At 42.3% G+C, this 211,178-nt stretch overlaps 8 protein-coding genes across 31 annotated transcripts; 6 read left to right on the plus strand and 2 right to left on the minus strand.

Annotated features, from left to right (window-relative positions):
- Window positions 1–10,306: 10,306 nt before the first annotated feature.
- CLDND1 (claudin domain containing 1) lies at window positions 10,307–18,189 on the plus strand. Of its 7 annotated transcripts, XM_061366699.1 has the most exons (7): window positions 12,838–12,991; window positions 13,468–13,626; window positions 14,665–14,707; window positions 14,802–14,966; window positions 16,174–16,281; window positions 16,663–16,800; window positions 16,909–18,189. In XM_061366699.1, exons 5-7 carry the CDS (start codon window positions 16,182–16,184, stop codon window positions 17,127–17,129), a joined length of 459 nt encoding a protein of 152 aa, XP_061222683.1. In that variant the 5' UTR covers window positions 12,838–12,991; window positions 13,468–13,626; window positions 14,665–14,707; window positions 14,802–14,966; window positions 16,174–16,181; the 3' UTR covers window positions 17,130–18,189. The 7 variants fall into 7 exon arrangements, with proteins under 7 accessions (XP_061222681.1, XP_061222680.1, XP_061222682.1 ...); XM_061366697.1 differs by lacking the exons at window positions 12,838–12,991; window positions 13,468–13,626 and adding exons at window positions 10,307–10,339; window positions 10,855–11,032 and having other exon boundaries at window positions 14,665–14,966; XM_061366696.1 differs by lacking the exons at window positions 12,838–12,991; window positions 13,468–13,626 and adding exons at window positions 10,307–10,335; window positions 10,855–11,032 and having other exon boundaries at window positions 14,665–14,966.
- A 20,888-nt stretch (window positions 18,190–39,077) lies between these two features.
- On the plus strand, window positions 39,078–50,427 carry LOC133219410 (phospholipase A2-like). Its single transcript, XM_061366726.1, has 4 exons — window positions 39,078–39,215; window positions 42,281–42,446; window positions 47,970–48,076; window positions 50,166–50,427. The coding sequence occupies exons 1-4, from the start codon at window positions 39,167–39,169 to the stop codon at window positions 50,327–50,329; spliced, it is 486 nt and encodes a 161-aa protein (XP_061222710.1). The 5' UTR covers window positions 39,078–39,166; the 3' UTR covers window positions 50,330–50,427.
- Window positions 50,428–52,675: 2,248 nt separating this feature from the next.
- LOC133219381 (uncharacterized) lies at window positions 52,676–60,568 on the minus strand. 6 transcript variants are annotated; one of them, XM_061366666.1, is made up of 4 exons: window positions 58,499–60,568; window positions 54,411–54,851; window positions 53,518–53,658; window positions 52,676–52,805 (listed from the first exon to the last, which is right to left on the minus strand). In XM_061366666.1, exons 1-4 carry the CDS (start codon window positions 58,563–58,565, stop codon window positions 52,771–52,773), a joined length of 684 nt encoding a protein of 227 aa, XP_061222650.1. In that variant the 5' UTR covers window positions 58,566–60,568; the 3' UTR covers window positions 52,676–52,770. The 6 variants fall into 6 exon arrangements, 3 of the variants coding, with proteins under 3 accessions (XP_061222650.1, XP_061222648.1, XP_061222647.1); XR_009727421.1 differs by adding an exon at window positions 55,239–55,524 and having other exon boundaries at window positions 52,689–53,658; XM_061366664.1 differs by having other exon boundaries at window positions 52,689–53,015.
- A 1,291-nt stretch (window positions 60,569–61,859) lies between these two features.
- GRAMD1C (GRAM domain containing 1C) lies at window positions 61,860–115,368 on the plus strand. Of its 5 annotated transcripts, none has more exons than XM_061366691.1 (18): window positions 61,860–62,079; window positions 63,646–63,774; window positions 80,599–80,683; window positions 84,112–84,215; window positions 85,824–85,919; window positions 86,998–87,078; window positions 93,521–93,639; window positions 94,718–94,838; window positions 98,704–98,866; window positions 105,503–105,649; window positions 106,403–106,521; window positions 107,476–107,618; window positions 109,281–109,384; window positions 110,087–110,266; window positions 112,079–112,136; window positions 112,635–112,745; window positions 113,622–113,727; window positions 115,126–115,368. In XM_061366691.1, exons 1-18 carry the CDS (start codon window positions 62,077–62,079, stop codon window positions 115,201–115,203), a joined length of 1,947 nt encoding a protein of 648 aa, XP_061222675.1. In that variant the 5' UTR covers window positions 61,860–62,076; the 3' UTR covers window positions 115,204–115,368. The 5 variants fall into 5 exon arrangements, 4 of the variants coding, with proteins under 4 accessions (XP_061222675.1, XP_061222672.1, XP_061222673.1 ...); XR_009727424.1 differs by lacking the exon at window positions 61,860–62,079 and adding an exon at window positions 62,114–62,206 and having other exon boundaries at window positions 112,079–112,095; XM_061366688.1 differs by lacking the exon at window positions 61,860–62,079 and adding an exon at window positions 62,114–62,206.
- A 1,956-nt stretch (window positions 115,369–117,324) lies between these two features.
- On the plus strand, window positions 117,325–127,754 carry ZDHHC23 (zinc finger DHHC-type palmitoyltransferase 23). Of its 3 annotated transcripts, none has more exons than XM_061366669.1 (4): window positions 117,325–117,467; window positions 117,752–118,444; window positions 119,110–119,277; window positions 125,932–127,754. In XM_061366669.1, exons 1-4 carry the CDS (start codon window positions 117,361–117,363, stop codon window positions 125,957–125,959), a joined length of 996 nt encoding a protein of 331 aa, XP_061222653.1. In that variant the 5' UTR covers window positions 117,325–117,360; the 3' UTR covers window positions 125,960–127,754. The 3 variants fall into 3 exon arrangements, with proteins under 3 accessions (XP_061222653.1, XP_061222652.1, XP_061222651.1); XM_061366668.1 differs by lacking the exon at window positions 125,932–127,754 and adding an exon at window positions 123,929–124,628; XM_061366667.1 differs by lacking the exon at window positions 125,932–127,754 and adding an exon at window positions 119,926–120,681.
- A 955-nt stretch (window positions 127,755–128,709) lies between these two features.
- On the plus strand, window positions 128,710–137,695 carry RBM11 (RNA binding motif protein 11). The gene is made up of 5 exons (XM_061366670.1): window positions 128,710–128,834; window positions 132,760–132,922; window positions 133,862–133,940; window positions 134,682–134,775; window positions 136,687–137,695. Exons 1-5 carry the CDS (start codon window positions 128,733–128,735, stop codon window positions 137,014–137,016), a joined length of 768 nt encoding a protein of 255 aa, XP_061222654.1. The 5' UTR covers window positions 128,710–128,732; the 3' UTR covers window positions 137,017–137,695.
- A 2,538-nt stretch (window positions 137,696–140,233) lies between these two features.
- Window positions 140,234–173,425, plus strand: LOC133219387 (multidrug resistance-associated protein 1-like). 7 transcript variants are annotated; one of them, XM_061366676.1, is made up of 28 exons: window positions 140,234–140,345; window positions 141,691–141,752; window positions 144,388–144,529; window positions 145,897–146,054; window positions 147,073–147,250; window positions 148,818–149,072; window positions 150,370–150,435; window positions 151,019–151,156; window positions 152,459–152,605; window positions 153,123–153,207; window positions 153,321–153,387; window positions 154,056–154,182; window positions 155,628–155,804; window positions 156,318–156,485; window positions 157,551–157,737; window positions 159,200–159,269; window positions 160,212–160,272; window positions 161,262–161,481; window positions 161,972–162,126; window positions 163,229–163,384; window positions 164,413–164,612; window positions 165,413–165,539; window positions 166,892–166,993; window positions 169,139–169,282; window positions 169,932–170,090; window positions 171,116–171,282; window positions 172,254–172,448; window positions 172,949–173,425. In XM_061366676.1, the coding sequence occupies exons 1-28, from the start codon at window positions 140,283–140,285 to the stop codon at window positions 173,058–173,060; spliced, it is 3,888 nt and encodes a 1,295-aa protein (XP_061222660.1). In that variant the 5' UTR covers window positions 140,234–140,282; the 3' UTR covers window positions 173,061–173,425. The 7 variants fall into 7 exon arrangements, with proteins under 7 accessions (XP_061222660.1, XP_061222662.1, XP_061222663.1 ...); XM_061366677.1 differs by having other exon boundaries at window positions 140,248–140,528; XM_061366680.1 differs by having other exon boundaries at window positions 140,248–140,528; window positions 146,012–146,054.
- Window positions 173,426–177,840: 4,415 nt separating this feature from the next.
- On the minus strand, window positions 177,841–182,991 carry HSPA13 (heat shock protein family A (Hsp70) member 13). Its single transcript, XM_061366671.1, has 5 exons — window positions 182,892–182,991; window positions 181,357–181,697; window positions 180,482–180,695; window positions 179,719–179,886; window positions 177,841–178,701 (listed from the first exon to the last, which is right to left on the minus strand). Exons 1-5 carry the CDS (start codon window positions 182,914–182,916, stop codon window positions 178,031–178,033), a joined length of 1,419 nt encoding a protein of 472 aa, XP_061222655.1. The 5' UTR covers window positions 182,917–182,991; the 3' UTR covers window positions 177,841–178,030.
- Window positions 182,992–211,178: the final 28,187 nt, after the last annotated feature.

The raw sequence follows: 211,178 nt of genomic DNA on the forward strand, positions 1-211,178 counted from the left end.
GAGAGATGTAAGGAAAAAAACAACAGAGCAATAAAAAAGGCACAAAGGCAGTGGGGCCATGAGTCTGTGCCCTTGTATCTGATCCCAACTGGGACCCGGAGACATGGGATGAAGTAGTGTATGCAGATATGTTTTTCAGATTAAGAAACCACCCTGAGTGGCAGAGGGAATGCAGGATTAATGTAGCTCTGCCGGATCCCTTAATTTTAGTTTTGGAAAAGGACAGGGGAAAACAGGGATCTAAACTGGAGAGATGTTGTTCAGCCTGTGATATTGGAGAAAGAGGTTTAAAGTTAAGAAAAAGGAGTAAACAGGAAGATAGGGTGGAGGATTATGTATTCCCGGTACTTCCAAGAGGAGAGTGCCCTGGCCCGAATCCCTCTGATATTGAAAAGGAGGAAGGGGTTGCAGTTGCTGATGATAGAACAGAAGGACCTGAAAATGTTACTCCAATTGCCACACGCATTCGTAGCAAAACAGGGCTGGTAACTCAGGCACCTTTAAGACAGGCAATGGGACCAGAGGGCCAGACAAGAATAAAGATGAACTTTTCAATGGGAGATTCGGATGCTTGGAAGTTAGCTGTGGAAGAGTATCGGGATGATCCCATAGGAGTGGTAAAAAGGTTTGAGTTGATTGTTAAAAGCCAAGATCGTGACTGAGGGGACATAGATGTAATGCTGGATGCATTAACTGAAACGGAAAAGCAGTTGGTATTAAAAACCACCCGCGCTCACATACGTGGTCATATTACTGCAGGAGCATCAGCAGCTAAAGTGGAAGATCATATCCCACTGCAACACCAGATTGGGATTACGATCTGCCCAAGGATTATGCTGCCTTGAAAAGATGTCAAAATTGGATAAAATTTGGATTGGAAAATGCAATTCCAAAACCAGTAAATTGGTTAGCCCTGTTTGTTGTAAAACAAGGGCAAACCGAAACACCGAGTTTTTGGATAGGTTGAGGGAAGTGATTGTGAAAGTTTACTACATTAGATCCCTCCTCAGAGGAAAGGAAGTAGCAGATAGCCAATCTGTTCTTAGGACAGTCATCAGAAGATATTAGGAAAAAGCTTTGGAAGTTAAAAGAGCCAGATAATCATGATATAGAAAAGTTGATAGAGGAAGTGTGGAGATTGTATAGAAATTGAGAACAGGTAGAGAAGAAAAAGCTGACTCATACCATAGCCACAGCTATGGTGGCAGCTTTGGGACAAGTAGGAACTGATAAAGGGACTAGTATAAGAAGATGAGGCAGAGGTAGAGGAGGAATGTCAGACAAAAATAAAGTAAATCCTTTGTCTGTGGGACCAGATCAGTGTGCATACTGAAGGAAAATTGGACTTTGGAAGCAATATTGCCCTAACCTAAAGAATCTCCAGACAGTTCTGGTGACTGAATTGGAGCTAGACTAACAGGGACTGGGGGAATCTACCCTAGCAGATCCACTGATTAAATCACAGCTAGGGACCAGAGAAAAGGAGGTGGAATTTTTAGTGGATACAGGATCAACCTGTCAGGTGTTAAATCAGAGTCTGACTCCACTGGGAAAAGAATTTGTTACAGTTGTGGGAGCTACTGGACGCCAAGCAAAAGCATTCTTTCTGAGACCTGTACAGCTGGGAAAACAACTTTTCCCAATTTGAGTACAAAATTGGGAAAACAAATAGGAATGTTTATAAATGCCAAATTCTCCAGTCTTTACTAGGGCGAGATCTACTAGAACATTTGGAAGCAACCATAACGTTTAAGGAAGGAGAAATGGAATTAAAAGACAAACAATTAATTGAAGTCCTGAGTTTATCTTTAATTCAACAGAAAAGCTGAAAGAAGGACCTCCCTGAAATAGAGTCTTTAATCAAGTATATCCAGGAGTATGGGTATCTGAAGTTCCAGGTAAGGCTAAAAATGCTTTATCTGTTAAAGCAGAAATAAAAAGGGGCCCACCGAGTTCGAATAAAAGAATATCCCTTAAAATTAGAGCATTGGAAAGGAATCGAAATAATTGATAAATTGCTAATTGAATGTGACTCAGAATATAACACCCCTGTTTTATCAGTAAAGAAACCAGATGGAAAGAGTTACAGGTTAGTTCAGGATTTAAGGGCAATCAACAAAATTGTGGAGGATATTCATCCAGTAGTAGCAAATCCATACCCCCTATTAAACAAATTGAACAATAACAAAAAGTGGTCTACCATTTTAGACTTAAAGGGCACATTCTTCTGCCTGTCTTTAGCTAAAGAAAGCCAAAATTTGTTTGCTTTTGAAGGGGAAAACCCCAAAATGGGAAAAAAAACCCTCAGTTAACTTGGATAGTATTACCTCAACGATTCAAAAATAGCCTGACGATATTTGTAAATCAATTAGCTTGAGAATTAGAATCTAGAACTCGAATACACCCACTCAGACAGGAAATTTGCTACAATATATTAATGATTTGCTAATTGCTACTGAAACTAAGGAAGAATGTTTTCAATAGACTGTTGAATTGTTTAATTTTCTGGGACTAAGCAGATACTGAGTGTCCAAAACAAAAAGCACAGTTAATTCAAACATGAGTCTCTTCTTTAGGATATGAAATAAGTGGAGGACTATGAGAGCTTCGAACAACCCAAAAGGAAGCCATTTGCCAAAAGCCAAGACCATCCACAGTCAGGGGCCTTCAGACATTCTTGGGTATGACTGGATGGTGCCGACTTTGGATCCATGATTATGGAATAGTGATAAGGCAGTTATACAAACTGTTGAAAGGTTTAAGTTGGACTGATCAAGCCCAGGAAGCATTCAACTCCCATGAAAGGCAACAGGTAGCTCTGGGAGTCCTGGTCAGAGATTAGGACCCTACAAAAGGGCAGTAGCATATTTTTCAGAATGGCTTGATGAAGTAAGTAGAAGGATGACCAGGTTGTTGATTGACTCAGAGTTCTTGTTGAGTTCTTCAAATTACTGCCAAGGCTCAGGTTATGTTCTCCTGTGCAGCAGGTGCCTGGGAGAGTTTCAGGCACTTGGAAAAGCAGAGAGCTGCTATTAACAACCAGCTGATGGATCAAGGGGTAATTAGGTCGGCACTCTTTCTTGTGTAGGTATGCTGATGTCTAATAAGAAGCTAGCTATATACAACTGCCTTCCTACCTGTAAGGCACTAGTGGACTCTAGATGACTATTGGCGTAAGTGTGACATAAGTGTGATCCTGTAAGGAAGCACAGGCTAAAAATTATCTTCTTGCCATTTTAAGAGGGGCGTAACCATTCAGTGCAGAACTTGCTGTGGCCTGTTAAGTAGGAGGCAGTAATTCGTTTTGGTTAGACCGCTCCCTAATTAGAATAAAAGTAATTTTTGTAGATTTGTAAAATGCCTCATTGTAATTCTATGAGTAATCTCCTACATCTGACTGCCTAGCAGACAATTCAGCTTTGGTGAAATGTGGATGTCTCTTCTACGGTGATTGAAGTGATCCAGGGACTACTGCTGCAAGTCTTTTTGTTTGTGAGAGACTCAGCTCAGAGTCCCTTTAATTAGTTACAGAATGGATTTGTGTTCCAGCTTATTTCTTCCCTGGCAAAGCTGGGAGAAGGGAACACCGAACTAAAGTCAACTGCTGCCCAGTAAAAAGGATTTGGGTTTTGCTCTTTAATAGATTGCATGCAAGCTGTTACCAGCTTATTTCTTAAAAAGTAGACTCAGAGTTGTGTATTTGCTAACTCCTTCTTCCACTGTCAGTGTTGAATGTGCTTTATCTTACCAGGCTGTGAGTAACATTAAAACTCATACTGCTGTTCAAGATTTGTTTCCATGCATTTTATCGCTTACTGATAAGGTGACTTCTGCCTCTAGTCAGCACCTCTGTGGGTGTCATGAAAGCTAGTTCAAAAGCTTCAAAGGCTAAGTGCAAAAGGGAGGTAAGAATCTTTAAAAATCAGGAAATACATGACAGTCATTTGACTTTAGCACATTAGGCATCCTGGATATGTTATGGTACTGACTTACTATGTTTATGACAAGCAGTATTATGTTAACATTTAACAAAAGAGGTGACAGAGTGTGAGATACTGCAACACAGCCAAGGTATCCCAGTGCTGCTGGAAGTTTTTAACTGTGCACTTTAAAACATTTTACCTTGGTTTCTTTGAAGGAAACATTTCTATCAATTATTGGCATTTAGAATGATGTGAAATACTTAGTAAAATGGATGTAGTCAGCTTTATAAAAGTCCAGTACCAGTTTTCTAATGAGCTGCTTAACTCCTTGCTCCACATTTGTTCAGTTTGTGAATCCAGGAGGTACTACAGTTGCTAAAAATTCAGAGCTTTCTGTTTCCCCACCCAGAAGCTGCCAGACTTGACACCTGTTGGGTAAGTGGTATCTTTGAGAACTGATAACACAAATTTGTTAAAACATTAGGTTTCTAAATCCAGAAAACCTCTAAAAAAACCCAGAAATGACCAGGTTGGATAAATTGGATCAGGTGAGGACACAGCAATTTGTATGCCATAGACATATGAACCTGTAAGCAAGCACATGCTAAAAATCATTGTTTTGCCATCTGAAATTTACAGAAGGTGTACCCACTTTTCATCTAAGACTGTGTATGCCCAAATATCTTACAGATTACAGAAATTTTTTTTTATGGATTCAGTGCAGAGGTGAGTTTTGCTTCATCTTTGCTTATTTCTGCTTCAAAGAATGTATTTCAGGTTTTCTTTCTTCCAAGAAGCACTAGGACATTCTCTTTCCATCAGTACTAGAGTAGCAGATCACCTGAACCCTGCAGTCTGAGGTATAGTAGTTCTGTCTCTCTTCCAAAAAGGGACCTATGTGTTATTTTACTCTTCACTTAGTTCCTAGCAGCTTACATGCAGTTGCAAGCTTTAGAAATAAGGCACAAAATTCTCTGCCTCCATCTCAGACTGCTGCATACTTCTTGAAATTCACTCCTTCCTCTTACCATCCCAGAGCAGACAAAAAAGTGAGTGATTTTTTAAGAAGCTTAATGGAACCATAAAGCTTTCTCATATGCCATGTATTCTTGTGTTGGGGGTTCCTCAGTTTGTTGTCTCCTGTAGTTTAAAAAGCCTTACTCACTAAAATAAAAAATTAGATAGTAAACCTTTTCCAACAGGTATCAACTCTGTTCTCTTGAGTTTGGTCTGTATTTCTTGAATGCTCTTGTAGATGTCACTGAGTGTTGCCATTTTATAATGTGACACTTCCTCATCTGGACAGAACGTGGGATAAAGCATTGTCACGAATAATAAAGCGATCTGTAATTACCCTAGTGAAGCAGCAGCAGATGTATTTGCCAGTAGTCTTAAGCCTTGTGGACTTTTTATGTGCTATTGATTCGCTTGGGGCATCATACAGGGTCTTTCTCTTCCCAGAGCTCATTTCCCTGAGCCAAACTCAAAAATATTGAGGACAGGGAAATTCCCCTTATAGCATTTCTGTATAAATGTTTCAGAAAGCTCAACACATGAAGTGCTAAGATCCAAGAGATGTAGTGAGAAGTTTTGTCATCACGAGGACAGCTTCCATGCTCTCCTCACCCCTTCCTAGATTTCCACAGCACTTTCCTGCTCCCACACCTCAACAGATACATGTAAACCTTTTTGCCAAACAAAATTTTCTGCTGGAGCAACAGCTACTGGCATGGCTTGGGTGTATGCTCTGCCATTCAGCTACTACTCTGACACTCCTCTGAGAAGATGCAGCCACCGGGTGCTGGGTAGTTCTGAACCTGAGAGTGAACCTGGAGCCTTTGTAACCACACACTCACAGCAGATTCTGTAATCATGACACTGTATTTGGCCAGTTAGGCTTAAAGTGTATGCTTCCCTGATAAACCTTTTTCAAACGCACTTGTGAAGTTTGTCATCTCAGTGTTTGTACCGTTCCTTAAATATTCCTCACAGGAAATGCTGAAGTATTTCCAACAGTACCAAGAGAAAATATTTAATGTCTTTCTTCATAGTGATACATGTATTATGGTAGCCTTCTAATGTCGTGGCAAAATTAGTAGAAGAGATGCACAGCAGAACTATCTGCACAGGAAGTATGAAAGGTTGTTGATTTAGTCTGTCACACACTACTTACAAATTTATACAATTGAAGCATTTGTGGTAGCAAGGTGTGGGTTTGGGGTTGTTTTTTGTTTGGGTTTTTTTTCTAATTTTTTTTTTTACATTCTCTATTTTACTAGTAACTTAAATGTGGTTTTATTCCAACTTGCACATCTGTTTTTATATACTCACAGGCATTTAAATAAAATGAGTTACATGTCTGTAAAGTATTAATGATTGCAGATTCTGAGAAGGAACAGAGGTTCCTTTGGCTGTAAAAGAAAGTGTAGTAGTTTCTAAATGACTGTACTTCAAAAACCTTCTGTAAGGAACAGAGATTCGCAGGCCTAATTTAAAGAAAAACAACCAAAAAAAACCACCACCAAATTGGCTGAAATTGCCCTACTGTGCTGTAACTTAGGTGAAGGCAGACTCAGGGGTAACCAGATGAATGCTAACCAACAGAAGTTTCACCCCTGCACAAAGAAGAGCGGGTAACTGATTCAAGTAAAATTGTGGGCACTGAGACAAAGCATTGGGGTAGGTTGAAACAGTTTCATACCAAGAACAGTAGTCTACAAAGTGTGGCATGGGAAGAAAATAATTTTTGGACACTTAAATAAAGTGGTGTTTATTTCCTCTTTAGCTCATTCTTGTTCAATTTATTTTTCTGTATATGTTTTCTAATGTATATATTAGTGCAGTAGTACATGTATAAAATTAAAAAAACACACCCCACCATATAATAGGGATGCATGCTCAAAAATACTGATGAGGTGCATGACAAAATGTTTTAGAGATCGCTGCCTTAGAAGACAAGTGGGCATCATTAAAGCAAATCTGTTCTATTAATCGTATTAGGAAGAAGCACATCTAGGTCTTCTCTCTGAAAAATTATAATGAGGGTAGACTTTTCTTAGCCTAACATTTTCTGTGCCACAGACAGAAAAATATAGAAGGCAGAAATAAAACCAGAGTGACTGTATAAAGAGGTCTGAGGGGATTCCATTGGATTTTCTGCTCATTCTGGCTATGTGAAATGTTCACAGGTGGTAACTAAAACACAAAACCTGAAACTGCCCTTTTTACTATTGCAAAGTGCATATTTTGGGGAGAGGAGAGGCAATATCTTGTAGTAAATTAACTGCTAGTATTGGAAGAAAAATGCAGACTCTTGAACACCTTTTTCAGGTCTGAATCAGTAACTTGCAAATATGATATAAGAAGAATGCTTTTTCATTTCCCAATTCTCATCCTGTATAAACTTCATTTAATATAGTTAATTTAATATGATGCTGCCTCCTACAAATGTTTTCTTAATTCCTTAGGCTGTGAGAACTCAAATGACACAAATTTTGTATGACACAATTTTTTCCAACATACTAAGGTTTTGTTTCTTTGTTTTGTTTGCAGCACTCTGGTGTTAAATTCTCTGTCAGTGCCTGAAAACTTCTGCTAAAGGTACTAACTAATGCATGTGACTCAGCTCTGCTATCAAAGAAACTTCAGTTTTGCAAAAAGCAGGAACAGCATTTAAGGTTTATTCCCTCTAGGGGTTATTTCCTTTGTGCTTTCATGCGCAAACTGGCGCCATTTCTGCATGGTAAAGCAAACTTTTACTTTTAAAACCTGTTGTGTACCTGAATTGATCAGCCACTGAGGCACACTGGGGAAGAAGAGAAAATGAAAAAAGATAGGTGCTGGCAATGAATGATTCTGTATCTTCATTTGTAATGTTTTCATTGGGTGACTCTTAACTCTATGCAGGGGTATTTTTCCACGGGAAGAAACAGATCCAGGTGAAATCTGCAGAGAGTATTTGAAATTATATAAATAAAAGGAAAACACATCTCTTCCCTCTGGCTGTTTACGAGCAGCTGCACACTTCATATTGATCCCAGCAGATTATAAAGGGGCCACTATAGTCTAATTCAGTAATGGAAGTAGCAACGGCTGTGAAATTTTCCAGAATTGATTCTCATTTCTACAAGATTAAAACTTTTAGGAGAAAAACTTATAAACTTTCCAGCATTAGATAATTCACTGCAATTTACAGTAAACAATTCCAGTTCTGCTTAACTAATGGTTTAAAATATAGAGGGAGGTTTCTGGTTGGTTGTGGGTTTTTTTGTTTGATTGTTTTGTTCGGTTTTGTTGTTTGGGTTTTTTTTGTTTCTTTTAACATTTTATAGCTTCAACTGCTGATAGTTTTGCCAGGTACATTAAAAAAGCTATTACTGACTTTTTTGTTCCCTATTGCCATTACATGTATTTTATGGTCTTGCAACTCCTTAGCTCTCTCTTCAGTAAAATAAATTGACTGACCTTCTGTGATACATTTCACTGAGAGAGGCTTCCTAATTGCTCAGTGATTTTCATGTCCCTTTTCAGGTTTTTCTCAACATGTCAAAACTAGACATGATATTTCAGCAACCAGCAGCAACTCTAGGTGTGATACAACCTTTTCCTCCTTGTGATTTCTCTGTTTATACATCTGAGGTTGCAGGAAAGCTGAAGTTTTGGCCACAGCACCATCCTTGGTAGCTGGCAAACCTCTGTGACCCATTTGTACTTTTAATATTGTGCTTCCCAGGATAAAGCTTTATATCAGGTAAGTATAGCCTCCACTTTTTCCTCTTAAATGTATGAGCTCATCGATGACCTTCCTTACTGAAATGCATGTTTGCTTGTCCCCAGCTGTCAAATGATCAGGTCACCCTGTACCAGCGTTCTCTCCATGTCAGTATTTACCCTTCCCTCAGGCCCTATGTCATCTGTGAAGTTTATCAGCGATGCTCTGTTTTCTTCTAGGCCATTGATAAAGGTGTTAAATATTTTAGTAACTAGCATAAATCCCAGGCAGATGCCAGAATACATCCTTGCAGACAGTTACGTGATGAGGTGTTGGTGAGATGGTTCCATGATCTGGAGAAGTGGCATGTTTAGGCAGGGGTTTATTCCTTAGATATAATTTATAATTACTTTTCAATAAAATATTATTTTGTTGCACCAAGTGAGAGAAGTTTCTTGTATCACTGCTTTCACCTCTGCCATCCCAGCTCCTTACCTTATTGCAGAAATGCTTCCTGGTGCTCGGGGAGAGGAGTTAGTTGGGATCATTCTACAGAAGCCCTCAGCAACACGAAAAACTCGGCCACGATTGTTTTTCTCTGGGTATGTGTTCAGAGGTTGGTAAAATCAAAACTGGGTGCGGTGGTCTCTCAGCCAGGGTGGTTGTCAACTGCTTGTAAGAGTCCTCGTGTAATTCACATGGGTACCTGTACCAGGGATGCGGGGGAATGTCCAGTTTGGGACATGGAGCCGGTCTTCACAGGTTTCGCAGTTTTTACCAAGTATTTCCTTTCCCTTACTTGGTGTTTTCCCAAGCCATTCAGCCAGGATACTGTGTTAGCATTTCTACAACCGATGGGGAGGGGGGGTTGGGGGGGGGTGTGTGTGTGTGAAGAAATAAATATGAACTTCATGGCTGCATGGGGAGACAAAATAATTGAAATTCATAGAATTATAGAATCACAGAATGGTTTGGGCTGCAAGGGACCTTAAAGATCATCTATTTCCAACCTCCCAGGCAGGGACACCTTCCACTGGACCAGGTTGCTCAAAGCCCCATTCAGCCTGGCCTTGAACACTGCCAGGGATGGGGCAGCCGCAGCTTCTCTGGGCACCCTGTGCCAGTGGGGTTGTTTGTGTTTCTGTAAAAAGTCCCGGTTATCTGAGCAGGTACAGGAGGCTGGGACCGTGACTCCAGATCCCCAAGCACCCATGTCTTGCAGGTGTGCAATTATTTCAGCATGAATCAGCGCTGCACCTCACACCACGAAGGTCTGTGTAAGGTGCGGTGCTGAGGCGTGGAGGCGCGGAGCTGGGCTGCCACAGTTTTGGCGGGGCGCTGCTCTGGGGCCTGCGAGTGCCAGCGGCGCGACAGGCACCAGCGAGCGCGACGTGGAGGAGGCAAGGTCGTTGCTCAGCAGTGGGCACTGGGCGTCGAAAGAGAAGAGCGGCGGACCAAGAGGCGGTGAGAGCCTACAACTCCCAGCAGGCACCGCGGCGGCGGCTCAGGGACGGGGCAACTTGGACTACAACTCCCATGGTGCCGTTGGACCGGAGCCCCGCGGCTGTTCCGGGGAGTGGGGGAGAACTACATTACCCAGCGTGCCCCGCGCGGCGGGGGTGGGGAGGAGGTGTTCCTGGCTTGGGCGGGGCGGAAGCGGAGCGGCGGGGCTGGGCCGGGGGTGCCGGGCGGCGATGGGTGGTGGGTACAGCGCCGGGCCCGATGGTTGTCGGGGGTGGCAGGAGGTAGCGAGATCGAGGGCTGAGGTGCTCTACTTGGGTTGGCTGTCCGCCTGCCGGGGAATTGCTCCCCTTCGCAGGGCTGTCTCCTCAGAGGTCGGAGCTCGCGGCAGCGCGGTCGCGTTCCGTGGAGATGGTGCGGGCGGCCTGGCCCGTGCCGCGGCCTGGCGGAGGTGGACAAAGCGTGTCGGTACCGCTTGGGCGGCTGCGGCCTGTGCCGGAGCTCGGCCCCTGTAACCGGCCGGCTGCGGGGCTCTGAGTTGGCGCGGGGCGAGAATCCTTCGTGCAGCCACTTAGGCTGCGGCTGCCGGGCCGCCTGAGCGCTGGGTTGGTGGGGGGGGGGGGCAAAGCGCTGTTGGCCCGAGGGCTTTTGAGTCATTGCTTCTCCCCTTCTTAATTTTTTTGTTTAATGAGGTTTTTGAGAACTAATTTCCAAGTTAAATTATGATCTCAGGATGTTTGGTTTGCTTTCTGCTCCTAGATCATGTTTTGTGGACTGGCGGTGCTGAAGAAATTGAATGAATGGAACAGCTAGGGCAGTCAGGAAGTTTGCATTTCCTGCTCTTCACTTGCCACATGTCACAAATCACGCTGTGTCTCTGAAGTAACCTGGAATCATTGGAGCTGTGCCTCCTGAGGGACCCTGAGGACCCCTGAAGGTAAGAAAATGTTCCATAGCATTATCTCCTGCTCTGTTTTTTCAGCTCTGCTGGCTTGACCTTTTTTTTCTCCCTCTTCAATGAAGTGCATGCATCTAGTCTTTGCTTTTAATGTTGCTATTGGTTTGGCCTTTGCCTTCTCTTTTATGAGCTGCTGTTTTGAACATTTTATATCTCGCTCCTTTAAAAAATGAGTGTAGTTATAATATCCTGTGAAACATTTCTGCTTGAGTGCCTGTTCACTACTGCCTTGACTTGTCGTATATTCATTGTGTAGCTTAGTTTAAGCCACAACTTGGTTGAAATAGCTTCTGTTGTTAAAATAAAATGTGCTGGCAGTGTCATATGGACATACCTTTTGTAAAAACAATGAAGGTTCTTACTGACAGTCTATAAAGGCAAAGTATTTCTGTTATCAATATTTATGTCTTTGTAATGTAATCTCTGGTAGTAGTAATGTTATTTTTTTATAAGTAAGCTTATTTTAAGGCACCTTCTACATACTGTTCTGCATAGAACCTTTTGCAGTGTGGCATAATCTTGTAAGTATGCAGTGTCTTTCTTTGTGTTCTTCTCTGGTAACTATTTCTTACTGACTGCTTACTCCTCCCATTGAGCTCTGCTTGGGGCTGGAAGGGTGGTTCTCTCTTTAACAGAGCAAAGGACAACCTTTTGAAAGTGGGGGGTGGTAAATGAAGATGCAGTGGATATACATAGTGAATGGGCAGGATAGCCAAGTCTGCTACACTATGGCACGAGAAATGTCCAGTGTAAAAGTTGCCTAAAGTGCCTAAAGTTCTTCATCTTTTCTTTTCTTTTTTTTTTTTTTTTTGGCTAAGTAGTTGAAGTGTTAAGCAGAAACACTGAGGGGACCTTTATTACAAGGAATTAGGGATGTGCTCTGGTTTTGGCACTGTCTTGTCTGTACTGAAAATCCATGTGTGTTCTCCCTGGGACAAAAGCCACACAGCCACCTGCTACATCTTGGGGGCTGCTGTCTGCCTGTCCCTGGAGCCGTGCATTACAAGGATCAATTGGCAATAGCTGGCTATGTCCCTTTTACCCAAGTGGGTAATGGACACTGGACAGTGCCTTAATTTACCATTTCATGTTTAACCCTTCATTTTGCCTGTAAACTGCTCTTTGTTGCCATCTGTCATTTGTCTGCCAAGTCTACTGTATGTCAATGCACAGAAGGCTGGCCAGAAGTGTGTGGCTGCCTTTTAATGATGCTCTGAAAGAGATATCTCCAGCACCAGTGTTCTGTACCTGGTAGCAGGGATGCTGTAAGTAAGTGTCCAGGGATGAAGTAAGATTTTTGAGCCAGTTCTTTTCTTTCTCTGTATTAGGTACAAAGTTGATAGGACTTTATTATTATAAACATATCTTTTTAAAAGTCAGTGGCAGCAAACCAGTGGCCCAGTAATGTCCTGCTTACATTCTTAATTATTAGAGCCAGACATGACTCTGAGGATGCGGTTGTAGGTTCTTGTGATTCCTCCTTTCAAAGAGAGCCCATTTTTAAAGAGAGGTGTCTATTGCAGAGGATTCCTCTTGCAGTGAATGTGACTGCAATATAGTTCAAAATCCAGACCAGCCTGCTCACCAGCCTGTTCTGCTGCTTGCCTCAAGAGTGAGTTCCCAGAGGATCTGCTCAGCTCTGAGCTCAGCTCAGCGGGAGCTGGGCAGCAACAGCTTTGGCCCTGGAGATGCCACTGATCCTATTTGCTTTGTGAGAAGTTTGTGAAGGAGAGGGGATCTCTCAGTGAACTCACTGGGGATAAACAGGATGTGATATCTCTACAGCAGCTTGCTCTCTCCCTAGTCTGCTCATCCAGTGTCCTGTGTACTTTGAGTGAGATGCTGGGATATCACTGGAGAATGGAAGTATGCAACCAGGAATTAAACACTGCACAGAGAATTTGCTTTCGAGTCTGGACCTGATTCTACATTTTCTAAGTAAATAAGACCAGATATGATGTTTTGCCTCTCAGTATTTGCCCTAGCCTATGAAAGTTCATGGCTTATGAATTATTACTTAAATACAGTTGTGGCATGCAAACTTTGCAGTATTTTAAATAGATGCTGCTTGTCACTTCACCAAAACTCAGCTCTGCTTCTGCTTGTTGCTAAGGATGCAGTTTAGGGTTGAATATTGCAGAGCATGTACCTTATTTAATACAGAAATTAAGCATAGGGAATGATATGGGTACACAGTATTTCTCCTCCACAACCCTTTTAGCCAGTTTCAGCCAAATAGAGGGAAAGGAAATAAGAATGGTGGTGTAAGCAGCAAATACCAGTGCCTTTGAAACTCCTGTTTTAATTTGCAATTGTTTCATAGTGCAAAATTTCCTACTGGCAGGTCTGACTTAAGCTTTCAGTTTTCCCCTGTGAATGTTGTGTTTAAAGACATTTGCTGTTTCCAGTTGCAGTTTGTTCAATTGAAAGAAGTTAGACCAAAATATTTTGATCAACGTATGTGGGAGAAGGGAGGTGGAACAAACAAGAGACAAGAGCTGATTAGACAGCAGCTCGTGTCGCCAGAGCAGCTCTAGCTGCTAAGTTAACTTCAGTTGAGCTCTTTTTTTCTGGTAAGTGCATCAAGCCTGATTCATCATAATCCATAAATGTAATCAGGCACAGAAAACGCATGATAATAACAGGCATCTGAGAGGAGCCCTCTGACGTACTGCACTATCTGCAAAACATCCCATGTGTTAGCAATCAATTACTCATTAAAGTCACATTACTGTCGTAAGTGTAATCATGCGTGGCATCTGTATTTCCTCCATGCTTCCTTTGATCCTGAATTTATGTCACTTGTGAGCACGACCCTGCAAAGAGGGCATGAGTGACCCCTAATAACAGGAGTCAGAGCAAAGTCCCCATGCCAGCACATGCAGGCCTTTCAGTTTTAGAAGTTATCTTGTTCCCATGGAACAGAGCACACCTCCCCCTGCGTTGTTTTAGTTCTTCAGAGATACCACTCTATATATTGTGGCATTACTGCAGCATTTATCACGATTTCCAGATTGACCTTTCAGTGCTTCCTGCATGTACTATCTCTAGTGCCTGGATACATTTCTGTGCTTCTCTAAAGGCATTCTGGCACCTTGGCATGGCTGCCCTTTGTGAACAGCCTGGAAGAGCTTTTTTGGCATGCTTGTGGTTCTTAACCTTTGGTGTAAGCACAAGTTGTGAAAGCTGTTTGGGATGGGAGGTTAAAAATAACTTCTACCCTTGCTAATCCCTTAAGGAAAGATAAGTCTTCTGCCTGGGTGCTGTGGATGGATCCTCTGCGGTTCCCTGCAGTCAGGACCACAAATGGCAGTGAGCTGTGCCATCTGCTTTGGGGACAGAGTTGCTGTTGCTCTGTCAGTTGTTGTCTCATGAAGAGCAACTAGCACAGTGTGGCTGGGAGAAGGGTGATACCAGTGTCTTGAGCTCGCAGGTCCAGTGGATGCTGTAGAGTCGCTCAGTGTTCCTTTGATTCCACCATGTTGGCAAAGACATGTATATCCTGGGGGAAAATTGCGTAAGAGGAATGATGTCACGAGTTTAACATTGCTAGGATAACTTTAGGTTTACTGTCAGAATAGTTACTCACTTGGCTCTCTCTTTCCCTACAGCAGCAAGGGCACAATGATGGACAACCGTTTTGCTACAGCACTGGTAATTGCTTGTGTTCTCAGCCTCATCTCCACCATCTATATGGCAGCTTCCATTGGCACTGACTTTTGGTACGAATACCACACCCTTTACCCAGCTGAGAATGTCAGTGAAGCTGGTAGGAGCATCTGGGACGAATTTGTCAGTGAAGAGGCAGATGAGAAGACCTACACAGACGCGCTCTTCCGGTGTAATGGCACAGTTGGGTTGTGGCGGAGATGTATCACTGTACCCAAGAACTCTCACTGGTACAGCCCACCAGGTATCTCCAGAGCAATTAACACTTCCCTAGCTTGCCTGTGGTTGTATGTGCGAACTTCCTCAGAACGTGTTCATGCCACTTTCTTCCTCCGGAAAGCTTATTTCTAGCTTATTTGGTTTTGTGGGTTTTTAGTAAAGACAGTCTGAATTTTTAAAGAAGCAAAAGAAGCAGAATAGTCTGTAGCTGTCAGTGCTGCAGAGTCTGGATTTGACACATGATAGTTGATCTAAATGAAGTCTGGTATAGCTTGATTTCATTATTTTTTTTTCTGCATCTGCTGTCCTACTGGGAATACAGTTATAGTTGCTCTGCCAGTCACTGTCTTTTTAGGAGAGGTCCTGGGACCCAGCAAATGGAATAAAGGTACTGCTTTATCAAGGGAGCACTTCTTTTATCCAGCCATTTGTTTTGCTCACATCACAAGTGTCGCACTGTTGCATCAGCACATCTTGAACTCCTTGTACTGTAGTGATTGAGGTAGAATGAAATATCTGTATTCTTTTTCACAATGGTTGGGGTCTAGAAAAGTGTGGTGAGCAATTATTTTAATTGCTTCAAAGTAGATTTTTGGAGACTTCCTGTGTGTGTGAAGCCCTTCATTTTGAACTCTCTTAAAAAAAATATACTTTCAAACACTTTTTCTGCAGAAAAACACATGACATGAAATACTTTTTTTCTTTCGTGAAAATACTTATTTTGGTAGACATTAAACCAGCTCTGCTCAATAGTGTTCTCAAAGCAAAATCTGAGACATAAAAGAGGAGAAATCTATTGCAAAGAAGCAAGTATTTTCTATTCTTTAAATAGTCCTTCCTATCCCATTTTTGAACGAAGTGTTTAGTACAATACTACATTCTGTACATGGAGGTAAGCACAGCTGACTACAGGAATATGTAACAGCATAGTTGCGCATCATGTGCCACGTTTCTTTCCCAGTCTGGCAAGCATGGCACAGTTCTCTCTGGATAACTTGGGTAAGCTTGAAGATTCTGTGTGTTTACATGCTGACTGTAGTAACTACATCATAGTAACTATATTGAGATCCTACAGATCTCAATTGTCATCCTGCAGATCTGTTTTGAGAGGTATTTTTTTTCTCTAAATGGAACTCTTAAGGAGCTTCCCAGCTCAAATGGTTGGCAAATGAGGAACTGTAAGAGGGGTGGGGGGAAGACACCTAATGGTAATTTTTAATTTTTTTCCCCAGAAACAGATATGATTACAAACTGCATCAGTTTTTCCCTCTCTGACCAGTTTATGGAAAAGTACATAGAGCCTGGAAATCACAATAGTGGCACGGATTTAAATCGAACTTGTAAGTGTCTTTTACTTCTGGCAGGTAAACAAGTAGGATGGGGAGGGGAAAGATGTTTCTCAAATACAGTCACTCGTGAGGAAAGCATGTGTATCTTGCTCTGCATTTCTTGGTTTTTACAATAGCACAAGCAACAGATCAAAGTTTAAAAGGAAAACTTAAATGTGTTAGCAAAGGTTTTGCTCATGAATGCAGTACAGGAATTTGCAAGTTAACAAATATTCCTGCTTGAGTGGAGCCTTTGGTCCTTTTTAGCTATAAATATAAAATGTCTGATGAAGCAGAAGCAGCATGGGTAGAAGAGAATATAAAACGGTGGGAGAAGATCAGTTTCAAGCCCATCTTCAACAAACTTGTCATGCGTGTTTCTTCCATATGCAGATCTCTGGCGACTGCAGTTTCTTCTGCCCTTTGTCAGCCTTGGCCTCATGTGTTTTGGGGCTCTGATTGGGCTCTGTGCTTGTGCCTGTCGCAGCCTCTACCCTGCCATTGCCACTGGAGTCCTCCATTTCCTAGCAGGTAGGTCTCCTGCCATCCACCACTTACCCTCCCTTCTCCAGAAGCTCATAGTGACAGTCAGAGCACTTCAGCACTGAGCTCATTGTCCTTTCCTACTTCCTTCCCCAGGGCTTTGTACACTGGGCCTCGTTGGCTGCTACGTAGCTGGGATTAAGCTGCTCCATGACAAGCTGCCCCTGCCTAATGATGTGAGGGGTGAATTCGGCTGGTCCTTCTGTCTTGCCTGTGTCTCAGCACCTTTGCAGTTTATGGCAGCTGCTCTTTTCATCTGGGCAGCTCGTACCAACAGAAAGGAATTCACTCTCTTGAAAGCGTACCGTGTAGCATAAGTGCTGCTGCTGAAGTACTGGGTTTCCATGTTATAGCCCCTGCTGTCCTTAACCCTTATGACTTTTTTCTTTTAGTCAGGATTTTACCTTGTACTCTGTGTGCTTCTTGCCAGTTGAGACAATTTAGCCTACAGGCCCTGAAGACAAAGACCTCTGGGTTAAATGACCAAACTCTGCCAGAAGTCTGCAGAACTTGAACAGGTTTTTTAATTGTTGGGGTTTGCTTTTTTTAAAGAATCACTATTATTTTTTAAGCTCCAATTGGTTGCTGACTATCCCCTTGGTTAGGCGTACATGCCCCCTCCTAATTTTATTACCCTGTCAGCCTGAAGGAAATAGGAGTGGTGGTGTGGGGTGGAAGAGACATAGGAAACGATGCAGGTATAGGAAGAATTGGAACCTCGGTGCACAAATAATAATCAGGAGCTGTCCGCTGTGTGACCCAAGCAGGCAGGACATACATAAAGCACTCAAGAGACATGGGGGAACTCATAAACCTCTGTTGTGGAAATACTGTAGCTCGATCAGCCCTGTAGCGTAGCTTTGGGTCTCTTATTCCCGCTAGCTAGTTACTTCCTTTGGCTCCTGCCAGAACTGATGGTAGGCAGAGCAGCTGGCTGTGAGAGAGCCTGCACAGCACAGCACAGCATGCTGAATGCAGCCTATGTGTTCGCTTGTGCCAGGGAATGGGATAACTTGGCCCACATGGAGCTTTGTGCTGTTCTAGCTACACTGCTTCCAGGACCCAGGCTAGTTTGGTATCTGCGCTACCTGTGGTTGTACCCTCTGATCTTAACTTGTGGTGCTTTTGCTTGCTGTGAAATAAGGTTTTCCTCTCTCTTGTTGTGTTGAAAGTGACCCCTCACGAGTTTTTTAGTTTTAATTTGGTTTAGTGTATGTGTGTATATGTACATATATAAACTTAACTATTTTAAAGCTCACCTGTTTATCCTGTATAACACACAACAGTTTTTTTTTAAAAGGTGCTGCTCTTTTCCCACCTTGCCCCAAAAGTATTGTTTAAATGAAATAATAATAATTAAAAAAAGACTCAAAAATGTTCCGTGTTGCATTCATCTCATTCATGGGAGGGTGAGGGAATGGTCTGGAGTGAATTTTACTTGCAGAAAGGAAAGCCAATGTCCAGATCATTGTCCATTTTCAGGGAAATAACACCAGAAACAATGAGGTTAAATTTTATTTTTGTAAATGCAGTTCTTGGGCTCCTGCTAACTTTAATTTTCTCCTGCTCAGTCACTGGGGAATGAACATCCCATAATCTCTAATTAACTCACAACTTCTGCACATATTTCTTCTAAATCACTGCAACTCTGGCCAGACTGGGTGGCAAGTCTTATCTAGAAGACAGTATTCCAAGACTAAACTGTTTAATTCTGAGACTTTAACACCCCTCAATTCCTTACTGCATCCTTAATATAAGAAGTATGTCTTAGAAGAAATAAATCCTGGCAAAATGAGTACTTCTTTGATGGCAGGGGTTCTATGAAATACTGTTGATGAGAGTGACACAGAAATAGGCATTTTTGTCTCACAGCTGGGGTTTTTACTGTTTTGTTTTGTTCTGTTCTCCCCTTATTCCCCCCCCCCCAGTAGGTGTTTCTACCCAGGCTGTGTTTGCTGGGTCAGCAAACATCAGATCAGGGGTATCTGCTCATATCTTTTCTTTATATTTTTGTCATGTGTGTGATAGGGATCAGCCTACTGCTCCTTTTATTATCATCATTGGAATCTTTACGGAATGAAACAAGGGTGGTGATAAAAAACAGATTCACTGAAAAAGCAGCAGCGAGTCGTTCAAGATAATCCTCTTTCTCCTGCTGTTGAGTATTTCTTTACCTTTCCTCCTAAACAGCTTTCCCTCTGTACAACAGGCTAATTCGAACCTGATGAGAGGGGTGTGGTAATTTTTTGCAGCATCTGAGAGTAAGTGAAAGTCTGTGCTGCTGCTATGTAATAATGGGGTGCTTTTTCAGAGTCATTCTTTATTTCTGACTTAGGTAGATAAGGCCTAACTGCTCATCTTGTCTTGTTCCTCATTTGTCAGAAATACTAGGGCATGCAAGCCTTAGCTCAGGTCTAAAGGACTGAAAGTTGCTATTCTGCATTTAAAGGGTAAACCCAGGTGCTTGTTTTATCTGCTACAGTTTGGTGGTTTGGTTGGTTTTGTTTCTTTTTTTCAGGAGCTGACAAAAGATAGTGTGTGATTCCAATCTGAGCAGTGGGACTTCTGACACCTGTTTTTCTGACCTGTAAATCTCAGTTTTCCAATGTTAACATTCTTCCTTCCAAAAGAATGATTGTTATGGAGAGAAAAGGGAATGTTAGAGGCACTGTCTGTCCTTTCTTGGTCATTTTAAGTATCAGTAAAACCAAGATGGTCCACTTTTGACTGTGGTTCAGGTAAATGCTGAAATGAAGAAAACAGGCTTTATTTGATCCTTGATTTGTACCATTTTACTAAAATGAGGGTCACCTTTCAGGATTTGTTTTGGGCGGTTTTTCTTCATTCTTGTGTAAAGAGTTCTTGATTATAATGGATTTCAGCGAGAGTCAGATTGCATGCAAACAAGAGGGCTAGCCCTCTTTGCTACCTGGGATGATGGATCTGTGTATGCCTCGTAACTGTGTTTTGCTTGAGGTGTAAAGGGAGCAAGAGTTCTTGGGCTGCTGGCTTGGGTCCACTAAGTAGTGTTGGGGGACAGAAAAAGAGTAGACACTGAGGATGGAGTAATTCTATAAAAGAGAGATGATTAAGCATATTAACAGATAATGAGACTTCTTCAGCCAGAGCATGTGTTACAGGTCTTTCGCACTGGTAGATCCTCATGCCACATTTAAGTGCTGGCTGCATTCAAGAGAAGGTCGAAGCCTTTGTGTACATTTGTGGGTCAGGTACATGTATGAAAATGCAGACACCCTTGCTCAAGAGTGAAGAGTGCTCCAGCTCTGGAGGAAAGAGGTGAGATCAAAGGCTAATTTGTGTTTCTCACTAATTTATGATCTGACCATGGGAGATGTTTACTGCTACTGGTTCAGTATTGGAGATGGGGAAGAGGCAGATACATACAGATCAAAATAGATGAAGAAAAGACATGTCTGTGTGTTCCTGTGTGCACAGAAGAAATTGCACGTATTTAATGCTGTTGTATGGGCCAGTGAAAGTGAAGAGAAGGTATATCAAAGGAAAAGGAGAAACAAGGGGAGAAGGAGGAATCCTGCCAGACTGAGGGTGAGAGCTGAGGACTCTTGGCACTCTGTGGGAGCAATCTCCCAGGGCTCCAGAATGGCTGGTACTGTGCAGCCCACCCACAGTACACTCACAGTGCTGCCATAAGCCAGGGGGTGAACTCTCCTTATGTGCGTATGAGAAGTCCATAAAGGTTCTGTCTCATGAATCTTGAGCTGAGCAAGCAGCATTTGTGCTTCAAACATGCCCCTGTATGACAATGTTTCTTCATAGGTTTGGGCTTGTTTTCCTGCCAACACTGGAACCTCTAGGAAAGCAGGACTAGCAGAAAGCCGCACAGAGCAATAAAGGGTTTAGTCTGGGTAGCAGCCTCTTCTTATTTTCTTCCTTGAAGTGACATTTTCCCTGTCCTCTCCCTCTGCTCCAAAAAGCTCTGAGAAGGAGCTGGTCAATGAAGCTGCAAAGAGGGGTTTTATTGTGACTGTAAAACCAGCTCCCACTGATACTAGAAGAGAGATTGCTGAAAGCAGGAGAGCAGTCAATCCCATGTCCTTACTTTAATACAAATGCCATATAGTGCCGACGCACAAAAAAATAGCTGTGTTGTTTAAACAGAGGGGACAGTTTGCCACTTATGAAAGAAGCAGCATGTTGTGGGTACGAGTGACAGCACAGTCTTGGGTGACCCAAGAGGCCTTTCTAAATCTCTTGTCATGCTAAAAACTGTGTGGTAGTCTAGTTTTCCTTCCGGATTGTGTGCTGGCCATCTAGTCCTTTCCCCATGGAAGGTGCGTTGCAGTCTTTCTGCTTACAGTGATAGTGCCTCCTTTCCCTTCATCTGAAGTGCTCTGAAGTGTGTTTTAAGAAAGATATTGGTTTGGGAGGCAGGATTCTGTTCTTTGTCACTTACAGTTGCCACCAAGTTATGTTCAAGCTCGGTCTGTCTCCTGCAGTGCTGTCGTTGTTGTGGGATTCAGGGCTATGGCTTCTGAAAAGCTCTTTCCTCCTCACTAGCTCTGAGTGTACTCGGACAGCACCTGCTGTGCAAAGAGATTCTGACATGTTAGCAGCCTGTCATCATTGTATCTCAGGTTGATTGTCCACCTCAATCTGTGTGTATTCCCTGCTTGAGTAGATTGTGTATCTTGAAGTGGCTTCCACCACCCCTGTAGCTTTGTGCTGTAGAGCTTCTTTATAACCTGGTTTCTGATAGGAAAAGTTCAAAAGTTTGCATGTTTACTACTAACTCTTCTGTTGCTGTATGGCCTATATTTTTAACTACAGCCTTCAAGACTGCAGAGTGCAAAGTTGTAGCCTTTTTCCAAGTTATGGTTCAGATCTATTCATTCAGTGGAAGAGTGGCTACTCTAACTGGAAGACTGTATAGGTGTCTGGATATGGCAGTAACAGCCATATGCAAAATGACACTTCACAAGCACCTGTCTGCCTACTGATAAGTGCTAAACCTTTATACAAATTGATGACCACTGACAAAAGGGACAACCATAATGTATTCCACTCCTCCCTCCCTCCCTCCCTCCTCCCTTCTAAAATTACCATGCTTAAAAATAAGCCCAGGGACAGTGTTTTATGCATTGATCATGTTAGAGCAGCAAGTGTCATGTCTCTGTGCTTCATGCTTTCTGTGTACAGGCAAAGGGTGAAGATAACTGATTTTTTGCAGAGGATCTGAGTATCTAGCTTTGGGTTTTCTGAGATGAAGATTGAAAATTTTCAAGAAAACTGGAATCTGTTGTGTAATGAAAATTAATTATTTTCATTAATCAGAACACTCCTAAAAATGTGATTTATTTTTTTTTAATGGCCTCTTCTATCTTACACTAAATGGTTTTAGAATATTATCTTTTTCAGATTGATGCTTGCAAAGAAGTTCATCTGGTTTTGTACTGTATCACTGTCTCAGAAGTGGAAACCTTTACGTATGTAACTTTTTAATGGACCTACCCATTACATCTGTGATTTGGGCTAGGTCTCCGTATCAGGCAGGCATGGGTTGTTTGGCTCTTTTAAGTCTGGAGTACCTACTGAAGATAAGGTGGATCCAAACATCCCCAGTAGCCTTTCAAAAAGGGTGTCTGGAGGATCCAAGGCCACCCCTTCCTGCTGGAGGGAGTGCAGTTCTGCAGTGCCCCACCATTTTTCCACACTCAGTGGTGGAGACCTGTGTTAGCTCTAAGTGTTGGTACTGGGTATTCTCCTCAGTGTGTTGGGTGTGATGAGAGCCTTTCCCAGCAGTGTCCAACTGTGATGTGCCATGACTAGACTCGGGCTAAGCTACTGCCCTGAATTATGGGCTTTTTCCTTCTTCTGAGGCCAAGTGCAGCTTCTAATTTGATTCTTTGGGAGATTTCTCTGCAGAGTCTAGTGGCTGACACTACTGGCTAAGTAAGTATGGCAGTACCTTTTCTGTTAAATGCTTTCTATGTAAATTCACCAAGAAACCTCCCTCATCATCAACAGATATGCATGTGACAAACATGTATAGAGCATCAAAACAGACCATCCAATATGTTTACACCAGTGTTGATTTAATTGTGTATTGAATCACCAAAGTGATGTGTGCTTTGGAGTGCTGGCTGGATGAGACCAGGAGTATGCTGGAGCAGCAGTGCAGAGCGGGTGCTAATTTTCTGTGATGCCTCAGCTCTGCCAGAGCCTTCCTGCCTATGGTGATATTGACAGAAGACGCTGGAAAACTGGTTCCACAGCCTCTCCAGATCCTTCCTGGGTCTTGGCCCTGCACTAGACCCTGCTCCCTTACCACTGCTGATTCCCTAATTTAAACAAGCTGCCTGTGTGGTTAGTTAGTTTACTGAAGTCATTTCTCCAACCCTCATTAAATTGCCATGGTTGAGAAAAGGGTGAGGTTTGTCTTCACCAGAATTGAGCTATGCTTTCGGAGTGCTTTCTGAGTTGCAGTCATTTCTTTTGCAAACAGGTGGCTTTTGTCTTGCACTCAAGTGTTCCATTTAACTAAACTTTGATTTGCATTTTGATGTTTATTTACTTCCACACAGAAGAGCAGCAGCAGTGGTATGAAACCACAGTATCTGCCCAGTGCTGGAACTGCTTGGGTTCACAAAAGGTCTTCAAGTTCTGGAAAGTTATTAACCACAAATGATGAGCAAGGACATCATGAATGGTGTCAGTGGGATGCTGCTGGCAGAGTCACCCCTGCCCTCCCAGTGCTGAACTGGGAGGTGAGGCAGGAGGAGCTGGTGAGTCAGACACAGGCTGCAGTGGGAAATGAGAAGTCCCTGAGAGTGGGTCACAGGTTCTGGAGTGGCTTCACCATTCTTGAGCCACTGCAGGCCTGCTCAGGAACAGCTCTTGGATAGATATCAGTGCTGTGAGGGGCAACATGGACTGTATTCCATGACTTCCCCTATAGGCCTGGGGCCACAGAGGAGGCTGTAGCAGCCAGAGCTGTCCTCTACAGGGAGCACAAGGAAGCACATAGCATTATGCGGAGTGGAAGCCAAACCTGTTTTAGAGCAGATGGGTGTGTTTTACCTCCTGCCACCTTTGTGAGCTGACAGGAGTGTCCTATTCCAGGTAATAGACTTGTTATTCCCCTTCTGCATCAACTTGCTTCCTTCTCCCAGCTGCTGTGCTGATCCTCCCCTCTGTTCTCTCATCCATAGCCCTTTTACTACAATCAGTAAGCTACCTACTCGCTTCAGAGGCATGCTGGGCCATACTCAGGGGACCTGAAGTCTGTCCACATCCTTGTTACACACCCAGCTGGGTGTGTCTGAAAGCCTGAAGCCAGGTAACTGGAAATGCTATGCACAGCAACATTTGTTAGAGCACGCAGCCATGCCTTTAAAGCACTGGCACCCTTTTTAGCTTGGCTTGGATGCTGTTGGCTCTGCTCTTCCAAGTGTTCAGCTTATGGTTTAAATTCTCTGATCCAGTGTTTACAGAATGAGAGATAAGACCTTAATTTGCAGCAAGAGAGTTGAGTAGTACAGTCTGGGCTAAAGGAGCTCTTGTTCCTGCCAGTTGTCTGCTGCCATTATGCTCCCTACCCTGGGTCATCTTCACCCTGGGAGATGCCAGCAGGGAGCTCATAGCTTCTTGATATTTGGGCACTGTTTGCGTTCAACAAGCTGGCAAGGAAACAGGGATCAACTGATAGAGGAGTAAAAGAAAACCCTGATGGTGCCATCATGCACAATGCAAAGATTCTGGTCTGCAGGTAAAGATAGTTTGTGGATAATCTTTCCCCCCCTTTTTCAGAGGTGGTATCATACATTCAGCTCAGGCTTTTCCTTTATTGCCAGTAATGTTTAGATTAACTGCTAGGGTTTCTGGAGATCATGGGAGCCACCTTTGTCTTCTCACTGGAAAGGAAGATCTTCCACAAAGTTGTTGCAGAAGTCACGCTCCCCTGCCCCATGGAAAATCCTAAGGGATACTTGAAACAGTGAGAAATAAGAAGGACAAAGAAAGTCAATGATAATGAAGATTCAGGAAGATGAAATTCAGACAAAGGTCATGTTCTCTTTTCTATTCAGGGAGGTAGTAACTTGGGATATGGGTAAAAGATACAGGAAATAATTTTTTTTCTTCACTTGACTGTGTTCAGCCTTAGCTGACACGTGTTAAAGTTGTAGATCATTGGGGTTATTCTGAGAGGAAGGAACAGCACCTCTACAATGTCTGGAAACTGTAACCTACAGAACAGGGAGCAGGGGAGCCATTCTGTAGAAGGAAGGACTCTGGGTGGGGCAAGTCCTGTTTTTCACCAAAGGAATTGGTATGGGCAATGGCCAGTAGTTCTCCACAGACATTGGTGACGCTACAATGGGTAACCAGCTTAGCTTGTAGTGAAGAGCAGCTAAGCCAATGGACAGGAAGAAAAATCTTGGTGTAGGCATGCTTCATCCTGAGCTCGGTGATTATTTGTCCCTTCAGCCCAACATTTACATTCCTCATCCAAGCCATCTTACAGAAAAAATATCACCTACCCAAGAGCTCATCAGCTGAGTGTTCCTGAGTTCTGTGGGACTTTCCTGGCTTATTCTGTCACAGAACTGGTTCCCTGGTTTGGTATTTGTATTTCATAACCGAACACAGACCCTCAAGTGAGTTTTGTGAAAATCCAGTTATTTATTTTGCCTGAGATGTGTCCCAAGAAGTCACTTACATAGATTTTTCCTAAATTTTTCATTTATTGTGGTTGGTTGAGGTGTGTTTTCTTTGAAGCTTATTTGACCTGGTTTCTCAGTGAGACAAGCCTGTGGAAGCTATGGTATCTGTGTATTTATGACGGTTGTCCTTCCTTCCCTTTAAAACTTTAGAATCTATTCATCAGTTCAAGCCTGAATTGCTGAAATATTTGTTCTTACAAGTTGCCTGTGAAGAGGCCTTTCAGAGGACATGGGCTCTGTTAGTGCCTCCTCCGAAAGAAGCATTGCCACCTGAGTGCTTACTAAACAGAGAAGTCCTATGTCTCAATTATAGCTCATGGTCATCTTACCCTTTTTTTTAAATCATTGATGTCACTGTTATACAATGAATCAAGGACTATTTTAGGTGATTTTTGCAAGGTATGAATGAAATGCATTGAGACTTGATCCTCCTGCTTTTAGAACGAACAAAAGACTCGCCTTGAAATCCTACAGATGCTTTTGTGATGCCGTGTAGATCTGGTCTGTAAAATTCATAATCACTTGTATGTATGTATATACAGATGTATGTTTTGAACCTTGGTGCAGCATTCTAAAGAAGTCTGTCACTTGGCTCTGGCTCCATTTACAGGATGTATCCTGTAGGAGCAAAATGAGACCACACATAGTATTTGTAGCCCAGCGTTGCTGTCTTTTAGACAATGATAAATTAATTCATATGGAGTGACACTAAGAATTGTCACAAGTAGGAGAATAAGGGCAGATGTTTGTGCATTGAGACTTCTTTTTGATGTTTCTCAGGCTGCTATGAAAGTGATCAAAGGAAAGCATCAGAACTTAGAGGTGAGAAAGTGCTTGGCAAAAGCAAGGTTTGGAAAATAAGTCTGAATTGCAAATAATAAAGCTGATATTCCTCTGGCCTTGCAGGAAAGAAGATGGCTTCGTATTAGTGATATCTTACTATCTGTTCTGAGGTAGTGTTTTTCTTGAGCTCCTTCACACAGAGGTATTCAGTCAGCTGGCTCCCTGAAAACTTCTTTGAAGTTTGCCTCAAAATGAGGTTAGTTCAGCAAGACTTCTTCCATGTTACTGACTTCTAAAACAGAATTATTTATCTTTCAAAGGGAAAATATTTGTTTCTCATGTTGTTGTTCTTCTGCCAGTAGATTCTGCCCTACCTGAGTTCATTGTGTCCTACCAGAGGTGCTTCTTTCTTGAGCTCCCCTTTGTTCCCTTTATTTTCTAAGTGAAGTTTTTTCTAACCTATGACTGGCTTCTCTCAGATGAGTTCTTGGAACTCTTTCCAGCTCATGTGACTAAATGCTGCACAAATCTTATAGTGAAAAATATACAAACAAAAAGAGAATAGTAAAATCATGAGCAGTTAAGCCCAGAAAGAGGAGAGTTGGGTCCAGCTAGAAGTAACCACATTTGAAGAGAGTTCCTGGCATCTCCATGTAATGATGGTAGGCACTTTTTGTGCTCTGTGGGTATATGAAGCTGATGTAGTTGCTCTCATATTCAGAAGTTACAAGGAAATGCTGCGAGTTCAAGTCTGGTCTGACCAGATCACCCTTTTAAGGGCTTTAAATAAAAATCAAAGATTTTAGTGTTAGAGGTTAATTTTGTTTCAAAATCTTGTCCAGAGTCTTACAGAAAAATAAGGAGAGACTTCAGGACTTTGTTGCTTTCCTAGGGTCAGTTATGTGGGGAATTTGTTTTGAAACCATGTTTTGGTTTTCAGGGTACGGGGTTTGTTTTAGTTTGAGATTTTGTTTGGTTTTGAGGCAAAGAAGATCTTAGTACTTGCTTCTAACTAAGAGAAACGTCTCCCCAGAGATCACTGCACCAATACATTTAATCTCTAGGATTACATTGCTTTGTAAATTGTCATAGTGTATTGAGGCTGACAAATTTACCTTGTCTGAGGCTTTATCCTATGAAGACTTAGAAGAATACTGGTGAGGAGGAAGTGTCAGCCAGTTGAATATTTCTGTTCCTTTCTTTTTCACTAAGCACCTTGTCATTAGCCTGTTAACATCAGGCTTTGAGTTAAAGCTCTGTGTGATGGTATAGACATGAGTGAGCCAACAGTACAAGAGAGCCCTGAATTTACAATGAAAAATAAATACACCAATACAGAACTACAGCTATGGGAAAACACTTGGACTTGATGTCCTCTCCCCAGTCCCCCATGTAGGTAGTAGGAAATGCAAATTCAGAAATGTTCTTTTACTAACTAAGAACAGTGACTGTTAGCCAGAAAAGGCATGCAGAGAAGAAAACATAAGAACCTCTTTTTTAAAGGAAGTAGGTGACTCGGACAAGATTTTGGTCATATCTGGTGTTAACATAGTGCAGGTAACCAAAAATGAATACAGGAGTAGTCTCAGAAAAAAGGCTCCCAAATAAGAAACAAAGCAGCAAACACACAATTTGGCAGTGGTTGAATGTGTGCAGATGTGCTCAGCACTGTGCAAGAGAGGACAGCAAACTTGCCCAGTTCTAACTAGACAGTGGCTTAACTATCCCTCCATCAAGGAAAGCTAAACTGCAACACCAAGGAAAAGTATGTAAGGGTTAAAATATCAGGACATAGAGATTACTGAGAAATACGTTTTGATTGATGGATGTATTTATTTACAGTTAAGCTTATTAAACAAGTGTCAAATTACACCTTCGGCAGATCTACAAACAAAACCAGTGCTGGATGGGCGCACGCGCGGTTTTGGCTTTTCCATAGCAAAGCTGCAAAAAAAGTATGAATGTTTTGAAAAGCAAACAAGTAACATCCTGTGGATAAGTTACTCTTAAGAAGCAGACTCCTTGTGTCAGTCCAGCAGAGCTTTACAGAATACTCACTGAACAAAACACCCCACAATAATTTGTGCTTCTAATGAAATGGAAGCCGTTAAGCAGATGGACAGAATCCTTGACCTGAAGTACATAAAACCAGGAAAGCAGCTCTGACAGTTCTAGAAAACTCATCCAAGGTGCATGTTTGCCTTGGCCCAAACAATTTAAACAAAACACCCTGGAGACTTGACTGCTGGATGCATGCAACAACATGCATATAATGTGATTTGAGGAAAAGCCACAATATTCTTACAATTTGGTGCCAAAAATTAATATCAGCAATTTGGACAGTGTTCCCTTACCATGGTAAGAACACTAGTAATGGGATAGAGGGGTTGAGAATGCCATTAAGGACCTGGTTCAGGGAATATATGAACCCTCACAGCACAGTAGCTGTCCTACTAGAATGTCATCTACCGTTAAAATTCCTATGACTGAGGACAATGGATAGAATGATTCTTCTCTCTCCTAGAAGGAGCCAAAAAAGCAGAACTAAAACATTTAAGGAATAAGTGCAACACCATACATGGCAGATCTGCTCACCGCCAGGGTCTGTGGCACGAGTCTGGAGAAGCCACCACAAAAATCCCATGCATCTGTAGCTCTTGTCATATTGTAAAATGCTGCTTGCCCAACAGGAGAATTCAGGAACTAAATAAATCTCTGTCCTCAGTCCAATAGAAGTAGGAGTAAAAATCAAGCCACCCGTGAGCTAATTTCCAGGCAGAAGCCAGGAAGAAACTGCATAGGCAAAGTGGCATGAGCCTTACCAGTGTTCACACTTGTTCCTGTGACTGGAGAAAAGAGAAGCTTCATCTTCTTGTCATGTGTCCCAAAACACCACTGTGGATTGAGTGTCCACTATAGTATTGTTTATGAAGATGCTGAAACCTTTAATGACTCTTATGTCAGAAAGTTTGGGAGCTGACTGCAACACATACCAGAGCTGTTTGGAATAAGAAGAATCTCTTCAGGCAGAAACATGCTGCTTGCTGTGCAAATACAGCTGTAATAGAGATCGGGCACTCGATGTTCAGTGGGATATATAGATGGGGACAAGATGCAGAAAGTGCCAATGAAAATACAGAAATTCCAAACATACAATGGAGCAAAGTGGGAAGGATGAGTGACTAAAATGTAGAAAAATGCACTGAAGCTGAACGTAGCCATCTTAACTGGGGCTATACAGAATTGACCTACTCCCTGCTGCCCAGCTAAGGCAGCCAAAAGCCTTGCATGAATTTACCCACTTCTTTATAGATCTTTTCCTGCTAACTATAGAATCATAGACTGATAGAATAGTTAGGGTTGGAAAGGACCTTAAGATCATCAAGTTCCAACCCCCCTGCCATGGGCTAGGACACCTCACACTAAGCCATGTCACCCAAGGCTCTGTCCAACCTGGCCTTGAGCACCACCAGGGATGGAACATTCACAGCCTTACTGGGCAACCCAGTCCAGTGCTCACCACCCTAACAGGAAAGAATTTCCTCCTTATATCCAATCTAAACTTCCCCTGTTTAAGTTTTAACCCATTACCCCTTGTCCTACCACTACAGTCCCTAATGAAGAGTCCCTCCCCAGCATCCCTATAGCCCCCCCTTCAGATACTGGAATGTGGTCTCCACGCAGCCTTCTCTTCTCCAGGCTGAACAGCCCCAGCTTTCTCAGCCTATCTTCATATGGGAGGTGCTCCAGTCCCCTGATCATCCTCATGGCCCTCCTCTGGACTTGTTCCAACAGTTCCATGTCCTTTTTATGTTGAGGACACCAGAACTGCACATTGGTCTGGGATCCCACTGCCTGGGGTTGCTCCGACCCAGGTGTAGGACCTTGCACTTGGCATGGTTAAACTTCATGAGGTTTGGCATCAGCCCACCTCACAAGCGTGTCAGGGTCCCTCTGGATGGCATTCCTTCCCTCCAGCGTATCAACCGAACCACACAGCTTGGTGTCATCGGCAAACTTGCTGAGGGTGCACTCAATCCCACTGTCCGTGTCAGCGACGAAGATGTTGAACAAGATCTGTCCCAACACCGATCCCTGAGGGACACCACTCGTTACTGGTCTCCAGCTGGACATTGAGCCATTGACCACAACTCTTTGTGTGCGGCCATGCAGCCAGTTCTTTATCCACCAAGTGGTCCATTCATCAAATTGATGTCTCTCCAATTTAGAGACAAGGATGTCATGTGGGACAGTATCGAAAGCTTTACACAAGTCCAGGTAGATGACATCAACTGCTCTACCTCTGTCCATCAGTTCCGTAGCCCCATCATAGAAGGCCACCAAGTTGGACAGGCAGGATTTCCCCTTATACAAGCATTCAGTCTTATTGTAGGCAGTTTCTTGGCGTGCTGGGAACTGGGTGACCTCCTGAGCCTCAACTGGCATCATGAACTGATAAGGCATTTCAACAGGAACAGCCTGCATGGATCTCATTCCACCATGTCGCAACCATCATTTTAATGACAAATAAGTACTTAATATTATTATTATGCTATCTATGCCCTTCAGTGTGGTCTTAAGTTTGCTGTGAGAGCTATGACTGGTATGAGAATCAGGCAAGAGAGCCAGGTAAAGGTTGAAATTGTCCTCCACTTGTAAGCAAAAGACTACATGAAATCATAACCAACATTCCTTGTCAAGATTGCTTGCTCAAGGTAAAACAAGCAGTTTTACTGACAGTTGAGGAGATCTCTATGGGTCTGGGAGCTTCCCAAGTTGGCAGTTCTTCACTGTGTCTTGAGGGCTGTTGGTCACAGGAGGCACCCACTTATTAGGTATTCAGAACACCGCAGCATCCAGCCCTCACCTAACCTGTCCTTGAGCACAAAGGTACAGGCTTTGATCAGATAAATCCTTATCATGTAAGGGAGAAAAGGACTGGCACTGGGCCCGCAAATATGGTGATTTATCTGCTACAGGTACAAAGCCTGAAGATGAGATGTAACACATGCAGCATGCCCTCGGCTGGGGGCTGATCAGACAGAAAAGAAAGAAACCAACTGTGTGACCACAGTGACCAGCTCAGAGCTTTCCCTTCCCAGCTAAACAGAGTTGTGTCTTCTCTTATTCCTGAAGGGTGGAGCTCTTCTCACTGTTCTGATGGGTTTTCCTTTTCTTTTTTTCCAAACCTTTTACTTTGCCACGTATGAAACCCGAAGACAACAATTTCCACAGCAGTGAAGAGGTGATGAGTCATGAAACAAAAACAAGGTAGCGGTGGCAAATATGAGTGTTAGTGCAGGGGTGTATACATGTGTAGAAAGAGAGAGGTTTTGGAGAGCTTGTGGAAGTAATAGTACTGTAACTGTGCAAGTTACAGTATTTGAACTGGGGCTTGGTAATTCAGACTGTGGTTGGCAAAATAGCAAAGAACACTTTCCCAGTAGGGTCCATTGACCAAGATAAGCTTAATCATGGCTTAATCATGGCTGGTCAATGTCAAGAAAAGAGAGCAGCAAAACTTTTGTTTTCCAGTGCCTCTCCTAATGAATCTATAACAGTGACACTGAGCTCATGGACAACCTTCAGAATGGCTACAGGAAAGCAGATCGCGAGTCATCATAGTTCTACTTTCAGGGAATGCTTTTTTTCACGTTTACCATAGGAATAGCAACACCCCTAAAATCTAGCCCATTATTGGCTTTTTTTTTTTAAATATACTCAGATACCAAATAGAAAAAATATTAGTCTGTATACTGGATGCATCCTAATAAAGCATTCCAGATAATGGAGCAAAGATAGTGTAACAGATATCCTCTTTTCTTCAGGAAGAGTCTGATCACCCATCCTCTTAAAGGAAGATTCAAAGCTCCCAAGTGCTCCATGATCTAAGCAGGACCAACTGTTGTTATGAATGGAGGCCTTCAATAAAAAGCACTCTTCTGTCTGGGTTGGTAACTGAACCTTGAGACAGTACCAGTGTGAGTCTTCAAGCTATTTATGATGTTGTAGGTGAGAGTGCCAGGCTGGGACAAAAGATGGAAGGAGAGAGGTGTGCAACAGCAAGTGCAGAGGCATGGAAAAATTTAGTAACTGAAAAAAAGGAAAGTGAACTCTGAACAATAGGGAAATGGGAAGCTAAAGCAGGCAGCATTTGGAGGAGACAGTGCACAGCAGACTACATAGATAGGCAGCACTGGAATGCACTGGCAGAGCTGAGTGAGGATGGTGGTCAACAGTTGTCAGCATTGAAATGTACTTGCAAAGGTGGAATAAGAATTCTGTGTGCTCCTGCTCTGTATTATGCCTCCTGCACCCAGACGGCCCCTTCCTGTATCCCAGGAGCAGCTATGGACACACCTCTGTTTACATTACCTTTGCAACCAGGAAATAAAAGCGTAATTTTGCTCTGTTAAGGATTTTCCATCAATTTAAACAACAGACTTTAAAACTCTGACATGTCAGAACAAGCATTTTAATGAGCTTCAGTCTATATGAGTGTCAGGAATCTTGGTGACATTGGTATGAGCTGGTCTTTGTCTCTGACAGTGGTTCCTGTTAAATGGACACAGACATTTATGTTAGCCATTCCTTTTCAGGAAACTCAGAAGTGTTTCAGGAACTTATTCTGTTTATTAAGAACAGCCAACATGGTTTTATGAGGGGGAAGTCATGTTTGCCCAACCTTATAGCCTTCTATGAGGAAGTGACTAGGTGGAGGGATGATGGTAGAGCAGTAGATGTGTTTTTTCTTGATTTCAGTAAGGCATTTGATACTGTCTCCCACAGCATTCTCATAGATAAGCTAAGGAAGTGTGGGCTTGACGATCAGGTAGTGAGGTGGATCAAGAACTGGTTGGAAGGAAGAAGGCAGAGAGTTGTGGTCAATGGTGCAGAGTCTAGCTGGAGGTCTGTGACTAGTGGAGTGCCTCAGGGGTCGGTGCTGGGACCAGTGCTGTTTAATATTTTCATCAACGACCTGGACGAGGGAACCGAGTGTACTCTCAGCAAGTTCACTGATGACACTAAACTGGGAGGAGTGGCTGACACACCAGAAGGCTGTGCTGCCATTCAGCGAGACCTGGACAGGCTGGAGAGTTGGGCAGGCAGAAATTTGATGAAATTCAACAAGGGCAAGTGTAGAGTCTTGCATCTGGGGAAGAACAACCCCATGTACCAGTACAGGCTGGGGACTGACCTGCTGGAAAGTAGCGAAGGGGAAAGGGACCTGGGGGTCCCGGTGGATAGGAGGATGAACATGAGCCAGCAATGTGCCCTTGTGGCCAAGAGGGCAAATGGCATCCTGGAGTGCATTAGAAAGGGTGTGGTTGGTAGGTCAAGAGAGGTTCTCCTCCCCCTCTACTCTGCCTTGGTTAGGCCGCATCTGGAATATTGCATCCAGTTCTGGGCCCCTCAGTTCAAGAAGGACAGGGAATTGCTTGAAAGAGTCCAGCGCAGAGCCACAAAGATGATTAAGGGAGTGGAACACCTCCCTTATGAGGAGAGGCTGAAGGAGCTGGGTCTCTTCAGCTTGGAGGAGACTGAGGGGTGACCTCATCAGTGTTTACAAATATGTAACGGGTGGGTGTCAGGATGATGGAGCTAGGCTTTTTTCAGTGATATCCAGTGATAGGACAAGGGGCAGTGGGTGTAAACTGGAGCATAGAAGGTTCCACGTTAACATCAGGAAGAACTTCTTTACTGTGAGAGTGACAGAGCACTGGAACAGGTTGCCCAGGGGGGTTGTGAAGTCTCCCACATTGGAGATATTCAAGGCCCACCTGGACAAGTTCCTGTGTGATGTACTCTAGGTTACCCTGCTCTTGCAGGGGGGTTGGACCAGATGATCTCCTGAGGTCCCTTCCAACCCTTGGGATTCTGTGATTCTGTGTTTCTGTGATATTACAGTGTATATTCATCTCTGTGTGTTTGTGCTCCCTGGGCCTCCTATCAGATGAGGCAGCCCAACCTCTTGGTGGTTCTCCTAAACTAAACCGCCTGAGGTGGTGTCAGTATTTGAATAAGACTCCTTTATTCAGCCTGTTCCTGGTTTAGGTATCCCTTAATTGTGGTAATATTTCCTCTTTTTTGAATGGGAAATGTCACCAGAGCTCTAGAACAAAAGCCAGCTGTGTACGGGTTCTCTGCTGATAACGTATGTTATATAGCTTTTGCTATAGCTTTTGCTATAGGCAGTGCTCAGTGTGCACCTTTGAAACTGTGCTGAGAGAAAACTGCAACAGCAAAGGCCTGAGAGAGGTGGCCCTTACTTCTTCATCACCTGAGGTATATGTGTGTGTGGCTGACTATAGGCAAAGCAGGCACTGGCTTTGAGAGAGTGCTGCAGGCTGGTGCTTTAGCTTCACCCTTCAGAAGTGCCACCATCAAGATGAGACTCGGCACAGAGCAGCAGTGAAGCTCAAGGAGATAGATACATACCGGACACCCTCGAACCAGGAGCCACCTTTAGAACTTTCCTTCCGGGGCTGACTCAGAAGACAGAAATAATGCTGTTGTCTTTTCTCATCAAGTTTGGCTAGGCTGTGTCAATACTAAAGCACGGACAGACCTTCCATGCAAGATGATATTAAATAAGTCTGTTTACTTGTTATGTTGCTCTGTTATCTCCAATGCATCTGTAACTGGTTATGTCACCACAAATCATGTGGCAGTGTTAGATTTTGTTTGTTTGCTTGCTTTCCTCTGCACAGGTAATGTGGAGTTTGTTTCCCTTTAGAACTGATTCTTTCCCCTCTACCTCACAGTACCCAAATTGTCATTCTGTGTCCTTGAGTCGCTTTAGTCACACTCCTATAGACCAACCAGGGAGGGCAGGCAGTTCTTTTAGGGAGCCTTTAACATCCATGGTGTTGCAAGAAAGTTTCCTTTGCTCCTAATAGGAAAAACCCCTGACCTGGCCAGCAAAAGCATCATTGAGTCTGCTGGTGCTGAGCAGAGACCTCTGCTTGCAGTTGGTGGTGACATCCACAGAGATGACTGATATTTCATTTGAGACAGTACAGCCTCTGTGGGATGAGGGACAGCCTGGCTTCTGTAAGAAGCTCTGGCACCTTGAAACTTGTTGGGTAAACATTGTTCAGAACTGTGGAGTCCTTATAATGTCTTCTTCCCTTCAACTGAAGACTTTCCCCTAATAGTGGAAACAACAAGAAACCAGATATCATGAAGCACTATTGTCCCTGTGGTCCAACTGCTTTGGTGGTGCAAACCAAGGGAGCCCTGTTTCCAAAAGAGCTAGTTCATCTAAAGAAATAGCCTTTCAACCATATGGATTGATTGCCACATGCAAGTGACTGGAGGCTTAGAGTTTATTGTGCATGCACTTTCAGATTGGACAGCCAGTAGTCTGTACAGCTGAGTTTGCTGAGACAATCCGTACCCAACACCCTCTTGCTGCTGGTGAGAAGTGGAGCTCAAACAGGTAACATGCAAAATGCACGTGAAGGGATGGCCTCAGGGAACTCATTTTATTTTCACAAACAGTAAAAAAAATGTCCTCATGATCCCAGTGCACTTGCCATGACATAGTAAGACCATGATTAGCATTTAATACTACTGAGTAAATATGCTGATCAATTTAGGCAATTTGTAATTCCCAGATAAGTAACAAACTTGAGCAGTCAACAGTGTGAAACAATTGTAAAGGAGCAATTCATTAATTCTGCTTTCCATTTTAATGTTGAATTTGGGCATCACTCCCTAATAGTCTGCAGAAGTCTTCTTCAAACATTGCAAGTACATTTGGCTATCAGAAGAGTCTGTATTTCTTTATTCTGTGTTTATTGCTGAATGGGGGCCAAACCCCTCATCTGTTATTTGGGGGGGCTGTGAGAAAGGGCATAATAGCATGGAGCTCAGCCTGGGGAGGGAAGAAGAAACCATTGAGAGTTTATGGGTCAGGATTAAAGGGAGCGCAGGGACAGTGACATTATAGTGGGGGTCTGCTACAGGCCACCGGCCAAGGAAGACTGAGCGGATGAGGCCCTCTACAGACAGACAGGAGTAGCCTCACCTTCACAAGCCCTGGTTCTCTTGGGCGACTTCAACCAGCCCCATGTTTGTTGGAGGGCAGGGCACAAGCAATGCATTGATGATAACCTCCCTTTCCAAGCAATAGAGGAACCAACAAGGAGAGGTGTTCTGCTGGACCTTGTTCTCACCAACAGTTAGGGGCTGGTGGGGAATGTGAAGCTCGAGGACAGGCTTGGTTGAAGTTCCCATGAAATGGTGGCGTGCAAGATCCTTGGTACGGCAAGGAGAGCACACAGCAAACTAACTGGCCTGGACTTCAGGAGAGTGGAGTTTTGCCTCTTCAGGGATCTGCTTGGTAAGGCACCATGGGATAAAGCCCTAGGGGAATGGGAGCCCAAGAAAGTTGGATAATATTTAAACATCACCTCCTGCAAGCTCAGGAACGATGCATCCCAACAAAGAGGAAATTGGGTAAAACACCAGGAGACCTGCATGGGTGAACAAGGAGCTCCTGGAAAACTCAGACAAAGAAGGGAAGCCTACAGAGGGTGCGAGCAAGGGCAGCGAGCCTGGGAGGAATACCGAGAAATTGTCCAAGGAGCCAGGGAAAAGGTTAGGAGAGCTAAAGCCCTGGTAGAATTAAATCTGGCCAGGGATGTCAGGGGCACAGGAAAAACTGCTACAGATAGGTCAGTGATAAAAGGAAGAGTAGGGAAAATGTGGGCCCTCTCTGGAAGGAAACAGGAGACCTGGTTACCGGGGATATGGAGAAGGCCAAGGTACTCACCGAATTTTTGCCTCAGTCTTCCCTGGGAAGGGCTCCAGCCACACCACCCAAATCGCAGAAGGGAAAGGCAGGGACTGGGAAAATGAAGAACTGCCTGCTGTAGAAGATCAGGTCTGAGACCGCCTAAAGAGCCTCATGGTGCACAAGTCCATGGACCCGATGAGATGCATCTGCAGATCCTGAGGGAACTGGCAGATGAAGGGGCCAAACCATTACCCATCATATTTGAGGAATAAAAAGGAAGACTCAGGGAGCTATGGGACAGTCAGTCTCACCTCAGTTTGGCACTTGGAGGCAGCCCTCTGGCCTTGGGGATCCCAGGAATCCTGTGAAGCATCTGCAGAGGTTGCTCAAAACTCCCACTTGGCCCCCACTGAGCAGGGCCTGTCAGGTATCTGTCAGGGACAGAGCTTGCTCTAACAGGGTGTCTTGCTCGCCCAGACCCCGCATGTTGCTTCAAAGCCTGCCTTCTTTGCACTTGCCATTTTGAGGACCTGTATCCGCAGGGCCCTCGCATACAGCACACCCATCCTCCAGCATCCTCCTTCCACAAACATATATTCTTCAGGTTAAATATTAGCCAGCAACAGCTCACATACATAGAATTTGGCTTTATTACCTGAGTAAATACATGATTACTGAAGGGAGTTTCTGAGGGCAGGAGGTGTGAGCTGCGCAGCTCCTCCTGGGCCCTCCGGTGCTGCAGAGGAGCTGGGGCACGGAGCAGCGGGATGCTCCCCTTGCCCTCCTCCCTCCCTGCTGCCAGCACACAGCCCACCACAGTGGCAGGCAGGGATCTCTGGATCACAGATGTCATGAGTTTACCCAGTTCTGCTGTCCCTTTTGCCCTGTATCACTTGATCTACACTGGATCTTGAAATCCTGCTCAGCAAAGACTGCCAGCTGCTGCAGCAGGGCTGGCCCCGGCAGAAGGCAGCCCAGTGAATGCCTTGCTGCTGACCTTTGGTTCAAGTACCAATATTTAGCAAGCAAATATTTAAAACCATGCTGTTAAGAAGGTAGGCACAGCTTTAGCATGGGGAACTTGGGCAAGGGGTGCTGCTGAGGTAGTCCTGTGTTAGGAGAGGAAGGGGCAAGCAGCCTTCCTCCCTTTCTCTCCCAGCCCATAATACCCACACCTGGGAAGGGGCAGATGCTTAGACCCCAGCCACGAATGGCTGCTATACCAAGCAAGGCAGGAGATTTAAAGCCCTGAAGGGCTGGAATTTGTTTCAACCCCAAAGGCAAAAGAGCTGTGGCCATCCCTGCTGCTCACCTTGCCTGCTGCCCCACACAAGCAGAGGCCACCTTGCTGATCTGGCTGACCAGAGCACAGGTGCCCCATGGGACTGTCCCCAGCTTCTGTCCTGTTGCTGTGGCTGGGACCCACATAGTGATGAGTCCTCACAAAATCAGTTGGTGTCGGTCAGGTGCAGCAACAGGCCAAGAGGGTATTTTTCTCTCAGGAGTGGCACAGAATTAGCTCTGTTGGTCAGTTTATAATTAGGTACTTGCACCTAACAGTATTCTTTCTGTTGGATTTTTATAGTTTTGTATCTTTTAAATGTGAAAAAATAATCAGGCTTAAAATAAAATAATGTAAAAGAAAAAAAAATCAAAATTACCCTGGAAAGAGTGCTTATAAAAAGAGAAAATCCTTGCCAGAGGGATGCCACAAGCCACAGAAAGCCCGGCCTCAGGCCTCCCTTTTCCGCAGCTACTCAGAGGTTAACCAGGGTCTGGAAGCAAACAGCTTAAAGAAGGAGCCCAGCTTAGTGCCTGGGTGTCTCAGGCTGTCCCAGGGACCGCCAGCCTAAAGCCCTTCCAGCAGCCCTCCCCTCCCTCCCTCCCTCCCTCAGACGATGCCAGGCAAACAGAGCCAGCCCTCGCCCTCCCCGCGCACAGACCGGACCGTGCTGGGGCTCGGGCCCTCGCCGCAGAGGGTGTTCCGCTGCAGGCGGGCGCAGAGCCCTGTGTATATAAACCCGGGCAGCGGGCTGGGGAGGCTGCTAAGCACAGCCGCACCTCGGCTCGCTCGCCAGCCCCGCGGCTGAACCCCGGCGCACCAGAGCCTGGCAGCGACCTGCCCATGGGCTCCCGCCTGCTGCTGGCACTGCTGCTGCTGCTGCTCCAGGCAGGTGAGTACCGCCGCCCGGCCCCTCGCCCTCCCCGAGCCTCCGCTTGCCGCCAGCTTTGCCCGCCTCACGGCAGGCACCTCGCCCAGCTTTGGCCAAGAGGGAAACAAAGCGCTGCTCCACTCTCTCCAGCTTTAATAGCAGGGGCTGCGTAAGTGAGCCGCCTGCCCACCTTGCTAGCGGTCCACATTGCTGGGGCTGTAGAAACACAGCTCATTTTCCCTCTGCATGGGTTCGTGCCACAAAGTTGTTGGTATCTCTGTCTCTTCATAGACATCATAGAATAGTTAGGGTTGGAAAGGACCTTGAGGTCATCTAGCTCCAACCCCCGCCATGGGCAGGTGGAAGTACCCTACCAGAGACCATGGAGTACGCAGTTTAAAATGTATCTGAAGTTAAAATAATTTCTCAAAAGGCTGTTAAAAAGGGCCATAAACGTCTGCTAACACAAAGCCCTCATACGCAGAGACTGTTACACTGTCAGGACTGAGGTTATACCTGCAGTACAGTTCTGAAATAAACACCTAAACCTTGACTTAACCCACAGCAGAGACTGCCCGTTTAAGCAGGAAATAGAATGTGTGAGTTGTCAGATCCACCTCTGCTCCCCTCCCTGCAGGTATGTTCTTTGCTAAGGTGCCCCATTAGTAGTATAACTAATGGCTGGGCATGCTCCTTAATGGCTAAATGCACGCTGCTAGGGAGATGCAGACCTTTTCAGGGCTTTCCCGGCTGTTCTGTCTTGAGCTGCCCAGCATAGAAAAAGCAGTTTCAGTTCTTGGACAGGTGATTAGCCATGCACCTGAATACTGAAGCTTACTTGCTGGGGCTGACCTCGCAGCTGCAGCAACACATCAGCTCAAAGCCCAGCCGGCCTTCAAAGAACAGAGGGGGAACATCAGAGGCTGCCTGGATGCTGGAGTGGCTTCAAGCTCTTGCAGAGTGCGCAGCCCTAAGCACACTAACCAAGTCTCTTTGACTCAATTTGACTTGATCCTCAGAAATACCCCTAAAAGGAGAAAGGTCTTTCTTCTGGGTGAGCTGCAGTTACCTTACACCAGCCTTAGCCAGTGACCAGCAGACCAAGAGGTCAGCAACAGACAGCCAAAAAACCTGCAAGCTGCTTGTCAAGAGGCCTGAATGCCTACAGAGAAGGTTTTGTTTCCACTTTGAGGGTCTGCAAACTGCAACAGGTTGAAAAAGTGTGATTTTAACCCAAAATCCAGGGCAGCTCACTGCTTGTGATTTCCCCTGGGGCACCTGGGAGCTGAGCCCCTTTCTAACTCCGGAGCCCCACTGTTTAAACAAGGGAAATAGGTCGTCTCTTAGTTTTGAATAACACCCGTCTAATGTGTTTTTAGCATGAAACCTGAACACTCAAGCAGTGTTTAGGTGAGCAGCGCAGTTACTTTTTCAGGAATGTGCACTTAATCCCTGAGGAATGCTCTGGGAAGCATAAGGAGGCTGTGTGAAACCCATACCGGCACAGCCTGAGGCACCAATCGCAGGATGGGAAATGGTGTGGGGCAGCACTCCACTTTCTGAAGGAGTGTTGGCCTGTAGAGAGAGAACAAAGCCCTGCCTTGTCCTGCATGGGGAGAGACCCTCCTTGCCCTTGCCGGTGCCTCGATCAGGCTAGAGGGGTGAGATAGCCCAAGGAATCCTGGGTGTGAAGCCCAAGGAAAGGGATTAGAGGCTGGGTTTTAAAAGGAAAGCAACAGTTTTAAATAGTATTGCATCCTCGGGTGGTTTAGGGGATTAATTAGTCTGTGTTTGCACAGCACTTTGAAGAGGTCAAACGTGCAGGAGGCAAAGAAACTTCAGTAGCGGGTTCCCAGCTCCCAGCATCACCTCCCTCTCCGTCTGAGTGCGCTGCAAAGTACCCCCCATTCCAGCAGGCTTTTCTTGTTGGGGTGGCTGTGCATGGGTGGGATGAACTGATGGGGTAGGCGGTCAGTCTGTGGGGTTCAATACTAGTGGTGAGTACTTTGCCATGCACGATAGAACAGTGCAAAGTGCTCTTTGTCCTTCACAGTGGACACAGGCAAGAAATACCCTTGTCTGTCACTATCCTTAACATGATAAGCACCAGCGTTTGCAGCTGAGCATCAAAGCTGTTTGAGCATTAGGGGCAGGGCACTCCTGGTTTCTGTAAGGGTCACTGCAAGGCAGAGCCTGTGATTTCTGAAGAGTTGCAAATTAACAAGTGGAATCACAACCCTGCTGGAAAGACTTGTACCTCGAAACCACCCCAACCGGTTTGGGGGTCACTGGCACAGGACATGGAGCTCCTTTTGCCAAAGTTAATGCAGCCAACCTGATGTTATGACTTACATGGAATGTAATAACGGAAGCAGAGGTAAGTGTTGCCAGCACCTCCAGATGCTCAAAAGAAAGTTGATACACATACATCTTGGCTTATGTAGGCGCTCTATCCTGGACAACGCGTACTTTACAGGCTCAGGGACTTGTAGCTGACCCTACATAAATTAATAGTACTGTCAGCTTTTTGTGACCTGGAGAAGGGGTTAAAACATCCAGAATAGTAGGGGAAACCTGGATAATATAAGGCACCTTGGGCAACACAGAAACTTCTTTTTTGCTTAGAGCCCAGGTTAGGTCTGGTTGCACACTTGTGCTCTGCTGTTCCACATCCCACCTGGGACCACAGCATAGCGAGTAAGGTGTCCCAGGTTTGGGAGCTCTGGGGCGCAGTGAAGCCCAGCTGGCTCTGCATGGTGCTGGCACAGGCACTATAAAGCCAACAGCTTGGGCTACGTGATCTGTTAAACCAGGTACACTGCTCTCAGGTGCCATATAGCTGCACCAGAGCTAGGGAGTCTTGCTTGAACTGAGCTCTCTCTGCAGAAATAGCTGGCTTGGGTATTTCTGCATCCAGCCCCCAGATAAGGCCCCACACAGTCTACTTTGCAGGCTGAATGTCATGGCTAATGAGATTGCCAGGGTTCAACCAACCCAACCAAACAAAAAAATCCCCCACTAAGGACTTAGGAGGATCATGTGAGGCGTTTTCAATCCTTGTGTGTAGCCATGTCCTGTCTTTGCAGTTTGGAAAGGTGCTCTGGGAAAATCCCATTCACTGCACACCCGAGGAATCATTGAATTGGCAGGAGCTATATCGTGTGGCACAGGACGGTCTCCCTTGGCGTATATTGGCTACGGATGCTACTGTGGACTGGGAGGACATGGCTGGCCTAAAGATAAAACAGACTGGTAAGAAGAACCTCAACTGCGTGTCCAGAAGCAGTGCAGATCTCCCCACTCTTCCCTGTATATACTATGGTGACTCCACGGACTCACTGCTACCTCACAGAGAGGGAATTCAGTACATACGAACATCACCGGGGAACTGTGAGGACTCATGTATCACTTGGTGTTTGAATGAGGGCTTAGCTACCTTCTGAATGGGACCAAAGCTCTTGGGGCTATGTGGGGTGGAGGGCAAAGGAGTAATCAGGATATGATTTCCTGAAATAGTTGCATGTTTATTCATAGAGAACAAGCCCTTCCTGAAAAAAAAGGGGAGTGATCAAGGTATTTGGAGGGTTGTTTCACTAGGTCCTGAAAATGGCTGTGATGGGAATATCAGTGTTCAACCTCTGGAAGAAATCCAAATCATTGCAGGGAATAATAAACCCCGTTGCCTTCATTGCCTGTTAATTCACACCAAATAGAGGAAGAACAACAACAGGGGAGAGCATTGTGTTATTTCCCCTTTACTTGGTTGGTAGGGAAGATGCTGTGCTTACTCCTGAGGCTACAGGCAATGAGTCTAGGAGGTGTTGCAATCAAAGGTTTCTTCCTTGTACTTTGCAATTAGCATACATTTAAATCTTGAGCATGGTGGACTTTTGTGTGCTCTGAGCCTGTTATCTGCAATCTTGTCTGCTTTGGAACTTCACAGACAGAGCACATGAATCTGTTTATCTACAGTCTATAGGGTGTGTGCTACTAATAGGCAAGTGCAGCTTTTAGCAGAGGTGAAGGCACTCCGGGTGTAAAGGTGTAGATCATTAGGGAGGAAACTGAGCTTCCCACAGTATCCAGCTGCTGGAGACATTTCACATTGCTACAGAACCAGACTTTGCTGAATTGGCAGGACAGAAAAAGCGTAAAAAAGGAACAAAAGATGCCAAGGTTAAAGACCAGCTCCTCTGTGGGCATGAAAGAGCAAGAGTCCCTTGAAATTAGTGGAACTGTCTTCACTGATGTAGTGAAATGTTTCACTGCCAAAGCCCTCTCATCGCATCCCAAATTTGTATCTATGAAACGTTTAATCTATGAAATCTATGAAATCTATGAATTCATGTGTGAATAGGGGACTTAGAAATGATGAGTAGCTGCCTATAGAATGTCATTGTTTTCATGTGTAGAGATTTCTTTTACTTTTCAGTACTACCTCTAGACTGGCTTATCACCACCTACAGCAGTGTCTGTAAGGTGTAATTTTTGTTAGCCCTGTACCAGCTCTCATAAGCAGGCCTTTAAAGTAAAGCATGACTTCACTCATCTGGAGTACTTCTTTTACTGAAGAGCTAATGCCCAAAAGCTGTTTTCCATAGAGGTTGAGTGACCCCCAAATTTAGGTGACTCTGGGAGATGCAAGTGGTCAGCACTCCTGAAAAACAGCCAGAGGGAATAATATATGGACACACGCTCATCAGCCGGTGTTTCTGCTGCCGTTTGACTTCCATGGAGTATGTTTTTCATCCTAATGGCAGAAAATGAGACTCTGCAACTGGAAATGCCTCAAAACACCAGGTGGTTTGTAAAAGGGAAGCTTGATCCTTTATGTGCATTCATTATTTTTCCTTATCTGCAACGGGGCTGCAAAAAAATACTCAAAACAAAACAGAGAACCAAAACCAACAAAAAGGTTTTCAGTCAGGTTCTTAGCTAGGAAGAACCAGCAACGCCCCGGTTGTAGATTTAGCCCTAAAAATTCCCATTTCATGGTTGCTGGAGGAATCTTCTGTTACTGAGCACTGCTGCAAAGCTCAGTGTTGTTGGGTACCTGTGTCTGCCAAAGTGACCACGTTCTTCATATTTGCCATTCTAAAACAGAAGGAAAGCAGAGTGGCAAAATGACTGGCCAAGGGTGACAAACACTGTTTCAAATTACTCATCCCCTTGACACTTCTCAGTGTGTTACTGAGACCCTTACAAAAGGAGTAATTTTCTTGTGAGTAATTCAGTCAATCTGTCTAGACAGGGCTTGAGTGTTTCCGAACACCTCTTTTCTATGGGAAAATTAAAAATACCATTGAGTGGGTAATTCTTTTATAGGGTTTATTCCACACACTGACTTTGATGTGGTGCTCTCAGTAACTACCATTTCACTCTTTTCCACTCTCATTGTCCCGTCACTTTGAGCCATAACAGCATCCCCTCTGCATAAAGTCAATAGATTTCTTTCTCCTTCTCCTTTGTGTTCCCCTGGATGGCTGCAGCACTCATTTTGTAAAGCAGGACCTGAAGATGCTCAGCATCTCCTTGAAAACACCAAATGCTATGAAAAGCACAATGGCATATATGAGTTAAAGCAAAACAAAAGGATGTACAGCAGTGACAGTGCTGTTATCTTGACAAACACAAAGTGACAAATTCTTACCTTAATGGCATTTGCTGAGCAGCAGGGATCTGGCCAACTGATTCCTGAGGACCAGCTGGAGCTGTCTGTAGCCATTAGGGCTGTCTCATAGCCCAGACCTGATGAACAGGTTGTTTGCTAAGTAGATGACACAGTTGTGTTTGCTTTCCATACCTGTTGAGCAGTGCTCCCACATAGTGTTGGCTGGCTCTGTTTGCATGGGTCTAACAGAGCATTAGCAGATTGTCAAAAGCTTAACACCACACTCTGACCCAGGTGCAGGAAAAGGCATTTCCAGATAGGAGGGGACCATCTGAAGGTGGCAAAGGGCAGTGATAAGTTTCATCAGTCTTCATTCTCTCACAGTGCAGTTTCAGCACATCTGAAAGAGGTGTTTGTCAAATATGAGCCAGTCTTCTCACTTTGTGTTGATGTGACGGGTATCATCAGGAGGAACTGGGGTAATGGGAAGCAGAATGGTCCTGCAGAATTTACGCAATCCACTGATTCTGCCAAGCCAGATGCAGAGCAGCAAGTTCTCACAGTTAGCTAGCACATCTCTCTAGTGCTCATTTTCTTGTCCTTGCCTGATTCACAGACCATCTTTTGCCCTCTCCAAGACCTGTTCTCACTTCTCCTACCTCTTTTTCTGTTAATTCCCTCTGTCTCTCCATGAAGAGCACTTTCATTCCCTTGGCACACAGGCTCTTATCTACTTCCTTTGCCTGTCTACCTTGAGGTTGTTCCTCCTCCCCACACTCCTCCATCACTGACACCAACTTTACCAACTTGACTTGACTGATTCACTCCCCAGACCTCACAAACCCTACAATTTCTACAGCTCTGCCTCAGCTCAGCCTGATTTGTGGCTCTCCACCATGGCCTCATGTGCTCTGTGTCCCATATATGTGACACTGATGATGGGCCTGCTCTGCCATCTGTCATCCCCCTGAGAATGGATGAGACTGTGCTGCTGGTTCAGGTACATTAGCCAGGATGCCCTGGGCTACAGTAGCTCCTCCAAATGACACAAGCCTCAGTTGTAGTTCACTGCTGTAGTCCATCCCTGTCGTATTATATGACACTCTGTATAGGGACTCAAACATTGGAGAATGCTGAAGCTTTCACTCTGTCCACAAGGCTGCAAATTCTTCTCTCCTTTGGCTTTTCATCTCTAACCTCTTCAGAACAAGCCCAGGAGTGAGGTGTTACTGGACCAACAAAGATCTGAACCACAGCCTCTTACTGCCATCTTGTCCAACAGAACTGGTTCTATGGGCTGAATAAGGTTTTCTCAATTACAGCAATTGCTGTAACTCCTCATGGGAAAGCATCTAGATACATATATCCCATAGGTCTGAGTCCCATTCTGAAGTCCTTTGAGGAGCTGGCATGGAAGAAGATATTAGTCTGCTCCTGATACCCTACATTTCAAGGTTTCACAACACAGTGAGTAGTCTGGACATAGTTATCACACAGGTTTCATCTTCGTGAGCTCAGAGAAAAAAGGCATTTTGTTGGGAGACTCCTCTGTGGGATGAAATTGTTACTTCCAGCTACTAAACTGGGAGCCCATTCAGCAGGGAAAGCACACTGGACTAAATTCAGCCTGTGCGTAATCACAGCAGCTTGAATGAAGGCTAAATTGGAGCCGACTGGTCCCATCCTGTTTTCCCTTTCACATGATTCCCCTGATCTCATTCCAGTGATTTTATTAGAATTTGCATCAGTGGTTGATGCACTTCAAAATAGTTTTACATTTTCCCCTTGGCTTTATCACCTCACACTGCTCACCAGCCTCATAGCTGTAAACCAGTTTCTGAGAGGAAAAACTCCTGCAGCCAAATGATGAAGTCTGCGATGGTCCTGAGTGCTCGGGTAAGGTACTGGGCAGCTCCCGATGGGTCCCCTGAGAAGCCCTGCTTCCTGCACAAGGGACCTTTGTCCTCCTTGCAGGGTTGTCCCACATTCCAGAGGGACACAATGATGGATCCCAGACTTTTACTGACTTTTCAGGTAGGTTGGCCTCAGGTCTTGAAGACAGCAGTCAAAGTTTTCAGCTGGATTTGGTAATCTATGGGGAGCCAGCACAGCTGTGCTCCCTTTGCACCACCTCATCGGCGTCTTGAACAGATGAACATCAAGACTCAAGAGCTTCTCTGAAAGCTGTCTGCTCTTCATTTACCCCTAAGATCAGCCTGCTGTGATGCTTCCCAGTCAGTAGAGCAGTTTCTCTGTAAAGTCCCAGTGATCTTGCAGGGACGAGCTTCTGGAAATGCAGGAGATTGCTCCTCTCCGGCTCCAGCCTCTGAGCTTGCACCATTGAAACAACCTCTGTTATTCGGCAGTGGACATTTCTAGCTGCTGAATATTCTCTTGGTGTATTTTGAGCCCCTGAATTACCAGAATAAAATTCAAGCGGGGTCAAATGGTCTATAAATTCTTAATTGACAGTGGGAAGTATCTCACTGACCAGTCTGTAGGACAGACTGAGCTAGTCACCCTCAGCCCCCTCTATGGTCAATGAAATGCAACTGCACTTGCAAATGCAATGTTTTTCACCTACGTAGCTTTTTGTAGTATAGTAATATGAACTGTGCCCCAGACATGCATAAATGGAGTACAGTTCGGTGCCTTAGCTGTGGATGTTTACATTGAGGCATCGGCATTGAGGCTGATGAGTTTGTAGCCAGCCCTCAGAAACTGGATGGATCAAAGGCTGCAGGCCCATGTGAACTGAAGAGATGAAGCTGCCTGGTGATGCTGAGGATACAAAACACGTCCTGACTACAACTCCTGGGATGGGTCTGAGCCTGAGCCAGGGAGCCGCGATCACACTCTTCATGGGAACATACCAGGTCCCTTCCAGTGAGATTAGCATGTATTGACCACACCTGCCTTTCTGAGGGCAAAAGCTCAGAGGAAGCAGCACAGTGGTCATGGGAGCAAATATGGCATTAATGAGCTCCTGAGCCATGTAGACATTCACAGGGATGACAGGATACTGGTTCATCAACAGATCATTTACTGACAAGGTAGAGCAAACACTGCTGTTGTGAGCTGTGTGTGACTGCAGCACTCCTGAGTACACCCCTGAGCATGTCATGCAGGAGGATGTCCAAGCTCTGCCTTTTATTCTCCCACAGGTGCTGCCACAGGCACGACTGCTGCTATGACAAGGCAGAGAAGGAAGGCTGCAGCCCCAAGATGCAGCGCTACCAGTGGGCATGTGAGCAGAATGCCGTGCAGTGCGGTAAGGAAATGCTTGCTTGCTTCGGGTTCACTTCGTTCCCTCCTTGGCAGGCACTAGGCTGACCTAAGAGCTCTGTGGGCCTCAGGGGTAGGTCTGTTGTATGCTGAGCTGGTTTCAAAGCCGCTTTAGGCAGCATCTGCTCTCCTGCAAGCTCTCTGCCCATCCCTTGCCTGGATCGCTAGGCTTGCCAAGAGTCCCCAGCTGGAGCTAGAGGAAGGCTGGAGCTCCAGCACCACCATTCCAGGTAACCTGAGTCCTCCTGAGGCAGAGGAGTGGGAGTTGGGGCCATGGAGCCCACACATCAGCCATCTCAGTGTGGCAGGGATGCAGATGCTTCTCTGGAGGCTCTGCACTCATTCCCATTAAGCATGCCTGCTCCTCACTGACCTCCCCCCATAGCCGTGTGATGGTCTGCAGGGGTGGTCTTCCCATGGCAGTTCTGGCCCTCCTTCCAGCAGGGCTGTTCACTCTTTTACTTACCACTGTCCCCTGCTGGAGAAGAGCTGTGCTGTTACACGTGGATGCAAGACAGGTGAAGGAGGGTGCCAGCGTGCACCTGTGTCGCATGTGGGGCTCCAGCCTAAAGCCCTGGGGCTGCAGCAGGCATTTTGAGGATTGCAGAATCAAGTGCTCTTGAGGTCTGCAGGCATACAGCAAGTGTAGGCTGTGCTCAGCTCTACAGCTGGCACCCAGCCAAGGTCTTCAGTTGCACAGGCACAGCCCATCAGTGGCTCACACCAGTTTGTTTTGACATACACCAGATGACTTGAGTCTTAGAATTTGTCACTTCTGTTTCTAAGTCTCCAAAAAGTTCCTGGTGGTAAAATCCATTGTGGAACACTTTGAAAGGTTGAAAAGAAACATGTGAGAGTAAAACTTGTTCCCATTCCACCCAGGATACTCCTTGTACGTTAAAAGACTGTTTGTCTTTATCGGAATTCCATAGGCTACTTGGGCAGTCTTCAGCCTCTCCAGCAGCTAAAAATCTGGTAGCAGGTATGAGACAGGGCACAGCACATCTGCAGCTGCTGTTTTCCAAGTGCCAGCACAACCTATTAAGTACAAAGTGCTGGCTAAAGAATGGCTAAATGCTGGCTAATGTTTTAATGTATGACTCCTCTCCCCCTCACTTACCCATATTTCCATAGCTAACCAGTATTTTCTGCTAGCTATTTTTTATATGGAAAAAAGAATTCCTGTTTCTTTTTGCTGTGAAGGAACAACCCTCACTGCACATGCGAGATGTACTATTGAGCCCACCAGACACGTGCAATGTCTGTCCCATAAAAGTGCACAGGGCTGCAGTTGCTCCAACCTGGCTAATGAGCATTAGTTAAATGAACACCATTAATTCCTTAGACTGATGTCCAGACAAGGCCTGACAAACATCCATTAACTGTTCTCCACAAGCCCTCATCAAGCTTCACTTCTCCTGACATCCCCCATGGGAAGGAACTCCAGAAACATGTTCAGAAGGCAAATTTCCTACCTCAGGCTACCGCACAGCAGCTCTTTTTGGGGTGTGAAGGTATAGTACCTGATCCCATTCAGACAAAAGAGGTACAAGAGCAACTCATGGAGCATGAGTGGAGGATATCTGGTGGGTGCTTCTACACCCTCAGGTTTCCAAATGTCCCCGTGGGAGACTGCTCCTTTCAAAGCAGCATTGTTTTACCTTTGAAATTGGCCTGGTTTGCAAAGGGAGGAGTTAGCAGGGAAATGGACTGACTGGAGGGAAATGGAATACTTTTAGCTCAGGCTAAGCTAAAATCATATTTAGCTTCCATCACTGAACTAAGCCCCCATTGTTCACACAGCTCTGAGCTGGGCAGATTTGTACAGGCATTGCCAGTTTATGTTTAGGGGCTACTTTCTGGTGCTCTTGGTGACAGTTAGGGTCAGACCTATCAACAGAGACAGCACAGGGGAGGGTCAGATCTACACACATACAACTTGTTGGCCCTTCTCTCCTCCTGCTCCCACAGCCTCTGTTCCCTCAGATTTGCTTTATTATGGAATAGTTCCTCCTGAAACTGTTTCTTGCCTTCATCCAGAATCCCTCATTCTTCACTCACATTTCCTTTTGCAGATAACCTGACAGACCGGTGTGAAAAAATGGTGTGTCTGTGTGACCAAGAGGCAGCCAAGTGTTGGGGAGCAGCCCCATACAACCCACACTTCGTCCTCTGGCCAGACTTTTTATGTGGACAGACTCATCCCACCTGCCATTTCGGATATGGGGGGCCAGAGTAGGTTTTTTCAGGACCTTTCTTATAACCCTTTGAATCTGAAGGCGCTGGAATAAAATTTTACCTTTTTTACCAGGGATAACAATGGTGTGAGAGAATTTCTGTCAGGACAAGGTTTACGGGGAGGAGAGACAGGGTAACATACATGCTGAAGGGTAAGATCCTGCTCTGATCATGGCCTTCCCAGAAATAGAGGGTTTGGTCTGCAGCGTAGTGGGAACGCATTACCCATCACCAAATGGCTTTTTTGTCCTTTCACATTGCCTGACCTGCATTCCACACACATGATCTGGAAAACACATAGAGGCTTCTGCTGGGCTGTCTTGTTAAAACAAACCAACAAAGAAAGAAACCATTTCTGTGAAAGATACACCAGCCTCGGAAGTCCTGGGGCACGCCAAACTGGAAGCAGAGTGACCCGCTTAATTTTCCTGGACCTGCAGAAGAGGGGACATCAAAGAGGGAGGAAGCCTCCTTATTCTTTATTTTTGCTTGAAGGGATTTTGCTTCCCACCAGAAGGAAAAGCAGAGTCTGGCCCAGGGCAGGGCTCCATCCTTTCTTGCATGGTGTGTGTGTGTGTTTTCTTAATTTATATAGCCAGCTGTCTTATCCCTCATGTTCCTGCCTCATAGCACTGGGGACCCTTCTGAGATGTGTTCGGAGGTAAGCAGAGTTATGCTGGCCTACTGCTGTTGCAAAGCCAGCACGGGTTTCTGACTTCTACTTGCTAGCAGGCAAGAGAACTTATTCCCTACCCAGTACACATGCTTCAGAGCTGATATGGTGCTCTCCTATACATACAGGAGGTGCTCTCCTATATTGACATACCCCCTGGATACTGATCACCTGGGAATCAGATATTTTCCTGTCAGGAAATGGGGACTGTAGAGAACATTAGTCACATCAAACAAATCTTTCATCGCTCATTTTAAGGGCATTACAGGCTTATATTGAAACAGTAAGTTTCCTTCTGGCAAAAGTAAAACAAAATCATATTCTTTCAGCCCCAGGTAGCTATATTCAAGTTGGCCACCTTTGTCTTTTTGGTACAAACCTGTAGGCTGGAGCAAGCCTCTCTCTGTCTCATGAGACTCAACTTGGAGTATTGTATATAGTTTTGGTGTCCTGTACTTAAGGACATGGAGCTGTTGGAGCAAGTCCAGAGGAGGGCCACAAGGAAAATAAGGGGGCTAGAGCACCTTCCATATGAGAGTTGGGGCTGTTCAGCCTGGAGAAGAGAAGGCTGCATGAAGACCTCATAGTAGCCTTCCAGTATCTGAAGGGGGCTACAAGGATGCTGGAGAGGGACTCTTCATCAAGGACTGTAGTGATAGGACAAGAGGTAACGGGTCTAAACTTAAACAGGGGAAGTTTAGATTGGGTATTAGGAACAAATTCTTTACTGTGAGGGTGGTGAGACACTAGAACAGGCTGTCCAGCACAGCTGTGGTTGACTCATTCCTGGTAGTGTTCAAGGCCACTTTGGACAAGGCCTTGAGCAACCTGCTCTAATGGGATGTCCCTGCCCATCCAGGGGGATTGGAACTAGCAATCCTAACGGTTCTTTGATTCTATCAAGCCAACAGGACAAGAGCCTCTATACTGGGAAGTGGAGACAGATAGGAGTCACGGTTGCACTCCCAGAAACAACACATTTGATTTTCTGGGTAGGTGTTAGCAGCTGGGGAGCTGTGGGGTCTGGGTAGGTCAGCCTCCTTCTGTCTCTTCTGAAGCACATCTAACAAACTTCAATACTACCTTTAAAATAAAAAGCAGTGGCAGGGAAAGACGCAATGTACCTCATCAGAGCCTAAATTCAGAGGTTATGAGGCCAAACTAAGTGGGTTTTGGCAGGCAATAATACAAATTTCTTCACAAAAGGCTGTTTTGCTCCTGGCTGCAGGAGGATGCTGAATATGCCACTGTGTCTGAAAAGCTGCAGGAAAAAGAAACAGACTAACAAAAATAAAATGCCAAAGACATGTATTGAGGTAAAGGCTTTTATTCCATCTAGAGCTCCATTTTTGGCTTATGGGGTGTCAGAAGTTGTTCCACCTGCAGGTTTTGTATCTTCCAGTGACTCTTGTAAAGCTGCACCTCAAGCTACACAGAGCAAGGAGGAGAATGATACAGAGTTAATACAACACGATAAACTCTTCCAAGGTTTCCTGGCAAGTAAGGAAGTTGTGACACTGTTCCTACGGAGGGTTTGCAAGGGGATGATGCTGTGTGGGCAGCAGTAGCCACGGGGTGTGGGTGTGTGTTTCGGCAAGGGATGGGAAGACTGCCCGATAAGGGAAGCAGAGCCTCTCCACCACGCTGGCCATCAGGTGGCGGCAGCGGCACAGTGAGTGTTGAGAGCATCTTTCCCTCCAGGGATTTCTTTTCTGAGCAGGAGGTGGAAGATTTTTGGGTGCTGGAGTAACACGTGCAAACCACACAGCTCACCACTGAAAGCAGAAAGTCAGCTGGGCTCCGTCTGAAACGCAGACCACATCCTGGTTGTGCAAAATAGGAACTAGGCTCGTTTCAAAACCCAGCCTTCAGTGTCAGTCTACTCTAATTGGGCCGGCTGACAGAGGTGGAAAAAACAGGCGAGCTTTCAGGTTCATCAGTTACTTCTCGGGTCATTTATTTGGCTCATATCTAGACATGGATGTATCTAGTTTTCCCAACCTGATCGGTTGATCTAATAACAGATATTACTAGGCTTTCAAAACCACACCTCAAACACACACTTAGGCCATTACAGGCTTTCTGTATCCAAAGCATTACAAGAATACAGATGCAAGCACATAGTTGGTGGGAGGAAGAACCATCCTTCAGCATGAACCTAGAAGAAGTGAAGGGGACCCAGGACTTCATTAAAAGAAGCAGCAGCATCTCATCAAACAACTCTGCTGAAGTGGAAGTTAAAGAAAATCCTATTGTTTTGTTTATAGGAACTCATTAGGCCCATGCATGAAGCTCTACCCTACATAAACAAAGAACTATTTGAAAAAGAGAATACAGAGCCAGCCCTGTTAGAGTTTCATCCATGTTGCTTATTTCCTGAACCAGGTACTGTGTCTGACCAGAAGTAAGTGAATGGCTAATTCCTGCTTAAGTTCAAAAAACAGGTACCTTTGGAAACAGATGATTTGGTTCATCTTTCTGGCAAGGTATTCCAGGCTTTGGCTTGTGTTTCTTACCTTGGTGAGAGCCTTGTCTCATGCAGAGGACACACCTCCTCAGCTGGGGGGTTAAAATAACGATCAGAACCATTATTCCTCCAACACCAGCTGCCACAACCCCGATGATTGTTCCAATGGATTCTTCTATACCAAACAAACCTGGTGGAGAAGGAAGGTACAGAGAGTAACAAGATGTTGTCCAGACAAGTATAGGCAATGCAGCCAGCATGTTTTCTGCACTGGCTGCAGAGGAACCTACTTACGGTGATATCAATTATGTCTATGTCTTGTCTAACACGAAATCATGGACTTCTACATGGGAGAGAGTGTATTGCACTATGGAGCTCAATTTTTATTTTATTCCAATTTAAGAAGCTGCTACACTTCCTGGGGATTTAGATAGGACAGCCCCAACTCTCTTGCAATCTCCCTTAACAGCTAGATGCTATGGCAAAAGATGCTGCTGCAGAGATAAGAAATGAATATGCAAGTTAGTGGGTTGGAGAGAAACGATATCCAAAAAAAGGAGTTTGGAACTGTTTTCTAAGACAGTATCTTGACACCTGTCACTCACGGAGGTTCTGCTAAACAGAGATGTGAGTATAAGAGAACTTGTCTGGCTGTTTCATTCTTGGCACTGACAGTGATTTTAGTGATAAAACTATTCCTTCTCTTTTGGTTGTAAATGCCCCTCTTTATAATAATACCCATGGGACTGCTTACAGAGGCAAGCCAATCAAAATTAGCTGGTCTAACAAAAATAATGAGAAATGCTATGGAGCAATTACACTCCATGATACAAAGCCCTAACTGGCAGAGGCCAAACAGGCCAACCTCTTTCTTTTTGCATGTGTGTAGACCAGCTCTGGAGAAGAAAGAAGAAAAAATAAGTAAATAACATTAAATATTACCTAGAGCTCTCCTGATCCTGAGCTTTGTGCCATCTCCTCTCACCACCATCCTGTCTGGAAGCGTAACCTCACAGAAATAAATACCATGGTCGCTGATTGTCACATTGAGGATCACCAGGGAGGCATCCCCTTGGGACAAGTCTCCACTCATGAAAAACCTGGAGTTATTTGTCAAGATGGTCACGTTGTTCTCTAGCAGGTCCATCTGCCCCTTTTCATCTTCCTTGTACCACTTCACCATCAGGTCAGTCAGGGAGGGATGCCGTGGACTGCTAAAGTGGCAATTTAAGACCACAGTTTCACCCTCTTTGGCTTTTTCCTTGGCTGGTGTTTGAGTCACCAAAAGGTGCCATGGCTCAGGTGTTGTCAACAATGAAGGCTGTGCTGCAATGCCAGTTCCAGCTGCATTCTCCTTGCTTGCAGTTCCACTGACACTGATATCTGCACCAGGAAAAAGAAAGAAGAGGAAGGTTGAGGGTGATATGACAAACCTTCCATCTGCTCCTGAATCCTAACTAGCACAAAGAATGGTTCCTGGAATTAGGACTTGAGGGTAATCACTATTATGATGATAGGCATTTTCTTCCTAGTTCCTGCTCAGTTTATAGTAATGTGTACAGATAGGTCTTTTGCTGATCCTCAGTTCCTTTCTACTGCCATACTAGAGGAAGAGTAATGCCATTGTCCAATGGCTTTGGGTGAAATTTAGAACCCATTCAGCCATATTTCCACATAGAACACTAATTTCTTTCTTTCCACCCCAATAGGTCTTGGGGCCTAATGTTCCTGCTTCAACTGCTTTTGAGGCAAAGCAAAAAATGTACATACACTTACACACAGGCAGCTTTGTTCCGACAAGTACAGTGAATATATGCGTATCTTAATGCAGCTGCCTGCATCCCAAAATGTAATGTGAGTGTCTCAGAAGTTTTGGCACATGCTTCCAGTTTCAGGCTGGGAAATCTTGAAATTGATGGCAGAATCTCCATTGCCAGAAACTGAACGCCCATCAGATCCTATCAGCTACTTGGGGGATGGCACTTTAACATCCTGCAGGTACTGATACTGAGGATGATATCTATCCTTTGTGAAGGGACCACATTGTCCTGCTAACCTCTGTTAGAAAAATATGGACAACATGCCTGTATACAGATTTAAACCTGCCTTCTCTTACTCAGCTTCTAATCATAGTACCAGACAGCCTCGAGATAAGAGTACTGTGAGTAGATCTCATTTCTGGAAACAAGCCTGGGCTCAGAAGATGAGGGGAATAGTTGCTGTCTCAAAAAGAGGGAAAAACAAACTGTTGAAAATAAGCCAACAGCTGTCTCTAAGAAAGTGTTCGGACCAATTTTTGGAAAAGGTTCTCCTGCTGTTTTATTCCCTTCAAGTGAAATAGTCCCCCTTCATACTAGATGGACGTCCCAAGGACTGCAGACCATTCCACAGTGTGGAATTTGATTTTCCATTGTCTTGAGTCTTTCATTGCCATCCAAAGGGTATGAAAGCTATTGTCTGGGTCTGGTAAAGCTTCACAATGACAATATCTTTCTATGCTCAGGGACAAATATCTGAGGCAATGGAAAACCAAACGCCTTGATGATTGGTTTGAGAGCTATTTGCATGGCTCCTCCAGGCATGCTTGTACACAAAATCACAGTTATATCCCTAGTTATTGTTATTTATGACTCTTATGGGAGTAGCACTGAGAATCTCTGTCAGCCAGCAGGGCCCTGTTGTTCTAGGTGTCTTATGAAAGGATGGAGTATAGAGCTTACAGTTTAAATATCAGACAAGAGATAACTCATGGATGCAAAAACACGGAATATATAAACTGGCTATGAAATTAGGCATCAGCAAAACATGTGAAAAATCTTCAGAGACGTCTGGTGCTCTGTGCTTTTACCTCAAAGTGAAAATCTTGGCCTTGTAACTGGAAGACTGATCCATGGGGACTGGATGCCTGTGATTTAGGTACCCAAGTATTACTGCAGTTTTGGATCCAGTCCCTTAAAACAAGTAGTCCTTATTAAAGATAGTAGATGAGATATTATCATTGTGATCACACACTATCTTACCAATAAGCCCACTGGATCTTCCTGGGGAAATCTGAGGTCAAGATTTTCCCTTTCCAGTTAGATAACTGCATGAATGCAGCAGTCATAAAGTGGAAGTATCTTGACATGGTACTTTGATGAAATACTCGACAAAGCTAATGGTAGCTTGACATACTACAATCTTTGTGCACCAAATATTCTCATGTGATGGATCTGGTTGTTTGTTAGAGTGAATTTGCGCAGTTTTGTCATAAGTACTCTTTTAAAATCTGTTTGTTAACCATTATCATTAACTGAATACTGCTGCTTCAGCTAAAGCATATGTGCTACTGCTACCTTGTTGTCAAGGAATGGCCACAGAATTTCTTGCCCACTACAAATATTCCAGCCTTACCATACACAGCCCCTGCAACACAATTATAATTGTTTATTCCTTTTAGTGATGTAAAAGTTATCATTTTTACACAGTCACTTAGTGGCACAGAGAATATAACTGAGCAGAAACAATGTGTGCTTTGATGTTGTCTCTGTTCATCATGAGTTTTATTTGCACCTCCTGTCATGAAAAACTGGCCTTATCATCTGTTATCCCACATCTTTGATTCAATACAAAGCATGTAACTTAAAGCTAATTAGGAAAACCAAAACGCAAGAGGATTAGGCTGTATTATTTCTTCCCAGCTCTGTTTGGGGGTTTCACTGAGAAGATCACAGCACAGACTCTATTTTTCTTTGTTTCTTTCTTTCTTTTTCTTTTGAAAGGTTGCATAACTGGAACATAATAGTTCAGTGGTATTCGAATACACAATGCCCTTATCATACTGGCATCTGGGAGCATAGCATGCCAAATGCCTTGTTGACTTTGCTTCAAAGCTTTTTTTAAGTCAAGTGTTTCATTAGCAGTGATGTGTGGGTCCCCAGTCATTTGGGTTCCTCAGTCCCTGAAGGAAAAGAATTCAAGGCTTTTTGGTGAAAGCAGTTGAGATAGACAGAGATGCAGCACGGATGGCCTTGTCTTTACCTGAAAACTGACTGGATGATCTAATAGGTCACTGTCATATGACATTGGTTGCTCATGGCCAGCTTTCAACCACAAGGGGAGAAAGCTCTCTGGGACTCCATGTAATGTGACAATGTGCTCCACATTTGGCAGCACTAATAAAGCACCTACTAAGCCATTAGCCTCCCCTTTATAGAATCTTCAGGTGGATACTTTCCCATGTAAGGCCATACCACTGGCTGTGAATGAGAAATGCACACAGGAAGCTAGAGGAGGTGGGACAACAGGAAAGAATAAAATATACCTGCACTCTCTTCCAGCCCTGACACCTCTAATTTACTTTTTGGTGCCTAGAGTATTCCTGAGCAGCACTGCAAGCTGCCAACAGCATCAGGGAAGCAGAATGGTGGCTGGAGGGCAGTGCAAAATTTTACCTCTCTAGTTAAGCGTCCTCTGCTTTCTTCACACTCAATAGATGAAGGAGAGGTTGAGGGCAAACAGGGCTCGATTGCCAACCCACAAACAAATAATCTCATTCTGGAATAACCATCTTTGAGATGGTTTTGTTGGCTTTAGAGCTCAACTTCACACTCCGCTGGTGCCATGGAGGTGCTTTACAAGCTGTATACAGCTCCCAGCTATCTAAGATTAAGTGGTCAGTGACTGCACATTGCTCATTTTAATTTATATGACTTTTGCCCTGGGCTGAGGTTGGCTTTTGCAAATGGACTGTGGCAATAACCAGTTGCTAATACATCAGAAAACCAAAACAAAAGTAAGTTTTCTACCAATGATTATACACATCTTGAGAATGACATAGTCCTTCTGAACATTTATATTAGCTAATCAGGAATGTATCCATAAGGCAAAGTATGTTTTAATGCACTGCACAACACTAGGTATTGTTTTCCTGCATCCCGAAGAAGCCTTCAGTGGAAAGTTGGGTTTTGAAAAAAGAAGAGAACCTCTCAAGCCAAACTGTAGAAGTAGGCTGTATTTCTTCTAATTAAGGAAGGTGGCTTAGTACTCACCCACCAGCAAGAAGAAGAGGATTGAAGATGCTGCAGATCTATAGAGTTTCCCAGTGTTCTGGCTCATAGTTGCTGAAGTATATGGCCTCACCGTCTCTCCCTCTGATAGCACAGGCAAAACAATATGTGTGTGCTATTGCAACAAGACCTCGCATTCTGCCCTGTGAATGTCACACTTACTAAAGTTACCACAGCTTTGAGCTCACAGTGCTCTGCTCTGGATGACAGCCATGTTTGAAATGACAACAATGACTTCCTGGGGGCTGTTCTGATCTCTCCCTGAGAAGATGCTGAAAATGCTCTGAAAGCAGAGGGAAGATAATAACATTGTTTTTCACTTTGGCTTTGTATATACTGCAGCTGTGGGCTGAGTACAGAATATCCAGATACTCAAAAGAAGACCTCTCTTCTGCTGAACCCCTCCATAGTTGAGGTAAGAAGACAAGAGCTTGTACTCCATTTAAGTAAAGGAGGCTGGAGAGGAAAACTTCTAAAGCAGATGGCCTGTCTGCAAAACTAGTAGATGGTGCTCTGGAACACAGTCTAGGTTCACAGAAAGGTACACACACTGCACTGCTTTGTGGGAAGAGCTGCAGCAGCCCCAAACCCTGACCTGTAGCATCCACTGCCGCCTGCAGTGCCACTGCTGTACCAAGCACGTGACATTCTTGCCGGCTGGCTGACACCACTTCCCTCAGCTGCAGGGTCAGGGATTATGGCACACCTTATCTAACCATTCTATTTATCTTTAAGACTATTCAGATAATGGAATTGTACTTGAGTATCCAGTAGAGACTCAATTCCATATCTATTCAAACACATACAAAGCACAATTCAGCAGAGATAGATAGGCAGGAGTATTCCTGCTTTTCTTTGCACTTGAAAGCAAAAAGGACACCAAAAAATGTCCCCACCACACCGTAAGGAAATCTGCCATCATGCTACTGGCATACAGCTTTCTTGAATGTGCTTTTAATGAACTGTCATCTTCATCTTTGCATGTGGATGCTTCTCAGTAACTGTTTCAAGAAATCCCACACCTGACTTGCAAAACTCTGCTGACCAAACATCAAAAGGAACAACTCATTCCTTGAGTGACCACTTGTTGCTCTAGCAACAGTGCGGTAACACTTGTATGGGCAAAAGCAGATAGGCTAAAGGAATCTAAAAGACAAGTATTTATTCTCTGAAACAGGTTGGGAGAGCCAGAACACCTGGGATTACCAGGCAGGAATCACTCCAAAGTAAACTATACATAAGAAGGGAACTGGAACCAAGTGCAGAACAACATAGCACTTCAGTAGAAAGACGGAAGGTAGATTGTGAGGGTGTTCTGAAGGAAGTACTGCCAAACTATTAGTGAGCAAACCCAAAATATCTACAAAAGGAAGAAGTTAGAGGAGTCAAAACCAATCAAGAGTTTGAGGAGGGAATAAGCAGCAGAGCCAAAGGCACCTGGCAGATGAAGAGGAACTGGGGCTGAGTTACTGGCTTAGAGTACTGGCCATGACTGCATGTCAGAGAAGTCAGCGTGGGAAGATGGAGCTGGACCAAAGGATTCCAAACAGTGTCTGAACAGTGTCTGATTCAAACCTAAGTATTTGGTGTCTTTCTAAAAAACTCTCAAGTGTGTTGTGATAGGCGTACTACCTGCAAATGCTGTTTCTGTTCATTTCAGCCTGTAACATCAATTCTCTCATGAATCCTCCATCAAACAGGACATGCCTGAGCATAACTGTCAGGTCAGCCAGCTTTCAACTGAGGGAATACAAAGGGGTTTTAGTCTTGCTGGCAGCCATCAGTTGAACATGAAGCTCTTTCCACTTGGATAACCCAACATGATTCAGGCAGAATCGCAGTTTTTAGACAAAAAGAAAAGTAAACTGGTCCCCTGAGTGTTGTTGACAAAAGCTTAAAAAAAATGAGTTTCTGAGGTCCAAGTTAAGTCAGCAAGCAACAAAAATGAAATAAAACAGACATGCTTTTTCACATTTTCCTGTAAATTTTGGAGACTCACAGTTGGTGGTGTTGTCTCTCTGTGCTGCTGGCAGGGTGGGGAGAAGGAAGAGAACTGGGAGTGAAGTTGAGCCTAAGAAGGGAGGGATGGGTGAAGATGTTTTTAATATTTAGCTTTATTTCTCATTACCCTACTCTGACTCAACTCGTAATAAATTAAACTGATTTCCCCAAGTAAAGTCTGTTTTGCCCATGACAGTGATTGGTGAGTGACCTCTCCCTGTGCTTATCTGGACCTATGACCCTTCTGTTGTATTTTTCTCTCTGTCCAGCTTAGAAGGGGGAGCGACAGAGCAGGTTCAGTGGGCACCTGGCCTCCAGCCAGTGCCATCTCACCACAAAGCTGTCCTGTCTGGGCCTGCAGCTCCGGGGGGGGGAATGTCAGCCACAGGGACTTTTGCTAATGTTATCAGTGGGCAGATATCACATGGCCCAGAGATGTGCCTTCAGGGAAAGCCTCAACCCACTTTCTGGGGAAGTTTCGTGAGAAAAAGGACAGCTGGAAGAAACAGCCCTCCCATGCCAGGCTGCTGTACTCCTTCCCTTGGACATCCGTCCATCCATCCGTCCGTCCATCCGTCCGTCTGTCCATCCATGTATCCATGTTCATTGTCTTCCATCCAGCCCCCCAGCAAGGTGGTGATTTCTTTCCGGGTCACAGGGCTCTCCATTTTCCTGTGAGGTGACTTGAGGGCACAGATGTGCAAACCATCATTGCTCTGCTCAGGCTCCCCGGTTTGAGGGGCACGAACTTAATTGGAGCCCAGCTTTTCGAACCTCTGGGTGGTCACTGAAACCCAGAGCAGTTTTAAAGCTGCTCAGCAGCTTTAAAAACGGGAATCGGGGTTTCCTGAAGCGAGTCCCCCACCATTTACTTGCTTCACTTCCCCTCACCCCGGCTCAGCCTGCAGCCTCCCCGCACAGCAACCCCTGGGCTGGGGCAGGCCTCCGCCCGCTCCCCCGCCAGCACCCGCGACGCCGGCCGGCATAGTCGGGACGCGGGGCCCGGCCCAGCACGGCGGCAAGCGGCTGATGGCGGGCTTCCCTTCCCTTCTCTTCCCCTCCCTCCCCGTAGGTGTCCCCGCGGAGCGGCCTCTCGGCGGTGTTTTCCGCTGAACCCTCGTCGCGTTTAAGAACGGCTTTTGCAGCCCCGGCGTTGTTAACTGCCGGGGCTGTGCGCCAGGGGGGGGCGGCGGGGCGCGGGTCTTCCCCTCAGGACGGAGGCAGCTAACACCGCCTCCCCGGACCCCCCCGCCGCCGGCGGAGTTTTTCCTGCTACAGTCCTCAAACTTTCCACCGGCTCCGAGGCTTTGTGATTAACCCTTGTGGAAGCCGCTGAGAGGCTGCTGGAGCGAGCCGAGGCGGCGATCCCCCACCCCGCAGGCCTCTCCGCTCCCCGTGCCGGCTCCCCCTCCTCAGGCGCGCCACCACTCGCCCTTGGCTACCGCTTCCAGCCTCGGCCCTGCGGCCCGGTCGCGCCTGCTCCTTTAAATAGCGGCCACGGCCCCGCCGTGCGCCCCGCGGAGGCAGTTAGCGGGTGCTGCGCCGCTCTCGCCCCCTCCATGGTAAGAGTCGTGGTCTGCGCGCTCCCCGCCTGCCCCTTCGGCGGGCTCCATGCCCCCAGCAGCTGCCCCGCCACGGCCCGCCGCCGCACCGAGCCCACGGCGAGCTGGCCGCCGGCGGGCTGCGCAGGTAGGTGCGGAGAGGGTGGGGGGGCGGATCCCCGCTTCTTCCCTGGAGGACGCGACGGGCGGGCCGAGGTCGCGGGGCTGCCCGGAGGTCCGGTGCCGGGCAGGGCCGCCCGGGGATGTGGGTCCGCCGCGCTCCGCTCTGCCGCCACCGCGCACCGCTCCGAAACTTTCTTGGGACGAGGCGGGCACGGCCGCGGGACAGGGCTGCTGTCCGGGCCCGAGCAGCGGCGGCGCGGTGGGCCGCCGGTGAGGAGGGGCGGAGGGCGGCCGGCGGGGCTGCTGCGGCCCCGGTAGGGAGGAGGGTCCGGGCTCCCGGGTGCCGAGAGCTCCCTGTGGAGGTACCCAGCCGCACTGCCGGGAGGTGGCTTCGGGGTTACTGTGGCAGCCGCTGGATTCTGGCAATATGGTGGGTCGGGAGGGTGATCCCGCGGCAGTACCGGGTCTGCCTGCCGTGCGGGAAGCCGGGGTGATGAGCGGCAACTGGTAAAAATGTGGCGAGTCCGTGGGTTTGCGTGGAAGACCTCCGGTGAGCAGCTTTTCTTGCCCCACATAGCCTGGGGTGTCCCTGTTTTCTGCTTCACCCCGGTGCCTTCTCTCGAACGTACCCCCAGCCGGGGCCTGCGGTTTGGCTGGAGCCTCGGAAGAGTTCTGGCCTGTTGGCGGGGTGTTGACACCCCTGTCTAGCCATGGGAGTGAGTGCCAACATTGCTCTGGTTTCGAGTCGTTTTAGACCTGAAACCCAACTTCATCTCTTATTGATGGATCCAGTAATACAGGTGGTGGTAGTGCTCAGTTAGGGCCCTGCGCTGGTTTCCTAGGTGGCTTGGGGCAAGTGAATTTTTTGGCTCAGTTTCTCTTCATAAAGTAAAACTGACCTCCCAGGTGGGAGAGATACTAAGGGAGACTGTATGTAAGCGTACAAGAAGTGTGCTTACCTTTGTAATAAGTGATATGAGTAGAACTATTTGCCTCTACATGTTGCCCTTTTATTGCTATACAACAAAACAGGCAACTTGCAGTGTAACTAAGTATAAATATTTAATGTATCTCGTTATAATAACATGTCTGTCAGCTAGTAAATGCTACACCAGCGTGACCTTTCTTAAGTTTTGAAAGGTCCCACAGATTCTGGAGACATGTTGATGTCTCATGTGGATGTTATTCTGGCTTGAATTGTCTGTGCAGCTTGAGTGTTCAAGTTAAGTGGCTGCTGTGGAAATACTCATAAAAATTAAAGCAATAATTAACTGTAGTATACTCTGGGAAATAATGTTAAATAAATGGAAAAGCTGTAAGTGGGAAGTCCTTCCATGCTACTCAACTTGGTTGAAACTAGCATGTCAAGTTTTACTTACCATGTAGTTGTTACATGGATTAACCATCTTATTTTGCTTTTCTCCTCCATTGTTGGAATTACATACCTTGCTTCTTTGTTCATAGGAAGTTCTTGAAGTGGATCATGGTCTTATTAGCCAGCTCCTTGCTGATTCAGAGGAGACTCCTAGTCCGTGCACAGAGAAAATGCAGGGTCCTGCTCAGTATAGCTGGAGTGCTGACTGGAGCTTTTGGGTAACATGTTTTATCTTTCTTCCAACTTGTGTTTTCTTTATAAATATATATATCCTGATTTTTATGTGTATATATACTGGCTTTATATCCACAGTTCTCAAGTTGCTTTGTAGTCATGAATTAGTAAAGCGCTCTCCACCCATGTAGTGAGGCAGGTAATTTTATCATTATCAGCTTACTAAAGTGTAAGCTGAGACTGAGAGGGGGCGAAGCTGTTTACCTGATGTCACCTATCAAGTTAGTGACAGGACTTCTGGTTTCTGTGCCCAGTCCTTGCATAGTTCATTGACCTCTCCATGCCTTTAGAAAGACATCGTTGGTGCTTTTTAACAGTAAGGGCTGAGTTTTGATTCTCAGTGCTGGGTAGGTCTTCAGGTGTTGCTCTCCTAGTGTCTTTTGTCAAGTAAACATGCTTGTTTTTCACAAGAGTAAATAAGCTTCCAGTGTTCTGTGTAAAGAATGGGATTTATGAATAGGAAGGACAGGAAGGAGGGATTTAATTTTGCTCCTCTCCAAGGAGATGCCTCATTGAAAGTTGAGGGTATAATAATAAATGCTGTCTTTAATTATTCAATACTTTTGTCATGCTTTTGATGGATTTCTCCTTTTTCCTCCCCTGCCCTCTCCCCCTCCCTCCGGTGCAATCAGAGAAGGTAAATTTGCGGATGTATACTTAGAGTGTATGTTTTGCTGTTAGTTTTGTAGATGGGTTGCTGCAGTTCAGAAGGGAAGGGGATCACTTGTGGCATGCAGCCACAGGCAGGGTAGCACCTGATCTCACGCAGGACTTAGATGCCCTTCCTCACAGCTCTGACTCAGGTTCTACATCAGGAGGCCTGAGTAAATTGGCATGCTTCCGCTTGTGTATAGGAGCATCATCAGGACATGTGTCCATGTACTGATGAGGTAAGCAGAGTGTTCATTGTGTTCGGCAGGTGAAAGATTAAGTAACTAGCAAAGGCCATAGGGAATCTGTGGCAGACCTGCAAGCAGAACTAGGGGATCAGATTTCCCAACTCTGTCTATATAAATCTAGCTTGTACGTCTTTTTATTCCTCCTGTTCAAACTAAGTGGATGTTCTGCTGGTCAGAACATTGGTTTTGTATCTTGGGCCCTGGCATAACCTTCCTCTGAAATGTATGAGTACTTTTAAACTGAACAACAGTAATCTGGGGCCAGTGGAAATGGGACAGGCCAAATGAATCCCAGCAGGTTGTAGACTTGGGTTGCTAGACCCAAGTGAGTGAATACTTGAATTGTTGAGTATTTTCTCCGCTGTTCCTACAGTGGCAGAGATGATACAGCGTTCTGCATTGTGCCCAGCTGCATATCTGTACATGAATCAATAGCAAAGTGTGCTGCACAGATGTTGGAACTTCCAGCTATGCTCTCGTTAGATGGCAAATTAGATTGTGCAAACTAAGTCTTGCTGCTTTGTATACAACCATTAAAGCAGTTGGTAATTTGTGAGGTAAAAACGTGCTTAGGCCTTGGGGCCAGTTTGTTGGACTTGCAGTTAGCAACTCTCTTTTTCCTTGATCGGCTTGGCAGTCTAAAGTCAGTAAAATGGAATATATGAGGAATATAACAATGCTACTGGCTTTGCATTTTTAGGTTTGAGACATGAGGGTTAGAAGCTTCTTTGAACAGAGCTTTAGGCATGTACATTGCAGCATATTGTGTGAGCTCCCAGTGCCATTTTCTGCTTCCTGTAGTAATGTGTGCCTGTAACTTAAGGGGAATGGGATTCTTCAGCACAGTAGCAGCCACTAAGAGAGGTGTTGTCTGGTATGATTAAATGGTTGTTTTCTGTCTGATTTATACTTCAAGACCTCAGTATTTGTTTGAAATTAGTGTTTATCAGGTTCTGCAAATATGATCTTGCAGTTAAAACAAAAGAATTGTGTAAATACTTGCTTCTTCTAAGATATCACTGTGGCTTGTAAAGTGGCTTATAAAGCCATACTGTTTGTCACTGATTGCTTTTAAAGACCTTTACGAAGCTGGTTATAGGAGGCTGTGGTACTCGTCTCACCTTCAAGGGACTCAACTTGGAAGCTGCAAGAAGCAGAAAGTCACAAATTCAAGACAAGTTAAGATACTCTAATTAAAATGTTATGTCATTGGCATCTTTCCCTGCTCTTCCAGACAGAAAATGTGTTTTAATAACTTGCATGGTTTATGATCAGCTGCTGACTATATAAACAAATCGTTAAAACTCCCAAATACTGAGTCATAGTAAATGTGTAGGTGATAACACAGAAGGCAGCTTGTTGCAGTGTGCAAAGCATGTGTCACTAACATCTGACAAAGGATGACCTTTGTGTCCTGTAGCAGGTGTGGATTTGTTATGCTCATTCCTACTCTAGGACTAAGGACTTGCTACAGCAGCAGGAGTAGCCTGTGGTAGTATCCAGGGGTCAGCTTTGTTGCCTGGATTATTTGCTTTGAGAGGCTACATCTTTCTGACAACTTTGGTTTGCTCCAAGGATTCATTTCTTCTAAGTATGTACTCTTTGCTTCTCTGATGATGGAAACCAGATGTGGATGTTAGAGCCTGACTGGTTTGACTTCAATTTTTCATGGATTTGAGTGGGAGTAAACAGTTGTGCCATGCCTCTGGAAGTCAGGCCAGGTATCATGAATGCTCAATAAGTGCTGTAAGCACACGTAATTAGCAGCAAGCTAGGTTTGGAAGCCTCTGGGATACAGTTGCTCTCCTGGCTATGGTGAGTGGGGAGAAGGAAGGATAGCAGGAAAAATTACCAGGAAAGGAAGAAGACTCCTACTATGCATAATTTCCCCCCCTCTTAAAAACCAAAACACAACTTTGGCTAGCTTTGTTGAAAAATTTTGAGAAGAATTTTCTGTGCTGTTGTAAGCAGTTCTTGAATTGATAGTGTTACTAACTGCTGGTGTTAAGGTGGATGGTGTCTGGGTGGGTCTTTTGTGTGTTTTGTTTGGTGTTTTTTGGGGGGCTGTTTTTTTGTTTGGTTTTTTTTTCTTTTTTCTCCCTTGTCTGAAGACTGTTCCCTGGAGGTGAACAAAGCCAGACTTCTGTAATCTCACTGGAGGAAGAAAAAAGCTTGATCACAAACTTAATCCAAGGTCTTTCCCTTTTCACTGGAACCTGTAAAGCTTGCACCTACTTTTTGATTGCCAGTTTTGGCTACTGCAAATAAAAATGATGAAAGTCAAAGATGTTTTGGAAATTGTTATATCTGGAAGCCTCATCTCGAGAATTTGAATTCAGTTTTTATCCTTTTTAAGCTCTTCATACTGAAATATAATTTGAATTAATATCCTTGGAAGAAGAAACCTTGTGAAAATTTTAAGTATTCTACTGTAATGAAGAAGGTAAAGGTGAAAGAGGAAGGTAATCAAAAGGATCCTTGCATCAAGACTGAGGCGTTTTGTCTGAGGACTCTAGTTTCTGTTAATAAGCAATCAAAGTAAGTCCATATGTGTCTACAATAAGAAGAATGCCTATGGAAAGGAAGAACAAAAAAGTAAGTAATTCCCTTGCAATGAAAAAGTAGGTGGAAAGAGTTGAAATCAAATGAGCATCTCAGAAAATTGCTTTTATCTGAGAGGCTTGTTTAAGAATTTGAAATGTGTGATGCCAAGTAGGTGTTGCGAAAAATAAGAGGATTTAAAAAAGCGAATTTGTTTGCAATGTAATGTCAGTTTAAGGAGTTGGTCAGTGTAAAGGAGTAGGACAATAGAAGCAAACAAGTGCTACAGTCGAAAGTGAAAATAAGGCTTTTATTTGTACAAGATTTGGAAATGGAGTTTGAATTTTTACAGGCATGGATTTGGTTTCTGTGAGAGCTAGTCTGTGGGAGCATGTGAGAATCTGGATGCCAAGAATATGATATATGACTCAAACCTGCACAGGAGGGATGTGGATATACGTTACTATTTGGAACATAACTTAACTGCAGCACAGATAGAAGGTGGCATACCTGGGACCAAAGGCCAGAAGGGTTAGATGAAGTATTTCTTGCATCTCTAGTTTGAGTGCTTCTTCCATGTTTCTCTGAAGAGTCATGTTCACCCTGGGAATGGTTTACCGGGCTTGTTAAATCGGTAACTGTGTTTTGGCAGGCTGGTATTTAAGGCCTTCTGATGGTTGCTTCATCCTTGTGTGTTTGTTATGTTACTACTTCTGAAGAAAACTTTTAATCTCGTCTGTGTCTCCAATGATTGGGTTGTGAAGGACAGATACAGCTTGTGACTTTGGAGGAGGATTTTTAGCCTCCTGTTTATTTGCTGGTATGAAGCAGTCTGCTCAGGAGGATGAGAACTGGGTGAATACTGTAGGTCTCCAAAGAAGAAGAATCCTAAGCACACTTATACTGTCCATTCTGTAAAGTGTCATAACAAGTACAAGGTTTTGCTGTACTTCCAGCACTGGTATGTTGTTTGTTTACATATCTGAAATCTAGAATAGGTGCCTTTTCAGCCACGTGATAGCACTGATTATACAGAAGCAGTGTTTTAAAATGGTAGGAAACAACAAAATCTGTATTTCTGACTAGCCTTTGAACATAGCTGCTTAAGCTAAAGTGTTTTACTCGGTTCTCATTCTGGGAATCCCTCTATTGCCGTTGATGCAGCTCGAAACTAAGCACTGGGGTAGAACCAACTGCTGTCAAGTTTCAGCCTGTTCCAGATACTGGCAGTTGGTGCCCTATCTAAATAAGCTTTCCTCACCTGCAGCAGTGGGAAGCTATATATAATATTGAGTTATTATTTCAGACATATAAAGAATTAGTCTAGAACCTGAGGATTAAGTTTAATAGATTAGGAAGAAAATACTTCAGCTTTGTGATTTACTTTTGTTCTTTCAGTCACTGGGAACAAAACCATTAGAAATTCAGTATAGTTCAGAAAAAAGAGCATAAGAGTTGGTTGAATGGTGGTATCTATTTAATGAAAGGCAGCACATAGCTTATGGAGTGAAATGTTTAGAAGACAATTCTAGGAAATGGAAGCTGCTTTTTTAATTTTTTTTTTTTTTTTTTTATTTTTACTTTATGGTTTGGTTAGAGCTTTGTTCAGTATTTCCTCAAACAGGCAGTGGTGTAGCACTGCCTTTGTCTGGTACAGGTGAGCTACTTGTATCCCTTAGGAGGGAAAGAAGGCAGGTAAACAAAACTGTACAGGATTTGATTGTTCAGTGGCACATTTAATTAAGCCTCTAGTAGGAGCTAGGGGTAGAAATTCTCCAGGAAATGTTTAAGAGAACAAATAATCAAAATCTGAAATATTTTGTGGAGGTTTAAATGATTGGAGTACTTACTTACCTATTCAAAACTATAAGAATGTTCTAGCCAAGTGTATATGGCTTGTTTTCTAATGAGCACTCTGAAAGTTACATTTTGTGTCATCCTGTGTAGCAGGTGGTTATGCAGTGATTGAGTTGTGTCAAGATTCCTTGGTGGTATCAGCATTTTAGAAATCGGATGGAGTAAGTAAGGATTTTGTTTATTTTTATTTTTTTTTAGGTAGTGCTTTCTTATTGAAGCTGCTTGCAGAGTCAGTAAAGTGCACACTTGGGATATTTGTGTATTTGTTACTGCAACCCCCTAAAGTTACTAGGGAAATGACAGGTAAAGTCATTCAGGACTTTGGTTGGCTATGACTTCTCAGCTGCTTCTGTCTTCTGCTATGACTATCCATCAGGACTCAAGATACTGCTCCTTGTTCAGAACAAGTTGAGGTATGTGATGATGGACCATGATGTGTAGGATCTGCTTGTACTTATATACAGGTCTTGAAACAGCAGACCCTTTGCACTGTGTTTTTATATGAAGTTGAATAAAAATTAAGTATGGTCTGTCTTTGCTGCAAATGGCTCAGTCAAATCTGGTAGTGGTTTTGTAATCTAGAAACAGCTACAAGCAAAATCTGCATTTGGTTTCTAAGGTAGACTAGGAAGAGATTAATTTGGGTATTTCGTAGGAAAGATTGCTTGGTGGGTGCTATTTTCCATGTCATTTCAAGTGCAGTAGGCTATTAGCAGGCTTAATGAGGTGAGCAGTGCAATTTGCACCAGAACAGTTCATGTAATTGACTACAATCACTGTGACATTACCCTATGTTAACTACTGTTGTAGTTTGTTTAATGCTTCTTCACGTTTTCACCGTAGTCCTCACCCAAAGTATTTATTTATCCTTCTATGAGTTGCTGAAAAGTAAACACCACCAGGAGGAATTACTACCAAGATGATTGTTTCCTTCATGAACTTTTTTCTGACTAAAATCTGGGGACTGTTAAGTAAAGGTCAGGGATGCCAGAGTCCAGTTCTGGCAAAGTAAGGATGGGAAAGGGGAAATGAGGCATGCCATTCTTTTGCTTCTGTATTTGGTTACTCTTGGTTAAGTGGAACAAGTAAGTCTACAAGCAGCTTGATATTTATTTATTTTAATTACTTCGGCAGCCTGCAGTGAAAAATCAGGTGAAGGAACAGATGTTCTTAACAAATAACATTGGCTAATTGTTTCACACACATGCTGTAGAAACAAATGAGTCAGATGAAACTGCTGTTCAGAAAGGAATGTATTTTTATCCAAAAGGAAATCATCCTCACTGAGCTTTTAATTGCCATTGCATCATATTAGTACATTTAGGGCTGTTGAAATCTGGACAGCATTGTTACAGGAACTCAAACAGGGGAGCGGACAAGTTGTCTGAGCTAAAGGATAATGTTGAGCTGGGAGGGTGACAAACTCGCTTCAGTTACACAATGTTAAGATAGTAACTGCAGTGCTCATACATAAGAGATTAGGTTTGTTTTAGAACTTGATGTATCACAGGGTTTTTGTTGTCTGGTGGTTTTGGTTTTATTTTGTTGTGGGTTTTTTGTTTGTGTTTTTCAAATCCTTGTGTAGTAGATGAAATTACTAAAACAAAACAAAACAGATTGCTTGAATGCTGCATCTTTGAAGTCAGGAAAGTAGGCACAGATCCACTTTTTTTTTTTTTCCCAAATTGAAAAGCAGGTAGACACTTAAGACCCTTGTGATCTTGGTTTGTACTAGTATCTCAGGGAGGCAGCATGAAACGTGGTCTCTGGCGGGGGCATAATAGGCATAATTTTACTACTGGGTCAACTAAGTTATTGCCAGCTGTGGGTGGTGTTGATGAGTATGTTGAGTGAATCATGAAATTAGATCGTCTTGCCTCCTGGAAGCTAAAAAGCACCTTTATTTCCACTTCAGAGTTGGGGAAGATGTTTACTGATGCATGTGCCCAGATCTCTTGAGCTTTTTGCTTAACCTTCTTATTTAAAATGCAAATGTTTGTTTCATCCAAACTCGGAAGTATTTGGTAGCAGTTATATAAATAATTACATTAGAAGCTGAAATTATAATTCTTATTGCTAATTGCAGACTTCCAGACTCAGGTGTTTAATCAGCTGAAGATGGTGTTATCTTATAAACAGGAAATGCATGTAATTCACTTATGCTGCTTCTGAGGCTTGAGTCACACTGGTACACAGGCTTTGTCAAGGCCTTTCTGAGATCCTTTTGAATCATCTTACCATCTTCTACAGGCAAAGGAATTGCCAGTGGTATTTTTCTGTGTGAATTTGCCTCCCAATATCTTGCTGCTCTTTCAATACACAGCGATTCTCTGTAATGTAGCCTAGCTTTGCTTTGGGAAGGCAGAAGACTTGCCTTGTTTTTCTGGTGAAACCAGTTCCTGTTATTTACATATGTAGCTGATCTCGACAACAGAACTGTGAGCTTTCTGAAGCACCACCACCCTGCTAGGTGCACAAAGACAACTGCTTAATCCTAGTGAACAGCTGTGGCTGGCAAAATGACTGTAAATATAGCCCCATTGTATTCAATTATCTTCCTCTTTCAAGCTTTCAGGTTTAAATCTGAGTAATTAAAATGCCTTGAAATGCATTTTTCTGTTTCTTCTCTCGGCTTCCTCAGAAGGGCTGTGCTGGGAGAAGGACCTCTCTCCTTGCTGTTGAGTGAGTCATTAGCTCTGAATTCAGCCAAGTGCCCAAGGGGATCCGACTTGCAGGAGGCTGGGCCTTCCTTGGGTGAGGAGGATGCACCATAGAGACACCTGCCTCTTCTATAGCTCTGAAAACCCTGTGTGTGTTGTGATAGCTTCTAGGGATGCAGTCTTGCAGCTGGGGTTGGGTGGGTGGTGCCATGCAGCAGAGGGGCTCCACAGCCCCTCACTACTGCAGTGGCTCATGGCCTGTTCAGCCTGCTGTTTCCTTTGTAGACCTCCTTGCTCCTGGACCAGCCCCCTACACAAACAGCAGTCAGAGCCTGACTTCATGTAGGTACTTGCAGGTCCTAGGTAAGGTAGATGGAAAGGAACAGACAGCACAAAGAAGCCAGAATAAATGCATGCCTGCTGTTTCCCCTTCAGAACAGGTAGAGAGTTCTGATGGGCATGCAAAGCCCTATATCCCTTGCCTCAAAGTGTCTGCTCCATGCCTACAAAGACTGAGCTCTGGGAAGCTGGGGCTGGGGGGGAGGTGGTAGTGTAGTCATTTTGGGTCCTGCTCTGGAGCTCAAACTGAGGTCTCTTAGCAATGGCTTGAATTATAAAGTGGTCAATGGCCAAGTCTTTTGTGAGAGTAGACTTTGGGTCCATGTTGAGCCGCCAGGCGTAGATGCACTCTATCTTTAAGACTGTTGTGTGGGCTATAGACCTCAGTGGTACAGATCGGTGCTGATCAGATACAGCAGTGCTGGGCGTTGAGTGCTTCTTTCCAAGCTGGTGTTTCCCTGGTGATAGTACTTTCCACTGCTGTCCCCTTTGGGACTTTTTTGTGGACTTGAAATGATCTGTGCTACTGTAGTCTGCCTCCCAAATCCATTCAGATGATGCTGATTTTTAGATTTGGAGCTGGGCAGGCTCTATGCCACCCCCACATCTTAAGTTTTCTTTGGCCAGTTGTTAGCAGCATTTGTGCCTATGTTCCACAAGGCCAGTGTGTTTCAGCCTGTGTTTCGAAGCTGGCATGCAAGCAAAGGCTGGCAGAACACTAGCTAGCTCTGCTGGATGATGTCCAGCACTGACTGAGCTAGTGGGTGAGAGAAGGGAGAGCCGTAGAGGCTGCCGGAGTGTTGGCCAGGGATTTGCATGGGTTGGAACAGGCTGCAGGCAGCTAGAGGAGGTGTGTGTAGGGGGTGTATGTCTTCTGACTTTACATTAGCTTCATGCCTCAGTCAGTTTTATTTCTGAAATGAAGCATATGCTTTGCTCCTCACTGTACATGTCAAACTTGAGATTTTTATATCCAGATTGAGTTGTTAGGAAAGTACATTGGCTTCACCATTTAAGAATGTTTTAGAATGCTTATTTGCACAAAGTACTGAGTATTATAAATCAATTGCTTCATAAGCAGAGGATGTTCGCAATCCAAACTGTTTTCTGGTTTTTGGGGAAAAGTCTGTAACACTGCTAGTGACAAGAGGGTTTCTTGTCACTGGTAAGAAGGTTATCATCTTGTTTCCCAAGGACCTTGTTGGAATAGCTTAAGCTGAACCCTATTTCAACACAATGAAATGGCTTGTGAAATTGAGCTAATTTCAGTGAATTCTTAAGGGAGAAACTTGGGAGAGTTCCTCACAAATTCTAAAATGAAGTATTTTGTTACAGAATTGTTCTGCATCTTTTCCACTGTTGTTTGTGGTTTGGTTTTTTTTCCTAAAGAACAAAAAATCCCCACCTGACTTTAACTGGTTGTGCAGCTTAAAGTTTGCTGAAGAAATGGAGAACCTCATAGTATATGAATAGAAAAAGTTCAACTTTTTGAACATTGATTCGAGTTTTCTTTCTGCTTGGAAAGGAAGGCAAATTTAAAAGTTCTTCACAAAAAAAAATACATTTTTTCTATTCCTAATTATGTAACCTAATGTTAGCAACATAGTTCTCAGTATTTCATATGATACTAAGCCATGACACTAAATTTTGCTGTCTGTCAAAATCATAATTGTGACAACTTTGTGGATTTTGTAGGCTGTTTCCCAAACTGTGCTCCAGCATGATTTGACACTGTACTTGCATAGGCAAAGCTCAAGTATAAGGCTTTTATTTCTGCTTTTGGAAGCACAGTGTAGCTGTTGAGGTGTAGATGACCAGGCCTCTTGTGAGCAGGATTCCAGTTCAGCTGAGTTCATGTCAGCAATTGACCAGAACTGGCTTTCAGAAAAGCAGGGCTTTGCCACATGTCAGGTCAGTGATGGCTTGATGAGACTGATGTCCACGTACCAGGAGCTGGTATGGGCTAGGCTACTGTGGGATGAACTACACCCAGACTTCAAAGTAAATGGGAGCTGTCTACATTTCTGAAGTACCAGATTCGGTCAGTTTCATGACACTGGGTGCCACCTATTTTGTAAGTTGAGTATCCAGTATTTTGGAAGTTCTCAATGATGAAATAGTTTTGGGGAGTTTTTTCTACATGGATTTTTGGAAGTTGTCAATGTTAGGGGTAAATGATAATCTGTCTAACATTTTTAGTATACCTTCCTGTGCATCTGTAAGAACTAGTTAATAGAACACTCCTTTCTGGGGACTTGGGATTCTCTTTACCCTTGTTCATGGGATCTCATAGGATTTTAGAAGAAAAATAAAACAAGCCCACAAACAAAACCCTAGAAAGTAGCTTGAGTATTTGCTTGTGATCTGAATTTTAATATCATTCCTTGTGATTTTACATGTTGTATTTCCAACAGAAGAAAGACATAGTTGCACCAAAATTCTTACTGGATGCCACTCTGCCTGTACACAGATGCCACTGAAGGAGAACTGCCACGGGTTTATTTACTGCTCAGTAATTAAGAAGTGTTAAAATCTCTTTCTCCTTCAGCCTCTGCAAATAAGAGGGGGGCTGGGCCACGGAAGGGGATGTAATGACCCTAGTGCACAGCCCTGTGACTCCCAGTGGCCCACTGGAAGAGACTCCCCTCTCCAGAGAAGTTAAGGGTGAATGAAGAAGAGCATGTAATGAACGTAAGTAAAATAGCCCTGGCTCCTTAAACTCTTCCCACTCCCTCTGTGGCTGTGAGCTTCGTTTAGCTGCGTTTCCATGTCCTTGAGAGCATGGGAACTTTTGGAAAGCAGGCTTCTAAGGACTACGACGGCTGAGCCTCCCCTGGTAACAGTTGCTTGTTTTTATTCTTGTTAGTTGACATGCCTCGTATGACCTGTGAATTAAATACAGTTGTGGATAATTGTGTGTGATTAAACAGCTCCTTATTTAAAAATATAAAAAAAGACCAGACCAAAAGTGGGCACTGTGTACACATCCAGTCCCAAAGTGCATAGTGTACTGTGCACAGCACAGCATGTCACCCTAAGTAAGGTGGTGTTGCTCTTCAGCTCCTGTGTTTTATTTTTGCTGTGCAGGATCAATGCTTTTATGCTTTAAGAGACAGTAAAGAACAGTAGGTTACTGTGAGTAAAGCTTCTGAATACTCAATAATTGGAAGTTAATTCTAACTCAGAATTTTTCTGTGATTCTGTCAAGGAATGATTAGTGAAAATAGAACACTGTAACAGTGGATCTGGACTGTTGACTTGTGACAGGGTTAACAGAACAAGTCTGACGCTTTCAAAGTACATCATCGTGCTTGCTTTCAGAAGAAATGGAAAACTGCCCTAGAACTGTGAAAGAGATAAGGAAGACTGATAATCACATGGATGTGAGCTTCCACTGGGATTCTGTGTGTAAAAGCAAATGTGAGGCAGGTTTGTGTGTGCTTACAGTGATTCCTGCAGTGGTACATCTGGCTTTTAAGAAGCACATTGAGAATAGGAAGGGATTCAGAAAAGCCATGAGAATAAGTCTGAAAAATATCTTCTTGATAATAGACTTGAGAAGTTTAATCCCTACCCCAAAAGAAGATACGGGGTAACTTGATCACAATCTGAAAATAATTCACAAAGTGAATTATTAGCCAGGATGGATTTTTCCATAAGGATAGATCTTTTTAAGAAGGTAAATCTTATTTTTTTTTTTTCCCCTAAAGAGAAATTTAGCCATCTCATCTCTGGTTTTAAAGCGAGAGCTGAATTGCAAGATAGCTGTGGTTTGTGTGTTATAGATTAGATTGGGTAGTCATAAAGAATTTTCTTGGACTGAAGAAATGGTTGCAGTGAGATCAACGTTTCTGATAGAAAGGCTTGTCAGACTTCGCACCTTTTACAGGTAGCCTCAGCAAAGAGACTGGGATGGATCTAAGTGTGCCACAAGAGTTCTTATGTTCTTTTGGAGTATGTGAAGTCTTAAGTTTGCCTGCCTTATACTGTTAAATGAGGCTTTTGTTCAGGGCTGTTAACAGCCTCCTAACCTAGTGATGCTTTAGACTTGGTGAAAGTGGAATATTGGTATGTTTTGTTTGGGTTTATGTGATTGCTTTTTAATTGCTCCCTTACCAGATAACTGTCTGACTGTTTGTTGTTATTCTGGAGTCTGCTTGCTTTTTCTTTCTCCTGGTGCTAAGAAGGATTTTAGATGCATGTGAAGAGAGGAGAAAACAATGCATTCTTCAGTTGTAATGCAGCAGTTTTTGCCAGGGTACTTAATGTTTGCTTTAATGTGTTAGTGTAGGATTAAAAAGCGCTTTCATCCTAACCTTCCTCATATCCAGAGTTGGTTTTGACCATGTCTAGAAACTTCACATGCAACCTCTTCTGTCTTTGGAGAATAGCACATCAGGTGGTCTTTATGTGGGGTGCTGAGATAGTGACATGGACTTGCTTGCTTGACAGATGAGCAAAGCCATGTATCTCATTGCACATCTTTTGATGGCTAAGTGTGGCTTCTGAGCATAGAAGAGGAGTAGCTCCAGCAGCTTGCTTATAGGCTTGTTTGATTCTGGTACCCCAAGCACATGGTAGTAACTGATACCTAGTCTGAAGTTCAGTGGGAGGCACATGATCCAATCGAAGATGTCCCTGGTCATTGCAGGGAGGTTGGACTAGATGACCTTTAAAGGTCCCTTCCAACCCACACCATTCTGATTCTTTGTGCATCTCTTAATGTGAGATGTCATCAGAGTTGTATTACTCTAGTGTGAGGTCAGCTTCTCAGCTGGTTTTATGCATAGCTGCATGTCAAACTATAGAATGCAAACTGTCAGGTAATGTGGTTTTTGTGGTGTCTTAAAACAAGCGGAAGACACTTAACAAAGCAAGTGCAAAATTATTACTGTCATTAGCAAATGTTAAAAAAATGTGCCCACTGTTCTGCTGAGGTTGATTGACTATTTGCATCCTTAGTGGTATGTGCAATCAGATAATTTCCTAATGATTAGCATTTCTGCTGTACGCCTGGGAGAAGGTGTAGCTTAATTATCCTCTGCAGTTTGCAAAATGGAACAAGCTGTTTGCAAGTGTCCATGCTTTTGAAGCTGTAAATATGAAGGGAAGCTGTTTTTTAACAGGCTTCTATTGTATAAATAACTCAGCTTAGTCCTATTTAAGTTAACATTTTTTTCTGGAGCATAGTTGGACTCTGGTCCATTTCTAAACAAGAGATGAGAATCACTGGGTTATGTGTCTTCAAGCAGTATCTGGGCCTTACATAACTCTCATCTGTAAAACTTTTTGGATGGCACTGAGGAAGTTTTTATGCTTATGCTATTTTACAGGCTTCTAGTGTATTTTGTGGCTTCAGATAAAGAATGCTAATATGTTGTTGGCTGGACTTAATAATTTTCTTGATGATTAAGTATAGCATACCATACCCATAAATGCCGAAGATTATCCTCAGGCAAAGTGTTTGCCCAATGACTTATAATTAAACTTAGAAATGTGCATGTGTTAAAAATAAGTTGCTATTTTCATCTCTTTAAATGCCATGCTACAGCCTAATTTATGCTTTTCTTTTAATACTTAGTGGTTAATTTTGTAACCCAGAGGTGGCAACCTTCCTCAAATGCTGCCACATCTTGGGTATTATAATAGTAATTATGAGAGATACAGTTTTCATAGAAATGGAAATGTCTTATTTCCTTAAAGCTTGTAATAACAATATTGTTAAAATTGTCCCTGCTCTTTTGTAAGTCCTTTGAGTGACATTTTGATCACTGAGGCATATACTGAGTGCATAATAATTACTGATCTAAGTGAGCTTGTTTTCATGTAAAGTAAGGAAAGGATAAGGTTAAAGCTTCAGTGTGCTCACTCTTTTATGATGATTAGCTAAAGATTCAGAGCAGGCTCTTTATAAATGTCCTAAGAACTCAGTAGAAGCCTACAGTTAATAAGATGATTTCTTATAGCCTGTTTGTCACTTGTGATAAAGAACACTTCTAAATGCTAGCAAGAGTTTCTCAGACAAACTATAGCAGGTTTCAAGCTCTGGAAGAATTCAGTTGCTAAGTAAAACTCTAGATAACTTGAGTTTGGATTCTTGGCCCCATTGAATTGTCTGATTCAAACACTAATATAAATGTGTCTGTGGTACTGTAATGTTCCTCCTCTCTTCTTGGTTCTTTTTGTTTTACAACCACAAAAACTTCAGTGTAGCTCTTATCTCTTGCATACAGTATGTTTGAGAAATTGTTTCTCTCCTTAACAGTGTGGCTTCTTAAATCATGTTTTCGTAAAATAGGCTTGAAGATTGTGAACTTTCTTTTGCTCTCATGGCTGACTGCTTTTGTCTCCTTGTATATTAGTCTTGTCATCAAACGCTCAGATCTCAGTCAACTGGGGTATGACTGCGTAAATTGTAGGATGTCTGCTGGAACTACAGGTGGAAACTTTGCAGCTTTGAGTTAACTTTTCATTTTCCCCCATGCCTCTTTCTGGAGTAATCAGACAGAACTCCATTTCTTCAAAGCTGTGCAGTCATTAGATGGCTGTTTCAGATGATCAGTTGAAAATGTGTCTTTAAGGACACAATGTGGCATGGTCAAGAAACCATAGCCTTTCTATTTTAGTATATGACATGCTCTCAGAGAATGTTATATTCATAATCTCAAAAATAGCTAAAATATAACTGGAAGCATACAGCTTAGTAGGACACATCTGATATGTTGCCCTGTTAGTTGTACCTACAGCTTTCATGTTTGCTCATCTCAGAAGGGGAGGGGTGGACACATTTTTTTTGTTTCACCCCTTCACTGCCTTTTTTCATTGCAATACTCATAATATTAGTGGACATCAAATATGTACTCACCAGTGGTCAGACTTTTGTTTATCAATGGTAATAAAAGGTAACTTTTAAAGCTGAACTGAGTCAGGGTGACTTTGCCCTCTCCCATGTTTTATGCTCTTAAATACTTGACCTTGAAGTAGCATGTTCTTGTGGCCAAAGATCTTGATTCTCAAGTATGGGTAGATGACAGACGGTCATAGGATGTGTGTGTAAGGTGGTGTTCAAGGAACCTCTGAACTGCAAGGAGGAGTAATCGCTTCTGTGGAAAACAGCAAAATGTGAGAATCTTAATAATTCCAATGGCACTAGTTTATTAAAAATCCTCAAGATGAAGATAAGTCTTTGTTCTGAGGTAGTTTTGACAACAACCACAGAGGTAATGAGAAAGTAGTGTCCAACTAACATGCTGTAAAAGCATGCTAAAACTGGGTATTTTCTTGTTAAACTTGCTGCAAGGTCATACAGTCAAAAGTGGTTCTTTGCCTCCTTTCTTCTTTCTTCTCTCACGCTCAGAGTAAATAGCCACTTATCTTATGGTAGATGGATTTATGGTGAATGTCGAGTTTTGGAGTAATACAGGTGCTCAAGGAAAGAATAGCAGCCATGTGCTTAAGATCCTTAGAAAGGTTAAAATAAACAAAAAAAAAAAAAGAAAAAAGTGTTAAAGGGGCTTTAATACTGTATTTGTACCTGGTTTTGGTAACACTTGAAAGTGATAAATGACTTTTTCATGTCTTAGCTATAGTCCAGCTGAGTCACTGCCTTACACGGCATTTAGTTAAGATGGCCCTTAAAATAAGCAGCTAACATCTGTTAAGGAAAAAAAAAATGGCCTTTTTATTGCTGTGAAATTAAAACTAGGGCTTTTACAGCAGAATTGTTTCTGGAGAACATGCTGAAGCTCTTTATTTGAATGGGAACAGGGACATTCGTTTCTAAGAATATTGAGTTCAAGTCCATCTGGATTAATCTACTTTGCTGTTAGTTTACTGCCCAGTTTGAATTTCAGAGGAGCCACAGACAGTGATCTTTTTAAATATATGGCCAAATGTAGAACAGATCAGGAAATCAAGAGGTGATGGTGATGCTCCTATTTGTGCCTTTGCTCCTATTGGTCTAATTACAGCAGCTGGCAAGCAACCTGGTCTAGTGGAACGTGTCCCTGCCCATGGCAGGGGGGTTGGAACTAGATGATCCTAAGGTCCCTTCCAACCCAAACCATTCTATAATTGTAGTATTCCTGAAATGGTACTCCAAGTAGAAATTGGTGATCTAGGTTGTGTCCCTGTGACCAGCTAGTGGCCTGCATGAGGACTTGATCTGCTCTGTCACCTCCTGTGTCATGGCATTGCTGCCTGTTCATTCAGTCTCTGCTGGAAGACAGCCTTGGGAGGGGCTTTTGTGTTCTTACGAGTGGAGGAGTCTGCCATTATACAACTGTAATGCCTTGCACTTGGCATTTGGCCTGACACAAGGAATAGTTTGGCCAATGCTATCCTAAATACAGAAGCACATTCTTACATAAGCAAGCATAAAGTTACAGTTCTTCATTGCTCTTTTGATGCTAATTTGTGCTTCAAGATAAAATTACACATCCAGTATGAATACAGTTGATGGCTGAAAATAAATCTGTTTGTTTGCTTAACCTTTTACCATTCTTTGTTGCAGCTCTCAAGTTCCACTTACAAATATAGGAGTGAGGAATTCAGGAGACAGTTTTCTCATCTGCCAGATTCTGAGAGACTTATAGTAGGTAAGATGCAATTGTACAAAAAGTGTTTGTCTTCTGGCTGATAATTCCAGAGTGCAGTGGTGCCAAGGCTTCTTTTTTGTGGCAAATTCTAACTATAGCCGATAACTTCCTATTTTTCTGTCTCTGAACTAGCATCAGATACTTTTAGAGAAAGTCAGGTCCATACCCCTCTTCTGTATTGCCTGCTTTCTGAAAAAAGACAAATTCCATCAGGAGGTTGAGAAGTGAAGGAGAGGGTACAGATCCTCCAGTTCATCTGGATATGGGATGGGAACCTCTTGATGTCTTTTGCTTCCGCTACGTTTTAGTACTTTACTTCCTGACAGCACTGGAGGTGTGACAGCTGTTAGCTGACAAACTGGAAAGAAAGATCACTATGCAGGGTCCTGGTGAGCACTGAACACAAGCTCAACATACGTGTACTGGTTTGTACAATGCAAGTGTGAGAAAACCAAGTAGAGTTAATCCTGAGTGCACTGGATTTGTTGTATGTTCTTTCCAGCACAGACAGACAACTTAGTGTACCTCTTGTAGTGTCATACTAACCCTAACCCTACCCCTAACCCCAACCTAGACCCTTGCCTTAGGCACTTGATTTATGTGACTTGTGGGACTGAGTGACACAGTCCCAGAATTACAGTCCCACTTGTAATTTAAAAAACAGGTTTTGGAGACAAATGCCAGATATGTGATATGAGGACATAAAATTCATCATTTAAATGTACAATTCCCATCAGCTATCGTAGGATATAATTGAAAAACACAAACAAATACTGATTTTTATCCTGACTTAATGGTGTGCACTTGGATGTATTTGCCACCATGGTATAGAGAGGGCAGATAAGAATGCTTTGTGCCTCACACTGGTATGTGCACATGTGATTACTGCCCATACTGAGCATTAAGTATGTTATCTGGTGCTGCTAATTCTGGGCTGGCTCATGCCTTGAGTGGAGGTTTTTCACATCCCAGTATACCAGTTTAGCTTACCCATATGCTTGTGACATAGGTGCAGGCATAGACATAACACTCAGCTGGAAGAGCAGAGGAGATAAGTCTGTGGGGTAGGAGGAGACAGAACAAGGTGGCAGAGACTATGGTGCATAACTACTTGGCATCAAAATGTTCCTTTTGAGCTCCCTGTTATGCTTGACTGCAGAATTCAGAGAAGGTAAGCCTGTAACCCTACCTCCTTTGCATGCAGTGATGCACCTTATTTCTCTTTTATAACTTGCCTTGCAGGTAAGTCTGCCTATGCTGCCCGAGCATTGTGTAACAAATGTACTGTCCCAGAACTGGGATTTGTTTTAATACAAGGGTGGTATTGTTTAATGTTCACCTCTTATGCCATCTTTAAGGAAGTGAATGTTGGGAGGCTATCAGTATGTTTCCAGTTTGCAATGAGTTCCTTCCTAATTAATGGAAGATAAATTGTGCAAGTGACAGCTCTGAAATTGTTAACTACCTGCATCCTTTTCCAGCCTTAGAAGGAAGCAGTTTTCCTCTGAAGTGCCTTCTGCATTTTTAAAATACTTGAATTCAGTACAGAAGTGAAACAGAAGAAAGGGATATTACTTCATAGCATTGTTTTGGTGTGTCTCCTGAAAGAGGATTGATAGAGAAAGCCATGGAGCAAACTGAAGCATGGGTTCAATGAACAGACTGCCTAGGATTTGGAGAAAGATTTAGTGATGGGCTAATCTCAATGGTGTAGGACCTGCTCCATCAGAAGTAAAGTCATTACTTTGTATACATGATGGAGTTTTTGCCCCATAAAAAGCAATGCTTCTTTGGAAGGACTTTTTGCGTCCTCTAAGCAAAGGGCTTTTCCTTTGCTTGATGCAAAGAAACTTTTATAGGCTTTACAGTGTTCAGAGAAGCAGTTAGTTGCTGCTGTTCATTAAAATAACTGTAACTACTCCCATTCCTAGTTTAGCTGTTAAAAAACTAAGCAGCTTCCACTGTAATGAGCACTGTAAATAAAGATTTTGTGAAATATAATTATTTTCTTATAATGGAAAAGGAATGACTTAGACACTTGAAATGGGAGTTTAGAAGAGTGCCACTAATTTGCCTGAAAATGTTGTTTACAAGCAACATCTCCTTTTTTGTGTAGGTAGTTCATGGTGTTGCTTATCACTTGTCTGTCTCCCTGCCCCAAACATTGAAGTTGGATACAAGCTTCATGATAATGCTTTCCTCAAGTCCTTAACCTCAAACTTGTGCTGCCTTTCCTCTCCCTGCTCTGTGTTTTGGTATCTGACTTCTCTTTAAGTGTCACTTACAACTTAACTGGTTTGGATTTCTTTAATTCTGTTTGTGATAATGTCTTGTATACATGCCTCAGGCTTGTTGCAAGAAATTCTATTTCTACTTGATTATTTGAGGGGAAAACTCAAGAGAATGTAAAAAAAATGTAATAAAAGCTCCTGTAGATGCAGACTTACCTTGAAGTTAGGATGGCAAGGGTCTCCTGAACCTCTTGGTACTCAGAACAACTGTGTTTGTCATCTTGTGGTACACAAAACCAAAATTCTGTCTCTGACACTAGCAGATACGTTGCTTTTCAAAATAACAAAACTCTTTGATACCTCTAAAGTTAGAATCAATAACATCCTGCTTGAATAGGTACATTTTCTATACATAAGGTAGCCTTCTTTAGGCTTGAGCTTCCAAAAGGGAAGTCTTGAGTTTCTAGCAGTAGTACTTGTGAAAATTCCTTTTAAATCTTCAGGGTCTGAAATTATGTAATTTGAGAGGTTTTTTTTAAAATGCATCAAAATCCTCTGGCCTGCTTCTTAATTAGCAGGTATCTAATGATGGGTAATTGTGTTCTAGATGAAATCTGTTTCTCAATAGGGATGTTTCAGCCACAGGCAGTATCATAATGACAGTCAGCTTCTGAAAATACCACATGCCTGAGGAGCTGGGTAGCTTCAAGCTGCCTTTGAGTGTATCACTTTGCAGATAGTTTTAGCTAGGGATTAGAATCTGTTTAGTGGAAAATAATTATCTTACTACAACATATGAACTACTGTTATGTAGGAGTTGACAGTATATATACTGTTATACTATAAACATGTTTGTGTATTCTGTTGTTTAGGCACTTTGAAGTTTGACTTATGAGTGCTTCTTCTGTGTAATCCTGATCTTGCCTGATACCTCTTCTCTGAAAATACAGGATAATGCACAGGGGGATTAATACATGGAATGCTGTCCTCACACAGACATTTCCATCAGCCCTGGCATTGGGGTGTTTCCAGAACAATGATCTGGATGCAACCCAGTACAAGTCTGCCTTCACAGATTTTTGAAGAGTGAAAGAAATAGCTTTGTATTGTAATACCCTTACCTCATTTTAAGTTAACATGTTTGGGTCAACTGAGCTGCATTAAGTGACTAAACTTGTTCTTGCTCTCTATACATAGATTATGCCTGTGCACTCCAGAAGGATATCCTGCTGCAAGGACGCTTATATCTCTCTGAAAACTGGCTCTGTTTCCACAGCAACATTTTCCGATGGGAGACCACAGTAAGATCTCTTAGCTTGCTTGAATCCTTGAATCTTTGTCCTGTACGATCAGGATATGACTCCCTCAAATCTTGCCCTGTAAATGTCATGCTAGTAACTTTGCACTGGAAAGATAGAGCCTCCACCCCTGATCGGAAATGCAGATCTGTTGTTCCATAAAATGAGAATAGCATTGGAGACTTGAATGCTGAAATAAGCCTACTCAATCAGTCATGCAGGAAGGTGTTCAGCAGTTATGCTGAAGCTGAGCTCTTACATTTCTGGATGGCAGTTTGCCTCTCCTTACTAAGGTTGTTGTCCTATAAAGGGATTTAACATGTAATGTTTTCCTGTAAAACTGGGAGCATGATACAGTACATGGTGTTGCCCTGTTCAAGAACTCTTCAGCGTTAAACCTTACTTGGTTTAGTCTGGTGTAAATCTCAACCTAAGAACAGCTAAAGAGAATCTATAAATGACCTTGTCATGTTCTTGTGTTGTGGTGTGTAGCTTTTGAACAGTATGAGGAAAATTTGACATTGGCCCTCTATTTCTATCCAGTTAGGTTAATGAGTTAAAATTTTTCATTCAAGCAATTTTTGCATATGATGCAGAAATAACATAAGGCAATGAATGAGAAAAGGAAAGTAACCTAGTTAATAGGTGATGGAGATGTGTCAAAATGTTTTGCAGCTGTAAGACTGCTCATACCTTAATCACTGAATCCTACTATGTGCGCTCTGAAGTACACAGGACAGACAACAAATAGCTTGTGTACTGAAGACAATGAGGAGGTATAGAAATGTTTAACTGAAAAACAAGCTTAATTTAATCGGATGTATTTTAAATTTAATGATTCTCATTGTAGACTTGAGATTTAAAAAAAAATCCCTTTGAAATCACACCCTTGAATATACATGAACTAGTCAAAGACTGATTATTTTTTTCAGCCAAACCAGCATATATCCTAGTAACCTGTTCCTGGCTGCCTAGCAGAGTGATATCCTATGCAATATCATAAGGCATCTGAGCCTATTAGCTACAATGGTAGAGCTAAATTTTGGGACCTCCTTAGCAGGCTGTGTTGATGCAGAGAGAAAGTGGACCTTCTGCACACAAAGGAAAAGGCAAGATTTCACTGCTCTACTGTACAGAAACATTTAGAATACTAATATGCAAGACAAACACACCCAAGCAGGAAGATTTCCTTGCAGTGTCTGGACTGCAAGTAAACCTCTGTGAAAATGGACTAGATAGTCTGTCATCTGATTTATGTCCTACCTTATGTATAGCATACTGATTGGGATGGGCTTTCAGATCTGTGCTTTGTATGTGGTTGGGATTGTGCCTTAATCCTTGAGTACTGCTGGGTGAATGGAAGGAAAGAAGAAAGAACTGCTTGCTTCTCTAGTCTAGTATGAAAGGAGATTAGTCTTAAGTCATTTTAACTTGCTTCTACTTTGGAATGCTTGCTGTTAGCAAGTTGAGACAGTAATCGACTTTGTGATCTCAACTAAATTGGATTCCAGGGCTTGGGGTTAGTTTGAGTTCCTCTTGCATGTTCTGTGATTTCATAAACTTTCAGTTTTAAGTTATTTGTAATATGTCATTAAACCTCTTTCTGCTTAGATTTCTATTGCCTTGAAGGATATCACTTTTATGACAAAGGAGAAGACTGCTCGGCTCATTCCAAATGCCATACAAATAGCAACAAAAGGAGAGAAGGTGAAAACCTGTATTGTGATGTCTTGGGTTTTAGCTGGTTGGGGTTTTTTTGTTTTGTTTTGTGGTTTATTTTTGCTTTTTATTTTATTTAATCACAATGTCCAGGGCAGAGCACTAGTAGTTTTAAATCCAATCGCATTTAAAGATTTGATCACCAGACTTGGTGATCTAGTCCCTGTACATATTGGCTTGACAATTCAATCTAGAATTCCCTAGAATCAAAGAAAGTAAGGGAGTTTTTGTCCCATTGGTTCTTGAAGGAAAATCATTTTAAAATTCAGGGCATGACTTCAAAATGTGTATCCTCCAGACTGCAAAAAATTCAAATTCACTAGGTTAAAGTGTCCCTGGAATTTCAGAACTGTTGAAAACAAAAGGAATGATGTCGTGGAGAAATCTACTCATAGAACATGTAATTTTATGTGCTGGGAAATGTAGGTTTTGGGTATCTATTTGGAAAAACCGAAAAGCACGATGTTCATGTGCAGTGCTCTTCCAGTATTTGTCTGCTCTCTCTGTTTATTAACTTTAATCATCAAGGAAGATAAACCTCTGCTAAACAAACATTCAAATGGGAAAGATTTTAATACTGCAAATGATGCATCTCATTTGATCTCCTATTTTAATTATTTTGATTTCATATCTCCTTATGTGAAAAGATCAATGAAAGTAATACATGATAGAAGGATGGAAAAGGCTGTGGCCTGCAAGAAGTAGGTATATGCAACTCTTAATTTGTTTCACATCCTGTTTAAAAATGGGAGCAAGATGTAGCTGTGTAGTTAGTTGAGGGGGGAGCTCTTCCTTTATGCCAGAGATACAAAGGATTGCAGTCAGATTCCAGGAAGAGCAAGTGTCTTCATATACTAATGGGAAGCTAACTTTTACTTACTGAAAGTGATTAAAAAGTGTGGAGTGTGAGGAATGGCAATCTGGGTTTGTTGAATGTGAGAGGATCATGCTGTTGCTGGCAACCTTAGTTTATTCAAGACAAGGAAGGATTCTGAGTTTGTTGAAAGTACCTACAAGTGAGCTTTTATTTTATTTTAAGTAAGTGAGCACTTTGTTTTTCCTGCAGTTTTTCTTCACATCGTTCAGTGCAAGAGACAGAAGCTACCTCAGTATCTTTCGCTTATGGCAAAACGTGTTGCTAGATAAGGTAAGCTTGGAAGTGTGGGTGCGAGTGGTTAAGTAACAAAATATTTTTCTAATGTAAGAAGACATGTCTTTGGAGGATAAGAAGCTTTCCTTGAGAAGTTAGTTTTTTCCTTCTCATACTGCCACCTAGAACTTTGCTGTTGATGGAGTGTTTTGTCTTTGAAGATAGGTTGCATGCTTTTCTTCACTACCAACTCAAGCAGGTATTACTAAATGGGCATGCATTTGCTTAGCATTTTCTATAGCTAATTTGTGATCAACAAGGCAAGAGGCTTTTTCACTGAAAGCTTTTTATCTTTTTGAGGAAAAAGCCTAAAGTCACCTTCTCAGATAACTTAGTTGAACCTTTGCCAGCCAACTCATTACAACTCCCCTGACCTTGAATAAAGGCAGGCTGTATGAGATGGAAGTGTATTTTGGCAACTTCTGTTAGTTAGTGTGATTTATATTGCAATTTGTGAATACTTAAGCTAATCTTTCTAAAAATGTCCCGACAGTTTCACAGAGCATCACTAAGTAATGCAATTTTTGTAAACCAATTCCTTCCTGTTTACGGCTCTTGTTGTTTAAATATTTCAACACAGTTGCAAATGAGCACTGAAATATCCATATATAACTGTGTGCTACAGTGGTCCCCAAAGGCTTAAAGCTCTTGTGCTGCTTAACTGTAGTACCCACAAAAGTTGTTTTGTTGTTTGTTGTTTGTTTGTTTTTGTTAGGTGAATTCTAGGGCAGATTAGAGGCACTTTTTGTCAAACAAAAGCTGGAAATAAAGGAAAGTGCCATTTAAGGCAAAATTAATGTTTCCTGCAAATCTCTTATCTCTTGTATTAAATCCTATTTTATTGTAACATCCCAATTATCTTGTCTTGAATCCAGCAGCTAGTGCTGCAAAACCCACAATGCGCTATGTCATCTTTTGGCTGGAATGTGCAACTGGAAACCAGCCTTGTTTTCTTTTGTTAAGCATAGTTTGTCAGGAATGGTAATTACGCAGTTGTTTGGTTCATGGTGCTGGAGGGTGCATGTATGGGCATTCAGGTATGCAAACCTATCCAAGAGAGTGGACCAGAGGCAGCAAGCTTTCTGCTGCTCAGTGTTAGTTTTGCCCCTGTGTTTGTTCTCTTTGATACTGAAATGTGTGTCACATTAGAAACAATTTTTCACTTCAGAGCAGTAACTAAAGGATAGATATGAAAATAGAAGTCATGGACTGCGTGTAATATGAGATGAATTAAGCCAGAGAGTTTTAGGGACCAGTAGCTTGGGACCTCATCTTATTCTTTATATCACAACTTGCTACTAGCATTACTTGCATCTCGCTAAAGTACATTGAAAGATAAGTCTGCAGATTTTTGCTTGGGGTTCTTAGTTGTAAGGTAGAGCATTGCTGTGAGGTGTAGGGCTTTTAATGTAGTATGTTTGCGGCTACTTACTGAAACAGGATTTCTGTTGGCTTGAGCTTCTACTTCTGCAGTGCAGTAGTGACTTCTGATTCTCTGCTAGAATGTTTGACTCACCTATCAGCTTGCTTTATCATTCTTTATGATTCTTTGTTGCTTAACCGAGCTGGATCAAGGTATAGAGGGGCACTGAGGAGTTGAAAGTAGAAAGTAAAGTTGCCAGAGCTGGATCTGACATGGCTACAGTGACAGCTGTCCACTGACCTGTTGCTCAAAGAAAGACCTTGGTGCATCCAAGCATTTTTGCTGCTTTCTCCCCATCACCCTATGACAAGAACAGAATATATTTGAAAGATATCTCATATGTCTGAAGCTCTGGCGTGATATGCAGTGTCCTAAGTACGTGAAGCCTGGTGTTTCTGGGCTGTGGGCTTAGTGGTCACAGGGATCCTGTCAGAATTTGTAAGGCTTGTGACAAAACCCCCCAAATCTCACACTGGAACCAGTTTGAAAAGGAGCTGGTTTTAACATTTCCTCTGTGAAGAGCTAGGTAATTAAAGCCTATGGATAATGTAGTTATTATCTGAAGTGCATCTACTAGACCTGGAAATGAAATCAAACTGTTAAATTCTGAAATAAAGTCATTCTGGTGTCACCAGAAGTATCACTGGATACCGCGATGGTTTGCACCGCCATCTGATGGCAAATAATCCCCAATTTGCACAATTCACATCCAGGGGATTGGATTTGTCTTTACTTCAAACCATGTTTGTGCAGAGGAAATTTTCAGTCACTGGCACGGGCCTCTTCAGTGTGTTCTGGGCATAGATTTTGTGTTACAGGGTCTTGCCTTTGAAGAATGACCTATCTCCTTTAAGGGGATGCTCCTTAAGCTTTCATAGCCTGCAGAACTTGTTGGTAGGGTCAGCATGTCCTTTCCCAGATCTCCATCTTGTGGCCATTCTGCCTTGTACTTTTAAAGTATCACACGACCTAGAGGGCTGACCAAGTAGTCTTCTGTGAAGTCTGCCTTTCTATTAGAAATTACTTGCATTATGTATGAAAAACAGTAAAAGATGCCATTCCATGCCTAAGCTTGCTTTGCCCATCAAGATGCTCTCCTCCAGCTTTGCGTCACTGTTCTCGTAGGACTGCTGGTCTCTTTAGCTGGGCTGCAGCTCTCTAGCTCAAAGCTTCTCCTCTGGATCTTGCTCTGAGTAACAATAATGTGTGCATTTGGCACCCTTCAGCTTTGGTTCCTCAGGGAATCAATGAGTACCTCCGTCTTAAGATGGTCCTTTCTTAGGCTATTTTATTTTAAATGTCTATATAAAAACTTTTTCTTTTCAAGGAAAAATCCACTTATTTTTCTCCACTCCTATTGCAAAATGTGCTCAGTGAGTCTCTTAGGCTTGCTGTTGGGTTTTTTTATTTAAATGCTCCTGGCTGAAGGGGAAGCATCATGGAAAATAAGGAGTTGTTAATGTAGGTCTGGAAGAGACATGACACCGGTTTTGATAAAACAGATAGCTGCTTCCACATCCATTGTGGCTTTCAATAATACATCAGTTTATAAAATCAGCCAAAATTCCTGTTTTGCAACAGGCTTTCCAGATTGGTTAAACAAGTTTACTAATGGCTGCTATTGACAGTAAGAGCAGTGCCATTTAGACTTTTGCTTTATTTTGCTAAAGCTTTTGGGTGTCAAATATCCACCCAGTTTAAGGGAGAAGGAACAAATTAAAATCTAATTAGGCAGGTCATTCAAATCCCAAACAAACACAGCACTCCTTATTTCTAATGGAACAAGATCTTAACTTAATCAGTCTCACTTCCCATGAGTCCTCTTCCTTAGAGCTGGATTTATTTTCCTATTGTTCTTATGCATTGCTGGGTAGAGATTTGCACTTGTCTCCAGAGGCACTGTAGCAGGTAAGTCTAGAGGTGTGAGAAGGGACCGGAATTTCTGATGAGCTGGGCTTCTTGTGGGAGCATCTACCAGGACAGCAGTTCTGCCTTCTCCAGCAGCTTCTCAGGGAGGGTTGTGAAAAAAAGGTCTTTGTTTGCACCTTTGTGTGTAAGGAGGGGTCTTCTGGAGATCTAAAAGGGCTTGGGTTGATTCTGACCTTCACGTTTGGGCAGTCAAGAGGGGGGAGTTGGGTGTTTCACTCACCAGTCGTGCAACAGACTTCTGTATCAGAGTTGCCTGGTGTGAGTGTGATGTGTGGTGGGGGTTTTTCTCTGAGGTAAGCCTGTACTGAGTGTCCTGTTCTTATTTCTGCATGTCTGAGGGGGCTAAAAATTCAGCAGTTTTGCTTGTGTCAGTGATACTCCATAGTATCACTTGTGCAATGCCACCACTTTGTATAGAGTGAAACAAAGAATTGATGGGTTTTGTTTCTGGTTGAAAAGACAAAACTGTGTGTCCCAGCTGCTTCTTGTAGCCTGTTTTTGTGTACAAAGGGAACTGATGAAAAACCCAGCATAGGCCATCACCTCCGATGGGCAAAGTAATTCATGTTTAGGTTCAGCCTTTCAAGCTTCAGAGCTTCTCAAAACCATGCTCTCAGAAGCAGAAGTCTGACCCAGAAAATTCGTGCCCTTCTTGCCTTCAGAACTTTTGCTTTATTGTACTGGAAAGGATGTCTGGTTTGATCTTGGGCTGTGACCATTAAGAACTTAGTATATCTAGCTGAGCTAGGAATAATTGAGTAGAGTGCAAGAATCCTGTTTTAGAAGCAGAAGTAGGTAACATTGACTTTAGGGAACCACAGGAAACAGCTTTATAGATTCCTAAAATGCATAGCTGAAAAGATTCTGTGCTTTCCTCAGATCATTCAGCCCGCTCTGCAAGGGCAGCCTGATGTGCTCACACACTGGTGCAGACTGTGCTGGTGAATTTCATTAGTGACATTAGTTGTTTCCCGGTTATTTTTTATGACTGGAAATAAAGGCACTGTTAATAATGGGCATGGGAAGTGAAAGGGGCTTTGTTTCTGCCCTTTAATTTCTGGTTGCAAGGTGTGCTATCTAAACATGCAACTCAGTCATATTCCCAAAGCATATAATGCCTGCTCCTGGTTTTAGTCACTTTAGGGGAACAGCTGTAGGTAGTTGTGTTTCGCTATGAATTTATTGCTCCGAAGGACAGTGTGCCTGGGGAAAGCAAGGCAGCTGTGTGTTGCCGCGTATGTTTTTAGCACTGCATTGCTTTGTGGAACGAACCCCCGTGGCAGAGGCAGGCATTAGCTGGTATGACCCTTGTTTTTTATGTGTGTGTTTCATGTTTTAGTGTTTCCTTTGCCCTGGGTAGGATTGAACACCTTGAACCTGGTCACTGCCCGTAAGATGCTTGTGCCACCTGCTTTCTGAAAAGACCGAAACTTTGTTGCGCTGCAGAATACCCGGGGGAAAGCCCCTCTTGCAGGGCGGCCGTGTGCCGGTCCGGGCTGGGTTAGCCCTGAGCCCGCACGTTTTACCTTTGTTTTTGCGGAGGGACAGTCTCCCTCTCGATGCAGCGGGGGTCTTGCATCCAGCCGGGGCACAGCGGCACCCGGGGCCGTGCTGGCGACCAGGGCCGGCGCTTTGACAGTGCCCGGCTTTCCCCCTTTGCCCCGGCCCCGCGGGCGGGAGCCGCTGCCGCCGGGAGGGAGGGCGGGCGGGGAGGTGGCGGTGGGGGGGGGGCCTGTCCCCGGGCGGGCCTCTCCGCCGAGCAGGAAGTGTGAGCGCGGCGGCACCGGGCGAGGCCGAGGGTGACCCGGGAGGGGAGCGGCGCGGCGGGAAGCGGCAGGTTTGTGGCGGCGGGGGTGCCGCAGCCGGGGGAGGTGGGGGGGGGTGGAGCGGCCCGGTGAGTGTGTGCGGTGCTGGCGGGGGGTAGCACTGCGGGTAGTGTAACACTCCACAGGTGGAAGCGGGGAGGGGAGGGGATCGCTTAAAAACGGTTTAAATAATGCATGGGCATTTAATGCGATCATTTCATGCACATAGTAAGCAGTACTTGGGTAACTGCCTCATTAGCACAGTGCTGTTCCCCTGATCAATATGGATTGTGGCTGGGGCACATTTTCCAGGATGGTGTCTCTCTTTTAGGAGTGCTGGTATTGCTCTCTGAGCTCTGCTAAATCCCAGAACCATATCTCCTGTCTCTCTTTCGTTTTCTTTTTCTTTTTATTTTGTGTGTGTGTGTGTGTGTGTGTGTGTGTGTGTGTGTGTGTGTGTTTTATAGCTGTTTACATCCAAAGTGGACTTTGAAACCGGTTGCTTACTTTGCCGATATGAGTTTGTCAGACTACTCCCTAACTTTCACGATGATTTGAGGGATCTTAATTGAGTATATCTGAGTACCTATGGGAATTCATGGGGCAGGGCAGGGATCATACAGAGAAAGAGAAGAGTAGCTAATGGTGAGTCAAGGTAATACTGAGCAAAAGCAACTTTTCTTTAGAGGGGGTTCTGGCGGTGTTCCAAGGTGAGGCTCTCCTGTCCCACCTTGGCAATGTGGATAGTTGGTGGCAGACCTAGACAGACAGTAGTGACTGAAACGCTAATTTCTCACCATTTGTAAGGCATTCTGAGCATCCTGAGGAGCAGGCATGCATCTATTAAGCAGTTTGTCCAAGATCAAAGAGGGAGCCCTGGCTGTCTGCTAGTTACTGGTCTTGTGCTGTACTGCGTGAAATTCAAGAGACACTGAATTTCACAAACACTGTGAAAACACTGGTGACACCTGAAGAAGCAAGTAATGGCTACAAGTGTGTGTTTTCTTGAAGTAACAATTTTTCTTGTGTGTGACATTCCTGGTTAAAAAGTGGGTTTAGGAATATGGTTTCTGTGTTTCCCAAAGGGTGGTTTGGGAATATGAAGTGGACAGGAGTACAGTTCCCCAAAATGCTGAAATCCAATCTTGAAATGTGATACCTAAATGCTTTCAGTCCTTGTCAGAATTGAGGTTAAAGGCTCTGGTGTAACTCGGACTTCTGGTTTACCTCCTGTCCCTTATTGTCCCATACAGTAGTTCTTGACTAGCCTACTTTATTTCAGAGGCTGACCAAGCAGGAATTCTGGCAGCTGGTGCACCAGAGCTATGGCTCTGAGCTGGGCCTGAACAGTGAGGAGATGGAGAGCTTCCACTCATCATCTGAAGACAACGGGCAGTCTCGGTAAGGAGAGGCTATAAGGCTTATTGAAGTACTCTGGGAGAAACAGTGTCCTGTTTCTTAGAAAATTCTGTTTGCAAAGTGTTGCTGTAGCCTTTCTGGAAAGGTTAAGCCTATGGTAAAAGGATGCAAAGAACCAAACTGCATAAACTGATCATCCATAAAAACTTGTGTTCATTGCCTAAAATGTAGGAGCACAGCTGAGGTGCTTAGAGAAGGGAGATTTGAAGACCTCATTCTCCTTGGAACTGCTTGGGGACACCAGCAGGATAGCTTAAATCGCAACCTTTTCTCATTAAGATACCTAGTCAGGATCTGTATGCCCTTCAACTGTATGGAAGGGCTGAATGGAATGGAGCTACACATGATGTTCAGACGCTTTCTGTTGTAGAGACTGAAACACTTGTTTTTCTTTGTTCTCCTGATGTCTGAGGTATTAGCTTATATTTGTGTTGTCCTCATCTTGAATTAGGAACATGGAACAATCTAACTGTATGTGAATTATTTTTTTAAAACAGTTACCTGGACTTGTGAACTGCCAGTGTTAATCTAATAATGGGGCTTTAATTTTTGCGTCTTTATGTAAATAAGTATGGCTCTACCAAACCAAACAATGTAATTTATGTCTTTTTTCAACACTGTTTGCTAGAAAATGAAAAAAAAACCCAAGTTAATTGCAAGCTTTTTTCTTTCCCCCCCCTGTAATAAAAATGCATCACTTTGTAACTCTGGAATTAAGGGGGCAGGGGAAAAACATCTTGTTAAACTTTCTTAAAACCTTTATTTCCAAGTTTGTTCTTGCCTATCTCTATTTCCTCTTTTTCTACAGCATGCACTCTCTGTGATTCACCTGTACTTGGTTTTGCTAACTTTGTGGTCAGAAGCTGAACATTCTGAGAGGTGGTTAGCGTGGGGAAAATGGCTTGTGAGATTAATGAGCTGGATGTGGGAAGAATGAGTTGGTGTTTTTTGAAGTTAGCTGAACAGACATGGTTTTTATACAAAAATCACACATGAGAAGCTTTCTCATATTTCTCAGACCTTGTATCTCCAACAATATCTTCCTTCTTGCTTTGGACAGATCCAGCATTTGTGAAGATTCTGGAGAAAGGGATGAAAAACTGCCTAAAATGATTGGTTTAGTTCGGGAACCCACGCTTCAAACAGAAGGGGAGTCACTCAATAGACACGCGTTGCCAGGAGTAAGTCCTGACACAGCCTTTCTTGCTATTTGTAACTGATAAGCATATATACTTGTATATGCTTATATATTTGTAAGTGTAGGATGCATGAGCATTTTAACTTCTAAAGAAGCCCTTGGGAATTCATAATAGTCTAGGCAGTTTTCACATCAGAAAACAGCTTCAAGTTTCAGGAATATTTATTGAATTTGGAAATGATCAACGTTCATAAAAGAATATTGCTTGTGTGAGTTGCAGCAATGTCTTACCACTAATTCACTGCATAACCTGGCTGGAACACTGAGGCTTAAGCCCTGTTTTTGTGGGGGGTGTGTTTTTATTATTAAAACCAAACAAAATTAACTTTGTTTTTTATCCACCTTTCTAGGGACTGTTTTTAGCCAAGTGCTTTACGAAAGTAATGCTTTTGTTTGCTTGCAGTGCTTTCTTGCTTGTGCTATTAGTTGTTTATAAAGTATCTCCTCTTATACTTCTGTCTTTCCTATACGTGAGGTTTATTTAAGGGTACTTACACTGTGTTACCCTTGCCTTCAAAGATCAGTTAGTCTGCTGTTATGAATATATGAAACCTTTTTTTTTAATTGTAATTTCTGAAAACGTTTCAGAAAGGAAGGGGAACCCCTGTTTCATATAATATAGATGAGTTTTGCCTTAATGCCTTGGGTTAATACATGTTACCAGCATGAATGCTTCACTCAGTACTGTATCATTTTGTGAATATATTTTTCTGTTTGGGAGTGCAAGTGCATTGGTAGCAGTATCTGAGGCGTGCACAGTGCCCAGCACAGTTGCCATATGTAGCTGTAGTCCTGAAAGGTTACAAACATTTTCACTTAACAGACACCGCAAGGGAAAGGTCTTGGAAAAGCAAATAGAGCAGTAAAGCATTTCTTATAGATTTCAATAGAGTTGGGTACCTAACTGCTTTTTTCTGCTTTTGAAAATTTGGGGAGGGAAGAAAGGAGATGATTGTAGCAGTTTTTACTACAATTAAATTTTCTGGCTTTTGTCACTTACTAAAACTGATCTGGAGGTTAAGCAGGCTTTAAATAGTTCTACCAAAAATCCAAGTTAATGGCTAGAGACTTGTACCCAACAAACAAGACTGGTATTTGTCAGATGTTAAAAGCTTAGTTAATTGGGTGATGGGTGTCTCTCATGGAAATCCTAGCAGTATGAAACCAGATTTTTGGAGAGATGTAACGGAGGCCTAGGAGGACTGTGGGTGCTGCTGGAATTTGGTCTCTTTAGGATAACTAAAATTCTGCCCAGGTAGCCTTGGTTTGGACTTGGAAGCCCTACTTGCACACGAACAAGCCATTTAAAACTAATTGCTCTGCCTGGAAAAGTGTTTTGTTTACCTGTGGGGTGCCACACCCAGAGATGTCTCTTGAGGGTGCTAAATGTAATTGGGCATGTTGGTAAGCAGGAATGCCTGGGGATTTGGTCTGTATGCAAGGAAGAGCATTAGGATTCTCGCTTGTATAAACTGCCTTTAAAAAGTCTTTTAATTGTAGTGTAAAAGCACAGTCTTGATAAATGTGTAACTAAACTGTTTAGTTTACTGTTTCAGCGTAACTAAAATACGTAATGAGTGTGTTCAGCTGTATGTGTCACTCAGTATTTCTCAAGAATGCCAACGCTATCTCCACAGCCCCAGGATTACAGCGTATTTTGTAGAAGCACAGGGACAGTAGGAGGAGGTGGTAGTGCTCTAGAATGTATCTGTCAAAACCATTGCACCGATGGAACAAAACACAGTCATGCTTAACCTCTCCTTTACTGCTCTGATATGCAAAGTAAGTCCCAAAGCTCTCTTCAGATGGAGCTGTGAAGTAATGGAGGGGTTGGCTATAGGACTTGGCCTCTCTTGGAAAAAGTATTGTCAGTAGCTGTCCATAGCTGATTAAAAGAAAAACAGTTATGTAACACCAGCCATGGCTCATCTGCTTCTCTAAATGCAGTTCATCTCAATGTGGGAACCACCTTCTCACCTGTATTTTCAACCATCTTTTCTCCATCCCTTGTAGGGAGGCCTTCCAGTCCCAGAGCCTGCTGTTCACAGGTTAAAAAACAGAAAAGCCTTGGCACAGAGATCAGCAGTATTGGCCTAGCTCAGGAGATAATACATAAAGAAGAAATTGCACATCTTCAACTCCACCTGACAGATCTGAAAATCATTTCTCTTTAGCGTAAAAAAAACCCTGAACACCCACCCACATCCCTCTGCAAAAAATAAAGTAACCTTCAAACCCCAAGAAAGCCAACTTGAGTTATTCCAAAGGCCTCAACATGAATCTCCTCTGCCCTGACATCATGAAAGGCTTTTTTGTAGGAGCTGTTGCCCTTGTCTTCTGACATGAGCCTGACATTCCTGTTTTGCTCGTGGCATGGTAGTCTGCTGTTACGCTGCTAGTGGGGGCTCCACTTGTTCACCAGATCCCTAATCATCATCAAAATACAATGCAGGCTCCTTGGATTTGAGCTGGATCTGTATGTCAGTTTTTAGACTGTTTTACCACAGCTAGCTCCTGTCTTCCATCTGTATTGGCAGAGTGTTTTGACATAGAAATGTTGGTTCTGTCCTAGTTCCTGTTGTGTGACTGAGTGTAATTTCAGGCATGGTAGCCCTTTTCAATAGGAGCATTTGTTAACTGATCTGCTTTTCTGATACAGTTTTTTGACCTTGAGGGAGTATTTCTGCCTGCTTATGCTGCAGTTAAATTCATGCCTGCCTGTTTCCCAGCCACCCACCTTCTGCTGATGTTCCTCAGTTGCACAGAAAAGTAGATGGTCTTTATTGAAGAAAGCCAAGTACAGGAAGTACATGATGACTTTTCAAGTAACGGATGCTCTTGCTTTTTTGAGTCAGCGCTGAATAATCTGCAGGGATGATGGTGTATTGCAGATGAATTGGAGCTACTCAATAAAGGAGGCCTGGTTTTACTTATTTTATGGTCTGTGTAGTACTGCATATAGAGGCTGTAACACTGCTGATTTCAGCTGTTCCATTGGAGGCAGTGGGAACTTTGAGGAGACATTTAGAATAAAATAGCCAAGCTTTTTTGGTGGCATTTGGAGATGCACAAACCTTGTGCATACAGTTCCAATAGAAATTACTTCTTGAAGTATGCAATGGCATGTAAGGTTAGCTACCAGTTCTTAAAGTTTAGGGTTAAGAGCTGCATCATTGATTCAGTGACTGATGTTTTTGGGGGGTTCCTGCTTGCTGGAGATGGCAAATGGTACTCTGTTGCTTTGTTTCCAAGAAGTAACATTTTATAAGTAGGATGCCTCTAGCCAGTGTTTTAAAACTTTTTTGTCAGAGGGTAATGGAGCTCTACAAAACCAGAATACATTTCAAATATATAATTTGGAATTTCAGATATCTAATTGCTGATAAAAGGGAGGTCTTGTCTGTTTCATTGTGCTTCTCAAGATTATTGGACCCCTGACTAAATTGTCATGAAAAAATAACCTGATAAATAAAAAGGAAAAAAAAAAATCTGTGTTAGTTTAATGAATATGTAAATGCATCAATGCAGGGAAGGAGACCAAACTGTGCAGGTGGTTGCAGGGGGACTGGATGAGGAATAAACTGTCTCTTTTAAGGCAGCTTTTGGTATAACAGTACAGATAAGTAATTCTGTTACTTGTTACCAGAGTAAAGTGAAAACTTGAAATAGAGGAAGGGAGATAAGCTGTGGCAGCGGGAAAGGGAGAACTTAAGTGTTTGACTGTGTGGTCTGAGCAGATAGAGCTTATGTCTGCTTTTACATGGCTTTCTTCTTTGATGGTAACTTTTTTGTTAAATGGCTTCTGATTACAAATGCTTTTTTTTTTTCTTTCCTCTTGGTTGTTTAAGGTGGAGGAGTCCCCAGGTGAGAAGCAGGTGAAGAAGAGCCCTCTTCCATCTCCAGAAAGAAAATCTGTTAAGCTGGTTAGGAGCAGGTCTTTAGAAAAGTCCTTGGACCTGAATGAGAATGAAGATCCTCCAGAGAAAAGCAGTGCCTCAGACAGCGAAGAAGGTAAATCTCTTGGCAGTTGGGATCTGTAAGCCAACCTGCCTGGTGTTGTTCCATCTCACTTCTGGAGCAAGTTAGAGAACTTTCTGATATTATGAAACTTGCTGCTCATTTGTTTTTTGGAACTGTAGCAACAACATCTTTGTATCTTACTTAGTTTTTGGGGAGGAAGAAAAGGTTGCTGGTGTTTAGAATGAAAACAAATTGTGGTTTTGCTTTTTCTCCTTTGGTGGCTAGAGAGTTGCTAACAGCTTAAACAAAAAGATTAAAAAATCGGTTTATTTGACAATGTGGTGGTGGTTGCTCGCTTTTCATGCTATCACAGGTACTTCAGATATTTTACTTGCTTCCGTTTTCACTTCTTGGGAACTGCTGGGAAACATTTTTGACCATTCTCCAGTTTTTGAAAGATTTACCCACCTCCACTTCTTTACACTTCTCCCTAAGGCATATGGGCTTCAGTGTTATTGATGGGGTAAACTGAGGAACTCACCGAAAACCCAGGCAAGACAACTTCTCAGGCTTCAGGAGTTTATTGTGCATATTTTGAATCTGGTCTGAAGGTGAAAAAACCTTCACATGTATCTTGGAGCAGATAATGCTTTGTGTTCCAGCACAGTTAGTATCTTAATGGATCGTACTATCTCATCCTCAACTCCTGCATCATTACCCAGTATAAAATGAGGAGAAACTTGGACCACAGTAGTGCAGCAATTGTAACCTGGCTGTTCTGTGCTTCTTTTCCCCTTCTCACCATAGGAGATAAAAGCATAGCTGTATGTCTCATAGTGGTTTTGGTATAAGTATTTATGCTGTCTCCTGGGGAGATAGTAAGGCCAAACTGTGCCTTCTACCTAGGCTGGGTGACAGAGAGACTTGTGCTGTGGTCTGTGGTGCTTGTTCTGTGGTCCCACATTAACCACTGACAACTTCTTGCTCTAAGCTGAGTATTTCACTTATCTTGGTGAACTGTGCGAAAGAGCCATAGTTGTTCAAACAGCTCACTAAGTTGTGGTGGATGCTCTGTTAAATATCCCAGTCTTGAACTCTGTAAATGCCTTTGAAATGAGGTATGCACAACCTGGACTGATTCCAAAGTTGTATGGTGGTGCGCAAATGATAGATAGGAAAGCTCAACAGTAGCAGTGTGTTCAGTGGCAGCTGCATGTCTTTCATATGTGAGGAGATAACTTGCTTTCATTGTCTGTTGACAGGAATAGAGGAGTTCAGTTAATTGAGGTTAGTTCTTAATCTGGCTGAAAAACTTTGCATCTCATCCTTTCAGACTTAGCAACTGAAGTTGCTTGTAGGTGTCATGATGTTGGAATCACGGAGGTGTCCAGGAAAGCTTTCAGAGTCATGGATTGAATTGGCTGCCTGCAAGTTGTTGTTGGCTGAGGATATACTTTATATTCATCTAACTTTCTTTTTGTTCACCCATACTGCTTCTGTGCTTGCTTGTGGGTATCTTGCAGTTTTCCTGTTCTTAGTACCATGCTCTCTTCTGTCTCTGGATTTTATTTTGTGACAAAGGTCTCCAGTGAAACTGATGCAGAATGGTCCTGTTGTCTTTCATGCTGCTGTTTGCCTAAATGCTAGCAAAAAATATTCCCCATCACTTCTATGCTGATGTTGAATAAATAGAGCACATTAAACTGGAGATGTCTCTTTAAAAAGAAAAAAAAAGAGAACTGACTTCATGCTGCTTTTCTTATTTCTCCCTCCCCTCCCCCAAGACTAGTCTTTTTTTTATTCAGAGCAGGATTTTCTAGTCCCACAGCATTATCTTTTCTTTCAGATTGCCTTCTTCATGCTTAGAATATTTTTCTTCTGTTTCTCTGTTTTCTGTTGCTGTTGTCCCATACTCTTACAAGGTGAATTCCTTCATGCAAATGAAACTAGCTTTCCTACATGGCAAAGGTTTACGCATGCGATTCATTTCTCTTGTGTCCTCTGCCTCATGTGCAGGCTGCCAGTGGAGGTGTCCTGGCAAATAAGGTGATGGGCAAGCTCAAGACTTGTACTCACAACTGCAGGTCCAGCTGACACCCAAAGCTGCAATGCCGGAGCCTTAGCAGCTCTTCTTCTCTTGCCCTAAGTCATTCTCACATTGCTTACTTGGGAATGGGGGATGTGCATCTTGCTATGCACCACTAGGCCTTTTGACTTGCATCTTGGTGCTTTTGTTAGATTTAATAAATTGGAGTATCAGTCTCAAGCCATGACAAATTTCTGGCTAAGCTAAAAATCAGTTTTTGAGGTCTAGATTCTGAATTTCAGAAAACAGTTTTTAGGTCAAGCATAGAGTATCTACTTCCAAAATAGAGCCAGAAGATTCTGGCTTTCCTCACATGACTCTTGTATGTAGGCTTTGGTTTGGTTTTCTTGTTGTGTTTTTTTTTGTTTGTTTGTTTGTGTGGTTGGTTTTTGTTGGGGTTTTTTTTTTTTTGTTTGTTTGATTTTGGGTGGGGTTTTTTTAAATGACAGTGTTCAGCAGCATTAAATACTTGGAAATTAGAAAGGGGGAAGCAGGAAACAGTCTTTTGTGTTAGAAAGCTTTACTGTGTATGAGGACATGATAAATTCCTTATCCCTTTGTGACTTACGCCTTTTGTGAGACTTTCTGTATTGTACTAATAACCACCTTAAATGTGTGGTCTGCAGGAGAGCATAACTGCTTGTGTTGTAGTGCTGTAGTAGTTTTTGCAGAAAGGGATACAAAGGGCAGAAAATATTTTAAACACAGGGTGGTTGAAATTAGTTCAGTTCTGTTTGGTTTTGGGTCAGCCGTCAGCACACACCTGCCCCCATGTGAGATTTTGGATGTGCAGTGTATGTAAGGTAAAGTGGCCCTGTTGTCTTGTTGCCATTTTAATCAAAATACTGGCAGTGTGTATTTTGAATATATAAATACCAATTACTTGTTGCTTTGGGGTTTGGAAGATACATGGTTGAGTTATCTAAAGGTATGAGGTTTTTATCTTGTGAACTGGAAGAAGCTGGCATTGTTACAATTCATACTCAGTAACTCCCCAAGTTAATTTTGTCCTTAGTGTTTTAAAGTTCAGGGGAGTTCTTTGATAATGGTTAATATTGCTGATGCAGTCATTAAATAGATGGTGTCTGGAACATGTTCACTTCAGGATCTGGTTTTATTGACTTGATTTCAGGTGTATATGGTTAAAGGCTCCTGCCTGCATACTTTCTTGTGCAGTGTGCATTTTTTACCTACCCACAGAGGCATAGAAATCCTCACAGTGCCAAGATTTGCATGCATGCTTCTTTCTCTCCTGATCCTCCCCCAGCTCTGTGGAGTGGAAAAATCAACCATGTTATTAATTTGTTTGATAGCTTCTGCTCTTACCAGTTCAGCTTTCTTAATTTGCTTGTGGTGTGTGTTTACTTTGAGCTGTTGTTTTTTTACAGGAATTTTAAGAACATTTTTTTTTCTCTCCCCCTTTCCCCTCTTCCAGTTTTCTGTCTCTTTTCTTGTGTTGCAAATGTTTTCAAACCTCTGCAGTCACTGCTGCATCATGATATTATGTTCAGATATTATTTCACATCTTGCCTTGCAGTGATGAAAATGACCTTATGAAGTGCAAGGCAATAGTGGGGGAGGGAACAGGCTTGCTGCTCTCATTACTGAGTGCCCTGGTTCAGTCTGGGTTTACTTCTGGATTTCTGGGTCCCTAGGGTCCTAAACTAAAGTCAGAATAATGTTATGTTCTCTTATCAGACAGCAGCATCAATTCATCTATAAATGTGACAGGCTAAGAGAGTTAGTGGTTGATAATTGCATACTGCTGAGGTGTTAGAACAGCATTAAAATTTAAGGAGTTAAGACTGGTATCTAGATACCTGCACAAAATACTCTGTTCATAAACAGTATCTCTAAGCCAGTCCTAGGTAAATGCTTGCTGTTGTTCTAGTATTGAGGTAAATAAAAGGAAGGTAGATTTATGTGTGAGTTAAAGCAGTCAACAAACAGGTGTATTCATTTGTGGCAGAGACAAGTGGTTGAAGCTTTCTATCCTATTCAGATTGCAAGCGTGTAAACTGTACAGTTAATCTTTGCTATGCTAGTGTTCCTGCTTGCTGCTTCACCTACTGCTTCACCTACAGATAAACTCTGAGAAGCCCAGATGGAAGCGACTTGAAGTTTGTCAGTCTCCTGGTGTATGCAGTAACTTTCTTCCACAGGTGTGGAGCTCACAGCAGAATTCATACATACATGCACTCTCCAGACCTGTGGTGTTAAAGATTTTTCCAACTTTTCTGGGAGAGAGTTGTTTGACTCTCAGCATCCAACGTGGCTGATGGGACTGATCTGTCAGCCCAGTTTCAGCTTGGATTTTTTGAAAATATTGCTTTAGGTGATGGCACCATTTTTAAGAATTTGTTCCAAGGGCTGAGAGTAAGTAAAAACGTATTTCTCAATAATGCCCTCATGCACTTGGCACTTCATTGACTATTCCTTATTAGAGACATCACTAGATACAAATATTGTACAGGAATATGGCATAGACCCATGGATGCTCTTGCTTAAGACTTAGTACAGGGAGGACAGACATCATGCTCGAAGAGTAAAGTATCTCAGTAGCAAGGTCTGCACATCAAGGTAGTAATGTATGGGGCTTTGTGCATATTAAAAGTTGCTGTAGCTTATCGAATTACTTTGCAGTATCAGAAACATAGTAGCTGTCCTCAGGAGTTTCAGGTGAATGTAAAGTTGTGTAGTTCAGCTGAGCCTCACTGGGGCAGAGGTAACTTGTATTATCTTGTATTTGCTAAGACATATACAAATAGCTGTCAGAGCTTATCTGATGCACGGTGGCTTGGTCATGTGTCTGGGCTTTTGTAGTTTTTTAAGCGGTAGCAGATTCCTTGGGCCTGTGAAGGCCCAGCTGAGACTCAGAGTAACCAGGTTTGAATTACCTGGTGTCTGATTCCATGCGTGTTAGCTGATGAGCAGCAGGCAAAGAGGATGTCAACACCAATATCTGAAGCTTCCTATCTCTTAGTGAAAGGAAGTGGAGAGTGGACTCTGAAAGAGAGGTCTGTAATGTTGAGGTCTTGTTAGCTGAGGTCAAGCTTACAGTTCACTTGGTCTGCATTTTGCTGGAATTGGGTTCAGCTCCAAGAGGAAATACAGTGAACATAAACTGAAAAGCTAGGCTGAATTTCTGGCTTCCCACAGAATGTTTCAGCACAGCAGAATCTGTATTCTGGCATGTAATGACTGCATATTGGCTGGTTAAATGTATCTCTTAAAATGCATGCTTGCTTTCTGTCCCCCCTTGTAACTGTAATTGCATAAGCAGAACATAGCATGGGAAAGAAGTCTCTGTTGTGCAAGCACAGAAATATGGCAGTCGTGCTTTGCTTTTGGAATCCTACACTGAAGTATGATAAGGTCAAAGAGAACATTTTTGAAGGCAGATGTGTAACAGGGACTTCTAGCAGGCTAGAAGCAGCACTAGAGTGGAAGTCTGCTCTGTCAGAATTGGATTTCATTGGGGGACTGTTGTGGTGTTCAGTTGCTGTGTTTGCATTCATCCATATTGACTGCTGCTGCTAAGCAGTAATGTTTTAAGCGCTGTAACCGTAGCTTATAGGAGCTGTAGCTTGATATTCGGGCTAGCTTTGCATTGGTGGCTAGCACTGACCTTTGCCAGCTCTGAACTTTCATTTCTATCAGTTGAAAGGTTAGCCAGACTTCTGTCTGGCTCCTGCAAGATTTGCTTTCAGGCTTTTTGTTTTGTTTCTGTAATGTGGGTGGGTGGGGGCTTTTGTTTGGTTTTGAATTTACCTTTGGTTTTGTTTGGTTTTACCTTAGGATGGACTTGTTCTAAAGCATAAGCAGCTTGAGTTGGGGTTGGCATAGGAAACTGCTTGCCCTCCAGGATCATAATTCTGTCCCTTATACCCTGCAAGAGTGGCTGAGATGACCACGAAGCTGAGTCATGCCAGCAGCCAACAAGAAGGAGAAAAATAGCAAAGATTGGTGTTGCAGCCACAAAATGTGCTTGTTGCAGGTTTTGAATTGGGGATGGCAATCTTGGTGCACTTTTCAGGACTGCAAAATGGAGCAAGGAACCTCTTGCATTCCTCTTATGATTAGGTATGGAGGGAAGAACTGTATGGGAGTTTACCTAGTCTCTTAGACTGTGAACACTATTAGCATTACGGATGTCAAAGGCAGAATTCTGAAACTAGCCACAAGTAAGAAAGCCAGTATAGTTTCACTGTGCTGCTTGCTGTGCATGTGTCCTTCCTATAATAGGCATGCATATTAATGAAGATTATGCTAACTTTTTGTCTTCCACCATGATTCTTGTAGTAGGATTAGTAGAATACTGAAGACAAAACTAGAAGGATGGGACCTTGTGATGTTGATTTATCATTTTATGTTTGCACAGGGAAATGGGGGAGTGGTGCTGAAAATCAATTCTGGACTTTGTTTCTGAAGACAGCCTACTTACCAAATCATGTGCTGCTGTCATTACTGGCTTTTTGAGAGTGAGAAACAAATGCTGATGCAAGCTTGGGAAGGATTTGAGCTGTAATAAAGCTTGGAATATTAAAAAGTTTCTTCATAATACTGTTCGTTCTTAATGTGACCTCTCTGCCTTTCCTTAGCAGTGAAGGAGACTGTCTCTGAAAATGATCTCTATGGGAGACTTTTTATAAACAGAGTTTTCCATATCACTGCAGACAAGATGTTTGAAATCCTTTTCACCAATTCTCACTTCATGCAGAGGTTTCTCAATTCCAGGAGTATAGTAGGTAATGCACTCTTCTCCTTTCTGTCTGTGTTGCAAACTATCCTGAAAATTTCAAACTCTGAGAAATATTAAATAGGGCTAAGTTGAATTCTAAGGTTCTCATTGCTTAAAAAGAATTGTGAAGCTTTGAAGCTTTACTATGAGAGAGGATATTTAAAGCTAGCCTGCTGTTTCCATAGATTTGTAGATCAGTTATACTTCAGTGTAAAAACCTCATTTCAGTGTACCGCAAACTTGCACCTTAATGGCTGAATTTGGGTTAGACTGTTAAAGTGATGCAATATGTGGGGTATTTCTGATTATGTTGTGTTCCAGAAATAGTGAAACATGCACAGCTGGCACAGGGGCAAGATAATTGTATCCTCCTAAAAGATACTCACAGGCTTTAATTTTCTGGATGAGTAAACTTTATTCATTGATATCATATGAACAGAAATAAAGTCAAAAAGGGTAATATTTATTCAGTGTCAGCTTGGAAGGCAAAGTGGCAAAAGTGACGTATTTTCATTTAATTGCTTAATCTTCTCCCCACCCTCAAGTCTCTTTCAGTAGACCCAGGTTCAGCCACTTAGTGCTTCGCCTTTGTTCATCAGTGAACTACAGTTTTCACTTTTCCTGCAAAAACCATACCCATTTGGAATCTGTTTTCTGTCTCTCTCCCCACCACTGTTCTTAAACTGTTAAGATGTGAAAAGGCAGAGATAATGCTTTTTAGGTAATCTACATGTGAGGTTTTGCATAATTTCTCATCTAGATGCAGTATCAACCCCTTGGAATAGAGATTCCAACGGCAATCAGTTGAGGACTTTGACGTACACTGTAACGATTAACAATCCACTTTGTGGGAAGTTCACAACTGCAACTGAAAAGCAGGTACTGTGTGCATGTGTGTATCTGTCTGATGCCCTTTAATGCAAGGGAGAGGTCAGATGTACAGCCTGTTGGAGATCTGACCAAGATTTAGAGTTCAGTGAGCTGCAGTGCATCTGCAGTTTAAAGGTAGTATCTCTAAGGTAAATTGCTGCCTCTCACCATTAGTGAGTAAATGCTGAGGAAATCAGAGAGGCTTTCTGCCTTTACAGATGGCTGTAAGCTTCTGCCACAGACTTTGTGGGCAGAAGTATTGGCGACTGTTATGAATTTAGGGGTGAAAAGATGCAGTGAAATGCTTTCAGTGTCTACTTATGGGCTCTCCAGGAGAGATGGAAAGAGCCTAGCAAAGGGCCACTAAGATGATTAAGGAAATGGAGCATCTCATGGGAAACGGATGAGAGCTGGGACTGTTAAGCCTGGAGAAGGCTCAGGGATGATCTTACATTGTGTCTATAAGTATCTGAAGGGAGAGTGAGGGTGACAGAGCACTGGAATAGGTTGTCCATTGAGGTTGTGGCATCTTCTCCCTTGGAGATACTGGAAAGCCTAGTCCTGGGCAACCAGCTCTAGATGGCCCTTCTTGAGCAGGGTTCTTGGACAAGATAACCACTAGAGGTGCTTTCCAATCTCAAGCTTTCTGTAATTATGCTTTGAGAAAGGTCTCATAAATCAGTCTCAAAGAGCAGCTGCGGTAACGAGTCAGTGGCCAGCCTTGCATCTGGTACTTGAAATGGCAGTGGGGAAATACTGTTGCACAGGGAGGCATCTTTCCCACTCCATCTATACTTGCTGTTAGTAACTTTTTTTATTGTGGCGTTCAGGCTTTCTCCCTGCTCTAGTTCATTTGAAGTTGTTAATCTAGTCTAAGGAATTCAGGCTGAAGGGGGGGAGGGGGGGATGGGGGGGAGCAAAGCAGGTACCATGAATATACCTTCTTATTTTCTTTTACTGTAGATCCTGCATAAGCAAAGCCAGAAAGGTCAATCTTACCAGGTGGATGCGGAGGTGCTGACCCATGATGTCCCCTACCACGATTATTTCTACACTGTGAATAGATACTGCATCAGCCGCACATCCAATCACAAGTGTCGATTACGGTGAGCCTGAGTGGTGCACAGCGGGAGGGGGGAAGCTGAGGCAGGTATGTTACAGGTTGATGAAGTGTGCTTCTCTAAAGATGTACCAACAGCATAGAGAAGGTCAGCTTCTCTTGAAGTTAAGGATCTCTTCTGAAAAATAAGCTTGGTTTATTTCTTGTCACATGTATGCCGTATTTAGATTTCATTAATGCAGTGAGAAATGAACTCTTTGACTCTGAGGTATGGATCTCATCTCCAAAGCTGAAATGGGTTCTGATCGGCCTTGAATTTTTAAGTGCACCTGTGTGAGTGGGGAGAAATTGAAACTGATGTTTTATTACAAAGTTTCCCAGATATCCTTGCTAAGGGCCAGCAGAGGGGACAGTTTCATAAGAAGGTACAGAGAAGATAGAAATGTACCTGCTTTTGAAGGGAAGGTACTTAAGTGAATCAGACTTCATTATTAAGCGCTACTTAGATATGGGAGTCTTAAAAGGCACTTCTTTTCTCTCCCATTTGCTAAAAAAACACGCTTAAATGCGAAACTTGATCCCTTCAGATGTTTGTGACTTTCTGACTATATGATTGTTTCTTGTACTGCCTCTGTTTTATCTCAGACTTTATCAGTACCCAGGAAAGGTAAGGAAGCCTGAATTTCGTTCTGGCTTCTCTCAGGCTATAAACGTGTTGAAGGCTCTCTCTCTACTGGGAGAAGAAGGGTCCTATTCTGAATGATTTTTTTTTTATTATTTATTTTATTTTCCACGAGTCACTCTTCCTCTGAGGGCTGTGTTTTTTTTATCTGAGACACATGGCAACCCCAGGGTAAGACCAAAAACCTAGATTTCAATATGGTGCACAGAGCATGCATGTATAGAACAGAAGGTGCGTGGTGGTGTTACAGCTGGCTTTATTATACTGTGTTTAAAACGGCTCAGAAACACTATTTGAAAGAAGCTGTTTTATTAGACTAGAAGCACAGTGGGCTTACACTGATTTGGGTGGTTATTTGCAAGCATTGAAAAAAGGTATGTTCTTGACTTAAAGAGTTCAAAATCACAACCTACCCTTTTGTCCTTTGTGAAGAGCTTTGAGATTCATTCAGTTCTTAAAAGCAATACTCGGAAGGAATCTACGCCATTTCTATTCTGGAAGCGTTATTGATTAGCTTGACCTGGGAAATGCAAAGCAGGAATGTCAGTTCCCTTCTGTTGTACAGAAAGACAGGTTTTAGTTTTGGGTAGGATCCGAGCACTCGGCACATAAGTGGTGATGATGAATTTTAGCTGCTGCCATTGCACTGCTCATATAATACATATGTATACATGTACAGAATAAATTCAGGACTTCATGATCTGAAAGCCTGAAGCCTATTTTGAATGTGTGTTAAAATGCGATCAATTCAGAGGAGAGAAATTCTCTGCTAGTCTTAAGGAAAGCACTTCAAAATGTTTCTTGTAATATGGACATTCAGATCTGAGTCTTTAGCTAGATATGTGCTCTTTGGTACTGTCTATCTTACTTTGCTTCAGTGTAGGTGCTGTCCAGGTGGAAAGCCAAGGCAATTGCAGTTAGTATTTCAGATTATGGACAAAAGCTAGAGGCCTGCTTCTGATAAGAGATTTCTATCACTGTGCTACCCAGAAGAGCACTCTTTCAGTATTGTATTCTGTTTATTAGGGTTTCTGCAGAAGTGAAATACAAAAAACAGCCTTGGGGCCTTGTCAAGTCTGTGATTGAGAAGAATACCTGGGGAGGTATACAGGAAAACTTCAAACAACTTGGTGAGGCATTTTCTTTGTGCTGGAGTAAAGTGGCTACCTTTCCTATGTATGTTTTCATGTCTGTCAAACTTGATTCTGTAAAGAATGGCTTGAAAAGAAGGCAACACCAAAGGAATCTCGAAGTCAGAAGTTCCTATAGTCACCATATCTGCCAGTTCCAGGGTATAAAAGAAGCCTTGTGGCTCAATGCTAACAAAAGGCTTGTGTGTATCTTGTTATAATAGCTTTCTGAAGGAAACATGAGGAGCAGCAGAAAAGCTGTTACTCACAACTGTGTGTATCTGTCTTTAAGTACTTCCTTGATTGTGGGTATGAGAAAAGAAGCAGAGGCACTCCTCAGGCTCCTTGGCTATGTCTGTTACCAGTCTGGCCACCCATAGCTGCAGGCTGACAGTCTAACAGAATTCCTACTCTTAGTCTAACAGTGTCTTGAAGTGCTCTTCCAACTGCTGTCGAACATATCATTAAGCAGTCCTGCATAGGCAGAGTGTACACCATACCTGAAAAGTGTACTAAGTGCCCTCTAGCAAATAGAACAGGTGGTACAGGTCAAGGTGTAATTTATGTCAATTACCTGCTTTTATGTTTGTTTACTAGAAGGTGCAGTTACTCCTCTCACTGCCATCCTGCATATCTCACAATTGTGCTAGGCTTTTCGGCTCTCCATTTGAAAGCTGGGTAACTATTGTTTTCCCACTGCAGAATCAGATCTCCTAATGGAGGAATATGCAATTAATCAGTCCATAGAAGACACTGGAAAATTAGTTGCCCTGAGACGAAGACGACGCACTTTACACCGGAGTCTGGCAGAATCACTTCCCAAACGCTCTTCCCAGCACTCCTCTGGTGACATGGGAGTACAGTCCCAGGGCAGCATAGTAGGTAGGAATATTTATATCGAGTGTTTTCCAAAAGGTGTGTTCAAGGAAACAGACTCTTAGAATAGTGCAAAAGTAACACTTGCGTGTATGCTGCTTTCACTGTCTAATTGGTGTGGTATCAAATGCTTTAGTGTGCTTAAGCCTGCATAAAATAGATTTGGAGCATGCATAATTACTTATGATGAGTATCTCATGAATAAAAACCTAATCTCACCTTCTGTTTTTAAAACAAACAAACAAAAAATTCCAACACCTGAAATGTCTACGCTGTACCTGCATAGGATTGAAAATCAGCTGGGATCAGAAAGTAATTCAATGTGACTTCTGTAAAATTGGTGAAAATATGCTTTATTTCTTCAAATAACTGCATACCCAAGTCATGAGTTGGTTAAAATTAGTCTGTCAACTCTTGGCCCTGTGATCTTAGTTTTGGTTGGGTTTTGTTTGTGTTTTTTTTTTTTAATATATTCAGGAGTTTAAGTCTATTTATTAAGCCAAAGAGGGGAGATTTGGGTTTGATATAAGGAAGAAGTTCTTTACTGTGAAGGTTGTGAGGCGCTGGATCAGGTTGGCCAAGGAAGCTGTCGCTGCAAATCCCTGGCAGTGTTCAAGGACAGGTTGGACAGGGCCTTGAGCAACCTGGTCTAGTGGAAGGTGTTCCTGCCTGTGGCAGGGGGATTGGAACTAGTTGTTAAGGTCCTTTCCAACCCAAACCATTCTGTGATTCTATTTCCCACCTGCTTCTGTAATTCCTGGATCACTGAAGCATTTCTTGGAGTTCCACTGTCCTTAGGCACCACAGACTTGGCTGTTAGCTTATATAATATTAGCGATACTTACAGAGATGAGGAGCATCTGTGCTCTGATGTGTACCAGAGGATAGTGGATTTCTTGACACAAGTTGAATTGTAAACAGTAAAGTAGGAGTAGGTGCCCTTTCCTAAAGAGGGGAGGCAACACTGAGATAGCAATGAGAGAATATTTAGATGGACAGCATGTGTAATGGGCTCTTTACCTGACTGAGATTACCTCCTGATTACTTAATTTTGCTACTGCTACTCCACCTTTTCAGGTGAGTGTGTCTGTCTCAGCTTTTGTGCATGCTCTTTGTCCATGGCAGCAAATATGAGTGTAAGGAACTCATGTTCTTTACTATGTTCCATACTAAGTATGCTTTAGGGAAACAGGAAATTATGTTTAGATTGGTCTGCCAATGGTGGGAGGGTTAGCTCAATTTGGAAAGGACTGGCACACTTTCTTTCTCACTAGTGTCTGGTTGCTGTGGCTTGATGGCTAGGCTAGCAGGTGTTCTTTTGAAAGGCTGCCTTCAAGCTGATATATAAACCAAGTCAATAAGGATGAGACAGACTGCAGGAGAATTTTATTTGACCCTGATTGTCAGATTAATGTGATGAGAACAAGCAAAAAAGAGCCACTTTTCAGCCTGTATCTGCTGATGTGCGGCTAGCAACATGTGAGTGTTACTAATGGATGAACTGTAGGCTTCTCATGCTATCTAGGTTTAATGTGAACATGCCCCAGTGCTTTGTTCTCTCTGGCATACTGGGGTAGGGGAAAATCTTGCTCGTGAAGGAAGAGCCTTACCACCCAGCCAGCTTGTCTGAGCTGACTGCAGAAATGCCTTGGTGAATGTTAGAGATGATCCTCTGCACCCACATGATCTGTTATTTTTTTCCATCAGAAGCTGTTGAGCTATTCTGTGTGAAATGCTGGGCACTGACATGTATCTGCAGGCATCCTTTAGGAATGTTCTTCGCTGCTTTTTAACCTCCTTCTCTTCCATGCCTTATAGGAAGGAAAAGAGATGCTGTAAGTAGGACCACCACCATCATTGTAGTAATGAGTGTCTTGTAAGTACTCATTTGCATTAAAATGTGGCTTGACTCAAGTTCATCTTGGTCTTTATTTGTATTTGTCTGTACCTCACTTGTATGTTAACGTTGCATGTAGCATGATAATTTGAATGGAGCCCTCGGGTATAGGAGGGAAATGGATCGTCTTAAGTGACACATGGAATGAAAATGCTGACTTGCCAAACTAATCTACCTTGCAGGTTTACTTAGGTCTGATCCTAAAAAAAACTAAGAAGTCTAGAATTTACTCATTCCTAATCTTAAAAGATCCAGGAGACACTGTTGTCATTCTTATTAGTTGCCATTACACAGCTTAATGCTACTTGTTAAGAATTCTTTGGACAGATCTTTACTTTCAGTATAGTGCTGCCCCATACCTTTTTTGTTTCTTAGACGGTTTCTCTTCTCTTACCTGTTTTTAGCCAAGATCTTGTTTCTGTAGCATTGCAACTGAAATTGTTACAGGACTTGATTTTTGTTGTCTTCTCTCTGCAGCTTGCTGCTCTTGGTCTTGCTGAATATAACACTGTTTCTCAAGCTGTCAAAGATAGAGCATGCAGCTCAGTCCCTCTACCATGTCCAGCTTCAGGAAGAAAGCTCTTTAAAGTAAGTTGCATTCACAGTCTTTTCTTTCTTCCCAGCTTATGTGAGAATTTGATCTAAAGAAATAAATTTTAAACAATGAAACTCAGTGGTAAATTTTCAAAAGCTGCTGGTGCTTCCTGGTTTTCTGTGGTGTGTGCTGATATCCAGTGACATGTCTGACTGCATCTTGCAGTAATAAGTTTCTCCTTTGGCAAGTTGTTTTTGGGGGAGTGTTAACCTTAGCTTGCATTGATCACCCTGCTGTGTGACTCATCTTCTGAGAATGTCATTGTGCTGATAACAGAACCAAAGTGTTCGCTTCATCATGTGTGAACCAAAGTGTCACCTCATCATGTGTGAACTGGCGTGATCTCAAATGTAACACTGAAGATTCACTTTAGCTTTTTAGTCTCTTTCTGTCAGTCTTCTGCTAAACATCCTTTTCCCCTCAAACTTCCATGTTAGGTGCCTTTTGTGTTCAGGCATAGAGAAGAGGCTCCAATGTTGTTTTCTCTCTGGAACATGGTATCAGCAAACAAGCTGAAAAAATGTAACTTGATTCTGAGTATGGAAGCAGTGTGGTGACCTCTTGTACTACTCACTTGGGACTGATTAAAGTGACTTCATAGGAAAGACCTTGTCCTCTGAAGTGTGTGAACTCGCATCGTAGACATAATGTGAGGACATTTGATTTTGATGGATGTTGTCTGTGAAGGTCTGAGGCAGCATCTCCAAGGCAAGAGGGACTGAAAATCAACTGCAGGCAGCTTTTTAAGTGGCTTTTGGAAAAGGATGCTTTTAGCAGTGACAGAGCAATGGTGGCAAAGAGCAGTGGCTTTTAAAAAGGCATGGGAGGTGCTTGTTTCATATTTCTGGTTTAATCTCAATCTCTTTCAGCATATCCCCAGAAATGGTATCAAAAGAGGAGATGCCTCAGTACGATAAGGAACAGGTTAAACACGTGAAGGGAGTTTTAAGAGACTCAATTGAAATGCTTGAGCAGGTATGTCTGCCAGTCTTTCATGGTGATAGTCTTGCTTCTCAACAACTCAAGTATTATGAGATGTGTTGATGCAGTTCTGAATAATGACAAAGCAAAGACAAGAGTAATTCAAAATATCCTCTTTTCTAAGACGACTCAAACCATAACATTAAGTAGTTGGTCACCTTGTTATGGGGTTTCTTCATTCAGGTTTATCCTGGCGTTGCTTCCCATTAATATTCTAGATAGTGGTAAGAGCTTCAGTTAGCTTTGGTATCACAGGGCCACCTAATCTCCAGTGAAAAATAAATAAATTCTACAGACCATATGTTTCTGAGAGGCTCCACAGCTGTGGAGTTAATCCTTCTCAATAACTGACATTGCCAGGCTCTTGAATACTACAAGCACTAAAAAAAATAGCAAGGTTGCTGAATGATGTTGTGTATCTCTGATCCTGAAGTCCAGGACTCGTAACCCCCTAGGCTGAGATTTCAACTCAGTAAGTGGGACAGTAAATTTGTACTTTGGGACTTTGTTTTTTACTTATGCATGTTCTAAGTTCTTTTAGTAAATCTTAAAATGTGACAAAACAAATTATTAGATTAGGAAAGCTGGGATGGAGTTCACATGTACCTCTATCCATCATCAGTTTGTGCTGTGTTCTCCCATGCACTAAAGGTAGAAAAAGAAGCCATTTTTTAATTCTCCTTGTTCAGAGGTGTCTTTGCACATGAAATTGTTCTTAATCTATTAACTATTTTGATCACAGCTTGAAAAGGCTTATGAATGCTGGAAATTTCACAGTAGAAATTAATTTCATTCCCATGCTATTTTCATTTTCTTTGGTTACTACATGAACAATTCCTAATTCTGAAGTGTTAAGCTGCTTTTTGAACACACAGTATAAAAAGAATACCAAAAAAAAACCCCTTAAAAGTGAGAATCCAACCACCTTTTTCATCCCAAGTAACACTTTAGTCTGGAAATCATGATGCATCTTAGTGCCTGTTACCTTGTGTTTTCTGAGGGTTGTCAATAATTTAAATGTATTTTGTGCACCAAAATGCACTGAGAAGGCCAGGTATTAAACATAAATTAATGCTTTGCTTCCACATTCTTTAGAGCATTTGGTATGAGCATTAACTGTGACTAAAAATGAGTGGGGTGGCTTATGTTCTGCACCGTTGTCTGGTGAGGTGCTGAGACTTTATCATACTGGACTGTTAGTATTTATAAACTGCACAGAGTATAACTGTTAGGGAGAGCACAGTAAGCCAACTGTTTATAGAAACAGGGAGGAGGAAATTGCATTTAATCTGTAAAAGAAAAGGAGAGAGACATTATTTTCTTGATAGCACTCACCCATGCAGAAGACTAACTTAAATAACTGGGGGGGCTATGATGGTTGTGTCTTCACAGCTAAAGAGCTCCCTTTCCGTGCTCCAAAGAAGCTTTGACCACTTGAACAGAACACAGAATGGCAAGACTGAGAGTTAATACCCACATCAGCTTTCCGTTCAGGATGTTGGAAGAACAGATGTGTGTGTGTGTGTGTGTGTATGTGTGAGGACTTAAGGGGTAGGGATTGCAAATGTCACCCTTGGACTCTATTATTTGGCTGAAAAGCTGCACAGAATAAAGGTTTCTGGAAGAAGTTCTGCATTCCTGTAGCCTGGTGACCTGTTTCTCCTGCCAGCCCTCTATCACAGGGTAAGCCTCGCTTACCAGCAGCACAGACCTCTTGGATTGCATGGTGAGTGAGTGAGGGTAGTGGTACTGCCTGTTACTGGATCCGCAGAGTTTGGAGGAGGGGAGAGCAGAGAGCTGGGCTTCCCTTTAATGAAATCCCAGCTTTTTATGCCAACTTAAAAAATGACTGTCGATGAAAAGCTTTTTGGAGGAAAAAGAAAAACAGGTCGTGGTTTCACAGCCACAGGATCTCTATGTGCTTTTTTTAGCCATAGGGTAAAGCAAGTCACAGTCTTGAAGGGTGAATATTTTTAAGATTAATTAGCTAAACAGGAAAATGCTTGATAATCTCACATACCGTGAGCTTTGGCAGTCTGCCTTCTGCCATATGTTTCTAGTTCTCCCAGAGAAATTTCAGCCCTCGGTATTTTCCCTCCAAGAGCTGCTCCTCAGCTCTTGCACATGGTTTGTGCCCACTGGTGATGAAACACCTTTTCCTTTGGCTGGTAAAAAGAAAGGAGCTGAAAATTGAAATTGCAAGCCAGGGAAGCAGCAGCATCCCTCTGAGATCAGACCGTCATTTTAGGGCAGTGCTGGCTGGTGTGGTGCTCAGTCCGCTTTGCAATGGTGCAAACAGCCGAGTTCTGCCTGCAACCTGGGGTGTAGCACTAGCAGGTTTTAGCAAGTCCTCCCTCACTAGGAACTGGGGGAACTTCAGAGTAGAAAGATGGATTTTCTCACTCTGAATGAGAAGGTCCTACTTTGCCCATGTATATAGCATGAAGGGGAGTGAAAGAAATGCACTGTAGTCCAGAAGCAGAAAAAAATTAGAAACAAAAACACCTAGTTCTCAACCAGTAGAGATTGGTAACCTGGTGCAGGAGGTAAGTTATTGAAGGAAGGAAGGAAAAGTCACACTGCTGCTGGTTATACATTTTATTGGGAAACAGGACTGTCGCCTGGGCATTCTCTTGATACCTGTGTTTGACATGATGTCCTACTCACTAGTCATGGGACTAGCCCAGGATTCAGCACAGACCAGAATAAAACAGAGCTGTGGTGCTACTGCTCTCATAATTTGTGGACGTTACTGGTGATTTTCCCAGCGGCTGAAGGCATCACATCCAGGAAAGCAACCTATCCACAGGCTGCATGGGCCTTTTTCTACTACCTCCTCCAGAAAGGGTGTCTCCACCAGGGAGGCACTGGGACCAGTGTAGGTGGATAGCCTGCTGTATGTCCATGACCTCGGAAGCTCTCATTTCCATATGCCCTGAGCTTCCCCATCGGAGCACTTTGTCGAGGAAGAATAGGGATGATTGTTAGTTGCAAAGATTAACAAGTCTTACGTGTCAAAGGAAAGAAAGAAACACCAGGTACTGGTAAGTTCTCCAGGTGCGTGGCTCAGGTAATCAAATGCACTTGACACAACCAGTGAAAGGAAATAAATGACTGAACTGGGATGTTTGGGATCCTCTGATGAAACCGTAACACTCGGGCCAGTAACTTCTCCACATGTTTGGAAGTCTGAGATGGATCATGCTGTAAAGTGGGGGGGGGGGGGGGGGCCTTAATTCCCATCAATCAAACGGGTTTTATCCTTTGGGGAGCGGGGCCTGGCTCTCAGCGTGGCCGGCAGGACCCCGCAGCCGCCACCTGTTGCACTGCCCCTTTAAGGCAGGTGCCGCCGCGTCACGGCCAGCTCCGCCCCCCGGGGGCAGGCATTGGGCTGTTCCGCCGTCAGGTGGATGGGGGGGTCCTACCCGCCCCCTCCTCGCACACCTCCGCTCGGGGCGGGGGCGGCCCACGGCTGCCAATGGCGGCCGGGCTCCGCCGAAGGGGGCGGGCCCGCTGTGGAGAAGGCGGTGGCGGGCGCGAGGCACCTGCGGCCGGGCGGGAGGCGGGGCGGTGGCGGCGGGTGAAGCTGAGGGAGGGCGGTGGGGAAGGGTGCGGCGCGGTGCGGCGATGGAGGAGCCCCTGTGCTGCTGCGAGTACGTGGACCGGCGGGGCCAGAGGAACCACCTGGCGGCGTGCTGCTGCGACTGCGAGGACCTGGACGAGGGCTGCGAGAGGTAACGGCTCCACCGCCCCCGACACACTGCCCGGCTGCGAGTCTCCCGCCCAGCTGCCGCCGCAGGGGCTCTGGGTGTCCCTTGTGGGCAGCCGGCGCCCTCTTGGATGAGTGGAGTTGGGGGCGCGGAGCAGCGCCCCGCTTCTCGGGAAACTTGCCCGGGAAGAGAGAAGGGGTTGGCGGCCAGGCTGGGTGCCTCGGGGCGGGAGGGTGCAGCGGCAGGGTCTCGGGTGCGCGGTGGCTCCCCGTCCGCTCTCCGGGCTAGCTTGTGCTTCCCCCTAACAGGTGGCTGACAAGCAGGTCCCTGTCCCCCGGGGCTCTGGGGAGGATTGCCGACACCGTGGCGGACCGGGTGCGGGTGCCCTGGTTCGCAGGGGCCGTGAAGATCAACGTTAGCCTTGTGCCGCCGCTCGTCCTGCTGCCCGTCTTCCTCCACGTTGCTGCCCTGCACTTCCTGCTGGGGCTGGTCATCCTGACGTCCCTGCCCGTCGTGGTGCTCTGGTATTACTACCTCACCCACAGGAGGAAGGAGCGGACTCTCTTCTTCCTGAGCCTGGGGCTCTTCTCCTTGGGCTACATGTACTATGTGTTTCTCCAGGAGGTGGTTCCGCGAGGCCACGTGGGGTATTCCCAAGTGGTTGCTCTTACGTGCGGGTTAATTCTTATGCTTACAGCCCTGTCTCGAGCCAAGACAGACCCTGGCTACCTTCCCATCCCAGCGAGCAGCGAGAAGTCATTGCACCAGGGTTTGCCCAGCAAGAGTGTTAGAGGGAGCTCCAATGGGCTCCATGCGTCAGGAGCTGCCAGTGGCCGTGCCGCGAATGGCGAAGCTCAGAGCTATTCCCGGCTGTCAGCTGAGGAGCCAGAAGGTGTGAAAAAGGACTGGTGTGCTAGATGCCAGCTGGTTAGACCCGCCCGAGCAGGGCATTGCCGGCTTTGTGGCAGGTGTGTAAGGAGGCTGGACCACCACTGTGTCTGGTAGGTTTTGCACTGCTGAGCCTATCTGTGTTCTCTCTCTCATTTTGTTTCCCCCCTTTTTGAGTTAGTTTATTTTTTTTACAGCTCTTCGCAGATGGGGTTATTATGTGGAAGACACGCTAATGTACTTTAAGCCAATACATTTGATTTACCAGTTTTAATAAGGACAATGTATAGGTTGGGTTGACCTGATAGCTGATAACTTCTACAGCATTCAGAATTCCTTCAGAATTGCCTTTGGTTCTCTACTGTTTTTCATCTGGGCTTTTGGGTTTGGTTTGTAGTTTTAGATTTGGCCTGTGGAACACTTGAAATTAACTTGAAATATTGCTCTTCTGGGCAAGGGAACCCCAAGCTGCCTGTGTGTATGCTGTACTGGAGCCAAAGAGCAGTAGGGTATGATGTGTCTTAGCAAAGGTTACTACACTTGCTAAAAGCTTGTGATAAACAGTCTACCCCTGTTACCCTACTGGTCTCTTGACTTGTGCCTATAACCTTTCTATAAAAAGCTATAAAGCTTCTTTGAATATGTTTCAAAGTTCTTAGCTGGTACTGTATAGAAGCACCCTGGAAATTAGGATCTCTGACAGCTGGCGGAGGGAGGAAGAAAGAGAAAACAGTTTATTTTCCTTTTAAGCAAAGTAATCTTCTCTTTCCCTTTGGAGGATTAACAGCTGTGTAGGGGAGCGGAACCACCAAGCATTCATACTTGCCCTCTCCTTCTTCATGCTCACCTCTGTGTATGGGATTACGCTGACCCTCCACACCATTTGTAGGGGCCGAACTCCATTTGTGGCATTGTTCTACTGCCCTGGGGCCTATTCTGACTACAGGTGAGATGTCTGTCTGGGAGAGAGATGGGCTGAGAACGGGCTTGGTCAGGTATCTTATCCTCAAAGGAGGGAAGGCCTTTATTGTGTCCTGTATAGATACATCCTTAAATATGTTTGTCCCCCAAGTGCAGGTAATGGTCTGACAGTCTAGAATACATGTGTAGTATCTCCCTGTCATCCCTCACTGTTTATCTAGTGACTGTCCCTCCAAATTACTTGCTTAGGACAGACAGCATTAATGTGCCTTGTCTGGTGGGGAGGGTGGCGAGAAGCATTGGACATAAGTTCAGAGAGCAGTGCTACCACTGATGGGCAGAGCACACTAGCATGAGTGTCTCCACCTTTCTCTACACTCCATTTCACGATCTGTTGAGTGTGAGCATTGTTGTGTCCCCAAATAAGGATTAAGTGCCTTTACAATAGCAATGCAAGAGTAGCTCTGGTAGAGTTAAAACTGTCATTAACCAAGCTGTGAAGCTTTAATTTTGAGAGAGCCTGTAAGGATTATCTGATGAAAGCAGCAAAGTGAGATCACTGTGGCAGATGCAGATGGGGATTTGAAAGGATAGTGATTACTAGAGAAAGTCACTCTAAAGCAGCTGCTCCAAAACTAAATGGCTTCCTTCCCATCTTTTTCCCTGCTGCCAGCTCTGCTCTGTCGTTCACCTGTGTGTGGTACTGTGCCATTGTAACAGCTGGCATGGGATACATCCTCCTTATCCAGCTGTTGAACATCAGCTACAACGTGACCGAGAGGGAAGCTCGGCTGGCTCTGCGGGACAATACTGGGCGCAGGCTCCTGGGTGGTTTGGTGATAGACACTGGCCAGTATAATAGGGGTTTCCTATGCAACTGGGGACATTTCTTGAGCCTGGGGTCTTCTTCTCCACAGCGCTCTGCTGAAGACATTGTGTGACCCCATCTTTCTGCAGATGATGTTGACTGACTTTCTTTAGCCAGGAGAATGGCTCCTTCCACTATGACTCCCTTTTCCTATACTCTTCTTCATGGTTGGTGTATGGGCTGCGTATCCCACCGCTGACAACATCAGAGGCTTTCCCAGGCAGAATGGCTCTTCATGTGCTGTCAGCCAGCAATAGTATGCAGAAAGCAGTAAGCCATATGCACAAATTTGAAGAGGAGGAGCCTGCTGCTTTTTTCCACTGTGAGGAACTTTGTGCAGCTCAGCTTATCAGGAAGAAGAGCACAAGGTTTTGAGAACTGGAGTTTTCATTAGGTGTGAACCCTGGCATCAAGAGGAACCTGCTCTGGACTTCAGAGTGTGCACTGATTCCTGCAAAGGTTAAGGAATCCCTGTCTCGTGCCTACGTGTGATGTTTCAGAGATGTCAGGAGGGTGAACATGAGAGATGGACCACTGCAGAAGCAAGTCTGTTTGGCTAAAAGAGACGACCACTGCAGAAGCAAGTCTGTTTGGCTAAAAGAGACTCTCTAGGCAGTCACTGAGCAGCTCCCTCCTCTCTGGTACATTTTTATCTTTATTTTCTATCTTCTATTCCATCCAGCTGTATACATGCTTGTATTAAGTGCCTTTGTGAGCAAAACATTCCTCTAGGGCTTTGTAAGACCCCTTCACCTTTTGATCCCTAAAGCTGTTATTCCATCCCCATTTGTCCAACTGGGTGAGAAGACACTGTCATCTTTGATCTCATCGTTCTTCCTGCAGGCTGGGTCTGTGCTGTTTTGAAGGCTTGGCTCATCTCCCTTCAAGTGTTTCTGTACTGATTATGGATTGTGACATGAGACAGTAGGTAAATACACAAAGTAAAAAGATGTTTTGGAGCAACATGGAACAGGGGATTCTAAGGGGAAAACAAGTGCAGTCTGGTGTTACAGTAGCTTTATGGAAAGTATTTTTCTCTCTTCCTGTATGGGAGAATGAAGTACGTGGGAGAGTAGACAATTTTGCTAACAGCATTTTTGGTCAGTAGAGTCTTGGTCTGTTGTGTTGCTAATAATATAGTGATCCTGTCTTCTCTCCACCAAGCCACTGTGGAGCTGCCTGACTGCAGATCTGTTTTCTCAAGCCAGGAAGTCAAGGAACACTTTGGCTTCTGCTTTTTCAGGGATAGGATGTGTTTGAGCTGTTTTTTAGGGTAGGTGACCTGCATGGGCAGGTGAATGAATGTGTTAAATGTGCTCTGCAAGAATGCAACTTGTTCCTCATCACCCTGCAACTGTATTATTGCCTGGACTTGAGCTTCAGCTGAAATAACAAGGTTTTGGTGGCAATTGGTTTTTTGGGTTTTTTGTGGGTTTTGGTTTTTGTTGTTGCTTTTTGTTTTAAACCTTTTGTATATGTTGTTGGCCCTTCTGTTGTATGAAATGTCTGTCTGGAAAAGCCTGGGGTCACGGCACGAGAGTTACAGGCCTAAGTTCAGAAGCAGAGGAAAGGGCCTTGCTCTAGCTATTGATGGTTTTAGATGTGCGTGCAGCATGCACAAATCATACTTACCCCTGACTCCCCTTGCATGGCAGGCAGCTGGGGGCTGTTGACTGAGTGATGGAAATTCACTGTGCAGTGCTGTGCATTATCTCTGAAGAATGGATGGATGGTGCATGGTGCCAAAAGCCAGCAGGGCTGGGAGTGTCCCTTGAGATCCCTGCCATATTGCTCCCAATTCCGTGTCCCAGTTTCAGGTGAAATCCACGTCCCTCTTTGTACTATTTGGTTTCCTTAAGCAGCACTTTCTATAACCAGCAGATAATTGAGGAGCAGCTGCACTTGAAATGAGGCTGTGTAGAAAGAGTTACTGACTTACTGAGTGTCCCTTATTTCCACTTCTTTTCACCTAGTGAGCAATCTTTTATAAGGAAGTAAAAGGGTCACCTCTCTTGCTTCCTGCCTCTAACTGAACACACTAAGATGTTTCTGACCACTTCCCTGGTCCTAATGTGAAGAAAAAGGCACCAGCTGGACTGTGCTAGGTGTTCCTCTGTGACCTTCTGACTATGTGGAGCTTGGAGACTGCCTGTAGGACTTTAAATTAATACAAAGGTCTTGTCTTCACATGAGTTGTCTGTAAATGCTTCCACTGCACATACACATTTTGTGGTGCCTGCTGAGATGAACTGGAGCTTGGCAACCCTGGAGACAAGGATGCTGTGGGCTGGCATGTTTGCGGTCTTCTCAGATCTCATCCGGCTGGCATGTGGGAAGATTAAGGCAGAATGACCTCTTGGGCTGAACAAACACCTGCAGTGGAGGTAGCCAACCCCTCTGTCCCTGTGAGCTACATGTGTGGAAATCAGTCATACACCCATGAGCTCAATAAGCTCTGGGAGCATTTACAGGTTTGAAATAAGTGGTTTCTCTGGGCTGGGAGAAAGAGCAGATTGCTTCCCTGGCAGCTCCTGAACAGTGTGCTCACTTTCTCCCACGGGCAGAGACCAGTTACTACTTTGCAGCCTGTCTGTCAGCGTAGGCTTGTCCCTTGTCTCTTAGGGAGCTCTGGCATGGGGGATTTCATCTGTACTGTTTACACTGAGACTCACTCAGTGGTGTTCTCTCAGGCAGTGGGTGTTTTGCAGCACAGTTCAGGAGCAAAGGACCTTGGACTAACGTAACCATTCTCCACCTTTGGTCAAGCCCACTCCAGTACAGTGGGGGTAAATCCTAAAGTAAATTTGATTTATTTTTGCACTCCTTCCAGAAGGAACTGGAATCATTCAGGACACTAAAAGTGTTGCAAGGCTGGATTATTATTTTTGGAGGAGAATGCAGTTCTGATTCCCCATTGAACAGGAAGTTCAGTGGCTGTAATGTGCATAGCAATGGTGATTTTCTCTTTAAGGACATGGCTTCTGTCCACAGTCCTGGCTTCTTCCTGAGAGGATTTACCTTGTGAATGCCTTGGGATATAGGAAGCATAAAGTAACAGGATATCTAAAAGGCATCTAGAAGGGCGGATGAGCTTCAGATGCCTACTTTGGAGGTCTCCTTTTAATAGCTCTGAGAATTAGCAAGAAGCCTTTGAAGCGTAACTCTCTGTTTTGCACTTACAACAAGGGCAGACTGTTGTGATCTCTTGTGCACTGAAGGACAGTTTATTTTCTGTTATTGAGCTTGTTATTGGCCACACCGGTAGAAAAACATTAAAACCTGGGCATAAAGAGTCAGTCCTGGGGCTCGCTGTGTTAGCAGCTGCCTGGATTCATGCTGCCTGGTGTTGGAGCAGGCTGCATTTGACACATGACTTGTGGGTCATGTGTGTGGTCTTGAGGCAAGGATCAGCATCTCACCTGTAAACTATATGCACGTAGCTGGCAGAGTAGACAGTCTTCCCTCTGTGAGGAGAGGGCCCAGAGATTGGTCAGAAGCAGGGAAGGATTTTGGTAATAGTTAGCCTCGGTATTTCTCCACCCTGACTTGGAGATTAGTTTATCCTGCTTTAACCATGACCTCTTAAAAGGCATTTGTTGTTTCACAGATAGTGTGGATTTCTGCAGAGCAGGGCAACTCTTCAGGGGCCAGGCTTCCAATGTTGCCACTGTTGTAGTGTTAAACCCTCTCTGTCCAAATGTCAGCACCCTGCTGTTTGGTGACTAAGAAATGTGTACCATTATATACACCCTGTAAAATGGTGGCTTGGCACTCTTTAACTGTCTTCTTCCATTGTGCTTTTTTGTAGGCAAGTCACAGGTCCCCACATTGACTGTTTCTCCATTTAACTTGTCCTCGAATGACAGAAGTCACTGGTGAGCCTGAGTTGTGCTGCTTGTGACTCCTAATGACATTCAGCCTTCATGCTATGATGGTGCTTTTTTTTTTTCCCTTCAAAGTAGGTTGCTTTTAAGTGTCTTAATGAAACCATTTGCTGTAAAATTTCTTCTGAAGATAAAATGGATACTGCCTCACTGCCTAATGTCTTAATGTGCTTGAGTTATTTTTTTCTTCTATATGAATGTATATTGCCTCATTAGGGCAGGAAGTGTGTGTGACTGTGGATGTGTTTCCCCATATTGCTTGCAGTGAAGAGCTTTACAGTTTCCCATGATTGTCTTCCACTGCTAGAATGTTTGTACAGCAAAAATCTGTGGATAGGTGAGGTACCTTCTGAAATGTGGGAATTCAGCCTCCCAAGATCTTGTTTTTATGGAACTCTAGCAATAATGTGAAGAATGATGGGCTGTGGAGGAAATGTCTGCCTTGGAGAGTGGGGTATTTCATTTTGGTTTGGGGTTTTTTTCACCGTAAGTTTCAGCAAGAAACTTTGTGGAACATTTGTGAGCATTGTTGAAAGGACTGGTGTGCGTGTGTTTGTGTCCATTTTGTGTTGTGTTCAGTGTTTCCAAATGCAATTATGAATCAAAATAAATTACTGGAAATGATCTGTGTAGTGGCCTGTTGATTTATGCCAACACGCTCAGCCAGGTCAATGACCAAAGCTGCCATCATCTCACGGCTATTTATCTGTGAGCTGGACTTGGGAATAAGGGAGCCACAGGCTAAGGAGAAGCTAGGAAATAAGATTTATTCCAGTTCTGAAAAAGTTGACCTTTGGGTTTGTGTTGGGATGAAACAGATGCCTGCAGGCAGTTCTCACCACCCTGGAAACTGTATCTGATCAGGTTCCTAGTCTTAGTCCAGTGTTCTGCTTTCCCTCCTACACCTGCCCACGCAATACATCCAGAGCCCTAAAAAAGAAGAATCTCTTACTTTAAAGTAAGCCATGCTTGGAAATGACGTGCATATTGTGTGTGCAGATGGTGGGAAGAGATGTAGCCTTTGATTCCATTTGTATCTCGGGGCATCTGCTGAAAGGCAGAATGACTTTTCATGAGTAGAACCACAGGTGTCTTCAATTGTTCCCAGAGCTCTGCTTTGATTTGCCTGGGTGGCACTTCTGTCAGCTGTTCAGCTCTTTCTCTTTGAAGATTACTTTGCAGTCACTGACAACAAGGACCTGCTAGCAGTGAGCCAGGCTTGTAGCTGGGTGAGAGTGGTGTGTGCACAAGGGTGTCAGACTTCTCACACCCCAGCAGCCACCAGCTTCTTTAACTCCAGTGCTGATGGTAGGGACATGTGAGACTACTGTTTCCCTCAGTTTTCCTATTTCTTACTTCCCTGTGGCTTGCCATGTTGCCCTGCACAGCAGGAGCATGCCTGGAGCGGTAGTTCAGGTGCTGGGGGAAGCCAAGATGCACAGTATGTGTCTATAATGCACAAGAGGTCTGCAAAGATGTGAGCTGTAGATCACTCTGTAGTGGCTCATGGGCCCTTCCCAAGCTAACTACTGTTTGCCTGGGGGGAGCAGGAGAAAAGACTGCGGGGAGACCTTTTTGCGGGCTTTCAGTTCTTAAAAGTGGCCTATAAGAAAGATGGGGAGAGACTTTTTAGCAGGGCCTGTTGATGCTATGAGGGTTGATGGTTTTAAACTAAAAGAGGGGAGATTCAGACTGGATGTGAGGAAAAAATTCTTTACAGTGAGGGTGCTGAAATACTGGCACAGGCTGCCCAGAGAGGTGGTGGGTGCACCACCCCTGGAGACATTCAAGGCCAGGCTGGATGTGGTTCTGGGCAACCTGATCTAGTTGGAGATGCTCATTGCATGGGAATTGAACTAGGAGACCTTCGGAGGTCCCTTCCAACCCAAACTATTCAATGATTCTATGAAATTGTTTAATATTTCAGGCACTGTTTCAAATCCAGCTCAAGCTGAGCCTCGGAGACTTTAAAGAGACTGCTGTGCAGATTTACTGAGATGATACCTGTGTGGTCAAGGTTTTGGGGAAAGCAGGTAAGAACTCTTAAGGGCAGCTGTCAGCAGAGAATGGGGTTGGGAGTTTGCAATCACTTCAGGGTTCTGCATTTGCTGTTGTACCAAAGTGAAAATCCTCCCCCCTTCCCTGCACAGAAGGCAAGTCTGGCTGTGCAGCCACCTCCCTCTCTTGCCAAGAAAAGCAAGGAGCTGACAGGCAGGAGTGTGCCTGAGCTGTGAGAGTGTGGGCTGATGACCAGCATTAAGGCATTGACATCCGCATCTTAACCAAGCACTGGAGCAGGAGGCTGTACTCTGGCACAGCTGCAGGCTGAAACTGTTTCCTTAGTCTGAAAGCTCTCTTACATGTCACCCTCCCGCTGGAAATGCTTGCAAGAGCTTTAATCTGCAAAACACTAACATCATGCCATCATGCCTGGGATTTTAGGGGTGTCTCATGCAGTCTCCCAACAGCACCAACTGGCACAGCCTTATTTCTCTCAAGGAGGTGAGTTGTTTCAATCAGGTGTGGGCTGAATGAGGAAATTGAGGGGCTTCTCATCTCTGCTTTGATTCCTGTTGATTCAGACCACATTCAGTATGAATGTGCCTAATCCTTGAACATCATCCCTATCCTAACTGAGGCTTCAGCTCCATGCTAGTGTTAACAGTAGGCAAGGGCAAAGGGGTCTCAAAGCACAGCTGCTCGGGGATCTTCTTTTGGCTGCTTGCTGCTGGAACTGCCCAGCCAAACAGCATCCTGCTAGGAGAATCTTTCTCAAAGCTACTAAGAGTAGAAGAAAACCCTAGAAGATGAGAAAAAGGTCGGTTTCAACAGTAAGTGTTGAATGCACTTCAGGTTCTTTGGAGTATTATTTTAATGGAAGGTGAGTGGGCACTGAGGTGAGTGGGAGCTCTGAACCTCAAGGATAAAACGTGCAAGTGTGGCGTTGCTGGGGAAAGAATCTGCAGTTCAGTAAAGTGGAAGCACCCTTGCATAGCCGTGGTTTGGGGCACCCTTTTAGCTGTGAGAGATGTTGATTCAATGCCTGCTTAGCCTCTTGCTAGGGTCAGACCAGGCTGTGCTTGTCCACTCTACTGCTCCATCCTGCTGCTACTCCCCATAGAGCTTCTCTGTGTCCTGTCTCCAGCTGGCCATAATGCTGCCTTCTCTCTAGCTGAACAAGGATGTGTTCTCCCCTTTCATCCTCTAGGTCACTATCCTCCTTATGCCATGAATCCAGGTAAAGGGTGGACTGGAGACGTTGCCTGCTCTCTTCATTGCCCTGGTGAGGAGGAAGTCAGCTTAGGAAAAGGCCACCAGTAACACGAAAGCTCTTCTGGAGGTGTTCCAGGAGCTCATTAGGCACTTCATGGAGAGGCTTTCAAGGGGAGAGTGTGTACAGAGAGGAAGAGGATTGCTGCTGCTGTGCTCCTACAGCTTGCCATGATTAGCACCGAGTGGCTGCTGACTGCACTGGGGCATTAGTTTGGTAGCTCAGTCCCCAGCCCTGCTTCTCCCTGCCTTTTTGGCTCAGTGAAAGACACTACCCTTCTCCAGTCGCTGTTCTTCCCTACAAGACAAGTTATTCAGCCCTCTCTCAGCTTGCTGCTTCCTCTCACAGTCTGCCTTCTAGTGCAGCCAGATGGTCTGTACTCGCCCACACTTCACATAGGCACCTTCAGCTCCCTGTGTTTGGATAGTGTGCTCATCTGACCTGCTGGTGGTCTCGTCTGTGTCTGCCTTTGGGAGATGGTGAGTGCTCATGTGTTGTGGAGAACGGCTGTGGGAGTGATAGTTGTCTTCAGACAACTTCAGATGGAGAATCTGCTTGACAGCCTGGCTTGTGTGTGCAGGAGGCCCTCTGACCACATCCCTATGAGCTATGTGCATGGATGCTGATGCTCTGAAGCCTGCTGCTGGGCACCTGTCCTGTACTGCTTCACCTGCAGTGCTCAGGTCTGTGACCATGGGCTGACATCTAGTGCTGTGTAGTTGGCTTCTGACACAGTTTGCACTTGTGTTCATTTCACGTTTGGGTTTATTGGAAGCTTTCAGTGCATGTACAGGTTTTAAAAGCTACCTGATACAATGGGTAACAGTAAACTGTCTTCTTCCTGGCATCATGCGAGTGCTCCCTGTACTGCCATATGCTTTTGGAGGGAACTTTGCGTGTCTTGCTGTGAGGGGGAAATGATTCCAGACTCCTGCCTTATGCTGTTGCTAAGACAGGACATATCGTACCTTCACAGCATTACCCGCTGTGCACTATGCTGCAGGTTAACCTTAAACACTGGTAAGAAACTTTGTTTTAATCATGTCAGCGTTATGTAAAAACAGTTTACCTTCTTCTTGGATCTTTAATGGCTGGATCAAGTGAAAAGGCCCTGACAGACTTGCACAATATATCCTTAAATACTACAGTTAAGCAGCCTGGAAGCCGTTCAAATGCAAGACCGAGGCGCACACCACCACCACCACCACCGCCGCGCTATGCGGTGCTGTGCTGCGGTGTGCGGTGCCTCCCCTCACTCGAACCGCGCCGCCGCCAGCGCGATGGCCCTCCCGTGTTGCTAGGACACCGGGTCTGCTCCCTAGCAACGCGCCTCATCGCGGAGCGCTTTACGGCAGCTGCGGACGCTTCCATCGGGCCCTTCCACCGGGCTCTTCCCCCCGTCCCCTCCCGCGGCGGGGCCTGCCGCCGGCGGAGGCAGCGGGGGGGGTGGCGCCGCCATGTCATCGCCGGGGCGGTCCGAGGAGGTGGACCAGACGCTGTTCGTGGGGAACCTGGAGAGCCGCGTGCGGGAGGAGATCCTCTACGAGCTCTTCCTGCAGGTGTAGGGCGGGCCCCCGGGGCGGGCCGCAGCCGGGGGCGGCGGGAGGGGTCGTCGGGGCCGTGCGCGGGTGAGGTCGGTCCGCGGGCCGTAGCTCCGCGGTGGGGAGTGGCATCGTTCGCCGTTGGAACGCAGCGTGGAGACCGGCTGGTAAAGAGCGAAGCCGCCGGCCAGGGCTCTAGGCCGGTCCTGCCGTCCCCAGGCCACCGCGCACGTCTGGTTTTAGCCTGTTCGCGAAGTGCAGGGTTTGGTGCCGCAGTTGGTGATGAAGTTAAATGACGTAAAGATGTTCTTAAAATCCCCAGGAAAAAAAAACCCCAACAAAACAAACCAAGTGGGTTTTACACTTTCTTTAATATATTCTGAGCAAGAAGGTTTTGGTCAAGAATTTAATTAGGAAAAAATAGTGTAAAACCTGAAAATGTGCTGAGCAAGGCTAACAGAATTAACACGGTACTGTTAGGAATGATGTGCAGGTGAGGCTCTGGACTTCCACCCACAAATGACCTTTATATCAGAATGGTTTATGTTTTGATGCATGAGAAGATAATAAAAAAATCCATTGGTGGGTTTTTCATGGAGCTGGTGAGAAATACTATGTAGCTGGCCCTGTTTCAAACCTGAGCTTAATTATCTTTGGAAATAAAGTATGCCAAGGAGGAAAGAAAATGGCAAAGACAGAAAATGTTAAGGTGCTGAGTTGGCTTCAGTTTTGATCTCACATTGACAGCATCTCTGGCTAAACCAGGTTTATTAACCTGATAGTAGTAAGGAAAATGGGGAGGATATTCAGAGAAGGGAACATTACATCAAATGACAAGATGGACTGTCAGTAGTTGCTGATCATGGGCTTTTCCTGAAGTGGTTTATGGTGTGTTTGGTTTATTATTATTTTTTTTTTCCTCCTGGCGTGATCTAGCAATCCTCTGTCAAGTTAAAAGGTCCCAGACTGACTGGGCATTTTAGCTGACAGCATGGTGATAAACTTGCTTCTACCAGTCCACTGATTGCCTCTGTCTCAGAATGAATCTTGCTTCCTTCTGGTGAGTTCACAAAATAAAGAGTGCAAAAACAAGAGGTGGGCAGAATCATCTGTTATCTTGCTATTTCATTTGCTAATCAGGACTAGTTCTACTCACCAGTTTTATTCCACTGATTAATCTGATACTTGTCTTGTTAACCAGCATACTATGTATTTTCATTAAAAGGCCTTTTTGTTTGGTATGTTCCAGCCCTTTGGGTTGCTACCTGTGTTCCCTTATATTCCTAGCTTTCAGGTTTTGACTTTTCCCTGAAATTAGCAAAGAAGTATTTGTTTCTTCTCTTCCTGCCCCCCTTATTTTCTATGCAGTATTCCTACCTGTTTCCAACACTAAACAGCAGTCTGCTGTTTAACTGCAAATCTTGGGTAAAGAAAGCTTATCTTAGCAGAGGACATGACTAATTCCATACAATTTGTGGTACAAAAGTGATAAAAATAAGTGGATGCTCTCAAATGCGGCTTTTCATGACTTTTCTGCATACTCTGCAGCACTCGCCCAACTGCTGACTTTTATCTGAGTCTTTAGGTCATCCTGCTAACACCTGCTTTGATTTTTTTGTTCTGTTCACCTTATTCTCCATTGGGTTTCTCTGTCTTTTGCTGCAACAGCATGTGCTGCTCAGTGCAGTACTGCCCTTTCTTGGGAAGTATGCAGTTCAATATTCCTGCTATGGCATGGTCCTAAAGATGTACTCCAGTCCTGTAGCCTTTTCCCTCATCAAATTATGAGCAACTGTCTAGTACTGCTTCTAAACTATTAATATTTTTCTTTATGAACAGGAAGACTATGTATTTAAAAGAACAATCTGCAAAGGACTCGAGTTTGTCATTTCTAGTTCTTGAAGAACCAGATCATCCTCATTAGGCAAATATTAATCAGAAGACTGGATATATGTAATTTAAAAACATGCAGTGTAGTGCAGAACAGCAACAAAAACACCTGAAGGAGCCAATTCAAGTAAAAATACGTTCAGAATCTTACTGAAACCCCTTCTTTAAAATAAACAAGCCCCCAAACCCAACCCAACCAACCAAAAGAATAAACCAGAAACAAACACCCAAAGAAAGAAAAAAAGAGAACCCAACCAAAAGACCCCAGCAAACTTCCAGATATTTGGAAAGACAAGATCAACATCTTAAAGATTCCCTGCACAGGACAACCTATGTAGTATCCATTGCTGTATAGCCTGATTGCCCTCTGCACCACTAATAAAAACGGTACATTATCTTTGATCCTTTGTGTTTGTCTACATTAATTCCCTACTTGCACCAGCATTGGGGGGGTGTGGGGGGTGTGTGTGTGTTTAATTTTTCAGTAAAAGCATCTTATTTAATTGAGAATTTAGTTCATACACAGCTGGCAAAAGCATGAAGCAATCAAACGTTATTATCACAGACAACAGTCCTGAGTATCTTCAGTCTGACAACATGGAGGCTATAATAAGGGAGATGGCTGCACATCATCACTTTGAATGCTCAAAGCAAACTGCAGATTTGTTGTTTGAAAGGAATCCTTGGAGATGCAGAACAATAAAGTACATGGCTTTCTATGGCTTATTTTCTTTATCTGAGCATATGCCCTATATTTATTTTGAATGTTTAACTGTTTATGCAGTTTAATTGCTGTAAAGCTGTTAGGAGTTAACTTGTGTTAGCCTGAAGCTACAGATGACTTCTGAGTGACTTTTACTGCAAAGCACCTATTGTATCAGTAGCAGTAGTGGAAGGCAATTCTCCTGGTAACTGCTGGGTTTTGATTCAGAATAATGAATTCTCCATCTACTACAGTAATTTAGACATTCAGTGTTTTTTTTGCTGCTGGCTTTTTTTGTAATTTACATGGCCTTCATTGCTCATACTGTATGCTCCTAAAGTTAATTTCTGGCATCCTTAACACTCCAGAGCTGTGGCAGGAGACTGCTGCTGGCCGCTTCTTTTTGCTCTGCTAATCAGCCCTACAGACACATAGTTTGTTTTGAGGAGAAGCTGTTCATTCCGTGACTAATGCACTGACTCCATCTCGTGGAGATAAAATTCTTCATCTTTGATATCCATTAAGAAAATGAGAGTTTCTTTGAAATGGGGACAGTATTCAGGGTATCACTGCTTTAATTTGGTCCTAGAAGTACTATGCAAGGATTAAATATTACATGTAGGCATAGTCGGGACTTTTCACTGAAGGTACTTCTGCCAAAGAGTGTGGTTTGGGGATTTTGTTTTGTTGATGGGATTTTACAGGCACAAACCCAGTATGTCAGCTGTAGTGAGATGATGGGGTCTCCTGATTCCTTGCTATGTAGTTGTGAGGAGGGTTAGGCAGTACATAAAACTCTTTTGTGGTGGTTCCAGAAGCTCTACTCTCTATTCATCTTTGTATTCCCGTAGTGCTGATGCTGACCATGTTAGGAATTTAAGCAAGAGTAAAGCATATTTATGGATCAGGTCACTTTTACATAGCCTATATTATCAATTTGCTTAGTTAGGTTAGCAGTGCAGAAAAGCCCTGTGTAATAATTGTACTAGCAGCTGCACATGCATTAAGGTGACTTCTGCAATGGAATAAGTAAATTAGTCTTCCCCATTGCAGCAGCTGTCAGTGTATTTTAAAAATAAGCAAAAAACCCTGGTTATTAAAGACTCAGCATCTTCCAGGGGCTCATGCTTGGTTCCCTTTTAACATTTGCGGAGCTGATTTTTGTTTGTAGTAGGCTCAGGATTTGAGTTTGGGGAATGTGGAGGGACATCTTTTAAAAATGAAGATTCTTCTACGGAGAAATTTGCACTTTGACTATGGCAAAATACACATCATTATGAAACCATCAGAACGGAATGAAGTGTCAATCTCTGTTAATTTCTATGAAAAAATAATACAGATTTCTTTCAGGCTGGACCACTAATCAAAGTGACGATTTGTAAGGACAAAGAAGGAAAACCTAAGTCCTTTGGATTTGTCTGTTTTAAGCACAAAGAATCAGTGCCTTATGCAGTAGCTTTGCTGAATGGAATCCGTTTGTATGGAAGACCAATTAGAGTGCAGTTTCGGTTTGGTATGTTTAGTAATCTCAATGATTAAGTCTTTGTGAATGTTTTAGTTTTAATGACTATTTTTGAATCCTACAGGCTTTTACAAAGATGTTGGTTTATAGCTGGAACAAATTACAGTCCATTTTTTCAAGTAACAAAAACTTTTTGTGGCTTTTGTATAGGGCAGGAGTCAGTCTTTGTGTTTTTTGTTTATTAAGAGAATACAGTCGTTGGGCTCAGAACAGCCTTAACTTGCAAGACAGCTCAGACCATACTGTATGAAAAACATAGCAACACAGGTTTTCACACCAGATTACATTTAGGAATCAGGGTGTGACTTTGATTTGCAGTCTGGCACAAAGAGTTGATTCAGTGGGTGCAGCAACTACCAAGCTGTTTGATAGTTTATCAGAGCTGTTGTTTTAAATTGAACGAATTATAGTTCAAAGCATGTAGTCAGAGTCACATCCTTCATTTTATGTTTATGAAAATAAACTTTCTAGAAAGCTAATGATCAGGCACTGTTTGCAAACTAAACACTAAGGACTCATGTTCCCACTGGGCACTGTGCCACTCCTTGCTTTGCAGGCTGTAAAGAGCAGTTGCTGGCTTTAAATACAATGGCTGAAGTTCCTGAAGTCAGAAGCATGTCCTCTGTCTGTAACTGAATGGGAATTGCTCTGTTCTTGGTTGCTTCAACAGCCCTGATTTATGCTTCTGTTATTGAGTAAATGATAAATGAATGTTTTCAAGCAGTAAAATGATGCTATGAAGCATTCACCAAAAAAAGGCAAATACTTTATATACTACATTATATATACTTACATATAAAGGGCAAACCTTTATATACTACCTTATATATACTAGCACAGTACAGATGCCACAGAACACTTCCTGTGGTTTTAGCTTGTTAATTGAATAGTTGTAACTGAATAGTCATTATGCTCTTGTCTTATCTACAGGGAGTTCTCACTCAGCAGAACAGAACAGCCCTAAACGTGGTTTTGAGAACTATACTGACTTACATTCACCTTCATATAGGTAACAAAGATCACCTGTGAATAAACTCAATGACTTTAAAAAAGTTTCCTAAAGAAAGTCAGTTATATGGTAGAGCAGTCTTCAGGCTCTTCATTAAAACAGCTGTTGATGCTTTAATTGCATCCTTGCTGACTTGCAAAATGGGCTGTAGTTAACATTAGGTTGTTCAGCTTGCCAGAGATTCAGTTAGCTTGAACTTTCTACTCTTTGTTTGTTTCTGCTAGATACAGGGCCATAAGAAAATACTGAAATATGCTACTTGTCCTTACAATGTTTGCAGTTGGTGGGGGAAAAATATCTGACAGTTGACAGTATTTTCAAACCCACTAAGTTTATATCTGTATTTTTTGTGTGTGTACCTATAAGCAGCTGTCATGCACATATAAATGCACAGGTTACACCTGTTATAATGGAAGTCTGAACATCCCAGATTCAGTATTTTTCAATGTCTCAACATTTTCATTTACAAATGTGACAGAACTCTCTGTGGAAGTTAAACTTCCATGGTGAAATCTAGAACCCTTCTGTATCTGCACTAAAGTACATGTGAGGATTACTCATTACTTGAGCTTTTGAGTATATTTTATTTGTTTTATGATTTTTTTTCATGCAAGTCCAGTTGCTAATATCTCAGTTCTCCTCTTGGATATTCTCATTAGAGCCCAAGAGTTAAGTCTCAGCACTGTGGTAAGCAGTATGTGGTGGACATCTAGTCTTTGTACGTTTGATTGTTTTTCCTAGATATCAAGAGCTGTATGGAAGCCCTCCAATTCCTGTTACTCCTTTTCCAATGAACAGTAGTCCACCTCATGAATACTTGGGCTTTCCAAAGATGGTGAGTTTGTGTTAAAAGTTAAAAATTTGGGAGATTTTTTTACAATATTGACTGTATTCTGCATTTCTGCAAACAATGGTACTTATTTAATGTCTCAAAATGGGATCTAGGCTGCTAACATTGACTGTATTGGGTCTATTTCAGCACTTAAGCGTACTATCATAATAGGGGACCTACTAAAGCGTTATCTTACAGCAGGAATGTTTTAAAAGTTAAGGAGGCTAAAAATGTCCAAGTCTACAGAGAGAGCTCTCTCCTGTACTGTGGTCTAAATCAAATCCCCTTGCTGAGTCAAGCTAATCCAGTAAAATTATAACCGTGCGAGCAATTCCGTCTTCATATACAGCTATTTCAGTTATGGAACCTCTTAGCTCTTCTACTCAATTCAGAAATACCCAGCAGAAGTTTGAAATGTCCTAAAACGAAACCTAAACCTCATCCAGAAAATCACCACTGCTCAAGTCAGGGCAGCAACAGTTTTAGGGTTTCTGGCCTGAACCTTTACATGCCCATGCAGTTCTCACATTCATGATTTACTTTCACAGCAGTAGACAGTGAAAACCTGTATTCATTTCCCCTCCAACAGACTCTGGTCCTGTCCTAATCTCTTGTGGCTGAGATACTCCACAAGGCAAGGGAACAGGTCTCTTCAGATGGCAACCTGTGGGCCAAACCCTACTCGCTTCCATCATGGAGCTTCTGAATCTGATGAGTATGGATCAGTAGGACTGAAGAAACCCAGCATTTAATGTGAGGTACCAACTGTGGACAGCAGTGCTGCTGCCCAGTCTGACTGGGGAATGGCCAGCTCTCTTTAACTGAGGAAAGGGTGAAGTCTGGATAGGTGACACTTGCTAGCTGCAGTCTGAGCAGCAAAATAGAGAGGGTTTGTTCCCTGTTGCACAGTTCTGTTAGTGGCCTGCCTCCCTTCTTCCTAGGCTGTAGCCTCAGAAGGGCTGATGCTTGCACAGACTGTCACATCCCCTCCACTGTGGTTGGAAGGCTTGGGAGTGTTCAATCTCCCCCACTGCTCACCGATGAGCCCACTCCTCATTAACAATGCAGTACGCAAATATCCAGAGACCAGGCTCAGCAGACCAGCACACACAACCCACTTCATCCCATTTGCTGCTTGCTAAAAGGGATAGAATTGCAGTATGTCTCCAATAATAGTTTGGTGCAGCTTCAGCAGTAAGTGGTCTTGTCACATGTACACCTACACAAATCTACCTCCCCTTTCCTTGGGTGAGGCAGGCAAGTTACTTGGAGTCTGCCGGCACATATAACAGACATGCTCCCCATAATTTTTCTGGTTACTGCCAGTCAGTAAAAGCCACTCTTTTCTGACCTTTGTAATTCCATTTCTGTATTTGGACTGTGCATTTTGTATGAGAGGGACTCTTGGAATACTTTAGGGACTGGAGCAGTAAACTGGCCACTTGCTGCATTGTTCTATGTGCTTTGATCTCTGGATTCACTATACCTCATTGGAATGCCTTGTTCCACATGAAAATTAGTTAACCAGGTTAAAAGAAAAAATTTCAAATGTGCATTTACATTTACATTCTTTACATAAAGTCTTTACATTAACAATAGGCACTGAAGTTAGAAATGTTTATAAAATACGCAGATGGAGAAATGAAAGGAAAGCCATATTTGATTACCTTACACAAGGACTAACTGGCAGTTTAATTTTGAATCAAATTATCTCTCTTCTAACTATGCCACTAAAAAATTGTCTACTTTTTCTAACTATACTAGTTGATATAATAAATACATAAGTTTTACTCTCAAGTGATCTGTGTTATAATTTATCAGTAATTTCCCTGTATAAGCCGTAATGCATGCAACATTAAACCCTTCAGAACTTCCTCTTTACAGTGTTAACAACCCAAGTTTCTGTTTCTCTAGGTGAACAGTTTAGGACAGCAGTACCCAGTACAGAGTCCAATGGTTCAGCAATTTCCTTATTACCAGATGACTCCACCACAGCCTTCAAATTTCCGCTTTTCTCCCAATCAGAACCAAGCTGCAAACTTTAAGTCTGCAGAGAGTTCTTTTGAAATGGCCCTGCCACACTCAAGTCACTGTGGAATGCACCAGGTAGATCAAAGAACCTATAAAAGAAAAAGAGAACACCAAAGTTATGACAGTGACACTAGCTCTGAGGGTGACAAAATGAGACAAAGAAAGGACGGCGAAAAATACAGGAAGTGCAAAGCCAAGAGAAAGAGGCGCTAATATTGCCTAACTGGGTTAGTCTTTTTGTTATTTGCTGCTTTTATTTGAGGGGAATGCAATATTTCATCTTTGCACTTTATTAAAAAAGTGAATGTTCGAGATTCATATTATTTTTAAAAAGTTTTATGCATAAAGGATACTGATAACTTTATTTAATCTCAACCTATTTAAAGAGGAAAGTACTATTTCAGGTATAGGAAGCGTTTAAGAAGATAAAGTTTTCCAAATAAAGAAAAAAAACTCGTTGATTCTCTCTTCACCCAGGAATCATGGAAGGCTATTATTTCACTAATACAGAAAGAAACTTTATGAAAATACATGATTTCAGCCACTCATGAAGCATATGTATCATGTCCGTCACTTATGGAATGTATTTCTGTGACTGGTGTAAGAATTCTCCAGAGCCACTGAAGAAGTGATCAGGCTAGAAATACATCAGAGAACATCAGATATGTGCTTGTCACTGAAGTACTGTAACTTTGTTCTGATTTAGCTCTGCTGTTACTTTCAGTTAGAATCAGTTTGTGTGGTTATTGGAACTCGGTTTTTCCAGTAGTAACTTTGAGGTAAAATACAGGCTACAGGGTAAAATACACTGGCTACAAGACTTACATATGTATCAGTACTAAAATGCATGTATGTACTTTATGGCTTCAGTTATGTACTGAATAGAATTATGTGCAATATATGTATCTTTCTGTGAAGTTACTCTCTAGTGTTTTATTTGCTTATTTGAGAATCTTACTGTTTGTTGTAACAAATCAGTGAAAAATTTTGTGAATATCTCATGTAAATGACAGCACAAAAGCATACGTCAGTGGAGTTAGTGCTACCCCTTAAGAAGGAAAGTTTTCCCTAGCAAAGGAAGAATAAACTGTCTCATAATGTGATGAATCAAAGTAGTCAAATGACCCATTTTCTACCTTTCATAAACTCCCACCACCAGCCTGTAGACAGGTGCAGAGCTATTGTCTTACCAATATTGTCTTATGCAATACCAAGTACAGGTTAAACACTTTTAAGATCATATTATATGAGAAAGCAAAACACTCAGTTTTCAGCTTTTTAATATGGCTTAAAGTCAAGCCTTCAGAGTAGATGTGGGCTTTAAATTGACCCTGATAGTAAAAAAGGATTTTGATTTTGTTAAACTCAAGTTTTCTTGATTATAATGCTGGGTTGTTTTTCATCATTATACTGGTATTGAGAAAGAATACCCAAATTTACTGGTCTAAAGGTGCTGTGTTTTACAAGCTGGACTTTCAGAAATTGAAGAGCATTTAGCTTGCAACGATTTCTGTTTTGTCTGACAAGATAAAATACAGCTATTAAAATCACTTTCTCAAGACACTGCTTTTAATTTGCCCATCACTTCTTAGGCCTAAGGGGTATTCCTATAACACCACAGTATGGAATCCTTGGAACATCATTAGCAACTGAATTCAGCCTTCTCTAGAAATAACTTTATGTAACAAAGGTTTGTGCCTTAAGTAAAATGTCTTATGTTTTAAGAAACGTGCTAGGTCTGCCCAATCTGTTTATCAGACAAAGGAGAAAACAGATGGATGCTCAAACCAGAGTTAGTCTACAAAAAAAAGAAGCTTAGTGAGGTCTGTGCTAGTGTGTCCTTACCAGGCTTCCAGGCTTTCCCAGTGGATAGGTAAAATAACCTGTCCAATTATATTCTACAAAAGGACTGTCAAAGAGGATCATACTGCATATGGCTGACAACGTAACACACTTCTTCTGAAGAAATACTTTCTTACCTTTCTTTTTCCCAATCTTCTCCCCTTCTCCACCGCCACTGCTCCCTCTAGGGGATACGGTCTTTAACACTGCTCTGTATCCACTTGGCTAAAACTCATCAATGTGTTAAAAAACCTGATCATGTGGGAATGTGCTAACATTACTTTAGCCAAAACTAAATTTCTTTCATACATCTGTTAAGATGCCACTTTTGTCAAGGCCCTCATTGAAACTGATGTGGCCTATTGCGTACAAGGGGGTTGTACAAGGGGGTTAGACAAAATGTACAGAGGGGGGTTGTACAAGGGGATACTGCCTAAGTTATAGCTGGCTTGACAAGCTTAGCAGATGCCTTATCAGACAGTACCAGGATAGAACTTCCTAATGAGGAGAATAGAGGGGCGTTGTACAAGGGGATACTGCCTAAGTTAAGCTTGTTTGACAAGCTCAGCAGATGCCTTATCAGGCAGTACTAAGATAGAACTTCCTAACGAAGAGAGTAGCTCATTAAACCAGTTGGACATAGACCAGACCCATTCAGCTCCTAAAGAGCATGCGTGAGGACCAGAGGTAAAAAGTTCAAGCCTGAGGAAGACTCGTTTACTTCATCTTGAAGACCCCTACCCACAAGAAGAAGACTACTTACTTCATCTGAAGACCCCTGCCCAAGACCACCAGGAGGCACTGCGCATGCTTGGAGAGCCTTTTAGGGCATTATAATACGAAGCGGGGATAGAACATGTATATGAATAGGCGTATTGTGCAACCTAATACATATGTACGACTTTACAGGATAAATGTAAAAGGAAAACGGCACTGACGCACGCATGCCTTTTGGAGGACCAATCCCCCGTGCGTCTTCAGCTGAATAAAGCATACCTACTTTACAACTTTAACGAAGTTGTGGAGTCTATTCCACTATCACTCATGATATTTTAATTACATCGTCACCATGATTAAGAAATAAAACAAAAAAATCCACAGTTGAGCTTGGCCTTGACCAAATGTTCCTTCAACCTCCGGTTTCAGTCACTCTAAGAAAATTTTCAATAATATTAAATGAGTGTTTTCTATGTTCTGATTATAAATCACTGTTATTTGTCCTGGCCTTTCATTTCCTATGTTACTGGCTGGCCATGAGACCTTGCTTTTTCCCTGCTGTCACAGAGGTCTTACATTCGTTTCTCTGTATATTATACATGAATTCAATACATAGATATTCCTGTTACAACCTCCCAAACTTCGGACAAATCAGTATTGCTCAGTCGGCGATGTCCCCGCACTCCCTGCAGCCATGGGGATGCCGTGACGCACGGCTCGCACAGGGCACCGGGGGCCGCAACCGGGGCCCTGCGGGGCTGGAGAACCGGACGGGCCTCGCCGGGCCCAGGCCGCGGGGAAGCGTGGGTGTGGGCCTGCGGCTGGAGCTGAGGCAGCGCCGCCCTCCCGCGCTGCGCCCCGGCTTCTCCGCCTCCGGTGCCTCTCCCCCTCAGCGGGCTCTTCGGCAGCAGGAAGGAGCCATGGCCGCCGCCCGCGGGAAGCACAGCGGCTTCTACGGGCGCCAGAGTCCCACCGGCACGAAGGTGACAGAGCGCGGGGGGCCGAGCGGGAGGAGGTGTTACGGATGGGGCTGAGAGCGGGCACCTTCCCCCCGCGGCCTGCCGGGGGGGAAGGCGGGGCGCTGCGGGTGGATGCGTTGAACCTGCGGGAGTTCAGGTAGGCTTCGTGGTAGCGCTATGCAGAAAACCCGCAACTAATGGCAACTGGTATGTCTGGGGTCTATCCTTCGAATTTGCAAGAAGGGAATAGTCTTTAGGCCAGGGTTTTGTTCAGCACAAATAGGAGTAGGAAGAGCATTTAAAGCAGGGAATGCTTGTGACCAAGCCTTCGACTGTGTTCCTCAATAGTAAAAGGCAGTATTTCAAACAGCGCTGTATGGGTGTGAACCGTAATGGACTGTGGCAAACATTGACATCTGATAGCAAAGGGTGAGTAGATGCCGAAGCAGAGGTGTTTGTTAGAGAAGGAGCGCATGTACGGTTGTTGCGTGTTTGTTAACCGTGAATTGCCGTTTAATCATTCGAGGTTTTTCCGCAGAAAGCGCAAATAAAAATGCTGTGGCAAATACCCAGTGTCTCAGAGCACCTGCTGCATGCGGTTTGGATAGGTGGGGTTTTGCACCACCTGCCGAAGAGAACTGTAACTGCATCTTCGGCTAGAAACGGGTTTAGAGCGGTGCTTACTGCGGCACAGAATTACCCCCCCAGGCGTGCTGAAGTCACTCTTGAGTGCGGGTACACAGTACTGAAGAAACGTGGGAGAGTTCGTATTTGATTACCTCTATTACACTTGCCTCGAGTGACTTCTGAAATTGACAGCAGTGCACAAGCCTCATGTTCTCCTCATTTATGTGTGCAATACAATTAGTAGTACTTCATTCTTAGGGGCTGAAAGGAGTTTGCTGTTCTTTAGGTGTTAGCAGTGGAAATAGCTAGGTTGTCAAAGTGGGGGAAAAAAAACCCACAGGATTTTAAGTGTCAAAGATTTAAGAAAGGTTTGCTTGTATTTGACATAGAATCAGAATATCTCAATTTGGAAGGGAACCATAGTGATCATCGAGTCCAACTCCTATGCTTTACTGTTTGGTATGTGTAAATAGTGTAAAATCAAGCTAAGGTGGTGGTTGATATCCTCTTACACCAAGTTAAGTTGTTCTAATAAGAACGTAGATCTCTTTCATCCTTCATACCTTGTGTTTGAGTGTGTTGGTGGGAGAAGGTAACAGGCAAAGAAATGTAGACCTTATTGTAGTCCAGAATAAAATAGCCCCTAAAACCTGCCTGTTTAGTAAACGAGCAAACAAACAAAACCTAATATTTTTTTTTACTCTTTCAAGTAACATTGATACCTTTTTATTCTTTTAAACAGAATCGCAGCCCTGAAGAGAATGTTTTTTTCCTCAGTAAGTTAACGTACTCCTGGTTTAGCAGGTGAGGATTTACTAAACTGCCTGTTGGTGTTCACTTGTGTTCACAGAACTGGAGAGCACACACTTACGTTCCACACCATCATTCTGGCTTGAGCCGGAGTTTAAGCCTGAGATTGCTCTTAACTTTTTGTACAAAAATCAAAATTTACAATTTTAGAAGTCATACTAAAATATTTTCTGGAGTATTGTTTATATATAGTTAACAATCATTTTGCACTGTATCTAATGGCATTATTTAAAACATTAACATTTTGGTAACTACGCACAGTATTCTTGTCGCAATGGACAACAAAAAAGGCCAAATTAGGCTATCATTTTTTATTGTGTAAAGTTTCCAATAGACAAAAATGAGAAAGGATTCCTTTATACTCCATGTAGTGGTACAGCAATTTGCTACATCGCCAGGAACAAATACTCAGCAGTACATATAAGGTCTTTTCCAAGTAGCCAATTTCATGCTTGTCTTCTTCCCTTTTTTATGGTAGGCCGCATGTTGTAACTGTAGGTCACCTGCTTATAAAGCCCAACAAAGTCCCTGCACTTGGGAAAGTTTCCACTCAAAAACCGGAACTGAAAGTTCAACTATGTTGGGTAACACAGCTTCCCATCAGTTAATATTTTGGATGTTATTTCGAACAGTTTTATGTTACATCTTGTGACCATTGCTCACTTTTAACATTTTTCTTTTTTCTTCTTTAAAAATCATTTGAATCAGATATATACAGTTCAGAAATCTAAAAGTGAGAAAAAAACATTTTAGGAATATAACAGTTTCTTGCTTTATTCAATATTATTAATTTTAAGGAAAACCTGAAAACGCAATTTATTGTTAATAAACTGAGACAAAACAATCAGATTGTTTCAAGGATTCAGAGTATTCAGTTGAACTCTGGCCCTACTGAAATTAGGAGTTCACCACCAGTTTCAGAGTAACTTTGGTTTTTCCAATCCTCACTTTCTACACCATAAATACAATAAGTACACTAATACAAATTTTCAGTTTTTCTAGGCTGTTATTAAGTGTTCTAAATGCAGGACTTCTGTATGACATTTTTGTATTCATTATGTCACAGTGTTCACCCAAATGTTCAAGCTATTCGATCCTTTGTATGTTTTAACCAATTTCACAATGTTAGACGAAAGATGAGAGGGGAAAAAAGCATGTAAGTTCTGCTCAGCAAGAGCTTATTTAGCTATGAAATAACTGAATGCAATTAAACTAATGTTGTGAACATTAGTTATACCCTTTCACTCCAATCACAAGCAAACACAATAAATTATGTCTAATATATACTCACCTTAAGTGCTTACAGTCTAAGTGAATCAGTCTCAAATAAGTGTTATATATTAAATCCATAGTGGTATACAATTTTTCTTTAGAATTCAGGCAATCTAGAGATGGCATTTGTTAGACCTGTTTATCCTCTGGCAGCAGCGAGTTTTAGGATTGAGAGAAGTTATGCAGAATTCTTAAACAACAGTTCCCCTCAGGTACCTCTTGGTCTGCTTTCTTTGTCTCAAGAGCTGGAGCTCTTAGGGAGAAGCTGTGTTATTTTTGCCTTAATTTATCAGGCATAAGGGAAATTCACTTTGTATTGATGTTGCAGGTTCAATAGATGTTTGGATGGCCCTTGGATGGTGAGGTCTATGCCTGCCAGAATTTTACAACCTCCAGAAAAGTGTTTCTGAGTCTTTATTTTCTGTCCTGTGATAAGCACAATGGTACCTACATTAGCCCCAAGGCCAGCACTGGCACTGACTGGCACTGGAGTGATACACTGGAAATGCACACTGGAGACAGACACTGCACTTGTGTTGCAGTTCTCAGGGAGGGAGACCTCCACCAGCTTGAAAGCTATGTAGAGTTGCCACTGAGAGGACACACACTCCACTGTCTATACATATGTCTCTTGTTTGCGACTTCCTTTAAGTTAGATGTTGTCAACATTAATCCTTTTGAATTTTCCCTACCTCTTACCCCCTTAAGTGGGTAAAATCCCTTTGTTAAAACAAAATTTTAACAGCTAAATATCTGCTGTAAGGAAACTTCCATTTTGCTTGTGCTGAAACCCGCTAGTTTAATGTTGCTACCTTGGTTAAAGGAGAGTTGCAACATAATGAGTCACTGTCCCTGGGGTTATTTAAAAGACATATGGCACTTAGAGTCATGATTTAGTGGTAGACTTGGTAGTGTTAGGTTAATGGTCTGACTCGATGATTCTAAGGGTCTTTTCCAACATAAATGATTCTATGGTAATGTAGTCCTGTGATAGAAAAGGTATTTCATTCCAGATTGCAACAGTAAGTGGGTAATGATGCTACACACATTTGTTTATGAAATAGTATATTTTCCTATAAAGAAATATGGGATCAGAAACGTAGATATTCTGGGTTACAGAGGTTCCTCAGAATTTGCTGTTTGGATGTGGCCATCTGCTTAAGCTCTTCTTACTTCAAGTCAGTTTTTAGTCTAAGGTGACTGTACGTTCCACCATTTAGTCTGTACCATTTATAGGATTTTTATTATGGAGCTTATTTATATGAATTAAATTATATCATTAGTTTTTTTCAGTTAGTAGTTCTGCTAGTTTTGTCTGCGGTATTTCATGCTGTCTGAATTAGTTTGTTTCTTTCAGATTAATGTCTATAGGCTATAAGAAGCCATTGGAAAGGGATGACCTGTTTGAACTGAATGAAAGAGATTCACCATACATCGTGTGTCCTAACTTTGAAAAGCAATGGAGAAAAGAAATCCAGAAGTCCACCACAGGATCAATGGTAGCTACAACTCTTGACAATAGGCAATATTCTTTTCTAAATTTATGAAGTCTAGAAGTTGAATTCTAGAATCTTACTTATTGTACAGTCTCTCTATTCTGTAGATCACAAAGGGCATTCAGTGTTGTGATCAGGGATCTCTGGTGTGGCTATTGGATTTTTCTAAATTGTTTTAAGTTCAAATCTGCCTCTTACAAAGGTTACATGTTATATCTTAACACTTCAAGTGATATGGAATCTAATTTGGTGATTAATTGCCATCTTTGTCACAACTGTCCAACTAATTACTCTCTGAACTTGTCTGTTTCTGTCTTATCTTTGCATCTGTACTTCAGGTAGATAGATAGTCTATCTACCTGAAAGTCTATCTACTGATAATCTAGCTGCTTATCAGTAGATGCCCTGTCTTATAGAACACACAAAACAGGCTTCAGTTTAATTTTAACAATACTGAGTTCTACAGATATTTTTTTTGTTTGTTTTTGTCTAAGTATTCTGTGTGATTTTCATGTAAACCCTTGACAGTTTCAGTCACAGTTACTATTTGGTTGTTGTAGTTAAAGTACACGAGGAGCTCTGTAATGTTAGGAAGTTCATGAGAGAGAACCTAACCTGTAAGTCCAGTAAGAGTGTAGCTTTTGTTTTTTAATACAGAGAGGGTTCTGCAGAGTCTGACCTTACTGCATCTCTTCAGTGTTTTTCTTAGCTATTTGTAGATTTGTCCTTTCTTTCAGTGATGGTTTGTACACACCAAAACCTTTTCGACCAAAGCGTTCAAAAGTGTTTTTCAATAAGGATATTTTTTCCATTCAGATACTGGTTTTATTATTAAAATAATCTGTCCTTCATCACTGTGTTGATTAAGAAAGGCTGACTCTTTTTTTTTTAGCCCTCATTAGAATGTTTGCAATTGCTTGAGGTACGTTCAAACCGAAAAAAAATAGCTACTTGACAACTAAAAATATTCTGAAAGAATGGAAGGGTTATTCTAAAGTTGCTGTGAGCCTGCTACAAACATTAATGCATTGATGTTGAAGCTTAGCTCAGCTTTGCTGATGCTTTCTTTGACCTGTGATAATCATTTGAGGATTAAATTATTTTCTAATATATTTGTGGATGATTGGGGCAATTCTAGAAATTACATTTATCATTCCTTGAAAGACCACTAGCTAGGCTGAGTAAAACCAGGCTTCATTTCTTACATGAAAGCTTTTCTTTTAACTGTAGGAAATGATCTTTTTAAGATAATAAGTACAGTGATGGCTTTAGATGGACACTTGATATTATGTATTTTATATTTATAAATGTGGGTGAAGTTTAAAAATACTTTTTCTCTTAATTCTAAACAAATTTTTGTAATCTTGCAGGCTTCTTACATCAAAAGACTGCTATTTAAGAAAACAAGTTTCCATAAACCATCTTTGATTTGGTCATTATGGCAAACATTTAAATGTGTATTGATTAAAGTTTCATTTCTGAAAGTTACAGCTGACATTCTGGCTTTCACGAGTCCGCAAATAATGAAGTAAGTTTTTATTATGTTTCACTTTATGATCAGAAAGTAACAGCAATAATAAAGCTAAAGGGTTTCTAGTATGAAAACCAAACCAAGGAACATCTTAGGTGTGTAAAGATTTTGTTTGTTCCCCATTCCTGTGATTATCTGAAAACGATTTACCGAGGGAAAGCTCAAAGAGATCAGGACTCTCTTAGCCAAAGGACTGAGATGAAACCAGTAGAACTTCAGTTCCACAATATTGTTTTTAAGTATTTAATATATGTACAGTAAGATGTTAAGAAAAAATGAAGCACCAAGTTGTTTAACTTCTCTGCTTCTTTGACAGTATTTTTCCATCTCTGTTGAAAAAACCCACAAACCTAAATATATAATAATATCTACAGCTTCAGCATTTAATGTGAAACTGCAGTGACTGTTATCATGTTGTTGGCATCATGAGGCTGAAATCGTGCTTACCACAGAGGTGTTAAGAATGTATCAAATACCTGTGTGTTTATAGGGAAAAGAGTTAATGAACAGAATTATTGTTAATCTCCAAAATCTGAGTCAGCGTAACCTTGAACAAAATCTTTAGCTGTAAAATCTGTCTGAAGACATCCCTGTTGCTGGTTATTGAAGATAACCTTTTACTAACGCAAAAATAAGAATTTTCCTGTAGATTTTTTTCCTCTCCCACTTTCATGGCTGATAGCTGCAACCTTTCTAAGTACAAATATCTAATTGTATTTTGTTGGGTTTTTTTTGTTGTTTATTTTATGCCATTATTTATTTATACACCAGTGTCAGGGATGTCAGCAACAGCACATTCATGGCTAAAATTGCATTTGAGAATTGTTTCTAAGCTAACAGATTGGAAAACACAGATAAGACCTGCCTTCTTTATAACACAGTATTTCTTTGTGACCTGTCACCATATCTAAATCCAAAATGGACTTAGTTAAACAAGTTCGCAGTATTTCAGCTTTTTGAACTTTTTTTAGTTGTTTTAATACACAAAATGTATCTTTTTTTCCTTTGTTTTCAGAGCAATGATAGTGGTCAGTGAAGATCATCCTACTTCGTATGGGAGTGGATATGGCTATGCTATTGCCCTGTTTTTTGTAGTTCTCTCACAAACTCTTCTCCATCAGTTATACCAACGTAACAACATGCTTACTGCAGTCAAAATCAAGACTGCAGTTGTTGGCCTGATATATAAAAAGGTAATCATGTTTTCTTTGTAAACAAAAGCTAAAATAAAACACAGTGTTAAAAGACAATGTGCTCTATCAGCGCGATCAAAACCCAGGATGTTATTCACTGGTGACGGGCTACAGCAGATTGACTTTGTGTATTTTGATGATTATTTATTTATAATAATCTAGACTTTCAGCAGCATTTCTATTGGGAGACTCTAATCCTGAAATTACATACTTTTGTCAGCCACCTGTACAGGCATAATACTTGGGCAATATGTAGAAACTGATCTCTTCCTACTCTGGTTATGGGTCAATCTGCTGTATTTACTGAATGAACTGGGAAGACTTCATAGGTTGGATGTCCAGGAAAAAGTAAGGGTATAAGTGATAACTGTTTTTACTGTACAGTAGTAGTGAATATGAGAAGCTGAAGTTTGCTATATTGTCTCCTTTGGAGGTTGAAAACACACACTCCTCCACCACCCCCAATTTTAGTAAAACTGATTCTCTGCTGAGTTGAATACCCAGTAGGTTACTTGTTTTTCAGATGTTTAGAGGATGACTTACCGCTGTGGAAACCTATCTGTAAGTTACCCCACCTTGAATAAGAAATGCTGAGGTGGCAGCATTATTAGCCCCAAGAAATGCAGGTGCCAATAAGGTAGAAGTAGCTGTCTGACCTGCAAAACATAACAATGTTTACTATGCTGTTAGTATGTAGCATATGAGTCTGGTTTCTCAGTGCTGCACCTTTAGTTTACTTTGTTATGCGTATGACACATTGGCATTTTTACTGCAGTACTTAGCTATCAGGCACAAGTTAAGGAAGTAAAAAAATAATCCAAATCTGAAGTAAATGAATGTCTTTGTTAATATAAAATATAGTCTCTTTTCTCAAGAGAGTCAAAACAGTCTTTTGACATAGGCTTCTCGGGTATGTTCTGAATCACTATGCAAAATTTTACTTACAAGTTGCAAATTAGTTAAAGAAAGGAATTCATTCTCTCAAGTCGCATATCGAGGTGTGTCAGTACATCAGATCATGAACAGCGGAAGAGAGTCTCCAGCTGTGGTGGGCATGCCTCCTGGGCAAGTTTTCACAGCTATAGGATAGAGATAGAGCTTCTTTTTCTTTCTGAGTTGATTAGTGAATGCTGGGTCAGCTTGTGCTTTGCACATGGGATGGATGGTGGAGTGAGCTGCTGCAGCACTGTCTTTGTATCTGCAGGATTTTCAGGTGGTATAGTAGAAAAATGTGAGGCAGTAGCACACAGGAGAGAGAGCGTGTGTATGTGATTGTCTGGGTATCAGTCCTGAGACACATGGGATGTGTTATCTGCCTGACACACTGAGATTGTACATGTGCTTTTTGTGGAGCCTGCTGTTGCTGGTTCCTGCACTAGGAGGTTCTAAGCAAGGCTAAAGATGAGGGTTTCTGAGCCCTCTGTATGCTACGTTCCTCTTATAGAGAGTTGCAAGTTTGTTTCAGAGTTCAGCTTTGCTCTAATTACTGTGTTCTTAGCTTCTGCCGGACAGCTAAACCCATCAAAATTGGTGAGTTTTGATTGTCACAACCGTTTTCTGGTTGCAGGCTTTAACTTTAGCAAATTCCTCACGACGAAACTATACAACTGGGGAAATTGTTAACCTGATGTCAGCAGATACTCAGCAACTCATGGAAATGGCTGTAAACCTCAACCTCTTGTGGTCAGCACCTTTTCAGATCCTCATGGCTGTTGTCTTTCTCTGGAAAGAACTTGGCCCTTCAGTCCTAGCAGGTGTTGCACTGCTTCTTTTGGTTATACCTATAAATGCACTCATTGCAGCCAAAGTAAAAAGACTGAAGGTGAGCTATTTAAATAAGCATAGTAAGAGAGATTAAATTGTCATAATATTGAAATGAAGGGGTGTGTGTACAAACTATGCATGTTTAAGAATACTATAGGTATAATCTAAATCAAACTCCAAACAAATAAGCAAAGCCAAGGCGCAGCTGTTTTTCACTGGAGGGAAGCATAGCTGGAGTTATGACATGTTTGATAGCTAAAGTAGTATTTAGTTTGGATACCTATATTTCCATTATCCTGAAACAATAATTTTGTATTAGTAAAAATTACTGTGTGATTCATTTGGGAAACAACTGTAGTTTTGCATATCACATGAGTTAATTCTATTAAATAAGGGATTTTTGTAGGATTATGGCCCTCTTCTACTTTTATTATTCAGGCTAAGCTGCTCACTCAAATTTAGCACATTCTCTTGAGGTTGGAATTCCCATAGAGGTACTGCATGTGTTCTGATTTCCTTTTTGCTTCTCTGATGCTACAGTTCTCTTGGCACTGTATTGCCTGTTAATACTTCTATTTCTGTGAGGTCCACTGAAAAAAAAAAAAACAACACAAAACTAACCCCCTAAGTTTTGTTTCATAATTGCTATCAAGGCAATTATTTGTCTCTTTTCTTATTCTGTCTTTGGTGACACAACATGCAGTAGCGACTCTGGGTCTCCATTAATTGTTTTGTAAGGCTGTGACAGTTTAGAAACATTGAAAAAACCAAGAATTTGCAGGTGAGCTGTTACAGCTATACATGCACTTAGGTCCCTACTGTGATATGAGAGAAGAAATACAAAAGGCAATTAAAGAATTCTGTCTAAAAGTTTACAACTTGTTGTGTTTGAATAAGACTCAAAACATTAAAGAGGCTACTAATTAGTGTAATAGATACGTGAGATGCAGAAGAGTCTATATATAGCATAGGAGTAAGAAGAATGTCTGTGTTTCTTCAGTAACAATGTATTCTTCAGTAACAACAGAAGCTCTCTTCCTAACCTCTGTATATATGCATGTATATGTGAATAGTGGTTTATATCCATATAGTGTTACATATATATTCATGCTTGTGTGTATATAGTGTTATATTATATTGTTAAAATGTTGTTTTAATGTATTTAATCCTTTACCTAACTAATGATTTCCTTTTACTACGTATGTATCTGAAAATGGTATAACTGCAGTGCTAGTGTGTTTTTTAGCAAGGTAAAAATAGAAAAAAGGTATTTATTGCCTATAGAACACTGAATATTTTACTCTCCATTTTATTTTGCTTGTTGAAAAATGTAAACATTGCTGTCTTTTAACCAGAAAAACCAAATGAAGAATTCAGATCAGCGAGTTAAGCTATTAAGTGAAATGTTACATGGCATAAAGGTAATGCAACAACTAATAAGGGTTTGGGGTTTTTTTTTAGGTTGCAAAGTCAGAGAGTTAGTTATTTAAAAAGCCCTAGGTTTTATGAGTAATATTTCAGCTAACAGTGATAAAAGTTTACAGAGAAAGTGTTTTGGGAAATATTTACTGGTTTAATTTGATTTGAAAAACTTATATTTCATGATGCATTATTTTTAATACCACATTTTTAATGAAATGTAAAATATATTAATAGATGTCTGAAAACCTTTGGCAGACTGAAATTTTGGCATAGAAGAAAAGCACTCCACAAAGTTGTCTCACTTTTGTTGTTTATCTTGTTTTGAAATAAACCATCTCATTGTTTATGATACATACGGGAAAAGATGAAATCTGAAGAAGTAACAGTAATGGGAGTATATCTTCCATAAGAACAACCTCATTTAGAGTTATCTCAGGTCTTGCTTTCATTTGTAAAACATTCAAGTTGTTGTAGTTTGGCATTGGTGAATATTTGAAAATGACATTTGAAGCTTTAGCTTATTTTCTGAAGCATGGTCACTGCTCTTTTGTTTTATAAAGATATGTTTGTTTGCTTGTTCAGATCCTCAAACTTTATGCATGGGAACCTGCGTATCAAAGGAAGGTCATGAGCATTAGAGAACGTGAAGTGGATGTTTTGAAGTCTTCTGGGTATCTGACAACTTACTCCATGCTAACGTTGACGTGTATTCCTTTTATGGTTTGTTTTATAAAAATATTAATTCATGCAAGGTTGTTTCTCAGGTTCCCGTGGCAAGGGTTATTGAAAGAGCTTGAAACTAAACTGGAAGGGGGAAAGGGATAAAATCAAGCTCATTAGAGATAAGCCTGTGTCCAGCACGACAGGGTTTGTGGGACAGGATCCTACTGCTCTCTAAACTACTGGAAAGGAGTTGTAGTGAGGTGGGGGTTGGTCTCTTTTCACAAGTGATAGGACAAGAGGAAATGGACTCTAGTTGCTCCAGGGAAGATTTAGATTGGATATTAGGGAAATTTTCTTCACCGGAAAGGTTGTCAAGCATTGGAACAGGCTCACCATGCCTGGAGGTATTTAAGAGGTGTGTAGACATGGCACTTAGGGGTGTAGTTGGTGGTGGACTTGGCAGAGCTGGGTTAACGGTTGGACTCAATTATCTTAAAGGACTTTTCCAACCTAAATGATTCCGTGGATCCAACTGGAAACTTCATTATGGGTAAATTACCACCTTTAACTTCAGTTACAAAAAATGACATATTCTAGTGCTTAAATCATGGTGTGTAAGAGCTGAAGAGGAATATTCCTTAGGAATAGTGAAAGGGAGGATTAAGGCCATCCTTCAATCTGTAACCTTGCTAACAACTGAGTTAAAGCAGTGAGTGAGAAAAATTCTCAAGTTGAATTAAATGCAGTGAAGTAATGAAGTTCTTATTTAGGATTTTATTAGGGGTCTTTATAACTAGTTTAGTTTAGGACTCTGAAATTCAACAAAAGAAAAGACTCTGTAGGACAGGTTGTTAAATGTAGGCTTTTCTGGGTATTCTGAAGGCTTGAGTGTCTGTTGTGTAAGAGTCTAATTTGTTCTCTGACAACTACTGACTAGATTCTTGAAAATAATTCCAAGTTTCCAACATAAAAATCCCTGCAGAAAATAATTCTATTTTATATCCAATATCATAGCAATAGCAAGAGAAAGATAAAAATGTGAATTTCCTGAAATACCGTGTTTGAGTGTTTTAAAAATGAAGAAAACAGTTAATGAGATGGGGAAGTCATTTCGTATAGTTTCACGTTTATCTGGCTGGGTCAAACACAGTAACCATGGCCTTTGCTCACTAAAATGATAGTATTCCTGCACTCAGTATTGCAGCTATGCAATAATTTCCATGTGCAGCAATTACAGAGCTTTTGCTTATACATGAGCAGAAATGGGATACTGCACCTTTCAAATGCAAACAAAAATAGTATATGTGTATAATTAGATTTTGCTTTTGGATATATCATTTTTTTTCATTTATTTAAAAGGTCTCCTTGGCTACATTTGGAGTCTTCTTTCATCTGGATAAAGATAATGTTCTAACAGCAACTAAGGTTTTTACATCTATTTCTTTATTTAACATTTTACGACTGCCTTTGTTTGATTTACCATCTGTGATCTCTGCTGTTGCCCAGGTAAACATACTATGAATAAGTGCCGTGAAAGGTTGATGTTTATACTCTTGTCATGTTTCATCTGTTTCTAGGAATGGTTAAGTCATTATTTATTTTAAGTTACATTTCGTTGATGTGAAACGGTATAGTAGTTTTATGGGTTGAGAAGCATGAAGGATATTTAAAGGATGTTTCTGTCTTAAGGAGACAGAAAATGAAAGGATTAACTATATATTCTAACACTGGATATGTCAAGCATGCTTTGTTATGTGATAACTATAAAGCAGTAGATCCTTAGGGAAAAAAATACACTTTTTTTGACTTTAGATTGTTTAGTACTGTAAGGAAAATATTTTGTAAACACCTAAACACCTTTTTTGTCTATCTTCAAATAGAAGATATTTGACAAGGAATATTATCTACAACTTTAAAGTTAAAATTTTAAGTTTTTAATTTTAATTTAAGGAAGCACAGATGTGTTGTATTGTATCTAATCTATCTATTCATCTGTCTATCTACCTACCTATTCATCTTGCAGACCAAAGTTTCTCTGAGCCGTTTAGAGGATTTTCTCTGTGCTGAGGATATTAACCCTGAGGATGTCAATCTAAACTACAGTGGAAGTAAGCAGTAGTTATTTTTTAATTGGTCATGAGTTTATATGGATAATCATTAAGAAACTCAACTGAGGGGATGGATTAGCAACTCTTTGGTCTCTTTTTCTTTACTGTGACAGATCATGCTGTTGGGTTTATTGGTGCTTCTTTCTGCTGGGAAAAGAACGGCGTGCCCGTCTTAAAAAAGTAAGGTATTTCTCACTGTTCTGTTTTATGAGCTCCTTTGGCAGAATGTGATGTCTATAGAGATTTTGTTCAGGTTTACTATATTTTTATTCAGATTAGTTAATGATGTTACATAACAAAAAAATAACATAAATTATTGTTTCCAGAGCATCCTATGTGACCAGTGTGCCCTGGAACGTCAAATCTGACCTGGTGTCCCTGATGCTCCAAGAGAAACCACATAAAAGTGCATGTTTCCCAGTATAGCACTGTATAAGTGCTATGGGAAGCTAGTGCCCTTCCCTTTCCTCTTCCTCTCTCCCACTCTTCCTCCCTCTGCCTCTCCATTTCTCTTTCCTAGCAGTTGATTGTCAGAGCAAGACAGAATGTGAACTACAGGCCTGAGAAGAATATGATAAGACCATTTTTTGGTTAGACTGTCTCCAATTGATTTCATTGCGACCAGATGAAAGCACAGTCTTTTAACTTGCATACAAGTCAATCTATATATAAAGCCATTATTGCAAGTTTCTGAATGGTACATAGTCAAAACACATGCAAACTGATGTACTAATTTCTCATCATTCTGAGGGTAAAATAGACTGTTTCTTTCTCACAGTGACCACTACTCATACATGATGGAGTGTGTACAAAGCAATTAACTAATTTGTCTTCTTCAATATTTCCAGTTTGAGTGTCAGCATTCCTGAAGGCTCTTTAGTTGCTGTTGTGGGAGAGGTTGGATCTGGAAAGTCATCTTTTCTCTCTGCTGTTCTTGGAGAAATGGAGAAACTTGAAGGAACAGCTCAGAGAAGAGTAAGATTGTCCATCTGTGTCCCCCTGCCCTGCCCGCTCTTCAATACCTAAATTAGGCAGAACTGCTTTTGAAAGTGCAGTTTCTCCTCCTCAGCTATTTATGGTTGTAGAAATACTGGCAAAGGTAGCTACAGCTTCTTGAATCATCAAAGAAAAGTAAGAATACAGTGACATTTGTTAATAATGTGACAGTTTGGCTTTGTTGTCAACCTACATGACTGCAAAGCTATTTTCATTTTTTTATGATCTATATAATTCAGTGCAAAAATCATGAGTGTTTAAGTCATGTATTGAGACTAAGGATCTCTAACAATTGCTGGTTTTGAACAGCTGTACAAACATGGCCCACTCGGAGCAGTTATAAGCTGATATAGAAGATGATCAACTTTCTTGAAAAGGTTTATGTGGATAAGGAAATAGAATACAGGATGTGGATACAGGATATAGAAACAGAGGTTAAAGCTGAACTTAGGTAGAGATGGAATTAGGGTGCTGGCTCTTCTAGCAACACGGACCCCCGTACCTTAACTTGTCTTATAGTTACATAGAGCAGTGAAAGTCCCCAGTGCAATATAGAGTTTAGGGAAGTTTTCAGTAGGTTATAGAAACAGAGGAAGTTAACCTCTGATGACAGACTACAGTGCTTGAGCCAATAAATATTAGTGAAAGGCACGATATCAGTTAATCTGCTTGCAAGTGGATGTGGCACCGTTAAAGAAGTGTCTTAGCCTTCAAAATAAGTGTTGAACACAAATTCGCTCCTGTAGAAAGCTAGTACAGTACCCTGTCACTGTTGGGGGGTGGGGAACGAATATGAAGTTGAGGTGTTTTGAATCTGAAAGTAGTAATTAATGGGAAAAAGGTTAGCTGTGTAAAATCTATAAGGAAGGCATATACCCAACAAGTGTATCTGTGCTATCAATTTGTTGTAAAATTAATAGAATTTAACAGAGCATGTAGCTGAATGTAAGAAAAGATTTACGAGCATTTCCAGTTATCATTCCTGTTCTTTAACCTTGATTTCTAATTCTAATTTCATGCTGACACATTCCACAGCATGTAATATAAAAATACAGTCAAACTGTATTTTGATATACCTAATACAGACCCATTTTGCTGTATGTAAATCTTATAGTAGACGCCTGTTTGTCACTAAGATCTCTCCCTGAAAGGCTGTTCAATATAAGTTCCAGCTCTGTTGGGTTTATTCACAGCATGTGCTCTTGTAATAATTACAGGCAAACTGTTATACAGGACTATTCAACAGATTGTTTTTATTACCAGACTTAATTGAAATATTAACAGTTTAATAATATAAACAGCTTAATAATTTTGGAGGTAATTACTGGTTACTTTGAGGAAAAGATGGATTTTCAAACATATTTTTAAATCCTTTTTTTTGTGTTCAAAGCCTGAGTAAATAAAATGTTTCCAATTCTTTTTAGGGCTCAGTGGCATATGCTTCTCAGCAGGCTTGGATTCAAAATGGCACTTTACAAGAAAATATTCTCTTTGGTGCAAATCTGCATAGGCCATACTATGAACTTGTTTTAGAGTCCTGTGCTTTACTGCCAGATTTGGAACAGTTACCGAATGGAGACCAAACAGAGATTGGAGAAAGGGTGAGAATTTGAGGGGTCAGAAATGATGCAATAAGTTACAACGTTTATGTTTTTATGTGTTACTTATTTGATAACTTATACCGATGACTTAATCAGTGCTCAGCCAAGTAAATCTATCAGATATCCTTATTAGCTTACTTACTTTGAACTTAAGTTTTGTCCAAACTCTGAACACTTAAAATGGTTCTTTTCTATACTGAAGTTTGAGTCAGCCCTGTTCTGTTCCCAGAGGGTTCCCTCTATAACGTAAAACTGCCTGTATGACTGTAAATAAAAGTAATTTTTTTTAATTTTCCTAACTACCTTGCATTCACCCATTTTAGAGTGAGAATTTAATCAACAGAGCTCAAACTTCATTCTAATTACTTGAAAATCCAAATTTACCTTTCTATATTCGTATCTAGTATAAAATTTACTTTGATTATCTGAAAAAACTAATGAGACTGAGTGTAATACACTCAGTATTTCATTTTAGCATTTCATATTTAAATGTGGATTATTTTGCTTTCTTAGGGTGTCAATATAAGTGGAGGGCAGAAGCAGAGAGTGAGTCTCGCTAGAGCTGTGTACAGCAATGCTGACCTGTATCTTCTGGATGACCCCCTGTCTGCTGTAGATGTACATGTTGGGAAACACCTTTTTGAGAAGATAATTGGCCCTTCAGGTCTCCTAAAAAACAAGGTAAAGTAGGGCGGCCTCCTTTCAATTTGGGGATGAATTGGTTTGCACAATACAGTGGACACAGTAGAAGTCTCAGTCATTCTGCAAAAGCTCATCCATTACCTAGTGTGTTGATGAAAATTATTCTGCTTAAAGAGGCTAAATTGAAAGCACAGCTGATTGTACCAGTTTGAAGGCTGTTGGGTAGAGATAGAACAGACCAGAAAAAAAGATTTGAGAGCTTACCTGACATGAGAGTCTGAAAGATTCACATAATATTTGCCTATTTCTTCTTTACTGGCAGTTTCTGAGAAGTGCCACTGTGTATAAAAGGCTGGGTGAAGCCCTTTGTGGTCACTCTTGATGCCTCACTGCAGTAAATAGGTTATAGAAAGAAAGGCTTCTTACTGAACAAAGAAATTCCTAGGGGAAAGTGGATCAGAAGGAATAGGTTCTCCCATTTCAAAACTGTTCATGCGGGAAGGTAAGATAGTTTGTAAAAAATCTCTTCTCAGTGTTATGAATTAATACAGATCATTCCTGCTGGCTGATGACTGCAAAACACATGTATTACTGTGAAATATTTACTATTATGAATACACTACTTACTATGAAGCAAATGTCTTCTGCTTTCCCTTTCTCCCTTCTCCCTTTTATCAAGTTACCTGCTCCATGGGTTATAAGTATGTGGCAGAAGCAAGAACACTAAAAATGGTAGACTTGTAAGCAGATTTTAATGTTGAGATCATAAAACTACATGTAGTTGATTAAAATCTACTTTATCTACTTCTTCTCCTTACAACCTAATCTAAATCATTCTTGAGCAGAGAATACACATTAAGAAATAGAAAAGTATAAGTAATAGTAAATAGCTATAAGCAGAAAGTTTGACATTACAATCAGCAGTTAAGAGTAATATAGTAAAGTAGGCAATAAATAATATAATAATAGAGTGGACAAATGAGCAAAATCCCAGAAAATTTCCATATATCATTCCAGTTATCATAACTGGAATATTTCATATCATGTCTACTTTTAATATACACTTTGTATTTATATGAAGAAATGGAAAACACTGTGTTTCAGACTCGTATATTGGTGACCCATAATGTAACATTCCTGCCTCACACCGATCTTATAATAGTAATGGAAGAGGGCAGAATAAGTCAAATGGGGACCTATCAAGAACTTGTTTCAAAGAGAGCTAATTTTGCTGAGCTTATTCAAGTCTTCAGTGCAGAGCATACAACTGAAGAGACAAGCCTGGTGGAAGGTGAGAAAATCTGTATACTTTGTTTGCTTAGTACTTTTAATTCAAGATGTTAAAAATATTCCTCCTGGAAAATAAATAGAATGATTGCTGGAAAATGTCTAAATTTTGATATAGAATTACAGGTTATACACTGAAAAAAATAAATCAGGCTTTAATATCTTGAGATCAAATGTTTTACTCTTTCAACTAATGAATGTGTAATATGCTACCTTATTCAGCTGTTTGCTACCTTTGCATACTGTATGAATTGCCTGGCAAAGTTACCCAATTCTGTTAAGGATTTGTCACCCAGTAAAAAATTTGTGGACATTTAAAATTAATCTTGCAGTGTCAGTGATTATGTGCTGTTTTATATTGGATGTTTCCCATTTCCATCACCTTAGAGTGCTGCATGGAGCACAGCAGGATTAAGAGAATATTGTCCATCTGTAGGAGACAAAAAATGGATCAGGACTTAGTTTACTTCTCTACCTGAGTTGTTCAATGTGTGCTCTTGAGAGTTGTGGGAAACAAGTACATTGACAATACAGTCTGTTTGACCTGTCTTCATTGTGTACTTCAGAAAGTTGTGGTTACTTAATTTTGAGAGAAGGAATCTCTCCCCATGACAAGAACATCCTATAACAGATACATGACTGCAGATGTTTGCAATGCTGGTCTCCAGTTAGTTTAGCTACTCTAAATTGAGTCTGCTGTAAGTACAGTGCACAGTCTGGTGGTCTGATTAATTCAGGCCCTATACTGGAGCCAGCACTTTGAGTTTCATGGGGAGGAGCAGAAAGACAGAACAGCAGATTTGCAAAAGGCAGCAGTGGGCAGTCTTGAATTAACTGTGTTGGGACAAAAGTATGAGATAGCTGTGTAAAGGAAATATGTATTATTCATGAAGGGTAATAAGGTGAGGGAAGGGGAAACAAAGTAATGAGGAGAAGAAACCGCATGCAATGTGTTGTGATACAACATTATACAGCAGAGGTACATTCAGCAGGATGGAATGGTTTAAAAATCATATATTTGTCTTGACAGATCTGTTGACAAAACCAACATCAAATACGAAAATAAGAAACAAACCCATTCCTGGAAGAAAAAAATGGTGACTCCTTTCATTAACACACAAAGAGCAGCAAACTTGGTTTTCCAGCCATGATGCGAGAATACTTTGAGATAAACACTAATGTTAATATTTGTAGGGATACTTATACTTTCACTAAGCAAGAATGAAATGCCAAAGAGACTCGGGTCTTGGGGGAGATTTACCCACTGCCACAGTTCTAGAATTTGATCATAAAACTTTCTGTCTTATGTAGTTGCTGTCTCAAGACTAGGTCGACTTCAGTAGTTCATACTATAAAGTACTCTCATCCATCATTTTGTCCCAGTTTTTAATTTCTAGCTTCCTGTACTGTACCATCTACTCATGGCATAATACTGAAAAATGTTTTGATTTTTTTTTCTGCTGTAGTGAGATCTCCCAAAGAAGAAGGCCAAATGGGCAGGAGTCTGCAAGAAAGAGAACTGCTGAAATGTAAAGAGTAAGTATTAAAATAATAAATAAAATTAGCCCTTGCTTAACTGTTGCAGTGTTAGAACAATCCTAAGTGCTGAAGTCTGTACAACTATGCTTCACCATGCAAATATGGGTGAAGCCTGAATGACCATCAACACTTGGCTGGAGGGCATGTATCTGGAGCTCGTCTTCTGGTTACACTTTATGCTAAAGAAAACCAGTTAATGATGTGCTGCATGAGTTCAAGAGGTCCAGTTTTGTGGGCTGCTTCACTGTGTGAACCAAAGTACATTAAGCAGGAATGAAAGGAACTTTCAGAAGGCTAACTGAACTCACTAGTGTGGATGCACCCACAATTCCATGGCAGCAATTTGGTGTATTAACAAGTTGTTTATGCTCTTTGTTTTTCCCCTGTAAGATTGATTTATCTTTTTCCACCTTTATGAAAACTTCTGGGCTTTCAAATAGTTGAATGACCTCCTAGATCAATTTTTAAAACATTGTAGTGGTATATTGGAGGTGGTAGAAGATAAGCAAAGGTGAAGTAGAAGAGACTCAAACTAGCCAGCACAACATTTCAGCTTAACCACCCCGGTCCAGCAGCAGTAGAATTGGATGTGTCAGATAGTAATCTCTAATCCTGAGCCCAGATAAGGGCTGAGAGACCTGAGTTGCACCACATTTACATGTCTCAGAAAAGGGTGGTCTTGCACCTCTAGCTGATGCCTATTCAGGGCAAGCTTGGATTTATCTACAGGTAGGTACAAGAAATGAAACGGCCATACCTCATGTTGTCTTCTGACCATAGCATTATTGTAATAACACAAATAGAACAGCTGAGAACAGTTCATGGATCCACAGGAAATAATTACAAGATTTTACAGTATTAATTTTTGCTTAGGAACAATCAAACATATTCTTTGTGTGATGATTCACAAGAAGATTTGAAAGTGTTTTCTTTTTGCAGTTCTTCCTTTGATCAATGGAAACTACTCACGAACAATAAAGAAAAAGTTGCCACTGGTGGTGTAAGTATCACCAACAGAAAAGCTTTGACATTAGGTTTTATAACAATGTACTGTTTTGCAGTTTTCTATTTCTTTTTAAGGTTGCCTGAAATCTCATTACTGAATATAAAATGTATTTAAATACCTGCTGGAGCAGAGACTAGGAATTTTTCATGGTGATACTGCTGCAGTATTAGTTTATGTTGGAAGCACACTTTCTGCAGTCTCCATTTAAAAAAATCCTGCCAGTTGCTAGGTAGAAGGAAAAGAACAAGTGAAACTTGAGTGTGGAGAAGGTCAAAACTTCCTGGGAAACTGTAGTTTACTTAAAATAAGAATGGGGTGAGAAAGGGAAGAAGATGATAAATGGATGGTAGAAAAGAATCAGCAGAAGAGATAGAAGAGTTTGTGCTAAGTAGAGCTTATTTCCATCCTGTAATTAAATCAAAGAATCATTATTCTGCTCCTACCAGTTCTACCTTTCAAGTTTCCTAGCTGAGTTTAGCCTCATTAATGCTCATCTACGCCAAGGATGAGAATTTTCTTCTGCTGACACTAATTTCCTTGGCTCCAGGAGTCCAGAGTGGCAGTTCTAAGGTTTCTAGTTCCATTGATGAATAGAGTAAGATTTGCTTCATACAAACTGAATTGCATTTGTTTGTTTGTTTGATCTGGTTTTGTTCATTAGTTTGTTTTGTATATAAGATAAGATTGTATATAAGTTTGTTTGTTTGTATATAAGTTTGTTTTGCATGTAAGATTTTTTAAGTCTGACACTGGAAAGTGTCACAAGCAAGCTTGCCTCTGATATGTATCTTTAAAGAGCAGAGTGTGGTGGGAAAGAAAACCTTTTTATAGTAGGATTTTATATACCTAAGTTATCAGATTTAATTAAGAAATGATTTAGATTTAATCTGAGTTTAATGTATCCACTTCCCATTATGTAATATGTATTTGCCTTCAACAGTTATAATGACTTTTATATATATATAATTTTTTTTTTTTTTTAGATGAAAATGTCAGTTGTTTTGAAATACCTCCAAGCCTTCAACTGGCAATGGATGTGGCTAACCATAGCTGCTTATTTAGGACAAAACGCACTAGCCGTTGGACAAAATCTATGGCTTAGCACCTGGACTGCAGAAACGGCAAAAGTTAGTGATCTCACAGAATGGAAACAATCTCAAAACTATAAACTTCATATCTATGGACTTCTGGGACTCATACAAGGCAAGGATGAGCATTTATGACTGTTTTCTCACCACTTGCCAAGTCTGATCTGCCTGAATGTGTATTAGCAAAGAAATAATGCTGGCTGTTTCATAAACAGAATTGTATGCCACACAGTATAATAGTTCAGCCTGGGGAGAGGAGATGTACAGGCATGCTGAAAAAAATGCTATTTGAGTTTATGATACTTCTGTGAATTCTTGGAACATCCAATTGTAACCTAATGAAGTTATGTTGGCATCTCAGTGAAGAAGGAAAATAGTGTTGACGTGTGGCATGCTAACATGGGAGACTTACATGCAAGAAAAACATACTTATGAAGTAGTAAGATGTATCAACAATCTACAAATATATGCATTTGTAAAGCTAAGAAAGATATGAAATGTGACTGTTGAATTGCTCACTGTTGTAGAAAACTGTGACAGATACAAGCTCCATATGTTTCCTTCCCCAGCCATTCATGCAGTCTTTTAATTCATCCATTCGTAAGGTCTTTTTGTTTGCTGCGGTGCCTATGTGATCACCAGGGGATCCCTGTCTGCTTCTCGGGCATTGCATCATCAGCTGTTAGACAATGTATTGCATCTCCCTCTTCAGCGTTTTGAAACTGATCCTGTAGGTCAGATCATCAATAGATTCACAAAGGTAAAAGGAAAACTCGTGTATTTTCCATTTTATGAAAATGAAGCTTGAGCGACTAATGGATTTAACTTCATTTAGTGTTGTTGAAAAATGAAAGATACGAAAGTAAGTTAGTGCAATATCTAGCAATAGAAAGTTATTTTAGTGCATAAAACTTTTAAGAACTGTCTCAAGCTACTTTCTTACAAAATCATCAAAATGTGTTATTAGAAGTTGTATAGACCCTTTTCAAGATCATTAGGAGGTCATTCCTCAAAACCCATTTTTGCCATGCAGCAAGTTTACTAGACATAAACCTGATCTGTGTTTCAAAAAATTTGTATTTTTCTTTGATAGTATATTGCATATCAGACTCAAATGTTTTTGTCAAATACAATTGATACATTACATTCACATTCTCAGAGGTATATAGACGTAAGGTGAATAATATTTTCTATTTTTGTAGTGTTTTGGCTTTAACTGGAACTGCTAATACATAAACAAGTGTTATTTACTATAACTTTAATAGTTCCCACTCTCATCATAACTACATAATTGCAAAGCACTACTGATCAGTTCAGATATAATGACTGTTGGTAGCCATGTTCTCTAGAATAGACCCAAGAGTGGTTATATAATACACTAAAAGATCAGTTGATTTAGGTTCCACTCAGGACCCTGGTCTTTGGTAGTGGTATATTATAAACTGGGTTTGAAAAAGCTTTACAATGTACAGTAAGAGATTAGTAATATTTCAGTACAGTTCTAGAGTTATTAACAGGAGTATGCAAGGGTTAGGATTTGAATTCCTGGCTTCCTTTTCAGTCTCATATGCTTTATGTAAGTATTGAGTCACAAAATAGCAAAAGCTGTCTCTTTCTGACTTGAACACTCTCAGCCTGTTCTCTGACATACCATGGGTAGTCTAAAAGCTATTATGTCTATTCCACTTTTAGAAAAATAATAACAGTATACAAATACATTCTATTATGATATAATTGGGGGGAACCTACTAATTTTTATTGAAGATATTTTAGTTTGATTCCATTTTTAAAGAATTCCTTCTCAAAGTTTTTAGTGGAATTTACTCACAAAAGTCTTGATTTTTTTCTGTGCATTTTTACAGGACTTATTTATAGTGGACTCACGTTTCCATTACTACTTACGAACTTGGCTAAATTGTACACTAGATGTTATTGGAACCATTCTGGTTATTACATCTGCCTCACCACTATTCATAGTGGTAGTTATTCCCCTGGGGTACTTCTATTTTACTATCCAGGTAACTGCATTAAGCTTTTACAAGGATTTCTGGATTTATGTGGGTGACATATCCAAAGCAATCAAGGATACAGGCTTAAATTATTCCTTACTGTTAAAAAAAAAGTATCTCCAAATATATATATGTGTGTGTGTATACAAAGAACACGTGAAATCGCTTTCAGAAAAAGTCCTCAGGCTCCCTAAAAGGAAATTGAATATATCCTGCAGTGCTTGTGAACTTTTAACAACTTTGTGCTTTCCTCTTTATTAGGAAGATACAATATTGATATAGGAAGATACAATATTGATATAGGAAGGTACAATATTGATATAGATTCCACCAAGAAATTTGATGGTTACCTGAAAAAATGGGGTGTATGTTGTAGTTAATGTTTAAAGTTCAAGTAACTGTGAAACAGCAGACATGAAATAGAATGATGCTTAGACTACCTGTGCCGTATTTTTTTCTAGAGTGTCAGTTATACTACTGAGAAACCAAAAGTAAAGTTTTAGAAACACTAATTGCTGCATTTCTGTTTCTTGATGCTAGAAGTATGGTCTGTGATTGAAGACCTTAAAAGAATATAAGGGAAGAAAAAGAGGACCTGGATTCAGTCTCTGCTAAGGAATTTACATTGATACATTGAAGAAACAAAGGGTGACTTTCATCTGAGAAAGAATTAGGACATTCTAATTTGAAATGTTATGGAGAAGTGTTAGTTAATTGTTACACACTTGTGGTATAGCCCATTTTCTATAGAATTTGGAAATAATGTTTTCTTATTTAACCTTACCACTAATTTCTATATTGCAGTTATAGAAGCATTATGATGTTGACGTGCCCCAAGAGACAAAGGTGTTTTTTTTTAATACTCCTTGCAAACAGCTTTTTTTCTGTGTAGGGACTTCCAACTTCATCATATTCAAAATTCACAGGAGTTACTAGACAGATAACTGGAAATAAATATAGCAAATATTTTAAATAATGTAAAATAAGCTGTAGCAACTTAAAATGTCTGTCTTGTCTGTTTTATACTGTTTTATTAGCGATACTACATAGCGAGCTCACGGCAGATTCGACGGCTAGCAGGAGCGTCACATTCTATTGTGATTTCCCATTTCAGTGAGACTCTTGTAGGGCGATCAACAATTCGAGCATTTGGCCACCAAGAGAGATTCATTAGAAAAAATAATGATGCTGTGTATGAGAACTTGGTTTACTTCTACAACAGCATCATCTCAAACAGGTACTTTACAGCAGTTCTGCGTCTGTGACTGAGACCACCTTCTGTAGAATTCCACAACTGTTTACCTTTAGTCAGGGAAAACCCACTGAGAAAGAGAATAGCTATTTATCCAGCAGTCTTTGTAATGAATGCATAGATTATGTATGAGCACTAGGATGATTTCTTCTTTATGTACCAAAGATTTGTAGAAAACATGCATATTCTGTTGAGAATATTAAAAAACATCTGATGAGAATATAATAAAAAAGCAGGGAGAGGGGAAGAAAAACAAGTTTACCAATACATCATAAGCATGGCCTGTATGACATTTCAGATTTGTCTTACGAGTTTATGAACAAATCAAACTTGTAGTTCAGTAATTCACATGGAAGAAACCTGAGAAGAACTCTCAAGAAGTCTTGAGAATGGAATCTTTGGTTTAAGGAAAATAAGTTAATTTCCTCTCCTTCCTTTGGGATGCAGTTCAGTTAGAGGCAGAGATGAGCAAGGATATTTCAGTTGTCATTTTCAGTCATATACCTGAATCTTTTCCAGATAGGAAAACCAGTATAACGAGTGAAGGAAGCACTAGCCAGGAGTTGAGACCTGCATTCAGTTTTTAGCGGTGCTACCAGTTCTAGATATATCATCTTCCCTGGCGAGTCCATCTGTAAAATGGGAATGATGGCACTTACCTCTTTTGTTAGGGTAAATTGCTAACATTATGATCTCAACGAGTCATTATATTAGCAACATGTTCACTATACTATAAAAAATTTTGTAGGTAATTCACTTTTTTCTTTGCCTTGATTTGCTAACAGGTGGCTATCTGTTAGGCTTGAATTTCTGGGAAATTTAATGGTGTTCTTTGCTGCACTGTTTGTAGTACTGGCTGGAAATACCATGAGTTCTTCTACAGTGGGTTTATCTATATCCTATGCTCTAAATGTAAGTAATAGTATAATTTTTTTGCTGCTCCCACATTGCTTATGAAGAGGAAATAATACATACAATGAAGCTGGGTAGGTGGATATACGCAGTAGCATCAATGAGATTGAATCTCATGGGCAGAACAGAGTTTTCTTTTAAATTCCTTTAATTCTGGGAAGCTTCACATTAATTATTTTCCACTTCTCAATTTAGATGAAATAATAATAATAAAAATGTATTTAAAAATCAGTAGGTATGGTTTAAGTGTTTTGTTAATCTAAATCAGAAGCTTAGTCATGTACAATTATAGTTCATATTTGAGTCCTTGTTCACTTGTTGAATGCTATGCAGGATTGCTTCCTGAAAGGTTTAATAAAATCATTTACTTTAGCATTTTCCTTGTAAAAGTAATACATGAAATGTGTCTTGAAGTAAGGTAAATTGTACTGATATGTTGCTAGTTAAAATAAATCTTCAGTATTAAGTATACACAAACTAAGCATCCAAATTTCTTTAATCTTATGACTCTTAGGGGTGTAGCGGTATCCAGATTCTCACTGTAGTAAGTGCGTGCTTCAGAAACACAGCTGACAGGTACTCACGAACACACACACACAAATATAAACAATTACCTGTCCTGGCATATCCATATCACCCCCAACTGGCAAGAGTTCCATTTTCTATTATTCAGAAAAAGAACAATCTCCTTTATATACCATTTTTTGTGGTGATGGTAGTCGTAGGTACTCCACAGTTTTTTACCTTCATCTGATGTCAAATTGACGCCATTCTTTAGTTATATACAGCCTTTTGAAACAGTTGACTCTAAGAATTCATTTGGCTCACTGTTTTCCTATAGGAGTGGAAATATTTAACCACAGAATTGGCTCTGTCTGCAGAAGCATTTCCAGTGCTTGAAGATGAGAAATTTGGCAGACATGATAGACCAAATACATATCTCCATTACAAATTGCTTCCATTTTGTTCTGTTTTGCTAGCTTACTTTACCTAGGGAATAGTGCATTAATGTACCTGCAGTATTAGCCATATATGATTTTCCTTTCAACATCATACTGAGCACTTTCTGTAGATCCTGAAATAGTTTCAGATTTCTGGAGCTGTTGTATTACTGAAAATTACAATAGCCATTGGGCAGTCTGAAAGCAGACAAGAAGTGCTGAGAGGAATGCTGAGGTCAGTAATTTTCTGACAGTGCATTTGGTGTGCTATGCTTTTCTGTATACTTTTTGGCTTCTGTGATTAGGCATGCAGCTTATGAGATGATTGAATTCAGGGTAAGTTTTGAAATTAATATGCTGTATTCTGGTAGAGTCAAATGTTTATGTTCTATGATGCCACTATTTCCCCAGATAATTCAGAGTCTAAATTTTTGGGTGCGTAAAGCGTGTGAAATTGAAACCAATGCAGTTTCAATTGAAAGAATTTGTGAATATGCAAAAATGGATAAAGAGGTAAGCATTCTTCTTGAAATGGAGAGGATTCTTCCTCAATATTTAATTTATGTGCTTAGAAAATTATCTAGATTGATTTTAATATTGATGAGTGGTAATAGGTTATAATTTGTTCTTAAATACTTCCTCTTATTGTTTTATGCTGAGAATAATATTTAGCTTCTTCAATTACATTTATAGTCACAGCAGTTTTATTCTTCCTTTGACCATAAAATTCTTTGCATTCTTCTTAGCAGTAGATTTTGTAGTAAGACTAATGCACGTGAACTTTCTATGCTATGTGCAACCAAGAGGAGCATTTATTTAAGAGGGGAAGAGAGGCCTGTCAGACCCCTAACTGTTACTCTCCTCTTGTCTGAAGAGACATTTGCTTAAACATGATTTGCCTTGGTTAATGTGCTTTTCTGAAACTAGTGCCCATGTCAGGCATGGAGGCAGAAAAGCCTTGGTCTGTCTCAGAAACAAGATTCTCTTCTACTTCTTCATTCTCTTTTAGACTTCCCTCATGTTTATGTTTCCTGGTCTGTGTTCACATCTTTCTGTTATCTCCTACTCCACTTCTTAAAACAAAACATATCTCATAAAATGTGCTTTAAATATCTGCAAGATTAGGCATCAGATTAAATTCAGTTCCTGTCATCTGACGGAACAAATACCAAACTATTAACGACTACTCAGTTAAACTGAGTGCACTTTTTTAAATGAGTGTATACATGTTAAAAACCCCACAACCCAAACCCAATCTCGTAGCCTTTTATGAGGAAATAACACAGTGGATGGATGATGGCAGAGCAGTGGATGTGGTCTACCTTGACTTCAGCAAAGCGTTTGACACAGTCTCCCACAGCATTCTCACAGCTAAATTGAGGAAGTGTGGTCTGGATGATCGGGTAGTGAGGTGAACTGAGAACTGGCTGAAGGAGAGAAGCCAGAGAGTTCTAGTCTATGGGGCGGAGTCTAGTTGGAGGCCTGTATCTAGTGGAGTACCTCAAGGGTCAGTACTGGGACCAGTATTATTTAATATATTCATCAACGATTTAGATGAAGGAATTGAGTGTACTATCAGCAAGTTTGCTGATGACACTAAGCTGGGAGGAGTGGCCGACACGCCAGAAGGCTGTGCTGCCATCCAGCGAGACCTGGACAGGCTGGAGAGTTGGGCGGGGAATAACTTGATGAAATATAACAAGGGAAAGTGTAGAGTCCTGCATCTGGGCAGGAACAACCCCAGGTTCCAGTATAGGCTGGGGACGACCTGTTAGAGAGCAGTGTAGGGGAGAGGGACCTGGGGGTCCTAGTGGACGACAGGATGACCATGAGCCGACACTGTGCCCTTGTGGCCAAGAAGGCCAATGGCATCCTGGGGTGTATTAGAAGGGGGGTGGTTAGTAGGTCGAGAGAGGTCCTCCTTCCCCTCTACTCTGCCCTGGTGAGACTGCATCTGGAATATTGTGTCCAGTCCTGGGCCCCTCAGTTTAAGAAGGACAGGGACCTGCTGGAGAGAGTCCAGCGCAGGGCAACTGAGATGATTAAGGGAGTGGAGCATCTCCCTTATGAGGAAAGACTGAGGGAGCTGGGTCTCTATAGTTTGGAGAAGAGGAGATTGAGGGGTGACCTTATTAGTATATATAAGTATATAAAGGGGGAGTGTCACAAGGATGGAGCCAGGCTCTTCTCAGTGGCAAACAATGATAGGACAAGGGGCAATGGGTGCAAACTGGAACACAAGAGATTCCACTTAAACTTGAGAAGAAACTTCTTCTCAGTGAGGGTGACAGAACACTGGAACAGGCTGCCCAGGGAGGTTGTGGAGTCTCCTTCTCTGGAGACATTCAAAACCCGCCTGGACACGTTCCTGTGTAACCTTATCTAGGTGTTCCTGCTCCAGCAGGGGGATTGGACTAGATGATCTTTTGAGGTCCCTTCCAATCTCTAACATACTGTGATACTGTGAACCCCTAAGAAACCCAGCTGGAATGTTTCTGCCCAGTGGTTATGAAAGCAGGTTCTCCTTCACTTATATTGCATTGGAATTATCTTAAACCTTCTGGGAATTTTAAAGATATATATAATTTTCCTAATGTTTTTATTAATTTGTAACACCTGTAAAATCATATACTGAAATACCAATGGTTGTAATTTCAGGGACCGTGGATAACATCAAAAAGACCACCAGTGGGGTGGCCTGATAGAGGAATAATAGAGTTTGTTAACTACAAGGCTCAGTACAGGAAGGATCTTGGTTTAGCCTTGAAGGATGTCTCTTTTCAGACACAGAGTAAAGAGAAGGTACTGTATATAACAGATAAATCAGAGGTATAAAATTCTGTTTTCCAACTTTCTAATTCGAAAAGATTTAATAGGAGGACACTATTATTAGACACAGCAGGATGATGTTGAACAGCAAAGATACTAAGTGGATAAGACATTAAAGAAAAGACAGATGAGAAAACTACTTTCTCCTACTATGCAGAAATACTTTTCCTTGAAAGAAACCGGGATAATGTTTTATGAATTTAGCAGTTTTAAGGAAGATACACATTTGAAATTAAATCTCTTGTCCACTGTGATGAATACTTATGTAGAGAAATGTGCTTCCAGATCAGTGCTAATTAACTTTGGGTTTGGGCTCAAAGAGCAGTAACCGAGACCTAGTTTAGAATCATTGGTTTGAGCTGAGCACTAGACAAAAGGGAGGGGAAATGGCAAGAATTCCCACTGAACCAGGCAAAGTCTGTACAGCTTCTGAGGGAGTGTTCTTGATTGTGAGTCAAGTTCCAAAGTGAGTTTTAAAGTTTTATCCACCTATAGGATTGCATGTTGGTGAAAGCAGCTGAAGTTTTGAACTGAAAGTTGAAACTGAATTCATTCATAATTTTTCGTATAGAATGTGTCACACGGAAAGTTATAGTCTTTATCAGGAAACCTTCTGTTTCAGGTTGGAATTGTTGGAAGAACAGGAGCTGGTAAATCAACACTCACAAATTGCTTGTTTAGAGTTCTAGAGGGATCCGAAGGCAAAATAATTATTGATGGAATTGATATATCAACTATTGGACTCCATGACCTACGTGGAAATCTTAACATTATTCCACAGGTGAGAAGTGTTTTAGAGTTTGTTTTTTTTTTTAATAACACAGGACACTTTATTTGGGGGGGAAGGAATTATAACCCCAAATTCCAAGAGACGGGCTGCCAAGAGACAGAGGCATAAAACTCCAGTAGAAATTTATTGATCTTTGAAACCAGGCTCTGTTATGGGGTATTGGGCTTTAGAATTGAATTTTTGAGACTCTCAGCTATTGATTAGCCAGTAATCTTCAGCACTGCTGCCAGAATGCTATCCTGGAAAACGTCACAACTGCATGTTGGCAGTTACATGGAAGAAGCTTCAAAACAGAGCGACCACATAGTTTTTATAATGCCAGGTTTAGTTTAACAGGCTTAGCTAGAATAGCTCATGCTACATATGGTGTTGGAAAGTCCCACCTGAAGGCAAAAATATTTAAAATAACTCTAATTATGTGTGAAGAGTGTAGGGAATAAAGTCATGTATCCACAAATTGTGTAATACGCATTTCAGCTAATCTCCTACAGTCTATCATGTAAAGCCATCCTTGCTTACTTCAGAACAGGGCAGGAAACTCAAGATTAGTTCACATATCATTAGGATTGTGTTCGTGCTGGTACAATGACTTACATCGAAATGCTCTAGGATAAAGTAAAACCTTGAACACAAATTTAGTGGTCACCTGAAGAGCTTCTGCATGTTCCCTGAATGCCATTCATAAACCCATTTTTGTGCATGGGTGATGTTAACATCACTTACAAGAAATGTATCGAACGGTTTTCTAAAGGAAGGTCTGTTCTTTTTTTCCTAGCTTTTCTGGAGCTTTAACCCTGGTAATATTTGCTGTCTTTAGCATAGACTGTGCTAATATTTAAACAAAAAAAGCTTGGGTCTTTCAAAAAATGAGCTGAATAGAAAAAACATGTATATATTCCTTAAAATCCTTGTCTGCCTTTCCAAAATTATTTGTCCCAGTTTGCTATGTTAATGTAAGGATTTATGGCAGGCTGTTTTGTGTTGGAATTGTGCACTTACATTCTACTATTATTTAGGACCCCATCTTGTTTTCTGGGACATTGCAGTCAAATTTGGATCCACTTGGAAAACACTCTGATCTTGAACTGTGGGAGGTACTGGAACAGTGTCACTTAAAGGATTTTGTCCAGTCACTTCCAAAGAAACTCCTTCATGAGATCTCAGAAGGTGGTGAAGATCTCAGGTACATAAACAAGAAAGTGCTATTTCAGTTACTTTCTGGTACTGTAAAACTATGTTCCTTCCAGAGAATTTCCTTCAGGAAGTATCAGTATAATGACACTTCTCCTGTCATTCTAAGTAGAATTATTCTGGTAGTACGTGTTTCTTTGAGGTGGCCAACTGTTCACAACTGTATAAAGACCTCTGGCCTGTGCTGTATGGGAAGCCAAGCAAGTAGACTATTTTCAGCTCAAGTATACGAATAGGTGTAAAGGAAGGTGTGGGAGGGTGGCAATTCATGCACTTTCTAATTAGAGCAGGATAGAAAAGTGCTCGTTTATGCATACTTGAAAAAAAAAAAGAAAAAGAAAACAATAAAGCAGTGAGCATGGAAAGAAGACAAAACTGCAGAGAGCTTAGGCCTTTGCTTTATTTGCTTAGGCAAAGCACCTGATTTTTTTCCTTGTAAAACATTAACCCATAGTTATGCAAGGAGGGTGACACTTGAAATAAAAGGGCTCTAAGCTCAAGGAGACCAACGCTGAAGCTTTTTGCTTTGCTGCTAAGGGACAAGTCTTAGATGGAGCTTTCTGAATATCAACTTGATTTTTTTTGGAAGATCATTTTCAGGAGGCAGTTTCTAGAAGGCAAACACCACAGCTAACATGTAGGAGTATCCAAACTTTTGCACTGAATATTATTAAAAAGTGGTTTAGTCCTCCATCATCTGGTTTACTCCCATTATAATTTGAATGTGGAAATTGAAGGCAAGACTAGATTTATGCTGTAAAGTTCAGCCACAGGTGTTTAAGAGTCACATCTTCACGATAATTGGTATGCCAAGCAAGAATAAATGAAAACTCAAAACAAGGTGAACATATTTCACTAGTCTTGTCAGAAGTATAAAACATTGTTAAGCAAGATAGAAGAGAATATCAGCCTTATATTGTTCTCCCCTTCCTAACCTGATCTTCTCACATGTATTTTTAACAGTGTTGGGCAGAGACAGCTAGTCTGCCTGGCCCGTGCTTTGCTACGAAAGACAAAAATCCTGGTCCTAGATGAGGCAACAGCTTCTGTTGACATGGAAACGGACAACTTGGTGCAGTCCACCATCAAAAGAGAGTTTCATAACTGCACAATATTAACTATAGCCCATAGGTTACACACAGTCATGGATTCGGAGAGGTGAGTAAGTTTTGGTAAGCCATTTTAAAAATAAATGGCTTCCTTTAAATGTAACTGTTTTCAGACTTAGTAAAGTTTACGCTCCAACATTTTTTATCTTATTGTCTTTGTATCTGTACAATCCAAGGTATCCCAAAAGTCTTGAGCATCAGTATTAACTGAATATCAATAAGTATGTTCTGTTTCCCCCTTCTGATTACAAAGTTAATATCGTTACTGCTAAGGTACAGGTATAAACTGCTATTAAGACCATTTAATTGTATAGAGGATATATGAACTACAGCATTTTGTCAATTAAGCAAAAATGCCACTTTTAGAAGGTTTTTGCCTGTTTGTTTTCTTTAATATAGGAGTTCCTGGCTTTGGAAACCAATGAATTAAATAGGTCAATGGTAATTCTTCTAAGAGTTCCCATTATGCACAGGTATCTGTATTAGGACTGGAAAATACAGTTGAAGAGCTGATTTTTCTTCTGTAATCTTTCTGGTTTTGCATTGTAGAGTGCTTGTTCTGGACACTGGAAGGATTCTAGAATATGATACACCACATAATTTGTTACAACAGAAAGGTGCCTTTTCTGAAATGGTTGCAGAGGCTGGGATAAGAAGATAAAAAAAACTAAGGAATTAATACTCAATGAAGACAAGAATTCCTTACTCCAGTAAACACTGGAGGGATATCTGGCATTCCACATATATATGGAGTATTTTATATTCCATTTGAAATGACTAGCTTGCTCAAAAGCTCCGCACAGCATTGCTTTTTACTACAACTACAATCTGTATATATTGATCAGGTTTCTTACAATCTTTTCTGGTTTTATGCAAATCACTTATTTTGATCATATTGACACTGGAACAACAGAATGAAGGAGTAATTTTCATGGCATATTTTAACTGTTGCACTAGTAAATGCGGACTGAAAAATAAATCTTGTTGTTTGCACACTGTTTTTAATTAAAAATAGTATTTCATTAAGTTGCTCTGACATTGTGCCCATTTACTTCTTAATTATGATTGCAAATTCATTAAGACCCCAAGACTGCTTATTCTGTGGATATATAGGCAGATGTCACTTGGTGCTGATTTTTAGAACATGCGTATTTGCATGTGTACTTGGGTAATTCTTGAGGCAATAAACTTGCCCCATTGGATTAGATCAACTTCCCTTTTGACCTTATGATTTCTGAATAACTGAAAAAACATTCCATATAACTGAAACCCACATCTAATGTATCTGAGCATTACAGTATCACATTGTGGCACGGAAAAATTGTGTCAGGTGCAGCTAACTCCTTGCTAGTAGGTTTTATGTAAACCTCAGTACTAATTCAGCAGCAGAACAGGTTATGTACATGTACTGAAAGTGTCAGGTGAACATGCCTATGCTTCTCTAGGCCACATAAGTATTATCATCTTTATTACAGTCCTTGTAACTCTTCAAATTTAATACCTACTGAATCATTGCAGCCTTAGCTTAAGAAAAGATCCCCAGGAACTGCTTTAAAATAAAATAGAAAAACCCCACAAGGTAAATGAATACAGTTTAGGCTACAGCCCTGTTATATTACTTTAATCTTGACACCTGGTTACTGTCTAGTAGGATCTTAATTTCTTGCCTGATAGCAAGCAAGCCATATCTGCTGTTTTAGAAAGGTGGTGAGAAGCAATGGGGGCTTTCTGCAGAAAGTTCCTCAAAGATGTGATTCTACTACAGTGAAAGTAAGCGATTCTCTATCTTCTCCTGAAGGTAAAAAAGAAAACCTGTCTTCCTATGTTACACAGTACCATCATCACAGAGTACTATTGGCTGCAAAACGCAACTATACTATCACTTACACAAAACAAAATAAAATGATTTTAGATTAGGAACAACCCTGCCCAAGTAACTATTACCTTTGGAAAATCCTGGAGAGACTAGTGTGAGAGAATGTTTCTCAGGAGAGAGAACAGCTTTCTGCTTTTCACTCTGCTTGCTTCTTCTTTTCTCCAAGTGAGGCCATCAGTACTTGCAGAGCACACACCTTGCCTCCTGCCCTGTCTCCTCCGAACAGCAATTCTCCTGCATTTAAGGTTCCAGTCTCATCCTGTGGGGATATTCACAGACACCCACCACCGGTGACTGCCCCACATGGGCCAATAACTGCCAAGATCTCTGAGGAGGTACTTGAGCTGTGCTCAGAGGGCCTCTGACAGGGCAGGAGAGCTTCATTTGGCTGGATATAATACAAGGGACACAACTGTTCATCCCTTTGAGGAGCTACTGGTTGGCCTCCTTTTCCAGGCAGGTTGCTTGGGTTAGGGAAAGGAAGGGACAGCCAGGGTGTCAAGGGCAAAGTCTTAACAATGTTGAGTCTTAGAAGGACACCGTGACTCTTATCACAGGGAGAAGCATGAAGCAGATCCTGCTCTTGCTCTGCTTCAACTTCCTCCCCACAGCATTCAAAAATAACACAGGCAGCATCTTTTCAGGTGTTCCTTCCCTCAGCCTTGCTTCTAGCTTTTACTCTGCACTTCCCTGGCAGTACCACAGGAGAAACTGGACAGCTGAGGGGAAAGCCTTTTCTCCTTGCTGGAATACACACATTTCCACATTGCAGCCATAGTTGCAAAACTTGTACCAACCTGCACTTTTATTCTCAGTTCTGTTCCCCCACCCCAAACATAGGCTTGAGGAGAAAGGGTTTTTTTCCCTTCATACCCCAGTTCCTCCCAGCTGTGTGTGTCATGTCCCAGGAAATATCTGTCACTCCAGCAACACCTTGACAACCTGAGGGATAATGACCTCAATCTCTACCAGCGCTGTTACAGATTTCCCTGAGAAACTGAAACAAAGATACAGCCAATGGACAGAAATTGCTTTTATTAAAAACATTCTAAAAGGTTATTTATAAAATCCATTTCATCATCTGCATTGGAACATATAATTGGTTAGGCATCTTGGACTTCCATAATTTCAACTTGCAAAACAAGCTTTAGCTATATAAATTTGTTGCAGACCTACCACCACAGGCAACCATACTCAGATTTTGAGGATTGTAGGAAGATTTCAGCCTTCAAATATCAATTTCTTTAAAGAGAGACACGTAAGCAGTACACTTGCATACCTGGAAATAGCCACTTACTAGAGTGGAGTCATCTTTAAAATTCAGTGTGCCAAAGTAGACTAGAGCTACAAAATAAATAACTTGACTGCAGGGTTCAGGAAAGTTATTTAATAAATAAAGATGTATTGTGAGATACCCAATGTACAGTAATTTCTTAAAAAACCCCAGCATTTGTACAGAAATCTGAATAAATACCCTTTTGTGAATTTAATTTTTTTAACAAGTAAACAACTTGTCCTCCCTTCTGACTCCCAGATTAACACTGAAAGGGATTTATTTAACTCCTCCAGACTGAAGGAGCTTGTGAAAGAAAAAATCCCCCACTTCATTTATTTGCACCGAGTGTAACAGTTTAAAAAGTTTCTCCCACTCCTACCTACATTGTCCCAGAACTGCAGAAAGCTTCTAATAATTTCACTGTGATGTGCTTCTGTTTTTACACAGGTCTGCTCATTTTACACAGTGCATTCAAAAAATGAAGACTGAAGGCCTACTGTAACTCCAGTAGACTTTGAGATGAATTTACAGCAGGGCAAAAGGCCACAGGGATTCCAAAGACACTGGAATAAGTGATGAATCCAACACACACATTTGTATCTGCAAAGCAAAGGCCCCAAATAGCAACTGCTTATGAGAACCATATTGTATATTGCCATTCATCCAGGATTTCACTGAAGAGGCACTTCTTTCACTGAAGGAGTTTTAGATATTGGAGGTTCCATACAGATGTAGACAGGGTCGCTTTGAAAGAGGTACAAAGGAAAAAAATCCTCAAATGAGAAAAAAAATCACTGTGGTTTCAACTCAGGGAAATAAAACAGATGTTAGCGGCGTTTTGGGAATCCTCTGTGAAGTGAAACAATGCTAATAGAATGGTTGTGCAACTGTGATTCAATTTAAGAGGTTTTTAATTAGATTACTTCGAAGACATGTTTAGACAATACCTATGTAAACAGCTGAATTGGCACATTTGATTTATGGCAGCGACATAAATAAGGCCTGCTGCCAGGAGAATAACAAGCCTATTTTAATATAATTATATGTTAAGCAATAAATCTAAGCCCCACACTTTATCTTGGCAAGTTTAATACAAACAAAATTATTCTGCAGAATACAAGATGTTGAGAACCACCTGTTACTAGAGCTTTCTGATAAGTCTGGGTTCGTTTCCAAGTTGAATGATGTGTTTTCATTGTAGAAACTTCTACACAGATAGAATAATTCAACTGGCCATTAAGTATCATTTTATCCCTCCAAAGAGAACTGTCACCATTTTTTTTCCCAGATCATTATTTTCTCCTCATGCATCTGCTAGATAGCTGGTAGCAAACCATTTACCTAAAATGAAGTCCTAAAAAGTGCTACCTCAAATCTCAAGTTATACACTTTGCTTCCTTCCCAAAAGAACAGCTACAATCTCTGATCTATGTTCAGAGTAGAGTGGCATTACAAAACAATTTAAATCAGAGATAAAAGATGTAAAGTGTGAAATAGTTGGGTGAATTGTCATTTACTAGGACTACAAGAACTAGACGTCATCAGACAATCCATCCCTTCTGCCCCACAGCCACTCCCCAAGAACCATGCAGCTTGGGGTACTCCAGGGGAAAGATGTCAAGTGCCTGTAGATGCGCAACAATGAAATTTGTGTTGGTCAAATTCAAGGGAAGATACTCAGCTGTGGCTTTAATATACCTAAAATTACTGCAGTTTTCAATTCGGGCACAGGGAGGTATATGTAGCTGGCAATACGCCCTTGTTCTCTGTGGAGAACATCAGCGGTATGACAGCAGAACCAGTATGACAACCATCAAAACCAGATCTAAAGTAAGCCCTTGCTTACGCTACAGTAGCAAGGGCACAGGTTTTAATACGGTTTGGCTGAAACATGAGATAATTTGCCATACAGCCTCAGCAATACCATTATGCTGTTATGAACAGCAGAAGAATCAAGTGAATGCCTAAGTTTCATTCAAGCTGCAACATGCCTTTTAGAAAGGTGCTTAAAAGCTCAAATGACTCAATTTAATAAATAAATTTAAGCTGAACACTGCTAGTGCTATGTGCATTAACACTGCTTCACATTCTTTCAAAGTAAATATATTGGACCTGGGAATACCTACAGTACCATAACCACGTTATCTGTTGCCTTGGCCACACTCCCTTTTTATTTTAAACATACACCTGTACAGGACTTGCTAAGAAAATTTAGCAATAAAACATATGTGTGTAACCACTGGCATTTTCATTTCATCTGATATCCGATCTACAGACAGACATCTGAACTTCAGAAACCAGTCGTACCTTTAAAATAACATCTAGCTTTAACACAGTTTGGTGTCCACGGACACCTAACTGCAACAAATAAAAAACTAATACAATACGGCTAAGATTAGGCTCCACCACCAGTCAGGTAAGTATGCACCATCAGGGTACCCTTTTGGAGAGGTGGGATGCAATAGGCAAGAGTTTCTTTTCAGTTAAAATTAGTCTTCCGTAAATGCCTATTAGGGATTTCTATAGCGCTGACCTGAAGAGGCCAGGACCCACCAAGAATTCCCGCTTGGATAGCTACTCCTGTTACAACTGCTAGGTCAGGATCTACCGAGGTGTTAGGTTCCTTTCCAAAGAAATCCTGAATAACTTTGCGTATCTGAGGTATCCGGGTGGAGCCTCCCACTAACACAATTTCATCCACTTCTGCTTTCTCGAGGTGGCCATCCTTCAACACTTGTTCAATGGGCACAAGAATCTTCTCAAAAAGGTCCTCATTTAACGTCTCAAACAGCTTCCTAGAGATTTCTGTTTCAAACACAACTTTGACAAAGTTGTTCTCTACTTTTGAGGTGTCTCCAGGATTTGTCAGGTCTCCTGTTTTTTGTGAAGGCTCGTCTTTCACCACATTGTTTGGTTTTTCCTCACTCTCTGGAAGTTCTTTTGTAGGCTTCCTTTCTGGCATGGTCAACAACACCCTTAGCGTAGCTGTCTCATGAACAGTTAGATTTAACTTAACTGCTTCCACAGCCTGTCTGAGGCGATGTATTTCTTCTTTTCTCGTTGGCAGGGAGCCATACATTTGATGGAGCTGATTGTATAAATACAGCATCAACCTCTGATTAAAATCCTGTCCTCCAAGTTTGTTGTTACCTGAAACGTCAGAATAGAAGGCATCAGACACATCACTCTCAAAGCTTCAGAAAGCAGCACACACCTTTTCATTTACAGGGAGATGGTGGTTGAGGGCCAGAACAATGACAGTAGGACCATAAGCATAGCGCAAGAGCAAAAAGAGCTGTGAAAACAGATTTCATTAATTGTCCACTGAAGAACATGTGATGGGTAGTAATTTCCAGATTTTTATTTAGCAACAGTTATAGAATCTACTCCCCTCAATGATTTTCCCTTGGAACTGCTCTGTTGCACTTTAACAGGAAAAAGCCATGGCTGTGAACTCAGAGGTATTTCTGAAGAAGAAACCACGTAATGACAAATTTCGAGCTGGAACCCTGTAACTGAAGTGCAATCTCTCACGGCAAATTGTTTTTCCAGCTAATTTCCCTCTCTGCCTGGAATGAGTTTTTCTCTTAGCACTTCCACAGTAGGGCTTTATCAGGGTTATTGTTCTACCAGTTTCAAGTTATTCAACATCTTCATGCACATGAAAAAACACATGCCACTGAAGTACATGTATATACCCTGCCTAAAGCAGGAGAATATACATAACCAGTTCCTACTGAAAGAATACTCCGTGTTCCCAAAACCTTTCAAAACAATTGCTTTCCATTCAACAGAGCTAAAGAGAAATGACCTGCAGACTTTCGTTCATGTTGAACAATATTCTCAAAGCTTTCACCGTTTGGGTTTTCTTTTTTTTTGACTGAAAACAGGAATTCACTTAGTGGGTCTCTGTCTAAATGAAGCTGCTGAATTATGTCTTGCTGTTCACTCCTACTGGACTGAGCAGCAGCTCATATCAAAACTGAAGGCAACACAAGCAGTTAGCACTGCAGTCACAAACCTAATTGTGCGTGAAAGGCAGCTGAGAACACATTCAGAGAACACTTTGCAACAAGGCTGGTACATTCTAAAAGGCCCTATAATGTGACTTTAGGTGCACCTTTTATTTTCCCCCCACTGCTTGAGAAAGTACAGAGTTTTTCTCACCTGCCATGGCTCGCGTAAGGAACATCCCTCCCTGCTTGTTCAACAGAGACACATCCAAGGTTCCTCCACCCAAATCCACCACCAGAACATTAAACACATCAGCATTGTGGAGTCCATAAGCCATAGCTGCAGCTGTGGGTTCATTGATGACTCGCAAAATTTTTAGCCCTGCAAAGAGCAAAGATACCAAGCAAGAATCAGGTATACATCTGAGAAAAGTGCAGCTCTCACATCATAATGACATTGACCATAAGCTGGTTGGTTGGTATTTTTTAAGCAAATTTACCTTAAGTAAAATGTCAGATCTAAAGGAAATAGTTTTCTAAGCAGTAATACTCAATGAACTCTTTTCCATACTCAAGCCTAAAGCATCAGGGTGAAGTAATGAACCATGATTTGCCCAAACACATTTCTTCCACAGAAATCTTGCTAAGGAGACTGATATGTTCCATTTTTTGTTTAAATTACTGTCAGCAGGTGCTCTGGACTAAATCTCTATTTGGAGATTGCCAAAAAGATTATTTTCCCTGAAGCAAAACTTGCTTCTTCTGGCTACCTATATCTGCATTAGTTCGCTGCACCTGTTGGTACCCAGGAGTTCTTTGCTGTTCCTCACACCTGTTAATGGTCTGCAAAAACCAAAAATCCCATCGGAGCTCCTCCATTGCTGATTTGCTGTGCCTGTACCCTCTCCAAAGACTTTACTGTTGGAGAAACAGACCTTAAGATTTCCTAGAAAAACACTAGAATAAGGATGCATCACCTGCAATATTAGCTGCCTTAATGGTAGAATTCCGTTGCCTTTCATCAAACTCTGCTGGCACAGAGATGACTGCCTTCGAAACAGGCATGCCAATATAGTCTTCTGCCATTCTCTTCAATTTCAGCAGCAGCTGAGAGCCAATATACTCTGGAGTGATGCGAAAGGTTTCATTAGTTGTCAAAGAAAATTCAGCTGATCCATTGTTGTTGAAAATCTAAGAGGAAAAAGCAACACAACCCACATGTAAGAAGCCGCCTTCTTATGCTTTCCCACCCTACTCCCACCAAATGTTTTATTTGCATATAGTCTGTGTATTCTGGAAAAATATAAATGTGCTTTTCCACTTCCTGAGTAACTTCTATTCCTTGACTATGAGTACTATGCAAAACGTGACTTAAGGGATCCAAGTATATCCAAAGTAGTGACGCCCTCTGCGCTCATATAAGACACATTAAAAACCAAAAAGTTAAGACCTAGCAACTGTGTGAAAGCTTCAACACCCCATTCAAAGATAAAAGTAATGCTTTTTAACCCTACGACTTTTTAATTTTAGACTACGAGGGGAGCTGAAGTTTCAGCAGCTTCACAGTGAGAATTTCAAGTTGAAATTTATCCTTTAAGAAAATGGGCTGGAAGGTTACCCAAAAACATATTTCACAGTAGCGGAACGGGTCCTCTGGAAAATCACTATCAGCTCTCATGCAGAAGTATGCTGCTTCTACAACCATTTCCTCCTCCCCTCTATGGATACCTGTTATGGTCTTCAGACATATAAGATTTAGCCGAGTGACTCAAGGTTAGACAAGCTAGTTACTACATGTTTCAAGCATCCCATAGCTTACTGTCTGGAGAGACTGAAGGAGAAGGCTACTCACCTTAAAGGGATACCTGCTACTTTCACTTTTCAGTTCTTCTGAACTGAAGATTTTCCCAATGAATCTTTTTGCATCATATATGGTGTTCTGAGGGTTTGAGTCAGCCAGTTCTAGGCCATCATATCCTACATAGACGCCTTTGTCCGTGAAAGAGACTATACTTGGAATGCTGTTGTGCCCATTTTCATCTGCAATAACCTTCACCAGCCCCGTTCCAGGAAGAAAGACACCAACAGAGCAGTAAGTTGTGCCAAGATCAATCCCGATTACTTTTGGTGCAGGCATTGGTAAGTATTGCTGTGCTAGGTAGCCAGCTAACAGGAGAGCCAAAACAGCTGAACCTGAAACACAGAGTTTTAAAAAACAGGGTTAGAGTAGCTACTGCTGCAAACTTACAAGCCAGTGAACACATATTTAATACATAACAGTATTATGCGTTACACTTCATGTGGCTTTATTTCATGCCCTTAAGTCTGTTCAGCTACTCAATTACTTTTCAGTTTCATTAAAGGTCACCAGCAAATTCAGGTCTCTTAATCCAACAAAACGTAGTTAGAATAGTCAAATGTCTCAGCCATTAAATGCTACAGCGACTTTAAAAAGCCCAAGAGGTACAGCAAAACTGACAATAACACCACCCTGCAGTAATTCTTTTGCTCTGTGCAAGGTACTTCAGAAATAGGCTAATTAGTATTTGAAGGGGAACTGCCTATGAGTGACCCCTCCCTAAGGGACATCTACTTATTGAGGCTGCACAAAATCACAGTGAAATGACAAACTCCCAAGTCAAACATCTCCTCCAGCTTCAACAGAAGTCTGAACACAAGGAGATGCAAACCCATGCCAACTCCTCCTGGTTCTGTCATAGCCCCCAGAGAGTATCTTCCCACATCTCTGAATCTTCTCTATGCCTTGAAACCAAGGGGTAGAGTAGTTTAAGTGTGAAATAGATTGCTTTTAAAATCTTATTTTACATATATTCAACTGACAAAGCAAGAAACCTAATAAGGCCTCAGCAAAGGGAGGGGGGGGGAAGGAAGAGAGGGAGGGAAGTTCCAATAAATAAACAAAATCTGCAGAAGAACTCTAAACAGCTGAAGTTTCGAGGAGTGGATAAGCCCTGTTCCCCAGCAGGTCAGGGCGGGCACAGCTGCACACAGACCAATGACAGAAGAACAGGTTTACGTTCAGCCGCCAATTCCGCAAGGCCTTTCTTCGCAATACGGCGCTGAGCACCTGGGCCCTCCCAACAGGGCGACACTCCGCGCCGGCCGCAGGGAACCCCCGCGTGATAACGCTGACAAAGCGGGCAAGGCAGCGACAGCCCCACCAAGCCCCGCGGTGGCAGTCAGCGACTTCCTCAAAGGCCCCAGCCCGAGGCAGGGTGACGGGACGTGCCTGAGCCCCGCCAAGCGGAGGCCACCACGGCCGCAACAGGAGCCACCAGCGTTCCGCCGCCGCCGCCGCCCCTCCCCTCACCCCCTGGCACCGTCCCCTCAGCCGCCCCGGCCTGACAGGTCCCCGGCCCTGCTCACCCAGCACCGCCATCTGCCCTGCCATCGCTGCCAGCCGGCTCCGCGAGCATCCGCCTACACCGACTGCTGACGGCTCCTTCCGGGCGGCGGGGCGGGGAGAGGCACGGCACGGCACGACGGGACTGCTGGTACGCGAATCCCGCCCGCCCTACCCAAGCTGGTGTACGGTAGTGGAGGGAAAACCACAACTCCCAGGGGGGGCAGGGGCATGGCCGTTTCCGGCGGACCAGCCAAAGGGCTGAGAGAAAGGTCATCAAGTAGCGAGAGGCTCTGGGTCATGCCTCCCGGCGCGATGGCTGCTGGAAGCGGTAGTTCGCTTGGCAGCCGTGGCGGTGGAGGAGCCTCCATGGTGCCCGGGGCGCTAAGAACTGGCAGCCGGCTTCCCTCCCGCCACAGCGCCCCCATCCCGCCACATCCTCCCCATCCCGCCACAGCCCCCCCATCCCCTGGGCATGGGCAGGCAGCACGAAGCGGTGCCGGGCAGGGACGCTTCCTTTCCCAGCCAGCAGGCCTCTGCCTCCGTGAGGCGTTATAGAGATTGTAGATGTGGTGGCACTGCCAAGTCAGCACACAGTAACGCTGTTAAGCATTTAAAAATAATTATCGCGATTATTGATTATTCCGTATCATTATTGCTGGCACCCAGTAATAATGATAAAAACACTCGGAAACACTCCCCCCAGTGTTTGAAAGCCTTCCCCCGAGGTGGCAGCTGCCCTCCCAGCCGCGGCGCTGGCACTCACGGGAGAGCCCCTGCTGCAGCACAACACAGCGGGGGCTGTTGCAGGCCGGGCCGTCTGTAGGCGCGTCGGCTGCTATGGGGGTATGGCCTTGGCCCTGGACTAGGAAAGCCCCTGCTCAGGGTCCTGACCTGCCGTTTGCTGCCAGCGCCGGTCGTGGCGCCAGACCGAGACCTCCCGGCACCGGTGAAGGTGCCTTATTCCAACACGGCGTTAAGGTGGAGCAGAGGGTTTGTGCTTCATCTGCTCTGTGATGCTGTCTCCAGAGACAGCGGCAGGCTCTCCTGCGCTGAGGCTCCACATTCTCTTTTAAAAACACTTAATCTCCTCTCCCTGAAGTGCTCTGATGAGTTTTGCAACTTATCAGCGTTCTTTCAATGCCACGGTTCAACAGCGAGACAGTCACGGCAACTCTTTATCAGTGGTGAGGGAAGAGTTCCCTCTTGCCCGCCTGATGCTTAGACAAGGAGAACACAGATGAAGCCGGACCCTTGAATACGTAGCGTTCCTCCTCGAGGAAATACAGCAGGAAGTACAGCGTGGGTTGCTTCTTGTCAGCTCTACCCTCTGCTAAGCTCTGCTCTCATAAGGAGGAGCCGATTTTCAGGTTCTTGCAGATGAGGTTTCAGGCAGGAATTAATGGTGAGAATCTAATGTTTCCTTAATGCAATTTAAGATATTTTTTTTTTAATAGACAATGGGCATAAATGAGTAGCTGATAACAACAGCATAGTGGAAGAAAAGTTAGGCCAAGTTCCACTGCAGTTACCGTCTCTAGCATGTTTGTTTCTCCTAAGTGATGGAAAGACACATAACCCAAAAGTAATTTCCAGGAGCTTGCTTTTTACAAGTTTCTTCTTTATGCCAAAAGTAGCACCACTTTAAGTTAATAATGAAAATGTGTGCATCCTCCATTTTATGGTTAAGATAGGTACAGTGATGTGGTTCATACTCAGCACAAGGCGGCAGAAACTCCCCAGTAAGGAAAGAAAAGGTTGAATCTTCTTAATGACTCATGATCTTGATGCAGAGGGTTGACCAATGTACAGGGGGGTTGTACAGGGGGGTTAGAGGAATTTACTTGTGTTAGAGGAATTTACTTGCCTAGACAAGGTATTGTCTGTTGTAAGTAGAACAAAGACACCAAGTCCTATTGATAAGCAAAAGCAGGCACCTGATTATAATGATAAGTAGCTATTGATAAGGAAAAGCAGGTGCAGGATACGGGAAGAAGCAGATGGTTTATGGCTGGGGCACCGACCAAACCCTAAGACCATATGTGTGAAGACTAAAAGGTGACAAGTTCAAGAAGAGGAAGACTCATTTACTTCATCTTGAGACCCCTACCAACAGGAGGAAGACTCATTTACTTCATCTTGAGACCCCTGCCCATGACCAGAGGGGGCACTGCGCAGGCGCAGAGGACTTTCTAGGTCATTATAATACGAAGCGGGGATAGAATATGAATATGTATAGGCGTATTGTGCAACCTTGTAACTTTAGAGGATAAATGTAGAGGGAAACAACACTGAGGCACGCATGACTTTTGGAGGATCAATCCCCCCGTGCGTCTTCAGCTGAATAAAGCATACCTACTTTACAACTTTAACGAAGTTGTGGAGTCTATTCCGCTATCAATCTGACTGTTTTCTAATGATGTTTCTAACTAACTTCCATACATATGACTTGGATACTTCAATCATGTTTCTTGAAGTGGGATCATTGTTATCGTGATCATTCTTAAGTTATTTAAATGGGGGAAAACTTGTAATTGTTGTTTACACTATTTCCTCACTTGTATAACTCTTGAGCAGGCACTTTGTATTTTACCTAACTGTCAGTGGATGGTATGCATTAAAAAAAAAAAGGTTTAGTATAAACAGGGCATACAATTAATTACATATCAAATAATCTTGATATTTAATGGCAAACTGATACTTTAATGTATAGGGACCATGTGAAATATCACACTAAGCAATGCAGATATGTAGGAATGCTTTTTTTAAAAAAACACTGATACAAAAGCTCATTTCAGAGATTTCTTCCTTTTCTAAAGCATAGGCCAGGCTCTGGTTTTGTCCTTGAGGTTAAAAGACATTGCGATCTTTTGATAACGTACCTGCTGAAGGTCAGAATTCAAGCGTCTATATAGTTTCCATTCTGTTTCTTCATAACAGAGCTACTTAATGAGTTTAGCATATCAGTCAAGGACTGCACACCTGAATCAGGCTCCCCAGAGGCCTCGCTGTTCCCTGCAAAGTCACACAGGCAGCCTGCCTGCCTGGAGTCAAATCAAGGAGGGAGCCTGGCTAGGCTTCTTGCTGTGCAGCAAACACATATCATGCCAGAAGCTTCTTTGGAAGCCACCACTCTCCCTGTAGCTGTTTTTGGCTTTTGTGCAGTTTGAAGGCTGGATCCATTGTACATACTCTGTAGTCCCTTAAAGGCAACCCTTGATCTTCAGGATGCATGCTCAGATGAAGTCAGAAGTGCCTAATTTTTCCCCTACATCTGCTCTATGACCTGTCAGGACCCTCTCATGGATACTCCTGGACTCTGCACAGAGATGCCAGACTTCTTTTGTATCTGCAAAATCAGGAGAAGTAATCCTAGTGAGCTTGCTTTGGGTTTTTTTGAACATTCCCAGAGTGTCTCCTCTGTCAGCTTCTTTTACCTACTCTTGCACACCTCTCCTCCAGGAGAGTGAGACCTGTTTCCATTTTCTTCTCTTATCTGAGGAACTGCTACAACCAGGAGTGAGTTGTTCAGGAGCAGAAGGGAACGTTCAGAGCTTCTGGAGAAAATGGCTTGATTTTGCACAGAATAATTAAATATTCATTGGTCAATAGAGGGAGAGGGTTATGTTGCTGGGAGGGGAAAGCTATGGGTGGCCCCTACAGACTGCCTCATGGGGAATCCATCAGTGTGGTTAGAGGCAGACACTGGTCTTTTTGTCCTGAAACAGCATGCTTTAGCCACTTCCCTGTGGCAGGGCGTATACTTGAGCATCCTCCCCTGAGGGTGGGCAGTGCAAGTTCAGACCCATACTACACCTTTGGAAAACCTTCACAGGATGTAGCTGAATGAGAGTAAGCGAGGTGACATGGGCTACTAGGGCAACTGCTTCTGGTATCTGCTGGGTTGGGTACCTAGGCTGTGCTGGCTGCGTAGTGTCAACTGGCCCTTGGTGACCACCCACCTGGCCCTCAACACTCGCCTGCCACTGACTTGAGTGGGAAGTGGGCATGCAGCTAACTCCCTCTGAGGGTCTTGTCAAAGTGCTTGTTTACCTCTATTAGTGCATCTGTTCACTCTAGTGAAAAGCTGTTTGTAACATTTCAAAAGGTTTTTGTGGATTAATTTCCTTCGAGGGGCTGTTGTTTTCCTCTGGTGCTTTGATAGGTGGAGGTAAACATGGTTTTGTCTGTAAGTAGCTTGAGGGAGAGAGTTGTTCTTACAATGTAGGAGCAGAGGCTGGTTTTAAAACCGTCTCCCATCAGATGTGAACTGGTGTCTGCAGGAAAAAGCCCTGCTACACTGGGGAATAATGCTGAAAATGTAGACCTGTGATGTGCTAAATGCAGTTCAAGCATTCGGTGTGTGTGTAATCAAATACAGCTTGTTCTCATTTGTAGCATTCTCTGCATCAGCTGTATTCCCACATTTGGAGAAAAGGGATTTGAGTTTGCAAAGCCATCTTTTCTGCCATCATGCAAAACAGGTTTCCTCTTTCCTAGGGTATACTCAGCGAGTGCTTTCTGCACCGTCTCAGTAGTTTTCAAGCCAGTGTCCAGAACTGAAACACAGGGTGTAGGGATATGGCCAAAGTGTGGTCCCAGCAACTGATCACACTGTTTTTTCCCACTGTGAAGGAGGAAGAGGGAGTTGGATCCACTTCTTAGGGGGAGAATGTAGTCAATGTCTCTATGAGAAGGGAGGTGATTTATTTAGATGCAAAAATCTGAAACCTCATTTTCAGTTTTTTTAACTTAGAGAAAAGCAGGTTCTTAGCCTTAGTGCAATCCCATCATCTAAATTAGGGAGAACGTCACTGATAGTTCCCTTCCCTAATTAAAACATTGATCTTCTCCTCTTGTATATGGTTGAGCAAGGGAAGGATGTCACCAGAGCCCAGGCTTCCTCTGACAGACACTTCAATGTCAGGCAGCTGGGAGTGTAACCTTCAATTTAGATGCAAAAGTTTCCATTTAAATTCCAGCACACAGCTTAAAGATTTCTGGCTCCCGTTGAGTGGCCGACTGGCCGTCTCCAAGTAGGTGTGCGCTGAATTCCTCATCAGCCAGAAACCCATTCCCCAGCCCCAGAGGCAGCGGGAGCAGCTCCTGGTTGCTCCGAGGATTCATAGCCCCGGAGAGCTGAACCAGGAGGCGAGAGACAAGTACAAGAGGCTTCCACCAGATGTCTCTGCCATGCAGCGTTGCTTCCCCCTGCCCGCTTTCGGCGCTTGACAGCTACCTGCGGATTCATATAAAGCATATTAACCTTTTGCAATCGTTATCCAAATTCTTGTAAAGGCATAAGTCATGAAAACGGTGTCTCATTTTTCATCACGGTTTATTTAATTGCCTTAACATACGCATTTCACTGAACCCTCATGAAATCATTTTGAGGTTAACAATGAAATTACTATTTCCCCTTTCATGAATACAGTTGCAGTGATAACATAATGTAACCCAGTAGCTGTCCAGGAAAAACCGTCTGGAAGAGAAATGAGGTTTTCCCTGGTCTTACTCCCACTACTCTACTTGAATTTCAGTTGGTCTGCATGCTGGTACATCTTGCTGTGGTGTGAAAAAGAAAAAAAAAAACAAAAACAAATAAAAGCAGAGACCTTCTATGGAAGAGACAAAGTAGGTTTGGCGCTTACTGGTCTGATAACAGAATTTATCTTCCTGCTTCACCGTAGTGCCATTTTGGGTAGGTGTTGCAAGGCAAAGGGTGAATGGCAGCTGTGAGATTGGCTGAATTTTCCCCAGCCATGACAGCCTGTGTTAGTGGGGCTGAATCATGTTGTGGCTTGGTTCCATGCTGATGCCTGTAGCACATAAACCATGATCTGCTCCACTTGGGTGTCCAATGTGGAAGCAGGGAGAACAATACCACAGTAACTCCAGGGGTGACAGGTAAACTGATTGCTTGTACAACTGGTTGGTGACAACAAGATGCTGCAAAGTGCAACCTGGAGCAGAAGGAGGATGATATCGCTGAGAGTCTCATCATCTGCATGAATCATGATAGTGATAATGATAATGAGCAAGAGTCCCAGCGTTCTCCCAGGAGGCCATTTCTCATTCACATTGTTGCTGTGTTTATGAAACACATACAGATGTCAGTCAGGCTTGTCAATTTTATTTCTTATAAATGACAACAAAAGGATAAAGAGGAATGCACTCAAATACAGCTGCCTTAACAGTGAGTTTCCCAGGCAAAGGAAAGGTTTTGCAGTATATATGGTACTGAAGCAAAAGTATCAGAATGTCAGTTTTACACTTGTTCTTTCCGAAGGTATCACCTGCAGTCCCTCAGGAGGTTTGCACACTGGTTAATAACTTTTGGGTCTTTATAGTGAATCTTTCCACTGGCACAGAAGATCTATTTCAGTTATGATGTATAAGCAGTGTTAGGGTTCTCGAGAATCAGCTCTGATATGCCTATTTTCATAGAAGAGGTAGTCCCTGGCCCAAATTATTTGTAATCCAAGTATACAGGAGAAATAGTATTCTTTACAGAATGTGAAGAGGAGGAACACAGAAATTCAGTGACGTGGGGGCTCAAGAATAGGCAGTAAGCCTGGAGGCCAAATACAGTTTGAGACAAGGTGTCTCAAACACCATTGAAGACAGCTCACAGAAACGTCAACCTTCTTCCATTCTTTTAAGGAAAGGAATCTGTCTTAAGGAGGGTCAGCAAAGAGCTGATGGGAGAGAAGTGTCCTCATTTATAATTGCTGTTTGGGCAAAGTGGCAGTGGCATTTACTGATGATCTTTATAGTATGTATCTGTCCTGCAGGAATGAGCATTGTCATTATTGTAGAAACATTTAGCATACTTCAGTTTAATGGCTATGTAATTCAAATACAACTAAGATGTGAGCAAGCTCATCAGCATTACACAAACTCAGTTTGGTTTTATTTCTGAGTGGGATATGTGAAATCAATAGCACTTGACAGCATATCCCACAATGCCTCTTCCATACTCTAGTTTGTCTGAAATAGGGAAAGAAATGAGAATATAGAGAAGAAAACTCAGTATCATCAGCCTAAGTCAAGGTCCTTATCATTGCTTTGTACCTTCCCAGGACCTCTGGTTAATTGGCATCCTCTTCGCATCAGTTGTTGCCTGTGCCAAGGCTTGCAACGTACCTGGAGGGCTCTCAAGCCTATTTCTGACATTATTGATGGAATCATTCCGACATTAGTCAGATTACTCTTACAAGACAAGCAAAGTTGTTAGCCACAGCATGTCTTCTTTTCTCAGCATCACTTCCCATGCACTGTCATGTGAGTAGCAAGTGTCTGTTTAGTCTGGAGAGAAGTTGATTAGAGGCAGATACTGTAAAGTTAGAGCCATTCCAGAAGTGTGGACTGCTACAGAAAATGATCCATCCACAGAAGTAGAAATGAGTCTTTCTGTGTAATCACAATAAAATGAAAGGACTGTGCCAGCTTCCTTTCTCTTTCTTGAATGATTGTATAGGTCTGCTGGATTGCATCAATACCTTCTTGCAGCCTATAATTCATTGCCATGCTTTTGGCTCAGTCCTGCTGCTCAAATATTCAAGTGCATGCTTTTGCCTATTTGAAAAATCAGCTCTTGCATATGCACACAGTAGTAGACTTTACAAGATATGCAAAATCTGTGTGCCAGCATATTTGTGGGCGCTGAGCCCTTAAGCCTCAGAATATTTTTACCAAATACAAAATACTGATAAAAATGCAGCAGTATGTTTATGTCATGGTTCCAAGAAACATTTCTGACTATGTGCAAACAGTCTCATTGGGCAGGACTGCTTTTTTCTTTTGCTGTTCTTAGCACATAGCACAAAAGGGGCTGAGGCTGTTGGCATGCTGAGGTGCTCCCACACTACCACTAATTACCGTTAAACACCAGTGTGAGGGAGGGATTTTGCAACCTCAGAAAGATGTAACAGAAGTGTGTTGATTCCTACTGAACTGCTGGGACAGAGGATGCATCTCTTCATATGTTCTGGAGAAGCCCCAAATGTTTCCCATCTCAGATAATAGCTCTTTTCTTGCTGTCAGTCAGTCCCAAAGTGAGCAGAGCTGAAAGATGTCAATTATTTCAGATGTTCCCTTTCCTAAGGATCATGACAGCTTCAGCTGCAGGAACAACAAACTTACTCCTTTTTGTTAATCTTACCTGTTTAGTCCCACCGTAGCTGTCCTCTCTCTCACAAGGAGACGTAGATTCATTTCATATCATGCAACATCAATACTTTCCCCTCACTTTGCTGAAAAGGATTCAAGGAACAATACAATGTGCTGCCTGTCCTTCTCTGTCTGCTGTCTGCTACGGTAGCCATCTTCCATACTTTCAGAAGCAGTGAGGTATGACAGAATAACTAGAGGATAGACACAGATACTTAATGATATGTTACTCAAAAAGAATATAGTTAGGCAACTGTTACACATCTACAATACGTGCAATATGCATATCAGCAAAATAAAACAAAAGACAAATTGCAAAGAAAGGTTTTGCTATTGGTAATAAATAATCCAATTAAAGATCTGTGTCTGTATCCTTGTTGTTGTTACATTCATTTAAAGCAATATATAGTTTTGTATTGTGCTGCCTATGGACATGGTAATATGCAGCTGTTTGGGTTACACATTCTGGCTCAATACTGGGATAATACGGCATATCTGGATAGTTCCAAAGGGTGTGTGTCGTTTAACCAGGTAGTTAAACCTCTTTGGTAATTTGATTTCATACAGGTGTTATTTTCACCCATAAAATAACACTGAGTTGACTGTTACCTTCAGTCACTGAGGGCTAGTAGTTTGTTTCTTCATTCTGATTCCTGTGTGTGGATGAGAATGCTATGGATAAGCCTGTTTCTGTGTGACTGTTTTGTATATTTTATCGTTCACTTGCGTGACCCCAAAATCTGATCAGGCCAAGCAAAGCCTATTTATTTTTATATTTTTTTTCTGGAAAGTTCATTAGACAAAAAGCTTTAGTAGCTGAAACCTTTCCGCAGTTCTCAGAAAACTCGTTCAATTTTTTTAGGACAGATTGATAGATTTGAGCTGAAATGTGTGATAAACAGTTAGGAGCTGAGCTCTTCCTGTAAAAGGCAGTCCTAAGAAAAATGTGGTTTAGTTTACAGCCTGTGATAATCTTAATGTGATAATTCATGGAGGGCTTGTCAGGAAAATCAGTTTACCATCTCCATCCCATTTTTAAACAATGCATATTTATCTATCTTTTTTTCCTTCTGTGTTTACACAAACATGAAGCTTTCTCTATCCTATACTGAAGGATGGCAAAAGAAATAGACATGAAAAATAAAAATGGCAGTTTTCTTTTTAAATACGAACACTTTAAATGACTTAGGGGAAGTGGCTGCTGCCGGGAACCCTATCCACCTCTCTGCTCCTCCTGCTGCTGATTTCCATCCAGCTGCATGCTTTGCAGCTTCCCTTGCACACATGCTGTGTGACACCACCAGCTTTTCCAGCTTGCTGAGCAAGGGGAGAGCCCTACACACAAAGTGTACACAATCATGTTCCTGCCCCTCTGGGGGGAGCGCACAGTCCGATAATGCTGTCTGGTAATGTCTTCTTGGCTCGTTTTCAGCAGTTAACCAAAAAGTTCATTTCAAAAGCATCTATGCAACAATATTTGCAGCAAAACAAAATTGAGGAAGTCAGGCTTGGGGATAAAACTGCTTGTAATGAAAGAAAGAGACTGCATTTGTTCGATAGTGGTTTAACCAGCTGAACTGTGATTCAACCCTAACCAACCACCGTTGTGCCTTTCCACATCTATTTTCCATCTCTTTTTTTTTTAATATAGAACAAATGTTCTGTCTGCTATTAAATTTAAGTTATTCTATGTGACTATAACATTCTGCTTTTCTATTTGATCAAGCTCTGTTCCATCTGAATGGCAAAATGAATAGAGGATTGAAGTAGTTAGAGAAGGAACAGCCATATTAGACTGGAGTCCATCATCCTGTAAGAGTATGATATGATACTGTGACAGAGGCCATATCAGATATTAAATTGATGTAATACAGAAGTGTTTTACACTATCTGAAATTATAATGAGAGAGAGAACCCTAGGAGTGGATTTCTTGTCAATGCAATAGCCAGGTTACCTGAAAAGCAAGAGTTAATGCACAGACTATTACAACAAATAGGTGCTAGGTTAGTTTATGCCATTAAGTCTTCTCCAGCATCAGGCCTGTGTGTTTGGCACTGTGAGGTCCAAAGTCACATGCTCTTGCACCACCATGCTGTGATCTGTTGTCTCTCATTAGCCAAGTGAGGTCCAAGTGGGAAGGGGCTGATTCAATCCTTCTGGCTTGAAACATAGCCCATCAAAGCCAAGGGGAGTTTTGCCTGTGATTTTGGAGCAAAGTGCTGCCAGGCTCAGAGCAGTCCTGGAGGGAAGGACGGGGCTCGGTGCCGCGGTAGGTGGCACTCTGTCCCCAGTCAGCCCCTTCATGCCGCCCCCAAGAGGCCCTGGGCAGCTGGAGATGCTAGATTTTTGCTTAGCGTCAGAAGACAGCTCTGATGTCTTGCTGGAGCTGAAAAATCCCATGGTATATTTGCAGAAGAAGAGTAAAAACCTTTTGGCATCCTGGCTGGACCCCAAATTAAATGGATCTATTCTGCCTAATTTCTCCTGCATTTTAATTGATGCAGCTGTAATTGATGCATTGCTTCTCCCAGACTGAAGCAGGCTTTGAAACAGCCCTTTAAATGTATACTCCCTCACCTCCCACCAGCATTTAACAGTGCTTATTAAGTTTGTACTGCACATTAATACAGTTGTGGAAGCTAACACTATAAAAATATGCTATTTCAAAACTATTTCCTGTAGAGTTTCTACATCAGAATATGAAATGGTGGAATAGAAATGTGTTTTACACTATTCTGCTGCTAGAGATATAATTGTGAGACAAGGAATATCTTTAGCGCAGTGCTTTAAACTCTCACAACAGTTTTTTTCTCTCAAAATACTTGTAACAAAAATACATTGCACCAGGTGCCCTGGTTTCATTTCTGCATGCTCTTTTCTCAGAGGTTTCACATAGCTCAGAAATGGAAAGTCAAACGACACAGTATGCATTTGCTGCTGATGGGCATATACACAGGGGTAGACTAATGAAAGTACCACATTTCTTCTCAATACAGTGTACATTTCTAGTGCTGAGTAAATACAAACCACAATGGCTGAAAGATCTTGTTACTAAGGCAACCAGCTCCCATGTTCTCTTTAAATATATGTATGCTACTAAAACAAAATCCTTATCAAGATTTTGTGAACTGAATACTTAAAGAAATCTGTCTTAGGCTAAATGTTGTGTCCAGACTCAGGCTGGACTTTTGGGTTGACAATAAGGGTAGGAACAGAAACTGATGGAAAGGGTAATGATTTTCAAGTTGCAGAGTATTGGCTGACTTGTACAAAATAGGTGCTAGGAGAGAGCTATTGTAAGGCCTGTGTATGCCATAAGTGCCTTCAGAAATCTAATATATGTAAATATTTCACAGTGCCTCTGAGACAGCTGTTTTCACTTGCCATATTAGGCAGACCAATATATTTCTCTAGTATGATAATTCTTGTTACTAATGAACCTAAGCAAAGCAATGCCCAGCAGCATGGAGTATGGTGTGTAGTCTCTACATCCTGCTATTAGTAATTATTTCTGTATAAATGTCTTCAGTATTAGAACACATCATACACTGTGACATGCAAGTGTGCATAACTCAGTGCTGCTCCAAGAGGGGGAAGAGTGCAGCTGAGGCACTACTTGCACAGTAGTTCTCATCCAGCTGTCTTGGCTACAACTGACTGCTTTTGCTATAAATGTTTATTTTGAGGGCCACTCAGCTGTACTTTATACCCAATGAAAAAAGAAGAGTTCCCTCAGTGGAGGTTTAGTGCTCATGCTTATGCTGGTGCAGTGTCAGTTTAATTCAGCCTTTCCTCATTGGAGAGGGTTAGGGTTAGGGTTAGGTTTCAGTCCCAGATCATCTTCATAGTTCTCTGCTGGACTCTCTCCAGTAGTTCCTTGTCTTTCTTGAACTGGAGTGCCCAAAGCTGGACACAGTACTCGCCAGAGCAAAGAGGAAAGATAACCTCTGGTGACCTGCTGGCCACGCTCTTATGCTTGAGTGGACCTTAGACTGGACGAATTTACAGCTTCTTACAAATCACCGTGCTTTCAGCAAAGTACTACAGGTAACAATAAGGTCTCTATATTCAGGTTTTTAGGAGTTGGTTTGTTCATTTGTTTATTTTTAAGAATATTTGAATAACTCCAGCTTAGTGCCCTATCCCAGCAACAAGGGACACTAAATGAAGTTATATTTGAAGGTGTAATTCAGCCCCACATACTCACTGACAGTGAATGTCTCTGAAAAGTCCATTATTGGCAGGTATAAAAGGTGTCACAGAATAAGCTTAAGAAACAGAGAAATAGTATTAGCCGAGAATTCCTCCTCCAAGTGAAGTCTTAACCCCAGTCCATCTCTCACAGCTGCAAGTACTGAGGCAATTCACAAATACTTTTTCCATCTTCTGTGTTGTCTAAAATGTTATTGTCCAGAATTGGGGAAATTCACCTGTAGGCACAAAGATGCCTTACTGCCTTTTTTTAGCTTTTAACCCCGAGGAAAGTGTCTGTCCCATCTTCTCAGATTGTGTAATAAGGCTAGGAGGTCCTTATCCATGTCCCTCAGCTAGGTTATTCTCTCTCCATGGCTTGAGTCCAAGTACTTTCAGCTCACTTCTGAAGCCTCAAGAAGTGACAACATTCTGTTCCTACATTTAGAAAATACCCGTGACACACTGAGGCTGAGAAAAATCCTTGCTCCTAAATAAGCTGCTCTGAAAGAAACTTTTCTTGTCTCATTTCTTTCCCAGCCTTTTCAGAGGTTTCCCTCGTGTGGTCTTAAAGACAGTGCTTGTAATTACAGAAGCTCTTCATTGCAAGCACAATGAATACAGTCCTTTTGCCAGTTATCCCCCAGCAGGGATAATAGTATTTTATTAACCTTCAATCCAGAATTTAAATGTATTTTAACCAAAGTGCCCAAACCCAATGCTTAACAGCAATGTAAATGAGGTCTGTCCCATACAGTCATTTTCCTGGGTCACCAGCAGATGCTCGAGGAAAGCACCTTCCCCTTGGAGGCCTCCACCCATCTGGAGTTCCAAGCAGCCCTTAGGCTGAGCTTCTCCATTTCCATCAACAATAAGCTCTTGCTCTCAAAACCTTCAGGGAACATGGATTACACACGCGTGGAAATGGGATTTTTAGTAACAAGTAGCCAAATGTTCAGATATCTCCTCTAAAGACATTTGTACTTCTAGTGAAAAAAAGAGCCTGATCCCAATAAGAAATCTATTTCTAAATTAATAATTTTAAAACACCCTCAAGTCTAAGATACATTAAAATACAAGGTGACATTTGAATATGTACTGTGGGTCAGACTCTGATGCTCTAAGGCACGTTAAGTACTGTCTTACTTGCAAGTAGTTCCATTAATTTCAGTGACCCAGTTATGGAGTTAGACACCACTTAGCAAGAGAAAAGATGTTAAAAATCTGCCCACAGTATTTGATGCTAATTTGATTTCTGTACTGCCTCCCAGATCCAGCCACCCCGTTCTGCTTTCACCACAGTGCAGCATCTCTTTCATAGATGCTGACATCTCTAGACGGCTGTCAGACTTTGTGATGAAGAATATTGAAATAACATTGTAGCTGTGTCAATAAAGCAGATATGCATCCATTCATGAGGAGGCTATTTTTTCAGTGATTCTCGTAAAATTCCTTGGATTTTTTGTAACTTTGATACTCAGGTTTCTGTGACTATGGTAACTTTGGTGTATTTGCATATTGTAGGCTGTGCAGCCACAAAACTGCATTGGAGATAATTGATTTTCTCCCCTAAGTAATTCGGTGCTCTTCCCTTCAGAGATCATCCTTTGGATTATCGACTCCTCATTATTAGTCATTTGCAAAATTATTGCTATGACTGTGAGGTTCACAGCCCTGTCAGACTTTCGGCTTCTTTTCCTCAGGGTTTGCTTCCTGACCAGGAAGGTTTTAATCTTTTTGTACTTGCGAAAAAGACAAAAAGCCGGCTAGCTGTGCTGGCACCTTCTCCCATAAGGCTGACATTTCGAATCAGTTCTTTATCAACACATGCTTCTTGCTTGCTTTTACGATAGCCTCAAAAAACATTGCAAAGAGCATGGTCAGTGATGATAACCTCTGCAGAGCACTGAACTGCAACAAGGAGAGGAGTGTTTCCAGATTACTACATCATATTAGCAAATAAGTAGTCTTGCTTGCACTTGACTACATTGTCACCCTTTTCAGTGTTTCACAGTTGGATTTACACTTTGCTCATGATAGCTTCAGACCATTTTTTCTCTTTCAAATGAATTTATAACTTCATCATAAAACCTTGCTCTCGGCTAAATGGTACATAAACTGCCTGCCTGCTATTAACTGTATTGTTTAGTCCAGATTTTTCAGAATTGTTAGAATAGCCATGGAAGATTCAGAGCAGGTGAGGCTTGGGTTGGACATTCTTTTAATGACAAAAGGTGAAATTCATATTTTAGAGAAAAATCGCCAAATTTATCGAGTGCTGTTTCTTATGTTGATTTTCAAGGCATTTAGGAGTTCACAGAAGTGGTGGTGGTAATCTAAATACAAAGAAATGTTTGAATTTCAGATACTGCTGCTTCTCTGTTTGCACTCTGTTTTCATAGCAAGAAAGTGACATTTATCAGGCTCTGCAGTGTTCAAACACTGCAGGTAATAGTAGGAGTAACTCAGTGCTTTCATTACCATCTGCGGTTCCCTGCTTGCTCCTTTGATGATTTCTGGCTTGCAGTTAAGGTAATCATTGGGTAGGAAGGACCTGGTTTTAGTTGTGCAGTTGTATCTGAACTAGGCAAAGGGGTTAATATGATGCAGTAGCATCCATGGGCAATAGCTAATAACATCCACATTATTTGTTCTTTTGGTTGTACATCAAGCTCAGTGAACTTCCTGCTGAGATCATCATCCTGTGGGTAAAAGCATGCAGAATTGGGACCCAAAACTACATACAGTTTTACTGATGTCCCAGTCATCTTCTGTAATGCTGGAGAAAGACTGATGTGGAGGCATGGCATTTTGGGCACAAAACATAGGATATCAGTAAGGGCTGTGACTACTGATAACATTTCTTCTGTTACGTATTGTTAATTTCAGCAGTATTCATATACAAGCACATGCATGTGTGTATACAAAGCCCTTTCATTTTCCTCTGCACTGATAGCTTTCTGCTTGTTAGAAGTCCTCGTTGTCCGCCTGTTAGGGGCTCAGGAACATTGCCATGTGCTGGAGAAGGATTCTGAATTTCATTAGACATAGCCTAGACCTGACAGACAAGTCTCTAACGTCAGGCACATATTTCACTGATTAGAGTCATTCCACAAATTTCTTTGTAAACTTGTTCCATTGCCTAACTTCTCCAATAGTTATAACATTTGCCTAACATTAAAATTAAATCCCCCCTTGATGCATCTTAATCCCATCACTTCTTGTTCTGTCCTTATTCTCTAATGAAAATAATTGGTCTACATCCTCTCTATAACAGCCCTTTGCATATTTGAAGGCAGTAATGCTTCCCCTCAGTCCTCTTTCCTCCAGACCGAGCAGGCCCTGCTCTCATAACCTTTTCTCAGAGGTCTTATTTACTAACTTGTTAATCATTTTTGTTGCTCTCATCTGAACTCTCTCCAATTTATCTGTCTGTTTTAAAATGCAGTGCCCCCGTATGAATGCCATTCTCTGAATGAGGCCTAGCCAATGCTAAATAGAGCAGAATAAATATCTTGCTTGTCTAACATGAGGTATTCCTCAGTGTGGCTCTTACCTTGTCTGCCAGAGCTCGGTCCTCTGGCCTCTCCATCCATTTGTTATCCTTTATAACACCACTGAAAACAGGAGCTTTCTAATGCATTGTTTTCAGGGCAAAGACAAATAAACCAAATCCTGATGTCTTAATTATCCCGCTTTCCAAATGGGAGGCACTCCCCTCCCTGTTTGCTTACAACACAGAGGAGGACCTGGTGGCTGAGCTGTCAGGTCTTGGGGAGGTCCAGGAGGCTCTGAGGTCCCTCATCCCACCCCACAGGTGCTCCTCGCCATAAGCCACCATGCTATGGCCTTGCACTCCCCTTCCCCATGCCTGGCCAGGGGCTGTGACCTCCCGTGCCTTCCCCTCCCTTGTGCTCTACATGTGCTAGTCACAGTGGCCCTAACACAACCAGGGCATTTTCTCTGTGTGCCATTAATGGAGACCAGTGCTGCAGTGACCAGGGCTGTGAGAGCCCCAAGCCCCTGGGAGGCTTTGTTTGGGGAGGTGGTTTCAGCTAGGCTGTCTTTCTCACACAGGCGTGAGGGTGGAAATTTCACCAGTGACTCCCTACACTGTGCAGTTTGATGTTATTTCTTTGGTAAATCCAAGTGCTGAGCCCAGGATGGCTGCATCAAGCCCATATTGTGAAGTGGTGAGTGAACAGCACTGACCAAGGGACCATGTCTGGGTGAGATGCACCCCATCATTTGCAGCAGAGGATTCACCCTTATCCTTTTGGGCTGCCAGGAGCCAAGCCTTTCAACTTGGCCATTGAGTTCTCCCTGTCCACTGCGCTCTGGAGACCCGCACAGGAAGCCTTGCATGGGTGGGAAAGATGGGTCTGGGGAGGAGGGTATGGCTGCCACCTGTACACTGGAGACAGAAGTATCAAGGTCAGAGGAGGAAGAGCACATTAATTTTTCGATCACGCCCAGCAAGTGAGAGATGTATTTATCTTAGTTCAGAAACAGTTATTGATGCAAGGATTTTTATTGTGGTTTTATGCCTACACCATGAACAGTTTGCTTGAGCATCCTTCCTGATACCTGGGCACTTGATATGGAAGATTTGAGGGGTGGGGCCCCTTGGCAAGGGCTGCATGGCAGCATGGGAACCTCACAGCTGGTGTCTTGCTGCCCATGGCAGGCAGGTACTGTTTTGAAGCTGCCTTGCAGGTGGCAGCTAAGAGGTTGTTTTCCAAATTTTGTGCCAGCTTACACCGGTGGGAGGTGAGGTGCTGCTATCCTCAGAGGTATGTGACCCAGGGAGAGCACAGAGAAACACCATTTTGCCTAGGAGCCTTTGCAAACTGTGGGTCTCTTTATGTTGCAATTTATGCCCATAATACAGAGACAGCAGTACTTCCTTCCCAAGGACTGCCATTTCACATACTTAAAATGTCTTGACAAGCTTTGGAGCTGCATCCAAAGCCCTCTCTTTCAAACATCCGCTTTGACTTTGCAGAGCTTGGAGTCTGCCCTGGAGACACTCCGACTGGAAGCGCTGTTGAAGATGATTACTTCTTTCAGAGAGCAAGACAATACCTGCTGACACACTGTTTTGCCTGCAAAGAATTAAAAACTCAGCAAATGAATTCTGCATAAATGTTCCAGTCTCATACTTTGAGGGGGGAATGCAAGTGGTAAAAATACACCCGCATCCCAGGCTCTGTGTTCAGCAAAGGCACTGGGCTAGAGCTTCAGCTTTGCTGAGTCCACGTTTTTTGAAGCTGAGTGAGGAAATGGTTATGGCTTCTTAACTCCTTGACTGGCTGCCAGCCTACAGCCAGGTTGGAGCAGCCATAGAGCTGCTGTGACATGTAGCATCCAGTGGCATCTCCAAGGCCTTAGGCACAATGGATACAGATGGACAGTGATATAACCTGGGCATACACCCCATGCCCTTCTTTCTTTTCCTCATCTTCACCACCCCTGCTGACATGCCTCTTGGAGCAAAGGAGGCAGAGGAGCAGCAGCGTGCTCTGACGGAACATTTCAGTGCTGGCAATCAATCATGCATGCAGGTAGCACAGCTTCTCTCTTTTACCTCTGCACCTCTTAAGCGATGCAGAGAATGTGCCCACAATTTACGAGGCTCGTGCTGAATGCAGCCGGAGTCATTGACTGCTACATTTTTCCAGATCGGTGCACCAGTATGCTGCTTAATAGCTCTGGCATAATGTGCAACAGTACCGAGCTCTATACCTTAGAGCTAAATGAGGAGACAGGAAGATATGAACAGCATAGTTGTTTTTCATGCTGCACACAGTGAAATTACACAGGAAGTAAGTCACCTTTCGAAGAGACTAGACACAAGAGGAGTTACTTTTCTTGGTTAAATTAAAAAGAATGGTTAAATGTCAGATAGCTAGAGCCTGTATGGCAGATACTGCACCAGCACTTTTCTTGCTAAGAAAGTGACCATATAAATTACCATCTGACTTTAAAGCAACTAAGAAAGTGTAGTTGAAAAGTTCACTACTGCTAATTTGCCTTCTGGCAGGAGAAGGAGAAACTAGCTTTAGCTGGGTATTTCACTTCATACAATATTAAAATACTGTGGCTTGTAAAGAGTGCCTGAACATGTGAGGACATGGTGTCTGGTTGCTCCATCCTTCACTGATGAACTTGCATGGCCATCACAAAAGCTTCACATACAGAGCAAAGAACTGCCAAACCCAAACCCAGCTGACTATGTAGTGTGCTGTCTCTTGGCTTTGCAAAGGTATAAAACACTGGATTCACATAAGCTCACTGAAGGAATGGACACTGAAGAAAGTTCTCCTTAAACCTTTTTTGAAATCTGGCATCTCTTTGGCATTTCTAGTTAGCCACAGACAATATGCCTGCTAGAGGAAATTCCTTTTCTGAGGAATTTCTCTTGCTTTCCCAGCGCTACTCCTGCTCTGCCACAATCACAGCAGGTAAGATAGATCAGAGTGGTCCCTCCAAAGTTCTTTCAGCACAGCCTACATAGGAAATACCTCTATATCATACCTTGTACCTAAGGAAAGATTTATTTTCCACCTTTCTGTTTTTGCCTCTTTCACTTCTCAACAACTGGCACAAACCTCATACTTAAGGGAAAAATACAATTAATTTTAAAGGCTGTCCCACGCTGTATCAAAACCTTTCCATTCACCTCAGCAAACATTGGCAAGTTGTAAAGTACTAAGGGACAATCCTGTAGGAGGAGGTACTCATCCCATCTCTAAACTCTGATTCTGGAGTTTCGCAGTTCTATCTTGTGAAGATTTGCCTCCTTCAGGAAATATGTGCATGGGTATTGCAATTGTTTGGGGCTTAATTGGAACTGACCATCAGTACAAAACCTTACCCCACAACCCTAGTTTCTTTATAAAGAGGAAAGAATTGCTGTATTAGAGCAGAATAAATTTGTCTGCACAGAGATTTGGTGCATGGGCTATTTCTTGCAGTGAAGCCTTAAGTTAGGACCTAACACCTTATGGCCTTCCAGCCTGTGGGAAGTTTGGGGGAATTTCTTCATAGACTCCTGTTCTTTCAAACTCCCGTCATTACCATAAATTCTCTGACTCACTGGAATAGTCGTTAAAAATATAAGAGAGGGTGTGTGAACTCATCTCTCTGGTGTCCTAGGACAGAGAAGCAGAAAAAATTTACTATTCAGATCAGTGTGTATAAACTCAGTTCTTTCCTGCTTTGCTTTGGTTACTTCTCTAATTGCAGTCCGAGGGCAATAGGCGAAGGAGAGCACCACAACTTAACACTTCCAGTTCATATCAAAAGCTAAACAATACAACTTAACCTCTTTCTCCCCCACCTTTATAAAGGATAGTGATAACTTTTCTACGATAGGATTGGAATGAATCAAACAGATATTATTATACCTTGCTGCTTTGAAATAGATGCTTCCTGTTGCCAGTATCTACTTTGCTACTCGGCTCCTAACAATGTGATAGGCTATCTATAACCTTTTTTAAAAATAATCTTTAATGGATGAGTGGGACAGGAAGCCGCTATATCTTTTAGGGACCAACTGTGAAAGCAGATTCCTTCGAAATCCAGCTATTCCAGTTAATAGGGCCTGGCACAGGCACTACATCTACTATCCCAGACCTTAAAAGATAATTTATAGCAGAACTTTGAATATTTCCTGGCTCAATGCATTTTTTAATATACTGGATCATTTACATCAGTGTCTCTGTTCACCTTATAATTCATGAGTAAGTAAATTGTGGAAGGTTAACGTTTTCTATAAAAAAATAGGACTTTATATGGAAGTCAATATTGGCACAGTCTGTAGAAGAACTGTGTCTTAGCTATCTGGGTGAATGTTTTGTCTGGCCTTCACTGCAATTCTTTTGGTTTTACTGGGTCTTTTATTTCTTTTTCTTATTTATTTATTTATTTATTTATTTACCCTAAAGCTAAAAAAGGAATTTTAATAAACTAACATAAGCATAAAATTCTTTAAATTGTCAAGTCATGCTCTGGCTAGCTTTCCCCCTATATAGTACTGTGTGCCATGGTGAAAATTTATGCTTACAGCACATCCCTTCTTGAGTAATTTATAGCATTTAAAAGCTTAGATGGTCTTGTGGGCTTCTTGGTTTCTTGGTGCTTAAGTGGGCTGTTGGCTCTGTAGCAGCCATTCCAGATCTAGCAGGCAGCAGTGTGCCACTGCAGTGCTTGATTGCTACCATACTCATCCAAGGACATAACTAGCAGTATGAAAGATTTCTCCAAAGACTGATGCACACAATTAACTGAATTACTTCAACGGAGTGTAGATAGGATAGATTTAAAGTGGAACCTGTTACTGTGCCAGTGGCTGGATGAGGATCCTGCTGTGCCAGTCAAGGGGGAAGAAAATCCTTCTCTGCCAGTTCTCAATGAAGAAGTTCTTGCTGTGACAGCAGATCTAGCTTGCATGTATGATTTAATGCCCTCACTTACCATATCTTTGTAATTATCATCCATGTCTGAGAACTCTTGTGGAAACTATCAGGTCTTGAGCAGAGGAGCTTGGAGTCTTGTAAGAATATAATGTCTTGAATTGATCTTTCTGTTTAATTTTTCATCACTCTGCTACCGATTGATCATTCTTTGAATAAAATGATAGCATAGCTGTATGCCAACACCTGTGATTCATTTTCACTTAGCTAATCAAAATGTTGTTTCACAAGACCCTGATGATGTTCAGGATGCCTTTTAGGAGGTATTACCTTACTTCAAGCTGGCTGACTCAGATGGTCTGTTTCTTATAATGTTACCAGACCAAACCCCATGATTTATGAGGCATGCTTTCCTTTAGCAAATAGTTCTTATGGAGGTACAGAACTGTTTCACTGCGAAGTTTTTCAACTAGCAAGAAATCATGGTAAAGATTGCTTTTCTGTTAAAGGAACTGCAGCACCTTAGCATATCCTGGATCAATAACAACACATTTTTTTCTTTCTACATGAAAGTTAGGGATTAGAAGATTTCTAGCCTCATCCATACAGACCAACCATCCATCGTTAGCTGGCCAAGCCAAGCATCTCTTTTCACTCTATCTTATGCTGAAACCGTAATGCCAAGATTCAGACACTGTCTTGTTTTTAGGAGAGCTTCTTTTATCAAAATGAAAACAATTTTTTTTCCACTTCTGTAGTCATGAACTGTGTTCATGTTTGCAGGTGAATTTCAAAAGCACATACCCATCAGCTAGGGATGTGACTCTTCCTTTTTCTTATGAATACTAGTTGTTCTTTTTACTGATGTAAAGTTAAACAGCGTAATGGTGTTTGATGTTTGCAATAACAATGAAGTAGTAAGTAAAGATCACCCTTATGAAGGCTTAAGCACTGAAGTAGGATGAAGGAGTGAGTCAGCATACTCTAATGTAGTTAAGAGTGTAGTTAGAGTCTGTGCTGCAGTTAGACAAGTGTTTTGTAGGCCTGAAGGACATGGGTGAATTTTACTCAGAAAACTAACTAATTTCCTACAGTTTTGTGTGTCCAATATAATTATGTTCTTAAGTTTTAGCTTTTTTTTTTTTTTAATATTCCACAAGTCTCAGTAGCAGTAGTGTTGGGAAGGTGATTGCATTGTAGCAGTGAACATTGTCTGCCTTCAGCAAAGATGAAGTTCATAAAGGACACAGAAAGCATAAAGCCCCTGTTAACCTCTGGTGAATGAAGGTTTGTTAGTACACTCCAAGAAAGCAATCTTTTTTCCCCCTAGGTCTTTGTACAATACTGTATATTTTCTTTTCTAGAGAGTGAAGACACCACTGCAGTAATTTTATAACCATATTCAGCTTCAAGAAGACTGTAGAAACATCTGGTAGGGGCAGAATTGTGATTCATTATGTCAGCCACCGACTTTCCTGTTACTTTTTAAGTGAGTTAAACAGCCTCTCAAAACACTGACAGGTTTGATTTAACCCTGTTACAATGGCTGGTGTGGTCAGCAGCTGGAATAGCCACCAGATGATGCTCCACCATATTGGGTTTTGGTTTGTGGTTTTTTGCTTTATTTTTAATTAGCAATGTCATTATTAACATCTGAGAAAAAAAAAAGTTTCTCTAAGTCCAATGATTCACCTGTATCTTCCCAAGTGTGATTACAAACATTCTCATGTAAAATACTGCATATATGGCTTTTCACAGACCAATATGTCAGACTTCTAACCACTTCCCTTTGCTTTCTACAATGGTCCTTTGAGTTAGTGGTGCTTGTGCAACTCCAGATGAGAGCTCTCAGTGCTCACGTGGTACCACTTCTTCCTGATGAAGCAGAACAAGTGAGCACCTGATTGACTTTTGCTATAAATGCTGACATTCTGCAGCCAAAGGGGAGAGGGGAAAAAAAAAAGAAAAGAAAAAATCTTTGATAGTGTTTAAAGCACACAGCCCATTTTCAGCAAGGATTTCCATTTCAAGAGGTTTGTTAGTATAGTCTTGGATTAGCGTGTGCATTGAAAGCTTTACTCAGGAATATTTTCATCCTTTGAGGCACACGCATACCAAAGCTCTTTGTGGTTCCGAATCCATGATTCTATGCTGAATAATGATATTTTTAAAAGCCTTATGCAGCCCCACTGTGGCTTGTCACCAATTTCAGCCCATCTCACTGTCTCTTCCTTTTTTTTTTTTTGTCATTTCCTAACATAAAACTTGTAGCAGAGACTTTCAGTAATTTAGAAGTTCTTCAGTGCCAGACAACTGAATTGCTGAGATGCTGATTTAAAATAAAAAGGTATCTTATGCTGATTTTGTTTTAGAACAAGCTGACTAGCTGCAATTGAGGTTAATTGACCTTTATAATGGATACACAGGACAGTACTAAAGCTGTATACATAAACTGCAAGTTTATTTGAAAGCAAATTGTGTTAATTGACATTCATTGTGCATCTTTCTGTTGTTTATTGCTAGTTGCTCATGTGAATACTTTGTTGATATTATATATAGGGCAAACATTTGTTTCAGATAAATAGGATTTTCAGTTGAATAGGTTTTAATTAAATGATCCTCTGTACTCCATTTGGAAACTGTGAAGTACTGTACAGTGTGAAGCTAATCCTGTTATCTAGGATCTTATATTGTTGAATCATGTCTCACACAAATTTGTTTATTTTTGGCAAATAATGTGTAAATTCTCGGCCCCTTGTGCAAGATTTAGGCCTTTCTCCAGAGTAAAACATTAAATTATGGTGCTGCAGAAACTGAGTTTATGTAGGAATTATAGGTGGTTGGTCTGTCTCACAGGAAAAAAAAAAACAGTGTTATAGTAAATACACATTCACTGCTCCATTAAAAGTGTAAGTCAGACTATATGCAGCTTGTCTCCTAAACATGTCCTGTTCTGCTAGACACTCAGCCATCGTCTTTCTTTTCGTAGACCTCACTAACCACGTGTAGCATCAGTCCTATACAGCCATAGTCTTCATGCTTTTCACAACATACAATATTTTTGATCCCCTAACTTTCACATATGTCTACAAATTCAGCCCAAACCAGTCAATTTTCCCATATTTTTTCTCTACTGAATGGAAACTGTAGCTGACAAAGTCACTGGTCACTCAACCACTTTGACTAATTATGGCTTTCCCTTCACTCTGAAAGCTAAATCCAAAAAGCAGTCCCCTCAGTGCCCCAGATGGAAGACTTTTCTGGGTTACAAAGCATGTTCTGCTTAACAAAGTTAGAATGAGCAAAGATTGCTAATACGTTGTCTAAAAATAAAGCAGAACTAAAAAGACAGGTAGATGTCCTGTAGGCATGGCCATAGCATTAATTGAGTGGCACAGAACTATCAGTTATGCTAATAATCTTTTAATATCCTTCTGATACTTCACTGCTGTCTTTAAATAGCCCTGTAGCTAGACAGATAGGCGAGGAAGTAAAATAAACATTTACTGTGTATTTTTACCACAAAGGTATTTAAAGACAAATAACTGTTCTTCCAGTGAGTTACATTTTATTCTAATATGCTAGTGTAAAGAATGATGCTAGTAATTCACCTCTTATGTTACAGATAAGAGCAAATTTAGGAGGCAAAGGAGTTACATAATAAACAGAGAGATTTCTTTGAAAGCATGTAAGTTCCTCAGTTTTGCTGTATTCATTTTTCTCTAAAGTGCATTTTCCCCACATGAGTGGATTTCTCTTCTCTTTTATTTCTTTTACATTTGCACTCTGTAGAAGTGTAAGGTTATTGCTGATAGTATTTTAAGAAGTGCTTTCCCTGGAGGATGCTTTTTTGATAGCCAGCAAGGGACTGCTCTCAAATATGATGGTAAACATTTTAGAGAGATTTGTGATATAATGTGCAACACAGACACAACTTACAAGTACCTTGTTTCTTTTCACACAAAAGTGGCAAAAAGCTGTGGCCTGATTTTCAGCTCTGGCTGAGCTAACCGGTTCCATGAGCAGTCACTGGGACCTGCACAGAGTACTGGGCATCCAAGCAAAGCAGGTCAGGAGCATCTAGAGGAAGGTGCTTCAAAAACGGAGAGAGCAGAAGCAGCAGAGGCTGTCTGACAGCAGAGGATATACTGCTGTATTCCAACCCAGTCCCAAGTCACCAGGTAACTCTTAATGCTTGTATGTTAGCTTACGCTCAGGGTAGCAATGATTCTCACAGTTTGGCTGCTTCTGCGGAAAAGCTAAGGCTTGGGAATGATTCAGGTGGAAGTCCTCCCGTGTCCTCCCTCGGCCTTATGGACAGGACTGGTAGTCAAACAGTGTCAACAAGCTTGACTGCAGTCTGTCAAAACTATCCTATGGCCATGCATACCCTTGACATGTCTTTTGTGTCCTAATGCTGAGTTTCACAACATGTCTACATGGCACACAAAGAATATAGGAATATCTTCAGAAACCATGACTGCAGAACAGAGACAGCTATTCTGGAAAACCTTGGTTGCACAGCTTCTAATAATGGGAAAGTAATGGAACAGTAAGAAGAGGGCATCTAATCCTCACTCACTGTGAGCACAGGGGACCCATGGAGAATCAAGCTTAAAAATCTGAGATCCCTGAATGTGGATTATTTGAGTAAACCAAGGGTTTGCCACAGCCCCACTTCAGAGCACCACTGAATAGGGTGGGCATTATGTACTTAGTTGGTATGGGTAATGGACCTTAGGAGGTGAGGACATGTGGGCTCTGCCCAGGGAGGACATGGCTTGTGGGACACTGCCAGGTTTAAATTAAGCAGCCAAGGTATGTGAACTGTTAAGGAACACCACTTGCCCTCCAGCCCTCTTGTCCCTCCTTTTTGGAGAACATTCTGGCACAGGCAGATTTTCTGAGCTGTTGCTGTCAGCAAACAGTTCTCATGCCCAGCAGACTGCTAGGCATGTCAGACCAAAACCTGCCTAGCCCCAGAAAAATAAAATGATCACCTCAGATCCCCCTTGCCTATCATGGACCTCATGCTTTTTAACTCCTTCTAGAGAATATGCATTTCCTAAGAAATTCAGGTTCATGGCAATGACTGCTGTTTATTATGCATAAATGAAGTGACTGTAGTTCTAATAGCTCTGTTTCCCTGATTGTATTATAACACCCCCCGTCCCCCCCGTCCCTTTTGCTGTATGTTTGTAGTGGCATTTCTTGGCCTTTTCTAGACAGGAGAACCACTTTTGATGGTCATACTGTGAACAGGTAAGACTTTTTTCTAGAGCCAAGTGAAATACAGGGCTTGACAGAATCAGTGGTTGGTTTCCAGTCTGTGGTGAGGATGCTAGCTAGTGCCAGCCCTCTGGCCAGCCCTCAGGACTTTGGAGACAGCTAAGGAGCTACAGACTGATGGGTTCATTAGGTAAGAGAAATCAGAGCTGAGCGCAGTACCGTGGGTGGGGACTTATGAGAGTGGAGTAGAGGGGGAGAATCCCCTCCTTTGACCCTCTGATCACACTCCTTTTGATGCAGCCGAGCACACAGCTGGCTTCCTGGGCTGCAAGCACACACTGCTGCTCATGCTGAGCTTCTTGTCGATCAAACTTGAAATTTGGAAAAAAATAAAAAAGTTTTATTATAAGCCCTGGAGAGCAGGATACTGACTCCTGGGATCTGCAGGGCAATCAAATGTATCACAGGACCGCAGTCTGCCACTGTGCTACCCTCCTTGATGGTAAAGCAGCCCTCTAATGCGATGCCAGCTGTGGACAGCAGTCAAATGGGGCTGAGCATGAGGCAACGCTTCTGAAAGCGGCGTTAACTGTGAGAGGTGGCGCTTCCCTGGGGATGAGGGTGCCTGCCACCACCTGAATTTTGATTTGCATCCCCTCTGTCTTTCTGTGCTGCCAGCTCTGTGCCATCAGCCAGCGCCGCAGCCCTGGGGGGGGAAGTCTGCTGCACCGGCACCGCGGCCCCTGTGGGTGGAAGTCGAGCAGCTTCCCCTCTGCTGTGCTGGCTGCGCTTGCATCTTTCTGCATGCTCTGTAGCTGCAGGGAGCAGTGGGCTCTCGCTTATCTCCAAATAAGAGACTTACAAACCTTACAGCCCTTAGTCATGGAGGAGGGCTAGTAAAATGGAATGGGGCATGACACCACATGAACCTCTGCTGCTTGCTTCTCTTCCTGTCTCATGGACTTCTTAAAGAATCCTCAAGAGCAGCTCAGATCTCCACCAGTCCCCAGAATTACCTTTTATTCAGATAACCCAGCACTAAAGCTGGTTGGAGAACTGTTGATGCCAGTACAAACAGTTTAGTCCATGATCAGTGTGATTAATGAAACCTCTGAGAGATGAAAAAAGGTTGCTCTTGCAGGAAACACTTTTTTTTTTCTTTCTTTCTTTTTTTTTTTTTTTGTCGTGTTACAACATTTCCTCTTTCCTATTTCTCAGAATAAGTTGAGGGAACGGAAGTTTCTCAGTTTGAGATCTAATCTGCTCTGCTTTAGCAGGAAGTTACAAATGTCTTGAACAAGCTCTCAGTTAACACAATTTTTCTGAGCAAGAAGCTGTTTGGACAAAGCCTTACTGATTAGAGACAGGAGTGGTTAAACCACAGCTCAATTACCGTAGTTACCCTTTAGTTAACTTTACACCTCTATCCTCTTGCCACCTGCCCAAGTTATTCAGGGTTTGATTCCTGTGAAAGAATAGCAGCTGATGAGGATTTTCCTCTGTTGAAAGCCTTCCCTGTCACTGTAACTACTTACGGAAGCCTATTTACATTTGCAAACATATGCAAATAAACATTTCTCAGAGCATTTTATCATGCTACATCTCTGGTCTCTGTGGCTGTTAGTCCTTGACCAGCTAATTTAGCTTTTTCTTGGCAGTCATAATTATGTTTTAAATCACTTCAACGTACTTTTACAGGCTCAGCAATTTTACAGCTGTCTGGATAGAAGCAACCTGAAGACTAAGTGCCTCTACCACAATTGCCAAAAGAGAAGCCCCTCTTAGAGGAATTCACACTGATTTTAGTCCTCCTCTAGAATGAGGTGATGCTAGAAAACAATCTGAATGCATTATTTCAGAAGTTATTGAAGTCATATTAAGTAAAATCAGTACGTCATGTCATGACACAATACTGGTTAGAAAAGCATTAAGAAGCAAATATAGCTGCTTGATACAAGCTCTCATATACTTCCTCTCATATACTTCATCCCATCAAGGGGTTCTGCATCTCCACTGTACCTGGGGTCAAATTCCCAAAATATGACAATTGTTGCCAGTGTAAGAAGTAAGTTAAAACCAGAAACAAATCTTAGTATCTCACATTTCTGTTTGTTTTCTAAACAGTTTATTTACTCCAAAACTTTGAAATCTAGTTAATGCAGTTTTCTAAAATTGCTATTTTTGTGCTATAGCCTTCAAAGTACATCTGTGTGTTAGGAGTCTGACAGCAGTTGTTTGGGGGGTCATGAAAACTGCAGAAAACGTTTCCATTTGGGGGGGAGGTGTGGGAAGAAGAAAAG

Source organism: Neopsephotus bourkii, unplaced genomic scaffold, assembly GCF_033783945.1.
Source record: "Neopsephotus bourkii isolate Nb327-2 ecotype Australia unplaced genomic scaffold, CSIRO-AGI_Nbou_v1 NB_1350, whole genome shotgun sequence".
In the NCBI taxonomy this organism is placed as follows: Eukaryota; Metazoa; Chordata; class Aves; order Psittaciformes; family Psittacidae; genus Neopsephotus; species Neopsephotus bourkii.

What these genes read in the sequence shown, in the direction of transcription:
- CLDND1 (XM_061366697.1), top strand. Translation starts at nt 14,678, where the DNA reads ATGATGGACAACCGTTTTGCTACAGCACTGGTAATTGCTTGTGTTCTC. An exon ending in TCACTGGTACAGCCCACCAG is followed by an intron (nt 14,967 to 16,173) that starts GTATCTCCAGAG and finishes TTTTTTCCCCAG; the next exon opens with AAACAGATATGATTACAAAC. An exon ending in CACGGATTTAAATCGAACTT is followed by an intron (nt 16,282 to 16,662) that starts GTAAGTGTCTTT and finishes TTCCATATGCAG; the next exon opens with ATCTCTGGCGACTGCAGTTT.
- LOC133219410 (XM_061366726.1), top strand. Translation starts at nt 39,167, where the DNA reads ATGGGCTCCCGCCTGCTGCTGGCACTGCTGCTGCTGCTGCTCCAGGCA. An exon ending in CCTAAAGATAAAACAGACTG is followed by an intron (nt 42,447 to 47,969) that starts GTAAGAAGAACC and finishes ATTCTCCCACAG; the next exon opens with GTGCTGCCACAGGCACGACT. An exon ending in GCAGAATGCCGTGCAGTGCG is followed by an intron (nt 48,077 to 50,165) that starts GTAAGGAAATGC and finishes TTCCTTTTGCAG; the next exon opens with ATAACCTGACAGACCGGTGT.
- LOC133219381 (XM_061366663.1), bottom strand. Translation starts at nt 58,565, where the DNA reads ATGAGCCAGAACACTGGGAAACTCTATAGATCTGCAGCATCTTCAATC. An exon ending in CCTCTTCTTCTTGCTGGTGG is followed by an intron (nt 54,852 to 58,498) that starts GTGAGTACTAAG and finishes TTCCTGGTGCAG; the next exon opens with ATATCAGTGTCAGTGGAACT. An exon ending in CAGGATCAGGAGAGCTCTAG is followed by an intron (nt 53,659 to 54,410) that starts GTAATATTTAAT and finishes CTTCTCCACCAG; the next exon opens with GTTTGTTTGGTATAGAAGAA.
- GRAMD1C (XM_061366688.1), top strand. Translation starts at nt 62,129, where the DNA reads ATGCCCCCAGCAGCTGCCCCGCCACGGCCCGCCGCCGCACCGAGCCCA. An exon ending in GTCCCAGGGCAGCATAGTAG is followed by an intron (nt 110,267 to 112,078) that starts GTAGGAATATTT and finishes CATGCCTTATAG; the next exon opens with GAAGGAAAAGAGATGCTGTA. An exon ending in CAGGAAGAAAGCTCTTTAAA is followed by an intron (nt 112,746 to 113,621) that starts GTAAGTTGCATT and finishes AATCTCTTTCAG; the next exon opens with CATATCCCCAGAAATGGTAT.
- ZDHHC23 (XM_061366667.1), top strand. Translation starts at nt 117,361, where the DNA reads ATGGAGGAGCCCCTGTGCTGCTGCGAGTACGTGGACCGGCGGGGCCAG. An exon ending in CTGGACGAGGGCTGCGAGAG is followed by an intron (nt 117,468 to 117,751) that starts GTAACGGCTCCA and finishes TCCCCCTAACAG; the next exon opens with GTGGCTGACAAGCAGGTCCC. An exon ending in GGGGCCTATTCTGACTACAG is followed by an intron (nt 119,278 to 119,925) that starts GTGAGATGTCTG and finishes CCCTGCTGCCAG; the next exon opens with CTCTGCTCTGTCGTTCACCT.
- RBM11 (XM_061366670.1), top strand. Translation starts at nt 128,733, where the DNA reads ATGTCATCGCCGGGGCGGTCCGAGGAGGTGGACCAGACGCTGTTCGTG. An exon ending in TCTACGAGCTCTTCCTGCAG is followed by an intron (nt 128,835 to 132,759) that starts GTGTAGGGCGGG and finishes GATTTCTTTCAG; the next exon opens with GCTGGACCACTAATCAAAGT. An exon ending in TTACATTCACCTTCATATAG is followed by an intron (nt 133,941 to 134,681) that starts GTAACAAAGATC and finishes TGTTTTTCCTAG; the next exon opens with ATATCAAGAGCTGTATGGAA.
- LOC133219387 (XM_061366676.1), top strand. Translation starts at nt 140,283, where the DNA reads ATGGCCGCCGCCCGCGGGAAGCACAGCGGCTTCTACGGGCGCCAGAGT. An exon ending in AAGGAACAGCTCAGAGAAGA is followed by an intron (nt 154,183 to 155,627) that starts GTAAGATTGTCC and finishes AATTCTTTTTAG; the next exon opens with GGCTCAGTGGCATATGCTTC. An exon ending in AACAGCATCATCTCAAACAG is followed by an intron (nt 164,613 to 165,412) that starts GTACTTTACAGC and finishes ATTTGCTAACAG; the next exon opens with GTGGCTATCTGTTAGGCTTG.
- HSPA13 (XM_061366671.1), bottom strand. Translation starts at nt 182,916, where the DNA reads ATGGCAGGGCAGATGGCGGTGCTGG. An exon ending in AGGGCAGATGGCGGTGCTGG is followed by an intron (nt 181,698 to 182,891) that starts GTGAGCAGGGCC and finishes TCTGTGTTTCAG; the next exon opens with GTTCAGCTGTTTTGGCTCTC. An exon ending in GTAGCAGGTATCCCTTTAAG is followed by an intron (nt 180,696 to 181,356) that starts GTGAGTAGCCTT and finishes TTTTCCTCTTAG; the next exon opens with ATTTTCAACAACAATGGATC.